The 274,735-nt window shown below is 48.8% G+C and overlaps 2 protein-coding genes across 2 annotated transcripts; one reads left to right on the top strand and one right to left on the bottom strand.

The window, feature by feature from the left end:
• The first annotated feature begins 108,027 nt into the window (after positions 1-108,027).
• ITGA11 (integrin subunit alpha 11) lies at positions 108,028-225,425 on the top strand. The gene is made up of 30 exons (XM_045822838.1): positions 108,028-108,172; positions 137,499-137,610; positions 165,395-165,495; positions 169,614-169,705; positions 172,171-172,285; positions 175,363-175,490; positions 176,592-176,740; positions 181,224-181,368; positions 182,159-182,324; positions 183,656-183,726; positions 192,527-192,671; positions 194,409-194,557; positions 197,593-197,733; positions 198,008-198,211; positions 198,883-199,013; positions 200,671-200,837; positions 202,220-202,362; positions 203,821-203,931; positions 207,223-207,308; positions 208,106-208,313; positions 211,782-211,880; positions 213,304-213,380; positions 215,330-215,419; positions 216,287-216,377; positions 217,927-218,040; positions 218,230-218,316; positions 220,309-220,419; positions 220,529-220,624; positions 223,950-224,063; positions 224,638-225,425. The coding sequence occupies exons 1-30, from the start codon at positions 108,121-108,123 to the stop codon at positions 224,707-224,709; spliced, it is 3,567 nt and encodes a 1,188-aa protein (XP_045678794.1). The 5' UTR covers positions 108,028-108,120; the 3' UTR covers positions 224,710-225,425.
• A 5,497-nt stretch (positions 225,426-230,922) lies between these two features.
• On the bottom strand, positions 230,923-247,483 carry FEM1B (fem-1 homolog B). The gene is made up of 2 exons (XM_045822441.1): positions 246,577-247,483; positions 230,923-237,188 (listed from the first exon to the last, which is right to left on the bottom strand). Exons 1-2 carry the CDS (start codon positions 246,822-246,824, stop codon positions 235,553-235,555), a joined length of 1,884 nt encoding a protein of 627 aa, XP_045678397.1. The 5' UTR covers positions 246,825-247,483; the 3' UTR covers positions 230,923-235,552.
• Between the last annotated feature and the right edge of the window lie 27,252 nt (positions 247,484-274,735).

Genomic DNA, 274,735 nt, shown 5'->3' with positions numbered 1-274,735 from the left:
TCAGAGAGTCCAAAACAAGTTGTATCCAAGAAGAAACACACCAAGACACATCATAGTTACACTACCCAAGATTAAAGATAAGAAGAGAATCTTAAAAGCAGCAAGAGAAAATGAAAGAGTTACCTACAAAGGAGTTCCCCTAAGACTATCACCTGATTTCTCAAAAGAAACATTGCAGGCAAGAAGGGGCTGGAAAGAAGTGTTCAAAGTCATGAAAGGCAAGGACCTATATCCAAGACTACTCTATCCAACAAAGCTATCATTTAGAATGAAAGCGCAGATAAAGAGCTTCTCGGATAAGGTCAAGTTAAAGGAGTTCATCATCACCAAGCCCTTATTATATGGAATATTAAAGGGATTTATCTAAGAAAAAGAAGAAGATCAAAAACTATGAAGAGTAAAATGACAACAAACTCACAACTATCAACAACTGAACCTAAAAAACAAAAATATAACCTAAGCAAACAACTAGAACAGGAACAGAATCACAGAAATTGAGATCACATGGAGGGTTATCAGTGGAGAAGGGGAGGGCAAGAATGGGGGGGGGAGTACAGAGAATAAGAAGCATAACTGGCCCTGGCTGGTGTGGCTTAGTGGATTGAGCACTGGCTGTGAACCCAACAGTCACTGGTTCAATGCCCAGCCAGGGTACATGCCTGGGTTGTGGGCCAGATCAGATTCCCAGTGGGGAGCATGCGAAAGGCAACCACACATTGATGTTTCTCTCCCTCTCTTTTTCCCTCCCTTCTCCTCTGTCTAAAATAAACAAATTTTGAAAATTCGTGTAAAAAAAAGACACATAATTTGTAGGCACAAAAACAAAAAAGATGAAGGGAGGGTGGATGTTAAAAATAGTATAGGAAATGGAGAAGCCAAAGGACTTATATGCACAACCCATGGACATGGACTAAGGGAGGGAGAATGCTGGAGGGAGAAGGGGTGCAGAGTAGAAGGGGAGAAAGGATAGAAAAAAATGGGACAACTGTAATAGCATAATCAATAAATATACTTTAAAAAATACCCACAATAGACCCTTATTCATTCTATCTATGAGGCCAGAATTACCCTGATACCAAATATAGACAAGGACATTGCAGGAAAAGAAAACTTCAGACCAATACCCCTCACAAATACGGATGGTCTAATTCCAAATCATTGCTGTGTTCCCTGCAGGCACTTCATAGCCTAGTCTCTGTTGATGCTCTCAACAACCCCATGAAGGTGACTCATTTTTCAGGAGGGAAAACTAAGACTTGGAGGCTAAGTGACTGGAAGGCAGTCACGCAACTAGTGAGTGGCAGAGCTAGGATTCAAACTCACTTCCAACTCCAAGCCCAGCTCCTCCTACTACACCACCCAGCCATCCACACGGGGAAAGAGAAACAGCTGACCCTGCAGATTTGCCCTTTCATTCCAGTACCAGCTCTGCACAACTGTTTGGTCAGGTGACTCACCAGAGTAGCTTCTCCCTGCAGGTGAGACCCTTCCCCAGGCCTGCAGGGAAGGGCACAAACCCCACTTACAGGGAAGTGGCTCCTTAGCCAAAGAACACACATCAGCCTGTGTGCTGGGAGAGTTAAGTGTGTAAGGAGAAGGTGGAGAGGGAGGGCAACCTGTCACTTCCTGGGCAAAGCCTTCACCTCTCTGCACCGAAGTCCCCTCGTCTGCAAAATGGGGGTGAAGCTCCAAAACACCAACAACACCAAATGCTGGCAAGGACGAGGAGCTCTCGCGTTCACTGCTGGTGAGAATGCAAAACAGCACAGCCACTGTGGGAGACAGTTGGGCAGTTTCTTATACAACTAAACAAACTCTCACCACACGATCCACCAATTGCACTCCTTGGCATTTACCCAAAGGAGTTGAAAACTTATATCCATACAAAAACCTACACATGGGTTTATAGTCATAGGCAGTTTTACTTATAACTGCCCAAACTTGGAAGCAAACAAGATGTCCTTCAGCAGGTGAATGGATGAATCAACTGTGGTATATCCAGACAATGGAGTATTATTCAGCACTAAAAAGAAATGAGCTATCAAACCATGAAAAGGCAGAGGACATTTAAATGCAGAGCATGAAGTGAAAGAAGTCAATCTGAAAAGGCTACATACTCTGTGACTCCATCTAGATGACATCCTGGAAAAAGCAACACTATGGAGACAGTCAAGAGGTCAGGAATCGCGGGGGGTTGTGGGGAGGGAGGGGCGAGGGAGCAGAGCAGAAGAATTTTAAGGTGGCGAAACTGTCGTGCATGACACTGTAAGGGCAGACACACACCATTATACATTTGTCAAAACCCACAGAAGGCACCGCACCAAGAGTGAGCCCCAGTGCACACTGCAGACTTCAGGTCACTGTGATGTGCAGGTTCACGGGTCGTAAAAATGTCCCACTCCGGTAGGGATGTTGCTAGTGGGGGAGGCCATGTCCACGTGAGGGGAGGGGGATAAGGGAACTCTGTATTTTCTGCTCTGTTTTGCTGTGAACCCATAGCCGATCTAAAAAATAAAAATCTAGTTTTAAAATTGGGGCAACACCACCAGGTCTCAGGCTGGGATCAACTAGCTAATGCCCATGGGAACAGCTATAGAGGAGGGCAAGCTGGTCGGTTTGTTTGCTTGTTTGTTTTTGTCATAGGGATTGGTGCCATTGAGTTTCTAAATCCCAGCTGCGCCAGAAACCTTCAGTGGGAGTTCACGAGGGTCATTTTAACTTTTTGGGCCCCAACATCCTCAGCTACAAACGAAGACAGTAATACTCATTTGTTGTGCCCATCCCCATGACAACCTCTCAGAGGGTAAGTGGCAAGGAGTGATAATGATGACGATAGCCACCATTTACGGCAGGCACTGTGATGAGCACTCTATACACCTTATTCCGTTTAATCCTTGCAGCTGATTTTACAGATGGAGCACGGGGCTGGGAGAAGAGGGGGAAGTGGAGCGGGTGGGGGCAGGCAACTCGCCCTCAGTCGCAAAGCTAGTCAGTGGCCCAGCAGTTTCTGGGAGACTCAGTGCTTGCACTCTCCCTCCAGCCTCACCCCCAGGCCGCCCAGCTGACCCTGAGGGCACACGGGGGCGGCCCCATTGCCCAGATCACTGGGCACTGGCTTCGTAATAACAAACGATGATCACAGCCGACCTTCCTGTAGGAATTCCCATGAGCCAGGACAGCCTGTGTCAGTGCACCGTTTCACTGAACTCTTACAATAACTCCCCGAGGTTGGTACTATTATTATGTGTGCTTACAGATGAGAAAACTGAAGTATAGGACTCCAAGAACAGAAGATGTCAGACCCAAGAGGGAGTGTGGGGCTCAGCGGCTCCCAGGCCTTTGTGGGACATTCTGCCACCCCTGGGTGGCCTCAGGTCCTGCAGCTAACGCAAGGCCCGTGGTGTGTGTGTGTGTGTGTGTGTGTGTCGCACACCTCGCTGTGCTGTGGCTGCATTGCTTCCTTTGTGACCTCCGTAACCAGCAGTCAGAGAGGCCACACCTGGGCCTCCAGAGCCCTGTCTCCTGCTGCGTTGGCCCAGGAGTACCTGGCAGCACAGGCTCCTCCCCCGACCCCCAGAATGACATTTTGTCCCCACAGGCCAGGTAGGAAAGGAAAGTTGGGAGCATGGAGCCTAATTTGCCCCTTAACTGTGGAGGAGGCCCGCGGAGCAGGAATGAGCCACAGTGGGGAAGGGGGCAGGGGAGCAAAGCACGTAAGGCCTGGAGGCAAATCCATTTAGTGGCGAGACTCTGCGGGCTGGAGGGGAGAGGAGGAGCTTCCTCTTGGTCCCCACAGGATCCGAGACCTGATTTTGAGTGGGAGTTCCTCAGAGGACGTTTTGTACAAGGCTTTAGAATCAGCCAGATCTGAGTCCAAATCCTGTCTCTGCTGTTCCCTGGCTGGGTGACCTTGTTTGAATTCCGTGCCTATGCAAGAGAGCCCCAGTTCCCTTCTCTATCAAATTCGGATAATGATGACAGCCACCTCACAGGGCGAAGTCTGTGCTGGCCTGGGTCAGAGACTGCCACAGAGTAAGGACTCAGAACATTATTAGCTGTCTCTCAGCGGTAGAATGGATTTCTATTTGTTCCTGCCTTGTTGTGAAGGTTAAATGAGTAACAGACATGAGAGGTGCTTCAGAAGGACCCTGGCACAGAGAATGCACTGACCATTTTATTATTAACATCCTCTCTCCCTGCCTCTCTCCCAGTCCAGGCAGGGCACCTAGGGCCTGGGCAAGGGGGCTGCCCCACTGCAGGATGCAAAGTGCAAAGCTGGCATTGTTCTCAGCCGTTTCCCTACAGCGGTGGGGGAGAGATGGGGCTGCAGGAATTCGTTAGCACCAATTAACACAGGGAGGCTCCTTCTGCTCTCACCCTGGTCTGCCTCCCTGCGGGCTGGGGGCCTGGGACTACACGGCAGAGTTAGCAGCCAGGCTTGAGGAGAGGGGCATACGGTGGAACCATCAGCTGAGCCCAAGCACGTATTATTCGTAGAAGCCCAGGGAGAGGTGCGGCCAACACGAAGCACAGGAGGGCCTGCTCCTCAGAACCATGGACAAATGCTTCTCCTAGTCAGGGGCCCTCCTCGTGCATCCGACCCCCAGAGTGGGGACCATCCCTCACCCCAACCCCAACCCCATACAACAAATGCTTTCAGTTATAATCTCACGATGAAGGAAATCATAAAAATGGCTGGAAAAGAAATGCAGACAGTGAAATTTTAAAAAAACTTTATATATATGTTCATGCCAGTAAAAATACGAAAAAGGAAAATAGTAATGGACTAATAGTTTTAAATTACTCCAAGGTGTTTTGGAAAATGGGGGGAAACATATCACTATATTAGTCTGTCACTGTAGCAAATGACATTACAACTTCGGCCTATCTGAGACTGGCGTCCGAACTGACCTCCAACTCATGTTCAGGCGACAGCAAAGCTGTATTTGCCCATCTGTCTTTACTCATCATTCATTAAAGAACACTTTTTATTCATTTCAACTTCGGAAACTTACTTTCACATGAAGTAGTTAGGAAAAGTCTTAAATATAAGGATAGGTTTGGTAGACATTCTAAAGCTTTCATGTCACAAAAAATTCTAGAAATTGCAATACGGCTTTTATCTTTCTTTAGTATTGATTACAGTGGTTTTCAAATGTTTCTTGTAGTCAGAAATTTCCGGTAAAATATCTTCACCAGCAAATTTTTTCACTCCATTTGGTAAAGTCTTTTGAAGCTTTTTTTTTCCTCCAAAAGGTACAGACAATGGCTGAAAGGGAACCCTGATGTGATTGACCCACTGCTCTGAAGGATGGCGGACTGGAGCCACTCAAGTTCTGCTTCCCGATGCTTACCTGGCACTATTCGCTGGCAGTTCTGAATCTGCTGAGGCACACACCCAAGCCAGAGGAACGTTTGACAGATTTCACTATGATTAAATTGTTCTCTCAACAATTCCATGTAGAAGCTTAGTTTAAGTGTGCCAAGGCCCCCTGTACAATTGGGGGTTCTCCTAATCAAATTACATGTTCAAAACAATGCTTATTAAAGGGTAGATCATAAAACATGCTATTTTACAGAATACTCCTCCCCTACACATTCAACAAGAAACACAGCAGTTACTAGAATGTAGATCATCTCATGTCTCTAAGGGATTTGGCCTATAGTTGTTTTCTTTCTTGTAACATCTCTGTCTATATTTGGTACATGGGTAATGTTGCCGTCATACAATTAGTTAGGAAGTATTTCTTCCTCTTCTATTTTCTGAAAGAATTTGAGAAAGTTGGTGTTGATTCTTCTTTAAATTATTAGTAGAATTCACCAGTGAAGCCATCTGATCCTGGATTGTTCTTTGTTGGAAGGTTTCATTATTGATTCAGTCTCTCTACTTCTTATATGTTTATTCAGATTTTTTTTTTTTACTTCTTGTTGAGTCAGTTTTGTATGTAGTTTGTGCCTTTTAGAAATGTGTCCACTTCATTCAGGTTATCCAATTTGGGGGCATGTAATTGTTCATATTCTCTTATCTTCATTTTTATTTTTGTAAAGTGAATAGTACTGTTTCTAATTTCATTTCTGATTTTAGTAACTTAAGTCTTATCTTGTTTTTCTTAGTCAGTCTAATTAACAGTGTGTCAATTTTGTGGACCCTTTCAGAGAACCAACTTTTGGTTTCACTGGCTTCTCTATTACTTTTCTAGTCTATGTTTTATTTACCTGTTCTCCAATGTTTATTACTTTATTCCTTCCGATGGCTTTGGTTCAGTTTGCTCATCTTTTTCTGGTTCTTATGTTTTAAATTTAGGTTATTGATTTGAGATCTTTCTTCTTTTATAATGTAGGCATTTACAGCTATAAATTTCCCTCTAAACATTGTTTTGGCTGAATCTTAGAAGTTTTGGTGTGCTGTGTTTTTGTTTTCATTGTCTCAAAGTGTTTTCTAGTTTTCTCATTTCCCTTGTGATTTCTTCTTTGACCTATTGGTTGTTTAAGAATGTGTTGTTTAATTTGCATATATTTGTGAATTTCTCAATTGTCCTTCTGTTGTTAGTTTTCAGTTTTATTCCATTGGGGGCAGAGAACATGCTTCGGATGATTTACACTTTAAAAAGTCATGGAGACTTGTGTTGTGACCCAACAGCTGGTTGATCCTGGAGGATGTTTCACGTTCACTCGAGAAGAATGTGTATTTTGTCTTTTAGCAATGGAGCATTCCGTACATGCCTGTCAGATCTATTTGATGTATAGTTCTATTCAAATCCTCTATTTTCTTATTGATCTTATTTTCCAGTTGTTCTATGCATTATTGAGAGCAGGGTATTGAAATCTCCAGCTATTTGTTTAACTATTTCTCCCTTTAATTCTGTCTTTATGTATTTTGGGACTCTGTTGTTAGGTGCATATTTGTTTGTAATTGTTATATCTTCTTGATGAATTGATCTTTTATAAATATATAATGCTCTTCTTTGTCTCTTGTAACAATTTCTGGCTCAAAACCTAGTTTGTCTGATATTAGTATAGCCAGCCCAGCCCTATTGTTATTATTATTTGCATGGAACATCTTTTTTCACTGTTTCATTTTTAGCCTATTTGTGTTTTGGGGGAGCTACCAGTATAAGGTTTCCAGATTTAGCAAATAAAAATACGGGGTGCCCAGTTAAATTTGAATTTCAAGACACAATGAGTAAGTTTTTAGTGTAAGTATATCCCAAGCAATTTTTGATATGCATTTACACTAAAAAAGAATCATTCACTTTTTAATCTGACATTTAAATTTGGCTGTGTATCCTGTGTTTTACCTGGGAACCCTATTCTAATAAGAATGCACAGACAGACATGTGCCCTGCACTCTGGGAGCTTCTTATCTGGGGGTGACAATCAGAGCCTACCCTGGAGAGTCTTCCAGCTTAAGAGGGACATGCCCATCTTGCACATGGAGCTTACGATCTGAGGAGAAGGAGAGACGTAGCACAATCTTACCAGGAAGGCGAGAAGCATTAGCAAGGCCTTCCTAGCAGGGCCCCTTCTTGGGTCTCTCCAGGTTTCCCCACCCACACCTCATTGTCCACCCAGTGCCTAACACCCAAAGTCCACTTTTTCATCCAGTAGGTAGGGGCTGGGGAGTCTCAGCCAGCCTGCGTTGGGGAGCAAGATCTGTGGAAGAACAGGGAACCCCCCCCCCAACTTATCCATATTCATATGCAAGTGCACAAACTCACGTGACACTCATGTCATGCTCCCAGGGACATCTTCACTACATACACACTCCCACACATTAACACACGAGGCCTGTCCAGAAGGTATCCAGCTATGTAATATGAAAAACAGAGACATTTACTCAAGAAAGTACAAGATACAAGAAACATTGTACACAGGACAATGACATCTCAGTTCCCTTCAAAGTGGGCACCTTGGGACTTCACATAGGTCTTCCAATCACCATCAGCTGCCTTGTCGTATTTTCCTGAATCTCATCAATGACCTGAAATCTTTTCCCTTTCAAAGGTGATTTTAGTTTTGGGAAAAGCCAAAAGTCACAGGGCACTAAATCTGGGCTGCAGGGGGGCTGAGTCACCTGAGTGATCTGATGTTTCACAAAAAAACTGCACAAGACATGATGCATGAGTGGTCTCATTGTCGTGATGAAGCTGCCAGTTACAGTTGCCCACAGCTGTGGCCTTCTCATTCATTGGAATAGTGTCCATGGAGGAATGTTCAGGCTTAATGCAAAATCTGATGCAGATTCGTTGCTCCACTCGCTCAGTCATTTTGAATGCGATGGCCACACAGTACACATGCTCACTCAATGGTGTCTACCCCCTCACTAACTAGTACAGGGAGGTTGTTATTGTTCACGCATGTACATTTTAGTCCACTCTCCTTGGCTGCCGAGTTACACCAATGTTGTGCAAAGGACTTGAATAAACACTTCTCCAAAGAGGACATACAGATGGCCAATACACATATGAAAAGATGCTCAGTGTCACTGATCATTAGAGAAACGCAAATTAAAACCACAATGAGATACCATCTCACACTGTCAGAATAGCCACCATCAATAAGTCAACAAAGAGCAAGTGCTGGCGAGGACATGGAGAAAGGGGAGCCCTTCTGCACTGTTGGTGGGAATGCAAACTGGTGCAGCCACTGTGCAAAGCAATGTGGAGACAGCCCAAAAAATTAAACATGGATCTGCCTTTCCACCCAGTGATCCCACTCCTGGGAATATATCTGAAGGAACCTAAGACACTAATTCAAAAGAACATAAATACCCCTTGTTTATTGCAGTGTTATTTACAGTCACCAAGATATCGAAGCAGCCAAGTGTCCATCAGTAGATAAGTGGATAAAACAACTATGGGACACAAGGAATACTGCTTGTCTGTAAAAAAATTTTTTACCCTTTGTGTCAGTATGGATGGACCTGGAGAACATTAGGCTAAGTGAAATAAGCCAGTCAGAGGAAGAAAAATACCGTATGTTTCACTCATATGTGGAATCTAATGAACAAACTGAACTAACAAGCAAAACAGAGACAGACTCGTAGATGGAGAGCAGGATGACAGCGAAGGTGGGGGTGAGGTTAGGGGGTGGAGGGATGGAGCAAAAAGGGAAAAGGACTCATGGACATAGACAACAGTGCAGTGATTGCTGGGAAGAGGGAAGCTTAAGGGAACTAAATAATAATGGAAAAAATACAATAAAGGTTACATTAAAAAATTCTCATTATATTAACAATGGCTGGACTTTTTCTGGACAGACTGACACACGCAGGTCCACCACACATGGTAGTGGGATAAACACAGACTCGGACACCCAGCCCCGCGGACACACGCTCCACCCCCACAGACACCTGGTCCTGTACACACTGGCACACTCAGCCCTGTGTGCCAGCAACAGATCACAGTCGCAACCAGCCTCGTGCACTCTGCCTGTCCTTCCTCGGGTTCCAGATGTGTGTGTGTGTTTCTGCATTTTCTCCTATCCTCGCTACCTGGATATCTGTCCATTCTCCACTCTCCCACCCCAGCTCCCTGCTGCCCTCCCTGCAGAACAGGGAAGGCCTTTTCTTTATGCCAACCAAGGACCCTTGACCCTGGAAGGAGGCAGTGCTGGCTTTTGCTCAGGCCCTTGCCCAGTGGGACTGGGGTGAGGACAGGGGGGAGGGGAGGGGAGGACAGGATGGGATGACCATCTGGACCTGGGAGAGTGGAACCGCAGGCATTGCCCGAGGACTCCAAAATGGCAGATGGTCATCATGGTGCCTGAGAGGAGTTGGAAGGGGGCCCCCCAGTATGGCGTATGCAGGAAAGCCCCCACTCCACCCCTCACCTAATCTCCCTGAGCATCCTTACATCTAACAGATTCTGGAAAAAAAAAAAAAAACCCTCTCAAAGCTTCCTTCCTTGGAATCCAACCAGCACTCAGAGGTAAAGTTGGGTTGGGAGTGAGGGGAGGGGCACAGCCCCTTTAAAACTCTCCAGGCTCTTGTACCTTTTGTGTTCCGTTCTACTGCAGGAAGTGTGGCCCCTCCCACACTCTTGTTTTGGATCCTATTCCTGGTGCTGGTGGAGAAGATCACTCTGTGCCATGGAAAATCCGGAGGAGTGGGTGCTAATTTGTGCAAACCTCACAACAGGGTGAGGAGGGCTTGGCGTGGGTTCCTCTGGGTGCCTCACACCAAACGCATCAGTATAAGGCCTGTTTACGCCTGGCACTCTGCCCTGGAGGTCCTGAAAGCAGGACTTGGAAGGGAGGGGCTTAGGGAGGGCGGCCAGAGAGGGGCCCGACCAGACCAGCCAGGGGAAGAGATGAAGAGAAGGGCCTGTTTGTGGAGGGCCGTGATCTGAAAGGCGGGAGGCCGCCTGCTGCTCCAATCCTCTTCAAGAAAAAATTTGCCTATCAGCCTTGAAGAGTGCAGTTAGCGGACAACGTCCAGCACTTTCTGTCCCTGAATGTGAAGCCCCACCTTCCCACGTGGCCCTCAGCCAATGACTGAGAGCAGCGAGTTCTGAGGACCTGCTGGTTTCAGCCTGTCCAGGGCCCCTCACACGGGCAGCCTGGACTCACAGTTCCCTGTCGGGCAGGGGTTAGCAGGGACTTCCTCAGATTTGCGTTTGGTCTGAGCTTCCCCCTGCCAACCCTGCTGCCTTCCTCCTTATCTTTCACAAGTTTAATCTCAACTTGCACTCCAAACTCTTTCAATGTCTGCTTACCAGAGGACCCAAACTGACCCAGATGCCAAGAGAAGTGTGTGTATTTGTGTGTGAGAAAGACAGAGAGACAGAGACTCTGGGTCAGTTTGGGTCCTCTGGTAAGCAGACATTGAAACAGAGTTTGGAGTGCAAGTTGAGATTAAATTTGTCTTAACAGTGTTCCTCGGAGCCCTCAAGGTCCAAAGTACGTGGGCCACACCGCCCCCTGGTGGAAATTCCTTGGAACCTCACCTCCCCAACAGGAGGCCATTGGGAACATAAAATGGTTTCATTGCAGCCATTGACTCAGACTGTTCTCTAACAGAACTTCAGGGATCACTGTAGCAACGGGAAACTGAGACCCACAGAGGGAAAGGATTAAAGACATCTTGTTACCACCCGTGTTGCTCCTTCTGCCCCCCATCTTGTTCCTTCCTACCGTCTTATGGGCCCCGAACTATCAGCTCTGCCCTCTTCTCCTGCAGCCATAGCCAGCCCCACCCCACACCCCTCCTTACTCTGGCCCTCATCCCCACTCCCCAGGGCCACGGCGACTGCCTCCCCAGAGGCCCCTTTGCTCCATCCACCTCTCTGCAGCCAGGTGACCTTCTTGAGGTACAAGTCAGACTCCATTCCTTTCTAGCCTAAAGTTCACCACGGCACCCCGGATCACAGGGGGCCCTGCCTGCACCACCTCACTCTGGCTCACTCCTCACCCTGGTCCAGTTGTCACCGAGCACCCAGGAACTGCAGAAGTCCCACGCCCCCCAGCCCACTGAGACTGTTTCTTCCATGTGGACTGAGTTCACTGCACCCCACGGCCCATCTCAGAGCCCGCCTGACACCCCCTCTTCTCGCCCCCTCTCCCTGACCACTGCGGGCTGACCTTTATCCCAGTGGCAGGTGTAATCTTTTCTTGTTGCTGCTGTAACAAATTACCACAAACCTAGTGGCTTAAGAACAACTCAAGTTTATTTTCTTCCAGTTCTGGAGGTCAGAAGTCTAAAATCAGTCTCACAGTCAAGGTGTCGGCAGGGCTGATTCCTTCCGGGGGCTCATTATTCAGCCTAACTGTTCAGGCCACTGTTCAGCAGGCAAGGCCCAGTCCCTGCTTTCACCGTGTCAGAGAGGGGACAGGCCTTTATTTTCCGAAGCCCCACTGACCTCTACTGAGGCATTCCAACATGGACTGTTGTTTTCCACGCCACCAAGCAATTTGCTGATTCTCGGCAGACACTGACCGGGTGTCCTACACATTCAACTCAATTCTGACACTAGCTACTTGGAGATAGAATCAGACCCCACAGGTGAAGGTCTCAGTCCTACAGGACTTCCCTGCCCCCGCCCTTCCAACACCTATCAAAAGCCCCAAGTTGTCACCTGTGCTTCTGACCTGCCAGCTATAGATCGGAGGTTCCCATGACCCCTCCTGGGGTGCGACCAACTGGCTGGAGCAGCTCACAGAACTCAGAGAAATATTCACTGGTGTCCACCAATCTATGATAGAAGCACATGACTCCAGAACAGCCAGGTGGAAGAGACGCACAGGGCGAGGTCTGGGGAGCGGGCTGAGAACTCCCATGCCTCTCCAAGCCCGCCTCTCTCCCCCAGGCTCTCCGTGTTCCCAACCCAGAGGCTCATCCTTTCTTGTTGTTCGACAGTTTGTTTAAAAAAAAGATTTTATTTATTTACTTCTAGAGAGGGGGAAGGGAGGGAGAAAGAGATGGACAGAAATATCCACGCAAGAGAGAAGCATTGATTGCTGCCTCCCCTACATGCCCTGACGGGGGACCACATCCACAACCCAGGCCTGCGCCCTGGCTGGGAATTACACCGGTGACCTTTCACTTTGCAGGACAATGCGCAGCCCACTGAGCCAGCCAAGGCAGTGTTTGACCATTTTTATAAAGCTTCACCGCAGGGCCCATTCCCAGAGGTTGATGGGTGTGTCTGAAAGTTCCCACCCTGTAATGACTTGGTCTTTCTGGTGACCAGCATGCTCCTGAGGCTATTTAGTGGCCCTACCCTAAGTCACCTCATTAGCCTGTACTCAGGTGTGCTCAAAAGGGACTCCTTATAAATGAAAAGACACTCCTGATACTCAGAAAACTCCATGGCTTTTAGGAGCTCTGTGCCAGAAATCTTAACAAAGGCCAAATACCTTGCTTTTTACACTACAGGCACCAACCAAGACTGTTGGCAAGAAGCTGACCATGGATTTGCCCAAAGACACCAAGAAACTGTTGATCAAGTGAAGCTAAGTTTATTAGGCGTCTTGCAATAGGGAGAATCCACCCTGACAGGCTCTCAGCAGTGTCCAAGCTGGGGAGATCAGGGATAAGATTGGAGGGCCCGAGCTCACTGAAGACAGGCAGGGACCTGGCTGGGACTGGGGAGAATCGACAGAGCTTTGAATGGGAGGGCACAGGGATATGAGGGTCTTGAATCAAATCTTGATAATCTGGTTGTTAATGAACGGTTTCATTAGTTCATGGTCTTACCATTCCTAGAGCCAGTAACTGAGTTATTTTTGCTTGGTCTCTGAATTGTTTAACACAGGGATGGGGGATTGTCGGTTCACCAAGATAAAAATGGAGAGAAAACCCCAGAGAGATTTGCAGACAGATTTTATTAAGCTTGTGCTTGAGCACAAGGGAGGCGGCTCAGAGGAAAGGAAGGTCCTTTAAGTTGGCCCAGAGGCTGGCTCTGCCTGGCTGCTGGCACAAGCTGGGGACAAAGTGGGCTTGGGAGGAAAGGTGTGCTTTTTGAAAAAGGCAGGTTTTGGAATTTTCCATTTCAGGGTCTGGGTGGCTTCCTTCCCAGCTGCGTGGCGTGCTAACTGCGTTGGCGCCCGAGCTGTCGAGGCAAGATGGCCGACTGCCCATCACCGCCACCGCAGGTAGTCGGGTAGAAGGCAAACCTTCATCGACTGAGCCTGTGGGTCAGTAGTTTAAGCAGGTGGTTAGAAAGGAGATAAAATCAACTGCCTCAGCATTTCTGAGTCCGGCATGGAGGGCTGCTGACGTTTTTGCATTCCTCCTACCCAGCTGGTCTTAACTCGACTTCCTGCCCTCCCAACATTTTCTGTTCCCTGGGCCGCAGTTCCTATGCTGTCTCAAGACAACTGTTTGGTGCGGCCCTGCCTTCCTGCTGGGCACGCCGCTCCCCGAGAGAGGCTGAAGAGAGCAGAGCCACCCCTCCTAGACATGGCCCCACTCTTGGGATGCCCCCCGACCAGCTGTGAGTCCCCCTAGCTCGCCAAAGTCATCCCTCTGAGGTGCTGGGGCCCTGTTTGGCCTGGTGTCTGACCTCCCCAGGCAGGGCCACTGCCTACGCCAGCCCTCAGCGCCCACAGTGCCAACCCCACAGTTTGTGCAGCCCAGTCCAGTCCCGCCAGTGGCCTAGCAATGAGTCTCAGACCTCCGTATGCTCTAAATCTTGTGGGCAGTTTGCTAAAATACAGGTTCCTGGGCCCTGTCCCCAGAGGTGCTGCTTCAGCAGAGTAGAAGTGGGGGCTGGGAATCTGCTTAACTAAGGGTTTTGAGTCAGTCAGATCTGGGGGTTGGGGCTGGGGGTTCTTTTGACCACACCGTGAGAAAGAAAGACTAGAACTTCTAAAATAAACAACTGTGTGGAAGTTCATCAAAAGCTTTTCATTTCCCCTGGGCAAGGAAGCCACAGATTCCCCCAAAGGCTGCCACTCCTCCTGCCAGTGAGCAGGGGAGATTGATTCATTTATTATTTTTTCTTATGCAAATGCTTTCAGCAAAACAAAGCACAGAGTAATTTGTACATTAAAGCATTAATAAAACACAATGCCACTTTTAACTAGCAGGGATGCCACTGAATGATAACTGCCCCTTGCCCCTCTCTTGTGCCGTCCTGGTGAAAACTGCCACTTCCCACGCACATCTGCTACCCACTCCCCTCTTCTTAGCACGTACAATGGCGTCCAGCAAGTAACACGTGGTCATTATTATTTACTTAACAAAAGTAAAGATGATACAACAGCAAAAGAGAAACGTGCTCACTCCTTCACTCACTTCCTCGTCTGTTACCTCATTTCATTCCTCACAACTCCTCTGTGGGGTGAGTGTCAGGGCCTGGAGATGAGGGAACTAAGGCGCAGAGAGGGGAATTAACTTGTCCAATGTCACACAGCAAGTCAAGGCAAAGCTGGGATTTGCTCTGAGATCCATGTGTGTCCTGGCATCTCTCTTGCAGCCACTGACAAGGAGTTAGGAAGGAGGTCAATGGTCCCATATCCTCCTCCCCCTTTATCTTGCAGACCACATCCTGTCTGGGGTCCAGGGGAAGTGAGTTTGCTTTCTCATGCCCACCCCCACCCTCCCAGCCATGCAGGGCTCCAGCAGGATCCCTGGGCCCTGCAGGCAGTGGCCACAGGAGACAGCTTCCGGAGAAGCTGGGCTTTTAGCCCAGAAATGCATTATGCAAGGGGGTCTCCATGGAGCCCCACAGTGTATCCCCACAGAGGATAGGCAGCCAGCCTCACCCAGCAGCTGCTTCTTGTCTGCCCTCCCCCTGGAGGTGGCCCCCTCCCCCACCACTGACCCGCCCCTGAAGAAGCCCCTGCACCCACACTGCTGTTCCTTCCAGGGAGATGCCTGCAAGTACCTGTCTGGCTGCCCTCTCAGCCACTGAGATAAGACATCCCTCAACTGCCAGGACACCCCACAAAAGCCTCACATGGTGCCCAAATGCCCCCCACTGGAGGCATGTCCTCAGGGCTTTCCAGACACATGCTCAGTCCAAGTGGACAGAGGTAATACATTACCTGGGAGGTGTGCAATACCACTGTCCACCCATCATTCACTGCACCCCTGTCCTTGCTACACTCCTGGAATGCCATGACTCAGGCTTATGGAGTCCTGGTGAGTAGTGCAGATCTGATATCAGGCTGCCTGGGTTCAAGTCCCAGCTTTGCTACCCACCAGCTCTATGACCTGGGCCACTTACTTAATCTCTGCACCTCAAGTGATGGTGAAAATCATGGTGCCTACCTTACAGGGTGACATGTCAAGATCTCAGACCAGTGTCCGGCCTGCAGTGAGCACTTGGAGATGATGCTCTTCTGGTGAAGGTGTTGCTCAACTTCCGCAAAGCTGAGCACGGCCTGGGTCCCCCACCTACACCGCCGTTTCCCAGGTCTATCTTGGATGGATTACCTCTGAACCCTAGCTTCCTCACCGGGAGCCCTCCCCAGGTTCTGTTCAGGATTAGACTGTATGTATAACTCTCTATGTGTCCGGTTCAGAGCACTGGAGAAAATGTGAATGGGTCAAGATCATGTGTCGAGCTGTGTATTCCCATCCCCGCACTTCGGTGAGGCAGTTAGGCTTGGCATTCCTACCCCAGGGGACAGTCCCCGGCAGACCCAGGCAGGAGTTGCCAGCGCAGCCACATCTGCCTTCGGGGTTTTGTTTCCAAAGCTGGAAGTCAAATGCCCCAGCCTGAGCAATGGCAGTCAGAGGGTCTTAGAACTGGTATGCTTTTCCTGCTAGGTCTGCAAAGAAGAAGGGGCCTGGGCTGGAGGGCTGCCTGAGGGAGGAGGTGAAGATCTGTTCAAGATCAAGGATGTTCTTGTTGGAGAGACTGTGAGAAGGAACAGGGGGAAGGCAGGAAATGAGGCAGGAAGGGTCCTATTCATGTTCGGGGTGGTAGGGGGAGTCCAGCGTGGGCACGAGTCAGTCTGCAGTGTGTGTGTGTTTGGGGGAGGGGGTCATTCCAACCAGCTGGTGCTGAGAAGACTGGAGACTCACAGGCTCACACTCTGCACACAGCCTCCCTCTGATGGGGCTGTCACCGAGGCAACAAATGAATCTGGTTGCCCAGCAACGAGACCCTGCCTCCTCCATCCCTCCCATGGCCATTTCTGCCCCTCGGGAGCCTTGTGCCCTTCCTGGATTGCTCCCATGTGTAGTTGGAACCACATTCCCTCCGTGTCCAAATACTGAGGGTAGCAGGGCAAAGGAACCCCTTTTCCTTCAGCATTGGGAGAGAGGAGGGCCTCAGTGGTCTAGGTGAGGTAAGTGGTGTTTCAGCCTCAGTTTACGCTGGGCGTTTTCCCTTTTCTATTCTTACTGAAGGGAAGTAGGAACCACAGCTGCCTGGCAGTCAGGAGAGCGGGTGTGACAGCCTGGGTCTGCCTCTCACTTGCTGAGCGTTACCAGCAAAGGACTTCTCCCTGGCTCTCAGTTTCCCCATCTGTGAGGGGGGAGCTGGGGCAAGCTGACCGCCATGGCCCCCTCTGTGACTGCAGAACCTCAAGGGCAGAGATGCAGCAGAAACCAGGCTTCAGGTCCCAGCCAGGTCTCTTGTCCAAACACCCCCACCCCACCCCACCCCCAGGCCTGCAGCATCTGGCCTTGGCCTGTGGGGGGGGGGGGCGGGGGATGGCCATTTGGCTCTGGGCCTTCCATTCACCAAGGACCCCACATCTGGACCTTAGATGTCATTTCAAACAAAGTTATAGTCAGTCATGTTTTATAAGCAAAACCATTAATCTGTAATTACAAGCATTTAAAATAAGCTGTGGTCTTTGTAACTCCGGTTTCCATTCTTCATTGTTCAAATATACCTTGAGCTAATGATGTGGAAGTGGCCCAGGCCCCCATCCGTCTGGGAGGGCCCTGACCCTACCAGCTCCAGGAAAGGAGGGTGGGGGCCGCTCAGTGTCCCTCCTGGGGGCTGCCTGGAGACCAACTGGACCGTCAGAGGGAGTGAGGTGGCTGGTTAAGTCCCAGGTCTTGGGGGGGTTGCAGTAGGGGGGCAAGTGTTGAGGTATAAAGGAGGCTGGGGAGGCAGAGCTGGAGGAGGCCCTGCCCCCACCCTGCATATCTCTGCTGCCAGTACTCCTGGGAACCAGAGGCCTGAGGGGCACCTCCTTGTGCACAGCCCTTGAGGGGACCTGGGGCTACGAATCTCTAAGACACAATGAGCCACCTCCAGTGCTGCACCTTAAGCCTGTAGAGAACCCCTGGGGCTCACACACTGACAGTGAGGAACTAGGCGGGCTGGGCTGGGGTGGGACACTCACACAGAATGAGTCCCTGAGAGCATCCTGGCTCTGTGCCCTCTGATCTGCCTCCTCCACATCCTGCCTGAGGCTCTCCCCACTGCACACTCTCCACCCACCATGGCTGCTGGTGGCTGGGGGTGGCTGAGTGAGGAACCCTGTTCAGGGTCATCCAAGGGGCAGAGACCTGGGCCCCTTTCCCCTGGAGAGTCAGAAACTGTCTGTCTCTCCACCCAGACACCCACACAGCGCACTTCGCTCACCCAACAACCCACACCCATGGGTGGCAGTTGGCAGGCACGTGGGGGGAGACTGGAGGTGTGGGGAGAAAAAAGTGTCTCTGGGAAGCATGTGGCCTGTGTTGAAGCCCTAGCTCTGTCGTGACTGCAAGAAGACAGCATTCCCTCTTCAGTCTCAGGGCCCCTCCCCGGAAAATGAGGGAGCTGCACTCTCCAGAGCCCTTTCCATCTCGGCTTTACTCTGGCTCCAAGACCCTCCCTGCCTGCTGGAGAAAACCTTTCCGCTAAGCAGTTGGAAGATTTGCTCTGAGACAGCACCACCTGCTGGCCACTCTGAAAATGACGCCCATCCCTTCCAGGTGACTCGGGAATCCCTGAAACTTGCTGCACGGTAACGGAGGTTGTGAAAATGTACCCGTCGAGCCTTACTTTGTACCTGGATTATTTCATTAAAATTTTACAGTAAACTATATGAAATAGGTGATATTGTTTTATAATTTTATACACTATTGAATTGAGGTCTAGAGAAGTTAAATAACCTGCCTAAATTGGTTAGGGGTGGGGCTAAAATTCAGCGCTGCCCTTCTGACTCCATGGCCCCTCACACCACCAGCCACCGCCCCACAACCCCGCCCCGTGAAGGGCTGTTTTCAGAAGGGGTCCTGAGGCCCAGGCTGAATGACTTGCCAAGGCCACGTGACAAGTCAATGACAAAGTTGGGAAAGAACCTAAATCAACAAGAAAGCGCATTACACGCCAGGGGGCTCCTCCCAGCTTGCTCTGGGGACTTGTCTGAAAAACTCCTACTTTTCATGCTGGCGAGAAAGAAGTAGCTCCAAATCAGCCTCAGGCAAGTAGGTTTCTCTCTAGAGAACCCTCAGCTTCAAGCACACCTGGGGCCTGGCATCTCCCCTGTCCCCCTCTTGGGTGGACTCTACCTATTTCTAGGTCTGGAAATCCCACCACATGAAGTTTGCAGCCTCCAGGGAGCAAGAGTCGGAGCTCACCGAGACTGAGAGGAACTCAGTGATTCGTCCGTGCTCACGGCAGTTTCAGAGGGCCTGGGACTACAATGGCGTGAGCCAATCGCCAGTTCAGGGCTTTTCCCACTTCATTCTCCGTGTGGCCCCTTCACCCTGTGCCACAGGAGGCCTGAGCTGATTCCGCCAAAGGAGGAGGAGGGAAAGGGCTGGAAGACTTTGCTCCAGACAGCAGGAGGTTTTGGTGCCACAAGAGCAGGCACATTAAAACAACCAATAAGAAAGCAAAAAGGGCCAGATCTAAAATTCCAGGAAGGAATGTTGACAGATCAACAATTGCTAAACCACATTCTCAGAGAGCTGAGTGGTGCACAGCAGGATGCCCTCGGTGGGCTGACATCACCGGCCCACACAGAGGGACAGTATAAACAACCTTATGTCCATAGAGGAGTGGAAGGTAATATACCAACATACTGACAGTGCTTGTTTCTGGGAAGCAGTGTTGTTCATTGCTTTTTCTTCTTATTGATTATATATAGTTCCTATTTTTTTCTGCAAAGACTCTATTGCTCACGTAAAAAGACAAAACATAATTTGTAAAAAGGAAGCAAGGAGGAGAGTATCTTTATGATTTGGAGAAGAGGAGAAAGAATTTCTTAAACAAAATACAAAAAGCACAAATCAACAGAGAAAAGATTAGAAAGTAAGACTAAAGATATTTCCCTTCGTATAACAGACAAGGGATGAGGATACAAAGTAGGAAGAGCTACTATGACTCATGAAGAAAATGATAAATAGTTTGAGATAAAATGGGCTAAGAATGTGAATAGGCAATTTGCAGAAGAGGGCATCCAAGTCATCAACAAACGCATTAGAAGGTGTGCAGTCTCACTGGGTCGTGCCGTTTCTTAGTCACCACATTGGCAAAGACGAAGGTCTGACGTGCCCGTCGCTGGTGAGGGTGTGGAGACGCAAAGACTCTCATATGCTGCCGGAAGGAGTGGAAATGAGAAAGGCCACTTTGGAGAGCAACTTGGCAATGAGTGGTAAATTTGAGGATGCCAACAGCAGCTTCATTTTAATCTCTGTCCCTAGAGAAATGCTTATATACATGGCTCAGGGAGGTCAGTATGCTGTGGTGTGCCAGAGCCACCTTGTACCAGTTCTCAAGCCCTGACTATGTTTGACTCTCCCCAACTCTGCATTTGCTGGTGTTATGTTGGTAGCTTGGAATCATTCCAGGGGGGAGAACTTACACTAAGGAAATTAGCAAACACTACAAACCAGGGTGCTTTTCCCCCCCTGAGAGCTAGTGGCTAAACATTTACCTGCATACCACAGCAAATATGTTCTTTGCACCTCTGATATTAATAGAAAAATATTGGCTAATCTACATGCTCATTCTAGGAGAATAGGTTAATAAAATGTGGCCTGTTTATTCTATGAACTAGTATACAGAAATTAAAAGAGTTAGATTTATGTATCAGCATTGATCTAAAGAATATACTCTTAAACTAAAAAAGTGATGATGAAATGTTTGGTAGGAAATGGCTATGTAGATTAAAAACAACAATTAATATAATATATGAAATATATGTCTGTATTTTAAATTGACTGGAAAGATAAATACCAAATTTATCATAGTAGTTCCTCTGGAGAGAGGAAGGTGAGAAAAAAAAGATAAAGGACTTTATCTGAGGTGTTTTATTTCTTTTATTGTTTAAAGTAATGCTGACAAAATACAACTCGCTATAAATGGTGTCGTGGCACATGTTTGTGATGATCTCTCCACTTTCTATATTTTTACTTTTCTTTTCAAGGTAGAAAGGAAAATTCTGTGTTGATGTGTCAGTTTTGCAGGTAGCACTAGGTTAAGCTTAAAATATCTCCCTGGTTTACCAAGTTTTGGGGGCATTTGTGGGACTGATTCTTTACCCCACACGGAGCCTCCCTTGTCTGCTCAGGTGAGTCTTTCCAGGCTGAGGACCCCCTGGGAATCCCAGCGCTGGCGCAGGGGCCCTCCAGTCCGATGCTCAGGAGCCGCTCTAGAGCCTAAAGCAAGCGGGACTAGGGTGCTTCAGGGTAATACATTCATGATACCGAAGTTTAAAGTCCCGTCGATAGAGATAGTTTTTAAAAGCATCACTTGGATGAGTAATGGAAGCTTGCAAGTGACTGTTGTCCAGGGTCAAGGATGACACTACCTCTCTGATTCATTCATTCACTCGATTGCCCCAGGGGAAGCCTCGAGGCCAGGTGTGGGCTGGGCTGTGTGTGACCAGGGACTGGCACGTGGGTTCGTGGGCACTCAACTGTTTGCAAGTCTCATCGGATGATCTGAATCTGAGTTTTCTTTGGACAAGCCTCTGCTCTTTCTTTATGTGTCTTGGAATGCTTGAATCAGGCCACGCCCTGCCAGGGCTGTGTGCTTCCCAGGACTCTAGAAATACGTGATTTGGGGGGTGGACGTGGGCCGAGGTCTGGGGAAGAATGTGGCCTCTGCCGTCCACCACAGCAAAGCCTTGTGGAGAGGGACAGCCACACACAGGGGCTTGCCACAGGGCTCTCGTCTCCCCCTTGGCCAATAATCAAATGACAGTGTTATGTTTTCAGAATTTTGTAACGTAACTTTTAAGTCCTTTGGCCGGGAGACGTTACTCCACACAGTGGAGCCCAGAACCGCCTCGGCAGGCTCCCTTGGTCTGCCTGCCGCCTCCTCAGGGCGGCAGGTCCAAGGCTCCTCCCACCCGTGTGCCCGCTGCCCCGCTCTCAGCAGGCGTTTTTAAAGTAAAGGCAGTAGCACTATGGACTTTCTGGCTCAACTTATGGTGACTGAGGCCACTACTATGGATGCGGCTAATTCACACGGACTCTCTTAAGGAGGAAGCGTGATTCCGGCTGCAGTGGGGAGCTCTAATGTGTCTTTATCTCACGGACACCAGGGAGTTCTCTGAGTACATGTCAAGGGTTGCCGCCTTTGCACTGGCTGTCAGGAAGCTCGGTGGCAGATATTTGCGCTATCTCTAGAAATTATACTGGAACTCCAAGTTTGCATTTATGTCTTTCTTTATTTTTAACTTTGTTTTTAAGATCACTTTTCCTTTGCTGTGATTTTTGTATTTGTTTGTTTTATAATACTTCATTTGCATTATATTTAAACTTATAAACTGATTTGAGTCTTTTCTGGAATGAAGCTGGCTCTAAGTTAATTTATTTTTTCAAATCCATCAGGTAGCTAAGATGTGATCCAACAAGAGAGGGAGAAAATATCCTGAGTGCTTACCTAAAATATTAGCTAATATTTGTAGGGTTTCTAGTTGTTGTTGTTTTGTCCCGACCTAAAGGACCAGGTAATGGTGTGGACAGGGGGCAAACACTAGCTAGCTAAGGCCAAGGCCAAGGTCAGTGGAGGAAAGTCAGCATAAGACCAGAGAAAGGCAGGAACAAGGCAGGATCAAGAGTATAACAAGACAACTTTTGGTTCATCCCCCCTCCTTCCCTCCCTCCTTCCCTTTCTTCTCTCCTTCACATTCATTCATTCATTCATTCAGTAAGTAGAAGAAAAAAATGCACTGTACTGGGCAGTGAGAGCAGGTCAGGCAGGAGGCCGGTAGCAGCTCCTGGGGGTCCATCTAGACACCTCGGGCTTTAGAATAACCACAGCCCAGCCTGGGGAACCAGCACAGGGCAGCCAGAAGATCTGGGCTGCAGGTGGCCGATTGCTTCCACTTCGACAGGACTCCCTGCAGTTTCCATGGAAATGCTGGAAGCCCTCAGGTAGCTGAGTTAGGGCCCAATGTACAGAAACTCATTCCACACACCCAAATCAATACGTAGTATTAGGAAGGCAAAGAAATGAAAAAAATGCAAACTGGATGGCAGAACCCTAAACCCAGCACCGGGAGGCCTTGTGGCAAATCCCTCAGTGTCTCTGAGCCGGGTCTCTTCTTTTGCAGGAGGAACGTGGCAGTTCCTTGTCTGGTCACCCTCTGGGCAGGAACTGTGAGGCTGGAGGGGACTCGAACTTAATGGACCGCCAACAGTATATTTGGAAAAAAGAGCCTTCAGTCAGTCCATTTACTGCCCAAAGACGGGAGGGTGGCAAGCACAAATCACAGTTGGCATTTTGCTTTGGAAAATGGGTGACATGAGTTGGCAAAAGAGGGAGAGCAGAGTAGGGGAGGCCTGGGGGTATAGGAGACCCCATGTGGAGGAAATGAGAGCTTTTGTTGGAGGAAATGCCAACTCCCTGGGTGGCCACTGGTGGTGACAGACTTGCTGGGCTCTGGCACAGCCATGTGCCCCTTTCCTGACCACAACGCGGGGGCTGGGGCCCGGGGATGTCTAGGTCTGAGCCCAGGAGATGACCTCAGCTCCCATCACACCCTGGGGGTGTCCCAGCCCCCCAGACAGGCTTCATTTACCCTGGCTCTTTACTGCCAGTGAACGGGAGGGCGGGACCTGTCTCTCCCGAGGAAGGAATGTTTCCTCCAGCACCTGAGGAAGGAGAAGCCTCTTTGGCTCCTTCAGATGCTGCCCCAGCTCCCTCCCCCAGTATTACCCCCCTTCCCCTTCAGGCTGGGCTTCCCTCGGGAAGCTGCTGGGTGGTGAGAAAGGCCAATGGGGAAACCCCACTCTCTCTCTCAGGAACTTTAAAATGTGAAGAGCAGCCACACCCATGCAGGAGATGCAACTCAATCCACGATACATTCGAAGGATTGCATTTCCCGCCTAATGTTTCCAAGACTGCAGCGTGTAGGGTAGGGAGACCCCAAACTTTGGAGTCAGATAAACCTGAGACCTAACATTTACAGCAGCAAATGCCTTTCCACACCAGTTCAATGAAAAAGTGAAAACAACTTTGCAGGTGGAGGAGTCAGAGAAGAAATCACGGAGGCGCGAAGGCGGTTTTCACTTATTTGCGCCTTCCACCTGTACTGAGCACTCCGTACGAGCCGGGCACCATCGCCTTTATTTATCAGAACTCCTTCAATCCTCACAACCCCACGAAGAAGGAACAATGAGTTCCACCATTTTACAGCTGCAGAAAATGAGGCGCAGAAAACTTACAAAAGCAGTAGGTTCCCCAGCCCTGCGGTGTGCAATGCCCTGTACCCAGCACTAGGGGGAGCACAGGGGATGTCTGCAAAGTAGGCCCCATCCTCTCAGGAGTGTAGGGTCAAGTTGGGGTGTGGCACCCTCCCCTTTGTCCATTTTTGGGAACTCAGCTCAGGTGTTCTCCCCCAGACAGAAGGGTCTGCTCCCACTGCACAGGCACAGTTCTGAAAATGCGTGTCACACGGTGTCCAGACTTTGTGTACCTAGCTCCCCTGGTTGAAGGAGGCTCCTTGAGGGCACAGACCGGGCCTTAGGCATCCCTAGCTCAGAGCCTGGCAGAAATGGGGGTTTGGGACACGTGTGCCAGGTCGATGGGTCAATAGATGGATTGAATGATGACCAGTGAGACAAGTCACTAGTGACACGCACACAGTACCTGTTACATGTTGTCTCAATTACTGCCCCCAGTAGCCTTCTGAGGAAGGTACCATCATCATCTCCCTTTTGCAGTTGGGGAAACTGAGCCACAGAGAGAGAGAGCCACTTGCTCAGGGAGGGGCAGAGTCCGGGTGTGGACACTGCAGTTGGGTGCTGGAGCCTCAGCTCTCAAACACTACCCTTCCAGTTGGCTGTCTACAATGGGGACTGTAGAGCGTGGACTGGGTTGATGGTAACCAGGCTGGCCTTTTGACAATCAGAGAAAGGGATGGGAGAACACCCCAGGAAGAAAGCATGCGATTGGTCCAGCAGACTGTTCGTTCTGACTAGGGTGGGGTGGGGGGAAGGTGAAGGAAAGGATCCAAGGTTGCAGTGGGTGTCATCCCCTCACCTGGGCAGCTGTTGGAGGCTGCTGGGCAGGAGACTGCAAGGCGAAGCTGGGGACACTGGATTGGCATTCACGAGCAGGATGGATGAGGAGGGTGGGGGGAGAAACCAGGGCAGGAAGCAGACGGGAGATTTCTGCAGTTGTGTTGAGGGGAGGGTGGAAGTCCTGAGCCCAGAGACAGGCAGGGGGGCTAGCAAGGAGGCACCAGAGTCCTTACAAGGGAAGGGTCCTTGGGAGCAAACGGGAGGGTCTGTATGGGAACTGTCGAGTTTGCCTCTGGGAAATTGGCCTTGTTGGCCTTAGAGTTGAATTGCAGTCATTCCCACAAGCCCCTGGGGTGACAGAGGAAGGAGGGGAGACGGGGATGCACCAGCCCCTGAGATGCTTTTAGTCTCTGTGTGTCTGCAGAGTCAGGAATGGGCTCAGACACCAAGATAAACAACTTGTTGACCTGGCACAGGCCTGAGAATGATGCTGATAGTGGTTGTGAATCAGCACCAGGCTCTGGTCCAGGACAGACATTTCCCAGCCAGGGGAAGGGAACAAGCCAGCCACTGTTCCGGAAATTTCCACTCACATTGTCCCTCTTTTAGAGGGGAGAAAGCTGAGGCCTGCAGAGGAGACATGACTTGTTCCAGGTCATCTGGCAGCGGCAGGGCCAGTGTTGAAGAGCACCTCTGTGAGACCTAGGCCCGGGGTCACTGGGATTGTAGACATTTTTGACTCCTAGTGCTGCCCCCTGCTGGAAGCCTTCCTGAGTTGTTGCCTCCAGTCCAGTCTGATGCTTTTCCTAGGTAAGAGTTTCCTTTGACAATAAACCCTGACAATTCAGAAGTTTGGGACAAGGCACTTTTTTTTGTTGTTAAATATGTTAAATGTGAAGCATGACTCAACAAATCACATATTGACTGCTGATTATCAAGTAGGCATTGGGGCTGGTTGAAAATCTTCCTGTTTCCCTCCTTCTTGGCACATGGTAAGATTGTACATCTCTGCTCTCTTTGGAAGCTAAGTAAGGCCATATGACTTTAGCCCACCTATAAAATGTGAGCAGAAGTGACATATGACTGTCTGGGGAAGCCATAAGAGCCAGTGTACAATTTTGGTTGTGTCCCTTTCCTGCTCAGCAACCACAGAATCAGGAGTTGAGACAGAACCTCGATGGCCTGGTTGCTGAGTGACTACCAGGAGTGAGGCCCCTTCTTTCTGGTCCACACTGGACATGTAGTGGGAGCCAGACGTGAACTCTTGTTCATTTGGGGAGTGTTGGCATAGCTTGGCCTATCTTATGCTGACCAACACAGAAATTTGTCTTTGGAAGTGGGAGGCGGTTGAAACAAACAACTAAAAGAGGCGGCTTTCTCTTAGAGGTCCAACGGCAGGCAGGGAGGAGACTGACTTTGGAGGCTGGAAAGGCAGTGATCCTGCAGTGGAGAAGCATTTGGTAAAACTATTGCCTACGGTTGCTCGGAATGTACTCTAGGGAAAGAAGTTTGAAGACAGAAAGTTAAAAGTGATGTGCTCAGTGTTGGCTACATTTGGCAAGGCCGTGCAAAAAAATGATGAGCTCAGAAGTTGCGTGGTTAAGTGTGGGTCAGCCTAATTCATGGGTGCACAGTGGGCTGAGATCTGGAACACTTCGGGGCTTCCAGGTCCAGCCAAGAAGTAAGAAACTGGATTGACTGGCCTGCCCGAAACAACTAAAAATGTGAACCAATGGTTTTCAATACATTGGAACCCCGGCAACAGAGGACAAGTGTCCCTAAAGCACAACAAACAAATGAGACAAGTTCCCAGCTTGCTGCCTTGAGAGAGTTCCCAGGCCACTGTGCAGGGAGAAGGAACACAGGCCAATCCCAGAAGACTCTCTGAGCTGAGAAAGCGGAACTGAATCCAGAGAGACCGAGGCAGCTAGGATCCACAGGGCACGTACTGGAGAGGAGAGAGCCACACAGAGAAAGAACTGCAAAGATCCACAGGGGGTCTCTCTCCAGACTTCAGCAGAGCACTGAGGCACCTTCGGAAGCTGCAGGGGCCAGGGAAGAACTGCCTGAAATGATTAGAGGGAACAGTGGCAGGAGCCCACACTAGGCTGGGAATAATGCTTGTTCTCCAGGCAGACTGAACTAGGTCATAATTCACAGGGCACTGGGCAAGGCACTCAGAAGGGTCTTGCTTCAGTGGGGCATAATCAGCTCTAAGTGACATTATTTGGGTGAAACTACATTGCCACCTGCACTATGATTGTGGCACTGACTGCGGTGATATAGATTTCTCTGGGGTCAGCATCTTATTATCCTGTGATGACCCCACTCATCACAGGATAAGTGTGGCCAGAGAAGTTCATTTGGTTTTCCTATAAGATGTTTCTAGGAGCACTTAGTTGTCTTTAACTTCATTCAAAACAGTTTTGTTAGGTCGTACTGTGACAGCTGTCATATCAGCGTGCATTTTTAAAAAAACATCAAAATTGGTGAATTTTTGTGTAACCATTTTAATTTGAAGATGGAAGAAAATATGCAACACTTTTGGTATATTATGCTTTAATATTTCAAGAAAGGTAAAAATGCAACTGAAACAGACAGAAAAGATTTGTGCAGCGTGTGGAGAAGGTGCTGTGACTGATCAAACATGTTAAAAGAGGTTTGCGAAGTTTCGTGCTGGAGATTTGCTGCTGGACAATGCTCCATGGTCCGGTAGACCAGCTGGAGCTGACAGTGATCAAATCAAGACATTGACTGAGAACAATCAATTTTTTACCACACAGGAGATAGCCTATATACTCAAAATATCCAGATCAATGAAGTTATTGGTGAAAATGAAAAATGTTGCCTTATATTTTACAGAAAAAAGTAAACAGACGTTTTGGCCAACCCAATTTGGACTATGTAATCTTTGTTCCCACAGTTGGACATCCCCCCGTTAGAACTCATCATCAGTGCGGTACGCCCCCTCCTAGTCTCACCTGCCCCTAAAGGCAACATAATGCTACTTGGCTCCAACAGGATTCTCAGTTCATATGAAAATTAGGACCCTGGAATCACATAAATGTCCTCAGTTATAAAATGTTTAAATAGATCTACAATTTTCAAACTGTTGGCCACAGAATCTTGGAGGTTCCTGAGACCCTTTGGGGATCCACAGAATGAAAACTACGTTCATAATGACACAAAGACCACGTTTTTCCTTTCTCCACGTTGAAATCTGCACTGATGGCGAAAAAGCAAAGGCTGGTAGAGCTGCTGGTGCTTCAGCACGAATGACGCCGTAGCACCAGGTGTGCAAGCGGTCACTGATTGGGTTTCTCACCACCATGCACTTGTGGACCAAAAAAAGAAAAAGCCAGTTCGGCTTAAGAATGTCTTTGGTGAAGCAGCAGAAATTTTTCATTTTATTAAATATTGAACCCTGAGTACATGTCTTATCAATACTCTGGCTCTGCGTGATGAAGCGGGAAAGCGCGGAGAGCAGTTCTGCCGCCTGCGCCTGCGTGGGAGGCAGCGCTGCCTGGAGACCAGGCCTCGTGCGCTGGGCTGAGCTGCCAGCGCCACGGCCCTCGTGTCGGGGACTGGCGTTCTCACTGCAGACAGACAAAGTGCAGTTGCTCAGAGTTCCGTGTTTGGCAGACACCATTCTGAAAATGATTGAAGCGAGCTTACCACTCAAGGAAAAATAGCTAATACTTGTTGCCAATTAGAAAATTCAAGCTTGCAAGTACAAGTTAGAATTTTGGAAAACTTGTATTTGCCGTTTGTGAGGATGACAGTTTTCCAATACATTGTGATTGGTCATGACATTTGAGATGTCATTTTTTTTTACATTGTATACTGAAATGTATCCACATTTGGAAGCTCTACATAATAATTCGATGAATCAATATTTTGCACATGATCAATGAATGATGTTTCAGGAGCATGCATAGACAAGGATCCCTTTAAAGTACAAGGCTGACAAGTGGATTTGGTTGTGACAGAGCATAAAAGTTCGCTGATATGATTTCAGATTACTCAGTGCAACTCACCTTTAAGGAGCTACCACTTGTTGCACTTTGGCACACTGTCCAAGAAGTAGTCACAATTAACTTTAAAAACGGTTGATAGCCCTGGCTGGTATAGCTCAGTGGATTGAGTGCAGGCTGCGAACCAAAGTGTCGCAGGTTCGATTCCCAGTCAGGGTACATGCCTGGGCTGCAGGCCATGACCCCCAGCAACCGCACATTGATGTTTCTCTCTCTCTTTCTTCCTCCCTTCCCTCTCTGAAAATAAATAAAATTCTTTAAAAAAACGGTTGAAATACTTCTCTCTTTTCCAACTCCATAGCTGTGTGAAGCCAGATTTGCTTTTAAAAAATTTACAAAAACAGCTTTACTGCCCTGGCTGGTATGGCTCCGTGGATTGAGTGCTGGCCTGTGAACCAAAGGGTCACCTGTTCAATTCCCAGGCAGGGCACATGTTTGGGTTGTGGGTCAGGTCCCCAGTAGGGGGCATGTGAGAGGCAACCACACATTGATGTTTCTCTCCCTCTCTTCCTCCCTCCCCTCTCTAAAAACAAATAAATAAAATCTTTAAAAAAATAGCTTTAATGACATATCATTGACATGAAAATTGTATATATTTAAGGTATACAACTTGATGTTTTGTTTTATTCATTGTGAAAAGATCACCACCATCAATCTAATTAACACATCATCACCTCACATAGTTACCATTGTGTGTGTGTGTGTGTGTGTGTGTGTGTGTGTGGTGAGAAGCAGATTTTCTTCATACACCTCAACCAAAACAACATATCACAACAGACTGATTGCAGAAGCAGATGGGAGAATCCAGCTGTTTCCTATTAGGCCAAACATCAAAAAGATTTCCAGAAATCTAAAACAATGTTACTCTTTCACTAATTTAATTTGTTTTGGAAAATAGTTATTTTCACAAAAATGGGTCTATTGTTGTTATTTTTAAATGAATAAAAACTTCAAAGATTTCTCAGTTTTTCCAATAAGGTAATTATAGATAGGCATATCCCATATGTACTGGTTAGCAGTTTATTGATTCTAAGTTCTTCACTGTCAGCTCTGCAAAAATGGAGCTGGGCCCTTTAAATATTTTTTTTCTTTGACAGCTGGCACAATGTTTGTCAGTAGAGGGTGCTAGAGAGACATTGCAGCAGGAAGGGGGTCTTCCTGTCTGGTTCAGTGTGCTCTCTTGGCAGGCTCCTGCAGCTTGGGTTTCTAGAGTTCCCAGTTCTGTTACATTGTGACTAAACTTGCTTATTGGCCCCTAAGCCATTTCCTACATTGTAGAAACTATGAATGTTAAATAGCATGATACAATTAATATACAATGCAAGTGTTTAAGTTTAGGCACAAAAACTGCAACATGAGAGTATGACTGCCATTATGTGATATAATTAATTAAAATAATTAATAGTTTTCCAAACCATCAACACATCCAGAAGTACATAAGATTTTTACAGAACAAGCTTTCAAACTTATGCAAGATTCCTAGAGGCCGAGGTACATGAAAATCAAAATTCCATAATTACCCTGAATTTCATATAGACCAGGATCCCAGAATCACACAATATTCTTTTTGAGCAAGTTTCTGAAATAACGCAGTGTTATTACATAATGTTCTGATAGCCAGGATCCTAGAATCAAGAGTATTTCTTTCAGGCCAAATGTTCGGAATCACATAATGTTTTAGTCAATCAAGTTTCTAAAACCATGTAAGTTTATTACATGTCAAATATCCAGAATCATACAAGCTTATGAAGTGGCATAATATTATTGTAAGCCAATATTGCACATCGTATAACCTTCTTACAGGCTAATGTTTCAGAGTCACCCAAAGGTTTTTCATGCCATTGGATCTAGAATCACACAGCATTCCTGGAGCCTGATGTTCCGTAAACCCACACAATTCTCAAAGATCAAGTATCCAGAATCATACAGTGTTCTTAACCTGAGTTTTGGAACCTCAGATTCTTATAGGTGACGTTCCTGGTCTCCAGTTCCTAAGTAGACCACTAAGCTGGCATTGAAGTTGACTGTGTATGCTTTCAAGTTAGGATTCGCAAAACATTCCCCCTCTGATGCCAGGAGCAGACACTCTTGCCCTCTCCAGACACCTCCAACTACTGTATAACCTGTAACAGATTCTTGAAGTGTTTATATATTTGTGAGAGCAGGAGGAGCAGAGAGGTGGCATCGTCAGAGTATTAATAACAATAACTAGATCAACATACTATATGTATCATAGTAGTTCTTGATGTATTTTATCTATTTAATTATTCCAGCCCAGCAACCCTGTGAGTTATCTGTATGATTAACATCATCAATAAATATCATCAATTCTCTCATTTTTTACATGATCAAGCTCAGTTCCAGAAAAGTTAAGCAATTGTCTAAGATCATACAATGATAAAATGGTAGATTCAAAATCATAAGCCTGGTTGTTTGCTCCAGGACTGTTGGGAGATGCCGCCAGCTTTGGAGCAAAGCATAAGGAAAAGACCATCCCACTCCTGAGATCAAAAACTACCAAATTTCAACAGGAAAGTGATAAAAGGAGCCATCTACAGAAACGATCCTTTCTGGGGGGGAGTAGGAAGCCAGGACCCCAGCAGATCTGGGGAGGCATAAATCTTAACCAGGTGGCTCCGGCAGCCTGGAGTGCATTCCCAGGTCACGAGGCACCACGTGACGAGACTCATGGGCTGGCACATGCGGAAAGAACAGAGGTGTTGGCAAAGGGGCTGTAAGCGCCAGTGTGTTTTCAAAGGGTAATTTAGCAGTTTTTAATCCACCGTGAGTAGAGAAAAAGGATGCCTAGGCTGGCCGACATGCCTGTTCTGGCTCATCGGCAGGCAAACTCCTAAGGTGGAAGCGAGCACATCGTTTGGCAGTCGTTTGTTAAGCTACTTTCATGTTCCTTGGTTTGGAGAGAAAATACTATAAAAGTGTATAAGGCAAAAATACAGGGCCCAGCACAAATAACACACCTTTTTAATGACAAAATCTTTTATAACAAAATCTTGAGCCTGTAATTCTGGAACATAACGCTATCACCCTGAAGCACGCCATATGACATGTTAGGTGAAATGCTCAAATCAAAACAGTAAATTGTTACACCCATACCATTACCCTACGGACCACACTCAGGCAGGCCTTACTTCTGCTGGACGCTGCATGTGTCTTTAAGAAGTTCTGTTTCAACAGGAGGAACAGGTAGGTGAACCACCACCAAGCCTAAGTGCAGTCGCAGGAGGCCAGCACGCATGTGTGTGCAAGAGCGGTCCTCGTGCGCGCACAGAGAGGCGAGGGGAGAAGCAGGCTTCTCGGAGAGGGAGACGGTGAGCCGCATCTATGGAGACAAGACGGAAGAAGTCTGCTGCGTGGGGTGACGCTGGCAGAAGTGTGGGAGGCCTTCCCGTCCAGAGGACCCACGAGACACACGGGTGCCCCAGGGGAAGGGACACCTGCGTGATGGGGAACCACGAGGAGTCCTGCCTGCCATGGACACAGAGCTCACTGCAGGAAGCTTAGGGAGCAGGGAGGTTAGGGCCAGGCTGAGTCCTGCTCGGATCTATCGATGACAACAGGAAGCTCTGGCTCGTGAGGTTCTGAGGCGGGGCGCTCCGCACAAGCAGGAGTGGGGTGTGGTGAGCAAGCAGTCACGATGAGGTCCCCACCCTTCGGTGACCTTCACAAGCTCTCAGATGTTGGGCACAGATATTTCACCTGAGCATTTCATACTGCTTACCCTAACAAATTTTTATTATTATCTTAACAACTGTCATGTCAAATGTAATCTTTGAAAATGTTGGAAAGACACTGTTTTTTGGGACAGTGCTTGGGGAGCCACAGCTGTTCACCTTCCTGATCACATTCTGTCACGGACCCTGCCCAGGGGAGGACCAGCTCAGGTGTGACTTCCCCTCTCCCCACAAAGGAGGGGTAGCATCCCCTACCAGCCAGCACTCAATGATTCAGCCCCACTGGCTTCCTCTTGGAGAGGTTGGTCTGTTTTATCGGTTCATGCATTCACCAGTATTTCTGTGTACGTATTACATATCCATTTCATCTGCACATTTACTAATCCACCTCTGTCTCCCTCAACCTAGCTGAGAGTGTCTGAATTAAAATTCAGCTCACAGGGTTTCTACATCTGACCAGGATAGGGTAACAGAGTTCAGGCTTCCCTCCCTAGCATTACAAACGAGTAAACTGATCAAACTATACCAAACACTTTTTTCAGACACTGGGTAGCAGGCAGCATGGGAGTGTGATCCCCGAGGGGAGGGAAGCAAATGAGATGAGCCCAGTGACGTCATAGACTTGCGTCTAGAGGCACATTTTGGACTGTGATGCGGGAAGGAAATCTTAAGCAGAGCACAGTGGCCTCATTGTGTTGAAGAGACAGAGATTAAGTTTCAGGGATGTCGAAGTAGCCAGAAATGTGGCTAGAGTTCTAGGCGGAAGGGAGCTATGCAGAAAAAAAATCCAAAAAATTGCACAGGGGTTCCCTTGAATGTTTGCTGAATTATATGTCATGCACATGGTAACGGAAAGTCCATGAATTCACACAGAGGACAACCGTGGATTTGCAAGTTGAAAGTTTCCAGGATTCATACAGAGGAAGAGCTGTAAGGCTTCAACTCAACAGAGCAAAGTTTTTATTGATCACCCAGAACATTTGGCTCCCAACCCGCCCTGACAAAGGGTTAAACAAGCCTTGAAAGGAGCAAGTTAGTCCTTTGGCAAATTTAACCTCCTGATCTAACAATTGCAACACTGTTTACAGGAAGACAAGAAAATACTCAACTGCATAATATTCACATTTAAACAAAAATGTAATTAAAAATTATTAGACATGCCAACAAACAAGATAATGTGACTCGAAATCAGGAAAAAGTCAAGTCAGTAGAAGCAGAAACAGAAATTACAGAGGTGACACAATAGATCTTTAAAACAGCTACTAGAAATATACTCCACATATTCAAAAACTTAAAGGAAAATATGAACACAATAATAGAAAATAGAAGACACGAGAAAACAAAACCCCAAAAAGAACCACGCAGAATTTTTGGAGGCAAAAATACAACATGTGAAATGAGAAATTCACTGGGCGGGGTTAAGAGCAGATTAGAAGAAAGCATCAGTGAACTTTCAGACTTGGCACTAGAAACCATCTAAACTGAAGCACAGAAATAGAAAAGGCTGAACATAAACAGAGCCACATAACCTCCCCCCGTAACCTATGGGCAGCAGGAAGCTGTCTAATACATGTTGCTGAAGTCCCAGAGGAGAGGAGCAAGGACAGAAAAATACTTAAAGATCTATTGGGAAAAAATAGTTTCCAAATGTGATGGAAAATGTAAACCCATAGATCCCAGAACCTCAATGAATCTCAAGCAGAACATAAACAAAACCAGAAAAAGGCACATTACTGTCAACTTAAAATTCTATATTCATAAAAAATATTCTTTAAAAATGAAGACAGTAAAGACTTGTTCAGGCATACAAAGCTGATAGAACTCATTACTGGCAGATCTACGGTATAAGAAAGCTTAATAAAGAAAATTTTAAAAATTGATACTCAAAAACTTGGACCTATTGGAAGGAATAAAGAGCATAAAAATGGCAAATACCTTAATAAGTTAGTAAATTTGAGAGTACTTGTCAGGGAGTGGCATCACAGAAATGGCCACACGGGCCATCCTTGACTTCACTCCCCCTCACAACAAGAACAACTAACAACTGTTTGAGAACAACACACCACTGAGAGCAACTTATTTCCTCACAGTTCTGGAGACGAGGCGTCCACGATCAAGGTGCCGGTTGGCTGGTTTCTAACGAGGCCTTTCCTTGGCTTGCAGATGTCTGCCTCGTGCTGTGTCCTCGCATGGCCTTTCTCTGCACACGCACATCCCTGGTGTGTCTTCCTCTTCTTTAAGGACACAAGTGCTTTGGATTAGGGCATCGCCCTGTGACCTCATTTAACCTTAATTACCACCTTAAAGGCCCAATCTCCAAGTACAGTCCCTGGATCCCTGGGTGGTTAGTGCTTTAACATATAAATTTTAGCAGGTACATAACTTAGTGCACAACACTGTTCATCAAAATTAAAAACTTCCGCTCCTTGAGCCCTGGCTAGTGTGGCTCAGTGGGTTAAGTGTCAGCCTGCAAACAGGAAGGTCATCAGTTTGGCTCCCAGTCAGGGCACATGCCTGGGTTGTGTGCCAGGTCTCCCGGTTGGGGGCGTGCCAGAGACAGCCAATTGATGTTTCTTTCCCTCTCTTTTCCCCTGTCTTCTTCTCTCTCTAAAAATATATAAATAAAATCCTTTTTTATAAAACCCTGCTCTTTGAAAAACATCTTTAATAACTGAAAAACAAGCCATAGGCTGGGAGAAAATAATCACTTTACATATATCTGACAAAGGACTATATCCTAGATATATGAAGAACTCTCAGAATTTAGCAATAATAGAAAACCCAAGTAAAAATGTTCAGCATATTTGAAAGATACTTCACAAAAGGAGATATCAGAATGGCCAACATCATTAGTCATCAAGGAAATGAAAGTTAAAAACCACAATGAGATGTTCATTGCATTAGCCTGGTTAATATTAAAAACTGACAATTCCCAGACTTGGGAGGATGGGGAACATTGTTGGTGACAGCGTAAAATGGCCTAACCCCTTCAGAAAATTGTAGCAGTTTTTACAAAGTTAAACATACATTAAACATATGACCCAGACATCCTATTTTTACACCCAAGAGAAATGAAAATATATATGCATGAAAGACCCATACACTAAAGTTTATGAGCAGCTTAGAAAAAGCTCCAAACTAAAAAAATAAATAAAGTGTTCATAAACTAATGAGTGGATAAAAACGTTTTGGTACATCTATGCCATGGAACGCTACTTGGCAATGAAGAGGAGTGACCATTGATATACAGGCAGCCACAGGGTTGAATCTTAAAATAATTATCCTGTGTAAAGAAAGCCATACTTAGGATGTTATTCATTTGAAACCCTAGAAACTTTAGAAATAACTACTTTAGAAACTTTTAGAAATGTATGCTGTGGTGATAAAAAGCTGACCGGTGGCTGCCCAAGGCTGGCTGTGAGAGTCCTGGACTGGGCAGGGCACGAGCTCACTTCTGGGGGTGAAGGAGTGTCCGGCATCTTGAAGTTGTTCTCATGGATGGTAACACTTGAAATGGGTGCCCTTTCCTGTGTGTGCACACACATGCACACATGTATAAGTATATATATATAAAAATACCTCTATGCAGTTGATCAAAATAATATAAAAACCCAGCAAGCTAAGCTCGACTGTCTGTTCAGCAGCCCATTCTGTAAGTGACGTCAAGGATTTTGACCTTCTTCATGAATTGTGGCTGCAAACCGTACTGGGGACAAATGTGAATTGGACTGAAATTGAGACAGGACTTTGGAGATCTTCACTGAGTGAACGAGTAACAGAAATTGAGTTTCTGCTTTTTAATGAATGAAAAAAAAATATTTGCCCCAAACCCCACAAAAGGCTCTGACAAGAGCTGAGTTTATCTCAGCTTGGTGAGCATACAACCTCATCAAACCCCCCTGTGAACCAGAAGGAGGGGACACTATCCTGTTCTAAATTTTGACAAGCTCACTAGTAATTTGCTTCAAACCTCTTATAGGCCTTCCTGACTTTTTCAGCAATGTTCCACAGACAGCATTTCATTTCAAAGTGCTTCAGAATTTACTTTGAAAAGAACGTTGTGTTACCCCAGCCCCTGCCCACCCCTGGAATCTTGAATGGCTTATTTCAGAAACGGCTTCAATTTACATGCCTGTCATTTTAGATCATAATCGGCCTTGTTAACCATTAAATGATGTCAGTTTTCTTTTCATTTGCGTGTCGGTGGGGGTTTTGCTAGGTTAGGCTGCCTGTCTGAGAGGGGCAGATTTGTCCGATTTAGTTATATCCAGATGTGCCTAAATATAAGACAAACTGAGTAAGAGTTTTAGTGCATTTATGTTGTATTCCTCATAAATTCCTGTGGGTTTCTTTTGGCACCAGAATTTAATTTGTTGTTCACAATTCCTTTTAAATAAAATCTGATGCAATAGTTCGGGGCCAGGGTCAGGCTGGGAGCCTCCACCTCCGGTGAGCTGCCGCAGCAGAACAGACATCAGTCCAGCAAGCATTTCTGGCACTTCCATTGGTCACTCAGGTCTCCGGTGAGCCCGATGGAACACTCTGAAGAAGGCTCTGGCTTCGGGAGGCCTGCAATCAAAGAGGCAGCATGAATGGTGGCTAGACTTCGAGCTCAGTAACTCGATTTTAGTTAGGATTCATCTCCTTCTTTAGCACTGCTTATTCGTGGATCAATTTAACATCTTTGTTAAATAAAGTTTAATGAGCTTCAGTGTCATGATTTTTAAAACAGGTAAAACTATCTCCATTTGCACAATTGGGTTGAGGTTCAAAGAAGATAATGCCTAGGATGTCAGTTTACAAAATATAAATGCAACAAATTGTAAAGTTTATTTATTGGAATGTGATTGGGGAGCTGAGCCCAAGATGACACAGCAAAAAATGCATGAACGTATTTATGATTTGTTTGTTTATACTCTTGTGGAACAACAAAGAGGGCTTGGAGAAACAACAGTTTCAATTAGCTTGTAAATCATGAAAAGATTTCAAAGATGAAGAAGCTTGAGTCAGATCAAAATTTTCATTGGGATCAATTGAGATAGCTGGATAAAATATTTAAAAAAATTTTTTTAAAGAATTATAGGCCTCCCAAGGCAGCCACTATTCAAAGGGCCAAGGAGAAATAAAAAAGAAAGCTTTTTGAAAGATCCCAACATCTGGGCATCACTTTTCCCCTTGGGACATTTGGGGCAGGGTGAGAGGTGGAGGGGGCTGGGGAAGGCCCCCCACAGAGGCAGAGAGGCCAGCAGAGCTGCAGACTATCTCACGGAGAAGAGAAGCCGCACACACAGGTCTGTGCTTCCAAGGCAGCCAGGACTTGAGGAGTCAGGATCCCACAGACAAGGGAGGCCCGGAGAGGCTAGCCTGGCAGTCAGCACTTCTCTCCTTGAGGCTATTTCCAGTTCCTAGCTATGCAAGATAAGAGGCTAAGAAGATGAGTGAAAGGTGACTGAAAAAAATTCCACCATCCCCAAGAGATAAAAATTTGCATGAGAATATGCCAAGTATGAAAGGACCCAGGAATTACCCAGGTTCTCAGCTGGGACCACTGCAGTGCTGAGCCCGGGAACAGAGATCCACCAGAGGGAGAACCAACTTACAAAGGCTGGAACCAGGCCTCAGATCAGTGCAGCCCTTGGTTGAGGGCCTGGACTCGGCCCTACTCCAGCTGCTTAGCAGAGGACAGGGGAGTCCTCTGTGGAGGACATGGTGCAAAGCCTCCACATGTTTCCATGTCAGCTCTCCAGTACTCAGTCAAAGGTGCTGGGTGTGCTAAGTCACAGGACCAAGAGATGAAAGAGACAAAAACAGACAGAAAAACCCCCCCCAGAAAACATAGATGTTAAGGTGATCAGACATTAACTTTAAAATAACTATGATTAAGGTCCATAAAAATATATAACAAGATGAAGAATTTTACTTGGGAAGGTAATTCACCAAAAAAAAAAAAAAAAGCATCAAGCAGAAATTCTAAATGTGAAAGAGAATGTAACTCATAAAATTAAGAATTCAATAGATGGCTCCACAGCAGACTGGAAGAAAGGAAGAAGATTAATTAAGGCATGGTTAAGTCATCACAATATATACAAGTTGAAGTTCAAAGCAAAACAAAATACTGAATACAGGATAAGACACACATAGGACAGGATGGAAAGTTTAAATATACATTCTAACACTCATGTAATTGGAGACCCAGAAGGGGAGGAGAGAATAGAGAAGTGGTGTATAAGGAAGGATGACCAAGAATCTTCTAGTGATGACAAGACATCAAGCTAGAGATTCAAGAACGGTTACAAAGTCCAAACAGAATAAATATAGAGAAGATCTCACTTAGGAACATCATAGTGAATCTTTGAACACCAAAGATAAAGAGAATACTCTTAAACGTGTTCAGGGTCAACGATGCACACCTTCAAAAGCACAATAAGACACAGGTTAGAGAAAATGGAATGATTTTTTCAAATTGCTAAAATAACTGTCATTATAATCATCATCATCATCAAACTAGAATTCTATACCCAGTGAAAAAATCTTCCAAAAGTATAGGCAAAATATAGCTATTTCTAGATTGATAAGAACCAAGAGAATTCAGTGCCAGTAGGCCTGAGCTAAAAATAAAAACTAGAGTGAATTTTTCAGGCAGAAGTAAAATACCCCTAAATGGGAAAAGTTTTTAAGAGGGCATCGAGGAAGAAATCGACATCAGAAAGGTTAAATGTGTGGGCGTGGGCAAGTCTAAGTGAATATACACTTTACAAGATAACAAAATACGAAGTTCCCCATATTTAATCCCAATAATGAATATATGGGATTAAAAGGCATGACAATAACCCAAAACAAAGGAGGGGAATAAATGGAGTTAAAATGTTCTAAGCTTCTAGCATTATCTAAGAATTTACAAAAGTGTTACTTTATATTAGACTCTAATAAATTAAAAACTCAAGAGCAATCTCTAAAATAATAGTAAAAGAATGTAAAACTGACAAGCTAATAGAGTAGATGGAATAGTGAGAAATATTTGATTAATGCAAAAGAATGTGAGAAAAGCAAAAGGAACATAAAGCACTTAGAAAAATCAGGAAACAAACAGTCAAGATAGTAGATGTAAAACCAAATGTGTCGGCCAAGGAACAAAACACTCTGATTAGATGTAAAAAGGGGAAATACTGAGAAGAGGTGCAGACATGTAGAGCATGGACCAAATACTCCATTTAAAAGACAAAGGCGAGATTAAAAAAATATATATATGCTGCTTATAAGAGACATCTTAAATATTAATTGAAGCATATGGAAGTGCCAATATTCAACCACTTTCAACTTACAAAAGTGGTGGTTTCATATGATTCAACCAAAATCAGGGCACAGTAAACCTGGAGGTAAAGAGATAGAAAAAATATACTGTGTATCCAGTAACCAAGAAAAAGTAGAGTTTAAGGCAAGAATTATTAGAGTCAAAAAGAGACATTTCTATTTATTTATTTGTTTGTTTATTTATTACTTTTAGAGGGAGGGGAAGGGAGAGAGAAAGAGAGGGAGAGAAACATTAAAGTGTAGTTGCTTCTCACATGGCCCCCACTGGGGATCAGGCCTGCAACCCAGGCATGTGCCCTGACTGGGAATTGAACCAGTGACCCTTCGTCTCCCAGCCCGAGCTCAATCCACTGACCTACACCAGCCAGGGCAAAGAGAGGTATTTCTTAATGATAAAAGTGCCAATCTATCAGAAAGATACAACTCTCCAAAATTTTTTGTGCATAGCTTCAAAATATAGAGAGCAAAAATTAACAGAACTAACAGGAGAAATAGACAAAGGTCGAAAATAGGAGGCACTCTTATATCTCACTTCCAGTAACTGATGAAACAAACAACAAAAAATCTGCAAAGATGTAGATCTGAATGACGCAAGGGACAAGATCCACCTGCCTGGCACGCACAGGACCTCACCTGACGTCGACAGAAAACACACCGCATGCGCGCAGAACGTTTCTCAACATGAATCGTGTGCTGCCCCATAACACAGATCTCAACACATTTAAAATGGTCAAAATAATTCCAAATATGTTCTTCTATTACAGTGGACTAAATCTAGGACAATAAGAAAAAAAATACTACAAAATTCCCAGATGTTTGAAAATACAGCATTATGCTTCAAATAATATATGGATTTTTAAAAATTATAATAGAAATTAGAGAATAGTTTGAACTGAGTGATATGATAAATATGACATATCAAAATTTATGAAGCTAAAGCAGTGCCTAGGGGAAATTTATACACTTAAATATGCCCGTGTTAGAAAACAGAAGCTGAAATCACTTCATCTAACGTTCGTCTGAAGACACACCTGAAGCCGTCCGTGCTTAGAGAGAAATGGGCAGGCTGTAGTTGGGGGACTGGGGGGAGGGGCAAAGGAGGACACCTTGGGACAGCTGTAATAGCATGAACAATAAAATATTTTTTAAAAAGAAGAAAAGCTAAAAATCAGTTATATAAGTATTTATCTCAAGAAACTAGAAAAAAATAACAAATTTTACCCAAAGAAAATAGTAGGAAGGAAAGAATAGACATAAGAGCAGATATTAATGAAATAGAATATGAACAACAAAGGAAAATCAGTGAAGTCAACAGGTGGTTGTTTGAAAGACTAGTGAAATTGATAAACCTCTAGAAAGACAGATGAAGGAACAGAGAGAGGCTCAAATTACCAATGCCAGTAGTTTCATTACTGGTGAACATTCATAATAAGTTTATACAGGCCATGTAGCAGGATGCTTCAGAATGCAGCCTCTAGCACCAGGCTGCACCGGTCTCTGAGGTTCAAAACAGAATTAGTACCACTCACAACAGCCAAGACATGGGAACAACCGAACTGTCCGTCAGTGGATGAGGGGATGAAGAAGACGTGGTATACATACAACAGAATACATGTCATAGATATATTACAATATACCTACAAATATATGATAGAATATGTGAGAAGAAGGGATATCCTGCCATTTGTGACAACATGGATGGACCTCGAGGGCATTTTGCTAAGTGAACTATTAGTAAGTCTGACACAGAAAGACAAATACTACTGTGTGATATCACTTCTATGTGGAATCTAAAAAAGTCAAACTCATAGAAACAGAGAGGAGAATGGTGGTCGCCGGGGGGCTGAGGGGTTGGGGAAACAAAGGGAGGTGCTGGGTCAAAGAGCACAAACCTCCAGTCGGAAGATGAGCAAGTTCTGGGGCCTTAACGCACAGCAGGGTGACCGTAGTCAATAATCCCGTGTTACGTGCCTGAAAGTTGCGAAGAGAGTAGATCGTAAATGTGCTCACCACAAACGAAACAGTGATTATGTGACATGATGCAAGTGTTAGATAACCATGTGGTGGTGATCAATTTACAATACATAATTTTATCAAATCAACACCTTGTACATCTTCAACTTACAAAATGTTATGTGCCAGGTATGCCATTATATTTAGTAAAGCTGAAAGAAAGAAAATAGAATAGAATCAACAATGTAAAACTAATATGGTAGAATTAATCTGCCTGATAGTTTTGGGAAGTTCTGGGCCATTCTCTTTTCAAATCTGGCTTTTGCCCCATTTCCTCATTTGTCTCCTGGGACTCCTCTCACTCATGTCTGTGGACGTACGCATGTCCGGGTTTTCACACTTGTGAGGAGTCAAATCTCCTTGGCCTCCTCTGCCCTGGCCATGTATTCTGCAGGCTGCTGGGACTGGGTTCTCCCTGGGAGTCCCCTGCAGGACGCTTTTGTCCTGGGGCGGGGATGGAGTGGGGCTCAACCCCGTAGCCATGGCTCCCGTGCACACAGTGTGAAGGTCTCCCCAAGGCCCTGTGCGCACTGCCCTGGTTTCCGCTGGGGCCTGGAGCTGGACAGTGCGCATGCTGTCTGAAGTCAGTGACGGGAGAGCAGAGGCCCAGCCCTCTCCTTCTGGACTTGAGGTCATTCCAGGGCATCGAACCAAGGGTCTGGAGACCCAGAGCCTGAGGATCAAGCTTGTCTGGCTTGCTCTGTGTCTGTAGGGGCCCCCTGACCTCTCTGTGTTTACAGCTATAAGGAAGAGACCTCTCTTTTCTCCAGCCAATCCCCACCCGTCTCCTGTCAGAAAAAAGCAAGACAGGTCATCACTGGGCTACCAGGGAGCCCCTGGGAAGCCCTAGGATGGCAACCAGCCCGAAGTGTGTCTCCAGCTACAACTGAAGCGCATGCCCAGATGTTCCCAATTCCAGAAGCAAGACTGTGTGGAAAAAAGGGACTGGACACAGCTTGCTGGGAGCAAGGGCTGGACAGCCCCAAGGCAGGAGGAGAGAGAAAAGGGGAGAAGAGAGAAAGACTGACTAGGAAACTGGGAGGGAGCAAACTTGGGAAGACGGAGGCAGGGGAATGAGGCGAGGGGAGGAGAGAAGCCAGGGGAAGCCGAGGAAGGCAGAGGGGAGGGGAGTCTGCTCTAGGCCACTGCCACCCACACCTTTCACGTGCTGCTCAGAAGTGCTTGCAAGTTGCTGGAGATGGTGCCTCCAATCTTAGAATAGCAAGAGTTAATGGTGGGATTTCAGGCACAAGGCTCTCAAATGCCCGAGACTCCCCTCAGTGTCAGGGACCTTAAACTCCCCGCCTTGGTTTAGGACTCACCCCAGGAAGCTGGAGCCTAATCCTGGCAACTGAGAGCGGCCATGGGAGAACTGGGAGAACGGGAGAGCTGAAAATGCGTGTTTTCAAAAAGCCTCTGCTCTTTCAAAACAACTTCTTTTCAGTGAGGAGCTTGAAAACCAGAATCCCTCTCAAAGGATTAAAACTGCCTCCCTCAGCCCTTGTTCTAGCCCACGGAAGCCTCTCTCTCACCCTGGGACCGCGTGCCTGGACACCCGTGGCCTTGTGAGGACACAGGCAGTGTGAGGAGTATCGTTTCAAAGCTGGGCAGCCAGACTGATGATAAATCACTCTCACCATGTATGGCTTGGCTCGGTGGTCCTTCTGGGAATGGGGATTCAGGGCAAAGGAATCTGCCCTAATGGATTTTCCAAAGGCCCAGTCCCACGCTTTTGTGATTCTGGCCTTCAGAAGCCCCCTTTACCTCTGCCCAGCCCTTAGCCAGGACCATCCCCTCCTCCTCCTCGTGGCCCAAGAGGCGGCCCTCAGCTGTCTGAGAGATGGATGGAGGAGGCAGTCCATCCGGTCGGGAGGGAGGAGGAGTGGAGCTACCAGCTGCAAAACAGACCGCCAAGCCAGGCCACCGCTGGCAGGGGAGGTGGCTTTTCGAGTGGAAAGCAGTGAGAAATATGTTGGAATCCGCCTCCACACTCATGGAGCTTTTCAAATGTCCTTTTCAAGCACATACTTTGAAAGAAATATTTAAAGGCAAGGGAAATTAATTAGGGCCCTTTTGTGCTGGAATCGTCTTCCTGGAGCTCCTCTAGCAAGAGAAGTAAAAATAGAGCCTGCGAGGGGTTGAAAATGCACTGCGCACAAAGGTCATATTTAAAAGCCTGGCGAGGCGTGGCTGTCCAAATAGAAGAAAGGAGCTAATCATCTCCATCGCTGCAGGGGAACCGGTGGCAGTCTTCTTGGGGTCGTCGAGAACAGCCCGAACACTGGAAAGCCCCCAGGAGACTGGAAGGAGAGGCCTTTCCGAGGGACAGACCTGCTTGTGCCCCTCACATAACCGTCCCTTCTGTCCCAACTCTGTGTCTGAGGAGGAGTAAGGAAGTCGGGAAGGAGAAGTGGAGAAAAGCAAAGAGTTTGGAGGGCATCAAACGGCTCTGCCACTTATGCAACAGTTTGACCTTTTAACTATACTCTTCCACACATTTGACCCTCAACTACCACCCCCCACCCCAGGAGGTCGGCCTAAAGGGGGTTCTCATTCTCTCCAAATGAGAAAGCAAGCTGAGTTCAAAGCGACACAAAGGTGTTACTGGCAGGTTGTGTAAGGCGCAGAGTCAGAGGTCTGACTTTTAGCCTGGCCACCGTTCAGTACAGCACAGTGGGGACGAGGGCCAGCTTTGGAGCCAGAGGGCCTGGGGATGGAGTCTCGGTCCAGCCCCTGGGGTGGAGGGCGCCGCTCGGATTAGGGTGAGCGAAGCATGGTAGCCATGAGCGAGGACTCAGGGGCCACCTGGCCGGTGTGTGGCTCCTGACTCTGTACTTACTGTGTGACTTTGCACCATTTTGCCTCAGGATCCTTATCTGCACAAGGCTGTGAGGATTTAAATGAGCTCTTCCATGAAAAGCACATAGCATGTAACTGATACGCCTGAAGTGTTGGCCACTCTGAGCGTTTCCCTTTACAGGTGGTGAGGCTCAGAAGGTAATGCGCTTTGCCTGTGGACACAGGTCTAGTAAGAGGTTGAGCCTGGGCTTGGAGAGTGTGCGACTTCAAAGCTGGAGCTCATCTCCCTGTATTTGCAGTAGCCCCACCAGGAGACTCCAGGATAATAAAATTATCACCCTCCATCATCATCACCACCTTCCCCTACTTTTTAAATAATGCTTTATAGCTTTAACTATAAATGTCAACAGTCTATCTTATTTCATTCTCACAGAAATTCTGATTCCCATTTTACAAATAAGAAAACTTAAATCCAGGGAAAATGATGGATGATTCACCCAAGATTGCGCAGTCTGTGGTGGGACAGGCAGGACTTGAACCCAGGACCCTTCCTCCACACAGCATAGCTGCTGGGCACCACCCTCAGCCTGTTGCCTTAAAGCAGCCAAACTTTCCTCCACGTGTGTTCCTATCTTCCTAGGGTTGGCTCCGGGGGAGCAGGGCAGTGCTGTCTCACAGCAGCGTTAGCTGGGTGTGTTGGAAGCAAAGTGATAGTCCACTCCCAGGTTGGGGAGCAGGCCCTGTGAACAGGCAGGGCCGTGGGTTATAGGGGCCAGGTTGCCAAGAAGGATCGGGCCAGAGCACATTGATGCACAGAGAACAAGAGCAGAGGCAGCCTGGCGAAAGCAGTCAGGCCGGGGGCTCTCTGCAGTGGGTAGGGCAGTGAGAGCTGCCCATGGGGCCAAGGCCAGCGCAGGCCCCATGGAGGCTGCTCTCTGGTCCACGGCTCTGGCCGCACACTGACTTCAAACTCTAGGCAGGATCGAACTCAACTCTGGGCACATGCAGACCCTTAAAACTTGATACAAACTGACTCCAAACCTCAGTCATGGGCTGACCATGCCACAGAGTTACCCCACCTAGACGCTGACTTAGAGACGAACTCTGAGCACGAACCATACTTGACTCCAGTCCTCGAGGGATGCCCCTAACTGACACGGATTAGCCACACGCTGACCACAGGCTGACCTCTAACCCAGCTCCAGACTGAACTATTGCACCCCGGCCAGATCTAACGCATTTGTCAGATGCGTGCAAGCAGGAGGCACAGGCGGGTTTACCCAGCACGTCTGCACTTAGAGCCCCACGAGGCTGGGGCTGAGGGCAGCATCCCCTCTGAAACACACCAGTGACCGGGACTCTCTGAGGAGAATCCTCAAGCAGAGGGAATCACGCGGCGAGACTGCCTCAGCCGCCCCCTCCAGGCCCGGCAGCACTGGAGTTTGCCGGACAGAAATCCTGACAGAAAGGAGAAATCTGCCTAACTTTCATTTTATGACATTGCTTTTAAAACTTGATAGAACAGGACATAAAAAGAAATTTACAGACTATTTCACGTATTGCTATAGTTGTAATTCTTCATAAAACATCAGCAAATTATTTTAAAAACAGCACATGATGACTCAGAAGGGCTGATGCCAGGAATGTAGGGATGGTCCAGTGTCAAGAAATCCATCCATGTGTTTCACCACGTTAATACACTCAGGGAGGACAATCACATGATGTCTCAACAGATGCATAAAATTTTAAAAGTTTATCTTTTTGTAGAAAAACCTCTTGGAGACTAAAAATAGAGGGGAACTTCTTTAACTTTAGAAAGGTTCTCTTCTAAACTCCTGCAGTGCATATATTTAATAAGGAATTTTCAGGTTAGATACGTTCTTCTTCTTCTTTTATTTGTGGACACCTTGTTCTTATGTTAAGGTACTGGACAGGGCTGCCCTCTCTGACCACTGCTATTCAGGATAGCACTGGAGGCTCTGGCCCTTGCAATGACATAAGAAAAAGAAATGAAGATTGTAATACAACTGTTGTAATGGACGATATGAAACCATCAATTATAGATAATATCATAATCTTCAAATAAAAGCTAACATTCAGCAAACAAATGACTAGAACTAAAACTGATCATTCTTCAAGATGGTTGGATCAACCTACCAAATTTATTAGCATTCCTCTAAAATACCAATAGTGAACGATAAAATATAGTAGAAAATAGACTTCTATTTACAACAGCAGCAAATTTACACATCACCTAGGGATTAAGCAAGTGAAAAATTAATAAGATCCTTTGTGGATAAAATTGTAAATTTTTATAACAAAGCTGAACACCGGCTGGATGTAAAATGTGAATCTGAAAAATGCATAGACGTACTAAAAGAATAGCTTTCCTCTGGGGGTAGAGAACGATTTCTTACACGAGGCCCCAAATATACAAACCTTAAATGGGAAAAGTGCTGATTTGTCTACATCAAAAGTAACCATTTTTGTTCAATAAATAATGCAATGTACAAAGTTAAACAAGTGGCAGGCTGGGAGGAAGTATTTTCAGCGACTGAAATGGAGTATGGAGAGAGAAGGACACGTAGGTAACCCTTGTCAACCAACCAGTTAAGACACACACCGCAATGCCAATGGACAAATTGACAAAGAAGAGAAATGTTATTCACAGAAAAAAAATGCCAAACAGCTGAGAAGTATATGAAGGCTACGCAAGCTCAAGGCCCTCAGAGAAATTCAAACTCAGATAACTATGACATGTCCCCCACACCCATAATTTTGGTAAAAATAGAATGTTGAATAATACAAAACATTGTTGGGAAAGTGGGTGTAAGGACTCACTCACATGGGAGCACGTGTGTGGAAGAATGGGCCGCACGTAGAGAACGGATTGCACGCAGTGTGCACCAGCCAACAGTCACACCTGGGCGGACAGTCACTGGGCGGACAGTCCAGTGAGGTGGTCTCACAGGCACGTGAGGAAGACGTGTGAGGGTGTTCGCTCCAGAAGTGCCGGCGGCAGCAGAGCACCAGCAGAAGGCTTCGGGTTCTGAGTTGGCTGTGGGCGACGTGTGCTGGGGAGCCCGTGTGACAGGTGGATGCACACACTGCGTGTGCACAGAGTGGTATGGACAGGGCTTCTAAGACTTCTCATCGACAGAAAAAAGCATGAGGAAGTATGAGAGCTGAAGAACAATCACATTTATGTAAATTCAAACATATACACGTAAAAGAGCCCAATACATTCCGCCAAGACACACACATACCTAAAGACATATAGGACATATATTGAAGCGGGGGCCAGTGGGAGGGTGGGGAGCTAGACTAGTTTGGGGGATGAAAGCAAAAAGTAAAACAAAACAAGACATGGGGCATGTTAATTTCCTACTGCTGACAATACCTTTCTACAACCCTAGTGGCTTGAAACAACACAAACTTATCACCTTACAGTTCTGGAGGTCAGAGGTCCAAAATCAGTCTCACGGGGCCAAAGTCACAGTGCCAGCAGGGCTGGGTCCTTTTGGAGGCTGCTGGGGAAAACCTGCTTTTTTTTCCTTCGCCCTCCTTCTAGGGACTGGCCTGCACTCCTCGGCTCAGGGCTCCTCCCTCCTTCTTTGAAGCTGGCAGTGCCGCACCTTTCCAGGCCCTTCACGACTCTGCTCCCATGAGCCCAGCACTTTCTCTGACTTCCTCTTAAAGGGCCCCTGTGATCACATTGGACCCACCCCGATACTCCAGGACAATCTCTCCACTTCACGGTCCTTATGTTAGTCACATGGGCAGACTCTGTTTCTCTGTGTAAGGTGACATAGTCACAGGTTCCTGGGACTAGAGCACGAACATCTTCGGGTGGCCATCACGCTGCCTACCACAGGGACTTTGCATGGACAGGTGATGCTGGAATCACGTGAATCAAAGAGAATAATCTTCTCAACTCCCTGTGATTCCGGTTTCACAGGAAAGTGCTTGGAAGAAGTGTGGATTGCTGGGAGAGTAGATGTTGCTGGCACTGTGTCCCTTCTTGGAAGACTTGGATGGCTTTCCCGAAGATGTGACGTTTGAGCAGATCTCTGAAGGACATTCAGCGGGGCCAAGAGGAAGGTCTGGAGGATGCTGGCATTGAGCCTCTTTCTAGACCTCTGTGCCCCTGCAGCCCCCTGCTCTGTTCCCCTGCCGGGCTGTGGCCTCTTACCAGAAGAGCCGCCTCACCCACATCATCTCCTCCCCTTCTTCCTCCATGGGCGCCCCTGTCTGTGGGCTCCGGGTCCCAGCACCTCTCACCGTCTTTGTTCACCACCCCCCGTCTCACTCTCAGCCTCTCCTCCTTATCCTCCTGGGGACACAACCCATCCACATCATTCCTGTATCAGAGACAGGAAACACACACATCTCCCCCGAGCCGAGCCTCGTTCTTCGCTCCACCTCAGAACCCTCTCTCTCCTTCCTTCTCCAGCCTGGCTTCTGCAGAGCTGCCCACACATGCACACAGTGCTTGCCCCCGCACTCCCCACTGCAGTCTGGCCTCTGCCCCCACCCCTAGTGATGAAATGACCTTTGCCAAGATTGCTAATGACCTCCTTGTCCAGAAATTGGGGGATATATTTCTTTCCTTGATTTCTTGCCTTCAAGACAGCATTTGACACTGCTAGCCATTTCTACCTCTTCGAATATTCTGCATGGCTTCATGAAACTCCTCCAGTGGGTGCCTGCTCCCCCCTCTAGCCACTGCTTTGCAGTCTTCTCTGCAGATTTCTTTCCTCTCATCATGCAGTGCAGCTGGATGCGTCTCAGGGTTCTGTCCAAGGCTGTTTCCTCATTTCCCTCTGGGAACACGCTCCATGGGAGCCGTGTCTGTGGCTTCCATTACTCTTTCCAGGCAAAAGACTTCAGACAGGTGATGTGCCTGTCTTACTTTCCTGGGGCTGCTGTCACAAAGTCCCTCAAACTGAGTGACTTTAAAGAACCGAAATGTATTCTCTCACAGTTCTGGAGGGTTAAAGTCCCAAATCAAGGTGTCAGCAGGGCCATGCTCCCTCTGAAGGCTCTGGGGAAAACCTCTTCCATCTCTTTCTCTTGGCTTCTGGGGTTGCCAGCTCTTCCTGGTTTATAGAAGCATCACTCCAATCCCTGTGTCCCTGATCACATGGCTTCCTCCCTGAGTCTGTGTGTCTTCTCCTCTTCTATTAGGACATCAGCCATGACGGATGAGGGCCCACCCTAATGACCTCCTCTTTACTTGTTACATCTGCAAAGACCTTATTCCCGAGCAAGGTCACAGGCATAGGTACCAGGTGAGAGGACTTCAACATATCTTTTGGGGGGACATAATTCAAGCCATAGCAGTGTCCCTGCCCCACAGCACGGCAGAGCCCGTCATGCTGCATGGCAATTGCTGGTCCACCTGCCTACTTCCCCACCAGCACGTGAGCTCTGTGACACCAAAGTCATGAAGGTGACACTCACCAATACCTCCAGACCTGGTACACAGCACATAAAATCATTTTTGAATGACTGAATGCTGATGTGATAAGTAAATGGACCCCTGCACCTACTGTTCTTGCTAGCTCCTTCTTGACCAACGGGTCGGCCTGAATCTGATTGTATCTGCCACATCACACCCGTTTAGCACCATGGAGGAGTCTTAGTTTGAAGGGGGTGGACAGGACAGGTCACAGAGCCACTCCTGTGACCTCAAACTGGTCCTGCCCGGCAGCAACCCAGGAGCACACGCTGCACACTCGACCCCAAATGGCCCATCTGCAAATTCACTTGGAGGCTGCAGCCAAGGCTGCTGGCCCAGCTCCAGTGACCACAGCTATGCAGGCTCTCCTTTTGGGGGGTGGGGTCACGTCACACAGACAGCACCCCAAAACTGCCATGTGATTCCTCATCTGAGAGCTTCCCCACCAGAGTCAGAGGTGAGGCCGGTGGGAGGGAAACATGGGCAAAAGCAAACCCCTTTGGCCTGGTTCTCATTTAGAAACTGTGAGCCACTCTCACTGATGTCCCAGTGAGAGTGAAAATGACATTTCAGGACAAGGCAGAAGCCTGCCGGGGCCCCTCGTTAACTTGCTACCTGGGTTGGTGTGAGGGGATTGGGACTCTGTTGTGACACTGCAAATGTCAGAGCAGATAAGCCATCTGGATCCAGACGCATCACTCCCTTTAAATTACCTGGTGGGAGGCGCTGAGAGGCTGGCCCGAACAGTGCATGGGGAACCTCAAAGCAAAGAAGCACGAACTTCTGCAAACAGTTGAGACAGCAGCATCTGACACAGTTATGTCGCATCAGTTCATTTGCTCAGTGGCCTTGGGAGGCAAGAGGACAGGAATCATGGGAAGGGGGAGGCCGGCCACTCGGAAGTTTAGGCTGGAGGCTGGGCCGCACTGGCAGAGCCCTGAGCCTGCGCTGCCTGGTACCTTCTGGCGGGAGGCCTAGTTTGTAATAATTGGACTCCATCCCAATCAGTAAGACCCAGGCCCTGGAAGTTTCTAGGAGGCTGGAGAAGGCTTCAGGGAGCCTGGCTTGGGGGTCCTGGGACCCAGCGAGATGGCTGTCGGGAGGCCGTGTGCTGCCGTGCACGGGAGCTGGAAGACAAGCCTTGGGGCCTGCAAATGTCATTACTCCAAAGAGACGTGCCTGGCTGTTCAGAACTTTCAAGTCTTTTGATGAAAACCAACCTGTTAACGCTTCAGGAATTTGCCGTTGGCTCAGGCGTAGCCTACTCCCCCTGCCTACTCGGGGGTGAAGTTTCCAGAAGCACCAGGCCAGATGTGGACCAGCTGAATGAACACGAGAGATAGCGAGAACGTGGTTCAAAGGCAGTGAGCAGGATGGGGGTTGGGGAGAAACCTCCGAGGCCTGGACAGGCTCCAGGGCTCAGAGCTGGCATTAACGTCTACCTGGAAAAGATAAGGACCTTTCGATGACTCTGTCTGACAGATCCTCCCTCCTTCAGGGTGCTGCTCAAAAGCTTCTCCTTCGCTAAGAGACCTGTCTTCCCCTTAGACGTCCCCACGACCACTCTATGCGGGTCACCACAGGCACAAACAGCCCACAGCTCTGTGCACAGCCGGGAAACCCCTGCCCAGCCCGACAAGCAGGCTCAGGTGCAAACCCACTCTGCATTCAAATGTGCAGATGCTGTCAGTTCACATCCCCAGACACCCCATGCCCTCCATCTGCTCAGAGCAGAATCACACTCTTCCTCTTGTTCCTGCCAAAACGTTTTCCCAGTTCAAGGAGCTCTGGGATCCTACCGTGCCATCAAAGTCTGAGTCTTGGGTGAGTAGTCAAACCGAAATATTGCTGTCACTGTTCACAGTTCTAATTTTCTTCCACTCTGCACTGCACTTTTCCCCTGTGCCCCTGGTTCTCCACACACTTTCTGACTCTAAACACTCCTGCGGGGGAGCGGCTGTGGTAGCTCCCCTCCAAGATGGCCCCCATGACCCACCTCCTGGTTTTCACACCCAGTGTCGTCTCTGCCACCTGGTGCCAGGTTGGTCCTAGTGAACAGTAGGGTATGGCGGAAGTGAGGGTGTGAGACTTCTGAGATTCGGTTATAGAAGACACTGCAGCTTCTGTCTTAGGGGTTCTCTCTCTCTCTCTCTCTCTCTCTCTCTCTCTCTCTCTCTCTCTCTCAATCTCTCCCCTCCACTCTTCTCCTCCCCCTCCCCCATAGCTCTTCCTCATCACTCGCTCTGGGGAAAGGCAGCTGTGTGCCAAGAGAAGCTCTAAGAAACTGAGGCCTCCTGCCAACAGCCCCATGAATGAGACTGGAAGCAGGTCCTCCTGCCCCAGATAAGCCTTCAGACATCTGCAGCCTGGGCTGACAGTGTGACTGTAGCCTCATCAGAGGCCCTGCACAGAGTCACGTAGCAAAGGCACTCCCAAATCCCTGCCATTTGAAAACTGTGTGAGACAATAAATGTTTATTTTAAACTGCCAAGCTTGGGGATGATCTGGTATGCAGCCATAGATAGCTGATATGGGGACTCTTGGGTGGGGTGGGGGCTCAGGCTCAGCCGCTGCACTGCCAGCTGGGGCAGCGGGGTGAGGGGTCGGTTTTACTCCCCCTGGAGGTGCAGCCAGGAGAACAGAGCCCAAGCCTGGCCTTGTTTCTGACTAGTCCGCACGGTGGCCCCTGCAGATGGGTGGCCCCAGCTGAACGGGTGGGGCGTGTCCCTGGACAGGGCACAGCCCTGTGTCACTCCTCTGTGGTCAAGGAACCCTGTCCCATGTTTGATACATGGTGGCTGTGGCTGCAACTAACTGTGCCCTGCTCTTGGTTTTGGCCCTTCTAGGGATTTCCTTTGGTAAGAAGATGTCAGGCTTTTGCAAGTTCTGGAAGGTTCAGCTGTTTGGAGCAAGCCTAGTATGGATGGACAAAGTGCATCTCTGGGGACGAGGTTGTCACAGGCTGAATGGGGCATGTGTTGGTTGCATGGGACACTGCAGGGACAACTGGGACAGTGAGTCGATGGCCTGTTTCCGAGTGGGACCAATGGGTCAGGGAAGGAAGAAGCTGTGGCCCAGTCAATGGGCACACCAGGCTCCCAGGCCCCCGCAGGCCCAGAGCAGCGAGTTCCAGTCCTCGCCCAGTAGGGGTGAGGACCCTAGAGGACACGCTGCCTGGTCAGCACTGGCTCACGGTATGGGTGAAGGGGCCTGAGGGGCTGTGGCCAAGCAGAGATGGGACTGATAGCCCGAGTGTCCAGCCCCACGGGCAGTTCTGCCACGGCATGGCAATTGGTCGACCTTGCTCTGTGGCAGCCTCAGGAAGCATCCCCAGCCATGGCACCAGGAGCAGTGAAGGCTCTCTCATGGGCGAGGCAGAAACCCAGCTGCATATGGACAGTAAGTGACACTTATTCAGAATTTGTATCCGCTTTATTCGTTTTAACTCAATCCTCCCCACAACCAGGACATAGGTATTCCCATCCCATTTACAGGCGAGGGATAGGAGACAGGGAGCAGACTCACCCCGCATCCCTCCGGGGGCCTGTGGGGAAGCCAGGACTTGGCCTAGGCAGGCTGGCTCCAGAGACTGTGTCCTGAGCCCCCGCCGAGAGGAATACCCCAGGAGACCTGTGCCTTCGGGTATCCCTGCGCCCCAAGCTCAAACAGTTTCACCAGACCCCACTCTCCTTGTCATCTCTAAGCCAGCTCTTGGTGCTGACCTCCGCCCCACGTGGCCACCAGCGCACAAGGCTTACACCATCCCCAGCTGTTCAAACAAAAGTCCCAGAGCTGAGTCTCACCGGAGTACCTGGGCTCTCAGGCTCACCCTCAAGTCGCCCTCTGTGGCCCAGGGCATCCGATGCTCTAAAGAAACGCCAATTGGTCAAAGGCCCCACCTGGGAGGCAGGCCCGGAGTCAGAACAGCAGAACCACTCGGCCTGGAAGCGGAAGAGAAGACATTTGCCTGGAGACAGGGAAGTGGGTACAGCCCAGGCAGACACAGCGAACATGCCTGAAGCAGCATTGCTCACTTCCAGAGTTTTCTAACAGGGTGAGGGGGACGACGACACCATTAAAGAATGTTCAGGAAACACACACAGGGGTGCCCTCTATGCCACACCCGACAGGACAGTTCTCCAGGCCTGGTCCGCACACGTGCACCTCGGAGGCAGGTACGGCCACGGGACAGCTCCCCGTCTCCCTCTCCAGTGATTATTAGGCTGGAGACGGTGCCGCTGATTCTGGCCCTGAAACACATAAAGGCTTCTTCTCACTCTGGCCGTCTGCTCGAGATCCTATTGTTCCGAGTGTTTTTTGGATGGTTGGTTGGTTGGTTTTATGATGCTGGGTTTTGCCCTGCACCTCTGTGAGAATGAGGGTGGGTTGTTTCTGGGGTGCTGGGTGGGTAAGACTGGGAGGTGCCAGCTGTCAGCGCTGGCCCTGACCTCCCTTGTCCCCATGCCACAGAGAAAGGCCTCACCAGGTCCTGGATGGGGTGGCCCCTATGCCTGGGCTCACCTGGTGGGAGCCCTTGGTTAGTGCCCAGCCTTCGAACTGCTGGCGGGACCCTGGTCTAACCCCTGGGTCACGGTGGGGGTGGTCAGCACAGCACGCCCGGCACAGAGAGAACACACTCGGCCTTTTGGCACACATTCTTTCACTGAACTCTCATAACAACGCTGTGACAGGTACTGTTGTTGCCCCTCTTTCACATGTGGGGTTAAACAAGTGACCTCATCAAGGTCACACGGTTAGGGAAGGGGGAGCCCAGATTTAACCACCCCCCTCAGTTAGACCCTGTGTTCACAAACACTCAGAAAAGCAGAGAAGGGGTTTAAAAGGCACAGACTCTGGACCCAGGCTGCCTGGAGTTAATCCATGCTTTGCTACTTACTGTCTGCATGGCTCTAAGCAGGTTACTCAGTGTCTCGGCACCTTAGCTTCCTTGTTTGTAAAAGAGGATAATTTACCATCTACTTCATAGGGTGGTTAGGATACATAGTAAGTGCTCTGTAGACTCTAGCTATTAGTATTACACTCGTGCAAATTCTTGGAAAAGTGTCAAGTCTTCGACAAGTGGCTGAGTCCCCAGTTCAAATGGGACACTGTGCTGGGTGCTGTGTGGGAGCGCAGGAAGGAGGGACAGAGCAGAACCACGGGTGGGTGACAGATATGTACAGTAAAGCAAGATGACTACAATTCGTTCTAGCATACCTTGCAGATGTGTACTCAGAGACAGAGGGAATATTGTTCAGGCCAGGGTGGAAATCTGGAAGGGCTTCAAGGAAGTGGCAGCTGTTGGCTTAGCTCTTGAAAGAAGCCCAGGGCCATACAGTCAGATGAGAAGACATTTTAAACAGAAGCAAGGAGGTAAGGAGGGTGTGGGGTGCTGGCATGTGACTGGAGGGTCAGTGCTGGGGCAGAAAGAGGGAGGGAGGGATGGGAATGGGAAAGGACCCCAGAGTGTGGGGCAGGGGCCCACAGGGACTTGGAAGTATTTGCTCCAAGAGGTAGTAGCAGAATAGGGGTGTTTATGATAAAGCCCTGCTCCCCGCCACCCGATCTCTGTGTGTCAAGGCCCGTGGTGGTCACAGGCTGGTCCACCTCCACCTGGGTGGGCTGTGCTGCTTGGCACAGGATCACTGGCGGCCAGCTCACAGAGACCCCGGGAGGAAAAGCAATCATTCCGCTCAGACTCCATGCCTCTCCCAGGCGCCTTCCCTGAACAAAGCCAGCCTTTATAGCTCGGTGCTCTGGGGTAGGGTTACTCAGGCTGTTTATGACTTGGGATGGAGGGCTTTCCTGGAGAGCAGAAGCCCCTTTCTGTCCTATTTGAAAGCCATTTGGGCTTTTGGAAAGGGTCTATGGGATGGCATTTTGCCCTTAAAAATACGACGAAGCTGGAAAGAACTTTGATGACGTTATTTCTTCTTCCAGAGACCTGCTTAGGCCCTAACAAGACTACCAGGTTTCAGAAATTTGGGAAGCCCTCAGTCTGGAGGAGCTGCCTCCCAGAGCAGGGGACCCATAGTACCCCAGCACCAGGCCAGCCTGCTGGAAGTGGGGAGCTCCAGGCCATCGTCCACGTGTGCTGGGACCGACCGTCTCACTCCGGTCTGGCCCAGGTGTTCCAGCTGCAGGAGGAGGTGGGGCAGATGGATCAGTTGAGCTCTAGGGCCCTGTGTTGACATTGCACCCGCTGTTGAAACCCCTTCAGCCAACAAAGGCAGGGGATGCGGGGAAGAATTTCAAGTTGCTTCCACCCTCTTTACTGAGAACTGTGGCTGTCCCTTTGATGCCCAAGCCTGAACTTAAGGCCTTTACTCATCTCATGTCCCTGTGGGCTGCCTAGGAGTCCAAGCCATGCAGAGAAATGAGTGATCTCTAACACCTCGGTCCTTGCCAGGGCATTCCCCAAGCTGTCCCCACTCCCTGCTGCTCTGTGTGACTGAGGGGCTCCAGGAAACCTCTTTCCTCGCCCAAATGGTTCCTCCAGCCCCTGCCACAGCCCTGCTCCTTCCAAGCAGGCATCACATGCCAGGAAAGGGAGGGGGTGAGTTAGGAGCAGGGAATTGGGCACCTGGGAGAATTTGGCAAACTCGGGAAAGAGAAGAGGTTTACAGAATCTCTTTGACCAGAGTTTAAAATCTGGCAGGGTGATGAGAAGTAAAGAAGAGGGGAGCAGAAGTAAGAAAGGGTGCCAGACAGAAGGGATGAGGAAGTGAAGGGAAAGGAGGAAAGAGAGGTGGAGGGGCTGAGAACAGGAAAAGGGGAAGGGGAGAAGGAGGGCAGGGAGAGTAGGTTGGGAACAGTGGGAGGGAGAATGGAGGGGAGAGAGGAGGAAGAGACAGAACAAACAGGAGGAGAGCAGGTACTCAGGACCTGGGCCTGCCCCTGTCCTGAGTGTCCTAGTGGGAAGCCCTAGGGCACAGCCAGTGCCTCCCAGTGGGGCTTTCTCCTCCCAGGTTGTGAGCCAGAAGTGCTCTTCACCTGCTGTTTGCCCTTGGGCTCCCAGGAACCTTTAACCTCTCCCCTCCACCCCCCATTTTATGACCTGCAATTAGCCTCTCTTTCCATTCTGATGGAAAGAAGAAGTAAGTATTCCCAGCAAAGCTCATCACCTCTGCAGCAGACCCTTGGTTTCCTATCCAGTGGACAGACAGACACACACAGGTACACACATGCACTCTCTAGACCTGCCGAGTCTGCAGTGGTGGACGTGCTGTTCTGAACTGGACGGCACAGATGCAGAACATTTCCGTCACTGCAGAAAGTTCGACTGGACAGCGCTGCTCTTCGGTCTTGCCTGAGCCCCGGTTCTGCTTAGCTATTTATCTTTGCCAGTGTTCTGAAAGGCGATGCCCAGCATCAGGCTACCCCAGGGGTGGGTGTTGATTAGTTTAAGCCACTCACGGTCATTTTCTATTCCTTATCAGTGATGGGTTTAGTCTGAGCCTGAGATGCAGCCCTGGCCAATAGGATAAAAGGGGAATTATGCTTGGGAAGGAGAGGTAGCTTCTGGAATATCTTCCTCACTAATAAGCAGAGACAGCAGCCAGTGCTCCTTCCCTTCCTTGAACTCCATCCTGCCTGTGTGAATCCCCTGGAATGGCCACACCCACCCTGTCACTCAATGGCAGGGACAGTGAGTCCTGAATTCATCAGCTTCAGGATTGCTGGACTGCTGGTTATGTAAAGTCATATATATTTCCCGTATTTTAGTTTTGAATTGTTACTTGCAGCCAAAAGCATCCTAATACACGTAACAGTTTTTAATGAAAGAATTTGTTAGCTACTCCCTGAAAGCTGAGATGGGCAAACTGACCCAGTCACAAGATGGGGATTTATTACATGGGGATGCAAATATTTGACTTGTGACGAGTGGAAGAACATTGAACTTGGAATGACCAGAGCTAAGATCCAGACCTGCAACTTCTGCCTTGGACAAGTCAAATGCCATCTCTGAGTGCCAGTGTTCCTACCTGTGGGGTGGGGAGAAGGACACGTCCTTCATGGTAAAGATGTGGGGCCTGAGGCAGTCAGTTATTATCAATCCCTTTCCTTTGTACAGTTGAGAAATATTTTTGGTTGTGTGGACTATAAAACTCTATCAGGTCAGAATCATGGCCTGCATGTCAGAGGAGAAGACGCTGAGGCCCTGGGTACCTAAAGTTTGCCAAAGGCGAGCTGCAGAGCTGGGATTTGTACCTAACACAGGTCCTGGGCCCTGTCCACTCTGACCTGGGAGGGGCTGAGTAGCATTCATTCACACTTTAGAGTGAGTCAGCTTCAGATTGTCCAACTGGTGGTGGTAGCTGAAACCCAGGTCTAGGAAAGAGGCGAAGGCTGGGGAAAGGATAGGCACTGTAGAGGCCTGGAGACCTGGCTCCACCTAAGGCAGGTGAGCTAGCCCGGGGCTATGCCACGGTGAGGATGCTCAGGCTACCATCATGGGGGTGGGAGGGACAACTGCAGAGTTAGCTGGTGTTGGGTAAGGTTCTGGCCGAGGCCTTAGAAGACCTGGGTTCAATTCCCAACTCTGTTCTTTCTAGCTGTGCGATGATCACGGACATGCCCCTTAACCTCTCTGAGCCTCACCTTCCCCACCTGTAAAATGGAAACAACAATCCTTGCCCATCCGTGTTAATATTACATAGGTCAACTGAGGTACTTTGTGAACTGTAACGCGTTAGAAAAATCTAAGCCATTGCTTTCAAGGGGAAAGACCATTGAGAAAGAAGACCTATATATGTTGACTGACGAAGCACAAGATCGCCTGTATGGTAGGGCCCGGGTCTTGCTTTGGGGTCCCTGGGGGCCTGTCCCCGCACCAGGAGAAACAGCAATTTGCCTGGAAAACAAGGACAGAGAGCCAGAGCAGGCCGAGGGCAGCTTGTTAAAAACCAACCCGGTGAGGCTCTCCTGTTAATGAGATGCGATCCTGAATGTACAAGACCTGGGTGGGTTCTGCAAAGAGTCTCTTGGCTTTGATCCCCCTTCTCCTATAAAATGTTATTTCTGCTCTCTGTCCCTCAAATTCCTAGACGGACGAATCAGTCTGGGCTGCCCGTGGAATTTGAAAACAATAAGTTTTCAAAAAACCACACTGGGGAACAATGGTTACCAGAAGTGTCTGGGTCTCAGAGGAAAAACAAACACCCAAGCCCCCACTGGCAAGTGTTTCCCAGACAGCCTTTCCCTTCCCTTGCCGGCCCGTCCTGCACCTCACAGGAGGCCCGAGTTTAATGAGGAGCTGGCTCACCCTGAGCTCCTGAGGTCCGAAAATAAAACCAACCAGGTGCACCAGCTGAGTCCTAGAGAGGCCCCCACCACGCCTCCTTGGGAAAGGAGGGGCCCAGAGGGCCTGCTTCCCAAGCACGTTCATCCTGGAGGAGGCGCGGGGGCCAGGCCTGCTGCTGCGAGGAACAGCACTCGCTCAGCTTCTCCCTACCATCCAAATGCGTTCATTGAAATTTTAATTCTAATCAAAGCAATATGTGTGTTTAGTTTTAAAAAGTCAAATAGCACCATAGCAGTTATAACAAAACAGCAGTATCCTGATTTTGAAAATGAGCCAACCATTTTCAACACTTTTTGGAGTGTGTTTCCCTGCATCTTTCTATACCATGAGCTTATGATCCTGATTCTTGATTTTCCAGTTTTAGACATTAGCCATTAACTGTCAAAGATAACAACTTAGCTCTCTTACACTTCTAACTCTAACACGCGCACATACACACACTTCCTAAACTCCCATCTTTTCAATGCAGTCATATCACAATTTTTACCTAAATCTCCACTTAGTATTAACATACGACCACAGCACACATAACGAACTATGATTACATTTTCTTATCTTTTGAACAGTTTTTTTTCAGGGTTAATAACAGCTCTGTCTCTTGCATTTGTTGAGTTTCCATGAACCTGGGATTAAATTCACCCCTAACTTTCAGTCAGAACCATCAATGTTTGTTTCCCTGCCACATTCAATCCACCCACCTTGTAAGCTTAGGCTTTTCAAGCGTCTGTCCTCTTGCTCCAATCTGAACCAGCTGCCCGCAGAGCCTGTGTGGATGGGTCACCCTGGGTGATGGCGAAAACACATGGGGCCACCACTGCGCAGCTGGAAGCAGCGCACTTGTGCCCACGAGGGAGTGGCCCATGGCGGTGTGCACGGTGTTGGTGGACAGTGAGGAGGGTATAAGGAGTGTGTGTCGGTCAGACCTGCTGGGAACAGACAGTGATAAGCACAAAGTCTGATTGTGGAAATCAGAGAAGCCTTCCCAGTGGAGTAGGCATGGGAGCTGGGCTTTGGAAGATTAATAAGATTTCGATACACTAAAGAATAGAACATTCCAAAGTGACTTGGGACAGAGGAAATGGTATCAGGAAGGGAGCAAAGACCTGAAAGTGCATGGTGAGGAGCGGTGCGTGTTGCCAGGGCCTGAAATGTGTGGGAAGGGTGTGCTGGGAGTCAGGCTGGAAGGGGAGGAGCCAGCCTGGGCCCAGAAGGCAGTGGGGAATGTGCACACCGGGATCCCAAGGAGCGAGTGCGCCCAGTGGTCCCACACAGGTCTGACTTACTCCATTCTTACGGTGTCTTATGCGCTTCATCCTTTGCTGAAACGGGGCCACTGAATATCAAAGTTCTGAGGAAGAGAGTTGTCCCTCTGCTGAGGGACAGGATGAGCAGAGGCCAAAGGGGAGAATCCAGGGTTGGGGGAGGAGTACAGCCAAGAGCTGGAGGAGACATTCTTACTCTATAAAACAGAATGTGCAAAAAATGTGTTATTTTATTAAAGTCTGTCTTACCACTGTATCTTCAGAACCTAGATGGGTGCGTGCACACAATGGGTTAGGGTGAATATTTGATGAATGAACGAATGGATGCATCTCCCTAGGTCCACAGTTCAACCACTGCCGCAGGGAGAGGACCCATAAACCCACTGACTTCCAGCCCTAGTTTGTAGGGCTGGGAATCTCCACCGTCCGTTGCTGTAGGGGACAAAGAAGACCTGCACACACACGGACTACCCCAGAGTCACTCCCTGTCCTGTCTTCTGCCGCTGTTTTCTCCAGCAGCTTAGCCTTTGTCAGAAGGCTCAAAAGGAGATTGTTTCAGATTCACTTCTCTTTTGTCCCTGCAATCATCCCTGAGGAAAGGGAGCTCAAAAACCCAGCCTGGGTCTCAGAGTGGAAAAGAACTCAATGTGAAGAATAAAGACCCTAGGAGGTCTCACCCTCCCGATGCTGCCACAGAGCAAAGGGAAACACAAACGAGTATCTCTGCACTTAGCCCGGTGCCCGGCATGTGACGACGCTCCAGTCCTCCCACTGTAGTCCCTGCTGAGCATCAGTAGTCCCTGCCGAGCACTGCCTGGGGTCTTCCTTGGGCAGGATGCTGTGGGAACCTCTCTCCCTCCCCATCTCAGGGCTTCAGAGCCCTGGGAAGGATACCAGGTCAGGGTCATGCTCCTGGCTACCTCGGAGAGGCCTCCACCGGCTCTGAGCTCTTTGCATGCTCCACCACCAGGCCCTGGGGAGACAGGCTGTGAGGTCACCTCTGGCAAAGGCACTGCCCTCCACCTCTTTCTCTTCTTCAGCCAAAGTAACCCATGATTTGGCCTCCAGGGAAGAGGAACAAAGAAGAAGAGTGTTGAAAACAAGCTGAAGGGCACAAGGACCGGAGGTCTGGGGACAGGGCTGACAGGAGTGGGGACATTGCTTCTAGAGACCAACTGCAACCCTGCTCTCCCAGCTGCAGCCTCTTGCTCTGTGTGGGCTCAAGCAGGTTGTGAACCTTTCTGAGTCTCATCCTCCCCGTCTGTAAACTGAGAATCATTGTCCCTGACCCTGGAGGAGCTGTGCAGTTCAAAGTAGACAGTCCCTGTCCACATACTGTGTTTTCAGTTCTCCTCTGCAGCGAGATGAAATGGAAACAGAGGGTCAATGCTCAGGAACATTTGTAGCACTTTGAAATTGCCCAACATCCAAGCCCAGGATCAGGGGACCTGTCTCACTGGACAAAGTGTAGACCAAAATATTGATCTTCATTGAACTAGAAACACATTTTAAAGACAAACTCAAAGTTCCAAGCACATGGTCCTTCACCACCCGTAGTTTGGGCAGCACTGCCATGGAAAGGCCAGCTGCCCAGCTCTGGACCTTGAGATCAGAACAGGGGGACGCCTAGAGCAGCGCTTCCCCATCCCAGCTGCACAGGTTGGTCCACTGCAACCTCGTGCTTCCTTTCCTGGGGCCTCCTCCGTGCCTGGCACTGGGCTCGGGACTGGACGGTCACCTTTGATTCATGCCTCTGGCTCAGCCCTCGAATCCAACCAGTTGGCAAATCCTGTCTCACTCACTGTCTGTGTGTCCCTTGTTTCTGCCCCATTCCCTCTGGTCCCTCTGCCACCAGCAGAGAAGAGGCCTTCACCTCCAGGAGGATGCTGTGCCCACCCCCACCCCCAGCCCCACTCCATCCTCTATGCTGCCTGCAAAAAGAGTTGTTTTAAATTTATTTAAATAAACGTTTTGTTTGAGAACAGTTTTAGATTAACAGAAAAGTTGCAAAGATGCTATACAGAGTTCCTGCACACCCATCACCCTTGTCACAGCCAGTGAACCAGCTCTGGTACGTTACCATGCACACACATCTATGTGGGTGTCGTTAGCTTTGCCCTCAAAGTCCTTTTTCTGTTACGGGTGCTCATTGCATTTAGGTGTCAGGTCTCCTTAGCCCCCTCTGGATCTGTGACAGTTTCTCAGCAGAGAGTATTTTAAAACAGACCTCATGGACTCTCACTCCGCAAAAGCCTTCAGTGACTCCCCATTGCTGAATTCCATGACCTCCTGTGACCCGGTCCACACTACTCACCGTCTTTTTCCATCCACTGCATTCTCCAGCCATCTCAACACCAACAACAGCCAGCTCTGGATGTGGCTTGGCAGTCCACATCCAGAGGCCCGCGGGTCAGGAGAGCTAACTGTAGTCTCAGCCTCAGGGCGGGTGACTGATGTCCCAGCTCAGCAGGCAGGCAAAGTGGCTTGGCCGCTCTCCAAAGCTTTATTACTCTCTTTTCTTTCTCAGGCTATGAAAACTCTTCTTATCCTTCAAGAACCAGCTGGAATAAAATCTCCTCAGCCTTTCAGATCACCTGTGCACGGCTCCTCCATGGCTCACTGTTTCTGCCTCTACTTAGCATCAGTTCTGTTCAACTTCCGTATCTTCCTTCCCACTACACAGAACGCCCCCTGCAAGCCATGTGGGTTGTAGTGCAGAGTCAAACAGATAGGACCAACCCAATTGTGTTACATGACACAAATGTCTTAGCTTCTTTGTGACTCAGTTCTGTTATCTATAAAATGAGACTAAAAACTCAGAGTCACAGGACTGGGTAAGGAGTTAAGTAAGTAATACGTGCAGAGCATGTCACATAGTAAATGCTCAAGAAACAGTAGTTGCAATAATGTCACTATTACTACCTTTGTATCTACCCCAGCCCGCCCCTCTACAGAGGATGGCAATCATGCATTGAGTTGAATTTTTTGGTCATTTCATTTTATTTTTTATTTTTTTAAATTAATTTTTGTTGTTCAGTTATAGTTGTCTGCATTTTCTCCCCATCCCTCCCCCCCACTCCATCCAAACCCACCTCCCTCCCTTGCTTCCACCTTCCCCCTTGGTTTTGTCCATGTGTCCTTTATAGTAGTTCCTGAAAACCCTTCTCTCCACTGTCCTCTCCCCCTCCCTACTGGCTATTGTTAGATTGTTCTTAATTTCAATGTCTCTGGTTTTGCTTTTTTCTTTTGTTGATTATGTTCCAATTAAAGGTGAGATCATCTGGTATTTATCCCTCACTGCTTGGCTTATTTCACTTAGCATAATGCTCTCCAGTTCCATCCATGCTGTCGCAAAGGGTGTAAGCTCCTTCTTTCTCTCTGCTGCGTAGAGTGTGTAGAATTGAGTTGAATTTAAAAGCTCCATCCTCCTGCCAAAGTTTTTAGCATGTAGAAGGAGGACTGCCCCCCGCTCTCTCTCTCTCTCTCTCTCTCTCACACACACACACACACACACACACACACAAGAACAACACTGAACCCAATGGAATAAATCACAAATGGTGGAATTTCAGCCACCAGCAGAAGTGTTTGGGGAAAGATGTTTTTTGTCTGTGCTTCTGGAGTCCCGCCCATCTGTCTATGAACCCTGGCCACAGTGGTTTGGAGTCCTAGCCCTGGAGAATCCTCACCAACTCCACACAATGCCGATTCCCACGCTGTCAATGTGAGCACTTGTCTCTGGGGCGAAATCACCCAGCCAACCCAGAAGTCCGCTTTGGAGACTGCCCCACAGGCCCCGTTTGGGCAGATATGGCAAGCAGGGTTTCCAAACACACAGGCACGCTGCTGTCATGTTAGTCATCAGATGTTGGCAATGAAGAGGTCCTTAGACAGCATCTCAGTGGACAGATGGGGAAACTGAGGCCCAGAGAATAGAAAGGGCTTGCTCATTGCCAGTCACCACTCACTTACTCACTTGTTAATTCATTCATTTGATAAACACTTGGGGACATCTTCTCTAAACCAGATTCCATGTTGTTGGAGACAAAATGATGAATGTGATTCCACAGTTAAAAATAATAGTAGTAACAGCCCTGGCTGGTGTGGCTCAGTGGACTGAGTGCCGGCCTATGAATTAAACATTTGCTTGTTCGATTCCTAGTCAGGGCACATGCCTGGGTTGTAGGCCAGGTCCCCAGTAGGGGTCACACAAGGGGTAACCACACATTGATGTTTCTCTCCCTCTCTTTCTCCTCTCTAAATAAATAAATAAATGAATGAATGAATGAATGAATGAATAAATAAATAAATAAATAAAATCTTTTAAAAAATAGTAAAGCATCCCAGGCTCAGTGATGCAAGGATACCCCCAGAATTCCTCCCAGGCAGCTGCATGCCCCTTACTGGAGGCAGGGGGCTCTGTGGAAGGCTCCTGAACAGCTCTGGCTAACCTGTATGGAGCCTGAACCCTCCAGCAGGCATCATTCCTTCCAGTTAAAGTTGTGTCCCTGTGGGCCTCAGTGTCCTCCTTTTTGCCTCACAAGATCAAACGAGACCACGCTTCATAAAACATCTGGTTCTTTATGTGTCTGCCACACAAAGGGTAATCTAACAAAACAATTTGGTTACATCTATCTTTTGTTGTTTTGTGTGTTCTGACACAGGTAGGCAGCCGGTGTCAGGGAAGGACAGTAGAGGCAGGAAATAGGCTCCAAGCAGTGGAAACTCACAATGTTGTCAGCCACTGAGATTTGGGGATTATTTGTTACCACAACATTACCTAGTCTATCCTGACTCATACAGGGCCCCTTTGGGAATCTAACAAAAGCTTGGACCACAACTGTACATTCATGCAAGATTAAGAGCCTTTCAACTTTAATGCCATAAGATTTCCTCTGTGTTTCTAAGATCCTTGATGCCCATGGCCTCTTCTTCTCAGCCTTAAAATTTGGGCACCAGGATGTGAGCGATGCTGGGTCAGGGGTCACAAAGGTTCATGAGACTGAGATTTGGCACAAAGGAAGTGACCCCATCACCATGGAGCCAGACCTAGAGTTGTGGAAATGAGTCAGGAGCTAGGGAAAAAGCTTGAGCCCAAGCTTGACTATTTTGGATGCTTCCTTATATCTGAACTTGTTTTCCAGATGCTTTCATGAGCCTAAACTTGTTTTTTGGATACTGTCTTCTGCCAGCTACTTTATAGCCCCTCCTAGTGTGACAGCATCTTATTATCAGAGGTCTGAAGAAGAAAGGGTGCTTGTTGCTATTGTGAGCAAACACTGAATAAACAGTCAGTTCATAATGTCCCAGAGCATGTGACCAGTGGCCCAGCGTAAGCAGAGAGCGGGACGTTCTGAGGTCAAGGAAACATCACTCGGGAGGCACCTCCATAGGTGAGAAGAGTCATTACCAAGGCCACACGCCAGGACAGAGGGTCACAGCTGCCAGATGGAGCTTTGAACAGGAGGGGCATAAGCAACCTGAAGAGTCCACACTTGTAGCTTGAATCACACATTGGAGGCTCTCCTGGGTCACACATTCCCCTCCGGCTGAAAGGCCAAGCTGCTCCAGGGCCAGCTGGTGAGTTCAGACCGCTGCCTTGGGATGTCTCCAGCCACCCGAGGGCGTGCGCTTAAGAGTGAACAGTGGGGGTAAAGGAAGACCTCAGCCTAGGGGTCAGGACTCTTGGTTCAAATCCTGGCTTCACCGTCAGGCTCCTGGGTGACGGGACTAGATCACCCCTCTCTGGGCGTCTGGCTGTCTGGGACCTGAGGTGACCTTCCCAGCTTTGAAGGGTCTCGTTCACTCAGCTCAAGGTTAGGGCTGGCTTCTCAGGGGTCGGCAAGTGGTCAACCAGTGAAGCGTGGCCACCTCCTTCTGCCGGGTGTTCACAGTGCGGTCCCTGGGCAGGGGTCACAGGAAGCTCCATCCTTCCCATAGCTCCAGACCGGTTATTATTATTCCATGTAGGATGAGAGACCACTCACCTGTGATCGCAAAAGCAACAAAAGACCTGGGGTTCCAGCATCAGAGCTTCACACTCTCGGGATGATGCAGTGTTTCCTGTTAAAATGCCAGTGCTGCCAGGCAGAGGTAACTCCTAAGGCTGTTGTTAGTTATATACACCTTAACACAAACTGATTAATAGGCACTCTCTGGAGCCAGCTGGCAGGGAACAGATTTGGATAAAAGGGAGAAAGGAAACTTGGATGCCTAGAGGGTGGGAACAAATTTGTGTGGGAACGTGGTAATAATAAGGGGAATAGCAACCATGACATATCGTGTGTTAAGTGCCCGGCCCCATTCCAAGTAATAGATATATATAGAGAGAGATAGATGTATTCATTTAATTCTGAAATAGTCCCAAGGTGTGTGTGTTATATCATCACCATTTTACAAATGAGGGACTGAGGCACAGAAAGGTCATACATGCTGACCTTTGCCCCTCCAGACCCACCCTTCACATTTCTCCCCTCTGCTCTTTGTCCCAGAGGCCGATCTACAGTCAGCTTGCCTCCACCTTGTCTTCTGGCTTCTAGGTGGCTTCAGCCAATGGGGGCACTGGCGGGAGACGGGGAGGTCAGTGCATTCGCCTGGCTTCCTCCCTGCGGGACACTGTTTCCTCTTCTGGCCACAGCTCCCATCCTCAGCTTCTCTCCCAGGGCTACAGCTCTCACCAGTTCCCATCTCATGCTCCCTGCCCACACCCTTCCGTTCTAGAGGTAGCACAATAGCCTCTATAGAAGTTGTTAGGGCTGCCCCATCCTTTGTGGATTCCCTTACCCCTGTGCATACCCCTGTGAATAGCCCCTTCTGCAAACTGCTCACCTACACCCTGCGAAGGAGTTGTTTCCTGCAGGACCCTGTTCAGCATCTAGTAAGAGGCAGAGCCAGGATTCAAACCCGGGCAGTCCAGCTGCAGGCCACCAGGAGCCTCTTGTCGATAAAGGGCAGCAACCCATTGACCTGCTGCACAACACGGTCTATAGGATGGACTCCGGCTGGCCTGAGCCCTGAGGCCAGTGTCAATGAGGAACGTGGCACACCGGGTGTGCTGGGCTCAGTAGGATGCTCTCACCAGGTGAGGTTCACAGCCATGAGACTGACTGAGGGTCCAGAACATCATGCCATGCATTTCGTGCTCCATCCCGAGTGCTTTTTGTGTGAAAGGGCAGCCACAATCACCCAACATGCAAATTCTCTCCCATCTCCAGTCATTTGAGCATGCACACTTTAAATCTTGGAAGTTCCAAAGCCTTTCTAGGAAAGGGTATGTGCAGATGTAGCAAGGTGGGCAGACCCAAAGGAGAGGGAGCCTTACTAATAAGCCATGGGTGGGTAGGGAGTTCCACAGAGGTCATCTGGACCATCCCCCTGCACCTCAGCACCCTTTCCTGAACCAGCCCAAGCAGGTGGTCATCCACCTGATTTTCCAAGCACGAGAGCACCACAAGAAGCCTCCCCAGCCAGCCCAGCAGATCTCGTACATAGCATCCTTCCTCCTCCAAAGGCATGGGGTGGAGGAATTTCCCCCTAGAGTTCTACTCACCGTTCTGAACGGGAGCCCTTGCCAGAGCTCAGTGTCCTCCGACTAGTCTGTTGACAGAAAAACCCCAAACCCCTGAAATCCAGGGGATGGCTATGGTGACCTCTGCAGCTCCCTGCCCCCCACCCCCGGACACCAAAGCACAGCAGATGTCAGAGAAGCCAGATGGGCCTTGAGACCGTTCAGTCCAGCTCCCTCCCTTGCAGTGGGGGAAACTGAGGCCCCAAAAGGGGTATGACTCGCACCGGTTCTCCTGGCTTTCAGCCCATTTGTATTTCTCTGGCACTCAGCAGCCAGAGGAGGCCTTCGGCTCTGGGCGGACAGGCTGATGATTTCCACTGGGAAGAGCCAAACGTGAGGTTGGCAGGAGGGGCTGGAGCTCAGCATCCTCCCCACCACCGACATTCCAAGGCTCCTCTGTCGGAAGCTTTCTTTGGAGCCTGAACACTGGTAATTGGGAGAAGTTGGTGACTCATGTATCAAATGCTGTTTTTGTTTTTTCTCTTCCTTAAAAATCTCAACTATTGGCTATTTTTATTTCAGGGCCAGATTCGATTTCATCATTCCCCCCGCCCCACCTTTTCCTGAGATTCTTCACCCTGTTGCCATGGGAACCCTGGACCCCCCTCCCAAGCTGTCATGAAGGTGCCTGCTTGACAGTCAGGAAGATGACAGAGGGACTCAAAGGCCACTGCAGCAGCCACAGTCAGGGCAGGACTGGGCTTCCCTGCCCCACGCCTCACTCCCAGGCCAGCCCAGGACCTCGCCTGCCCTGTGTTCTTGTCCTCAACTGACCCCTTGGCCCCAACACTTGAGTCTTCTGGGGACCGAGGCCTGCTCCTTCTTACTCAAGTCCTACCTGGGGGGTCCTCCCCCAGGAAGCTTCCTTCACAGGCCCTGCCCTGTGCCGCCCAACCCCGGGGCCTCCCCCAGCCTCTTTGCCTCTAGCCTCATCACCAGCATCCATCCTCCACATGGCTACCGAAGCCATTGTTCATTTTTAATTTGTATCTAATCAAAGTAGCACGTACACATTATTTTTTTAAATAGTGCTAAAAATTGACGAAAAACTGTAGTCCTCTGCCCCAACCTCTGGTTCCTCTCCCTAGCAGCACCAACTTTCCATTCTTTTTAGCTCTTCTGGTGTTTATATCTTTCAAAAGAAATATATATGTGTTTACACTGCTATTTCTTGGATTGTTTGGTTTTAGCAGTCTCTTGGCTTCTCGTCATGGCAGTCTGGGATTTAACCCTTTTATCTACGGTTCTCCCACTTCCTTTGCTCTCGTGTCTCCCCAAGCGCAGTTGCAGTTACTCCAGCAAGCAGTGTTCACATTACTCTGCCTGCGCAGAAACGGTTTCCGATGGGTCCACCCGTGGCTGCGTCTGCTTCCTTCAGCACACAGCTCTGTTTCCCCCGGATCTGTCCTCAGACCTGGGCCCCACGCTGGCCAGGCTCTGACCACATTTCTCTGGAAGGACCGAGCAGTTTGCAGGGCCAAAGGGATGTCCCTTCCTGGGACCCACACCCCTCCCCTCTAGGCCATGCTTCAGGTTCCTAGGACCCCAGAATTCCTTGGTCAAATGGCTCAAGCAACGTCCAGGGAGTCTTTTCTAGAACCACCTCTCCCAAGCAGGGTCCCCACTGCTGGGTGCACACCCTTAGGCCCTGGGTGGCCCAGAGGACACTTTTTGGAGAAGTGTAAATAGAACTTGGACATGAAGGCTGGCACGTCTGCACACACGGACAAGACCCATCATGGGGTAGGAGGTGGGGGCAGACCTCGGCACACTTGTCCTCTTGTCAACAGCAGGATTGGACTGGACAGTGGCTTTCTTCCAGTGTTCTTGTTCGCATGGCCATGTCCCCAGAGTGCTCCAAAAATACCTGTCCAATGTTCATCAGTCAGTTTCCCGAATGCTCCAGTTCCTCACATCACCTGATCCAGCCATTCTATTTCCCGATCTTGGGTGAAAAAACTAAAGAAGAAACACTCAATACCGACTGGGTGCAGGCGAGGTGCTGGGTGCTGGGCAGCATGCAGCGAGCCAGGCACAGTGCTTGGGTGCCTGTCCTCCGGGAGCTTGCGATCCAGTGGGAAGGAAGTGGGGGTTTTGAAGCAGCTTGCTGAATGCTCTGCAGGTCCCGGCACCCATGGTGGCTGCAGGGGACCCAGATACAGAGAAAATGACAGGCAGGCGGGCCACGGAGTATAACGGATGCTTCCCTATTAGGGATCCATAAACTTCCTAATGTGAAATCCTTCAAGCAAGTGGAGTGGGAGAAACATAAAACCAATAAGGGAGATAGAAGCAAGTCCTTCATGGAACGCTGGGAGTGACTCAGAGCACAGTTTGAGAACCACTTCCGAGGCTGTTATACCAAAGGGGTTTATAGCAACATTGCCTTTTTTGTAACTATAAGTGCCAAACAGGGACATCATGTTTTGCTACTTGCTCCATACATGAGTTGAAATTAAGCCAAGGGCTTCTTCATCTAACCTGGGGAACAGAGTCTTCTTACCTCTCTACCTCAATTCAAAGCAGTAAATGGCTAATAGTAGATGTGAAGGCCACACCACGTTGAGAAGTGTTTGATTCAGGGGATCTGGATCCCGTGCTCCTCAAATCAAATCACGAAGGCAACCACCTGCTCCAAAGAGCATCAGGAGCCACCTTCTGTCCGGCACCCAGCTCTCCTTCCGCTCTCCCATCACTTATTCATCACACACCTGGGGGGCACCAGTGCATGCAGGTTCTTTGTCCAGTGTTTGGAGCTACAGTGGTGAACTTGACCTTGTCTTGTGGATCAGTAAAGAGACAAGGTGTGTGCCGCAAGAGAGGTACCGGCCGAGTGTTATGGGAACTCAGAGGGGGGTGAAGAACCCCACCCCAAGCTGAAGGGTCAGGAAGGCTTCCCTGAAGGAGATGGCACTCACGCTAAGCCTTGAAGGATAGTGAGACCTGCACGTGGGAAATGAATCAGAGGGAGCCCACTTCAGGCCAAGGGTCTGGTTGGAAGGCATGAGAAGTAGTTCTTTTCACCGGAGCACAGGTGGGGTGGAGCAGGGCAGAGCAGTGGTGAAATACACCTCCCCTGCAAACTGCCCTGAACCCAGACCCACTGGACAACTCCAGCCCACGTGTGCATCTGTGTCACATGGGGCAATTTTCCAGGATTTTTCATGCGTACATCTTGTTCTATCACCTCCAGCATGAGCACCTCTGGCCAGTGCTGTTTCTTCGTTCACAGGATGGTGTGTACATGAAGGGGATATGCAGTAAATGCTTGCTTGCTTCATTCATGCATGCAGTGCATGTTCACTGAGCCCCTACAGGCTCCCTTGTAGGCACCGAGAGGCAGAAGCAAACAAAGGAGATGGTGGCCCGCCCTTGGGTTGCTGGCACTTTAATGAAAAGCAGGCACAGGCTCTTTCATAGCTGGCTGGAAAGTCATTCCCCACCTTACCCTGAAGACTGAGAAAAACAAACAAGGATCCTGTCTGCACACCAGAGTGGCCTGGGTTCTAATCTCAGCTTCCTGCTTAGCTGTAAGACCTCCAGAAAGCCACGGTCCCTCCCTGAGCTGGTATCCCTGTCCACAGAAATGGTGTTCATGACACCACCCCACGATGCTGCTGTGGGACTCAGATGGATCGATTTGGAAATGTGCCCAACACAGCGTCTGGACCTAGGAGAGGCTCTTTTTCACAAGTATTAGTCCCTTTGTCTTCCCCACTGTAAGGCCTCGGGTTTCTCATCTTTGTAATGATCAGTGCAGGCCGGACAGTGTACTTAGAAAAGTTCTCACAGCTGTAACACTTTGTGATTCCAAAAATCCAAAAAGGCAGGGGCAGTGGGACGGCTTGTGTATTATTCTTTGCAGCAAATCAGCCCCTGTGTGAAGTCACCTAGCCTCCCTGGCATTCGTCAAGTTTTCCCTTTATGTGCCGAGAAGTGTGGGACCTGCCAACCCCGCAAAGCCACACTGGCTGCTTCTCCAAGTGTAAATGGCTTTACCATCCATGTGCAGCTCCACCATCCCCCTGCTATCCCGCAGGGAGAAAAATAGTTTCTTCTTATGCAACCCTGTCTGGAGACACAGACAGCAAATGAGCACAGCTAAAAATACTTCATTTTTGTGTGTGGTGGGGGGCTGGGGCGGGGGCTGAGGGAAGGTGGGTCACATTCCCAAATGCTCTGGATTTTTCTCTGTGCTTTGCTGGGAATACGAGAAATAAGAACACAGGAATGGTAGCTCTGGCCACACAGAATCCACTTCATGGCGCTTACCGTCCAGGATTCTGAAGTGGTCTCTCCTTCTCCTGCCAGGCCATGCATCTAGCCCCAAGGTGCTATCCCAGGTCTCAGGACTAGGTCGATGCCACACCCAGGTTCTTTCAGTTTCCATTCTCCAGCTTTCTGGAGCTTTGTTGCTAGTGGCTAGCACCCATGACCTTTAGCACATTGCTCTTGGACACAGAACAGCTTCACTGCAGGGAAGGCTAGACAGGGCAGCAGTGGATCCTCAGCCCCGTGCCCCCCCCCCCCACCCTGCCCACCGCCATCCCATAGCCAGTGACTGATGGCGTGGGAGCCTGAGGTGTAATTCACACTTCAGAACGCCCTTGGGATCGGGCTGAGCATGGGACTCCACCTGCAACTGCACCCAGCTTGGCTTCACCCTTTCCCTGACGAGTTATCTGTGGGAGCACACCCTTCGCCAGTCCATCGCACTTGATGCCTGGGCTTGGGCCTGCTCTCGGAGAACCCCACATACAAGCCCTTCCACCAGGAGCCCAACCCCAGCCCAGACCAGTTGCCTTTTCTGCACTTTCCTAATAAACTCTTCTCTGGTCGTCGGCAGCAAGCATTTAAGTGCTCCCTTTGCACATGCCCTCGTCCTTTTCTCTGGTCACTGGTGTGACACCAGAATGACCTGGGATGAGGGAGGAGACCTGCACTTTCACCAGCCTGCCCTTCTCCCCAGGTCATTCTCATACATGCTATATTTTAAGAACCTCGGCCTGGAGGATTCTTAGAGTGTTTTTTATCTCTGTTGCCAGACCACAAGCCCCTTGTAAGATAATAACTATTTTCTTACATTTTGTGCAAAATGCTTTGATATGCGTCAAGCCATTTGATCCTCCTAACCACACCATACTTTTTGAACTACCAATGACAGAAAACTTGCTCAAATTAGCATATGTAAAAAAGGATATCTATTGCAGTAGCTGGCTTCAGGCCCAGCTGGATCTAGGAACTCCAACAATATCAAGTAATTGCTTCTTCCATGTGGCTGGGAAAAAAGATCCCAGTAGTCCCCATGTCTTTCTTAGAATTATGGTCCCAGAGGAAAAGCAAGTGCCCTTTCTGATGGGGGGGCGGGGAAGAAGTCTTAGAGAAAACTGTGACTGGTTCTGACTTGATCATAGCCCAATACCAGAACCAACCATTCTGGCTAGATTGATGCATCCTTGCCTGGCTTGACCTTGGTGCTGTGCCCACACCTGGGCAAGTCAGCCCCACCTGAACCACAGGGAGTGAAGGAGAGGATTCGGGCAGACCAAGGGACTGAACTACAAATGATTTACCAAAAGTCAAGGACTTAGTAACTGGTAAAGTTGAGACTTGAACCTGGGTCTGCTGTCTTGATGCCAGGAATCGGTCCCTCTACACCAGAGCTGTGATCCATAGCACTTAGCTAACACCGGAAACACCACCATGGTCACCATCAGTAGTCACGGCAGCTGTTCAATCCATAGGGCTCCTGCAACCTTGCAAATTACTTTGACCAACACTCTCTTCTCCTCCATTTCCAGAAAACTATGAGACATGTAGATTAGTTGCAGATTCATATGCATTTGTGAGAAACAATTTAGAAAGACCCCATGTATCTTCTACCCAGGTTCCCCCAATAGTAACACCTTATGAAACTATAGCACAGTATCATCACCAAGATGTTGGCACTGGTACCGTCAAGAAGACACAAGCCTTTCCAGCCACAGGGATTTCACATGATGTCCTTTCTTAGCCACATACACTCTTTTCCTGCCCCCATCTCCTCTTTAACCCCTGGCAACCACTGGAGAGCAACCTGTCCTCTATTTCTAGAATCTTGTCATTTAAAGAATGTTATATACATGGAATCATTCAACGCGCACACTTTTGGGGACTGACTTTTTCCACTTAGCATGATTTTCTGGAGACTCAGCACAGGTGTTGCACAGATTGCAGGCTTGTCCCCTGTCATCGCCGAGGGCATTCTGTGGTGTGGAGGTCCACCATATGTTCGACCACTCGCCTGTAAAGGACAGCTAGTTGGTTCCAGTTGTGGGCTATTACAAGCAAAACTGTTGTTAACATCACTGTACATGTTTTTATGTGAACTCAACTCTTCATTTTCCCGGAATAAGGGCCCAGGAGCCCACTGGAGGGGCCCTATGATAGTTGCCTGTTTAGTTTTTAAAGAAACTGCAAACCATTTTCCAGAGCAGCTCTCCCATTCCACGTCTTCACCAGCACTGCATGGGCGACCGTCTCTGTACTGTCACTGTTTTTTATTTTCGCCATCCTGAGAGCAATGACACCTCATCATAGTTTTAATTTATATTACCTTAGCAGCTAAGGAGGGTGAACATCTCTCTGTGTGCTCGTTTGTCGTCTGCATATCCCCTCTGGGGAAATGTCTGTGCAGGTTTTTGCCTTTTTTTTCTTTTTTCTTTTTTTTTTCTGACTGGGGCGGGCATTGCCCTTTTCTTAATTGACTTGTTTGAGCTTTTAACTGTTCAGTTTTGAGAACTCTTTAGATATTCTAAGTCCTAGTTCTTTGTCAACTATATGGCTTGCAAATATTTTCCCACAGGGTGAAACGAGATATTTTTCAGAGTAAAAGTTCTTAATTTTGACGAGGCCCAACTTATAAATTGTCCCTTTTATGGATCATGCTTTTGGTGTCAAGTCTAAGAATTCTTTGTCTCGCCCTAGATCACAAAGATTTTCCTCTGTTTTTTTCTAAAAGTTTTATAGTTTTACGCTTTACATTTAAGTCTATAAAAACTTTTGCCCAAGGTGTGAGGTTTGGAGCAAGGTTCATTTTCCTGCCTGTGGCTGTTCAGTTACTCCAGAACCATTTGTTGGAAATGCTATCCTGCCTTCACTGAATTGCTTTTGCACCTTCGTCAGAAATGAATGGGGTGTCTTTGTACAGGCCCATTTCTGAGTTCTCTGTCCTGTTACGTTGCTCTGTGCGTCTGTCCTGCCATCAACACCTCATGACTTTCTTTGACTGCTGCAGCTGTTCAGTAAGTCTGGAAACTGGGTGGGCTGATGCCTTCCAATATCCATCTTTTTCAAAAGTATTTTAGCTCTCCTACTTCGTTTGTATTTTTATATAAATTTCAGAGTAATGCTCTGAACAGTATCTTGCTGGGATTTTTGTAAAAACTGCATTAACCCTGTATATTAAATTTGGAGAGAACTGGCATCTTTAGTACATGGAGTCTTCCATTGATGAACACTAACACACACACATACACAGCAACATGACACCACTTTTATAAAAATTAAAAACTAAACCACACTGCAACTCAACACACATACTTGGCAAACATGTTTTTAAAGTAAGGAAATTGTGAGTATGAGATTCGAGACAATGGTTATGTCCGTGGGGGAGGCAGGAAGGTGGGATGGGAGGAATAAGCTACCAGTGTTCTCTCTCTTGGTCCTGGAGGGTTCACCGAACACCCACACAAAAACTAGGCCATTTTACAGCAGTGATGAGCAAGCGTCAGGGGCTACACAGACATTCTTACAATGGGCAGAGTGTGAGACATACGATTTGGTGGAGGGGAGACCCTCTGAAGAAAAATATATACAGAGATTCAAATATAAACCAGAAATAAAAGTGAATAGTTATTTAAATTAGAAACTGCAAATTGCAAATTTTAATAATATGATATGTAACACAAACCTCACAAAATCCAGAAGAAGAACATAATATTTTCTATTAATAATAACTGACGACTTGGACTTCCAGCCAAGACGGAGGTGTAGGTAGATACACTGTGCCTCCTCGCACAACCAAGATAGAGACAACAATTTAGAAACAGAATAACAACCAGAACTGACAGAAAGTTGAACTGTATGGAAGTCAGACAACCAAGGAGTTAAAATACACACGTTCATCCAGACCTGTGGGAGGCGCGGAGTCAGGCAGCTGGGTAGAGAGGGGTCTCGGCACAAAGAACAGTGGGACCAGGCATGCAAGGCATCCCGGGAGTGCAAGACCTCAGTGAGCGGACCCTGGGCATGCAGGCAGCGGCTGGCAGACCCCGGTCGAGAGAGGGGTGGCAACTGGCAGACCCATTGAGGTGGTGATTGTGAAGCAAGGCACTACATACAACCCAGGGTCCCAGCACCAGGAAATAGAGCCTTGGGACACTGGTTGAAAACACCTGTGGAGGTTAAGGCACAGGGTGAGACTCCCAGCCTCACAGGAGAGTTCGTTGGAGAGACATGCGGGGTTCTGGAACATACACAGGCCCACCCACATGGGAATTAGCACCAGAAAGGCCCTGTTTGCTTGGGGGAAGTGGCAGAAGGGACTGAAATCCAACAGAGAGCAGAGCAAGTGCCATTGTTCCCTCTTGGACCCCACCCCCACATACAGAGTCACAACCCAGAGACTGGGTTGCCCCGCCCTGGTGGACACCTAAGGCTCCACCCCTCATACCTAACAGGCATGACAAGACCAAAAAAAAAATGATCCAAACAGAAGAACAGCTCAAAGCTCCACAGCAAATACAACTGAGCGACCAAGAGATAGCCAACCTATCAGATGCACAGTTCAAAGCACTGGTGATCAGGATGCTCACAGAATTGGTTGATTTTGGTCACAAATTAGATGAACAAATGAAGGCTATGCTAAGTGAAATGAAGGAAAATACACAGGGAACCAATAGTGATGGGAAGAAAACTGGGATTCAAATCAATGGAGTGGAGCAAAAGGAAGAAAGAAACAATCAAACAGAAAAGAATGAAGAAACAAGAATTCAAAAAAAATGAGGAGAGGCTTAGGAACCTCCAGGACATCTTGAAACATTCCAACATCTGAATTATAGGGGTACCAGAAGGGGAAGAGGAAGAGCAACAAGTGGAAAAGTTATTCGAACAAATAATAAAGGAGAACTTCCCCAATCTGGCAAAGGAAATAGACTTCCAGGCAGTCCAGGAAGCTCAGAGAGTCCCAAAGAAGTTGGACCCAAGGAGGAACACACCAAGGCACATCATAATTACATTAGCCAAGGTAAAAATGAAGGAGAGAATCCTAAAAGCAGCAAGAGATAAGGAAACAGTCACCTACAAAGGAGTTCCCATCAGACTGTCAGCTGATTTCTCAAAAGAGACCTTGAAGTCAAGAAGGGGCTAGAAAGATGTATTCTAAGTCATAAAAGCAAGGACCTACATCTAAGATTGCTGTATCCAGCAAAGCTTTCATTTAGAATGGAAGGGCAGATCAAGTGCTTCTCAGATAAGGTCAAGTTAAAGGAGTTCATCATCACCAAGCCCTTATTTTATGAAATGTTGAAGGGACTTATCTAAGAAATTAAAGAAGATCAAAAGCTATGGACAGTAAAATGACAACAAACTCACAACTATCAACAAATGAACCTAAAAAAATAAGAAAAACAATGAAAACAAAAACTAATCAAACAACTAGAACAGGAACAGAACCACAGAAATGGAGATCACATGGAGGGTTAGCAACAGGGGAGTGGGAGGAGGAGAGAGGGGGAAAAGGTACAGAGAATAGGTAGCATAGATGGTAGGTAGAAAATAGGGAGAGGGTAAGAATAGTATGGGAAATATAGAAGCTAAACACCTTATGTCAGATGGACATGAACTAAGGGGGGAATGTGGGTGGGAGAGGGTGTGCAGGGTGGAGGGGAATGAAGGGGGGGTAATGGGACAACTGCAATGGCACAATCAATAAAATATATTTAAAAAAATAACTGACGACTTAACACACCTGAACAATGCTGATCCCTTCCCGCCCCGCCCCCCCCGCCATATTTTAACATTTCTGATGGCATTCTCTTTGATCAGGCTTTATTTACACAGTAAAGATTTCATAACATTATTTTCTTGTGAAAAGAAAGAACTTAGCCTGCCCTCTGGCCTGGATTATCAGATGTGTTTTGTATTGTTGATAGTTTGGGATAGCCGACCTCATAGCTTGTTATTGGTAATATAACACACACACAAACTTCCCCTGAGATGTCTGGTTTGGCTGCTGCTCTGTGCCCAGGGTCATGCCTGGGCGTGGGGCCCAGCTCAGCCCAGCAGTCATCAACCTGCTGGACAGGTAGGTACCTGAGGAGTAGGGTGATGGTAAAGCCTTGATTGTAGTGGTGTCACCTTCGGAGTCTTCTCTGTGGGTATTAAAAGCAGAGTCCACATGCTCAATGATGTCCCCTGGGTGGGGAAGGGGGTGGGGACTTCTGTGGATTGTGGGGTGGTACAGGCACTTCCAGGGCACCGGTTAACAGACAGCCTGCCCCCCCAGCAGAGAACAGACTGCCTGAGAAGGGCCCATGCAAGAGAGGGGTTCTGAGGCCTCGTGAGCACCTCTGTCCATCATGCCCGGAACCAGTTTGTGAGTAATCCATTCTGCCCCTCCGAGGTCACTAGTAATGAGACACCCTCTCCCCTGTCCCCAGCAGTGAACTAGTGGCAGTTGTGGCACCTCTCTGGACCTCCCTGTGAAGGGAAAACTACAGCTTGGTCACATAAGCTAGGTCACGAGAGAGCAGCAAGACCAGTGGCCTCATTCGCATGTACTGTCTGGCTGTACTTAGTCATTGACTCAACAAAGAATTAGTGAGCATCTGCTATGTGCCAGGCTCCATGCGAGGCACTTGTGTATGCCAGTGGAGCTGTCCTGGGGGAGCTTCCTTACAGAGATGGCATCAGTTAGTCTGGGCACATCTCCCTCCCAGAGTTAAGTGTTCTAGACCTTGGTCTCCTCTTGTCCCTGTCCTTACTCCATCAAACAATCATGTGTCTGTTTCATGGGGACTGGGCACATTGGTTAATTTGTGTCTGTGTCCCCAGTGCCCCGCACACTACTCAGTGCACAACTAGAGACAGTGTAGGATGGAGCCAGGTAACCAGAAGGACCCAGGGCAGGGAGACGGGAGGCTGTGTTCAGAAGAAGCCTGATGACTTTAACACCTCAAACACATTCCCAGGCTGGTGTGACTTTGGTTTCAGAGGCTCCATGGAAGCTGTGGAGTCTGGTCTCCATTCCACCCTCAGGACAATGGGGAATCACCGTGGGAAAGCAGGGAGAGCTTTCCTGAGGAGAGAGGGCTTGAGAAGGAAGAACATCATCTGGTCTTTGAGAACAGACAGCACCAGACTCAGATATCTGCTGCACCGCTCACCACTCAGCAGCCCTGGGGCCTCCTGGAGGCCCGCACACCTGTGACCTCGCTCTCTGTGAGTGATGACGGCGCCGGCCCAGCAGCGTCTCCTGGGAGGGCAGAGGGAAGGCCGCTCTTCTACAAAGCGCACAGTAGCTCAGGGTAGACTCTCAGCCCTTTTGGTCACCACAAAGCCTCTCACTCCCCACGCCTGATCTCACTCCTGAACATAAGCTCCAAGAGGACTGGGGCTGGTCTTTTCCCCCCTCGGGCATCTAAGACAGTGCCTCGAACATAGTGAGGCAAGATAAATATTTGTTGAAGGATGGAAGGAAAGATTATACTGCGGAAATATAAGGAGCAAAAATTTGTATTGTCAAAATGACGCATCATGAGGCTAGTTGCTTTGGTTAAAACGAATTCCCGACTATAAAAAAATCTGACCTCAAAAATGTGTTTTCCACTCTTCAGGAGGACAAATGCCAGTCTGGTGCTATTTGAAGATCTCTCTCCTGTGTTGATGCTACTGTTACTAACTCACTGTGAAAAGTCTGCTTGCTGGCTCAGGGAAGAGGCGGGCTGGGCTGGAACAAGACTGTCATGGCCTCTGCTCAGATGCCAGCAAACAGCACGGCCTCTTCCCTCCTTGGACCTCCACACATCAGATGTTTCAACCAACTGCCCAGCAGCCTTTGCAGCCCTAGTCCTGCCCCACACTTAATCTGGGAATGGCAACGGAAGAGGGTGACTGTGTACACATGACACACGTGTGTGTGTTCTTAGGTGCATGTGCATGGGCATGTGAGTCTGTGTGTAATGTCCCTCCCTTTCCCATCAGGTGTTTGGAACGTGTTTCACTTGCACCTCTGGTGAGCCCTGGAGCTAGGCCCTCCACTCTGTCATATCCCATTTGTCAGAAGAAGGACTGGCGCACCATGTTCAGTAGGCATGAAACCCACAAAAAGATGAGACAAACCTATAAACTTTCTGTTCAGAGGCTTCCCAGCCCTGTCCAGGTTGCTTCCTCTCCCTGTACACATGACTCTATAGCTCTTTTTCCTACATATCAGGCTCATACCTTCTTACCCTGATAGTCACTTTCCTCCCTGTCTTCCCACACCCCCACCTACAGCCACTACCCATCTCTAGGTTGTTGGTCTGCTACACAGATCCTGCCCCCCTCTAGTCTGACATAAGATCCAGCCTCATCTTGGCATAGTTCCTAATCACCACCAGAGGCCCCCACTTCTCTCATCCCTTCTATACCCTTAGACATCACCTTTATGACTTCCTCATAGGTTGCCTGTATCATTGCAATTTATTCACCTTTCCACTGGAAAGTAAGCTCTATGAGAGCAGGATGTCTGTCTGTTTTGTTCACCAAAGCATCCCCAGTGCCGGACACCAGGTAGGCACTCAATAAATGTTACTGAACACAAATAAATGCACAGTATGGTGGAACAACTGGCCAGTGGATTTAGAAGTAGCTCAATTCATCAGCTTCTGGAAACCCTAATAGCTCCAGAAAAGATGTTACTCAAGTCCCAGGAAAGGGGCATCCTATTACACGGTAAACAACATCCTCTCATCAAAGAAAAAACCCTACTTTTCTTCTCCCCACCACCAACCCCATCAAGAATTCCATCATTTTTTTAAACAAATTCACTTGGGGTGTAAAAATAATAGAACATACAAGGGATCTCAATTTTACTAGGTACATCTCAGGTTCCCTTAGAGCCATGGTTTGCCATTTTAACTGTGAATCATAATTCCTGTGGCATTTGTTTAAAAACACCATTCTTAGCCCTGTCTGGCATTGCTCAGTGGGTTGGAGTGCTGTCCTCTGAACTGAAAGGTTGTGGGTTCACTCCCTGGTCAGAGAGAGTATATACCTGGGTTGTGGGAGATAACTGATGTTTTTCTCTCTCCCTTCCTCTCTCTCTAAAAGCAATAACAAATGTTCTCAGCTGAGGATTAAAAATGAAAACACCGTTCTTGGGCTCTATCCCCAAAGGCTTCGGGTTTTAGTAGGTCTGGGATGAAACCTACAATCTGTATTTTTAATAATCTCCCTAGACAACGTAGGGGCAACTGGCTGTCACTTGAGGAGACTCCGTCTTGAGTTTATTATGGAAAATGAAAATTTAGCTAAATGTGATCAGGTAGGACCTGATGGTTAAGTGGAGTTGGTCAACAAAACCAATGTGGCAGCATCGGAGACTCTATGAGCCACAACTGGAAAAGGACACATCCAAGAACAAACGCAAGAGCATGAGGTGGAATTCTTAACAAGGCTGAAGACCAGAATAAACTGAGGGATGTTTCCTGAAGGAAATCGATGTAGATATTTGAGGGCTTGTCCTGTGAAGGAGAGGGTGGACTTCAGAAGAGCTGCTTCAGGGAGTAGTTGTTATTTAGGGAGGCAGATTTCAGCTCAAGCATAAGAAAGAACTTTATTACAGACCCAGCCTGAAGCGAAATAGACTCATGATTTGCTTAGAAATTGGAGACAATTGTATTTACCTCAGAACAATAATGACCAGAAGCTGGACTTAAGAGTAAAATAAACCCCCATGAGGAAAACTTTCATAAGAAAAAAGTGATCACTATTGTTCAATTATTGCTGGGGAAGGCAAATCTGGGGAGCCATGAGCGTTTATTTTCCTTCATGGACAATGCAAGTTTGGGCCGGAGCTGAACTGCTAGGAAGAGCTACAGCTGAACTGCCGTATGGAGAAAGGGTAGAGGAAGACTAACACTGCAGCATGAGGGGAGGGGAAACCTTGGGGAGAGCAAATCTGATGAGAAGGGTGTCTGGGGGCTTTTATTTTTCTGTTGTGGAATATAACACACACCTTGCCTTCACCCTTCTTCAAAATCTCCATTGAGCTTTATGGTTTTCACTAATGTGCTGGGCAGGGAATTTGCTCTTGAGGGGCATGATAAAGTCTTGATTTCTGATCGACAATGACCTGGAACAAGAACCAAAGCTTGCTCATAGAAAAAGACTAAACATGGGTCTTAGTGATGTGGATTGCTATGAGTCCATTAAATGTATTACTACATTTAATTCTCACCATAATCTGATGAGACAGAAATGATCATCTCTGTCTTTCAAAGGAGGAAACTGAGGCAACAAAATGTTAAATGGTTTGTTCAGTGCTGAAGCTGGGATTCCTTCCCAGGCCTGGCTGGCCTGATGGTCTGTGTTTTTAAATACTATTTCCCCCTGTCACTGGAATGTCCAGCCTGAGGCTGGTGACCCTTAGTCAGCTATGTGGTAGAAGGACTTCTGACAGGACTTTAGGCCCTGGAATTATGCCTGCACATAACCATGGTAGACATGAACACACACACACACACACACACACACACACGCACTTTCTGGGATGTAAGTATGGGATGCACATCTGTGTCTTTCCCGTACTTACAAATGGACTGAACTACTCACAGCTCTCAGCCCTGCTGTGTCTTTTTCTCAGAGCTCTGTGAGAGCTCTGTCAGGAGCTTCTGGGTCATGGGAGTGTGGCACCCATGGAAGGTTCAGGACTTGCTTCCCCCACTCTACAAATATTGACAGTGTTCTTGCTCTATGCCAGATGGGACACCAGGCACTGGGGATACAGGAGTGAGCAAAAGCAGAAAAGACCCCTGTTCTCAGGGAGGAGACAGGCATTAACCAAACAACCACAAAGACACCAAGTACCATGACTCTGCTATGACGGGGAGGTCCGTGGTGCTACCGGGCTGGGGCCCTGAAGGACTGAGACTGATGGGATCTGAGGACACCTGGACTGAGGTCTGAGGATAAGCAGGTGCTGTCAGGTAACATGTGGAGAAGAGCTCTCCAGGCAGAAGGAATAGCATGTACTGTGGAGGGGGCAGTGTGGCCTTGGGTAAGTGAAGGCAGGTTGGTGCTGCCTGGGCAGCTGTGGAGGTAAAACGAGGCCCAAGATGAACTGGGAGGTAAGTGGGCAGACCAAGCAGCACCAGCTCTGGAGGCATAACAGCAACAACTCCCCAAAGCAGTAAGGAGCCATTGGTGGGCTTCAAAGAGGGGCCACAGAGGAGTCATAGCACATTTATAGTTTAGAAAAGGGACTCTGGCTTTTTTTGTGGGAAGGAGTTGGAGGGGGACTAGCAGGGATGTGGTGAGCCCCACTGGTAGGTGACTGAGTGGTCCAGAGCCATCAGAGATGATGGTGACAGATGCCAAGATCTTTTAGGAGTGAATCCCAGGCCTTTGCCAGCTCCAGAGCCCTCAGCCTCGCCTGCAGGTGGTTGGGGTCCAGAAACGGATGCTGCTCCACTTGTTGGTCTGCCCCAGAACAAGACAGGGGCCTGGAGGCAGCCAGAAGTTCCTGATTCATCCTCCTAAGAACCATCTCCCCTCTGGCTTAGCTCAGGCATTTTGCGAAGTGGTGGGGTAGATTGGGGTGGGGGTGAAAAAGGAAGGCAAGCTCTCTTATTTCTGGACCACGTTCCCATTTTTTGTGGGAAAGTGCCCTGCAGTTATCTGTACAGATTGTCAGATTGTCTGGCAGAAACCCCAGCTGGGGCCCTTTGGGGAGAAGAAATGCATGATTCAGCCTGTGGAATGGAGGCAGAAAGATTTGCAATTGATGGGAGAGGTGGACGGAAGCTGGAGGTGAGCAGTAAGGAGTGAGGGGTTTGGAGTTCCAGGCAAGAGAGCTCTGGAGAGGAGGGCAGAGATGGTGAGGAGGCCAGTGGGGAGCCGGCCAGTGCCCCAGGCTTGCCAGGCAGAAGACAGGCTCCTGTGTGCCACTTCCTGGAGGCAACGCTGCTCAGCAGGGAGCCAAGAAATAATAAGATAGGTCTGATTAAGTGACTGATTCAGCAGTGGGGTTGCTCTTGGTCTCGGCCCAGCCTGGAAATTACAGGCCTGGGTTGCAGCTTCCGGGACAGCTACTGGAATCAGGGGCCTGCTGGTGACTGTGGTCAATGGCCACATGGCCCTACCCACCCTCCTGAGCCATGGTCATCGATTGGGGGAGGGGCCCTGACTTCTGGTCCAGGCTGGGGAGCTGCAACCATGAAGGCCCTGCCAGGCCCAACCACGTCGGTCCCCTGGGAATGCAGCTATCAAGAAACACTCCATCACTACTCACTGAAAAGCTCAGCCTGGCTCGCCCAGGTCTACAAGACAAAGATGCTGAACTCTAAGTCTCCATTCACAGTGGACGTGAAAATGCAGGTTTGTGTGGACACCGTCATGGTACGAAGGAGATAGGAAGTGGCTTTCTAGTCCTAGCTCTGCCGTTGTTGTGTGGCTTTGGAAAGTCTACTTTCCCTTCTGAGCCTCGGTTACCCAACCTGCAAATGGAGGCAATAGTACCTGCCGTGGCTTATAAGACTGCTGTGATGGCCAAAGTGAAACACTTTGGAGAAAAACGAGATAAGACTGTAATGACTGTGATGACATCCCATGTGCCCTTCACCTTGTGAGAAAAGGACCTTGAACCCTATTTCCAAGGTGAGAAGGTGGGGGTTCAGGGAGGTCAAGTATCTGACTAAGGAGATGGTGAGCCTCTGAGCCAGCGCTCCGGTCACACTCACCAACCCCAAAACCGAGGTTCCCGCCACCATCCCACAGCTGCCTGTGGGTTCATCAGGAGCCAATTTTCATTTTTAAAGGTTTTTTTAAAAAAAATGTTAGTCCTGAAATACAGAACCAGAGACAACAGTTGCTTTAATTTTCAGACTTAAAAGTAAGCAAGACAGAGAGGGCCAGCTCATAGCAACCTCTTCGTGAACTCCAACCAAATAAAATATCTGGAGATTTGTCCCCCAAAATCTTTGAAACAGAAGTAGCAAGATTAGAGTTGGGTGGATTTTTGCAACAATCACAAGGTGGCAGGAACTTTAGAGACCAGATATTCCCCTCACCCTCATCTTACACAAGGAAGTGGAGGTCCCAAGAAGGGAGGGACCCACATCCTGTCATCACTTGTCCAGTTATATGTAGACAGAGCTAGGATGACGACTTGAGTCTTCTTTACTCTCCATACAATGCTCTTTCCAAAATAGCAGCAGCCTCGTGATGTTGTGACATGCGACTGGGTGATCTCAGGAAGGGAGGGGTGACACTTGGAAGGAGCACTCTTCAGCAAATCACAGGGGTCCCGGCCTCTGGTAAGGTGCTTCAGACCTTCGTAGGCAGAAGTTCGAGGCCCATGCTCACCTCCATCAGGTCTCACCAACTCTCCTTCCTTATTCCTCAAGACTCCCCAGCTTCATCTCTTTGCTGTAGCCTAGAGAGCTCTTCACCACCAGCTACCTCCTTCACTCACTCCACACTCCTCTTATCCCCAGCCTCAGTTTCCCCATTGCTGCCATTCCTTCCATGAATCCACTTTTCACTCTTCTTCGAAGGGAGCCATTCTGCTTGCTCCATGAAGCTTATCCCAGGCTCTAAAGCCCTCTTTCCTCTCTAGCAGTTGTTGAAGTTTACTATAAGCCAAGTGCTTTGCTAAGAGATCGCCTCATGGAAACCCTAGTTGCATTATCACTCCCCATTGGGTGCTATTTTTATGCCCATTTTGAAGGGAAAGAGGACACAGGGATCAAGAAAGTTTACATAACTTGCTGAAGGTCACGCAGCTTGTCAGCGTTGGAGCTGAGGCACGATCCCAGGGCTGGCTGTGTGAGTCAGAAGCCCGCTCTAACCATTTGGCTACACTGTGTTGGGGGGTGTGGCCTGCAGCTCATTCAGTCTTTACCACCCATTCTGGCAGCTTCTTACACCCCGTTTCACTGTATCCATTTTCTATGGGTAGCTCTGTCTGACCAGCTGAACTGTGACCTCTCAAGGGAAGAACAGGTAGATACCTGACCATTTCACTCTCCCTGGTTCCCGGGGAAATCGAGTTGGCTCTCAAAAAGACCATGCTTCTAGATTCCAACGTACAAGTGGCCAGTTATAAAAACAGTCACAGGATGTAGAGTGCAGCATAGGGAATACAGTCAATAATATTGTCTCAATAATATTGTTGTAATTATGCATGGTGTCAGGTGGGACGAGACTTATGGGGCAATCACTTCATAAGTTATTTAACTGTCTAATCACTATGTTGTACACCTGAAACTGATATAATATTGTACATCAACTGTACTTGAACAAATAAAAACCCATCTTTACCTCACCTTCCAGAGACAGACTCCACGCTGCTGAGAAACAGGCAGAGACACACGTCAGCCTGGCCCCCCCACTGGATGGTTGCCTGCATTCCCAGAAGACAAGGGTCTCGTTTTGTAGTAGCGGAGTGAGTGGGCCACTTCCATCCGGTGCTGTAACATTTCTCTGGTCGGCTGCCTATAGAATTCCCTCCTTTCCTTTCTTCCCTCCTGGCCTTCCCACTCTGATTCTCTGACTATTTCCAAGGACCTCGCCTGAGCTGTCTTCTCCGTAGGCTGACAGCCCCTCCGTGTCCACAGTGCAGGACCCCCTCTTCTTTCTAGCAGGTCTGGGCAGCACTCAGGACGGGTTCAGGCCTGTGATGGAGAGGAAGCAGCCTCTTCCAGCCCCCTGAGCACTTCCCTTGAGGGGATGTGATGAGTGTCTCACCATCATACAACTGGAAAGACCAGGCAGGCCGCTCTGTGATAGCCACGTAAGAAGAGTTTGTGGGTGCTGGAAGCTTCAGGAACATGCTTCCTAAGGGCTTAGACCAAGGCAGTCACTGGAAAAGTTACCTTCAGAGGCAAGATGGCTCCCAGGTCAGCGAGAGGGAGCCTAAAGAACAACACGCAGGTCAGGTGGAGAGGGCTTGTCGACGACAGACAACTGGGGAAAGGCAACGTGCCCAGACCCGCACTGGCGGTGCCTGGGAGCCCAGGAGAGGAGGCCCTAGACTGTGCCCTGGCAGTGTTTTCATTCACAGAATGAGTTTCACTTCATTCAACCTCTAGTCACTCATTTATTCATCAAACACACCCTTGTCAGACACCCCTCCAGGGTCTGAGATTCACTGGTGAAGGAAGAGATGAGTGTCCACTTCACTGATCACAGTTTGTAACTTTAGCCGAGTAATCAGCTGGTTATGTCCTGCCTCCATGGTTAGGCTGTGAATGTTATGCTCAGTGCAAGACCCCCAGTATCCACCGTGGGGCCCGGCTCATAACAGCACCTGATAAACATGTGCCAGTTAAATTCGGGGTTCGTCATCCCTGTTGAGACAAGAGAGGCATGAAATTGTATCAATAGGCTGTGAGGATCCCAGCCTCACTGGCAAGGCCATCCAAGTGTGAGAGGGATGGTCACCTGTCCTCACCATGAGCACACTGAACTGCTGGAGATGAGCATGTCCACACAGTACCCACTTCAGGGAAAGAATGCAGGCACCACGTGAGTACTGAGCTTTACTTGCAAATGAACAATGGGCATGGCCAGCCTGCAATCTCCAGAGGCCACCCTCAGGGTCAGCCTGTGCACGTGTGCAAAATGTCTTTATCTAAGAGTGGAATGTGAGATTGAGGGTTTGTGCGTGAAAACAGTTCAGGCGATGCTAAACAGTCATCCAAACACTCTCCTCCATTCACACTCCCACCAGCAATGAAAGAGTTTCCTGGCTCCATATCCTTACCAATACTTGGTATTGTCAGATGTTTTATTTTTTGCCTATCGCATGAGTGTGTAACTGTGTCTCATTTTAACTTGCATTTCCCTGATTACTGATGCGGTCAAGCCTCTTTTCCTGTACTTTCTTTGTCTATGATATCCTTGCTTATAGTTTTTGTTTATTTTTCAAATTTTGTCATTTTTTTATTGACTGCTATTTATGTATTCTGGATGCTATTAAGCCCTTTATTAGATTTGTGTGTTGCAATTAATCTTCTGCTATTTTGTGGTTTGTCTTTTTAGTTTTAGGTCTTATATTTTTCAAGTCACAATCTACTTGATTCTGTTTCAAATCCATTTATTTCTTGCTTATATTTTTACAAGGTACCTTTTATTTCTTTAAACTTATAAATTTTAGTTTTTCTTTCTGCCAATTCCAGAATATGAAGTCCTTGTGTATCTGATTCTGCTGTGTGGTGTTTCTGCTGACCCTACTCTTTGGTCCCTTATTTCCTTGTGTGTTTTGTTTCATTTTTATTGTAAACTGCTCATTTTCCTTGGAAGTTTATTTGAGGGAATTCTTTGAGAGATGGGTTTAAGTTTAGTTCCTCCAGAGATGATTCATATTTGCTTCTTCCAGCATAGGACCACTTAACATTAAATTTGCCATTTGAGGTTTTTGGGCCACACTGAGAGTATGAATTTGGACTGCACTCATAAAGATCAGCTTATAGTTCTGAAGTTTCAGAGTTTTTGTTCCTCTCCATCCTCAATAAAAAAAAAATAAGGCTAGTTCATTTTTATCCTCTTTGCAGAGTTTACCTCTTATTCACTTACAATGAAAATAAAGCTTTTTAGGGATATCCTAGCTTTATGAAAAGAGATCTCATATTAGATTTTCCACCTTGGGTGGACCCAAGGCTTACAATTGTATTCTCTGATCCTGTAAAACTGTAAACAGAAGCTCAAATTCCCACATTTTGACAGAAACCTACAATTCAAAAGAGAGTTTTGGTACCAATTTATATCCAAGGATTTCTGGTTTCACCTCATTGTGATTTCTTACCTTTATATCAGCTCCATGGTGTGATTAAAATTATTTCTTTTTTTCTTAATATAGCATTGCCCACCATTGTGTTTGGTAGAGTTGTTCACAGTATCTAGTCTGCTGTCCTGCAGGAAAAAAATGTCTCCATAATTTTGCAAGAGAGGAGACTCAGTTCTAGAGAGAAGCCAGCTCAGCCAGGTAGATGCTGACACTGTCACAACGAGGAAACGAGTCCACTGAGAGTATTGCTCATAGAAGAATCCCAGGGCCAGGGCTGACCTGGCAGGTGGCTCACCATGGCCCCTGTGGACAGTGTCTCCTGGAGAAGTGTCTGGTTTACGGTCAAGGAAGATCAAGTGTCCCCCCACACCCTTCCACTGTTCCAAGCACCGTCTTCCCCTCCCGTACCCACACTCCACTGTGCATGCCATCACCCTCACTTTGCAGGAGGATGGCCTGGAACACACAGGGGGACGAGGCCTGTTTGGTTGGAGGTGGAATCATGAGCCTCCTCCCCGTTACGGTCTCTCCTGAAAATGCTCTTTGCCTCTTCTAGCATCCATCAGCACGTACCGGGTTTCAGCTGGCCTCTCTTGGCTCCCTGCCTCACGCTCAGCAGCAGCCACCTAATGCCTCGCCTCTGGCCCTCTGGTGGCCAGCCAGATATTGCTTAGGCTCCTGGGAAGGAAATACCTGCCTTGGGGAGTTAAGAGCTACCTTTCACTGAGCTTGCTCTCTAGTCTCTGCCCTAGGAACAGCAAGTAGGAGAAAACTGAGTTAGCACTGAGCACTCAGACTCATTACGTCCATTGTCTTGAGAGCTCATAACTTATTTACTGAATGCTTTCTTCACATTAGGTCCTGTGCTATACTCTTTATGTTACTCTAATTCATCTAATTCTCATGAGAACTCTAAAGTTAAGAGAGGTTAACTCCCTTACCCAAGGTCCCCTATTGGTAAGTGGTGCTGGGATTTAAACCAGGTCTCTTTGATTCCGGAGACCATGATCCACCCCACCCCCATAGTCCCTCACAACCTGCAGTGACCTGTTAGACAACCTAATGCGATCCTTTCCTTTTGCAGAGGAGGACACTGAGACCTAGAGAAGCGAAACAACTGGCCCATGGTCACACAGTGTGTCAGCGTTAGTGCCAGGCTTTGCATGGCTGTCCTGTTGATGCCCTGTTTGCAAGCAGAACTCAGATGCGTTTGTGGATCACGAGCCAGGGCAAAGGGCCACGGCATTGCCTCTGCAAGGCCCTGGCCCAGCCAGACTCCAGGCACGCAGGATCAAGGGAGCCCAGAACCAGGCGCTCTCCTTCACTTCTGCACACCCAGACGGAGGAGGAGGAGGAGGCGAATTCCTCACCTCGTTCCCTGGGTTCTCCTGGAGCCGCCAACCCAGCTGCCTGCCTGCCGCCTACCCACGGGGCTGTGGTCAGGCCAGCTGGGGAAGTATTAGATGCTGCTGGATTTCCATCTTTCCATCCAGCTTTGGAAGGGCCCCTTCCAGATCTTTGAGCAACAAGCAAATTTGGAGAAAATTGAAAAGTTGGCTCTCTTTTCTGAAATCCTGTGGAGCACCAAGCATGGAATAAAAAATAGAGCTGCCGAGCCTTGGAACAGTCTAATTTAAAGATGAGATCCCCATTTGGGGAAAAGCAAAGCTGCCCAAATGAATGAACTCTGCCGACCTTCACAGACAGACCAAAGAGGCAAACAACGGCCTTTTCTTTCTACTGGGCTTTGTTGCTCGCCCTGCTGTTGTTTCACATGAGTGTTTTCCATGTGAGGTTGGGAATCTGCGGTTGGGAATGTGAAAATACTGTTTTCCATCTGTATTTGGTTGAATCCAAGGATGTGAAACCTCCTGGTAGGAAAGGCCAACTGTATTTGTTGGGGGGAAAAATTCGTGCACAAGTGAATCCACTCAGTTCAAAGCCACGTTGTCCAGAGTCAACTGTGCTTTTCTCCTGGAAGCAGTCATCTGAGGAGGTGGGTTCTGGGCGCAGAGGAGTAGGTCGTGTAGCCCAGGAGGATGTGTGTAGCATCTGTGCGGGGTGGGGGAGGGCGAGGAGGGGCCAGTTCAGGAACAGTGGTGGGTCCATGGATCAGGGGTCTCATGAGACAACACTGGTTGAAATCGTATCTTTAGACAGAGCTGGAGGAACCTCCCAGACCACTTAGCCCAACACCCTTGTTCTACAAACGAGAAAACTGAGGCCTGGAGAGGGGAAGGAACCTGGCTGCAATCACACCACCAGTGAAGGACAGCTACAGTTTAGGAGCTAGAGTGTCCTCATGCTCGGGGAGTCTTGGCTTACTCAAAGTTGGCGACTGCCAGCCAGAAAGCCCAGTGGAGATTCCTTTCCATGTAGAGCATGGAGGTCATCAGCCCCAACGGTCACAGGGGAGAGAACAGGAGACATTTTGATGGGCTGCTTTGAGGCATGTTCCTTACAGCCTACATCCTCCCTCCAGGGCCTCTTTCCTTGGTTTATCCTTGGCACTGACCTTGTGGCATAGCACCCATTACATGTACAGAACCCATATCACGTCTGTCTCCTCCATCAGACTGTGAGCTTTTAAAGGTCATCTGCATGGTCCTGGCACCGGGCACATAGTACGCACTCAATGTTTGTTGAATGGATGAACAAATAATGGGACAGATACATGTGTGTTTAGATAGATGAATGGATAAGCCAACCAGTATCTCCCCAATGAACGAGATCACAATTCAGTGTTGTACAAAGTTTCCAGCATCTGGAAACAAAAGGCAGATGGTTAAATCTGAGCTCACTTCTTATCAGCATACGGCTTGATGCAAGTCAGTCAGCCCATGCCTGGCACTTGGCAATGGCTACACTCATCTGCCAGTCCTCGAGTTAAATGCTTAATTCACATTGCCTCATTCAAAACTCACAAGTAACCAGTGAATAAGCACTATTGTTCCTATTTTACAGAGGCAGAAACAAAAGTGCAACAAGGTAAAGATGTAAGGCCTGAAATGAAAGTTCAATACTATGTGCTGCCTTGATATCTGGTGATACTCGGAGGGCCCTAAAAGTGCTAACAGCCATTTCCACTCATGGATGAGGTTCCCTAGCCAAACAACTTGTGTTGCCAGATAGGCCAGGTACAGTCCTCGCTTATCACTCAGCAGCAGTTTCTGATTCCCTGCCAGCCTGCAAAATTATTGGAGCAAACCAATCACATCCTCCTGTGGGACCCAGGGGGCACCACAGCCTCTGGATAACACAAAATCTGCTTCCCACAGACCCCAGTGCTCACCCTGGTCCCGAGTGAAACCCAGTGTGACCCTGCAAGGTGTGTCCTCTTGCCCAGAATGAGTATAGGCGGCTAATAAACTACCCTCTATCTCATCTGTCTAGTGTAAACAATTATGTACTCAGCCATCCCCATAACCTTAGAATGGTAATCACCCCTCAGCAATGGTGTAAGGAAGAGGTGATCAAAACAAAGACTTGCCCAAGGTCACATAGCCAGTGAGCCATGAAGCTGGGACTTGAACCCTAACATCTTCCAGAGTCTACAGCCTTTATTTTTGTGCCAAACTGCTTACAGTAAGCATTCCGTAATCACTATTCTATGCATCTGTGAGCATTGTAAAATCAAGGACAGTGTTTTATTTGAAACTGCATCTTTTGAGTCTACCATAGTGCTGGGAGTATTCAAGAACACAGTAAAGTGTTGTTAAGTGACAAAGTGGATAAACGAACCTCTCATTTCTGACCTCAGTTTCCGCATCTGGAAAATCAGAAGAATAATCTCCATTTGCCTTGATAGAGATCATTTATCAAAGCAGATAAAATCATTAGCTTTGGAACCAGGTGACCTGGGTTTAAATCCCGGTTCCATCAACCATATAACCCCCTGAACACTGTGATTCAGTTTTTCCTTTATAAATTTTTAACGATAATAGGACTTACCTTGTTGGGCTGTCATAAAATCTACATGAGTTTACACATATGAACACTTAGTAATGTTAGCTATTACTATTGGTTTATGGGTTATTGTGAAGAATATGTTGGAATGCATATGTATGAAACACTAGGGGAATTGTGGAATGGGTGATTTGTCTTTGGTGACATCTGTGTCTACCTCCAACCCCCTGTGGTGAACATGGGTGGTTGTCTGTCCAACAACCATTCTTCCTTCCTAACGGAACCTGAGTTTTTTGCAGGTTTGGCCTCCATGACTCGAGGGAAGATAGCCCCATTCTTAGCCAGAAACAGATCATGACTTGTCTAGTCCATTGTGGTGATTTAATTCTCTTTGTCGGTGATTGGTATAGGAGAGGGCATGTGACCCAATTCTTCCCAATGAGAGATGAGGAGAGGAGGGCTGGGGGGCTCCTGCTTTCCCTCGAGGTGTCTCCATGGCTGGGTTAGACAAATGAAACTCCATCTCGTACCAGGCTGAGGATAACAAAAGGGAAGAGACAGGGGAGTAGCTATAGTCGTGATGGCTACTGTCTGAGTTTCCCCACCTCTGGACTTAGAATTTTGTGAGAGACAATGCATTCAGTCATTATTTAAGCCTATTTGGGTCTGGTTTTCTGGTGTTTGCCATCAAAGCATCACAACCGATATAATTCTTCTTGTACTTGGCACCCTCATCCTCTTCCTACTACAATTGATTGTTCTCAGTCAATTTGCCTCTCAATCCATCATCACATTTGAGTGTAGCTATGTTTTTTTAATTTGTCTGAGCCTCTCTCTCTCTCTAGCCTCTCAACTTTGAGAAAGAAGGAAAGGTGTCTGCTTTGCTCACCATAACATGTCCAGGGCCTAGATACATGCCTGAAACATAGAAGACACTTGATAAATATTTGTTGAAGAAATAAATGAACTAATTTCCTAGTTCTCGAGCTGTTATAAGACTGAATAAAATCACCATCCAAGAGTACTTGCTTTTGAGTGGAAATTCTAGAATGTTCACAAGAACACTCTTGCTGAGTTTTATGAGTTATTATTAAAGGGCATCTCGAGGAAATGACATTGTCATATTTTGTATTACATTTCCAATTTTGGCAGGTTGAGTGATGTAGACAAATTTTCCCTCTGAGGAGAACTCAAAAAAGTAGACAAGATATTTGCCAAAAATCAGCTTGAAAGTATGGAAAAGCTATCACGATCATAAAAAATTACTGGACTGAGATCTGAAAGGGGAAGGAAGGCCCGGAGGGGAGAGCTTGGCGTTTGCGGCTGCCTGTGCCCTGGAGTCATTTCCAAATCTAGATGGCTCAGCTGAGAAGCTGGAAAACATTTCTGACAATGTTGGCAGAAGAAAAAGCTGTAGCTGATGGTCTGCACAAGGGGGAGTCACGGTAAATTTCGAGCACCTTTGAACCCTCAGAGTGAGGGTCAGCTGTAAGGGAACCTCTCCTCACGCAGGCTGCAAACCAGCTCCCGGACACCTGGGTGCCCAAGAAAGTCTCACTCCTAAAATAGTACTAGCAGTATATTACTAACTCAAGTGAGCTGGATGGCCTCGGGGACCTACCAGAAGCAAATAATCCTCTTTGGAAGATAAAATTCAAACTCTTAATTTGTTTTTACAAACAGTTTTTAAATTCCGTGACATATGCACAGTCAGAGGTAACCAGTCCCGTGAGGAGACATCGCATGTGAGGGTGACGAGAAACAACATACAACGGAAACAAACCACGATAACTCCAGCTGATCAGACACAGCCTTTAAAATAATGGCATTTCCTGTGTCTGAGGAGATAAAAGACAAAATTTAAACTTTTAGCAGAGAACTGTAAAGAACAAAATAGAAATTCTCCAAGTAAAAAATTAAATAACCCAAATTCAAAACTTAAAGAACAGGTTTTGAGTCAGCTGGGGAAAGGCTTCATAAATTAGAAGATAAGGCAGAAAAAATATCCAGAAATAATAGGAAAATGCAAAGAGAGGACAAAGGTCAGGAAGCAACTGTCCCAGTCCATTCAGGGTATTATGTAGCCTCACAAAATAGTTAAGGAACAAACATTTAGTTCTCACAGTTCTGGAAGCTGGGAAGTCCAAGATCAAGGCACCAGCCGATTTGGTGTCTGGTGAGGACCCACTTCCTAGTTCAGAGATACCCATTTTCTCGGTAGGTTCTCGTGTGGTAGGAGGGGTGAGAGAAATCTCTGAGGTCTCCTTTATAAAAGTACTAATCCCATTCATGGGGTTCCACAGTCATGATATAATCAGCTCCCAAAGGCTCCAACTCTTTTTTTTTAAGATTTTATTTATTTATTTTTAGACAGAGGAGAAGGGAAGGAAAAAGAGAGGGAGAGAAACATCAATCTGTGGTTGCCTCTCACATGCCCCTTATTGGGGACCTGGCCTGCAACCCAGGCATGTGCCCTGACTGGGAATGGAACCAGCAACCCTTTGGATCACAGCCTGCTCTCAGTCCACTGAGCCACACCAGCCAGGGCCTAAAGGCTCCAGCTCTTAAAACCACCCCATTAGGGGTTAATATCTCAACATGTGAATTCGTGGGGGTGGGGAGGAACATTCAGTTCATATCCAAAACAGTGATAAATTCTAATGGTTATCGGAGTCCCAGCAGTCGAGGAGAAACAAAATGGGACAGACACAATATTTGAAGAGGTAATGGCTAAAACTGATGAAAGGCTTAAGTTTACAGGTGAAAGTCCTCGAGGCATCGGTGCTCTGTGGTGTTGGTGTCTTGTCGCGTGTCAGCCTGTGTGTGCATGTGCCAACGTGGCCTCATATCACTATACCCAACAAGCATCCCAAAGCTATGGGCCTACCCCACCCAGCAGCGCAATCAGCCCTGTGGACAGCAGAGTGATGGTGGCTACAGCCAGCCAGGGGACACTTCAGGCTATGGCCAGAGCACCCATGGTTCTGATGGACAGACCCTGAGCACAGGCTATGGCACTCAGTCAGCAACCCGGGGATATGGCTCAGCTGGGGGCTGTGGCGGTGGTCGGAGTTCTCAGTGGTCTCACGGCAGCAGTCCTGCCCTGGCTGTGGCCAGCAGCCAGCGGCTGCCTCCTGAGGTTCTGAAACAGCCTTCCTTCTACACCCAGTGTTACCCTCATTGTTTTGTAACCTTCCAACTCCTGATTGCCCGCAGGTTTTTTTGTGTCAGACTATGTCATTGTAACTACATCTCTGGTTCCCATTAAAAACCATCATTTCACAAACAACAAGTGCTGGCAAGGATGTGGAAAAAGGGGAATCCTTTTGCACTGTTAGTGGGACTGCAGACTGGTGCAGGCACTGTGGAAAACAGTATGGAGATACCTCAAAAAAATTAAAAACAGATCTGCCTTTTGACCCAGAAGTCCCACTTCTGGGAATACATTCGAAGAAATCCAAAACACTAATTCGAAAGAACACAAACACCCCTATGTTCATTGCAGCATTATTTATAGTCACGAAGACATGGAAGCAGCCCACGTGTCCATCAGTAGATGAGTGGATAAAACAACTGTGGGACATTTACACAGTGGAATTCTACTTGGCTGTAAAAAAGAAGAAATTGTTAGTTACCCTTTGAGACAGTATGGATGGACCTGGAGAACACTATGCTAAGTGAAATAAGCCAGTCAGAGAAAGGCAAATGCCATATGATTTCGCTCATACATGGAATCTAATGAACGAACCGATATAGCAAACAAAACAGAGACAGACTCGCAGATGAAGAGCAACAAGTGGGGGGGGGCGGTAGCGGGGGAGGGACGGAGCAGAAAGGAAAAAGGACTCGTGGGCACAGACAACAGTGCGGGGACTGCGTGGGGCAGGGGTATGAGGGGACTAAATGGTTATAGAAAGAAATACAATAAAGATTAAAATTAAAAAATGAAAGTAAATAACTGAACCCATCATTTTAGTTTTTAAAAAAGCCAAATTATTCTCAGGAGGACAAATAAAAATGAACCTATTTCATAGCAAATCTCCTGAAAACAAAAAATGAAAAAAAAAATGTAAATGCAGCCATAGGAAAATTAGACATTTTACTTCAAAGGAGCAATGATTAACCTAGCAATAGACTTATTAAAAATAAGCATCAAAAGACAAAGGAATGATCGTCATGATGTGCTGAAAGAAAAAGTAATGCCCAGAGAAAATGTTCTTCAGGAATAAAAATGATATAATGTTTTTATACAAACAAGAATGGGGAAAATTTGAGACCAGAAAAATCCAGTCTGAAAGAAAATACTAAATGATATTCTTCTGGCAGAAGGAACATGATGCCATATGGAAAGTCAAAGATACAGGAAAAACAACTGAAATGGTAAATATGTGGATAAATTTAAATATTGATTGGCTGTGGAAAGTATTAAAGGTGCAGTGTATAAAATATGGAGAGAAGAAAAAGAAAAACAACTGTGTGAACAGTAGGTGGGTGGCAGGTGTGGGTGGCGCCCGTGCTCTCCGGGGGGCCTGTGCTGATGGGGAGCAGAGCGGAGGAAAGCACTTCTTCACGCGAGACTTCAATAAATCAAAGATGCAGGCTGGAAACTCTAGGGGATCATTAACTAGGAGCAAATGGCTTTATTACTTCCCAGCTAACAGAGGGGAAGCTAGGATAATTTTAAATAATCAATCCGACAGAAAGCAAGAAAAGAGAGGAGAAGGAACATAAATTAGGCAGGACAAAGAAAAGACTAAGATAGTAGATTCAAACTCAAGCATAGCAAGACTTCAATGTAAATGGGCTGATGCTCCAGTTTAAATACAGTTTGGCAGGTTACATTTAAAAAAACAGCTAAATGTTGCTTGTGTGAGATAGGTCTAAATCACAAAGACACAAAGAGGCTGAAAACAAAATAAAGGCAAATGATATTCCATGAGAACACTTACCAAAAGAAAGCCAGTGTAACTATATTCATAGAGACAAAGTAGTGTTTAAGGCAGAAAACAGTACTAAAGATAAAGGCATTTTTAACAATGGAAGGTGCAAGCCACTAAGAAGATACAAAATTCTAAATCTGTGTACATCTGATAACTTAGGCTCAGAATCTACAATGCAAAAAAAAAAAAAATGACAAAGCCACATGAGGGACACTGCACATGGTTCTGCAATCTTTGTGGCAGACTGTTTTTGTTTTTGCATAAGCAAACGGCACTCACTGTGTGCCGGCCGCCTTTCAAACGATTCACCTGTGTTAGCTCATGTAATCCTCCTCCAACAGTCACGTGAGGTAGGTATTCTCATTAACAGGTGAGAATTCCAAAATACCAAGAGCCAAAGACGCTCTTGGATAATGAGATGTCTCTTATCTGATGTCTCTTTACTGATGTCTCCCCCAAAGTCGTAGAATCAGTAAAGGTGAGGGCTGAGATTGGAACCCAGGCTCCAGAATCTTACTGAAACTGGTGGGAGACATTGACACGGCCCCCTCAGAAACTGATGGGACGCAGGCAAACCTCCACAGAAGCAGGCACTCTGGGCACAGCCGTCTGATTCCCCATCACCGTTGCTCTCCTCCACCCAAGGCGTGTGCTCCGGTCGTGTCCAGGAGTGGGTGTTAGAGGCTGACGTGCCATCATATGTTTGTGAACTGGGAAATACTGTACAAATGCTAGTTCTATTGTTTGACCCTTGGTCTTCAACTTTTATTTATTTATTTTGGGGGATTTTATAGGTTTGTAGCAACTGCTTTTATTGTGAGCCCTTCAGATCCCTATTATAAAAAAGCCAAGCACAGTGTAAATAATGAATAAAGCTATGGTTGCATCACAGTTTGTGTAGTTGGGTATAAAAATGTCTGAGTGAATGTTAACAGAATCCGAAACGGGCATACTGAAGGCGCACATGCCAAAGTTTTCTTGGCACTTTTTCCAGCCCTCATGGTGTGTCATTCAGGCTCTGGGGTATCCGTACAGGCTTGCTGAAGGGGGGCACGCCCAGAGCGCCAGTGTGGGGCCTTGTGCAAGTCATGGGCCTTTGGGCCTCCATGCCTGTTCATCCAGCTCTGAACTGCTCCCCTGCTCTCACAGGGCTCAGGGAGGGCTATGAGAGATGCAACTGGGAAAGCCCTTTGGATTACACACAGGGCTAAACAAATGCCAGGCATTGTTAAGAATCTCAGATGGTGTGTGGCTAGCTTGACTAATCTGTTTGACACCATTTCATATGTTGTTAATAATAAAAGTTAACATGTACTGAAGTCTTGCCATGTGGCAGGCGCTGTGCCAAGCAAGCCCTTTGCAAACTGCACTCCATCTCCTCCCCACAGAAACCCAAGAGGCAGAGTGGTCGAGGGTGCTGCAGCCAGATTGCCTGAGGCAATCTCTAGGCTCTACCACTTACCAGCTCACTGTCCTTGAGCAAGCCAATAGCCCCCACTGGGCCTCAGTTTCCCAATCTGTAAAATGGGAATAATGACAGCAGCGACTTCACAGAGCTGTTGTAATCATGCAAGGAGGTAATCCATGCCAAGTGCTTGAAAATGTAACTGGAACTTGGTAAGTGGTCTGTAGGGGTTCCTTTTATCATTTTCATTTCACAGATGGTGAAATGTTTGTAAGTGGCAAGTCACCCAGCTGACGAGGGTCAGGCTGGAGTTCTGATCTAGGTCTCTGAGCCCATGTGTTTACCCACTACACTCCCTGCCCCCAGAGCCGCAAGAGCAGCTTCAGGGGCCACCAGCCAATCGAAGCTCTGCAAAGACCAAGAAAGTTGTTGTCCCTATTTCCCTAGCAATCACTAATCCTCCACATGATGCTTAATGGTTGGCTTCCATTGAGGGGAAAGTTCTTAAGATGCCTTAAGTCCAGCGCTTGCGCCCACATTTTTCTCACTAATGCTCAAAGAGAAAAAAATACTCACAAAAACATTTGTTACCCAAATATCCACTAAAACATCCATACTCACCCTACCTCTCCCCCCCTCCGGCCCCCAACCACTGCCACTTAGCCTCTGCCCCCAGCTGCAAATTGCTCAGGAGATGTTTATTGCTGGGACATGCTTGAGGATGAGCAGCAGCAGCTGCGGCAATCTGGGGCCTACATCCCCCCGCAGAGCAGGAGGTCGGTCCTCTTTGCAGAAAAGTTGTAGATAAGCAGTCTCCAAGCAAGCACCCACAGGTAGCTGCCCCCACCTGGCAGACAGTGGATCCCTGGGACAAGGCCAGCCCCTCCAGACTGTGGCGGAAGTGGAGGTAGAGGGAGGTAGCATCCTTTAAAAATTCTCCTCACTGGGTTTAGCAAAGCTGGCTGGAGGCAGAGGGAGTTTCATCACTGGTCACGTTGTCACGAATGTTTTTGATGGTTCGTCCTGGGCTTTGCTCCTCTATCTTTCCTCGTCAACTTCCAAGATCAGTTATGCAACTTGTGGTGCTCAGAAATGCCTGTGCATCCTTCCAGGCTAAGGACATGAGCCCAGGGGACTGGCTCTCAGCTGAACAGGGAAACAGGACATGCTCACTTTCATCACCCTCGTGGCTGCCTTTCTGAGGGTCTGCCTTCTCCACCGGGGCCTTCCAGCTGCGCGAGGGCTGGTGTTCCTGACTCACATCTCCTGCAAAATCATATCCTTCCTCTTCCTTACTAAATAAAGCTCCTACTCTGTGCAGCGACCTTGGGGAAGGAAATGATGTGGTACCAAGTTCACACTGTGAATGAGTGACTGATGTTACCTAATAAGTTAATCTACTCCCCAAGGGGATTTTTCTTTTTTGAAGAGGCAGAAACTAAAATGACAAAATTTCCAGCATCCCTAGGCATTCCAGAAGCTTGGACAGATGTGAGAAAGTCTGGGGGCGGCACAATTAGAGTTGTTTTGGGGGCACATCCACCAAACTCAAATCTTCACTCAGCCACTTTCTAGCAAGTTGCTTTGCCTGTCTAAACCACCTGCCCGTGCAGGTACCCCTGGAAGTAGACCCTGATAGAAGGACTGAAGTGTAAGTATTCTCAGGGAAGGTGGCCACGGGAAACATTGTCAAGGGGAACAGGAAGGAAGGCAGGGGAGGGAAGAAAGCAGTAGTGAGCAGGTGGCCATTGCAGGTACCTGGGTCTCCATTCCACCAGGCTACCCCAGGAGACTGTGGACATACCTCAGAGTTGCCCCTCAGGAGGGATGTCTTAGTCCGTGCAGGTTGCTGTAAGAAAAAATACCGCAGACTAGGTGGCTTATAAACAACAGAAACATACTTCTCACAGTTCTGGAGGCTGGGAGGTCCAAGATCAAGGTGCCAGCAGATTTGATGTCTGGTGAGGGGCTACTTTCTGGTCCATAAATGGCTGTTTCTTTGCCGGGTCCTCACGGGGTGGAAGGGATGAAGAAGCTCTCTTTTGTAAGGACTCTAATCCCATTCATGAGGGCCCCACCCTAGTGACCTAATCCCCTTCCAAAAGCCTCACCTCCTCATAGGATTCAACACAGAAATTTGCTGGTGGGGGGAGGGTGGGGTGGGCAGGGACACAAACATTTGGTCCATAGTAAGGGGTGTTGGAGTGGGGCGACCCCCCTCCAGTCCCATCAACCATCGGCTGAGGGCTGCTCCCACTCCTTCCCCAGCACCCCTAGGCTGCTCAGAGGGCTCCAGCTTGTAGTTGGAAGCCACAGGGTCTGGCATTCACTGCAATGATGAGCGCCAAGGGAATACATTAGAGCAGCTGTTTCTAACCTTTGTCATCTCATGGCACACATAAACTAATGCTAAAATTCTGTGGCACACCAAAAAAATACATTTTTTGCCATTCTGACAAAAAATAGGTACAATTTTGATTCATTCACACCAGGAGGCTATTGTTGTGTTGGCTATTGTCATTTTTTAATTTGACAATCTGAGGAAAAAGAGGTCAGTTCCCCTGATGAAACAGTTAGGTGGTGCATGTGAAATAGTCTCGCAGCACACCAGGTGCCGCAGCACACCGGCTCACAGCCACTGCGTTAGAGGACTGACAGGGACTGTGGCATCACCCGCTCGGTGGGAAAGAAACACTCAGTGTGTGCTGAGAGAGTAGATGACAGGCTGTAAGGCACTCAGCACAGTGTCCAGTCCAGGGTCAGCGATGGTCGTGGTGGTTGCTGGTCCTATTATTCTGAGGCCTTACCTCTCTGCACCTCAGTTCATTCCTCTGTAAAATGCAGATCATAATTATACTACATCCTAGGCTTGTCGTGACGGTGAAAGGAAATCATATAAGGAAAACGTCTAGTACAATAAGTGGTCGATAAGTGGCCGCTGCTGTTTTGATTATTGTTGGACATGTTTTGTCTCCTTCCCTAGGTTAGAAGTGTCATGGGGAGGCACGGCCCACATCTGGTGTGTCACTCCGTCCCCAGTGTGGTGCTCAGGAGTAAACTCACTGAATGGCTCAGCACCTGGTCCCTTGCACCGTGTGGGAATCTCTCTGCCCCAGGACTTTGTTTGATGCCATGACTCTGCTCCCTGCCCCTGCCCCTTGGGCACACCATTCCTTGTGCACACCTCAGCCTGGCCAGGGCCAGGATGTAAGAGCTGGACGGCCACCTGGGCTGCGCTGATGAGTAAAGGAAGCGATGCAGGGGTGGCATGCTGTCCGTGTTAAGTGCTCAGTTGAAGGTAGTTACTCTTCACACTGCTGTCACTGTGACTATTGTTTCTGGTGTGGCTTTTCCAGCTGGTCCACTGTCCAGGGTTTAGCTCATCTAAGCTTCATCAGAAATTGTTCCTCAGCTAGGATCTGGACTGCTACCTCTAGACTTTTAAGGCAATTTGTATTCTCTCATACCCTTTGACAGACTTTTTCTTCAAGGGCATGTTTCCTTACCCATCCTGCGTGTCTGTTTGCGCTGTGGCCATGTTCCTTCCCTTTGATTTCTTTACTGTGAATGCTGTACATATTTGTGGCTTGAGAAATGGAGATCAGAAAATAAGTTCTTGGATTTGGTACAGGTTGTACACAGGGCTTAATCCAATATGAATCCCAGTGACTGACCCTCCACAACAGGACTAAGATCGGGGCCAAGGCACAGCGCTTGGAGGAAGGCCCCACCCACCAGTGTTTTGCACTGGACTTTCTGCTTCAGGGAGAACGTGGCTGGGACAAACAGAAGCTACTGGGGTGAATGTATTTACTCAGAGCCAGTGTCCTTCACTCTGCTGGCAGGGACAAGACCTGGCATGACAAACAGAAACCAGGAAAGCCCTCTAAGCCCCTTTGTGTGTGACAAATGCAGTCACCTCCCCATCGTCCATGTGATTGTCCCAGAACGGTGGCACACGCCGCTCCAACGGTACTCAACAAAAGCAATCTGTGGCTTTCTTTACTACTTTTGTTGTTGTTTTAACTTTGGACTTTATTATATCATTTTTTGGCAAAAGATGTGCCTTCCCAGTAACTGTAAGCTTGCTTAAGTTTATCTTTTTTAAAAAAAAGTTTACAATTCCTTAGCACAAACCAATGGACAAGGAAGGCACAGGAGGGGGGCCAGATCCGTGACAGGGACTGCAGGGCCGAGAGGAGCCTGGGACCCAGGGTGCTCTGCAAGGTGGACGCCCCCCAGTGCTGACAGGGAGACAGAGTCATTGGAGGCTCCTAGAGGCAGAGAAGAGAGTGGGAGGTGAGGGCGAGGAGAGAAGGAATGCTGCAGAAGGAAGTTGAAGTGAGGCAGAGGGTCCACCTTCTAGGCAGAAAGAGCGGGTAAGAGGACCAACCTGTGTCAGCTGGCCAGGGATTGTCCCAGTTTTGAAATTCAAAGTCCAGAAGCCCGGGAAACCCCTCGGTCCCCGGCAATCCAGGGCAGTCAATTACCCAGGGTCACAGGGGTGAAAACTTGGAGAAAGGGCAGAAAAATGAAAGCAGATTGGGACACCCCAACAACGTTGCTGGATGAAGAGTGTTAGTCACAGAAGAACCAGGCTTCTGTCGTCAGTGCCCCCAAACAGCAGGGCTCCTGCGGAGGGCGTGGCATCTCGCCCACCTTTCCTTCCTGGAGAAGTCAGGTACTCCCCGAGGAGGGGGCTCAGACCCAAAGCTTCAGAGCCAGAGGACCCACCCACAGGCCTCCAGGCTAACCACACTCCTGCAGTCCTGGCGTGAAATACCTGCTCCCCTCACCCAGCCGTGATGCAGTCGTGAGTTCTGGACCTGCTGTCAGAACACCTGGATCCTAATTCCTGTTCCTCCATGCTGGTGCTGTGGAATCGTGGGTAAATCCCTTGCTGCTTGGAGTTTAGATTCTTCAAGTTGGCTTAGCAAGTAAGGATTTTGTATGTCCGGTATATTTTGTCATCTCCCTTTTTCTGCTTTCTTTAAAGAACTTCTCTCCTGTAGTACATAGTCTCGGTGGGGCTGTCAATCATACGCCCTTTTCTTCCCAGCTCCCCAGGGCGGGGCCTGTGCCCCAGATTGGACCGATTGTAGTGCCGTGTTCTCCAGACACCGACTGGTTCAGGGGTGGGCATAAACCAGAACCATGGGCTTTTCTGCTGGAGCCAGGAGGGAGAGCTGTCTTCTCCCTTTAGAGTCTATAAAGTATAAGCTTGGAACTGCTGGCTACGTCTTTCTAGCAGGCAGAGAAATCCTGTCTGCTGCAGGGAAGGGGAGCAGAGTGAAGTAAAGCTAAGGGAAGGCAGAGAGGAAAAAGGCAAGAGTCTCCCTTGAGACTCTGATCCAGACACACCTGAAGCAAATCACCTTTGCACTTCCTAGTTACAGAAACTTGTACATTTCCTTTTCTGATGTAGTCACTTTATATCGAATTTCTGTTACTTGAAATTGGAAGAATCCTCACCAATGCAATCTCTTTATCTATAAAAATGAATGTAACTTCTTGTAAGAGTCTTCTGAGTATTAAATAAGGTCAAAGGTGTGAAAGGGATTTCAAAATTAGTAAAACACCACGTATAGTCCTCATGCATCGCTTGTGGGCACGTGGAACAGGACAGCCCCTGTGGAAACGGTCTGGCAGCTCCTCGGATAATTAAACAGAGTGCACATGTGACCCAGAAATTCCACTCCTAGGCACAGACCCAAGAGAATTGAAAACATATGTTCACACAAAAACATGTACACAAATTTTAGAGCAGCATTGTCCATAAAAGCCCCAAAGTGGAAACAACCCAATATGTATTACCTGATAAGTGAATAGACAGAATGTAGTGTATCCACATAGTGGAATGCTATTTGCAACAAAAATGAATGAAATACTGATACATACTACAATAAGACCAACCATGAAAACAATGTTCTAAGCGAAAGAAGCCAGACACAGAAGGCCACATGCACTATGATTTCATGTCTCTGAGAAATGTCCAGAACAGACAAATCCACAGAGACAGAAAGTAGATTAGTGGTTGGTAAGGGCTGGGGTGAGGGAACGGGGAGTGGCTGCTAATGGTTACAGAGTTTCTTTGGGGGATAATAAAAATGTTCAGAGATTAGTAGCACTAGTCACACAAGCTTGTGAATATACTAAAAATTGCTGAATTGCTTGGTGAGTGTTACAGTCTGTGAATTACATCTCAATAAAAATAAATACATATGCTATGTACATGTAAAGGATTGTTATTGTTTTTACTACTGCTCAACTCAAATCCCAGCCTCCATAAACTCTTCCTCTGAGCCTCTGTAGGCTCAGTGTGGGTTGTGCATTTGTCACCCATACGCTGCTGCCTTGTATGACTTAAAGAGTGTATAAAAATCATTAAACTATAAGTGATTTAAATGAATGATTAAGTAATAAATGACTGACAATAAATATGAAGTTATGTTGCATCTTCTCAATTCCATCACAAGCTCCCCGAGCACAGTCTCCTCTCGCGTGACATTCAGAGCGTGAGGGCCACAGTGAGCACTCAGATATTTGTTGAAAGAGTGGCTGAGGGCACACCTCCCGCCTCACCACCCTGTCTGGTTACACAGAGGCCCACACGCTGGATCCAGGGCCCCCGTGCCCTGTGAGGACAATGTGAGTCCATGGATGGCAGAATCGCTGCTGAAAGGCCAGCAGCAGCACACTGTCACCGCAGAGCCCTGCCAGCAAGCCGTGTGCAGTCTTGGAGTCCAGCCTTCAGCCCACCTACGAGGCCGGACACCTGCAGTGCCCATCAGGACCCCCGACCTTTGGGGAACCTGCATTCTTCACAAGTGCTCCAAGCAACTCCCATGCACCTGCGGTGTGGGGCCCACTGGGGAGGGCACAGATGTGTGCGAGGCAGGGAAGTGGTCTGCAGCCCACTGGAGAGCTGTTACCGGGATGCTCCAAGTCCAAGGCGCCCCGACTCAAACCCACTTACACAACACAGGGGACATTGGTCCCACAACTGGAAAAAGTTAGTTAGTTAGTTAGTTCAGCCTGGGAGCTCTTTAGAAAGTACAAGAAATCTTGTTTTCCAGAAAACGGTTTTCTTTTGTCATGTTGCCCTTTTTTAAAACTACGGACAAGGTATGGCCATACACTCATCCATATTGGCCTAAACCACATACCCCTCTGCTTCATCCCCCAACACCCCAGGGGTGGTATCGGCTTCCCCCCAAGTCTGTGGCTGACACGAAGAGGTGAGGGTACCGAAATAAAGAACAGGAGAGCTACCAAGAAAAGATCACAAGTCCATGACTATATTTATATGAACCTGGACTTTCTCAAAACCATCTTACCCTCCTCGACTCGGCCTGAATGTCACCTCTTCTGGGAAGCCCGTCCAACCCTCCCAGGCAGAAAACTACAGCCTCTGTGCACCCCACACCCCTGCACTCACCCACCCGCCCTCCCCCCGTGTTCCTGGTGGGGAGGGGGCTGAGTGCTCAGTCGTGAACCACACAGATTGCTACTCTAATGGTGTTTTCAGTGTGGACAAGGAGAGAAAAAGTTAATCAAATGATTTTACCAATTGATGTGTAGCTTCGGTACTAAGTACTGTGTGTGTGTGAGAGAGAGAGATGTACCTGGGTAGGACCTGTCCAGGATAAAGAGTGGGGGTGGGGGGGGGGGTGGAAGGCTTTCCTGAGAAAGTGATGAGGGACCTCCGCCGCAGCTTTCACTGCACTTGCCACCCTCCCCTCGGCCTCAGCTCTCTCGCCTGCCCGGAAGGCCAGCCTCCACGCCCATGGGTTGTGGTCCAGGGCCTGATTTAAAGCTTGTGCAACAACTGTGCGTTGAATTTAATTGTCAGTGGTTAGAAGAGCTGGGAAGAAAGGTGGCCGGGTTCCAAGGGCTTCACTGCTGTGGTAAAAATGGACACAGAGTCCTTCTGGGAGCTTTGGAGAGCCTCAGGTGTGAGGGACAGAAGAAGTGGCAGGGGTTCTGCATTTCTCCAGGGTCAGAAGAAGCGCTGTGCCTTTATATTCATTCCAAGCCCCAGAGTGCAGGGGGGCGGGGGGTGTCTCAGAATTTTTGAGGGACATCTCCCCTTGGCTAAGGGAGACCTGAGTCACTGCCCATGTTCCTGGGCCACCTTAGGTACCCTTTCTTCTCAACTTTGTGAAGCTCTTTGCTCTGGGAAGTGGAAATATAAACCACTTTCCCGGAACAGACTCTGGATTGGGGGACGGTGGTGTAGGCACTGGCAAGCTGGTTCCCAGAAGCACTTCTCCGGGTTTTCTCCTAAGGCAGAGGTGGGGGCCAGGGGAGGGATCTGGAGCCGGCGTCGAGGCGGCAGCACGCCGTCTGCCCAGGTGGCAGAGGGGCCTAGCCTGGCGCGGAGCCAGAGCCGAGTGGTGTCCCGCGCCCCTCCCCGCCGCCCGAGCCCTCCCACTTCCTCTGAACACGCCGGCTGTCAGGGAGCCGCGCGCGCGGCGGGCGCGCAGTGCAGGCTGAGGCACCGCGCCCTGGAGGCTGCCGCTCCGGCCCGCCGCCCGCCGCCGCTCCGCACCGGGCACCAGTCGACGCGCCGCGGGCCATGGACCTGCCCAGGGGCCTCCTGGTGGCCTGGACGCTCAGCCTATGGCCAGGTACGTGCCCTTCTTGCCTCCCTTTGCCTCCGGGCGCGGCTCCCTGGCCCGCCGGGGCCTCGGACCGGGCTGCCGGGAGCGGGACGTGGTGCACCTCCAGGGGTCAGACCTTGGCTGTTCTTGGGAACGCTGGTACCCCGGGAACTGGCTGCAATCTGACGGCTCCGCCAAGTTCCGTAAAAGAGGGAGGTTCTCGGGAGCGGCTTGGAGCGGGTAGTTTAGTGTGTTTGGGAAGAGTTGAAGGGCTCTGAGGGCTGCTGGCCCCACTGGAGTCCCTGGCTACCGCCAAGGGCCACGCGGGGGTTCCCGCACCGCCGCCGGGGGCACTCGGGCGTCCCGGGAGCGCCAAGGGCGCGCGGCCAGGGCTGGAAAGGGAATGGGATGCTCGGAGTGAGCGCTGCCTTGTAGCCCTCCTGCCCGGCGCGGAGGGCGCACCCCGCAGTGTAGAGCCGGGCGCGGCGGTCCGGGAAGGCAGGGGAGACCTGGGAGCCAAGGGCTGCCCGGAGTGGCTCCGGCCAGGGAAGAAGCGAGCCCCAGGGCTGTCGGCCCCAAGACCGTGGTGAGCGGTCGACGGCCCGGCCAAAGGCGGCCGGGGACAGCTTCGCAGTCCGGAGCCCCCGGAAATGTTAGTACCTGGCACTCAAAGCGCGGACAAGGCACGACCCCCATCCTGGGCTCAGAATTATACAATCGTTCAACAATCCGGGGAAGTAGCTGTTGCCGAGACACGCGCTGCAGCCTAGTACACTCCAGGTGTCGGGGCGCGGTGGGGAGAAGCTAGCCCTGGGATCTCCACACTAGAGCACCCGGTCTAGGCTTCCCCACACCACGGGCCTCGGCAGGAACCGCCACGCGGGGGGCGGCGGCCAGGAGCGCTGTCCTATGGACCACAAAAGGTTTCAGTGTCCCTCAACCACTCTGGGACCAGCGCTCGCCTCAGGGACTCGGTGCCTCCCCTTCTGTGTGTGCTCCAGGCTGGGGCTGCCGCCGGCACCGGGGGTCAAATGCAGTGGCAGCCGGACAGACGCCCTCAGCGAGCATAGGTGGAGATGCCCCCACCCCAGCCCATGCTCGTTCACCCCAGTTCTGAGGCACCACGGTAACAAGTGCACCCCCCTCCCCAACCTGTCAGTCTACGGCAGAGCTTCTGGAAGTGCCTGTGTTTGCAAGGGCCTCTGGTTGGTGGGGTTCAATTCAGACCCTAGAGTCACAGTTGTAAACAAACACTGATGCATTTAGTTGTTGGGGGTGGGAGATGTGGGGAGGGAAGTTGGGGAAGACAAGAGAAGAGCGGTGACCCGGCCCCATACATCTAGAAACCAGCTTCAGGAGGAGGCCAGTGCACTCTGGGTCATTTCAGTGGGCTGGGAGGCCACTCCAGGAACTTGATGCAAATCGCTATGAGATCCTACTACAGAGAAAGAGGGCACTCCTTGTGACTCCAGATAGACGGAAGCACCTCCTCAGACCCTGAGATGGAGAGGACGCCTTAGGGGCCAGAGGCAGTCTGGACCCCAGGAAGCGAGGAGCAAAGTCTTTGAAACCAGACCTGGCTTCCAGTTCTGGCTCCGCTGCCCGTTTGTTGTACAGCTTGGGATAGGCGATGCCTTTTCTCCAACAGGTTTTCTCCTCTGTGGAATGGAGATAGAAATCGGGAGTTCCTAGTGCTGATTAAGAAAGGCACTGTAAGATATGTCCTTAACACAGGGCTTGGTGCCCAGCAGAGTGAAAGTAGTGGCTGTTAGTGCTGTTACTCACACAGGAGGAGCGTGGGGGTGGGGGGTGAGGTGAAGGATGGGGACAGGACTTGTGACTCAGAGCTCCCTTTCTATGGAGACAACCACCCCTGACTTATGTTTGGTCATTTTGGGTTCTCGAAATATGGGATTCATTAAACATATCAATCAATGTTGGAACAACATCTGTGTGCAAGGAGCTGAGGCTGCGGCCCAAGTGTGTATGCAATCTGGGCCCTGCCCAGAGCTGAAAACAAGGCAAGATCGGGGAAAACTAGATAGATAGAGGCACTAGGGAGTGAATGGCACAGAAAAAGTATGGACCACGGTTCAAACTTGGATAAGCAAGGGAGGCCTCCTAGAGGAGGAATACCATTTGAACTGGGTTTTGAAGGAGTGTGTAGCATGTGGACAGGCTGTAAAGTGGAACTATTCACACATTACGGTTATTTCCTGTGGCTAGTTAAGGAACAAAATGGTGAATATTTTAAAACCACAAAGATGACTTTGGCCAGTGCAGACTCTGAAGACTGGAAGTACAGCGAAGGTCACTGGGTCCATTCCCCTGGCTCCAGGGCAGGACTGATGTTGGTCTTTCCTCCATGGGTCACATGGGTTCAGCGAGGGTATTGCCAGCTTGCCCACAGGTGACAGCCCAGTCTGGCTGGCAGGGAACCTGTTACAGGCCAAAGTTGGACGTGAGCCCTCATCAAGGTCATTATGAGTTCAGAGCTCCTGCTGCAGTCTGGACAGGGTGATTAGGTACACAAAACTATCAAGAAAGTCAGAAAAACGAAGTCTAAAGACTTTTCCAGTTCACGTTCAGAGAGAGCAGATCCGTTGACAAGAACTTTACTACCATAGCGCATTGGTAGTACGGGTTGATGAGGTGACGATCCTCTAAAACCCAGTCTTCACCAAGCACCCGTTATCTGCCAGGCCCACGGGGGGATCAGACACAGTGTGAGAGTAAAGGCCCTGGGGCCTCACCACCTGGGATGGATCTGGGCTCTGCCAATTCTCTGTGCAAGTGACTAAATGGCTCTGTGCCTCAGTTTTCTCACCTACAAAATGGGGATGATAATAATAGAACTTACAGATTTACTCAGAGTTAAATGAGCAAATGTATTTCAAGTTCTTGGGAAGTTCCAGGTACATAGTAACGCACTCAAAATACTGACCGTTGAGTAAGGAATCTGAGGACGCAGAGCTGTAACGTCAAACTCAAGTCCACAAGAGAAATCTAGAGGGGGCGCCAGCGTCCCAGAGGCTCCCAGGAGGCCTGCGTTCCATGGCTCTAAGTAAATTTAAATGTTCCCAGCTCTTCCTCCCAAAGGCCTGGCCCAAAGTCTTGATCATACGGGAACTCGGGTGGGCAGTGGTTGCCACTGAGGCTGCCTTAAAGTCTGTGTGATTTTAGCGTGAGTGTTTTGTGGTGTCGAAGAGAATAACCATACCACTCAGCGTGCCCTTGTGTGCCCTTGTGGGAGGGGTCTCATTCAGCAGAAAAACCTTGCATGGAAACAGCACAGTACTAGGCACCACGGGTGTGCGAACACTGCAAAGACCCAAGTCCTGCTCCCCAGCTTTGGAAGAGCAGGGAAGGGGATGAAGTTGTCCCTTTGCCTACTCCACCGCCCACCGTGCTGGGAGCTTGTGGGCCCTTCCTAATAAGGCACGGGGGGCCTGAAAGAGGTGGGTGTGGAGTGTCACCCTTTTTCTACTTATTCACCACACCTCTACATCAACCCCACAGAGGACCCCCCACCCCAAAGATGGGATGTCTATCTCCTTGCCATTCTCCTCATTCCAAGCCCATCCACACAGTGCCACGGGCCCTTGAGGACCTAAGATTAAATTAGACTCACCTTAACTTTGCCCTCTCTGATCCTCTTTCCCTCTACTCCTATAGCGAAAGCTTCTTCTGGCAGCTGGGAACCCCTTCTGTTCTCTCTCCTCATCGCTGAGGCCACAGCTACGCTGGCCCGGCACGGCTCTTTCGATATAGATGAGAGCTTAAGGATTTTAAAAGGCCTCTTTTCTCTCCATGATACCTGACTTTGGAGAGTATTGTCTCACTATAAGCTTCAAATCTTACTTTGGGAGTCAAAGTTGAGCCACATTCTATTACAATTGCAAAAAGAAAGGATCCACCATAACCCTCCCCAGGCAGCGACAGCCTCTGGCCCACTCAGGGGGAGGGACAGCTATAAAGCAAGCTGTAACCATGCACTACCATTTAAAAACTGGTATCTCTGCTGGTTGTCATTACATAATGCCCCTCTCCCACCAGCGTCAAACCGTGGGCTGCCATCAAGGATCCCTGGCCATTTGAAACTGTTTGCCCCCCAAACAGTTGTGAGCTCCAAAGACACCCACCCGCCCTCAGTATGGAGTGCTTGCCATAGGGAGTTTGGTGCAGGTAGGGACCGTCCTCAGCCCCCATCATGTAAACCCCGACTGTGTGAATTCTTTGTTACCAGTGAGGAGAGAAGGGGAGGGGGGAGGGAGGAGTTGGTCATCTTGTAAACCGAAAGTAAATAAGCTCCAAAAAGAACTCCCTGAAGGGTTTTCATACTACGTACTTCTGACCTGAGTCACCAGATGAATAAAATCCCACCTGGAGGAAAAAGTCAGGGTGGCCCAGCCCACTCTCTGCCTCTGTTTCTCATTCCCCCTCACCCCCACGCTGACTGAGCAACAGTAGCAGTCAGCAGGCCTGGCCTGCAGCCCAGCTGCCTGGGCTCAAATCCTTCCCACGTGGGTGACCCTGGATGAGCCCTCTGGGCCTCATTTTCCTCAGCTGCAAAATGGGGATAATAATGACTTCACAGGCTGACGCGTGCTGTGCATTAGATGACCGTACATGCTCCATTCATCTCGAGTGCTCGTAACAGCGGCTGGCACCCAGTGAGCCCTCAATTAACAGTAGCAGTTATTATGCTTCCCACCATTTATTACTTGATTGATACCAGCCACTGTGTCAAGCACCTCTTCACATCTCAGGCCTCAAAACAACCACATTAAGTCATTACTGCAATCACAAGGCCATACATGCAAAGTTAAACGGCTCATCCAAGGTCCTGCAGATTGAGTAAGAGATGGCGTCAGGATTTGTCTGACCCCAAAGCTCCTGCTCTTAATCTGTGCATAATATCTCTTTAGGACCTGGGCCTAGAAGGCAGAGAAAGACCAATAAGATGCCCTTGCTAACAAACGAGGCTGGCTTCATGAGATCAGTGTACACAACATGGCCATTCTCACAGGGGAACCAGCCTGGGGATGGCAACCCCCCTTTCAGGCTCAGCTAGACAATGATTTCTCAGTCAGGAGGCTGGCCGGGTGAGAAGTGTCCTCACGTGGTGCCTCCTCAACCTGGGAACCTCTCTCTCTCACTTGTGTCCTGGTTCAGCTGCTGCTCCCCCGCACCCACCCCCGTTGCCCCGGGACTCTGGAGCACTCTGCTTCAGGGCTCCCTCTCCACCTCACCCCCATGGTCCAGGCGAGTGTTCCTCTCCACCCTTCCCACCTCTGCTCCCCTTCCCCTAATCAAAGCCTGCTCCTAGCTCCAGGCCTAATGAGATCATTCGTGTTAAATAGCACTAATGAGCAGTGACAACTTCAGGTGTCCTATCCAAAGGGATTTACATTTTAGCTGAGCTGTGCCATGAACCAAAGGAATAAAGGGATAATGGTGGGTGGAACTTCGAACACCAGGACCAGCAAGCAGGCGAAATAATGGAGGCAGGGGGCCCTGTCTGGCAAGGTTCAGTTACTCAGCCCACTTCCATCGCCCGTCAGGTGCGTCCACTCTGGCACCTGTGGATGATGACAACCTTATCCTGTGACAAAAAAGAATCCGGTCTGTGGCTTAGGTGATGCTGTTCTAGAGCAGGCAGAGGTTTTTCCACGTGGCATGTGAGGTGAGTTAGGCAACTTGCTATAGCAATGTGCTCCGAGATTCCAAACAGGATGACACACAGAAGTGGTTCCTGCCTCCGCAGCTGGGGCCAGCAGGTTCTTCCGCCGGCAGCCTCGCTCAGCTGGGCCAGGCTGCCAGAATCCCTGACCCTGAAGATTTCTACAGCCCATTTCTTTGCAGATCGGGAGGACCGGGCCTCAGGGAAGCCATGGAAAAATCATGAAATGAACAAGTGGGTGCAGCTCCTGAGAGTCTGCAGAGAACACTCCCATGTGTTTGTTCTAGCAGTCAGGAAAGGCCAGGTGAGGCCAGGTGACGCCAAAGCTGTCGTGGGCTTTAGCTAGATGGGGAAACTGAGGCTCTTAAAGGTTGAATGATTTCCTGTGATTTTCCCAAGATCACTGGGAACCCAGGGGGAAGTGTTCTGGCCAAAGATGACATTAGGAAACCAATTTGCCATACCCATCAGAGAAACTTAAGGAGAAAGCAATGCTTCAGACAAAAGAATGAAGTTCAGTATATTTTGTACATCTGTGGGACAGGCAGGTAGGACAAGATCATTGAAACCATTCTCCGCACACTTCTGGAGGTGTCCCCCCATGTGCCTCCTCCCTCTTAGCCTGGCCCATCCCAGACCACCACTGCCTCCTGTACCAAGGAGAAGGCCACAGAGCAGTGTCCCTCTCCCCTCCTTATACTGGAACTGCTCTTTCACAGCCCCTGACATTCAGTGGTTGGTGGTAATCATAAAGTTCCCTAAATAATGTACAGATGGAGCTCTCCTCTGAGATTATTTGCACCAGTTACTACATACACAGGACCTGTTATGTGATCTGTGGGACCCAGTGCAGGATGAACATACAGGGCTCCTTGTTTTAAATGATTAAGAATTTCAAGATGGCCACAGGAGAGTGTTTCACCAAGCAGAGTCCCTTCTGAATGTGGGGCCCTGAGCCCCATGTCCAGCACAACCATGAAGCTGGCCCTTCACGGGGTTGTCCCTATGGGCCTGTAATTTGGCAAGGAGGCGCCATGCTCCTACTTCACGAGTAAAGGAACTGAGTGGCTTGTCCATTTGGCTGACATGTACTGACACCCACTATACCCCAGGCACCACCAGGTTCTAGGGACTCTACAGCCTCTGCCTCAAGGAACACGGTGGGGGCAGGAGGGCAGAGATCACACACAGGTTGCAGGGCTCGTGCGAAGTGCTGGTGTCCATAGTGCAGGGGTTTCCATGGAGCAGTTCAAAAGGCACACAGAATTTGGAAGATGCTGCTGTTTCCACTTACTGCCCCAAGGCCACTTTGAGAAGTTTTGTGGGGTGGGGAGGATACTTCAAGCATTTGATACTGGGCTCTGGAGTCATCACCTTGGTGAAGACAAGAAGCCAACACTTGCAGTCGCTGAGCCTTCTGCAGCTGCCGGTGTTTGCACTGTGGCGGTCCCGCTGGGCTAGCCCCTCTAAGGAAGGTGTTGCGCCTCGCTCTTTGGGTTCTTTCACCCGCCCACCTCCGCCTCCCCTCTCGGTCTGCGGTGGAACTGAGGACCATCAGCAAGTCCAGTGTCCTCCGTGCCCGATGAAGAGAGAGCAAGGGCGTAAAACAAACCCTCTGCCCAGACCCCGTCCCAGGCCACATCATCACTCTCCAAGGTGGAGCCCAGCACTGGTGTTTTCTTAAAGCTCTCCCATAGTGCCAATGGGCAGCCAAGGCTGAGAATCACCGATGGAATCCAAACCTACCTCCCAGTCAAGCAAAAGAGAAAATGCCATCCAGGGAAGGAAAATGATTTGCTCAGGGTCACCCAGCTGTTAGTGGGAAAGCAAGATGTCGCCAGTTGTCCTGACTCAGTCCCTCCTCCCCAGCCTGAAACTGCACAGGATTCGGGCTGGGATGGAGACACAGCTTGAGTCCGATTTGAGAGGCTGAGTGAAGGTGGGATTGGGGGGGTGAATGTTGATCATTGAAGGGTTATACACTGGTGGCCCAGTCTTTGCCCACCCCAAGGCCGTAAGCTATTGATCACTGTGTGACCCTGAGTGGGAGGCCCAGGAAAGACAAAGAGGGGCTACAGGGACTGGTTTGGCAGAGGATGCTGGTCAGAACTGCACCCAGACAGACGGAGCAGCACAGGAGTTTCAAAGGGAGGCAGCGGGTGTGCGGGAGCGGGTGGGTGAAGCCCATTAAGGTCATTCCAACCCTGTGGTTCTGGCCCCTGCTGAAGCTGTTGCGAGCGTTCAGGTGAAGGAAGCACCTGACTGGGTGAGGAAGGGATGCTCTGTCACAGAGAGGGAGAGGAGGCTGGCCTGAGGGCGGAGCAGGAGAGCCCGAGGAATTCTCTGAGTCCCCCGCCCAACCTCAGGAGTCATCGTGCCTCTAGCCCCAACCTGTCCAGACCCTTCTCAATAGCAGCCAGAGTGAGGCTAAAACATAGGCCATGTTGTATAGTCACTCCCTTGCTTAAAGCCCTCAATGCCTCCCTATTGCCATTAGGTTAAGTCCAGACTCTTTAGTAGAGCTAACCAGAGCCTGAAAGGGTGGCCCTGGCCTGCACTCAGGACTCGCCTCTAGCAGTGCCAGGGGCCCCCGCACACCCCTGCAGCACCCCACTGAGCTGAGTGTCTTCCCTTCTCAAACACTCCAGCTTTCTCTAGCCTTCACTCACATTGCTTCCTATTCTACCTCCTTCCTCCTGGCTGCCTCCCACTTATTCTTCAGGTCTCCACTTGGGCACCACTTCTTCCTGAAAGCCTCACCTGACCCCTTAACCAGACCTTGAAGCCACTTGTGTGGTCTCAAGATAGCCTGTACTTCACCCACCAGACAGTACTGTAGTTGCCTGGCCATCTTCCCCCACTGGACTGAGAGCAGAAGCCACATCTCTAATTAGTCTCTGTGTCCCCAGCTCTCACACAGTGTCAGACATAGTAGGTGCTCGGTTAATGTGTTGAATGAATATAAGAACATCCTACCCCAGTGGACAGAAAGATATTTAAGGTCAAGAGAGATGTCTTGAATTCCTTTGTACCCGCACCCCAGGAGGTCCCAATACAATAGACTGTATGAGCCAGGCCCTGTGCTAGGTGCTTCGGGAGATAAGTGGTAAGTCCTGTCCTTTAAGGAGTTGATAGTTTAGTAGGAGAGGAGATCCTTGGATAAATAACTCTAATACAAGCAGGTAAGGGGAGTCATAAAGGCTATAAGAGAACTACAGGTAAAAGACAGTGGGATTTGAGAGGTGAGAAAGAGGTTATTTCGTAAGTGCAGGAGCGTGGAGACTGCATCTGGGAGAGCAGCCTGATGTTTGCTCAGCAGGGCGCTGAGTGTGTGCTGTGGGGAATGGCTGGAGGGAACAGTGGGCTGAGGGTGCTGAGAAAGGACCCAAATGCCCGCCAAGGCATCAAGATTTAGCAGATGGGGAGCCACTGAAGGTTGCTGAGGGAGGATAGTGGCATGTGTTTCGAAAAGCTCCCCGGGGTGGGGGGTGGAGGGTGGCTTAGGACACCACCTGGGGACAGGTGGAATAAGACGGGCATGCAGTGACCCAGCAAGAGGCCGCTGGAGCCTGAGGTGAGGGTGCTGCGCTGAGAGAAGTGGGACTGTGAAGGGCAGAGCGGAGCAGGGCCTGGTCGCCAGGGAAGGAGAGGTGGCTGGGAGGCCCACGGGCGGTACCACTGACCTGAGGGCAAGGTCTGAGGAGGGGGAAGTTCATCAGTCTGGACATGTTAACTTTGCAGGGTTTTGGGGCAGGCGGAGGTGGCCCTTTGGCCGTTGGGAATGTCAGCCAGAGCTCGGAAGCGGGCCTGTCGCATGTACGTGCCTTGGCGGCACGCAGGCCTGAGTGAGAGGGAGCACCCGGAGCTTGGGCCCTCCTACCCCTGCATCCCCTTTCCAGGCCCAGAAGCAATGATTCATGCCCTAAACTCAAAGAGAACCCAGGTTCTGATTTTAAAAGCCTTTCTGAGCAGAAGTAACCAGGCCAGGCCAAACCACAAGCCAAGCATCAGCTGTGGAATGTGCTTGCTGCTGATGGTGAGGCCAGCCCGGGGCAGAGACGCTGGCAGGCTCGGCAAGAGGCCCCACCGATTGTTCTGAATGTGTCGTGACTGTCACCAAGATTGTCCCTGCTCTTGTCTCCCTTTTCAGTGTGGATCTGCTTATGTTCTAGCACGTCTTAAAAGTAGCCCCCACCCACCCCAACCCAGCCTGTTACTTCCACTGGCCCCACATCATCCTTGATGTGAAAGTCTGCCATCCATCTTCCCACCTCTGCTTAGCCTGGAGAACTGTGACCAGGGGGCAGGCAGGGAGCTGGAGGCTACCATGGGGGGCACCCAGAAAGGCTCCCGTGGCTGTGGCAACAGTCACCTAATTGATCTCCCTGCATCTGCCCTTGTCCCCTTGAGGATCACCCACCCAGTAACCAGAGGGTTGCTGCTAGGATGTAGGTCAGACCAGGCCGTGTCCTCCCTCCGCTCCAAACCCTCCAGGACTCCCCTTCCAACTCTGAGGAGGAGGTCAGGTCCTGTGTGATCTGGCTCCCGCTGCCCTCCTGACCTTATCCTCTACTCCTCTGCCACTTGCTCATTCTGTTCCACCCACAGTTTCCCGAATGTTCTTCAAACACCCCAGGCACCTTGGGCTTTGGCCTTGCTATTCCTTCTGCCTGGAATGTTCTCACCAAAGAGCCTCTCTCACTTCCTTCAGGTCTTTACTCCCACATCACCATCTCCTAGAGACCTTTCTGGCACCCCTAACTAGAACTTCAACCTCCCCCGCTTTAGTCTCACTGAGATATTTCTTATTGTCTGGCATCATTCCCTATGTGTTTATTCACCTTGTTTACTGGCTGTCTCCTCCAACAGAATGTCACCACAAGAGCAAAGATTCTTGCAAGCTGTGTTTACTTACATGTCCCAGAGTCCAGAGTGATGTCAGCCAGTTGTGGAATGAATCAATTAATCAACAGAAACTTCACCCCAGCCTGGCCCACACAGCACTAATCAACCCCCTTTGAGATGTGCATTGCCCTCTCTCCATCACCTTCCTTGGGACGCCATTCCCCTAGGTGGGCACGCTTTCGGTCCTAACACGTCTGGCTTTTTTTCCAGACAAGAAGGGGCTAGGGACAGTTGTAGGTGGGCAGGCAAGGTGGGCTGCTGAGGGGGAGAGGGGTTCTTAAAGGGCATATAGCCTTGAAAAGGGGCACCTTGGGTCACAGCAGGCAGCCCAGGCTGACCCAGCTGGCCCTGTGCTGTTCAGTGCTATTTGCTGTGACTCAGAAACACGAGGAGACACAGGAAAGGCTTGTTTTACACAGTGTAAACCTAGGTATATAATGAGACTTCCCAGGAAACAAGGGGCGTGGAACAGAGGTTTAAAATGCCTCATTTCCCACAGAAGGGTAGTGATTCAGACATATCCATGTACCAAAGAACACGGCCATGTCATTTAGAACCCAAGAAGAAGCTGGCAGTGCCCAGAGAAGACAGCAGGGGCTGGACAGTGGACTCCAGTTTATGATCCAATCCCCGGGAACCACCAGCCCAGCATCTGCCCTGGTGATTTGGGAGATGACAGGAAACCCATTGTACAGGTAGAGAGCCTGAGCCTGAGTCCGACAAGGTTCATATGAGGGTCACGTTCCATTGACTTGGCATTGAATACGGGCCCTGATGCTACATGTGTAACCTTGGGCAGATCACTTTCTCTCTTTAGAATATGCAATAAAATTACAATGTCTACAGTCTAGGATCATATGAAAAATGAGAAATAACATGGATTGCCACTCAAAATGATGAGGCAAAGGGGAGGTGCTCAGTAAATGCCAATGCATTGCATTGAGCAACAGTAATATTTGCTAGCATTCCCCAAGGGCTTTTGTCAGGGTTTGTGCTAAGTGCTCATCTTCTCGATAATCCTAGAAGAGGGTACAATTTCCCCCACTTTGGAGGCGAAGAAACTGAGGTAGGTAGATGTTAGGTAACTTACCCAAGACTGTCCAAGCAATAGAGGCACAGCCTGGGATTTGAACACAGGTAGTCTGACCCCACAGACCGAAATTCCGAGAGGTTACATGGCTGGCCCAAGGTCACGCAGCTGCCCCCCAAACAAGCGAGCCAGAATGCAAACCCAGGTTTGATCACCTCTCCCACTTTGCATGTACTGCCCACATAGCTTTATACATGTGTGTGACACATGGACTACTTTCGCTTAATAATTTTCTTTAAATTGACTTTAAATCAATGGTCTTTTCCCTTAACCTCATTCTAAGCAATAATTTCTGTGCAGTCTTAGTTTTGATTTGCTCATATTTATTTATTTATTTTATCTTCACCTGAGGATATTTTCTCATTGCTATTAGAGAGAGAGGAAGGAAGAGAGAGAGAGAGAGAGAGAGAGAGAGAGAGAGAGAGAGAGAGAAGCATCAGGATGAGAGAGAAGCATCAGTTGGCTGCCTCTTGTACATGCTCTGACCGGGAATCAAACTCACACCCTCGGTGTATGCTCTGACCTGGAATTAAACCCACAACCTATCCGTGTACGGGACAACACTCCAACAAACAGCCATACCAGCCAGGGCCGCTTATAATTTTTTAATATCCATTAAACAAACACATTAAGTAGTCAAATTTTAATATTCACTCTGGTCCCACCTACGCTCTTCTGGCCCATCACACCATGGGGACCACTGGGTCACCATGCACAGCCTCAGATATCCCTGTCCCTACTCACCCAGAACTGAAGTGCGACGGGGCTCAGGTTTGACTGGGGTTTTTTTATGAGATGGACCATCCATCTGTGTGACATGATGTCTCAGTTGCCCTGGTGTTCTTTCCTTGGGGGTTTGACCAAGGCCTTTTCAAGGGCCAGTGCCCCCTTGGAGGGAATCTAGAGAAGCTGGCAGGTGTCCCGGCAACAGGAGTAGCCATTTTCTCTCGTGCCCAGTTCACCCCAGGGTGAGGCCCAGGAGGCCACTTTCCTGCCTCCCGCTAGCCCAGTCCCTTGCTGCTCCTGCAGTGCTGTTTGGCTTGGCAGCAGCCCCACTAGACGTGTCTCATTGCTAATGGGGGCAGGCCAGGGAAGAGGGTCTGCCCAGGGTTTCCCATGAAGGCGGAGGGAGCTTTTATGTGGAACTAGAGCCCAGATGAAAGCTTTGATGAGCATGGGGCTGGCCTAGAGTTGGTGGGGTGGGATGGGGTGGAAAAGGATATGGTGGGGGAGCGAGGAACCACAAGTCTGTTGCCTCCATGAAAGAAAAGGAAACCCCTAATCCTCTCCCTAATAAGTGTCCTTAGTGGATAGAGGTTAAAGTAGAGAGGAGCTTTTTGCTTTTCCTGAGCCCTAGCAAATCTAGAAAGCCCTCCTTTTCCAGGAAGCCCTCCTGGACCACTATCAAAGAGATTATCATATTTCTGTGGGCTTCTCTATCTTATCAGCAGCACCCCCACTCTCCATAAGGCTGCCTGGCCCCTTGGGCAGTGGACACTGTTCACTCGTCTCCCCCTTACTTTCTCCTCCTCTGTGTAGCACTGCGCCATCCTGCCCTACGTCCAACACACACCCTTTTTAGGGTTTGCTACTGCCTCGGGCACTTCACACCAGCCAGCCGCCCCTCTTCTTCAGAATCTGGCTCTGCTCAGCCTATCGAGTGCTACAGCAACTATAAATAATTCACACCGGGGAGTTCATGGCTAACCCAACATTAGACCTAGCCCACCCCTTATTGATTTTTTTAGAAATGGCTACTTAAAACCAGCTATGACTTAGCCCAGATGGGTCGATCTGGGCCAATCCTGAATGTTACAGATGTAGAAACCAGATGGGGCTTGATTACGTCTTTCACTAGCTGGACCCTCCAAGCCTAGGGTAATGAAAAAGCCTTGGGCCCAGATGACAACCTCTGGGTCGAGCTCAAGCTCTAGTACTAAATTTGAGTGAGTCATGTATCTTCTTAAGGCTGCCATTTAATCACTTCTAAAGTAAGTGTTTGGCCTTCCTGATTCCGAAAGCTCTGTGGACTATACTCCCAAGCTTCCGTAAGCATTCCTGCTCCAGGTAGAGCCTAGACTCTGACCATAAAGACACATGTAACATAAGCAAGAAGGTGACAACAGGGACTATGTTTTAAAATAAGTTCATCTAGCACATGGGTGGACCCGGCACATAGTTGGCCCTTTCTCACCCTCAGGCCCCTGAGAAATGCTGGGCCTCGGGGGCCTCTTGAGAGGCCTCACTACCAAGTATCTGCCTGGGAGGGAACTTGGAACCTGAACACCCTACACAAGTGGCCATCTTTGGTTTGCATCCCTGCAATGACAGAGAGCTCACCACCTCACAAGGCAGGCCTTTGTTTCCCAGCAAAGACAGATCGAGTCATGAGGCCTTGACTCTTCTAAGGACCTAAAATCAGCAGTAGACATTTGGGATAGTTTTTAAACGTAGATTAACTGCCATACACCAAAAACTGAAGCACCTCCGCATAGTCCTCAGGGAACCCAAACACTTTCACTACCCAGCATCCTCCATCCCCACCAAGCCTAGCCAATAGCGTGTAGCTTGACTTGGGTTCCGGTGGATCTATGTTGAGCTCTGGGCAGCCAAAGGACTTTTCAGATGGGCGTGGGTCTAGCTACTGTAGGGCGGGCCCTGTAGACTCGGAAGGGAAGGGCCCCCACAATTCCTTTTTTTAGTTTGCATTCAAAAGCCAGGGGCAGACAGGCGCAGCAGTTCTCCGGGTCCTCGCTGTCCTGCTCGCTCTCCTCCGAGGGAAAGCCCTGCCACAAATTGCATATGCTGAGCCTTGTCTTGCTCTTACTTTGTCCAAACACTCCTTGGGCTGGGGCTAACTCCGGATGCACAGGGTTCTTGATCCACACACCCATGACAAGCAGAAAATAATCTTAGGAGCTAGAAAACCAAAACCAAACGGTCTGGGCCTTTTGAGCTGGTTAGTATGTCAGGAAAGGGAGGGACTCACTGTCCAATTCAGCTCCTTTTGAAATGGCTAGTGGCCAGGATCAGAGTGGGAAGAGCTGCCACGTACAGCTGTGCAGGCTGTGCACTGCAGAACTCGGTCGGCTGCAGTGTGAGCGGCGCCCTCTGCGGCTGTGTGATGCAATGCAGTAACCCCGGGAGTCAGAGGTAAGGAAAGTGGCAACAGTGTGCGTAGAGGGGCTTCATTAAATCTTATACAGGGACTTAGAAAAGAGCATCTATGAACTTAACTGTGCCTTTTACAGTTAAGGAAACAGGGCCAGGAGGAAACTGGTCCGAAGTCATAAAACAAGTCAGAAGCCATGCTAGGATTAGAACCAGGGCTTCTGAAGCCAAAGGCAGAATTCTAATTTCCTTCCCTTCCTGAAGCTTAGAGTGCCACAATCCCTTCAACATCTTGGGCAGGTTAGTATGTGAGGCTCTGGAGGCCTGAATGCTTCTATTCATATACTTTTTTCAATCTCTTTTAACAAATGGACATTGAGCAGCTATTGTATGCTAGGCATTGTTCTAGGTGCTGAGAAAGATTCAGTCTTTGTATCTGGTAAAAGTTTAACAACCCATTCTGGGTCTTAGGATGGGGCAGGGAGTCCTTATTTGAAGCATTTGAAGCCAATTACCATGGTGTAAACCCTCCCAACATGCTTAATTTTAAACCACTGACACGACATCACTGAATGGGAAGATCGCACACAGTCAGCTCTGTGAGCACAGTCCACCACCCCTCTGGTCCCTTCCCTTGGATCTTAAGCTTCAGTGGGAAAGGAGACAGCATCCAAATGAGCAAGTAGCTTATAACCATCTGTGATTATTTAATTGTAAGAGAAAGAAGATGCTTCGATGGAGAATAATGTGTTCTCCATAGCACAGTAAGGGGAGACTTCTTTGAGGCCACAACATTAAAGCTGGAGGTTGAGAAGGGACTGAGTAAGCAAAGATCTTGGGGAAGAATGTTCCAGGCAAAGGGCCTTGTGGTGGGAAGAGCTGTGTGCGTGTGAGGGGCAGGGGCAGAGGCAGTGTGGCTGGAAGTTGAAAGTGATAAAGATCACGGCACAGGGGCAGGTAGATCCAGAAGGGTCTGGTGGGCCCCAGAGCGTTTTAACCAAGAAGGTGCTAGGCTCTGATTGGCCTTTTAGAAAGATCACTCTGGCTGCTGTGAAGAGCGTAACTTGGAGCTGAACAAAAGTAGAACTGAGGGACAAGTTAGAAGGCTCTTACAAAAGTCCAGGCCCAAAAGGATGAAAAGGACTTGGTCTGGGTGCTGTCAGCAGAAATAGGGAAGAGTGGATACATTTGGGAGGAACCGAAAGGGTGGAACCTGCAGGATTTGCAGGGAGTGGAGGGAAATCTTGGGGAACAACTTCCAAGCATCTGACCTGAGCGATCAGGTGGGTGGTGATGCTGAGTCCTGAGTCAGAGGGGCTGGGGGGGAAAGCCAGTGTAGAAGGGAAAACCTAGGGTGCCTTTTGGCCCTATAAAGTGTGAGATGCTGTGAGACATCCAAGTGAAAATGTTCTACAGGCAGCTGGGCAGCGATCACGGGGCTGGAGGGCAGGACTGGGCTGGCTGAGGTGTGATCTGGGTCTTCAGGAGCCTTGGCTCAGCCGGATCCTGTAGGTGTGTATTTGGGGCCATGTCTCTTGAATCCAGTTTTCCGCACAGCTCGAGATCTGTGCTTGGGGGGATGATGTGGGGTCTAGTTGATCAAGACTTCATTGCACATTAAATGAACTTACAACACAGAGATTCATAATATCAACATTGGTATGTTTTAATACCCTTCATGGGAGCTCTTAAAAGCTTAAGAAGTCCATTTTTATTACTTTCGCTACTTGGAAAAAAAGATGAATTATGTAAGGCTGAAAAAGTACACTAGCATTCATAAAACCGTGAGTCTTATTCCTGGAGGAGGTGGTCCATGTCTTCTCTGAAGGCATGAGATGGTTGTCCAAGGCTGGGAGCAAAACCAATGTTAGTGACAGCAAATTTCGACTCAGTGTTTGCCGTTTTCCATTTTAGGCCTGTTCTCAATGAGCTAGCCACCTGCTTAACTGGCACATTGGCAAACATCTGATTTCCTTTTTTTAAGGTTTATTCATTTATTTCTTTTTAGAGAGGGGAAGGGAGGGAGAAAGAGAGGGAGAGAAAGATCAATGTGTGGTTGCCTCTTGCACGCTCCCTACTGGAGACCTGGCCCACAACCCAGGAATGTGCCCTGACTGGGAATCAAACTGGCGACCCTTTGGTTTGCAGGCTGGCGCTCAAACCATTGAGCCACACCAACCAGGGCTCTGATTTCTTTTAAAAAATTAAAAGGGCAGCCCTTGCTCTCCCCAACACTTTCTCCTTTTTTCCATCTCCCTTCTCGGGATGTTTATGCAACTATCACTCAGTCAGCCAGCATCCCACCTGCTCCAACAAGCATTTGGTCTCCTCCACACAGCCCAGTGGTGGGACCTTCACTACTCCATCAGGCTGCTCAGCCCAGGTCTGATTGTTTCTGACTTTGAAAATCTATCCTCCTATAGGGCAGCAAATGCTTTGGACGGTTGAGGGGACATTGTGGTAAGTCACTTGTTAGCAAGCATTTGTTTATCTAGCACAAAACAGGGCATTGAAGGAGCAGACGTTTCTTCTGATGAGACAAGGACACTGAAGTAGAGGAGCAAGGTAGGCTGGCCAGGGCCGGGGGCTTCAAGGTGGTAGACGTCCAGCGTGTATCATAAGGCCTGCCAGGGCCTGGCCGGAGAGAGCAGAGGGTGAATTGACAGGGCCCTGGGTAAGGAAGGGAAGGCTGCCCTATGACCCATCTGCCTAGGTCCTTCTTGGAGGAATATCTAGTTAATTCAATGAGCTAATCCATGCCCATTCATTCATTCATTTGTTTGTTCAGTCAACATTGTAGAGAGCCTGCTGTGACCCAGCACTGTGCAGGCAGGACAGAGATGAGGAGGGACAGAACCCCCTCTGCTTAGTTAAGGGAGCCTCTCCTTTGGCCCCAAAGAGGCTAGATAGAGCTATTCCTGGTCCCACTGGGGGGTGAGGGGGTGTCATCTTCGGGCCTGAGTAGAGGGGCTCATCTGAGCCCACCAAGGAGAGCTCTCAGCTGCCTTGGCCTGCCTCACACAGACACAGCCAGCCTGCAGGGGGTGCTGCAAAGGGGTTAAGGATGTGTTGCCTGGAAGCAGACAGGACGAGGACCGGCACCTGGGCCACAGGCAAGTGAGTCCTGGAGCCTCTGTTTCCTCCCCTTTTCAGTCAGGATAAAAACCCCTAATTCCTTGTTAGAATTAAATGACACACTGCACTGAGGCACCTGGCCCACCCCTGACACTTGCTCTGAGAGCGGCCGCTGAACCCCGCCAGGAGGTTTGGGGAAGGAGCAGAGTAAGAGCACTCGCTGCCCAGGACTGGGGAGGTGGATCCCTGCTCTAACTGTGTTCCACCAACTAGAGGACCTTGGTCATGGCAGGTAACCTTCGTAAGCCTCCACTTCCCATTGGTGAAAGAGGCCCAGCCCACCCTTGGTGTGTGTGTTTACTTCATGCCTGCAGGCTGCCTACTATGTGAAACTCTAGGCACCAAGGAGGGGCAGGGGCAGGACATGGCATGGGTCCTGTCCCCTGGACTTTCCACCTGATGAGGAGGGGCGTCAGGAGACAGGGAAGTTGTGGGGGGATGGGGACTAGGTGGGTCGATTGGCCTGACAGATAGGTGCAGAATAGGGGCCGACAGGAAAAGAAGGCAGGTAGGTAGGGGAAACTGAGGGCAAAGGTGTGGAGGAGAGAGTGGCAGTGCTCCTTCTGTGCAGACAGTGTGTCGGAGGCCGCCTGTAAAGACCTGATGAGATCGTGGCTGTAAAAGCTCTTTCCTACTTAACACCTCTGTGCCCCCGTGAGGGCTTCCTCAAGGCTCGGAGCTCAGAGGAAACTGGAGCTCATCTAGTGATAGCATCCGCTCCTCACCATACATGGAGGAAGCTTGCTGATCCTGCTGTGTTCTTTCTCACATATTTAACATTAGGAGGACCTAAATGCTCATATTGTTCTGGGGCCTTTCCTCCTGGGGGAGGCAGGCATGTGGCCACAGGCACCCACGAAACAGCTGCTGGCGCACTCAATGCGGCTCGCCGCCAGAGCAGCAGTGGGTGTGGGCTGGGGACACACCAGCTCCCAAATGAGATCACTTCTCTGAGACACTTCCGAAGAAACAAGTGGTGTGCTAGTGGGGAAGGTGACGCCTTTCCACGGAAGCCTCCACACTAATTCCTTCTCCCTTCTTTTCTCTGTCCAGACTGGAGTACAACTGGTCCCTCACATGGAAGGCATCTCTGTCCCCAAAACTCTCTCCTTTCTGTCGTTACCCCTTCCATCCTGTCCACTCTGGCTAATCGCTTGGCCACACATGTGCCCACATGTGCACACACATATGCACGCACACCCAGTGAGCCATGTTCTGACCTGCACGAGGCCGGGAGAACCAAGGATACAAGAGTCCATCCAGACACATGGTTCTATCCAACAGAGGGGAGGAAAAGGAAGGATGGTGGACTGCTGGTGATCTCGGTGGCTGGATGCATGGGAAGCAGGATGGCAACTCCACGGCGTTTCTTCAGAGAAAAAGGCAGTGGGTAATGACCAGTTAGCAGAGAGACATGACCTGACATCTAGAAGGGTAGTCATTTTGGAAAGAAGTAAGACGCTGATGAGTTGATTAGAGGAGCTAGAAAACAGAGTGGCCTTTTGCAAGAGGAAAGAGGAGGGACTGTTTCTCTCCTAAGAAGACCCACGTTTGGCCCAGTTTGCCCTAAAGCACAGTGGGGCATCGGGCCTGATGGGAAGAACTGGCTGGGCATCACAGCCCCCAATTCCAGCAGGGGGCAGTTTCAGCCGGATGCTGGGGACAGACAGGAGAGTGTCCCTTAGAAGTGGCCTGAAGCTGAGGGGCAGTTGTGTCGGACGCTAGTGCCAGAGGAGTGGGAGGGAACGGCGTCAGTCCTGAAGGCCAACCGAACAGGGACTTGCAGGGGCAATCGCCATCTGCCTGCCCCTCCCCTCCCGAGGGAAATGGATTTGGAAATGAATCCAGAAGAGAAGGGCACAGAGACCCAGGACATCCCAACTAGGAAGGTCTTTAGACCACCTGGTCCAGCTTCCTCATTTTCTAAAGGGGAAATGGGGATCCAGAGAGAAAAACTATCTTGTTCAAGGTCCCACTAGTGCTAATGGCAGAACCCAGGGGAAATCCCAGGTCTCCGGACACACAGCCTTGTCTACCTGCCACGCAGTCCTAGCTCTCGGGGAGCGGCCCTGACATTCCCATGTCCCCTTTTCCATGTCTTAGAACCAGCTGTCCTAAAGTCAGGAGTCCATCCTCTGGCCTTTGACTTTGATAATAGACTTCTAGTCATTTTTCCTCACTGATGGGGTCTTGGCTTCCATTCCTAGAAGATTCTAGGGAGAGAGGTCTCCACAGTTTCTGAAATAAAAGTGGTCCGAAGGGAACTGTGGAGTCCTGCCCACATGCTCTAAACCTTGCTGAGGCTTTAGCAGCACATTCCGGCTCCAGGGCAGAGCTGGACTTTCTTGGGAAGGTGACCACATTGCCTGGACCCCCACCAAAACCTCAGTCCTTCTGGCACCTGGGTCTGCCTAGAGCCGCAGTCAGGGAAGGAGGGTCCTGGGGCAAGTTCTCCATGGTTCAAGCGAAGAGAGAGGGAGCGGGACCTGGGTAATTCAGAGCACTGGGTGATAGTTTTCTCCAATCCTTCCCCTTGGCTCAAGAATGCAAAATATGATCGTTTCCTGGAGAGTTCCCTTCCTAAATGAGTTTGATTCCAACCAGCATTAAGACGAGTTTGCGTTCTTCTAAAAGGCTTGGCCTCCAATTCTAAACTGTTTGCAGAGACTCAAGATAGACACTCACATGCCGAAAACTGGAAGCTGGTTGTGAGTTTGCCTAAGAGAAACTTTCATGCATGTGCTGGGGCCTGGGGCTGGGCCGTGGATGCCAGAGAGCTTGAACCATCTGGTTTTACAGGTGAGGAAACTGAGGCCCCATCTGGACAGGCATCGTGACTCTCCACGGACACATGGCCAAGTTAATGACAGAGCTGAGATTAGAACCCAGATCACCCTGCCCTGTGCAGCCTTCTCTCAGCCTCACTTCAGGCTCTGGTGGCTTGCAAACATGCCTCTTGGCCCACACATGCCATGTGGGTGTAGATTCTGAAGATAATAAGTCGTGTCTTCCCGGACTTTGTGTCCCCACTGCCCAGCATGGAACCTGGAACATCACAGGCCCAAATACATAGTTAATGAACTACAGGGCTGTGGAGGAGAGTTACGCAGGAGTGGCGGTGAATCAAATGGGCACGAAGAAAAGCGGTGACCTTGGGCAAATCCCCGCCCCTCTCCTAGCCTTAGTTCTTTCACTTTTAACGAGGGTCTTCAGCCCAATCAAGTGGTTCCCAAACTATGTTGCAGGATACCTTAGTATTCCCAGGAAGTGTCTAAGGACCGCCACTGGGGGTATGGAGCCAGTCCTTGTCCCCTATCCCTAACCCCAACCTCAACTTTTTGTGTTTACCTTTCATGCCTAGATGCTGTTCCAAAAAGGTGGGGTTCAGTGCAAAAAAAACAAAGTTTGGAAACCACTAGAGCATTTGATCTCTAAGATCCCTGATTGCTCTTAAAAATAAAATCCTAGTAAGCTACCCCTCCCTGATAACAGATTTGCTACATACCACCTTTGACCTGATGGTTAACGTCTAGGGTGGGGATGAGGGGGGCAGGGAACTCATGCCCCCAGGTAATTGGAAGGACAGACAATGAGGCACCAGAGGGCCCTCACTCCGTGGAGGCTCCACTGCTGCACAGAGGCTGCTCCTGGGCCAAGAATCAATGCTGGGGGTCTGTTTGCATGTCTGCACTCTGTGTGTGCCACTCTGTGTCCCAACAAGGCAGGACAGCTCAGCAACAAGGTTCAGTGTGTGGCTGGAATAGGAGAGGTCATGGCCTGCTTGCTGGCCCACACTACTCTCGGACAGGCAAGGTTCACCCTAGCCCTGCCTCGTGTTGGCCTTCCCGTGAGCTCCTGAGAAGCGAATGATTGGGTTACTATTCCAGAAACCACGAGTCCCCACAGATCTCCAGTCGCCCTTTGCCTTTCGTCTTTGGCCTATCACTCTGTGAAATTGTGTCTCCTCCTCCCCAACTGTCCATCATTTAAGGGTTAGACTGTGTCAGCTACCAAATGCTCTAATAATGCTATGATATGCCCCCCAAATCTGAGAGACACAGTAATTGTTTAACTCACATGTCTACAGGCGGCTGGGCATAGCGGACCCTAGCTAAGCTTGGCTGAGCGGTCCTGCTGGTCTCATGTGTCTGGGGGGTGGCTGACCCCAGGTGGGCATGGCTAGTGTGGCTCGGCTGGGGCAGCTCTGCCCCACGTGCCACTCTCATCCTTCTCCTAGGACCCGTGGGCCGGCCCAAGTGAGTACCGTGTTTTGCCGTGTAGAATGTACACCCACACTTTTGGCCCAAATTTTTGGGGGAAAAAACCTTTTGCTTTAATTTTTTAGTTCAATGTTTTATTTATTTACATTTAGAAACAAAACCAATGATCATATTCTAGGGTATTATTTCACATACAGATATTGTTATTGCTTTCTAGAGTTACATTTTTAACACATAAGCATAAATAGAAGTATTTAAAACATTTATATAGATACAGAATTCGTGCTACCTATGAATAATGCACATCTTTATCTTTCCCTCAAAATTGGGCAAAAAACATGCACATTATATATGGCAAAATCCGGTACTTCTCACATTGAAGTCAGAAGTGCAGGTGATCACGTGGACAGATGAGGTGTCCTAAGACTCAGCTAAGAACTTTCATGTCTGCCACATGCGGCCCAGCACAAAGCTGAGAAGTTGGAGGGGCAGGGGTGGGGGAGGACCTCCTCTGCCCCTTCAGCGAGAGGAACCAGGAAGTCACATAGCAAAGGGTGTGGGTACAGAGGATCTGCAAACCGGGACTAACAATGCAGTCAGGAAAGGGACCCTTATTTCACGTCCCAGCTCTCACACCTACTAGATGTGTGACACGGGGCAAGTTACAGGAACTGTGCCTCAGTTTCCTCACTGCAGAAAAAAAGAGAATGTCATAATACCTCTCCCATAGGACCGTCACGGGGAGTAGATGAGTTAACACATGTAACTATCTCGTACCTGATGCTGAACAGTGCTGTGAGTTTGGGGTAGGCAGAGCTGAATTTGCCACTTTGATTCAACACCTTTTACTCTGTCCCAGTCCTGGTTCTCACATTGATCGGAGTCTTGGGATGGGGAGAAGATGTGTGGAACTCACGCTGCTCTGTGTGTAGGTTTAACCCCAACACTTAGCAGGTATTTACTACCCACCCCCCCCACCAGTAGAGGGAGGTACAGGCAGAGAACAGCCCACAATGCAGTGTGATTTTCCCACCACCCAAGCAGCCACCTGCAGGGGAAGGACTGCACGTTTTCTCCGCCCACAGGGGGCCTCCCAAGGGCACAGACCCCACCCTCCTGAGGGATTCCTGGGGGAGAGGATGGTTACTAGGTCTCCTATGAGGGCAGCGAGCCCCCAAAGGCATGGTCCCACCTCTCCCCAGAGTCAGAGGGCTCCCTGGGCTGAGACCACCTGCCCCCAGTGAAGGCTTTTCCCCTCAACCGGCCAGGAGCTGCTCTGATGAAGCCAGACCATGCTCTTCCCTCCCTGTCTCTTCTTTCATGTATCACTAGTGCCTATCACAGGGATCTGGGCTAGGACCCTCGGGCCTGGTCAGCAATGCCCCCAAACCTGCCTGTTTTTGAAACAATGGCCTCAGGGCAGAAGGGAGAGATGGCTGGTGGCAGCCAGAGCCACCACCTTGTGGAGTCTGCCCAGGGAGAGGGGCAGCGGTGCAGGTGACGCAGTTAAAGCTCAGTCACCTGAAGCTCATTCTGTGTCACTCTGGGATGTTCTGTCTTTTTTCTTGCACAGCAGCAGCAGGAGGTCCACTTTACCATTCCTTTTTGCTTAGGCCAGTTTCAGGGTCTTTTCTTTCCCTCCACCCCCATCTGAGATTTGCTTTTAGATATGAAGATTCTTGGGGCCCAAGTCAAACCGGGAGAAGGGAGATAATACCAGAGTTTGGGTGGTATTCCAGCCTCCCCCACCACCATCCCAGGTCCCACCATCCAAGGAAAATGACAGCCTTGTTTACACAGGTGTGTCTGCAGCAGAGCGCTGGGCCAGAAGAGCAAGCACGGGCCCAGCCAACGCAGCTGCTGGCTCTCTTCACTCCTGGGGTCCCAGAGTCGCTTCCTCTTGCAGTCAGCTGCCTGGTGCTCCATCCAGACCCCCAGGACTCTGGCTGGTCCTTCTGGCGACCTGGGCTGAGCAGGGCTCTAGTGAGCAGGGTCTACAGGTGTGGGACCCAGGCCGGGGGAGTTTTTAAGACGAAGGGGAGGGAGGAGCACAAGCCAGGGTGGGACCACCACAGTGAGGAACTCAAGTGGCCGAAGGGCGTGGGAGCTGAAAGGGATGAGGAAGGCTGTGGCGGCAAGCAGCGTGGGACTGGACTGATGAGGCCCAGAGTTCAGCCCTGCCACTTCCTAGCCAGGAGACCTTGGCCAGTTACCCACCTCCTTTGTGCCTCAGTGTCCTCACCTATGAAATGAGAATGTTAATATACTTACCTCAAAAGGTTGTTGTGAGGATTAAATAAATCTGGGGCAGTGCTTGGTGCCTCACCCTCAAGGAGCCTGGCAGGAGGGTAGGGAGGAGCTGGCCGATTCCCAACACCACCACCTGGCAGGCTGTGTTTTTCCTCCTGTCCCTGGTCCCACATTCACACTAAGAATTCCTGCCTACCTCCTCTGGGCCAGCTCTCCAATTCCTACACATTGCCCCCAAGGCCGGATCGTGCCTCCAGCAGCTTCCTGCACCCCAGCACACAGCTGTCCCTCCCTTCTCCACCAGCCATAGTGCTCTGCTCACAGCACTGCACTTTCTCTCCGAGTTTCCGTGGGCATGGTCCCAAACTGGTAGAGTCTCTGTGCTCTTCTTGTCCTGCTTGCCTCTCAGCAGTGTTCGGGGCCAGCCCCGGCTCAGTGCTGGATCCAGCAATGAGCAAACAGGCCCCATCCTGCCCTCACGCAGCCACTCTCCCAACGGAGAGATGGGAGTAATCAAATGGTCACACGCATGGTATATAATTATTAACTGTGATAAGAAGAGGCAGGGTTCCCTGTCACCTGTTAGTAAGGCATGATGGGTGAGGAGATCATTGGGTAAGATCTAGTATAATCAGGGGTCAAGGAGGCTTCCTCGGGGAGGAAGGAAGGCTATGACATTAGTATTGAGATTTCAAGGCAATGAGAAGGTCGTCAGAGACATTCAGGCAGAGGAAACCACATGGGCAAAGGCCCTAAGGTGAGAGGAAGCAAAGTGCATCTGGGGAGTGGAGAGGGGGGCCCTGGTAGCTGGACCACAAGGAGGCAGGGGAAAGCTCTCACAGGCTGGGGAGGCCTCAGAGGGCCTTGAGGCCAGGTGGAGTTATTGGACTTTTTCCCAAGATCCCTGGAAAGTTATTTAGTTGTTTGGCAGAGGTGTGGTGGGTGTGGGTGGGGTGGGGGGCACAGTGGACTCTCAGCAGATGCTCCGAGAGCTACAGTGCGCACGCCCTGGGGAGCTGTGTAGTTGACGCTAGCTCTAGACGAGTGCCGGCCTGCGTGCCTCAGCCTTTGGGACTGTGACCGCCCGCCCCACCTGGTGACGTGGTGGTGGCCTCCACCTTAGCCTGCGTTTAAGGACCATGGGCCCCAGTGATGCTTAAGCTCCTCGCTGTAGCTTTGGTGCCTTCTTGGGACTCACGGATGCTTTTTAAATGACGACAAGATTCTGAGAAAGGGACCAGCTGCTGATGTAACTCTGGCCACAGTCCATAGGAGAGCAGCCCAGGAATGGCGGTTTTTCCCCCCTCTGTCATCAATACCAAGAGCAGAAAAGTGGCAAGCTGCCCAACCCGCCTCCAGTGTCTCTGCAGTCGGCCCGTTGGTTCCCGTCAAGAACAACTTTGTTTTATTTTGTTGGTGTTTGGGGTCCACAAACCTCTGAGCAGAGTGCATTCCCCAAGCATGAGAGCCACGCACCCTCTGAGGAGCGAGCAGAGGTCTTGCCGGGGCTTAGGTCAGGGTGACAGGCTTGATGTCACTTTTAGGAAATCCATCCTCTGGTCGGCTCTCTTTGGTCAGACGCCAAGGCCAAATGAGGGAAGAAACCAGAACTTCGTCGCTCAGTGACCCAGCCCTGAGGGCTTTTGTCCTCTTCCTCGTGGCCAGACTTCACTAATCCTGTCCCCAGGAGGTTGGGGGCGGGAGCCCAGGGGACAGCCCTACAGGAGAGAAGGAGCCCCGGGCCCCTGCCTTCTCTCCCACTTTCTTCTTTCCACCAAACCCAAAGGCAGAGGAGCGGGGACCAGAAGCGGGGAGGGAAGACCTTCTCCGAAAAGAACTCCTCCTCCCCCAGCGGGTACCGTGCACGAAGAGCTGATCTCCCAGGGCTTACACACCACCCACGTGCCACAAGCTACTTCACCACGGACCTGCTCCAACCTCCTCCCAGCTGAGGGATTTGGGACAAATTATTTAACCTCCCAGAAGTGTGGTAATAAATATTTCCTAGGGTTGGTGTGAGATTTAACTACTCTGTATATAAGTAATGGTTAAATACCCAGAATAGCGCCTAGAATAATACATCAGTGTTCAGTAAATACTGCTTTGTTTCCCCCTCCTCACGGACAGGAGAAAGCATCCTGGCCACACGGGCCCTGGTCTCTAACAACTCAGTCGACCAACGTGTGTGGCTGTTAACTATGAGCGAGATCGTTACCTGAGGCACTGAGGGAACCCCCGTGAGGAGACCGCAGTGTCTCGGGCACTTAGGGAACATGAGAATATCACAGACTATCAGCCACGTGAGAGTAAACGGAGATGGAGCATGTTTGTGGTGACACGGTGAGGGAAACTGAAGACTAAGGGCTTAGGGGTGACGCGTGGCCTGACTGGAGGGCACGGACGTGTGGATAGCTGGGGGAAAGACAGAACAGCGGGGGGTGAGGATGCTGATCAGGGAACAGATCTGACCTGGTCTGGGACCTGCAGGGGGCGCTGGGGGCAATGCGCTGGGGGGACGGGGACGAGGTGCAGAGGGAATGGGGTGGGCTCATGCGGGGCCTTGCAGGAGAGCAGCTCGGCCCCAAGGGTGAGGGCCGTGGGAAACACCGGGAGCAGGGTGTGCGGCTGAGGAGTGCTGGGGTCTGATGGGCCTTTGAAGGAGCCCTCTGGTGATGCTTGTGCCAGAAGCGCTATGAGTGCGAAGGCCCCAGAGACACAATTTATGCCCCTTCTTTACCGGTTCTTAGGTTGCTGCAGGCCTGGGAGTGGGGGGTTGCGTCTGGATTTCCTGACTGTCGGAGCAAGCCTTCCTCTTGTTCACGGCCACCTCCCCCTGCTGGGGTCAGATGCAGGATGGGGAGGACCAGGGACCACCAGGGAACACCTCCAGGGGAAGCCAGGCAGCCAGAAAAAGTGTTGCCCCATACTCTGGGATTGGGTGTGGCCTGTGCATGCATGTGTATGTGTGTAAGTGTGTTTCCGTGTGTGTGCATGTCCATTCCTGGGACAGACTTAGAGAGTGAGCTCCTCTCTGTTCATTTCCCAGCTTTGCACAGCTGCCCTGGTGTCTCTCTCCCCTGTGACATGCCCTCACTGGCCAAGGATTTGTGCTCCTCTATCCAACTTCGATTGTCTGACCAGGGTCTTTTTCCCCAAGGCTGCCTGCTGCTAGCCAGGCTGCCGCTAGTGTTCTTGATCTGGGCTTTGTAAACTAGGCACTAATCAGCTAATGTACTCTTCCCCTGCCACCCCCACTGAGGGCCACGACACTAAATACATGAGGCAGATTCAGAGTCAGGAAGACTGGGGGTGCGGGCAGCTATCCAGGCACTTGCTGCCCCATCCTCCCTTGCATCTGCTCAGGTACTGCTCATCAATCACACTTGCCTTGCCCACTGAGCCCGGACTTGACCTCAGAATTTTTCCTAAGTCCTGCTCCAGGCAGCTCTGGTCCTCAGTTGACAAGGGTGAGTGAAATAACACATGTCTAACAACCCTGCTGGAAGGTGTTTCTGTTTTGTCTCTGGGAACTCATTCTGACTGTAATAATGGAACTTTTGGCCACTATATCCATTTACTGAGCCAAAAAAAAAAAAAGTATGGCAAAAACAATAGGCCTTATCAAATAGGTGCCCTGGGGCATCACCCCTGAACACTCAGCCCAGGGACCAGTGCCCAGGAGAGGTCCAAGCCTCTGATTCCCAGATCCTCCCCAGCAGGCGGTGGGGCCTGGGGCAGGTCAGCTCACTCTCTGACCCTTGGCTTTCCATTGGCTGCTCCATCACAGGGTTGTCACGGCAATCAAATGATAACATACACGTGAATGTTCTTTGAAACATATAAAGTGCCCTATACATGGAAAGTGTGACAATAATAAAATTCTATTCTGTTGATTGGTTTTCACTGATCTGGAGGTTTTGGTTTGAGGTAGGATTCCACACCTTCGACCCCAGGGGTCCCTAGTTTGGTGGTCCTGTTAGTACTGACAACTGGGTGAAGATATCACTTAGGTGTGTAACAAGACCAAACATACCCTGAAAATGGAGGGAAGGAGTCGCAGGTCCTCCTTCCTGACACTGCCGCTGACCTGCAGCGGGGCCCTGGGCCAGACTCTTAACCTCACTGGGGCTAAACCCGCTGCCGCCGAGTGTGGACGGTGCTTGCGCATTCTCCCGAGTCCTGCAAGGGCAAATGATGACAGATGCCCAAACTTCCATACAGATGTCAGTTATTACTCCTTGTAGCTTGGCACAAGGATGCCAAAGGGGCAAAGCCTTTGGCTCAGCAATAAGGCTTTCCACCAGGTAGATATTGACATGTGAATTTCCAAAAAGGGAAGACCTTTGGGGCCAGGGTGAAAGGGTTACGGGACCCCATCTCTGCTTTGCCTCAGCTGCCTCAGCCAATAGGGGCCCCTGCTAAGCTGGGCAGAGCCTCACAGACCAGTTCAGCCAGCAGGGCGGGGCCACGGCCACTAAGATGCCAGGCTTGACGGGAGGGAGGTGGGAAGTCAGTTCCCTGACTCTCTAGCAGACAAAGATGAGAGAGAAGAGAAGGAGAGAGAGGAGGGAAAAGAGAGGGGAAAAAACTGGAAGAGCAGACCTGCGGAAGCTGGAAGAAGCAGAGCTGGAGAAAGGAGTGATGGAGGAAGGGAGCTTTCTCTCCCCTGTTGAAAATGAGAAGTTTCTGGTCTTTCCACTCAGACTGGGTCTCCCTAAGAGTAGGCTTTGTGCCTCCCCTTTGGATTTTGCTCCCCAAGAAAAGGGTTTGGTCCTCTTCCATCAGACTGTGGGCTCCGTCAAGCAGGGACTCCTTAATAGAGGGGATCCCCAAGGACAGGGGAGTATACCCTCCCAGACTCTCCAAGCTAGGGGACCTGCTATGGGGCCCCATATCCCTGGGGCCAAGACCTCTACCCACCTGACTCCTCTGCTATACCCTCTTCTCGCCCTACCCCAGGGTTCACGGACGCCTTCAACATGGACACCCAGAAGCCACGGGTCATCCCTGGCCCCAGGGCTGCCTTCTTCGGCTACACGGTGCAGCAGCATGACATCAGCGGCAAGAAGTGGTGAGTGAGAGCTGCCACCCACTCAGCCTTGACCTCTCCACCTGGCCCCCCATCCTGCCCCTGAGCCCAGGGGCTGCCAGACTAGTCCTCACATGTAGACGCCCCCATTTCCAGTGACTTGATGCGTTGCCCTGGCAGGTAGAGGCTGCAGAGGCTCTGCCCTGATTAGGAAACCTTGAACATTCCACTTCACAGGTCCTCAATCATCTCACCTGAGAAATGGGAATGAACACCCCTCCTCTTTCTGGTTATGTGGCAGCAGTCAGCAGCCACCCCGAGACCAAGAGCTACCCCCTCCCAGCCCCTCTCAGGGCCTCATGTCTCGTCAGTGGGGCAGCGCCTCTGGCCCTGGCTTCTTGGAGAACTGTTCGGGGGTGTCTCTCGGGGGATGGATTGAGTGCTCTCACAAGCTAAAACGCAGACAGTGACGGCATGAAGTGAGAGCCAGGGGGCGTGGAGGGAGATCCCAGGGCCCTTTTGGGGAGGGGACAGTCAAGAGGATGGCAGGAGTTCTAACCCTTGTGACTCAGTGGGTACAGTCTGATTCCCCGTCAGGTCACAGGCCTGGGTTGTGGGTTCGGTCCCCTGTTGGTCAGTGTGCCTACAAAAGGCAGCTAATCGCTGTTTCTGTCTCACATGGATGTTTCTCTCCCTCTCTTTCTCCATTCCTTCCCCTCTCTCTAAAAATAAATAAATAAAATCTTTTTTTTTTTAAAGAGGAGGAAAGAGTTCTCCGATTTCTAAAATAACTTTATTGGGTAATATTTTACATATCATAAAATTCACTCATTTCAAGTGTACAATTCAATGATTTTTTTAAAGCAAATTGATCAAGTTGTGCGGCCATCACTGCAAATCAGATTCAGATCATTTCCTCACCCCAGTAAGACCCTCATCCACATAAACTGTCAGTCGCCGTTCTCCTCCCTCCGGCTGGCTCTCAGCAGACAGAAGACAAGGCCTTCTTTCCTTCCTGAGATAGAAAGGGCAAGGCCTTGGGCTGGCCTTCATAGATGCCCTTGCCAAGTTCAGGGACCCTACAAAGAACACTGGGGGTTAATGTCCTGCGATGCCCTCTTCCCAATCAGGCCTCTGCCTACCCTCCCCAACTTCTTTTTCTTCCATTTCTCCCACCTCTTTTGCTGTGCTTAATACTCATCACTAGCTGAATTGCTTTATATCAGTGTTTCCAGCCCTCTAGATCTGCTCTGCACAGGCAGTTCCCTCCTCCCATGGTATCCTCTCCCACCTTCCCCACTCACGTCTCCCCACCATTTTATAGAGAGAGAGGTAGAGGTAGAGATAGAGGTAGAGATAAAGGTAGAGAGAGAGGTAGAGGTAGAGATAGAGACAGAGATGGAAAGAGAGAGACATGTTTTTATAGAGGAGTATCTTACTTGATATCTACTGAGGTGTAACTTAGATACAATAAGCGTAGACATCTTACGTATACAGCTCAGTAAACTTCTACATATGTTTATACCTGTGCCGTCACCTCCCAGAACATGGCACAGGACATTTTCAGCTCCTTTGTGTCCCCTGCCCAGTCAGTGCCGCTCCAGGTAACCACTGTTCTGATTCCTATTGCCATAGATTCCTTTTGCCGGTTTATGAACTTTGTATAGATGATATCACACCATAGATACTCCTTTATACCTGACCTGTTTTACTCAACATTATGTCTCTGAGGTTTGACACACTGATAAGTGTGTTATACTTCATGCTTCTGCACTGGTGTGTAATAATCCACTGTAGCAATGCACTACAATTTATTTCTTCATTCTGCTATTGATGGACATCTGGATGGTTTTGATGTTGGCTATTTTGAATAGAGATGCAATTAACATTCTTTTTTTAAGTATATTTTATTGATTATGTTATTACAGTTGTCCCAACTTTTCTCCCTTTTCCCCCCTTCATCTGATACCCCCTTCCCTCCAGCAATTCCACCCACCCTTAGTTCATGTCCATGGGCCATGCATATAAGTTCTTTGGCTTCTCCATTTCCTAGACTATTCTTGACATCTCCTGTCTATTTCTTTACCTACCAGTTATGCTTTTTAATCCCTGCACCTTTCCCCTCATTCTCCCCCTTCCCCTGCCCAGCTGATAACCCTCCAAATGATCTCCATACCTATGATTCTGTTCCTGTTCTGGTTGTTAGCTTAGTTTGTTGGGGTTTTTTTTATTTAGTTGATAGTTGTGAATTTGTTGCCATTTTAATATTCATAGCTTTGACCTTCTTCTTCTTAAATGAGTCCCTTTAACATTTCGTGTACTAATGGTTTGGTGTTGATGAACTCCTTTAGCTTTACCTCGTCTGTGAAGCTCTTTTTCTGCTCTTCCATTCTAAATGATAACTTTGCCAGATAGAGTAATCTTGGATGTAGATCCTCGCTTTTCATCACCTTGAATACTTCTTGCCAGTCCCTTCTTGCCTGCAAAGTTTCTGTTGAGAAATCAGCTCATATTTTTATGGGAACTCCTTTGTAGGTAACTCTCTGCTTTTCTCTTGCTGCTTTTAAGATTCTCTTTTTATATTCAACCTTGGACATTTTAATTACAATGTGACTTGGTGTGGTCCTCTTTGGTTCCAACTTGTTTGGGTCTCTCTGTGCTTCCTGGACTTGTATGTTTATTTCCTTTGCCAAATTAAGGAAGTTTTCTTTCATTATTTTTTTTTCAAATAAGCTTTCGATTTCTTGCTCTTCCTCTTCTGGCACCCCTATGATTCAGATGTTGGCATATTTGGAGGGGTCCCAGAGTCCTCTTATTCTCTCCTCTTTTTTTTTTTTTGAATTCTTGTTTCTTCGTTCTGTTTTGGTTAAATGTTTATTTCTTCCTTATATTCTAAATCGTAGATTTGAATCCCAGCCTCCTTTCCTTCACTGTTGGTTCCCTGTAGATTTTTCTTTATTCCACTCAATGTAACCTTCATTTCTTCCTTTATGTTGTTGCTGTACTTACTGAGTTTTCTGAGCATCCTTATCACCAGTGTTTTGAGCTCTGCATCTGATAGGTTGACTATCTCTGTTTCATTTTTTTCTTTCCCCCTGGGGCTTTGTTTTGTTCTTTCATTTGGGCCATATTTCTTTGTCTCCTCAATTTAGCATCCTCCCTGTGTTTGTTTCTGTATATTAGGTAGAGTTCCTTTGACTCCGTCCTTGTAAAAGTCCCCCATCTGGATGAGTGTGGCTTCTTTAGATCCTTGGTTGTTGGACTTCCATACAGTTTGATTCTCTGACAATTCTGGATGTTATGTGTTTTGAGATTTAGTTGTAACTTCTTTTTGTGGTTGTGTGAGGAGGTGAAGCGTGTCTATCTATGCCTCCATCTTAACCAGAAGGTGCAATTAACATTTTTATGCATGTCTTTTTGTTGGACATACACACTCATTTTTATTGGGAATAGATTGCTGCTCCCTGTTCGAACTCTATTTCCCTGTGGTTGTTGAGAAAAGTGCCCTCATAGAATTGAGTGAATATGGCTTTAGCTCCTATGCTTGTCTTTTCTCAAGCATTGAGCTCTTCACTGACTGCTGTCCAGTGCCTGGAAATAGTCTTATCTATTTGTCTTGTTTTCATAGCTATTTATGGCTGGAATTGAAAATCCTCTTTCATAGTCTCTTATCAACTTAGATATCACTTCCTCTGAGAAGACCTGTTTCAAACTGGATAGTAATTGCCTGTTTCATTGTCTTTCTTCCTGAAATCAGGGGTATAATCCCTGGCATTTAGTAGATGCTCACAAGGACATACTTTGAAACACTGAATTAACTATTTGAACTTCTCTCCACCAGCCCACACATAAGAGACACAGCATTCATATTCTTTACATATAAAGGGTTAAATATTAAGTGGAACTGGTTTCCAAGCCTCCACTGGGGCTATCTTTTCCAAGATAGAATTTGTTTTGTCCAATATTTGTTTATTAAGCATCTGTTAATAAATTTTGCTAGACTGCAAAATATCGATTACAGTAAGCTATGGTTTCACTCTCAAATAACTCACAGACCAGTTGAGGAAATAACACTAATATCCCTGAAGTAATTAAAAAAAAAACAAGACAAAATATGATCTGGTATTAATTATGTTCATCTTTGTGAGACACTTTCTCCATGAGGACTTTCTGGATCCTTCTCTTTGCCTAAAATGGCCATACCTTCCCTTAGCCCTCTCTCGAATGACACACATCACTTCCCACCTTGTGTTAGAGTTGCTTCAGCCCCACAGCCCAGGCTCTTCCTGCCTCCTGGGTGCGGACCTGGCTTTCAGTCCTTAAGGCAGAGCTTGCATACCTCACTCTGCATTTCCTGGGCCTGCAGGGGGGCCAGGGAATCTGTGTTTTTAAAAGCTCCCCAGAAGATTCTAGCAGGGAGTCTGGGGTCACTGAGGCTCATCATCTTCACTGAGGGCAGGGGATGCCAGTGGGAAACATCCTCACTACTCAGCCTCTGGCCCCAAATCCAGGTCCCAGCATTGCCCCAGAGAAGGACCCACCAGCTGTCTCCTACCACAGGCTCCAGTTGGGTCTGGTCCCCATTTACCAGGTTGTGAGCTTCCTTAAATGTCAAGGGCATCAGACCCTGATGTAAATGGATGGAGGAGAGGGGGATATACCTGGTGGGGAAGCCACTCTTTTTTATTAACTCTTCACCTTCAGCCCAGCACGTCGCCAGTTCAGACCTCAAACTATGCAAAGCTGACTGTACACCAGAGCTTTGGGCATCTTGAACAGTTTTCCACATGCCTGGGTTTTAGCAACAATAACAATACTCACAAGCACACAGAAAGGGAAAGAGAAAACAAATTCCTCTCAGGCTGAGTATTCTCTGCCCCTGCGTTTTAAGCCCTTGTATATTTTCAGAGAAATTTAATCCACATGACTCTAATGTATGAACATTGAAATCATTAAGTCAGTTGGATTTTAAGAGCATCTGATGTCCCAAAGCTCCAGTGCAGGGTTCGCAGAGGGCTTCTCCAAGCCTTTGGTCCCTTGGAGCAGGAAGCCTCCTGGTGCTGAGATAACACAGAGCTGGGCCCCACAAGTTTCCAGTTCCTCATTGAAGTTCTCACCCCTGGAGAGAGAAGCCTCAGTTCTTGGCAAGGCAGGGTATTTCCTCTCCTCCCCTCAAGGACCCAGGGAGCAGGAGCCTGACAACACCCAAGGGCTCCTGAAGGAGGGTCCCTTTGAAACTCAGTGGGCTTTAAGAAGCCAAGATGAATCCCCTGGGATACAGGTTCGGGAACATGAGCAACTTGTAACAGAAGAGACTTGTTCCCGTTTTACAGGCATGGCAACTGAGACTCCAAGAAAGAGATGGCCTAATTAGTAAGTGTCCAAGGCAGGTCTGGAGCCCAGACCTTATTAGGCCTAAGGGGGCCAAGAACAGAAGCAGCCCCAGCACTGAGGCTGGCCAGGAACATACAGTCTCCAATGGCTGTGTTCTTCCCCACTGGCTACACTGCGGACCCCATGAGAGAGCCAACGCTGCAGTGTTCCGAGGGCCCAGCGCTAGTACATTCACATAAACAGCATGTGGGAAGAATGAGTGCTTAGCCAGTCGGGAAGAGAGGGCGTGTGCTCACAGAGCCCCAGTCCTGGGTGGTAAATGCTAAGAGAGGGCAGACAGAAAGGACATTGGGAGTTTGGGGAAGGGAGAGCAAATTACTAATTCAGCAGGACTGGGTGGAGGGAACCTGAAAAAGAAGAAGCCACATTTAGAGAAAGGACACTGTCTCAAGTGGCTGGAAGAGGAGAAGCAGAAAGTGGAACAGTGAGAACAAAGACTGGGAGGGCAAAGATTTTATTTCAGAGGTTTTTAAATATCATGGCAAGAGGATTGTATCTGGGAGACACTAGGGAGCCATTGGAAGTTTTAGAGCAGGAGAGTGGTTCTCCAGAGTTGTAATTTTTAGGGTGATCAACTTGGCTACCATGCAGAGGATGGAGTTGAGAGAGGAGACCCTTGAAAGGTGTCTGGTGGAAAGGCTGTAGAGGTCATGGTGAGTGGAGGGTCTAAGCGGTGGGGTCTTGATGAAGGGGCTTGCTTTATGAACATCAACAGTTCATTCATTCATCCTTGAGAACCTGTGTTAAGTCCTGAGAATTCAATGGTGGACAAAATTGCAAAGTCCCTACCTAGAGGCACCTTTTCTTCTAGTGCAAGACATATATTATTTGTTTGTCCATTGTCTGTCGGATGGCAAGATGCACAATGGAGAGTCATTAGGCAGGGTAAGGGGACTTGGGAGTGGTGGGTGAGGATGCAGGCTGCCACCTTATTCAGATGTCAAGAAAGGCCTCAATGCTAGGGTGACAGCAAACAGACAGCGAAGGAAAGGGAGAGTCTTAGGCAATCATGGATATTTGAGAAAAGAGCAGTCTGGGTAGAGGGAATGGCAAATGCAAACACCCTGAGTTGGGAAGAAGCTTGGAATGTTTAAGGAATGAGTGCAGCTGGAGTGGAGTGAACTAAGACAAGAGTAGGAGTCAAGGTCAGAGACAAAACAGTGTGAGGATGGCTGACTGGGAAGACAGTGAAAAAGCAGAACAGCACAATCCAGCAACGGGGTACAGACTTTGGGAGAACAAGTGAGCTAAGCTTTGGTCCCATTCGTTCGAAGTATCTGAGGATCCCCTGGGCACAGATAGCCAGCTGAGCAGGCAGCAGGGGACTGGAGCCTTCAGCTTAGCAAGGAGATCAGGGTAGAGACTCAGATGTGCTGGGAGAACTATTCTCAGAGAAGTGGTTCAGAGAGAAGGAAGGGGAGCTGGGGTAGACCCTGGGATGCCTGTGGGAGGAGAGAGAGATCAGAGGTAGGCTAGAAGAATGCTCAGATTCCCAGAGGGCCGAAGAGCAGGGAATTGTGAGAAGGGGGAGGGGCGGTCTTTCCCAGACTGGAAGGGCAGGGTGCAGCTCTTAGAGGGCTTCCAACCGTGCCTCTCCCAGAAGGGGCTGAAGGGGCCAGGCTGGAGAGCCTGAAGCACTGGGCAAACCTTTGAACACCCAGAGCCCTAGAGATGTGAGGACTTACTCCTGAAGTACATCCATGCACACAGAATAAGCCTAGAGTTCTTAAAACGACTCCCTGAAACGTATGTGAAAAGTGTCTGCAGTTACCACGCTGGAGCAGCGGTCCTCAAACCTGGCAGCATGCATTAGAATCCCCAGGGAGGATTGCTGGGCCCCCTCCAGAGTTCCTGATCCACTAGGTCCAGCAGAACAGGAGAATTTGCCTTTCTAACAAGTTCTCAGGTGGTACTGTTGCTGCTGGTCTGGGACCACACTCAGAACCACCAGCAAGAGATTTCCGTTTTCTGTGTCTTAAGCTGGTGACCACAGGCAGACACAAGATTGCCTGGATCAGAGTGGGGAAATGGGTGCCTTGGGGGTGGGGGTGGGAGGAGGGAAGCGAGGCTATTTTTGAGATACACTCGTATCTCATTATTGTCATCCACCCAAATCCCTTCTGTCTCTCTTAGCCCTTCCTCTGCCTCCTCCTACTTTTCAATTTTCTTTTCTATGCCCTCTTTCTTTTCCTGATTTCTCCATTTCCCACCCTGCTCCTTACTTTCTCAACTTTTCTTCCCCTCCTCCCCCTTCCCTTCTCTCCTTTTTTCCCTCTCTCCTCCTGCACTGGAGTCTCAGATGGAAATGGGCATGAGGGGGTTTGGGCCCAACCTGTCCCTGTATCCCTACCCCCTCCAGCCTCTGTCCCTTGCCACCAATGTCCTTACTCTCATCCTCCTGCCATGTACCCTTGAGGGGAGGGAGAGGAGAAGGGGCCCAGCCCAGGCCTCCCAGCACCTGCGCACCTGGCCACCTGCACTGCCCTCAGGGTGCCTGGGGGCAGATAAGAGCTTGTACCCAGAGAAGGGGACAAGGGTCAGAAGAGGGGGAGTCCTTGGATGTGGAGAGAAAATGGAGAAAGAGAATCTGGTGGAGTGGGAACTTGAGAAGGAAGTTAGAGCCTGTGCTGGCCCCTGAAAAACCATACCAGAGCCTGGGTCTCCTAAATTCTGGGGTGGCCTGAGAGGAAACAGCAGCTTCTTGGGGGAAAGGAGCATCTCACTCCTGTCATCGCCCTCAGCAATGGGAGGATAGACTTGGTGGCATGACTCAGTCATAGTCACGATGAGTCCTGGGCTGCCTTCCCTCTTCGAAGGGTCTTTTGGACTCTTTCACAGTACCTCGAGGCCTGTGTGCTCAGAGGCCGGAAGGGCTGTGAGGCGGTGCCCTGCCTATGGACCCCAGGCAGTGGGGAGGGAGGCCCAGAAACCTGCCGGGCTTGGGGGCTAACCCTCTCCCCAGGCCAAGCGCAGATCCAGCCAGCAGCCCCCACCTCATCACCTCCCCCCGGAGGCTGGTGTCACGCAGAGGATGGGCACCCTCAGCCCCGAAGGCAGACAAAGTTGAAATGCACCAGCCTGACACAAGCAGGTAGCCGTCTCTTCTCGAAACCTCTCTGCCTATGCAGTGCCGACCACGGCTGGAGACCTCGAGCGGAGGTCACCCCTGCCGTGGTCTTTAGCAGGCTGAGGTGGGGTGGGGGTGGGGGACAGGGTGTCTGGGGGCATGCTCAGGAGGCACAGATGGACAGTAAACGGGTGGGGCCTGCCTTCAGGGCTACTACACCTTCTTCTGCGTCTCCCCCCACCTGACAGAGGCTTTGAAATTGTTTATCCCAACCCCCTTACTTTACAAATGAGGAAACTGAGGCCCAGCAATAAAGACTACAGCAAGGTCACACAGCAAGTCAGTGGGTAAACCAGCCCTGAGACCCAGGTGTCCCAACTCCCAGTCCCATTGCTTCTGCTTCCCATGGTATTTCCTCCTGGAGCAGCCAAAGGGTTGGCTCACCCACCATCCTGGATCCTCGGCTCAGGATGACGAGGTGGTATCCACCTAAACCAGATTCTAATTGGGGAACAGCATTAATTGCAATGCCTTCATGCACTGACCTTCCCCGATAACAAGTTTGCGTTTTTACTGCCATCTCTGTCTAAACCCAGAGGCCCACTGATGGTGGAATTTGGAGTTGACCAGGAAGGTAACCCATAAAGAAGTAATTTACAAAATCTGGCTCTAAGGCCCAGGCTAAGGGGTGAAGCCCTTGTACCCTGCCACTCCCTCCCCTCAAAAGCCGGAGGTTCCCCAGGCTCTCGTTTGCGGTCCTTTTCTGCAAGGTTAGGGCAGCATCGGGCGAGGGCTGGGGCACACGTGTTGGCCTCCGAGAATCAATGAAGGCACATCAGAGTGGCTCCTCACTCCAGAAAAGTCTAGGCTTCAGCACCACATGAACCTGAGTCCCGCGTCCCCGTGAAGCCACTTTCCAAGCTGTGGGAACTGGAGCGCAGCACATCCACGCACTGAACCAAAGGGCTCTCAGGAGGAAGAAACAACGGGAGATGGTGTGTGGAGTGTCACCAGGCAGACGCCAACTCCCTTAGCTCCTTATGCTGGCCCATCCCCCAGAAAGGACAGGGCATCCAGGCATCGAGGAAATGGGCCTCGGGAACTGTTGCTTGGACAGAATGACAGGTCTTACCCAAGTAAGCCCTCATTCTTGGGTAAGCCTTACCTTACCCAAGTAAGCTGTCAGCCCTCCTCCTCAGGCTGACAGCACGGTCGTGAAGCCTGGGGCAGCCCCGGGCTTTGTTGCAGTGAAATCTCTCCGAGGAACATCCTAGGCTGCTCTTTTCCTGGCTCGGGCCCCCAGCGCAGGCTCCCAACACCGCAGCACACAAATGCCCTCTGCTATTTTCTCTCGGAACAAATAAAATCCGGCACCATGACTCATGCTGGTTAAAGGATAAATCACTACAGGAGCGAAGCCCACGACAGATGAAACCACCCAGCGCACGAGCGCGACGGAAAAAGAGAGGAAAGGCTGTGCTCATGGGGCAATGTTGGCCCACGGCCCCGCCAAGCCACCCCGCAGACCCTGGCAGGCAGCACGGACAAAAGAGTGTGAGCCACCGAGGGCTGAAGGAGTGGAAATCCAGACGGTGGTCCTCACAGGCGGCAGCCGGGGACCCTTCAGACCCTCAGAAGCACACAGCGGCATTGAGAGTGGGCAAGGAGAGCCTGTGAGCCCAGAACACCGGGAGAACTGAGGCAGTGCCTGCACTTGAGATACAGCCCGCAGGAGGCTCCCAAGGCTCTTTGTATCTCCAAGCAGTTTTTTCCTGGCACTGAAGAGTATGTCGGCGAGGGCCCAGGTGATCTCTAACACCCACATACTGGTCAGCCGGAGCCAGAGCTAAGGCCAGTCCTCAGAGCCATAGAAAAGTCCAGGCAGGGGTCAACCATTGGGTGTTTTCAGAGGTAAGACACACAGTCTCGGTAGTGGAAACATGGAAAGGAAAGTCTCCTGGTTACTAACCTCCACGAAAGAAAATAAACTTAATTTGGGCAGTTCAAGGAAGCCAGAGGGATTTGCTAACTCAGCATACTCTCCAACCGCCACTGCCCGCCCCCTTCAGCAGCCCGCGGGCTCTTCCTCCCTCCTCCTCCTCTGACGCCGAGGCTGTGGGGCTTGTGACCCCAACGTCCTTCGTAAGTCCAGTGAGCAGAGGGCAGGGGAGCTTCTCACATGAAGAAGAGAATAAGCTGGTGCTTCAATTCACTCCATCTGAAGAATGATTTTCTTTTGGAAAAACATTTTAATTGAATCCCACTTGGAGAAGTAAGCAAATCATAGTGACATATGATACACACGTAATGATCACATCCATCTCAATCTGTTTACAAAGTGAACCAGCCCACGTAACTTTGCCAGGACCCCGGAAGCCTCCCCTGTGCACCCTCATTGCCAATATCAAAAGTTGCCTTTGAAAGCAACCACTCTTTTGACCATGATCAAAACTGATTAATTTAGCCTACTTTTGAACTTTACATAAATGGAATCATGTACTGCTTTGTGACAGGTTTATTAAAGGACAGTGGATGTGCAAAATTAACATTAGTTCCAGGTGTACAACAGAGTGATTCGACAGTTACAGTCCTCATGTGTGATCTCCACGGCCAGTCTAGCGACCGTCTGCCACCGTGCAAATATTGACTGTGTGAAAACCACCCACAACACAAAAAGGCAGCCTACTGAATAGGAGAAGATATTCACAAATACCCGATAAGGGGAATATCCAAAATATATAAAGAACTCATCTGCTCAACATCAAAAAAAAATCAATTAAAAAATGGGCAGAGGACCCAAATAAACATTTCTCCAAAGAAGACATACACTGGGCAACAGACATATGAAAAGATGCTCAACCTCACTAATCATCAGGGAATTGCACATCAAAACCACGGTGGGATAGCACCTCGTGCCTGTCATAATGGCTCTGATCTGAAAAAGGCAATAAATAACAAGTGTTGGCAAAGATGTGGAGAATAGGGAACTCTTGTGTGTTGCTGGTGGGATTGTAAATTGGTGCTGCCACTATGGAAAACAGTATAGAAGTTTCTAAAAAAATTAAAAATAGAACTGCCACATTATCCAGAAATTCCACTTCTGGGCATTTTCCCAAAGAAAACAGAAACACTAATTAGAAAAGATACATGCACCCCTGTGTTCATTGCAGCATTATTTACAATAGCCAAGATATGGACACAATCTAGAAAATGACTTTCTATAACTTCATAGACTTTTAAGCACCAACTCAGTTTTTAATTGCTCCTTGGCACTTTCTCTGTAATTGCCATACCTGACACTAGGAAAAGCAAAGCTACCTGGGTAATGGCTCCTCCCTCCAGTCACCTAGGCTTCCCGTAGATGTCACTAACTCAGGGGAGCACGTGATTCTGTTCAGTGAGGCTATAAAATGTGGAAAGCAGGACTACTTATTGAAAACCGCAAAGTGGGATAAATGTGTTCCAAGGCAATATACAATTAGAAAGACAAATCAGTGTGCTATAAATGCTTTTTCTCACTAAGGTCAACTGTGATCAGTCACTAGGTATGTAACCTACCTTTTGTTTTCCCCAGGCTTGGATGGAGTATCTCCTTCTGTCTTTCCCTGCCTCCTTCATGAGCAACTGAAGGCTCCTCAGGAGTTCACCCTTTCAAATGGCTTTTCTTCTCTCTCAGCAAATTCTCTTCCACACAGCTGCACACTCAGACGCTCGTTATTGACTGGAGACAGGGTTTCCGTCATTTTCTGTTGAATTCCTAAATCCCCTCCACTTTCCCTCTTGAATTATTTCTTCTTGGCTTAGGGTAATGAGTTGCCCTCAGCCAATAGTGCAGAGAGACATGGAGAGAGGGCTGTAGAAAAGCCAATCAAGAGAAATGGAAAATGAAATGGAGGAGAGAGAAGAGGAGGGAAGATGAAATGAAGAATAAAAAGCTAAGAGAGGCCAATGGGGGAATGAGAGCTGTGAGCCCCCACTGGTAGGGCTTGCCTTTTGTTCATTTTTGCATCTTTAGGGATTGGCACAGGCCCACAGAAGGAGAGAATGGTTCTAGAAGTCTGAGTGTGACCCACGCTCAACCTCAGGGAAGCCCAAAGCTGGACACTCTTAGTTTTTTTTTCTTTTTCCTTTTTTCCTTTTTAAATTACAGTTGACATGCAATATTATATTAGTTTTAGGTGTATAACCCCATGATTAGACATTTAATAACTTACAAAGTGATCACCCCAATAAATCTAGTACCTGTCTGTATTTATTACAGTATTATTGACTATATTCCCTGTGCTGTAATATTCCCCACGACTATTCTGTAACTATCAATCTGTACTTCTAAATGTCTCCACCTTTTTTACTCATCCCCCCAACCTCTCTCCCATCTGGCAACCATTAAAATGTTCTCTGTATCTATGAGCCTGTTTCTGTTCTGCATATTTGTTTATTTTGTTTTTTAGATTCCATTGTAAGTGGAACCATATGGTATTTGTCTTCCACTGTCTGACTTTTTTCACTTAGCGTAATAAACTCTAGATCCAACCATGTTGTTGCTGATGGCAAGATTTTATTCTTCTTTATGACTGAATTATATTCCAGTGTATATATACACCATTTCTTTATTCATTTATCTATTGATGGACACTCAGGTTACTTCCATATCTTGGCTATTGTAAATAATACTGCAATAAACATATGGATGTATGAGTCTTTTTGATTTAGTGTTTTGGGTTTCTTTGCCTAAATATGCAGAAGTGGAGTTGATGGGTCCTTCTTTGTCTCTTGTTATAGCTTTTGTTTTAAAGTCTATTTTGTCAGCTATAACTATTGCTACTCCAGGTTTTCGTTTTGCTTTGTTTCCATTTTCATGTAATATCTCTATTCATCCCTTTACTTTCGGTCTGTGTGTCTTTCCATCTAGAGTGAATTTCTCGTAGACAGCACATGTAAGGGTCTTGTTTTGTTATCCACTCAGCCTTCAAATGTCTTTTGATTAGAGAATTTAATCTGTTTGCATTTAAAGTAATTGTTGATAGATATGTATTTATTGCCATTTATTACTCATATTTTTCTCTTTCCTCCTCTTCCTCCTCCCCCTCCTCCTTCTTCTTCATGAAGACCTTTTAATATTTCTTCTAATATTGGTTTGGTGGTAATGAAATCCTTTAGCTTTTTCTTGTCTGGGAAACCCTTTATAAATCCTTCAGTTTTAAATGATAGCTTTGCTGGGTAAAGTAACCTTGGTTGTAGGTGCTTGCCTCTCTTCTGGCCTGCAACATTTCTGTTTCTGAAATCAGCTGACAGTCTCATGGGCTCTCCCTTATAGGCAATTAACTGATTTTCTCTGGCTGCTTTTAAGATTTTTCTCTTTGTCTTTAACCTTTGGCATTTTAATTATGATGTGTTTCAGTGTGGGCCATTTTAGGTTCATCTTGTGTGGGACTCTCTGTGCTTTCTGGACTTGTATGTCTATTTCCTTCACTGGGTTAGGGAAGGTTTCCTTCATTATATTTTCAAGTAGGTTTTCAATGTTTTCCTCTCTTTCTTCTCCTTCTGGTACCCCATATGCTAATGTTGGTACACTTGAAGTTGTACCAGAGGTTCCTTATAGTATCCTCATTTTTTAATTCTTTTTTCTTTTTCTGTTCTGATTGGGTATTTTCTGCTTCAAAGCTGGACATTCTTGTTATAAAGGGCATGGAGACATGGCCCCATGAGAGATTGTGATTTCCTGTCTTTGTCTTTCCCTATAAAAGTAGGGGAAACTGAAACAAAGTCAGGCAGAGGGCAGGTGTCTGATTGATGGTGGTCTGGCCCAACTCTGGGCAGCTTGCCCTGTGTCAGCCGCATGTCCCTACACTGTCCTCTCTGCTCCTCCCCAACCACTGAGTCAATGAGTTTGTAACCAAAGGAGGAGGACATTTCCAAAAATGTAATGACAGACTTTGCCCTCAGGTGGTTCAAGTGAGTCCACAGCGCCTTTGTTTCCTGGTGGCTTCTTAAAATAAGAACAATACTGTAAGAAGAGCTGTTACTCATGGTCCTGAAAAGAGAGGAGGGAAACCAACCTGAGCTTTGAACCGGATGGAGAGAACCTGGAAGGATTCTGTATAGCCTGTGATTCCCTAGTGTGACTCAGGGCTTCCGGATGCAACACAGGGCTGGCTTCTGTGTACCCTGCTCTCCTAGAGGTGTGGAGAGGACCAGGTAGAAGAGGGAGACAAAGAGCCACCTTTGCCAGCTGGGTGACTTGAGCAAGTCACCTAGCTTCTCTATGTTGCAGTTTTCCTCAGCTTCAAAATCTCTCTCTCTCTCTTTTTTTCTCTCTCTCATTCTGAGTATTAAGTGCATCAGTGTCAGAGGAAGCACCTAGCATAATCCTTGACGCATAATAAACTCTCCCAAACATTCATTCATGATAGTATTAATTTATTTGCTTGTTCACACAATGTGCTTTGAAAGTAGATAAACATATGACCTTGTGTTTGTTAACTGTTTCTTGGTTATACATCCTGCCTCCAATTCCCATGTGACCTGTTTGCCATTATGTCAAAGTTTGGTGATCACGTGATAATATGATCCAGGAATTCCCAAAGCTGGCAGAACAGAATTGCCATTGAAAGTTCAGAAAAAAATACAGATTTCTCTCTCTAATCCAAGACCTACAAAATCAGAATCTCTAGAGGTAGGACTTGGGAATCTGTTTTTAAACATCCCCAGGTACATCTAATGCCCAGCCAGGTTCTGGAACCAGTGACCTAATCCTTTTTAAGGAGTCTATGGGTTCTCATGGATTCATAGATTAATGCCTTTTAAGGCTTACACTAAGAGTGACCCTTGAGCCTGAATCCAAAGAGGTGACCAATGGCAAGGATTTAGAGACCTAAGAAAGCAGATAGAGGTAACCTAGTCAGGATGCAATGCAATGCCCATGTAGGCATCTAACCATCTGTGTACACTTTGGGCCATTTTAGATAGAGTTCTTTGGACAAGCCGGGGAGAAGGCAGGGGATTTGGAATGTCAGGGAGATGTGGGTGGGGAGGAAGAAGAGAGATGAATGGTGTGAGCCTTGGGTTGAGACAAGTTCCTGGAAGAAAGGGACTTTGTCCCTCTGGGCTGAGCCTTTACCATGAGGGGTACTTTAGAATAACACACATGAGCACTGGCACCATCAGAACTCAGCTCTCCCACTGTGGGCCCCAGGCCCTCTTCACCTGGGTGACACCTATTCACCCTCAGGCTCCATCCAGGAGTCTCCTGCTCCAGGAAGGACCCTCACATGACTGAGCAAGTGCCCGTCCTCTGTGCCCCTCCACACCCAGGCCCCCCCTCTCATAGCCTCGTCCCCCACACTGAAATTGCCAGGTGTTGGGCTCTCAGTCCCCACCAGACTAAGGGTGTGGACTATGTTTCACTCATCGTTAAGTTCACAGGGCCCAGCACTAACTTTCTCTGTCCTGAACTTGTCCGCGCCTGTCCTGTCACAGATGAAGGAACTGAGGCCCAGAGAGGGCAGGTGCTCACCCCAGGTCACTTGGCCCATCTGAGAGCAGATCAGCGCTGACCTTAAATGTATCAACAGGCCCAAGACCGAAAAAAAGTGTCCCTCCCTTCACCTCTGGGCCTTCTCCTCTTTTTCTACCTCATGTGAGTCCACGTGGCTAGAGCCCTGGACACAGTCAGAATTACAGGTGTTCCGATTATGCCTCAGTTTCTACTCAGAGGATCCTGACATTCTCTGGGCTTCACTTTCTTCTCCAGTCAAAGAGAAATGCTTTCCTGTCTAGTCGCCTCCCCTGGTCATGAGTCCGATGCAGTGAGCTGCTGGGTGTGTACCCAGGGCCCACACCACCCTGACTGGGATCCTAGTAAACAGGCCGCCTCAGATGGGGAGCAGGCAGTGCCAAGGCCCCTCTCCAGCAGAGGAGCTGTCAGCCTCCACATACCAAGAAGTTTAAACTACACATTCCACTGAGAAACATCTGCCCAAACTATTACTGTGTGTATGTTTCATTTCCAGAGGAAAGAGCTGTTATAGAACTGGGGTGGAGTAGGAGGGGCGGTTCTCTGACCATGACTTGAAAAAATAAGTGAAAGTTATGAGACATTTTGAAAAAAGAAAGGGAAATTTTTACACTGTGGACTCAGCCTCTCTGGGAAGGGACTGCATATCACAGCCACCTCCCTGGGAGAGTGGGACCAAGGGCCCCCAAGGCTGGTGGTCCATCTGCAAACGGGACCCGTAAGGGCTCAGCCCAGCTCTGCTCCCAGCTGCACCCCCAGAGTGAAGACCTAGCTTGTCTTTGCAGAACGAGCAGCCTCCTCGCCATCCATCCATTTGTTCAACACACGAGTATGGAACCTTGGCCATGCTCGCGGCACTTTCACCAGCACTGCGGGGAGATTTAAAGATGGGTCAGGTTTTTCTTCTGCCCTCTAGAGGCAAATTACCTGCAGGAAGGAAAAAAGAGACCAGAGGGGTACAAACAAAGCATCATAGGAACTGGGAGAGAGCTTTTGGCTAAGAGATCAAGGAAGGCTTCTTAGAGGAGGAGGCCCTCAGGGGCGGATGGAAGGGACCAGCCCAGAGTTTGGTTTGAGGAAACTACGTGCAGAGGGGCAGGAAGGAGGGTTTGTGTGAGGTGTGGTGAGAACCGGACAAGTGGCCCTGTGAGCCTGGCGGTGGAGTGCGAGAAAGGAAGGGCCACTGCTCAGTGGCAGCCGCCGGCCACTCACAGTCAGTAGGTCAGGTTCTCATTGCCCTTCAGGTGGATTGAGAACGCCCTTTGTGGTAACCTTTCCTCTTCTCTTGTAAGTACTTCAGCAACTTAGGAGAAAATGCTGTTTGGATGTAAGCTAGGTGGATCCAGAAGTTTCCAGGAACAAAGCAGAGAGCCAAGCTTGTGAAATCAACAGCTGTGATGAGGCTTGTCAGCAGGCTCTGCGCCGAGAGGACGGGGCCAGCTCCAGGGCCAGCCCCGCAGGCACGCGCACGGGCCTCGCACACACTGCTCGCAGTGCCCCCCACAGCTGCTCGTGCACTGAGGCGCTTTCATTCACTGGTAGTGATAAAAGTCCTTGTGCAATGGAACATCTTTAAAGCACCTAACTATAGCTATCACGGAGGAAAGCGAGGAAACAATGTAAATACCCATCAATAGGAGAATGGTTAAACAGAGAAGTGTAACACCGTGCATTGGAATAAAGGATGAGGCAGAGCCGTATCATCCATCTATACCAGGGCCAGCCCTGACCTCTGAGGGGCCTGGGAGCAAGAAGGCAAATAGAGGCTCTGGCCACAGTGCACATTTTTCCTTCCCACCTATAGTTCCCTCTGAGTAACTGAGGGACCTCTCGGGTGCAGATGCCCCATCTGGTACATCCAAGCTCTGTCCACACCCCCTCAACCAGCCACTCCCGGGCTAGACCTGTCGCTGGTGAGATGCATCCCCACAAAGTCAGATCCGAGAAACAGGCCTGTCCCAGGCTGTTTCAGCAGGAGACTCTGGTGTCCTGGGTACCCAGAGTGGTGACACGTGGGCTCTCGGGGGCCTGTGCCCTTGACCTCTAGGACTCTCCACCCCATAGGAAGTGGCAGAGCCAAGGAAGAGTCAGAGCCGAACCCAGGACAGAGGCCCTGATGACCAGGTCCTAGTGCGACGTTGATATATACTAACATGGGAATTATATAAAATAATCGAGTAAAGAAAGCATGTTACAGAACCACATCTGTAGCAGGATTCCCATTGTTAAATCCCCCACATAAGTGCTGAGGAGGTTTTCCGCACTCTGCTCCTGACGGCAGTGCCGTCTACAGGGCCGGGTGGAGAAGGCGAGGGAGAGGCCTTGCGTGTGCCACTTTGCGCAGTGTGCGCCATGAACATTGTGCAACCAGCATGCACTGCCTTTATAATCTAAAAGGTGTAAATAATACTTTTACTTTGTTTTAATTTTCTATTGTATTTTTCCATTACCATTTATCCTCCTTACCGCCCCCCCTCCTCCCAGCAATCACCACACTGTTGTCTGTGTCCCTGAGTCCTTTTTCCTTTTTGCTTGATCCCTCTAAAGTTAGTACTTTTTGCACCAGTTAAAGTAGGTATTTCTTGTGTGTTTTCTTGTGACAAAAAAAAAAATAGTTTAAAACCTGTGGGGGAACTTTATTCTCAAAGCCCCCCGCCCCCCATCTGCCACGGATGAGAATAAGTCTACCAAGACAGGATCTGCTTGGGGAGGAAAGGTGGCCGAGCTCTCACAGGAGAAGGACCAAGAGCCTTTTCCTCAATGGCTTTTATTGGATTTGTTTACACGGGAATTCAGGTAAAGCCCATTACTCATTGCCAGGAAGTAAGGATCAAATAACAAGGAACTCTGAGGGCCTATTTTGAGTCAGGGTCAGATAGCTAAAGAGCTATAAAACTTTGAGGAACAAACTTACTTCTTCCTTGGACCCTTATCAGTTAGTTGAGAGCATTCTAAACAAAGCAGGTTTCACAGGATTTTACATATTCTTTCTTAGGCCTGATCACCCGGGGAACCCGCCCTTTCCAGCACAGGGTGGCACTGCCTGTCATTGTTTCAGGCTTAGGTGGAGCAAGGGAAGTAAGGCAGCCAAGAGATTAGGAGATTTTCTCTCAGACAATGAGGACTCGGGCTATGTCAAAGCTGAAGGGGTGAGGGTCCATCACCTCCTTTTGCTGTAGCCCCCAAAGTCCTTCCTTGGGGGCCTCCCATGTCATCTTGCCTGTCTTAGGTCGTTCCCCCCCGTGGGGAATCTTACCCATCATTGGCTAACCGACCAAGCATTGGGCCCAGGCAGGGTGAAGTAAAAGGAACAGAAGCAGCACTCCTGCCAGGGAGATAAACTTTTGTCTCCTTGGTGGCTTACAGTCCAAGGTCATTCCCTCAGCCTTAGCCTTGGCAGGGGGTTACAGCTTCTGATACCAGGCAGGGCAGTTCCCAACAAAAACCCAGTTGTGGACCATGTCTGGACTGTCAGTGAGGTTGCCGTGAACGTGCCCCCAGCTGTAGTGAAAATTCCTGGTACACAAGTGCTCTCTCAGGTGTGCAGAGGCCCCTGTGTGCTTCCCCAGCAGGTCCTCCACAAAAGGGCTCCAATCCTGCCCGCACATCTGGGAGCTTCTAAAAATGGGTTCCCTGGGCCCTGCCCCAACTAGCTGAACTATAACCTTCTGCAGATGAGGCCCAGGAACCTGCATTTATAACTCCCCAAGTGATTCTGCTGAGCAGCAAGTTTTGGGACCCACCCCCCTTGAAACCCTGGGTGATAAGTAGCCCAGGTGTACGTAGTCCCCTTTGCTAGATGAGAACGCTGAGGCCCGGGGCAGTTAACAGCCTTGTCTCAGGCCATGGTGCAGAGTCAGTGAGCTCCTCTCATAGAGCTTATTCTACTCTCCCAGCAGGTCTGGCAGGTGTTGGAAGAAGCAGGTGTTGGAAGACCCAAATTGCAGGCTATTGGATTACAGTCATCCCACTAAACCAAATGATTAGATAATTAATCCAGCAATGATATTTCAGGGACCTACCTGTACCAGGCACTGTTCTGGTGGCTGGGGTGTCTAGAGCTGCAAACCTGACCAACAAGGCCCTAGCTTCCCTGCAGCTCTCCTTCTACTGGGAGGGAAGGACGACTAAAGGTAAACAAGGAAGATGGCATCGGAAAGGGCAAAGTGCTATGAGGAGGATAAGACAGGGTGGCCAAATGGGAAGTGACAGGTGGGTAGGACAGTCCTCTGTGGGGAGGTGACATCAGAGCTGAGCCCTAAGTGATGACTTGGCTGTGCCATGTTCAGCCCTGGAGAAAGAGGGACAGACAGGTGGGCAGCGGTGAAAAAGTGCAGGGCTTTGATGTCACGGCGAAGAGGTTGGCCTTTACAGAAATGGACCTGGGGCTCTGAACCCAGCCACAGCTGCAGGGCGCCATGCCTCTGCTGCCCCAGGTGAGCACGCCTCGCACCGAGTTATGATGCTTCTCAAACTTGATCGCACATTAGCATCTCCTGAAGGGCTCGTTAAAGCACAGCTGTTGGACCCCACCTTCAGTTTCTGATCCTGTCGGGTTGGGTAGGGCCTAAGACGTTGCATTTCTCACTGGCTCACCTGTTTAGAGGGAAGGCTGATGCTGCTGGGCTGGGTGCCACTTTGAGAACCACACTGTATTGTGGTGGCTTGTGGACGTCTGCTGTGCTGGAGGCCTCCCGAAGGCAGGGACAACGTTACAGTCACCATCGTGCCCCCAGTGTTTGGTGCACCAATAGGAGCTCAATAGATGGTTATGGTTTGATGAATGAATAAGGGCATGGATCTTCAGCAACATGAAACAATGGACGGAAAGCCCTTAAAACATAAAAAGCACTGTGTGAATGTGTTAGGGCTCTCCAGAGAAACAGAACCAATAGGAGATACATATAGAGATTCTCTTCAACTTACAATGGGGTTGCCTCTCGATAAACCCACTGTAAATTGAAAATATCATAATTCAGTCATTAAAATGCATTTAATCTACCTAACCTACCAAACATTGCAGCTTAGCCTAGCCTACCTTAAACATGCCCAGAACACTTATGTCATCCTATCGTTGGGCAAAGTCATCGAACACAATGAACACACTGTGAGGACTGCTTGTTCACCCTCGAGATCGAGTGCCTGACCGGGCGCTGGGGTTCACTGCCACTGTCCAGCATCACGAGAGAGCATCATTCTGTCTGCATACTGCTAGACCAGGAAAAGATCAAAATTCAAAGTTTGGTTTCTACCGAATGCCTATTGTTTTCACACCATTGTAGTCAAAAATACTAAGTCAAACCATCAGAAATCAGAAACCATCTGTATGCAAAGAGATTTATTGTAAGGAGTTGGCTCACGTGCTTACAGAGATGGGCAAGCCCGAAGGTCTGCAGAGTGAGTCAGGAAGCTAGAGCCCAGAAGAGCCGATGGTGAGGTTGCATTCTGAGGGCCAGCAGCCTGGAGACCTAGGGAGAGCTGATGTTCAATCTGAGTCCAAAGGGAAGAGCAAGTCAATGTCCCCGTTAGTCTGCCAGAAAGGATTCTCTCGTATTTGGGGCAGTGGTCAGTTTTTTGTTCCATTCAGGCCTTCAGCGGATTGGATGGGGCCCATCCACACTGGAGGAGGCAGTCTGCTTCACTCGGCCTTCCAAGTAAAATGTTAGTCTCATCCAAAAACACCCTCGCAGACACACCCAGAACAATGCTTAACTAAATATCTGGGTACCCCACGGCCCCGTCAGGTTAACAATAAAATTCGCCATCACGGTGTTGGTGTTTGTGTGTGTTTAAAACACACACAAAGGATTCCCATCTCTGAGGGGGTTTTACAGTGGTAGAGGGTGTCGAGGACGTGCTGGCAAACAGCGGGGTCCTCATTTTCCTGGCCCCCAGGAATCCAGGCCCTGCCAGGCGTCTGAGCCACAGCCAACCACAAGCCCTCCAACAGCCCAGGAAGGTACGCAGGTACCTGCATCTCCCCTCAGGCAGGTCGCAGGTGAGCTCTCCCCCACACCCTGCCCCCAGGGGAGCCCCAGAGCAGCCCCAGGGCCCCACTCCCAGCAGAGCTTTGCTGTGCTCAGCACCCCCGAGCCCCGTCTTGAACACATTAGCCGCCATACTCACCCTGGCTGGAGGAGATTACATTTTCCATGGAGAGAGTAGGAAAAAAGCCTCGCTAAAGAAATAGTCTCTCTTTTGTTCCCTTGATTCTCTGCTCCTCAAGTGGAACCCCCTCCCTAATGCCCCTATCTGATTTCAGGAAAGGAAAATGAAGCCAGGAGAGAAATGGAACAAAGGGCCCAGAGTGGGTTTGAGTGGAGGAAGGGTGCCTCGAGAGAGGAGCAGGTGAGTCAGGGAGAGGGACGAGAGAGGAGGAGGCCGGAGGCCCCTGGGGCACTGGCCCAGCTGGCTCCGGGGAAGGCAGCCCTGACCCAACGCTGGGCACTGCCCAGCCCCCAGAGCTGGGCTTCCCGAACATCCCAGCCCTTCACAATAGTGGATCGAGCCCTGGACCTGGAGTCCAGCACTGAAACTGGCCAGTGTCTCTTCACAGGCTTGTCACATCCGCTGTCTGAGCCTCAGATACTAAGGGCCCTTCCAGCCTCAAAGCTGTCTGGTGATCAAAATCAAATGCAATTTAATTGCATCAAAAGTGAATCATTAAAATAAGAAGAATAAACAGTGATAATTGGATTTCCTGGGATGTGAGGTCAGGTCTTGCAGACAGGATCAAAAAGGCTGGCCCGGGTGGGAATGAAACCCACTTCTTGCCTTTCCTCGCTCGGCAGTTCGTGCTGGCCTCTGGGCTCAGGACCTCCTCCAGGGGCAGGCCCATAGCCAGAGGTTTCCTCCTTCCTCCACAGCAACGGATAGCCTTTTTCTGCCCGAGGCATCTGCTCACCAAGCCTAAGCTATTCACACCCGCCTCCCCAGACACAGCCAGAACAGGCCAAGCTGGGCCCGGAGGCCTGGCCCTGCCTGCAGGTTTTCCACCTTCTGTGGCCTAGGGGAGCACTGCCCTGGGAGTCAGGTCCCTGTGCAACAGTCCAGCTCTGCCACCCTCTGCTCTAGGACCTCAGACACAGCACTTCCCTGCTGCAGGGCTTCAATGCCTCTTGATACGTGATGGGGCTAGCCCAAGGAACCACCACATTTCTGCCCAGCTCTGTCTGCGAGGCCAGTTACCAGGTAACCAGAAGCTTCTGGAGTATAGAGCTCCCTACCCAAGTGTCCGTTTTAAATGGGATGCATAACAAACAAAAGGTTTTCTGTTCCCATGAGGCTGGACCAGTGGACAGTTTCTACACAGGCAATTAACCAGAGAAAAATAGTGTGCATGGTGTCTAAGAGCCCATCCACCATTCATGCAGGAAACACATGCCCAGATGGAGCATGAGCTGGGGGATATGAATCTGCTCCTCTCTCATTGGTCTTGGATGCCATGTTCCTCCCATTGCATGGTAATATATGGAGTTTCTAAGAGTAATTTAAATATGTGATGCTTTTTTTTTGCCTTGCACATTCCAGTTAGTATTTTTCAGTTACCAATATCTGAAAACTCAACTCAAGTAGGCCTATACAGTAAAAAAATAGTTATTGGTTTTATATATATACACATATATACATATATACATACATATATACATACATATATATACATATACATATATACATATATACATATACATACATACATATATACATATACATCTACATATACATATACATATATATATATGAAGAGGTCTAGCTTCAGTTATAGTTTGATCCAGGGGTTCACAGTATCATCAGGCTTCAGTTCTTCTTCTTGATACACCTCTCAGCCACACCACCCCCAACAATGCATCAGCTCACACCTCTCATTGTCACTAGGCTGCTGTCAGTAGTGCCAGGGCTTGCCTCTACATATTATGACATCCAGAGGACAAGAACTACTTTGGTCCCTGAGTCCCAAGCAGAAGTCCTCAGAGTCATTCTGATTGTGGTGACTAAAGTCATTTGCCCACCCTGACTCAATAACTACAGCCAGAGGATAAACTGGCCTAGACTGAGGTATATGCTTGATCCTAGAACTGGGAATGGAGCCAGCCAGGTCCCCTGGGTCCCCATACAGAAATGAGGACTGTTGAGAAGAGGGAAGTGGAAACCAGGGAAGCAAGCAACATTGACTTTAAAGATTTTATTTATTTGTTCTTAGAGAGAGGGGAAAGGACAGAGAAAGAGAGGGAGAGAACATCAATCAGTTGCCTCTACCCAGGGACCGAACCTGCAACCCAGGCATGTGCCCTGACCAGGAATCAAACCAGCGATCTTTCACTTTGCGGGATGACACCCAGCGAACAGAGCCACACTGGTCGGGGCAGCAACATCGATGTTAGTGGAAGTTGGGTCACTCCACTGAACCTCTGTGCATGAAAAATACTCAACTTCTCAGCAACCCTTTTTCCAGGCACTGAATCCTCTTAGGCTCCCCGCAGGCTCCTCTTAGGCCTGAGGTTAAGCCAAAAGTTCCTGAGGCTGCTGCTGCTGTAGACTGTTAGGCAGGAGGTCAGAGTAGCCAGTGGGTACCCCTTTCCAAGGGCCCTCTAGAACACCCTCCTATGCAAGGGCAGCAGGGTGCACAGAAACATCTTGGCCCTCAAGGAAAGATGAACTAAAACACTGGTAAACACACAGCAGGGATTAGATGCTGGTTTATATGGAAAAGATTGGGGTAATCAGGGAAGGCTTCCTGGAGCAGGTGGGAATTCATGCTGGGTCTTAAAGGGATGACCTCCAGGGTATGGTGTGCATAACACAGAGGATGTGCAGAACACAATACTGAGGCATAAAAATGAAATGATTCAAGTTCTATTTATGTTTACATTTTATTTGAAAAAACAGGATTACAGATATTTAATATACAGATTGACAGTTGGACACTGGTTTAATTAACATAAAAATGTACACACATTGGAAGTCCATATTACTTTTTTTCTTAGCTTGTGTTCTGTTGGAAACCAAGGAACCCAGGGCCCAGTGGGGCCATGTCCTGCCTTCCTCAGGTGACCAGTTCCACGGTGAGCCTCATCCCTTGGCCAGGCCCTGTGTAGAGGGCAGCCACCAGGGAGGGGTCCTACAGGGCTGTGGCTGAAGCCTGCCACCAGTCCTGCCGTCCACAGCAGTCGTGATCCCCACACCTCCGTGGGAAGAACGCTGGGAGCCCACAGCCAGGGAGCCACGGCACACAGCTCACGGAAAGGGCCCTGACGCTTGCCACGACCTTTGGGGTTTGCCGTGCTGTGCTGGTACCCAGGCCAGAGGGTATAAAGTGTCCAGTCCCCAAGTGGCACAGCAGCCCTGAAGCTGCAGATGGCTGTGTCAGGCTGAGGCCACAGGAGGTGGCAGGGGCTGCCAGACCCCAGGAGTAATTTGGCGGGTCTCGGTGGTGACGCCAACATTTTCCCTGTGCTCAGGCAGCTCTCCCCACACAGCGAGACTGAATCATACTCTCAAAACCTCAGGCCCGACAGGCACACGTAATGCCGACACTCAGGAATGACCCAGGCCCGCCCCTCAAGGCGAAGAGACATTTGGGGCAACACAGAGAAAGCTCAGAGAACAAGTCTGAGCCCTCTCCCACACCCTGTGGGACCTGGGTCACCTCCCTCTTGGGGCCTCAGTTTCTGCACCTGTAATACGGGGACAGCAAACTGTCCGGCTACCTCCTGTAGTGCCACAGACGCCCAGAGAGGCCAGGGCTGGGAGAATGGAGATGGGACGCAGGCGACGGCTGTCGTTCTTTGGAGAGGACAGAGCCCGGCCCTGCAGCACATTCAGAGGCCACAGAGACTTGGTGGATTTGCTGCCTGCAGGTCGCATCTTGGCCATTGCCAGCCAGCACACGTGCCTTCTAGGAAGCCACCCATCCTCATGCGTAACCTACCTTTGATTCAACCCCTGCTGTTTCTCAGTGTCTTTTTTATGTCTGTGACTTTCCACAGTGCCCCTGAGAGGTAGGTCGTGCAGGAATGGCTAACCCCATTTCACAGCCAAGCAAACCAAGGTCTGGAAAGTTCAATGACTTCTCAAGGCCACACGGCAAACTGGTGACCGAATCAGAAATGAAGTCCCAGCCTCTGGATTCTCAGCCCAAAAACTCACCTTGTGTTGGGGGCCCCTCCTAGCAGGCGGTGGGGTCTCAGAGTGCCCTTCTACAAAATGGGAAGACGTGTGAGGAGTCCACCTGGTCAAGCTTCTGGGGCATTTTCTAGAAGACACATGAGGGTAGCTTCCTAGAAGATGGCCAGGATTTTTCTAATCTAGAACCTGCGGTGTCTGATTCTCCCAGGGGCACCTGTAGGCTGTTCCTCGAAGGCGCTCTCTCCAGGAAGCACTCCCTGCCAGGCAGGCAGGGTGTCTGGGAGGGAGCATTCCTCTGGAAGCCTTGGTTACATATCAGGGGGACTCTGAAAACCAGAACAGCCAGAAAAGCAAGCTTGGAGCTGGAGCCTAAGCCTCACACACTGATATCTCTCTCTCTCTCCCTCCCTCCCTCTCTCTCTCTCCCTCCCTCCCTCTCTCTCTCTCTCTCTCTCGTTGGAAAAAAAAATGGAGTGGACTTGACCACACAATCCCTCACAGAATTAAGTAGCCAAAAATCACATCGTCTAGACAAACACATTTTATGAGTCCAATTAATTTCTACCAGTCAAAAAAGGCATGCTTAATAAGCAATATATTTAGAATCTGTCATTATCTGGTCCCCAGGGGAGAGACCTCAGCTCTTATTTCATAGACTCTTAATTTCAAACAGAGCTCTATTGACTCCCACTTCAGACCTCACTTGCTTTCCTGACGGCAGGGAGGGTGAGAGTGGGGGCTGGGGGAGTTTGGCCACAAGAAGCCACCAAAGTCCTGTGTAGCTTGACCTTCCAGGTCTGTCCCGTCTCAACCCTCCTAAGTCAGAAAACAAGTGACAGCTTCTTCGCTGGGCCACGGTGCCTGGGGGTGTCTCACCTGCACCTGTGCCCCAGCCTCCATCATCATCTGTTCTCTGTCCCGCACAGCCTGGGAGACCTCTCGCCTCCCGCCATTCTGGCACAGCTGTCCTGCGAGCGCTCCTGTCTCGAGTCTCTGTGAGCACCAGCACCTGAGCAGCGGCAGCAGTGGCTGGCTGAGAGTTGGCGTGGCCCCCAAAGCCTAGATGTGCCAGAGGCAGGTGGCACTGACGGAGTGGGCAGGCGGTCACTGAGGGTTGGCTGCCTCTGACGCTCTTAAGCCCTGCTGGCTGGCTGCCTCACCCTGAACAAAAACTCAGTGGCTCAGGGGACAGCCATGACCATTGAGCAACATGACCCTCATCTGAGTCATTAGCTGAAAAATGGTCATATAATGTGAAAAATGAGGCCCCTGCCAATAGTGAGAGATGGCTAAGACTACGGCTCCAGAGCCGTTCCTCTGTCCAAACGACCACCATTAGCACTCTCCTACCATTGGACAAACTCATAATCAACCGTTAAGACCCAGCTTCAGCATCCTCTCCTCCATGGTGTCTGCCTTGCTCTCTTCTCCCAGGGACTGCCTCCATCCCGTTTGTTGCTGGGCCCACGTGGTCTTCATCTTTGTATCTCTGCATCTTGTAGAGGGCCAGGGGTCAGCCACAGGTGCACTGAGTGACCTCACGCTGAGAGCCCAGCATCCCCACTCCAGAGAGACGAAGCTCCGAGTCTGCAGGCCTGCGTGTGGCGGCTCCTCCAGGATTCCCCTCTACCCCATCCTCCCCCATCACCGCCCTCCAGGTTCCGGCCTTTACCAGGAAGGACCAGCGCCCCCAGCACCTTCACTTGTCTTCCCTCCCTCCCCAGGCTCGTCGTGGGTGCTCCACTGGAAACCAACAGCCAGCAGAAGACAGGGGACGTGTACAAGTGTCCAGTGACCCACGGGAACTGCACCAAGCTCAACCTAGGTAATGTGGGCCCCCGACCCCACCACCACAAGGCCCACCGTGGTCAAGGATGGGGCAGGCTCTGAAACACAGAGTCACACTGGCTCACGAGGCTGCCCTGGAGGTGACCAGCTGGTATCACTGCCCCATTTTATAGATGAGGACGCTGAGGCCAGAGAGAGGAAGCACCTGTCCACAGGCACACCGCTTGTGAGAGGCTGGCCAGGAGTCAGACCCAGGGCCCAGTGGCCCCGGGCTCTGCTCTTCCTGATCCACCCGCCGCCCCTCCCCCAGCAGGAGGAAACCGCTTCCTGTCTTCCTTCTGATTTGGAAGTGCTAACATTCGAACATCTCATGTAATGTTCACTCCGTGTCAGGCACTGGTTTAAGTGCTTTTAGGTGTTTTGACTCATTAATCCTCACAACCACCAATGAAATTTAACCATTAAACAGAGGAGGAAATGACTGCATGTGGGGGTGAGGGGACCTGCCTGGGGTCGCCCAGGTAACAAGCAGCCGGGCTTGGGTTTCAGCGCAGGCAGGCTACGGCCACCCTTTAGCCACCACCACCACCACCACCACCACGTAACTCCGCCCTCTGGAATGAAGGCTTTGTTCCTCACTAAAGAGCTTTCGGCCCAGGGAGGTGCTGTGAGCAGCCTCGAGGCCTTCCAAGCCCTTGTAAAATCTACCTGTGTGTGTGTGCGCATGTGTGTATGTGTGCATTCACTAAAGCACACACAGCAGTCCTCGAAAGCACGTCTACTTTGTTCCAAAGTCAGACAGTGGCCAGGCCACCATTTTGCTCACAGAAGGGAACGAAAGTTCCATTTGGGCTGAAAAGCCACAGTTCCAAGCCTCGCCCTAGAGGCCTGGCCCACCCCAGGGCTGGGACCCGCAGCCTCCTTCTCTTCCAGAAGGACAGCCTCTACCCCAGAGCAGTGCGGCGGGGCTCCCTGGGGAGGGGGGTGATGGCAGGGCTTCGGGAATGAGCAGAGGATGAAAAGGCCCGCATCAAAGAGAAAGCCCCAAGAACTCAGATCTCAGGGGCCGCCGGCTTTCCCAAAACGTGGTGCTGGCCCTGCTGTTCATATTTGCGTCAGCACCATGGGTGGGAAGTTCAAACGCAAGCGCAGCCGAGGCCCAGGCTTCAGAAGGAAACAGTCCAGGGGAGGTGCGGGCCCGGCTGGTGGCTCGTGGATCCCGGTCACCACTGGTCCGAAGCGCAGCTTCTGCAACAGGCCGAGCTGGGTTCCTCCTTCCAGCTGTGCAGTCTCTTCATTGTGTGTTCTCGGGGAGCTCACAGCGCTCTCTGAGTCTCCATCGGCTCGTGTGTAACATGAACAGGGCACGCCCGATGACCCTGGGGTCCATTCCGGTCTGATGTGGCCCCCAAACTTTCATGAGCTCCTTGGATGTGCTAACACAATGCCAGTCACTGGGGATATAGCGGAGAACGAGATGGGCCCCGCTGGCAGGAGATAGTAAGTGAGCAGACAAGCCAGAAAGAAGGATGAGCTCGGGTCGAGATAAGTGCTGTGTGTGTGATAAACCAGGGGTTTATGGTAAGAGAGGCTGCGGGGGGCAGAAGTGGGCTCGGGAAGGCCTCCCTGAGCAGATAACATTGGAGCCAAGATCTATTGGTGAAAAGGAGTCAGGTGGGGCCAGAGCATTCCAGGCAGAGGAAGAGCAAGTGCAAAGACCCCGAAGTGGGAATAAGCTTGCTCTGTTGGAAAACATACAGAATGGCTCTATGGCTGGGGCAGAGGGAGCCAGGGGGCTGATGGAAGCTGTGGGCACTGGGCTTGGGGCCTGGGCCACCGAGAGAAGCCCCTAGCCCAGGTGGGGACACAGATGCATGAACCGACTGTTTGGTTTCCTCTGTTGCTCTGGTTTCCAATGTGGTCCAAATTTCCCTGCAAAGGAGGAGCCCCTGCCAGCAGTGAGAAGCCACCAGACCCTGGAAAACATTCCTGCACCGGGGCATACGCTGGGTGGCAAAGTGAGTCAGAGCAGAGGAAAAGTGCTTCATCTCAGGAGGGTTCTTTCCCCACCACGCAGGAGAAAACGCACAGCAGGAAGACCATCTGTCGGCTTACCCCACACTGGAAAATGCAAGGCAGGGAAACCGGAGTGCTGGGTTTTCCTACGGCCTTTCCAGGCTCTGAGCCCTGCCAAGCCAGGAATGTTCTTTCCTCTCTCTCCAGGGAAGGCTTAGGGGTATCAATCATTCACACCTCAGTGTGAAAGACTCCACAGATGCCGCTTTCTTCCCTACACCTGCATGAAGTTAGGTCCCCAGACCCTCACAGAGACCCACTGAGAAAGGTGTTAGTCTCTCCTGGTCACAGAGCAGAGGTCAGTGACTGCCCCAAATCCACAAGCAGCAGAAGCGGCAGAAGCAGCACTTGAACGTCCTGCTTCTGGAGTGAGTCTTTCTCACTCCAACACGAGGGTCTTCCCCACCTTGCCCATCTGCTTCCGGGCAGGCCCAGTTTCTAGGGACTTCAGTTACTGAGACAAGAGAGACAGAGAGGGGCAGGGGGACGGGAGGGACATGCCCCTTGAATAAATGGAAGGAGGGCAGGATTCTTCAAGCTGCAGAGGGGTGGACATTGCCCAGTGGGGGCCTGGAGCTTCCTCCCCAGATTTCTCACTGCCATCCCAATGCCACCACAGCCCTGCCATCAGATGGGAGATCAGGCCGTAACCTTAGATGCCCTGGGTTCAAGCCCCCACTCCGCCTTTTACCAGCGATTGCCTTTGTAGAGTCGCAGCCCTTTCTGCACCTTGATGTCTCTCCTCTGGAAAATGGAAGTGGCGACTCCTGGGGGAGCATGTGTGGGTGGGACTGTGTGAATAATAAGAAATGACTTTAAAAAGTCAAGGTCATTACTATTATTTTCTCTCTGGTTTCTTGGGATAGACAAAGCAGAAAGCCATCTCAGTCACCACACAGCCCAGAGGGACTGGATTTCTAAAGGAGCCTGACCACAAACTGAGGGAGCCCAAAGGGAAACAATAACAAACACAGACGCCCACCCCCCACCCCGGGGCCAGTGGTGGGGAGGTGGCCATCGCTCAGGCCTCTGCTCACGCCCACCCCGGGCCCCGCTGGCCAGAAGGCAGGCCGGCTCTTCAGACTCCCAGTGCCAGCTATGCTAAATGCCAACTCTGCCCCTCTGAGTCCCCAGAAAGCACGCCCCTCCCCCAGCAGAGAAGACCCCGGATCCTCCTCACAGCAAATGAGGATCGACTTGCTCTGGGCTCAACAAAATGCCTGATTGCGCCACCGAAACCCTCCCTCTGAGTGCCCCTGCCCGTGCATGCACTCATACATGTACACACACATGCACGTACACTTACACACCAACTCATGTCTGGGGAATTCAAGCTTACTTCCTTTGCTTCAGTGGCCTGACAGAATGATCCAGTAAAACCTTAAGTAATAAAAGTTACTTAGCAATTCTAATCTGCCACCGCCCTCCCCCTGCATCCAGGTGGCTGATAATCCTGCTCTTTGATATCTGTCACGGCAGCGACCACAGAATGACATTCTTGGCAAGACCTTGTGCCTCTAGAATGTTCTATCTCTAGAATAGCCAACTAGAATGTTGGCTATTTGCTACCTGTGAGGAAGAAGCAGGTATCATACAAAAATCTATCAGGTGAGCAGAGAACCGGGCAGGGGACAGAGAAGTTTTGGTGGCAGGTTAGCATGAAGAAACATGTGGAGGTGACACTGCCCAGAGAAAGCCAGCCCAGGTGGGGTGCTTGGTGTGTGTCATGTGGGACACAAGGGGAGTGTCGGTGTCCCTCAGAGGGCTGGAGGAGGAAAAGCTCTGGACGAGGAGATGGAAAGCCTGTCCTGTGCTTCTGGTGTGACTCTGGGCAGGTTGCTTGGCCTCTCTGAGACTCATTTTCCTCAGCTCAAGGGAGTTGAGAGGAAATAACTAGACCACGTCTGGGCGAGGCCTCCGTCGACCACGAAGGTCTGCACTGACGTGCAGGAAGAGCTGGGGAGGGCTCTGCTCAGCACCACCCCTGCCACGGGCATCTCTGGTGGCCAGCGGCAGCAGTGGACTCTGCTGGAGAGTGGGCAGGGGGCTGCATGGCTAAGCTTCTCCCTCCCTCCTCAGGAAGAGTCACCCTATCCAACGTGTCCGAACGGAAAGACAACATGCGCCTTGGCCTGAGCCTGGCCACCAACCCCAAGGACAACAGCTTCTTGGTAAGAGCCACCAGCCCCACCCTCTCTGCAAGCCCCGCCCTCCTGCCCCAGGGACCCTCCTCTCGGGATCAGGAGAGGCACCTGGTGACTAAGTGAGTCCTCACGCACACTCTGCACGCTGCCCACTAGGCTGCCTGTGCGCACACTCCAAAGGACAGCTCCTTCACCAGCTCCCTGCTGTGCCCCCAATTTCAGGGGTGGGGGGACAGTCCAGGATGGAAAAGTATTGAGCCCCTTTGTGCACATGCCCTGAGGGTGAGGGACAGGCAGCCTAAAAAGGAACAGGAGTAAATAAAGGCCAACAGTCCAATGGGAGGCTAACCCTTCCTTTGGGGAACCAAATGTCCAAGGCAGAGGCCAAACCTCTGCTCCAGGTTTGATCAGAGAAACAGGACACCCCATGCACCCTAAGAAGAATCTGAAGGAAAGTCAGAAACGAGTGAACACAGATTCACTACAGCCCAGGGAAGGGCTACAGAGTGGCAGATCACCTGGTCTGCACGGGACCAGATGGAAGGCTGCCCAGAGGAGGTTTCTGCTTTGTTTTGAAAGAACAGACAGGCTTTAGCAGTGAAGAAAGAGGAGCAGGTACTTGGACGGCAGTGATAGAGACATTCATTCATTTTAATAATTGTTTTGAGCACTCACAATCTGCTGAGCCCAATGCCAGGCACTGGGGACCCAGCAGTCAGCAGAGCTGCCGCCCCTTGCAGCTCACATTCTGGTTTGGGGGTCAACAGTGAGCAAATGAGCGACGTAAACATGATGTTGGGCCAGGAAGGCAGCCACAAGGGACGCTCGGAGGTCTCTCACGGGCCCAGGTGAGCATGCACAGGCTTCGCCCGCAGCAGGCGCGTGCAGGTGGAGGGGTGGATGGGGACTGCCTGCTCCCGGCCACCACCTTCCAGTGAACAACCATGACTTTGGGTGAAGCTGGGAGCTCAGAGCAGGATCCTTTTGAGATTTATTCCTTGAAACAGATGCAAGAGAAATTTTTGGGAAAAAGTTCCCGGAGAAAGCCCAGTAAAATGTACCCCTCGTGTGGAGGCAGGAGAGCTGTGTCACTCTTTGTTCTCGCCTGTCAGTCCGGTTGTGTGGACAGATGAGACGTCAGGGGTGTGGGGCACTAGACGCTAGAGCAGTGGAATGGCAAGGATGCCCAGGGACTTGAGGACAGCGTAGTGGCTCTGCTGGTGGAACCCTGAGGTGCTCATCGTGTGGTCGGCCCTCAGCCCTCCATCATCCCCAGCCAAGGGCAGACAGGGCTTCTGGCTCGGACCATATACATACCCCCCTCGGGGAGGGGTGCTTTGCTCCCTCTGAGGCTCCTGGTCACATTCCTACTAACTTGATTTCACCTACTTCGCTTGATGGGGTGAAGGCCCAAGAAGGATGATGTGATATACCATCTTGGGCCTCTGTGGGTAGATTAAGTCCCCAGTATATACATAGCAACTTTTTTTAACTCATTAACTCGTCCGTTCATCCATCCACTCATTAGTCTGTCCTCCAACCAATCGTCCATCTCTCCACTTATCTCTCTACCCATCCATCCATCCACCCACTCATTCACCCACTCATCCACCTATATATGTATCCACCCATCCTCTCGTCTAATCATCCTCCCACCCACCCACCATCTTTTTGTCCACCCATTCACCTATCCATCCACCTCTCAAGCTCTCCATCATCATGCCTCATGCATCATCCACTCATCCACTCATCCATCCATCTGTTTATCACCAGCATCCACCCTCCCATTCTTCATTCTCCCCTTACTTCCAAAAATAATTTATAGCAGTTTCAACAAAGGGTACCAATAAAACCAAACCTTTAAAATCTGAGTAAAAATAGAAAGCTAATTAAACAAAGAGATTGGAAGTGGAATAATTACTCCTCCAAACCAAAGGAAACTATAGCACAAACTTTAGTCCTGTGTTTCCCAGCAGCAGGAGAGAACTTGAGTCACAGAGCTGACTTTCACCTTAATTTAATGACCATGACTCTCGCCACTCAGTCTTTCTTCTTCCCCTAGTAAGAGCCGTGGGCCTATTGTCAGACCAAGTCCTGGAAGTTTGCCCAGTAAGAGCCTTCAGGTGACCTGCTTGGACAGAGAGCCCATCCCCATCGACGAAAAGGCTTTCCCAGCTCCTGTGTGGGATAGGTGGGTGGGCAGGCAGGGTGGAGAAGGGAAACGACCCTAGATGGTGGAATGAAGAATGAGACCTTTTCAGACAGAAGAAAGGAGCACTCTAAAATTCATTTCTCCATTCGCCCTGAAGCCAAGGGAACTGGCAGCAAGAGAGTTCAGGGAGACTCACAGAAGCCCCTCTAAAGCCGAGACAACAACACTCAGATAGGGGACACCTGTCGTGGCTCCTGGAGGCTGGGACTGGGCCAAAGGCCATTGGGCCTGGACCCACCCCGAGGGCCCCCACTGACGGGGTCTGTGCTGTGATTCCCAGGCCTGCAGCCCCCTCTGGTCCCACGAGTGTGGGAGCTCCTACTACACCACAGGCATGTGTTCGCGAGTCAACTCCAACTTCCGATTCTCCAAGACCGTGGCGCCAGCTCTCCAAAGTAAGTGCCTTCAAATCTGCAGACTCTGGCTGAACAACCGACGGTCCATGGGAGGCTCGGGACTCTGATCCCTGCTATTGTGCAGCTACAAAGCAGCACTGGGTCTCTCGCTCCACCCCGCTCTGACTCTGTGGGTAATTCACTTGACCTCTCTGGGTCTCTGTGGGGCCATAATATTGGCCCACCCTCCCCCACAGAATGATGGGGAGGACAAGTGTGCTAAGGATATGAAGGCAATGTGGTAGCCAGGGGTGCTCACTGCAAACCCAGCCTGAGTGAGGAAGAAGTTGCTGGGCAACCATGTACAGCAGGCAAGCTGCACAATTCTGGGGACATCCCTCACTTAGACTACAATGTGAATGGTGCCCTTTGATGCTATGCAGTTCAGTCACCCTATGGGTGGAAGACCAAGGAGAACAGAAAAATTCCAGGTAATAGTCCCATGGAAGCAGTCCCTGATCATCAGGAAGCTCTGCCCGGTTTTCCCAGAGCTTCATGGAACACTGAACCTCCCACTCACTCCCCACCCACCAGGAAAATCTGGGAAATGATGCTCAGACTTTGCCTCCTGCAAGCCCAGACTGCTTGGCTCTGAGCCTCACTATTTCCTCTGGGTTAAATACCATCGCCCAAACAGCTGCTGCCCGTTTGATTGAGGGCAAGGGGATTAGCGCCTCCAGCTAACGGCAGCCTCCCTCTAAACAACAGGGCCCAGTCATAGATGGAAAGATGGTGTTGCAGAAGGGGGCTGGAAAGGGGTCGTTTTAGGACGATGAGAAGGCATTGAGTCTAGTCTCACAAAATGGCAGAGGGAAGGGCAGTGCTGAGGCTCAGGAGGGGCGCGAGGTCGTGAGGTGTGCAGGAGGGAATGCCCCACCCACCCAGGACTGCTATTTCCTCTGGCCAAGGGGTGACAATCTCAGGCTCTGGAACCTCCTGTGGCAGAGGCCTTCCACCCACCTGACCAAACAACACGGCCCTGGGAGCTAATCAGATACAGAGCTCAGGGTGACCCCCCAACCCAGGGAGGCTCGAACTCAGCAGGTCTGAGATTAGCCCCAGAGAGAGAGAGAAAAAGAGAGAGAGAGAGAGTGAGTGTGTGAGGGGGGTGTTCTGCCATGTTTAGGAACCGCAGACCTAAAGCAAGACTCTTCCCAAGGTATCTAATTTTATTTTTAATGTTTAAAAACTTTTAATTACAGTTGATAGTCAATACTGTATTGGTGTCAGGCGCACAGCACAGTGGTTGGACATTTCTGTAACTTACGAAGTGATCCTCCAGATAAGTCTAGTAACCTTCCGATACCACAGAGTTACTACACTACTGTTGCCTATTCCCTGTGCTGTGCTTTGCGTCCCCAGGACTGTTCGGTGACTGCCGATTCGCACTTCCTAATCCCTCACCTTTTTCACCCGGCCCTCCAGCCCGTTTGTCGGTCTCTGTATCTACGCATTTGTTTCTGTTTTGTTTGTTCATTTATTGGGCTTTTCAGATTCCACATCTAAGTGAAATCATATGGTATTTGTCTTTCCCTGACTTGTTTCACTTATCATAATTCCCAAGATATCTTAAAAAGGAAAATTTGAAACTGTAAAGGAAAACCAGCAATAATAAAGGCATTTAATAATAAACATTTTCATAAAAATCAAAGAAACCCGGTCCCTACCACTACAGTAGAAACCCCTCCTCAGGAAGGAGTTTCTGTGTCGGTCCCCTCTGTGGCCGCACCGTCACAGTGCACTCCGGCGCGCAGCCGGCACTCAGTCCGCAGGTGCTGAGCCGGCCCAAACAGGGAGAGAACAAAGCCATCAGGTGCTGTTGGCCGGAAGTGTCAGGCCATCGAGTGCTGTACACCGCATGCAGGTGGGACAAGAAGGTCTCACAAGTTCTCCTAAAACAGAGGAGACTCTGAGCATGCAAACAACCAAATGCTTCTAAAATGCCCTCCCAACACAAAGCGACAGACATCTGGGCTCAGAGCCACCCCACCCCTCCCTGGGGAGCGCTGGCTTCAACGCTGCACCCTCATGACGCCGTGTTGCTGGAAGGTTCCCACACAGAAGCTTCCTGCTCTAGTATTGCGGTAAAGTCGATTTTAAAACAGTATGAAAATCCTCAAATAAAAATAAGCAGATGCCCAATATTTCAGTATAATGTAGTATAATACATATCATCATATTGAATCATACCATGTTTTATTTCAAAGTGACCCCAACCATTCACAAACAGAAATTAATTACTTAGATTTTAAAAGACGTTTTAACATTTATTTACTTAACCAATATTTCATTAGATTTTTTTTGTTTTTTATTATTCATTTTAATTTGGTATTACTATTACAAAAATATAGAGAAACCTTTATGCTCAGAGCAGAGATACGAGCATGAGCGCTTAACCCATGATGTCACCGCCACATTAACGAAGTGGTTTGCTTTTAAAGAAAAACAACACCAGCTAAGACTGCTTGAGCACTTACTTGGTGCTCAGCCCTTTGGAAGCATCCTCATCTCATTAATTCCTCATGGCAATCTGCTACTACCATTATGTGTATTTTTCAGAAGAGAAAACTGATGTCCCAGTGTTAAGTGGCTTGCCCAAGTTCAAAGCCAAGAGTCAAATAGGTTCCACATTCTTAACCATTACACCAGACCACCCTCCTAAAAAGTGAAACCCATTCATTCGGGCTGCAAGTTGTGAATGCCAGCCTGCCTGTTACAGCAAACAAATGAGAACCAGGTACTGCTTTGGGCAGTGTTGGCTGTCTCAGAAACACTGACCCACTGACAGTGGTCAGTCCCGGGGGAGCAGAGGCAGCCGGGTGTAGTTAAGCTTTGTTCAAACGGCCAGCACTGAGTGGCGGAAGAAAGCCAAGAACTCCTGGGTTTGCCATCCACATTGCCCAAACAAACGTCCTGCCAAGGACGGCTCCCCAGCCCAGGGAATTATACACGTAGAATCAATCACACACGTGTAACAGCGTCCTTCTTCTCCTGTCCTTTGGACAATCATCTGGAGAATCAGAAACTTGCAGACACTGGCTCCTTGGGTAGCTGTGACCATGTCCCCAACTTCCCAGGGTGCCAGACCTACATGGACATCGTCATCGTCCTGGATGGCTCCAACAGCATCTACCCCTGGGTGGAGGTTCAGCACTTCCTCATCAACATCCTAAAGAAGTTTTACATCGGCCCTGGCCAGATCCAGGTGAGTGTCTCCGGGACTCCTTCCTCCTTCAGACAGGGCCCCCCCCGACCCATGGCAGATGCTGCCTTAGCATGTGGGGGGGCATCTTTGTGTGAGCTAATAAGGTGGAGGTCAAAGGTCCAGCACCAGGGCGCTGCAGCCCAGGACACCCATCCCTGCTGGGCTTGTCAAGGGAGTGTCTGGGGGAGACCTCACTTCCAAGGTCAAATGCTGGGCAGGTCACCATCTATTAGGAAAGAGTTTGACCAGATACAGAATGAGAAGGAGGGCAGGAAATGTTGAGCAGCACTAGAACCCTCCTGAGTGAGGCACAGTGGAGAGTTAGACACACTGACCTTGGAGAAAAGACCAGGAAGGAGGCCACAGCTCCCAGCACATACTGAAACCCTGCCTGGCTAAAGGGAGTGGATTTACTCCGGATTGTTTTGGCAGGCCAAACGAAGACCAATGGATAGAAGTTCCAAGGTGGCAGATTTCAAATCATTCTAAGAAATCATCTGGTAACGATCAGAGCTGTGACAAAGGGAGTGGGGTTTCTTATGAAGTAATGAGTTCCCCAGCACTGAAGGGGGATCTTTCAGGGTGTCGTGGGTGAAAGTCCAGCATCAGTAACACATTTGTTCCAGACAAACCCTGGGCCCACCCAACGGTAACGTGTTATCATTCTAACCCTACTGTATTCTAATGCTGTTCATACTGTCACTACTCCATCAACCTTAGGGATAAAAGAATCTTTCCCCTTCCGAGTTGTAAGGACGTGCTGAGTTCCAGGGTTTGGTGAACGAGCCGTGGCCTCCATCCATGCTCTTCCTAATATTTTAGACTTCAATTCTACTCTCAACCTTTGTGTTTTTAAGCAAGAAACAACTTGTTGGGCTTCATTTAAACCACGGTCTCCTCTCACGGTATGCCCCTCCCACGTGTCTCACTGAGCCGTCCATTCATTCCCAGAACTTGCAGGACCTGCCTCCCCTCGGCTTGGGGAAGCAGCCCTCCTCACGCCTAACAGTCACAGGCACGAGATGGCTCCGGGGGGCCTCACCACCCAGGGTCTAAGGGTCAGGGGTCAGGAGTTCCGACGCCCTCTCCTCTAACTTGCAGGTGGGAGTTGTTCAGTACGGAGAAGACGCGGTGCATGAATTCCACCTCAACGACTACAAGTCGGTAAGAGACGTGGTGGAAGCTGCCAGCCACATCGAGCAGAGAGGAGGGACAGAGACCCGGACGGCGTTTGGCATTGAATTTGCTCGGTAAAAAAATTAAGAAATTTTTTAATTGTTTTAAATTTTAGATATCATTCTGGTTATATATTGCTGGGTAACAAACCCCCACAAAATTTAGTACCTTAAGACAATAATTTATTAATCCCTCAAATTTCTGGGGATCGGCTGGGCCCAGCCTGTTCTCTCTTGGATTTTTCTCATGTAGTCCAGTGTCAGCCAGGACTGCTGTCATCTGAAGGTCTGATAGACTGGACATCCAAAATGGCACACCAGTGTGACTAGCATTGCTGCTGGCTGTCGACTGGGAACTCCACTGGGGCTGGGGACCTGAGCACCCACACATGGCCATATGGCTTGGTTTTCTCATGACAGGGCAGCTGGGCCCTAGAGGGAGCATTCTCCAAAGGGAGCTTTCCACACAGGGATCCACACAGGGCCTCTGAGGCTGCCCATGACCCAGGTGCAGAAGTCCCAGAACACGACTTGACTGAGCGAGCCGCTAAAGCCAGCCCAGATTCAAGGGGAAGGGAAACGATCCTGCCTCTTGACAGAGCACTGGCAAGGCAGACAGCACTCGGGATGGGAAATAGTTTGCAGCCAACTTTGGACGAGCTGTGGCTCCGCCACAGTGACGCTATGAAACGTGCGTAGGTTCTGTGAGGGCAGAATCTTCCCGTGGAGTCTTTGTCAGCAGCGGAGTGTGGAGAACAGAGTTAAACAAAACCTCTGAGGCTGTAGAATAATGAGGCTGGCTCCTTAAGAACCGAGCTAGCACGTACCGGTGCTGACAGTGAATGCTGTCTCTGGCCGCCGTCCGCACAGATGGCTGCTTCTTTATTCCAGTGACACTGTGGCCGCTCCTCAGAACATCGTGCTCGCCACCCCCCACCACACCCGAGATCAGTGCGTGACTTTCAAGGCACATCCCCAAGATCTTCCAAGCTGAGGCCTAAACTCCTGAGATGACTGTATCCATGGCATGTGGATTTTAAATTGTAAATTTCACACCTGCGAATATGAGGTCTGCTACGTTCATTGAGACCGCAGTCCCGGCTCCTTATAATCCCACCTCGAACAGAGTGAGCCAATGTGTCTACCAGAATCCTGCAGTGGCAGCCATATGGGAGTAACATGACTTCATGTGGCCAGAAGATTTTTTTCCAACCTCATAACCCTTATGATTAAGTTATTGCTCCACTAACATATTTCTGTTTGCTGCTAAAACTCGCTCAAGCTTTTTCCATAAATGAGCATCCTTCCATGTGAAAGTGGCCCTTGCTCACTCTCACGAGAAACAAGCCATATTTCTGTTTTGCTGTCATTGGGGTGAGCCCCTGAGCCCCAGCAGCCAATTATGGAATGTCTGGGGCGACAGAGGAAGCCTGTGCCTGGAGCTACGGCTTCCTCAGTGTAAGGCTAACTACCCTGTGCAGGGAGGGAGCCCCCGTTCTGGTCTCCTGTCACAGCCCACCAACCCCAGGGCACTTGGAAGTGTAGTTTGAACCTTTGGTGACTCAGGCAACAGCCAGACCCACGGCTGCAGTGGGCAATCTGCATTTCAAGTGACATTTGAAATCCGATCTTCCCAGCCTGCCAAGTTTGGGTCCCAGATTACAGCCAGTGAAAGACTTTCTCTCCTCACTCATTTATTCATGATGCATTTTTGCTGTGCACCTACAAAAGACAAAATCCAAGCCATGGACTTGAGGGGTCACAGAGATGATAGCCTGTGGCCCCGGCCCAACAGGGAAGCTCTGGTAAGTGTCAGCCTGACTCAGGGAGGCTGAGAGGGGGAGCGGTCCACGGAGGGGGCCGGGAGGACTGCCGAGATGGGTGGCATTTGGCCTGTCCTAGGAAGACGCCAGGATTCCGGCAGGAGGAGGTGGAGAACAGACAAGCCTCGGAAGACACTCTGCCCCGAGGAAGACAGAGCGGAGGGAAAGCTGAGGAGAGAAGAACACTTACACTCTGAGCCACGCTCTGACCACAGGCTGCAGTCCGTGTTGGGGGCTGGCAAGCCACACAGCCAGGAAGATGACTTGGAGCCCAGTTGTGAGGGTGGTGATGTGGTAGCTAAAACAAGCAAGAATGGCCACTGAAGGTTCTGAGGATGAGCGTGTCATCATGAGACGTGCCCGTGAAAGTCGAGCTGGCAGCCACGTAGGGCTGGGCTGCAGGCGCAGGGACTCTATGGTGCAATTCCACCTTAGTTCACACGGCTCTTTTTATTGCGCATCTATTATGTGCCTCACACTGTTTTAGGCACTGGGATGGATCAGTGAACAAAACAGACATGTCCGGCCTTCGTGGAGCTGACATTCTAGCGGGTAAGGCAGACAATACATAAAGAAACAGATAAATCACAATAAAATCTGTGGGAAGAAATAGAGCATAGTAACAGGGTCGAGCAAGTTGGAAAGGAGTTGGAAAGGGCAGGTATTTAATCAGCATTAACAGAGTCCTCGGGGAAGGCTGCCCTGAGACTGACATTCACCTGCAGGAGAGGAGGAAGTCGGCCAAGCCAGTACTGGGGGGAGCATTTGAGGACAGGGGCAGCTTGGACAAAGGCACTGAGACAGGAGCATGCCTGGTGTTTCCAGGAGCAGCAAAGAGCCCGGCGTGGGTGGAGAGGAGCGAGCAGAAGGAAGGGCACAGAGGGATAGCGGGCCAGGTCAGAAAGGCTCTGGTGGGCCGGTGGTGGGACCTGGGAGAAACGGCAGCCATCACAGGTTCTGAGCAGGAAGGAAACGTGAAGTGAACTTCTTTTCCACGGGGTCACTCTGGCTTCCAGGTTCATGGAAACTGTCGTGAGTATAAAGCGCTCACCGCTCTCCAGGAACATATAATCTGATTTACAAAGGACCAAAGCCAAGTCTTTTGCACAATACAGAAATCACAATTCTAAATCTGATGATTCATGCCAGTACTTACCCAATTACAGATTCATACAGATATTCACACAAGTCTACTGCAGTACGTGGAAATATGATCCTGAAATTGTTCTTGAATCCACGTATAATAAAACCTGTTTTTCCCCACTACTTATTTTTGCATGGAGTTTTGTTCCTGAGCCTGGTCCTCTAATGATACCATGGAAGCATCTAGAATCTCCTTTGAGGAAATAGCAGAATTCTCCCTCCACTGGGTCAGACTTAAGCCCAAAATCTGCTCTAGCCATGCTGAGGGTGCCTTTGCCCGTCTCTAGTCCCCAGCTCACACCAAAATTAGAGGGCTTTTTAAGTCAGCATATCCAGAATATCATAGAGCTGCTAAGAGAATGGCAGAAGGTCTGTTAACCGGTGGCTTGAAGACGCTGTGCACTACTATAGTCCAAGTGCTGTGAATTCCTCAACATCTCAGTCATGCACGTCAGCTCATCAGCTTGCTGTGTAACAAGAGATACCTCTGATACCAAAGCCTTGGGGCCTGGAGACCGACCAGCTTTCACCTAGCATTGTGGAGCTTAAACCTGTGGGTCAGACCCACGAGGAATCCCTGCAGAGTCTAAGGGTAACATTTGTTTTTATATCATTGCTGGCAAATTCTACCTGCTGGGCCAGACTCGTGGGCCAGACCATGTCTGCCCTTCTCAGAACCTCACAGTCTAAAGGAGGGGGAGCCAGAGAGGCCCTAGGAGCCAGTGATGGTTTGGGAGCCAGTTTTCCATGCTCCGCAGGCAGGTTTCCAGCTGCAAGAAGAGTCTTTCTGCAGCATCGGGGTCAGTGTGCCAGCCCCTCCCCCTCCCCGTCCCCTGGCTGGATCGCCTAGCAGGCAGGCCAAGCGCCTGCTCCCAGCACTGAAAACAAAACAAAACATGAGAAGGAGGAATTATTTGCCGTAGAAGTTGATATTTAATAGTTCCAAAATTAGAATCAGGTTGTCCTCGTGGGAGAAATCAGAACTTCGTCAGGCTTCGTTACCGGGTTTTCTGGATTAGTGTTGTGTGGGTGTTAGGTTACCCTGACCCAGCACCTCTTCAGCGCGTAGGGAGGCAGTTCTCAGTGCTGGTGTCTGTTAGAGCGTTCCAAAGAGACTGATGCTCAGGCCCCACCCAGAGATTCTGATTTTAAGAGTCTGGGTAGGGCTTAGGCATCATTAGTTAGTTAGTTAGTCAGTCAGTTAGTCAGTTTGTTTGTTCTTAACTCCCTAGGTGATTCTAATGTGCAGCTGGGTTTTTCAACCACCAACTTGGAGCCTCTGAAGTTCTCCACCTGACTTTGAACTCCCCTGCCAGGCCCACCCCACCCCCTCTGTTTGCCCAAAACAGCGTGATCAGGACCCTAAGGGGCTTTTTAAAGTCACTTGTTGAAGACAAGCAGACAGAGATCCACCTGAGTGGTCTGGGCATCTCAGCCCTGCTTCTCTGTGGTCTGAGGTCCCAAACCTTCTGGGTTGCTAGAGATGGGCGTGGGGTGCATGTTGGCCCTGTAGCTGCCCCTCTAGGGGAACACCAGGGGCTGCCCCATCCCCATATCCCTTTTATGACCCCCCCCCCATGCTTGGGTTTTAGCTCAGAAGCTTTCCAGAAGGGTGGAAGGAAAGGGGCCAAGAAAGTGATGATTGTCATCACGGACGGGGAGTCCCACGACAGCCCAGACCTGGAGAAAGTGATCCAGGAAAGCGAGAGGGACAACGTGACCAGATATGCTGTGGCCGTGAGTACTGTCCCGCCTGCCCTGCCCCCCCCCGCCGCCCCCGCCCACAGGCTGCCAGCTCTCTTATAGAAGCTTTACCATCAACCCCTGGGGGACCCCCAGGGGCATTTTCTGGACAGTAAACAAGCATCTGGTCCCTCAGATGGTTCTCTCCTTGTCTTATCTTCTAAAGAGCAAGATGAGAACCTCCTTTCTGCACTGCCTACGCCTAGCCACCGTAGTCACAGGGTTTCCCCTTGCTTTCTACAGAGGTTCTGAAACCTCAGAAGACCAGAAACCCTCCAGCCTCCCAATCCCCAGAGCCCCATCTTAGAACAGGGCCATCTCTGGCCCCTACTACAGAGTCTGTTTCAAAATGCAAATGAGGTGGTGAAAGACAAGTACCATATGAGCTCACCGATAAGTGGAACCTAATCAACAAAATACACAAGTGAGCAAAATAGGGCCAGAAACATGGAAATAAAGAACAAACTGACAGTGACCAGAGGGGAGCGGAGAGGAAAGGGGGATAACTCAGGGGCAGGGCCAAGTCAAGGAACACGTATAAGGGACCCACAGACAAAGACAGGTAGGGGCTGGGCAGGGTAGGGCAGAATAATGGGGGGAAATGGGAACAACTGTAACTGAACAATAAAAATCTCTTTAAAAATGCAAATAGGACTCTGAGGACTACTCATGTCTATCGAAGCAGTGACTTCAGCCCTCCGTGGGCCCCAAGGTCAGGGGCCAAGGGTGTGAGGGGAAAGTCTGTGCTATGTCCTGGTTTGTCGCCCACCCTGTTCCCTGGCAGGTCCTGGGCTACTACAACCGCAGGGGGATCAATCCAGAAACTTTTCTAAATGAAATCAAATACATCGCCAGTGACCCCGATGACAAGCACTTCTTCAACGTGACCGATGAGGCAGCCCTGAAGGACATCGTCGATGCCCTGGGGGACAGGATCTTCAGTTTGGAAGGTGAGCAATTCATATAGAGAGGGGTCCGCATCCCTGGGGTCACATCAGGTAAAGACCTCAGAGCGAAATCCAACCCGCAGAAGGAAATGGTTTTGCAGGAGCCCTCCCTTCACGGTCAATGCCAGCACTTGGGCGTTACTGTGCCGCACATGAGGCTGTGTGCACTCTACAAACAGCCCCTGGAGGTGGTTTTGCTGATCACCTCCTCCTTTAGCCACGGAGGAAACTGAAGCTCAGAGGAGCTGGGTGACTTGCCAATGCACCCACAGCTTGAGAAGGAGCTGGGGTTTGAATGACAGTTGCCAGATTTAGCAAACAGAAAACACAATCTTTGTGGCAGACTTATACCAAAAAAGATTCATTGTTTGTCTGAAATGCAGTAACAGTGTCCTGTATTTTATCTGGCAACCCTACTTTGAAAACCCAGCTGGGCTGACTCCAGAGCCTAAAACACTCTATCTCTGCCTCCCACTCCCCCAAAATGCTTTTTGCAGGGTTCCTTCAGGTTGCCTCTCTATTCGACTGAAACTCCAGGTCTTTGCACCATGCATTGCAATGGAGGGTCCTTTCCACACTGTGTTCTGCCACGTGGGGGGACTGGCAAGAGGTGGAAAGCAGCGTCCCAAAGCCTGAGCGGTCTGCAGAGCATCGGAAACAACAAGCTCCAGGCACAGGAGACAAAACACAGCCCCCGTAGACCAGGCTAAATAGAAAGTATGAACCTGAGTTTTGACACTCACACTAGAACTTAAATATCCAAATCAGTGTAGTTCTCCAAATGATCGCCCTGAGTGACAAGAACACTGGCTCCCTTGACAAGTTGAAGGGCCCTCTGCGGGGAGGGGCTTTGAGCTCGCAGGAGGTTTTTCCGTGCACATCTGTGAGGGTGCCAGTCTCCCCCCGAGGGTCTGTGTGATGTTGGGGAATCACCCAGGAGCAGCTGGAACCAAGCATGGTGAATAAGAGGAGCGAACAAAGTAGGCAATTTCATTTCTCGCCCAAACTATTTCTTTCTATGCACTTCTCTTGCTCTCTCTCCAATTTTGACTGTCTTGTGGTGGACATGCCCTGTGATAGAAGTTGTCCCAAGTCCTTTCCAGCAGGGAGTGGACCACTAACAATAAACCCACATGACCACCTGTAAGGTGCTCGGTGCCTCCCTGGCAGGGTGCCTGCCACTTCGGGCAGACAAGGCCGGGCTCCGACTCAGGGCCCTGCTCATCTCCCTGAAGGTGCCCCCTGGGAAACCAATGCTGTGGATTAAGCTGCTAGTGTGTGTGGCACTAAGCCATCAGCCATGGAACCAACCTCTTTCTGTCCCTCTGTCATAGGCACCAACAAGAACGAAACCTCCTTCGGGCTGGAGATGTCACAGACGGGCTTCTCGTCTCACGTGGTGGAGGTACGGACCGGTTCCCAGCTGCCCTCCCACACGCTCGGCGCTCTCGGTCACCCTCCTTCCTTTCCTGGGCTGTCTCTTACCGCCCTTCTCTTTTTCTTGGAGTCTCTCCACCTCCCATTTTCTGTGGCTGGAAGAGGGACATCAAGGTCTCCAACTTACAGCAAGTTGCCTCACCCTCCCCGTGCAGAGAGCTGATGGGGACATTTCCTTGAGGGCCAGTGGTCCCATTTAGTCCATAGGGTCTTGTGCAAAAGCCAGGCCAACGTGGCAAAACTGATTGTGTGTGCTCTAATTGTGCCCCCACGTGACCAAGAAGGTCTGTGCATGCAGGAACCCAGCCCTGCATTGATGTCAGGAGGGTGGCCAGCGGTGTCCAATGTGCTCTGGTGGGCGGCCCTCATGGTCCCCCTCTCCGTGTGAACTCAGCATCAGATTATAGAGGTCCCAGGTGAGCACGCGGTGTCACAAACAGCACGTCCAGTCTGGGGCTCTGCGGGGCAGACCCAGTGCCTCAGGCCATCACCCACACTCTACACACTGCACTTGGTTCTGATGCACAAGCTGAAACTCACGGGATTGCCTGAGGGGCGGAGAAGGTGCCACCAGTGAAAACGCTTTATAAACTGTCTGGGTATAAGCCCTACCTGGGAGCACCTCGTGCAGCAAGTGCCATGTGGGGAAAGCCTTGATGTGTCGGCATCTGCACGAGCTCTCGTGGGCATGCTTCAAACAGACACATGCCCCAGAGGTGGGTGCGTGTTCTGCCCAACTGAGATGGAAAGGGCAGAATTCCTGTTCCCAGTTTCCACCAAAGAAACCATGTCACAGAATGGTTGAGTGACCAGCTGAAGTGCTCTAAGTGAGAGAAATACTCACCCCATGCTTTCCCCTACCCCGAGCAGGTGCTCGGTGAGAGATATGGAATCTTAGGGGTGTGGGTCAGAAGTCCCATATCAGAGGGGCGGGGACGGACGCACAACATGCAGCAGACAGACGGCGGAAATGCAGCTCAGGCTCGGCTTTTCCTGAGCAGCATCCAGGCAATCCCACGCTCACTCAGGTACAGCAAGATGGACGTGCAGCTGTCCTGGAGCCCTCACAGTCAAGTTCTGTGCAGAGCGCTTGCCATTTGCCCAGGAAATTGGAATTCCTGCCACCCACTTCATGCTCAGGAACAGTCCTGCTGCATCGGCAGGGGCAATAGTTGTCCCATTTGAGGTGGTCATATCGGCAAATCTGTCCATGCCTCCCCCATGTTGGGTCCTGTGCTGGATCTCACAGGGTGCAGAGGCAAGTGCCCTGCCCCGGAGGAGCTTGCAGTCTGAGGGTAAGGGGCTGGCGTGAGGAGAGATGGGGAGCATCGCTCCAACAGGTCCGGTGGCACATCACGTGCTTGTCAGGACTAGCCCTGGTCTCCCAACTCTGGGGACAGGGCTGATTAGGAACTTGAGCAAGGAAATCCAATTTAATTAAATCCAACAAGCTTTTGTCAAATGCAACTAAGGTACCAAAAGGAACCAGAATTACCCATTGCCACCAGGAGTCGGCCAGCTTGCAAACAGTCCAGAGCAGCTATCCTGAGCTTCGCACACTGGATAAGAGAAACTAGCGGACGTCTCCTAGGCAAGAATGTGCAACTTCAGGAGGCCCCCACCATGGAGCTCTTTGGGGGGAACCATATGTACACACCTGCCACTAATCGATACACCATGTGATAGGGGTCTCACAGAAGGAAAGGCCCAAGCGGGGGTGGGGGCCATGTCAGGAAAGGATCTGCAGAGGGGCTGGCACCAGGGCCACCCCAAGGACAAGGGTTTCTGCAGCCATGCGTGGCAGTGAGCAGCAGAAGAGAGGAAGTTTGTGTGCACGACACTGGGGGAACCCGCGCGCGCACACACACACAGGGCCACCCCTGATGTGAGGGACAGTGAGAGAGAGTTCATGTCCCTTGTCCCCTTCCACAGCCATTTTTGAGCATCTCCCTATGTGTCAGGCTCTGTACCAGGAACTGGGGACATATAAATACATAAGGGTGAAGGTAACAATTGGCAAATGAATAAACAAGAATTCAAAAAAAAAGATTAAGGTAACATTTCAGCTGACAGCAGCTCGAAATCTAACTGGGGAGATAGATTCATAAATAATAAGTTCAGTCTCCTGCTTCTCATTCTGTGACCTGTGTACACCCAGAAATCAGGGAACTTGAAGAGAAGGGAAATTAAGAAACTTCAGGTATTTGGGGGTGCTTAAGCTGAGCCCTGAAAAGGGCCCACGCAGCTCAGTGTGTGGAGCAAGGTGAGTCCTCAAGGACCTACAGGTTCCCCAGCTGCAGGGGAGACCAGGACTCAGAGCCCCAGCTTGTTATTTAGGTCAAGGTCATGCACTGCCCTGTGCAGCTTCTTCTATACGCCCAGCTCTTGTTCTGTTGCCCAGTCACAGACAGCTGGATGCCTCTCCCCATCCTGTAGATACGGACCCATATCTTCTATCGCCCCATCTTGTTTTCAAGTGATAGGTACCTGGATTTTTTTTATGTGATAGGACTTTGAAAAAGAAGATGATTACATTTGATTCTGAAACTCCTTAATACAAAAAGGAGGGAGGGAGGGAAGGAAGGAAGAGAAAGAAAACAAAAAGGGGGCGGGGGAGGGAAGGCAGGGAGAGGAGAGGAACCCTTCCAAATCCAAAGAAATGGTGCAATTTGATGGTGGGCTGTCTGGTACTGTGACCAGCCACGGGGTTACTATTTTAGAGCACAGAGACTTTTTTCATGCCGCCACTGATGCCATCCTAATTGGCCACAGCCAGCCTGTCCCTGTGGGTCCAGCCCCACAGCTCTCAGGGTCAGTCAGATCTCTCTGGGGGTTGGGGGCAGGCATGCCCAGCCTTTTAGCTCTGCCCAGAGCAAGTCCTGAGCCCAAGTGAGTCCATCTCCTGGGCGAGCCCCAGGTTGCATCTCCCCCCAGCAGGCTCCACCGTGGCAGCCTCAGGCAGCTGCTGCCTGCGAATGTGCTGAGGAGCCTTCAGCTGCCCTGGGCCTGTTTAGTTTTGTCAGAGGAAAGGCCTCTAGTCCCGGGGGGTGGACCCAGGAGGACGTTCTCAAATGGCAGGGGAAAGGCCCAGCGCCTCATTGCCCTGTCTGCTGCCTCTGCCTAGCAAGGAAACCAACCTTTGAGTTAGGAAGGGTAAAAGCTACAACAGGAAGGAAGGGACAGGGACCAGAGTAGGTGAGAAGACCCCAAGACATCACCTGGCCACCCGAAGAGCTCAAGGCTCCAGACCACAGGAATCACATCCCATGCTGATGGCCAAAGATAGAGCCACTGGGGAAACTGAGAGCTGGAGCCAACCCAGGCACTGTAGTATTAACTTACAAAAAGGGGGAAGAGAATATTCTGGAAATTACCCTCCAAAAGACCAGCTATGGATCCCTGGTCAAATTCTAGAGTGGACTTTTTTAAGCCAGTGTTTTCATTAGCATTTAGAAAGCTTCACTGTCAGTGAAGGTCACAGAAGGCTGAAAAGCTTCTATTACTGCTGGCTGTCTGCTGAGGTGGTGAACTCCCTGTCAAGTTGGGTAATCAAGATGAAGCTACCAGAAAGCTTGCAGAAGGGACCCATACCTCCCAAGGGGACATAGACACTAACAGTCTATAATCTCCAAGGGCCACAAGGGGAAGGTGTGGAGGAAGGAAGAGGAGCCACAAGGGGAAGATGTGGAGGAAGGAAGAGGACCGTAAATAATTGATGCCCATTGGTGACAGATGGACCTCGGGGGAGCTCCTCCTACATGAGGACTCAGCAGAGGGATTTCACACTAAACATCCTACACCGAAGTCCACAAATCCTCCTCCACAACAAAAGTTTACAGAAGGAAGCTGATTTTTTAGGGTGGATCTGTCTACACAAAATTTGGGTGACTCACCCCAAGATAAAAAGAGATCATTTTTCCTGTAACCTGCACATGAGGCGCTGACACCCTCCTGCCTGCTCGGCCTGTGCACTCCCACAGGCCCTCCTGGGGTGGCAGGCTGGACAGCTAAGGTTCTCAGTTGTTGCAGCCTTAAAGCTGTAATCTTTCCTAAGAGTTTTGCATTTGAACTAGTTGTGCATATCTGATCCAATCCAAAGTAAAGGAAAGACCCAGGAGCTGTGAACCCCTCCTGAGCCCCCATACGCCTGAGCGCTGGGGCAGACTCTTCACCTGCCAGCTAGGCCAGGCCGTTGGGGCTGTCCATCAGGGCTGTCCATCACGGCTGTCCATGGGCCCCTCCCATGAGGCCAGAACATGGTATGCTTATTCCAGATTATTTACAAGGTGACTCCTGGGGGTAGGAATCATTTCCAGGTCACTAGGGCCCTCCTAAGTCCAGCTGTGTGTCCTTGGGCTGTGCCCTGTGCCCAGCACCCCATTCCTGGGCCTTGTTCTGGGAAACTCTGAGCAGAGACTTCCAACCCTCTGATCTTGACTGAGCAGTCAAGTGCAATGTGGCCCTTGCCCCCCACAGCCCCTCCTCACTGCCCTGGCCACCGGCTTCTAGCAGCACACACGGTGAGCGGCTCCTCTCCACAGAAAAATGGAGGACCCGTTTCTGGGTCTTTCCTAGCCAACTCCATCTAAACATCCTTCCTTGGGCTCCACTTTGAGCTTGTTGAAAAGAAGTCTAATGCCAGAATCCAAGCAACCAAAGCATCATCCACCCTCGTATTGATATATTTGCCTTAGAAGGGGCTCTTGAGAATGCAGTCCTGCTTCCTCTCTACAGCCACCTTAAGGTGGACACACAGGCACCAGAGAGCCAAGGGGGAGCCCGGGGAAGGTAGCACTGGGTGCCCTGGAGGTGGTCCCCGTGCACACCGGTACACAGGACCGCCGGTGACCCCCTCCACCCGCCCCCACAGCCCTGCCTCTCCAGTGCCAAGAAGAACTGCTGGTGCCTGGTGTTCTAACTCCATTACTGCCTGGCTGTGCGGCCGCAGACAAATCATTTAACCTCCCTGACCCTAGTCTTTGAATAGATGTCTGAAAATTTTTGTAGAACTGAATCCTGAGGCTTGGAACTGAAGTGTGCATTTTGAGACTTACGTAATAATCAATCAAGTAAAATTTTCCTAAAATCCCTTTCTAACTCCACTGTGCACCCACCCCCTTTCTCAATTGGTCAGCCACTCCTGCAGGGCCCCAAGTAGGCCGTCCTTGTCTCCATCCGAGCACTTCTCACAAGCTGAGGGAGGCTCATCTGTAGCAGTAACTTGACTGCGAGATCTGATTCTTTGATTCCTGCCTCCTGGAAGTACTTTATGGATGAATTCATCAATGAGAAGAGCCATTATGTACCAAGTCTTTATTAGCTGCTGAGCACCTGCTAAGAATTAAAAATGCTAATTCTTACAACAGAACAGCTGAGGAAGCTGAGGCTCAGAGAATGAGAGAAACCTGCCCAGGCTTACACAGCTAGGAGCTTTGGAGGAGGAACTGGAAGTCAGGAATGTGTGTCTCTAGAGTGCACACTCTAACCATAAGGCCAGGGACGCTCAGCCTCGGCCCACTGATGATCCAGGCTGGATACTTCTGTGTTGTGGGCTGTGCTATGCACGGTAGATGTCCAGCAGCACCCCTGGCCTCTACCCGCCAGATGCCATGGCAACTGCAAAACCATCCACAGCTACGACAACCAAACTCTTTTCAGGCATTGCCAAATGTTGCCTGGGGGCTAAACAACACCCAGCTGGGAAGCACTGCCCTAGGTTACACTGTTTCCAGGGCTGGGGATGCGACCCAGCCCAGCTGGGAACATGGACATCTGGAGCATGGAGCTTGGGGAGGTAGGGCCATAGCCAAGGGAGCACTCAGCTCATTTGGGAAGGCAAAGCTGAGGTCAGGTCAGAGGGCAGGGAAGAGCCAAGATGGCAGGACCTAACAGTGCATACCGTGCTCAGGTGAAGACAGGTGCATGTCCTCCTCAGGGAGGGCACAGACTGGGCCTCGGGCCCTCTGAGGGTTGCCAAGTCTGCATCCTCATTTTTGCACAGAGCATCAGGAAAGTCAGCTTGTGCCAACAGCCCATCTGTGCAGGGGTACCCAGCTACACCCTGCTGATGTCTGGTGGGAGCCCAGGGAGGCCCATAGAAAAGGAGGCCACAAGTCAGAGAGCAGGTGCCAGACCTGGAGAGTGAGACCTGCTGCTTGTTTCCAGCTGGGCCTGCAGGCCTGGCTTCCTCTCTCAAGACTTTGGCCACACGCTTCGAGATGTTTTCCAAACTCTGAATGCCTGGGCTCCCACAGCTGGAAAAAAACGGTGACATAGTGAAGTTGGCTCTGGTGGCCTTCACTTATGCTCTCAGCCAGCTCTCTCCTCATGGTGCACTTGTCCTCAGCGGGGCTCTCCCAGCCCCCAGCAGACCCCTCCCCTGAAAGGGCCTCCCACTGGGACCACAAGCCTACAGCCATTGCCAGGGTAAAATGGCATAAGGTGAGAGCTTGTGAGCCATCCCCCGGCCACGTGCTGCCAGGTCCAGAAGCCCCCAGGGATCCCCAAGCCCCACGTGAGCTGAGTCAGCGTCAGGTTCCCTCGCAGAATCCCAGGCACTGGGCTGAGCACCCTTCTCAGTACATCGCAGAGGACTCCAGTCATCTGCAAAGCCAAAAATTCATCTTCAAAGTTTCTCCATGAAGCAAAAAAGCCTGATGTGTAGTTGCAAACTTGAACTCAGCAGGCAGAGAGAGGGAGGAAAGGAAGAGAGAGAGCTGAAGCCCAAACGCTGCATTCCCCCCGCAGAGCAGAGCTTGGATGGAGAGCTGGAAGCGGGACCCAGAGGCCTCTAGGAAGCAGATGGGTGTTTTCTCTTCTCTTCAACTTACCTCCCTGGTTGAAGTTCTAGCTCTGCTTCTGACTTGCTGTGTGACCTCGAGCAAGTCCCTTTCCTTCTCTGAACTTCAGATGCTCATTTGTCAAGTGCAGATAGTGACATCTGTCCTTTTGGCCTCACACAAATGGGTCCCTGGATGAAAAAGTGTCCTGGAGAGCATGAAGCACACCCACGTTCGGGACTGTTGGTGGAGACTTTGTGGGCAGAGTCCTGGAGCAGCTGGCCTGGACCCTGGCTCCCGCAGATCCTCAGACTCCCCTAGGCTGAGGCTCAAGCAGAGCAGGAGGGAGAAAGCCAGTCAGAAAGCATGGCGTTAGACACAACCAAGCACATCAGACTCTCCCAAACTGGTTTATTTACAGTCGTGAAAACACTGTCGGAATAGTCCATTCTACCTCTAGAATGTTGGCATTTTCAACCCTCTGATACTTGGAAATAAGAAAAGAAAGCTCTGCTTAAGGTTCACAGTCTTGCCCCCTCCTCTGCCACCAACGACACTAGTGCAGGGAGACCCTGCCTGTGTGTTTCAGTGGCTTTGGCTGTCCCGAGGCCAGAATCACATTTTTCTATTGGTACCGTTGCTTTGAGGGTAAGCAGGGATGGAGCGCCTTGGGCCCCAAGCAGTGGGGGAACCTCAAGTCCAGACAATGAGCCGGGATTAGGGAGGCTCAGCGGGAGAAAGGCGACTGACTTCACCAGCTCCCGCTTTACCAGCCCAAAGCTGCTTCCCCACCCTTCAGCCCCAATCACCAGCGTAACCCCGGAAGGCAGCCCCTCCCTGCTTCTACCTCCCTTCTGGTCCCTCGTTGCCCCTGCTCACTTCTCTTCCTCTTCCAAGTGCTTGCTGTTTGTCTTCCTGAACCCACCAGTTGCTTGGATTGCTCAAGGAGGTGGGGTGGTAGTGGATAGGGTACAGGTGCAGCCCAGAGTGTGAGTGGACTCGGTCCTCAGGAAAGGCCCCTGGACTCGGTCACGTGGAGACTTCACCTCCAGGAGCCAGAGCTTCCTGTCTTCCTGCCCAAGAACTGCAGCATCCGCTTACCTTACACCTAATGACACGCTTCGTCCTCGGGGTTGGTGGTCATGGATGGCCTTGGCTCATCTGTCCAGCCTTATCTTGAACTACTTGCCCCCTCTCATTCACTGTTCCAGTCAAACAGCCATCAGACAGCCTTCGGTTCCTTAAAACCACAGGCTCTAAATGCTCTCCAGCCCCAGGACCTTTGCACGAGTTGCCCCATCCCTTCCCAGTGTCTGGGTAAGCATCGCTTGTTCAAAACGCTTTGCTGACCTCCATCTCAATCTAGATTAAACCTCACTGAGGCATCTATTACATTCCTTATCACATTTATCCCAGTTTGCAACTATTACACTTATCTGTGTATTCACTTAGAATCTTTGAGTTCCATGAGGTGTCTGGCAAAAAGTAAGCACTCAGTGAATTTTTACTTAAAAAATGAAGAAATGGGATTTCTACACAGGGAAGCAACTCAGACACTACAAAGGAATGTGGAAGGAGGCCAAGGACAAGAGCACAGCTTGAGGGAGTGTCAGAAGGAAGGAACAGTGACAAGAGATTTCTGGAGGGGCTCTGAAGCCCCAAGACTAATGGAGGTTTGGTTGTGGATTTGGAGTTTCTTTCTAGAACATTCTTTGTCTCCTAAGATCCCATCCTGGGATTCTCTTGACCCGTTTTGCTTTAAGGATGAGTTGAGACAAAAATGCCTGTGTGTTAAGTTGGACAAGGAATGAGTCCTTGACTCATTCAAAAGCCAAAGATCCCAGCTACAAGTTGGGCTGTTAAATATGAACCCAGGACAAGGTGCCCAGGGTGGCCAGCAGATGCCTCGTGGTGCAGGACCTAGTGTGGCTTCCCGGAGCGGGGCACCTGGGGGGCAAGAGCTGATGCATGTCCCCTCCCCAATGCCAGGACGGGGTTCTGCTGGGAGCCGTCGGTGCCTATGACTGGAATGGAGCCGTGCTGAAGGAGACCAGCAGTGGGAAGGTCATTCCTCTCCGGGAGTCCTACCTGAAGGAGTTCCCCGAGGAGCTCAAGAACCACGGCGCGTATCTGGGTGAGAGCCAGAGTGAGGGTGGGTGAAGGGCAGTGAGCAGAGAGGGGCTCTGGGAGAGCCAGAGCTCGCCCACACACAGTACAAGCGTTCGGTGCTGATTCAAGCACCGGTCAGGGCCGTCACCTCTTCAGACTGGTGCCCACCATGCCCAGCAAGTAAGTAGGTGGAATAAATGACAAGCCATGCACCTCTACCTGAAACATGCTCCAGGGACTGCTTCTAGGCGCTCCTCCTCCTCCCAGAAGACCCTGGTGGGTGGAGCCAGCCAAAGGCCCCTCACGAAGCCCAGCTGTCTGGCCTTGACCACAGGCACCACCTTGGGTGGGCAGGGAAGATCCCTCCCTACGTGCCCCGAGAGAGAGGGGGAATGAAGGAAGGGACTGGGAGGCCAGGCCCTCTGCCTGCACACTGAGGAGGCTACGGCCTCCTGGCCCAGGTCCGCTCGTCAGGCCTCCAGGGAGGCTGGCTCAGCTTCCGGGTGGCCCTGCCTGCGGGCCAAAGAGCCACATGGAAACTGAAGCCGCCACCGATGGACTGATGGAAGCAGGAAGTTCTTAACGTTGCTTGGAGCTCTGGGGGTCAGGCCACACTTGCCCCACCACAGCTGGCCCCCAGGCCCCTCCCGCCACCACCCATCCCTCCTCGTGTGGAAGTCCAAACGGTGAGGGCCGATGGGAAACACTCTCCATAGTGCCACTGAGGGCTCAGCTCAGAATAGTCTCTGCCCTGCATCACGAGGCCCTGCCCCCAGACAGGTATCCATGGTTGTGCCAAATACACAGCCATGCTGGTGACCCCCATGCAACGTCCTGGCCTTTCCTGAGCCTTCAAGCCCCATTTCCCAGAACACGCTTCGAAGAGCCAAAAAATGTGTGTCTGGAACCCAAGTGGACGCCCTGCTGCTCCCGTGTTCCTGCCCCTGAATCAGTTCGTCCGTGCCTCCTGGAGCCGCTCTGAAGCCCACCAGAAGGACCCGAGTAACAGTGCCACGCACACACGGCAGAAAGACATCACTCCCCAGAAACTGCCCAGGAACTGCCAACAGGCCCGACACCATCTGAAAACTGGGATGCAGTCCAAGGGCGTCTGGCAGGAAGTGCAACTCTCGGCTTGCACACCTGCCCCCTTCCAGGAGAGCTGCCTGAAGATGCTACACACTCACCTTCCAGATGCTGGTGGGCAACTCGAGAGTCTCAATGATCGGGCAGTGCCACCCTGAGAACACAGACTGGCACCTTTCCAAAGAGCCCCTGGGTTTCCATTTCTCCTTCTTTCTCGTGGCGCATGAGGGGCCTGAGAGGAGCCTGGGAGCTCCCTCCTTTGAGTCTGCGAAGCTGTGGGGCTGTGAGAATCCCTGAGATCCTTACGCCCACACAGACAACACTGGTTTTCATGAGCCGCATAGCAGGGTTTTGTGGGAATGAAGAGGACACTGTTTGTTCCCTGAGAGACCGTCGGTGGGGGTCAAAAGCCAAGCCTGCAGGTGAAGGAGGAGCTGTTCACATTCCAGGCCAGCTGGGCCTTGCAGTGGTCCCCCCAGCTTCCTTTATTCCTCCAGCTGGGGCACAGGGTACAGGCCTGGGAAGGACTGCACCGCGTTAGCACATCTACCCAGCCGGCCCTGAATGCACTCCCTGCACCGGCCTGCCCTCCAGCACAGCTGAGCCATTCAGGGGGCCCTGGCAAGGCCTGCTGAGCACATGGGACCAGAGACCAGCCTGTTTCCTCCTGCGGCAGGGTACACAGTCACATCGGTCGTGTCCTCCAGGCAGGGGCGAGTGTATGTGGCCGGAGCCCCCCGGTTCAACCACACGGGCAAAGCCATCCTGTTCACCATGCACAACAACCGGAGTCTCACCATCCACCAGGCCCTGCGGGGCGAGCAGGTAACAAAGGGGGAGTTTTGGGGTGGGGGACAAAGAAGGCTAAACAAACGGGAAAGGCTGGGCTGGAGGGGTCTCTGGAGGCCACCTCTTCCCTCTCAGTAGGATGGTCCCAGGCCCACAAACCTCTTTCCTGGTTGGGGGGCATATATCTCCTTCACACCAGCCTTGTAGCTGGACCGACCCATCCCCGGAAAGCCAGACTCTGGTCCCTGCCGCCGCCAGGAGAAGCTGGAGAACTTGCTCGCCTCCGTTTTGTAGACCTCTGCCCCCGACTGCCAGCTTCTCCCTGGTCCTATGTAGAGTCCGGGGCGAGAGGCCACATCCAGACTAAGGCCTGGGCTACGAGGGGGCCTGAGGGGCAGTCATGTTCCTCATGCCACCTTCATGCTCCCAGGAGTTGTGCATCCACCCACTCAAGGCCCCACGGGTTCGCCAAGACGCCAGCGTCTTCCCTTTTCCCGGAACAGTAACAATGCAGAATGGCCCTGCGGCCAACGCCACTGCCCCGCCGGGGATGTGGTGGGCGACCAGACCGCGCTGCTGAGAGTCTCATGTTGGACGGTCGTGGATGCAAATTAGAAAGCTATGATAGAGTCATTGGTGGTGAAAAGTTCAGAAGACAGGAAATTCATTTCAACAGCTAAGGAAAACTGTGGTCCTAAGAAGCAACATAGCTTTTCCAAGGTTACAGAGTGGATTCATGGCCAGGTCAGGTTCAGAATCCAGGACTCTTGGTGGGGCTGTCTGCATTAAGCCACCTCCTGACTCCCGACAATCCCCAAACCCGGCCTCAGCCCCTTCTGACTGGCAACATCCAGCACCCATGGCACCCTGGCCTTGGCTGGGCCCTGTCCCAGTCCTTGCTGTCATTCCCAGGCCCGCCCCCCCCCCCGCTGCCCCAAACCCCCCAGAGCCTGGGAACAGCCGTATCTCCTGCCTCGTCCTCTGCGCTTGGCCTGTGCGTGAGGACAAGCTCCTCACTGGGTCTAACCTGAACCCTCCGGCCGTAGGAAGCCATCATTTCACATGGGACCCAGGGCGCTGCTCTGTTCCCCGGCCTCCACCCTCCCCACCCTCCACCCTCCCCAACTACAGTCCCCCCAGGGAATCCAAGGCTAGACTTTGAGAGCTGGAGGGAATTTGCTGATGAATTTATGACATTTTTACTGCCCAGCCCTGCCTCCAACATCCGAAGGAGAAACCGCAGTGCTGAAGGCTGCTAAATTAAGTGGATTCTAAATCACCATGACCCACATAGCTGAGGCCACATATTTGGACAATCTCCCTCCCTCCCCGCTTACTTGCTGTCTGCCTCTTAATTACTTTAGGCAAGCACATCGCTGCCCTCCCACCCCACCCCCACCAGTGCTTATGATTTTTTTCTCCCTCTTCTGTATTTTTATCTTTCTCTTCAGTGAAAAGCTCTCCGTGCTTCTGAAAGCACCCTAAGCCAAGAGATGACTGGGGGAGGGAGAGCCAGGGCTCGGGTGTCAGACAGACCGAGTTCCAGCCCAGTTTGGCCAAGACCAGCCTTCTGACCTTGGGCAAGCGGCTCACATTCTCTGTTCCATCCCTTCCCTCTACAGTGAGGACCGTGAGGCTCACGCGTGCTGACCCGAGGCTGTAAAGCCTGTCACGCAGGGCCCACCCCTGGGCAGGGCTCCTTCCCTTTCCTGGGTGACCCACTGACCCATGAACATCTACCGAGTGCCTCCTGTGTGCCGGGTGGGGCCCCCAGGCCTGCAGAGGACACAGCAGGCGCAGCGCCCACCCTCATAAGGCACCTGCGGAGGGAGTGACCTGAGGGACGGCACACACTCATGGGGAGGAAGGAAAGGGGAGAAGTGCCAACAAGAAAAAAGTTTGTGCCAAAGGAAGCCTGAAACCCAGCCAGGGCCTGGGCTTTTAGGAGAAGAGAAATCACTGGGTGGGGCAGGAGGGCGTCTGGGAGCCCGACATGGGGGCCGGAAGCTGGGGGGAGGGGGTCCGGCCCAGCAGGGTCACGCTGCAGAGTTTGGACTTTGTCCCGAAATCCCTTTGCCAAGGGAGCATCATAGTCAGCTGCTAGGAGGCCACTCTGGCCACCGTCGGGGTGGGCTGGAGGGGCCGGCCTGCAGGCAGGGAGGCCTTTGGACAGGGCCTGACCTGGGGAAGAGGCAGCAGAGGAGGGAGATAGGAGGATCGGGGCCATGTTTGGCCAACCCCAGGCAGGACTCCCTGGGAGACCACGGGAGGGGGAGGCTCAGGTGGAGGGTGCAGCCAGGGGACCCTCTGATTGAGTGGGTGGGCAGTACCCTCACTGAAGTGGGGAGCGTGGCACCCAGTGTGGGAGGGGAACCCAATGAGTGCTCAAATGCTGCAAAGAAATCACAGTTCAGCCTGCAGGGTGCTACTCCCATAGTTGTTTGTGACATTAGAAACTGAACCAGCTAAATGTTCCACAGTGGAGGACTGATTAAACACACCTGGCACTGACATGACTTTGAATATTGTAGAATCACCAATGACTGTGCAGTAGAAAAAAGTTAATAAAAGCTCAGGACCTGTCAGTACATAAGCTATGTATGTATATATAGTATGATCCAGATTGGAAAAATAAACACACGCACACACACACAGGGCACACGCTCTAGAGAAAACAGACTAGAAGAAATACACTGCCACATTCATAGTAGTCGGATGTTTGGACAATGGGTGACTTTTATTTTCTTTACACCTTTTTTATATGCTCATTTCTTGCCATTATAACGCATCCATTACAAACAGAACAAATGACAGTTGATAGAACTGAACGATGGAAAGAAAGAAGAGCGGGGATGGAGATGCTGAGGGAAAACAGAGGGGAAGGAGGGACAAACTGGTGGGGCAAGTCCACTCCTTGGGGGCAGGGGAGTGAGAGGCGCGGGAGGGGGGACCTCCTAGCTCGTTCACCCAAAATCCCAAGTCCAAGGCTGTCGTGGGCTCCGCTGCTCCGGCGGCGGGGAGGCCTCTCCGCACCCCAGCCCCACAGCCCTCTCCCCGTCTCTGTGCCACAGATAGGCTCTTACTACGGGAGTGAGATCACATCGGTGGACGTCGATGGGGATGGCGTGACCGATGTTCTGCTGGTGGGCGCACCCATGTACTTCAGCGAGGGCCGAGAGCGAGGCAGGGTGTACGTCTACAACCTGAGACAGGTACCGCTGTGTGCAGCTGGCAGCCTCCCAGGGCACCTGGTCCCTGCCTTCACTCCCACATCCACGAGGGAAACTGAGTCACAAGGGAGGCCAGCACCTGCCTGCTGAGCCAGGGAGGGGCGGCTAGAAAGCTCCTCTGTCACTGGGTTTCTGTAGCCAGAGAGGGGATGATGGGGAAGATGGGGTGGAGCGAGGGCGCTGTAGGTCAGAGGGGACGTGACCCCGAGGACCCTTGCCTAGTCCCCCTGGGCCTCTTCCTGGCCTGGTTTTACAGAACCGGTTTGTCTACAACGGAACACTGAAGGATTCCCACAGTTACCAGAATGCCCGATTCGGGTCCTCCATAGTCTCGGTGCAGGATCTCAATCAAGATTCCTACAACGACGTGGTGGTGGGAGCGCCTTTGGAGGACAACCACCAAGGGGCCGTCTACATCTTCCATGGCCTCCAGGGCAGCCTTCTCAAGATGCCGAAGCAGGTAGCCCGAGGGGCAGAGCTGGGACCTAGAGGCCTTGTAGCTCGGGCTCGGCCACTGGGTGTGGGGCTGTCTGCGGTGTCCTCGCCCAGGAAAGCATTCCCATCTCCTAGCTCTACTTGCCTTGTGTCAAAGCTATACAATGGGTACGTGTTTCTTCAGGAAAAAATGGGCATCCTCTCCCTGCTGACAGCAGCAGCAACAGAGCCCCAGGCCCAAACCTCACCCCGCCACGTGCGTGCATGCACTTGACCACAGCAGAGAAGTCCTACCTGGGCTCACTTGTCTCCAGAAATGCCTCACGCTGGACCCCTTACTCCCCTCAAAAGTGACCCACCCTGGGTCCCATCCCCTCAGGGTCATTATCATTGCTCAGTACGTTATTAGTAAGATAGTCAGCATACCACGGTTAGAGATACCAATTGGGTTACCTGCCAGGTAACGTATATTTACACTTAATGGGGAACTCTTTTCAGACACAATACTTTAGTCCAAAAGTCTAACTTAATGGTAGAAATTTCAGGTGCCAGCACAGCCCGGCAGGCTGCTTTGGGCTGGAGAAGCATCCTGATGGCTTCGAGCAGGCTCCCTCCCGGGTTCCCATTTGTGTGGGTGGCCACACCTCACCCGGTTCTAACAGTGTCTGGTCCCAGCTTCTCCCTCCTACTCCCTAGAGAATCGCCGCCTCAGAGCTGGCTCCTGGCCTCCAGTATTTTGGCTGCAGCCTCCACGGGCAACTGGACCTCAACGAGGATGGGCTCGTCGACCTGGCGGTGGGCGGCCTTGGCAACGCTGTGATTTTGTGGTTGGTTCCTTCGCTTTTCTTGACTCAGGCTCTCCTGAGACTCATGATGGATACAGGGCTTAAAAGCTAGGCTTCAGGATCTTTGTCCCTGTCTTTAATCACTGTCAGCCAAACTCGCCCTGTTCTTACCCCTTCGTGATTACAAATCTCCTTTGTATGAAATGACTGTGAATTATTCTCAAGTTCCAATCCCTCTTCTCAAGGGAGTTCTAAGATTTTTGAGCTTTTAGTGTCAAAAAGCCTCTCTTAGAATTTATCCTAAAGCTCTGGCTACTTAGGCATTCTTTTCAACTTCAGCCTTTCCAGCTACTTAAAGGAACAGACCTCCCTTCTCTGCCGGTAGGAAAGCACATATGTCTAATACAGAGACTGCTTTCCTCCAAAGCCCTGAATAGTGATGAACTTGTGGACAGAACCCGCTAGGGAGACTGGATGGTCAATCCCCTGGGTCTCACATGGGACTAACTGCCCCTTAGGGTCACCTGGGGAGCTTTTCAAACTCTCACTGCCCAGGCCTTACCCAAACCACCTAAAGCAGAATTTCTGGGGGAGTGGCCAGCAGAAGGTAATTTTTAAAGACTCCGCCGGTGTTTGTTACCAATGGGTAGCTGAGTTTGAGAACTGCTGATATAAACTATTATGTTTACACAGCAGTCTCCACTGTCTCACTACCTGCTGTGAGTCTTACAGTTCCCATGGGAGAGACCATGTGACCCGCCCAAGGCCCCAGGAGGAACCAGCAGTGCCAGGACTGGACTTCCCCCTTTTCACTCCTCAGTGCAGAGGAGGCAGCACCTCCCCTTACGCTAAAAAGAGCCGAGTATTATTAGCACAGACAATCATGCTGAATCTCTGAAGCATCTAAATCACACTACACTTATTTCATTTTATACAAATGCATGGTTTGGAAACGCGATACATTTCCTTCCCTGAATATGTCTGACTTAGACCAACCAATAGAAGAGGACGTCTGGCTGCCTGGGTGGGCAGTGTCGGGTGCACCAGGGCAGAATCTCTGGTACAGGGGCTGGCTGCCTACTGTGGCCGCACGCTGGACTCGCCCGGGAGCCTCAGCCCCAAGCTCTTCCAAGTCTGGTCCAGGGACCAAGCGCAGCAGCAGCATCACCCTAGCGCTTGCTAGAAAAGCAGCGTCTGTGCCCACCTATCAGATCAGGATCTGCATTTCCACAGATCCCCAGGAGATGCGCCACTGTGTTAAAATATAGAAGCTCTACTTTAAGACACATTGATGCCGATTCTGATTTAATTTGACCTGGAGTGCGACTTCAGCACTTCAAACTCCAGGACTTTGTTTGAGCTCTCCAGGTTCTTCTACTCTTTGTCTGGGGTTGGGAACCACTGACCTAAAAGTGATGAGGAGGCAAAAGGAAGCCAGTATGGCCCTCGGCAAGGAAAACAAGGAAGGGCTGCCTCAAAGGCCAAGGAGGTCACTGAGCCCACCCCTCATCGCCTGTGCACATTTTGTCCAATCCTTCAACAGCTGGGGCTCCTCTGCACCCCCATCCCCACACCCTGCCTCACCCTCCAGGGGTGGTCTTGCAGAGTCCACTCCCATCGGGCCCTCCACCTTTCCCCCAGGTCACAGCAGGGCCGCTTTGGGTCCACCCTGCCCCAGCTACACGTCCTTCTTCTCCAGGTCCCGCCCCGTGGTTCAGATCAATGCCAGCCTCCGCTTTGAGCCAGCCAAGATCAACATCTTCCACCGGGACTGCAAACGCAGTGGCAGAGACGCCACCTGCCTGGCCGCCTTCCTCTGCTTCACACCCGTCTTCCTGGCACCCCATTTCCAAACAGCGACAATCGGTAAACCAGGCCCCTCTCTCTCCCCCACGGACTTTGGGATTGCTCTGCTTCAAAACCTGGATTATAAGTGCCAGGTCACACCTAGGGCCACCTTCAATGACTGCTGGATGCCCATTTGGTGCTCTAATTCCAAGGGACAGAGAGGGGATATCATGCCCGTGTGGGGATGGCAGTGAGCCATGGTGACCGAGGGCAAGGCCAGGAGAAGAAAGAGGTAGTTGGGGTGCAGTTTGGATCAGAACAGAGGACTGGAAGCAGTGGAGCAAACCGGGGAGTGGGAGCCATTCAGTCAGCCTCGATGCAGAGAAAGGGTCAGACCTGGGGCAGGTGGCAGTGGGGGGAGCGGTACGGAAACCAGGTGACCAGGCAGATGAAGACCAGGGACCGGTGATCACTGCCGGGAGAGGGAGTGAGTCTGCAGCAGGCGGTTTCCTTCCGAGGGTCCGTCACTCCTCTTTCAGTTCAGGCTGGGGCCAGACACCTGCTCCGGGCAGCCCTGGGACCAGGCGGCTCTAGGGAGTGACGGCTGCTGGTTCTGGGGCCCGGCCGGGGCCTGGCTGGCCTGTGCAGGAAGTGGGGACTACAGACAGCTTCTCAGCCAAGGAGCAGGGTCAACCAGATGAAGACGAAGCAGGTGTCTGGGGCAAGATGAGGACAAAGTCAGGCCTGGGGACTGTGCCCTCCTTCCCACTTCTCCCTGTGAAAGGAGAGAGGTGCAAGGACCTGGCGCACCCAGAGAACCAGCGGGTTACTGGAGAAGGGACTGAGCCTTTCCTGGAATCAACATGAGATCAGCCTAATTGAAGGGGAGGAGGCTGGAGACCTTTAACCCCAGAACAGAGTCTTAAGTTTGAGGAATGGGTGGGAAGCTGGTGGGGGCTGGCCCCCCTCCTTGGTGTGATGGGACCTGCCACCCGCAGAGCCTGTGAACCAGACGTGATGGGATCCCAGAGCTGAGGGTGGGAGCTGGGGAGAGGAAAGGAGAGAGGTGGAAAGTCGTGTTGACACCAGGAGGGCTCAAACGGGCATCACCCTGACCCCTTGGCCTGTCTTCTCTCCTCTTCTACCACATTCACTTTCCTCTCCATTTCTTCTTGTCTTTCCTTTTACTGTCAGCCCCAACTCCCTTTCTCCTCCTCCTGCCTCCCTCTACTCTCCAGTTTCTTTCTTCTCTTCTTTCTCGTGGCATTGCTTACTCTCTTCCTGGGAGTTTCCTGCCCACACTGGGCCTCCCTGAGGGGAGAGGAGCAGTTCTTTCCTGGCCAGCCTGGAGGACTTCCTGGAGGAGGGTGACTTTCCAGAGGCTATTTTAAATGAGAGGCAAACAGTCTTAGATGGAAACATGACTTCACCTTCATGGTCTTGGCCTCTCCCTCCTCTAGGTATCAGGTACAATGCCACCATGGACGAGAGGCGGTACACGCCACGAGCCCACCTGGATGAGGGTGGGGACCGATACACAAACAGGGCTGTTCTGCTCTCCTCCAGCCAGGAACACTGTGATCGGATCACCTTCCATGTCCTGGTGAGCCTGACGCCCAGCAGCCCCACTAGCAGGACCCAAGCTCCTACAGCAAGGGGACACAGAGCTGGAGGGGGTGCTGCCGTGGGGCAGTCAGGGAGCCCAGCTGGTGCCCGCAGACCTCAGGAGGCCAGCCTCGGGCCGTGGCCACCCCATACTTGGGCCCCAGGGAAAATGTTACAACCTACCACCTGACAGCACCCTCCTCCGAAATTCCTTCTTCCCCACCTTTCAAGTTCCCGAAGGTCCCCCAGCAGGGGATGGAGTGCAGGGGGGAGGCAGTGCTCACTGAGGTCTAGTAGAAAGAACAGGGTCGGCCAGCAGGGACCATGGCTCGAACAAAAGAATAAATGGGCATTGACTGAAACTGAAGACCAGGCGAGGCAGGCCAGTGGAGTGGATAAGCTGGGAGGAAGGACAGACAGAGGCCAGCCTGGCAGAGAGGGAGAAGCAGCGGGTAAAGAAGAGGATGAGAAGTTTGCCTCATCCAGAAACTTCGAGTACCCAGGCCACAGCTCCAGCTTCAGGGGACACAGCAGGGAACACTCAGAGCCTGCTGGCCCCTGGACGCAATGGGCAAAATAAAAAAAAAAAAAAAAAGCTAGCAGGAGGTGAGAAGCCTTCACATCTGTTGATACGGTGCCTCTTCTGATGGATTGGTGCACCAGTCCCCCAAGTGTGGTCCTTGGACCAGCAGCATCTCCATCACCTGGGAGTTTGTTAGAAATGCACGTTTTCAAGCCCCATCCTAGGCCTCCTGAATCAGAAACCCTGGGGGAAGGACTCAGTGTTTTAATAGCCCTCCCCCAACCCCCAGAGATTCTGATGCAAGTTCAAGTTTGAGAGCCACTGCCTTAATACAAAGAAGCCACTCATGTCAGGGCTTGGGATCCCTGGGGGAGATTGTTCCGGCAGCTCTAGGCATCCCCTCTTACCATTTACACATAGGGCCGCCTGAATCAGCCCTGCACTGGTCACAGGTTTTTCATTCACGGGTTTAACGCACTTATTAAGCCCTGTCACAGTGCTGGGACGGCGCTAAGAGGCTTCTGAGGGAGGGAGACGGACACACAAGCAGGGAGTTTGAATGCCACAAGGAAGTGGCTGTGACAGGGCTGGGCAGGATGGGGGGTGGGGGCTGCCTGGCTTCCTGGAGGCCAAGGTGTCGGGGAGATGGGTGCCCAGCCTTGAAGGGTGACCAGGAGCTTGGGGAAACACCCAAGAAGCCAGATTGCCATACGCCAAGCCCAGGGTCCTTTCCAGGATGCACACACTTCAGCTGCGGCCCCTCCTGGGACCCTCCAGCCCCCACCCTAGGCAGCTCCTGCATCCTGGACTCATGCTGAGGGCCAACAGGGCACTGCCCTCCAGGTTTAGGGAAATGAAATATTCTCTTAGCGGCTCTGGCCCAGAAATGGGCGTTCCCTCAGCCCTCACCCCACCTCACCTCCTCCCACACAGGACACTGCTGACTACGTGAAGCCAGTGACCTTCTCAGTCGAGTATTCCTTGCAGGACCCCGACCACGGCCCCATGCTGGATGACGGCTGGCCCACTACCCTCAGAGTTTCGGTAGGTCCTGGCTCACTGGGCACACACCTCCGGGGCGTGCCCCAGTCCCACACCCACCTCCTCCCGGAAGCCCAGACCTGAGAGTGACAGGTACAGAGGAGTTCTCCCCCAGCACACCTCCCCACCTCCTGCCTGGCCAACCCCCCCACACGACTCCTTCCCTTGCTCCTTGTGGCCTGCGCTGAGCAATTTTTCAAGGGTAAGGGCCTTCTTGTTTTGGAGGGTCCCCCACGCCCCTACACAGGTGAGCACTGAGTGGATCACAGGACCTGGGACTCTCAGGACCAGAGGGGCTTAGATCTCCATCGCCGCCTCATGTACAGATGAGGGCCCTGGAGGCCCGAGAGAGCCTGGTCTGTGGCTTGCTGAATGACTGACTTATCAACGGTCTTCCCCAAACTGGGGGCTTCTAGCCGCACCCTCGGCTCTGGCCTCACCGTCAACCACATTCTCTAACCCCTGGCTGGAGAGGCCATCCAGATTCTCTGAATTCCGGCACTAGACGCTCCCACTTCTGCCACTCCTTGTACGTCGTACATCTATCTGCTCAAAGACAATGTCAGGCAGCCGCCAGCTCTGTCAGAGCTGGGCTGGGAGAGCAGGCAACGCGGGTGAAACGGAGTCTCCCGTGCCTGACCCTCGGGACTAGCAAACAACGCTAAAATACACCCGAAAGCTTTCAGCACCATGACCCGTGAGGTCCGGTCTCTGAGGGCTACTTACCGTATAGAATCCAGCCGGCAAACAGAATTTCGGATGCTCACATTCTTATGTATATTTCTCCGACATGAAAGGACCCAAACAATGACACTTCTGAAAATCCCCTTTGTTCCCACCCACCCCTCTCAGACCCCCACCCCAGCTCCTCTGGCATCCCCCCTTCCCCAGACCTCCGCACTCCACCACCCACCCCTCACCCTGCACACTCTTCCCTTCTCCCTGCTTCTGAGTCACCAACACAGGGAGGCTGCCCTAAAATGCAGTTCAAGAGAGGGAGAGAGATGGAGGGGCAAACCCAGGAGAGGGGAAGGTCTGGGTGCACTAAGTCATTAATGTTCTCCCCACCCCAGTAGTTACGAGGCCTTGACAGCAAATGAATCAGTGAGTGCGGGTCGCTCATTCTGTGCGCAGGCGGAAGCACATGACACGGGTTAAAGTGCAGGGCGCTCTCTGCTCCGACCCCGGAGATCTCAGTGCAAGGTTGTGGGCCAGGCAGGACAGCTCAGAGGAAGTGTGATCGAGGAGCCAGATGATGGGGCAGGGGGACTTCCTGGAGGCAGTGGCTTTCAGCTGGACCTTAAAGGGTAGACAGGACTCAGACGTGCAGAGATGGGGAGGAGGGGCTGTCCCTCTGGGAGCGCCGGCGGCAGCGTAGCCAAGGTGTGGACGTGCAAAATAGCGAGTGGAGGGATGTGTGAGGAAGAGGTGAGGAAGACAGCCGGAGAGGACAGTCTGGGCCATGCTATTGAGGGCTTTGAGTAGCAGCTAAACTTTTAGAAATCCTGTGGATCTGGATTTCTAGCCCCCAGCAAATTAGAAACATTCTTCCCATCACTCTTCTACAAATTCTTATCTAGCATCTATTAAATGCCCAGCGCTGTTCTCCTGCTGTAATATCTCACCTCTCGGGGGAATGAGCCACTCCATATAATGGAGTATAACAACTGCTCATCCCATTAAATTATTCCTTTTAATGAACTGGATAGAAATTTTCCCAAAGGTTATTATGTAGTTCCCACACTTCTTAGAGTATGCTGGGCAGAAGTGGGGGATATTTTAATGGAGACTTGAAGTCACCAAAATGACACGGTTACTCCAATACAGTGAAGCCCCTGAGGCTGCCCAGTGTCCTGAACTGTGTCCCTTCAAGGAATGACTTCTTTCCGCCCTACTTTACACGGCCCTGCTGTCTTCTTTCCGGCGCTGTCACCACAGTGTGCCCGCTTCCGGCGCAGACCCACCTGCGAGGGGGAAGCCGAGGGGCGGGCTCCACAGCAGTGAGTCGCAGTTACAGCGTGTGGATCCAAGCAGAGGCCGGGGGCTCCCCTTCAAGAAAAGTTCATGAGTTTGGGATATGCGTGGCCGCTGTGACACCTGTTCACCGCGCCCTGGGTTTGGGCCGTGTCCTCGGTCCTGCCAGGTGCTGCTCCTCAGCTCCAGACTTGAGTGCCCGGTGGCCTGAGCACGCCCCCTCCTCTCCCCCTCTGCTTATGAATGAATGAGTGAATGAGTGAATGAATGGTGTGGCCATCCTTCCAGACACTGAAAGAGAAACTCGGCCAACACCTTGGACCCTTTTCTCCCTTAGCCCCCCCAGAACTCTGGGACTTACCGATCCCACCTCCGAGGTCCCTGACCTGCTTTTGCCTCTCCACACCCACTACCACACCAACACCAATCTCATCACCCCCTTCGCGAACATTTCAGGGAAACTCCTCAATGGTCTCCCTGCCTGTAGCCTTGACTCTTCAAGTCCGCCCACTCACAGAAGCCAGAGGGAGCCCTCAGTCTAAGGTCTGGCAGGACACCCTCCTGCCGAAAGCGGTCAGTGGGTCCTGTCCCTTGCAAGGTATGACCCCAAGGCCCCTGTGCATCTCCTGTCTCCTCCACCCCTTACCATAGCATCACCGAATTTCCCACCGCTGCCCCAACTCCCCGTGCTGCTCCACGTCTCAGGACCTTTGCACAGGCTCGTCCTTCCTCCTGGACTCCCCTCTCCCTCTGGTCCCTCCAGCTAATGGGTCATCCTTCAGAGCTTGCCTGAGCTTCCCGGAAGCATCCTCTGACCATCTACAGGGCAAAATAACTGTTTCCTCTCCTCTGCCTCTCCTATTCATCAGACAGATTTCTAGTTTTTGCACATTTCACACTGTAATTATTTGTTCACACACCAGTCTTCCCATGAGCTGAGAGCAGCAGCCGGGTCTTCCTCATCCTTTAGCTCTGGTATCACAAGACCTGGCCCCCCACACGGTGGGTGATCAGCAAATTTTCACTGGAACTGCTCTGCTGTGTGAGTGGGTATTTTGTGCTACCAGCTCAGTTAGAAACTGAGAGGGACCCAGAAAGAGTTGAGTTTCGAGCCATGTTTTAAACAAGTTAAAGTCCATGCGAAGCCTGAGAAGCAGCCGGCGCGGTGTCTGTGAGAAGGGCAGGAAAGACCCAGCCCCCTCCAGTGCGACAGACAGGGGAGCTGGTGTGCTGGGGGGCTAGGGGCGGCCGCAGCAAAGACGGGGCTCCAGGCTGCGGGTTTCCTGTGCAGCCGCCCACCCCCAGCTCTCCCTGGCCCAGGTCCCCTTCTGGAATGGCTGCCATGAGGACGAGCACTGCGTCCCTGACCTCCTGCTGGATGCCCGCAGTGACCTGCCCACAGCCATGTGAGTTTGGCTCCTCCCTGCCCCTACCCCGACTCCTGGTCCTTCCCTGGGGGAAGCCGGCGCCCCCAGGGCCCCGGATTACTTCCTGCACATCCTTCTCACAAGCAGCATGGATGAAACTCTGATACTGGAGTCCGAGTCTGACCCAGGCTCTGCCTCTAACTCCTGGGTGGCCTCAGGCAGGTCTCTTCGTTCTCTGGGCCCCAGGTGCCCGCTCTGTGAAGTGCATGCTGCTGGTCCGAACCGACGTCTTCAGACTGTTCTGTAAAAGGGACCCTTCGGGTGGAGCCCACACTACAAAACTGCCAAAGGCGGAAGCCAGGGGCCTGGAGATCCAGGTCCTCATCCTCCAACCCCCAGGCGAGGTGACCTGTAAGGTTCACTGACTGACCACTTGAGTTCCATGCCAAGGAGACTGGCAGGAGGTGCCCACAGTCCCCTGGAAGAAACAAACTAACATAGGAGCAGAAATAAGGAACAATATCCTATTTTAAATTTATATAATATATTTTCAAATAATTTGCGCTCAACTTTTGAACAACTATGAGATGATGTAGACCACGATACACCATGACATATACAATAAATAGAAATAGCCCATTCCAACCTTGTGGAAGGATGAAGAAGCAAATATTCCAAGCACCGAAGCAAATCACCAGAATTGTCTTCACATTTACCTCTGAGCTTCCTGGCAGCCAAAGCCTGAAGGGAAACGAGCTGAGTAGAGAGGGGAAACATGAGTCGTCAACCCTGCACTCCCCCTTCCCACCTGACCCCTGGTGGTCTCTCCCCTGCAGGGAGTACTGCCAGAGGGTGCTGAGGAAGCCTGCCCAGGACTGCTCCGCATACACACTGTCCTTCGACACCACGGTTTTCATCATAGAGAGCACGCGCCGGCGAGTGGCAGTGGAGGCCCTGCTGGAGAACAGGGGTGAAAATGCCTACAGCACGGTCCTAAATATTTCACAGTCAGCAAACTTGCAGTTTGCCAGCTTGATCCAGAAGGTAAGACCGCGGCAACCTGCCCAGCCTGCCTGAGGTGAAGGGCAGAGGTGGGAGAGGAGGGGTCCAGGCAGGCACCTGGCTGGCTGCATGTTAGAATCACCTGGGGCTTAAACATTCCTGTGTCCAGACTTCTCCCCAAAATCCTAATTGACAGTCTGGGGTGGGGCCTGGATCCGTGTGCTTTTACAGCTCCCCCGGTGGAGTCAGTGTGCTGCCAGGCCTGAGAACCCCCAGGCCTGGAGTCTGAGCCCTTCGGCCTGTGACCTTGGCCCTCACACACACAGGCGGGCACACACACACCCTCTGCCAGCAGCTTATCCCCCAGGCTCTCTCAGAAGGAGCCTTCCAACAAGAACCAGAACAGGTGATCCCCACTTTAAAACCTCCCATCATTCCCAGCTGCTTTCGCAATAAATTTCTAACTCCTTATTATGGCACACAAGGCCTTTCCCTGCTTCCCCACCCACCACCTGCCACTTCTGCACTCACCTCCACACCCTTGGCTCCCCCAGCCACCGCTGCTCCTCAGCACGCACGCCAAGGTCCTGCCTGCCATGGTCCCCTGCCTGGGACTCCCTCCCCCCATGCCCAACAAGCTACTGCTCCTTCTTAGTAACTACTAACAATGCCCAGGTACTGTGCTCACCTCTTAGCAATGATGGTGGTAGTGGTGGTGATGGTGGCAATTGGTGGTGGTGGCAGTGAAGCTTGTGGTGGTGGTGATGGTGAGGGAGGTGGTGGAGGTGGTGGTGGTCATGGTGGTGATGGTGGTGGAGGTGGTAGAGGTGATGTTGATGGTAATGGAGATGATGTTGATGGTGGTGGAGGTGGTGGAGGTGGTGGAGGTGATGTTGGTGGTGGTTATGGTGGTAGAGATGGTGAAGGTGGTGGTGGTGAGAGTGGTGGTGGTGGTGATGATGGTGGTGGTGGTGATTGGTGGTGGTGGTGATGGAGGTAGAGGTGGTAATGGTGGTGATGGTGGTGGTGGTGATGGTGGTGGTAGTAGGGTGGAGGTGGTGGTGGTGATGGTGGTAGAGGTGGTGGTGATAGTAATGGTTGGTGATGGTGGTGGTGATGGTGGTGGAGGTGGTGGTGATAGTGGTAGTTGGTGATGGTGATGGTGATGGTAGTATTCCCATATTACTGAGGAGAAAGCTGAGGCACAAAGAGGGTTAAAAGGTCTGATGAGGACCCCCAGCTGGTAAGTCGCTGAGTGGGATTCCCACCCAGCAGCCAGCCCCCCAAGCCTGCACCTCGTGACAGGACATAGTCCTGGTGTCACACTCTATCAGATACCGTCCCAAAGGTCCAAAGGCCACATGGGGCCCTGCAGAGCTCCCTGGCACAGCCCTGTATGTGATCCAAGAAAATCACCAGTTTCCGAATGCTGCGCTGTGGAAACCCTGAGCTCGGAGGACGCAAGTGCCCTGTCTTAGCCACTTCTGCCCCCAGGGCCAAGTCGGGGATGGACACCTAGAAAACCCTCAAGACGTGTTTGTTGAGTTAAACTAAGATATTGTTGTCCTGTGTGTGGATGCTGGTGGCGGGTGGGGGTCCAGGTCCCCTCAGACACTGTCTCTGTTCTCACGAATCTCCACATACCCACGTGCAGCCCAGAGTGCGGGGCAGCACACGTCAGCACCTCTGTCCTCACCGCCACTGTAGGGCCGCCCTGCCCACACTCTGTTCCTCCCTCGGGCGCAGGCCTGGCCCCCCCGCAGCCTCCCTCCCCGGCCTGAGTGCAGGTGAGGAGCCCATCTGATGGTCTTTCCCAGCCCTCCCCTGCCCAGGGGTTTGGGTCTGGATTTGAGGTATTTAGGGGCAATTGAGCCCCAAACATGAGGCCACTTTTTCCCACTTCTCTGGCCCAGATTTTACAGCCCCGTGCCTGTTCGCAACCCTAAGAGGAAGGAATCGTGGAGTGTTGTGTCTGTGGCACAGAAGGGCTTTGGACGTGAGTGAAGAAAGAGGGAAGTGGGAAGCGTGTTATGTAGAGCGCTGTGTCTGCACGCCTGGTGGTCGTGTGCAGGGCTGGCCTGCGGCCTGGCTCCTTCACAGAGGCTGCCCATCTGCCCCAGCCCAGGGGACACTCACAGCTTGAAGATTAGCGTGCCTCTCCTCTGCCTGCCCCCCACCCTGCCCCACCACCAGGCACAGGAAGCTGAGCACAGGAAGCACTCCTCAGCCAAATACAGATGTGTCAGTCTATCACACACACTCAGTAACATGCATGCAAAAACACACAAACCCATATATATGTCCAAGGAAACACATGTACCATGTATATATGCAACCGGGCACATGCACACCCATGTACCTATGTGCAGACCCCCCAGACGCACCTCTATATCCGCACGTGCATGTGTCCACGCTGTGCCCAACATGGTGCAGTACCCGCAACAGGTATGAATAACCCTCATAGTGACTGCTGCCACACGTGGAATGATTCACAAGTCTGGGCATTGAACAAGGCCCTGCATTTACATGCAGTGTATCATTTAATCCTCATACAATTCAATGCAGTAGGTACTATCATTCCCATTTAACAGATGAGCGAAATGAGACCCAAGCAAATGAGTGCACAGTCAACCAGCAGCATCTCGCTAGAACACTGTGTGTGAGCCCCTTCCCTCTGGACCCGTGCAGAGGGGACACTCTGCTAGCCCAGCTGAGCCCCATCAGGTTGAGGAGCCTGGTGGCATTCCCCACTAAACTGTCAGCCATTTCTCAATGTCCAGCAGCCAGTGAGTGACCTGCTGTTGAGAGTCGGGAACCAGACAGTGGTGGGAGGGTTTGGAGGGGCGGAGCCACGGGAAAAGGAGAGAAAGAAGCCCTCGCTGCCTGCCAGCCTGGTGGTGGCAGGGGCTCCGGAGGCTCCTGACAAAGGAGCAGCCCTGCACTGGGGGAAGCAGGGTAGAGCCACAGAAAAACCCCCTGCAGTCCCCACCAGGAGTCAGCCCACAACCTGCCCATGGTTATTGTGGATTACAAAGTTGTGCAAGATCCCAAAAGCCTCATTTCTTGGCTCAAAGAGATCCTTTGAATTCCTTCCAATGGAAAGGTGCAGTCCACGAAAGGGCTGCAAAGCCAGAGGGGGCCGGAACAGCCAGACCGGAGGGCCTCTGAATCCCAGCTCTGTGCCACGTTCTGGCGGTCTGAGCTAGCTACTTCCTGCCTCTGGGCTCGGTGTCCCCACCTGTGCACCAGGTGATAAGTCCTGTGTCCGGGGTTGATACAGAGGGAAAGAGAAGGCGTGTACGGGAATGCCTGACCACTCTTTCCACAACCCAGCAGCACTGAGCGTGCCCCCATCACTGCCACACCCAAGCCTCCAGGGCCACAGTGGTCCCGGCATCAGAAGGCCTGTGCTGCAGCTTCAGTGTGGGCAGTGGGGGCTGAGGGCAGCCCCCACACCCAGGTCTCAGGCCCCACCTAACTGCCGCCCCCGTGCCCCCCACCCACCCACAGGACGACTCCGACGGCAGCATCGAGTGCGTGAATGAGGAGAGGAGACTCCACAAGAAAGTCTGCAATGTCAGCTACCCCTTCTTCCGGGCTAAGGCCAAGGTGGAGGCTGAGGGCAGTTTGGGGAGGGACCAGGGTGGGTACTGGGAGGCCCAGGGAGGCAAGAGAAATGGACGCAAGCAGAGGGGAGGACTGGGGAGGGATGGAGAGGCCTGGGGGTGGGTTTTAAGCATGTTCACGTGTTCTCCCGTGCAGTGACTTTCAAACACTCTAACCAACCAGCCGTCCCCAGGACCACAGGCAGCCCACCCCAGGAGTGCCCCAGGCCCCTCCCCTTCACCTCCGGGGCAGAACTACCACTCCCGCCCCCACCATTCTCGGCCCATTATTCCGCTGTCCTCTAGACTCCTTTAAACTCAGAGTCCAGCCTCCATCGTTCTGCTCTGCATGGGAGAACAGTTACCATTCCTCAAGCACCCACCATGGGCTTCCAAGCACATGTGACAGGAGCGTGAGCTGCGTGAAGTGAAGGGAGAAGCAAATGTGAGGGGAAGGGCGGCAAACTCTGGATTGGGGGGCATGTGCCCATCACCCCTGAACAGTGGGCAGCCACTGAAGGTTCCGCAGCGAGAGAAGACCAAACTGAGGCCATGCTGCGAGGCTGGGGAAGGGAGGAGGCGGGGGAGTGGGGTTAGGGCTCAAGGAACCTCCCCAGTGGAACACAAGTCAAGATCTCACTTTCAGGGTGCAGCTCTGACAAACCAGGAGCTCTGGAGTGAGCCTGGGGCAGGGGTGGTGTGCAGCACAGAGCACAAGCCCCCCCCCCCTCTACCCCTGCCCCTCCCTGGGAGAAGGGGACCTCAGGTCTCCTGGGGAAACTCCAGGAGGGTCAGACCTGGGAAGAGCACAGTGGTCTGTACAAAGTGGGGAGGGCAGTGAGGAGGGTCAGAGGTCGTAGGGCCACAGTCAGTCAGGGACCCAGACCCACTCCCGAGCACAGGGAAGGGCACAGGGAAGGGAAGCCGTCAGAGGGGCAGAAGGGCTTGTTAACCCGCTGGGTGGCCCTGGGCAGCCACTGCCCTTCCGCGGCCTCGCCTCCCACCACACATAACAGCAAGGGCTGGGAGGGCCTGTCTTTCGTCCTGTGTCCGGCCCCCACATACTATGCTGCATGGTGACAACCAGCCCTCCATCCCACTGGCAAGCCCTCCCTGCCCAAATCCTACAGGAAGAGTCTGAAGTTGAACCAGCTGCCTTCTAGCTGCCTGTCATTAAAAGTAAAATAAGGAGGAGGAAGGCAGAGGGGCTGCCCCCAGTCAAGAACTCCCAGCAGAAGAGCTCTTTTCCGGCTGCGTGTGCCCCTCAGCAGCCCCAGGCCCGGCTCCCTCCCTTCCCCCAGCCCACTCCCAGCCAGCAGGGCTCAGCCAAGCACGCAGGGGCTGGGGGGGGCGCGTCAGGGCTTGCCCCGCAATGCCCACACAGGCAGTGCCCAGCCGCCCCAGCCCCAGTGACTTCTAACTTGCAGGTGGCTTTCCGTCTGGATTTTGAGTTCAGCAAGTCCGTCTTCCTGCACCACCTGGAGATCCAGCTCACAGCGGGCAGGTCAGGACCTTGATGGCTCCCTCTCCCCCACAGCACACTTTTCCTGGCCTGTACTGTCCCTCCCCACACTGAATCTCCTGCCAAGCCCTGTCTGTAACTGCCCCAACCCAGGAGGGCCCCTGGCCAGTCCCCAAGTGTGAGCCAACCTGCTGCCTGCTGGGCTGCCACACTCACTCCTAGGTGGCTTGGATGTAAATGATATCTGCATCTTTATGTCGTATTTTACATAGCAGCCCTTTCAAAACCCTACACTTACAAAGCACTTACATATAATATCTCACAAGCAGCCCCCTAAGACAGGTAAAGCAGGAGTTATTCCCCATCCTACCTCCAAGTTACAGGTAAGAAAATGGAGGCTCAGAGAGGTTTCGTGAATTTCCCAATGACACACAGCACGCACATAGTACAACTGGGAGCTGAACACTAGTTGTCCTACTCCTTGTCCAGGCTCTTTCTGTCCTGGTCACCGCTCTCCCCTTGGAAATGTTTCCATTTTTAGAAAGGCTTCCCTTACTTCATGCAGGTAGGCCTGTCTGTCGGTCTCCCTCCCTCCCTCCCAGGGGTTTGCTACTGGTTGACACCACGAATCACCCTGTGTCCATAGTAAACACTCTTCTTTTCCACAGAATTGCCTCTGTGTGGGAAGGGAGGGGGGAAGCAGGAAGGGATCAGACAGCTCTGGAGCCTTGTAAATGCCCCATGCCCCCCTGGGAACCTTTCCATGCTGAGAAATAAATACTGCAGGCAATCCCAACACAGACAGTCCCACACATGCACACACATACACTCTCACACACTCACGCACACTCAGGCAGAGGTCACGGGAAGGAGCAATGGGGACCAACACGCCAGCCGGTGCCAGAGTTAAACAAACTGTGCATGTGGGTGGAACTCTCATTTGACATGAAAAAGTTTGTAAGATGTATCAATATCTTGCAGCCTCCCTGATGCTCTTCCTGTTCTCAGGGAAAATGAAGGCGCTTGCACGGCGGCATCTTTGCACAGCCCTGGGTGTTTGTGGGCCAGGCACGTGCAGGGAGGCACTGCGGTGTCCGCGTGCGCCCAGCATCCTAGTGCAGCCCCTGCCCTGGGGTGGGGCTCCCGGAGGGGATAAAACTGGGTGTACATAACAGGAGGAAATCCTACCTTTTTAAGTCTGAAATTATTTTCCCTGCTCCTTCATGGTGCTGCAAAGGGCAGCACATTTGACAGAAGTCCCTCCAAATGTCTCTAATTTCAGTCTCCAGTCTTTTCAAGGCAGCAAAGCACCTGAGCCAACCGGTGGGCACTGCCCCACCTCAGGCAACTGGGCGGGTTGGGGGCATGGGGGTGGGGGGGTGGTTGCAGTTCAGGGATAAATAAAGGGCTCTACTGAGAAGTCCTCACAGTCTGCTCCTCACCTGGATGGAGCAGGCAGGCTCAGTCCCACAGGCGTCACCTCCGTCCGGCCCACGGTGCAGGGTTTGCCCCTCTGCCCCGTGAGGGCGCGCAGCTGGGAGGGATTGAAATGAATGGCCAAGCCCGCCTGGTCCTCCCAGCTTCCATCGAAGTCCTTTCCTGCCCCACACCAGCCCACATGTGCTGCCCTGAAAAAGGCAGCTTGAGGAAGAAGAGAAATGGGGGGCGGGGGTAAATGGTGATAGGAGACTTGACTTCGGGTGGTGAGCCCACGATACAGTGTACAGATGATGAACTATAGAATGAAACCTACACAATTTTACTAACCAATATAAAAGAAAAAGAAGAGAAAAACTGATGTCCCCAGTTCCCCTGCTGCCCCAGGCCTTTCCCTCCTGTTCCAGTGCCGTGAGCCTAGAGCGGAAGGATGCCCCTTCTCAGGCTGAGGCAGACCCCTGCCGCACTGGGCCAGGCGGCACGCGGGATGCTGGCGGGCCAGGTAGAGGGAGGGCAGGCTCCTTCCCCACCGTGCTGCCTGGCTTTCCCTGCAGTGACAGCGACGAGGAGGACAGCACCAAGGAAGACAACACGGCCCTCCTGCGCTTCCATCTCAAATATGAGACCGACATCCTCTTCACCAGGTGGGCCAGGAACCCAGGGCAGGGGAGGAGTGAGGCCTCAGATGGGACGCCCTCTGGGAGGCCCTGACAGGGTCAGAGGTCCTGGGAGCCGGCCCCAGTGCTGAGGGACTATGAGATGGAGCCAAGTATGTCCCTGAGGGGTCAGAGGGTGCAGCTCCCCGATCCGTGGTAGGGACATGGTATCAAACCAGAGGGAGGAGGAGACACGGACCTGACCTCGGCCCAACAGGGACAAAGGTGGAGGGCCAGGCAGCAGGAGGTATCCACCCCAGGTGCAGGCCGTAAGTAGGGCATGATCTGTGGAGAATTTTAAAATAGTAATAAAACCTACAAAGTCCTTCTGCTTTTCATTACCACCTCTCCCAGCAGTTCGAAGCAATGTGAGTGGGAAAATGCCCCTCCCTAAGCAGGGTGCTCGCACTGCTCGCACCCCTGGTGTGCCACTGGCCCCCTCCGTCCTCCGAGAGCTCGCAGGCAGAGGGAGGCGTCTGGACAGAACAGCAAGCACACGGAAAGAAAGTTCAGGCTCTCTCACAACCACTGGAGGCTGGAATGGCATGCAGTGGGCACGTTCTCGCGCAAAAGAGGCCACGCCACTGGGCTGAGAGGCAAGGGCATGGCTGGGAATCACCGGCACTTCTGGCTCGTGCCCGTCCCACGCACCAGGCAGACACTGCTGACCGACGTCAGCATCTGCTCCTGCTGGGCCTCACCTTCCCACCACAGCGCTCCCAATGGACACCAGAGGGAACCCATGTTTTTTGTGGTCTAGGGGCAGACGGGCCCACACCCACACCCTCTTTCGTTCATTTACCCATCTAGCCAGCAGTCACTGAGCTCACAGCAGCCTGTCCTCTGTCCCTGCAGGAGCAGCAGCCTCAGCCACTACGAGGTCAAGCCCAACAGCTCCCTGGAGAGATATGATGGCATCGGACCCCCCTTCGACTGCATTTTCAGGGTAAGGCCAGAGGGGAGCCAGGAGAGGGTGAAGGTCAGGGGGTGAGGACCCCACATTGAGGAGGGGAGGGATCTGAAATCATTGCCAGTGCCCAGGGTCACGTTAGCCCTGCCACCCACTCCCTGGGTGACTTCAGGCAAGTCGCCTCCTCTCTCCGGGCCTCTCGGTCTTCTTCTGGAAACCAACGAGGCCAGGCCGGGAGAGCGTGTCCGTGAAAAGTGCGACCGCATATAATATTATTTTTAATTTGTTCAGATAGATTTACTTATTTATTTGTATATTTATTTATTTATTTATTTTAGAGAGAGGGGAAGGGAGAAATAGAGGGAGAGAAACATCAACATGTGAGAGAAACATCAATCAGTTGCCTCTCACACGCCCCTAACCTGGGACCTGGCCAGTAACCCGGGCATGTGCCCTGACCAGGAATTGAACCTGCAACCTTTTCATCTGTGAAGCAATGCCCAGCCCATTGAGCCATGCCGGTCAGGGTGTTCTTTTCTTATTTTTTTAAAAAACAGTGGTCTAAACACACCAGGGGTTACTCTCTCCCATACAAGAAGTCCTGAGTTGGCAAGCTTTACAAAGTCACCCAGGATTGGGTCTCCTGTCTTTATGTCCCACCGTCTTCAAAATGCAAGTAGCAACCCCAGGTCCCCCTCACAGTCCCAGATGGCTGCTGTCCAGCTGCCACGTTTTCATTCCAGGCAACAGGAAGAAGGAAGGGACAAAGGGCAGGAACGAACTCCTTGGCTGCTCCCACATTGTCCAGAACCTTGTGATTTAGCTATAAGGGAGCCTAGGAAATGAGGCTTTTTGTCTTGGTTTCTGTCATTAAGGATGGTGGGAGAAGGAGGATGAGGAGGCAGCTTAGCAGTGTCTGCCACGGTGGGCCCCGCGATCTCCCCCTCCCGGACCTGCATGCATGCGGGAGCCAGAGGCAGGCTGACAGCTGGAACCCGGAGGGCTCGCCCTGCAGGGGTTTAGCAGCCTGCCTGAGGCCACCCGGCTCTCCCGCAGTGACAGCCCTGAGTTACAGTCCCAGTCTTCCTGATTGCAGAGTTCTCTCCTTTGTCACCGCAGCTCTAATACCAAATGTGTCACAGCTAGAACGTGAACTACCACACACTCACCATTCATCCCCTTCATTAACTGATGATTATCTCTTATAATAAATTACTGGCTGTCACCATCTCCAACCCCAGGGTGGCCGCCAGTGCCAGGCAACAAAATCCCCCAGAGCCAAGAGCAGTTGGAAATGGAAGTGGCTCTTGCTCTCCAGACATGCTCCCCACACCGCCCCACCCCCCCACAATGACTTGTCCTTAGCTGAAAAGAGCCCACCCCTTTCAGGATCCCTGCAGCCCCCAGCGTGACTTGGCAGCCTCAAAGCTCCCACAGTGAAAATGCCAGGGGGCTTAAAGAGACTTTTTCCCAGCCCAGCTGAGGGATCACAGCCCTCAGGGGCTGGTTGGCCCCTACAGACCTTGTCCTCCACCGCCTCTCCCCAGCTGCTGCTGGTGCACTGACTCCTCCCTCTCGGCCACAGATCCAAAACCTGGGTTTGTTCCCCATCCACGGAGTCATGATGAAGATCACCGTGCCCATCGCCACCAGGGGTGGCAACCGCCTGCTGATGCTGAGGGACTTCCTCACTGACCAGGTACCGCTGCCCTCTGGGAGCTGGCTGAGAGGCGAGGGGACCAGAAGGACACAGACATACCCCTAGGTGTGTCCCAAGTCCTCAGACTCCAGCTCCTTCTCCCAAAACCAGGCCCGGGGGGCCTTCCCTGGAAGAGGATGGGGAGGAGGGAACATCCGGACGCTGAGTTTGTGTGCATCCCTCGTGCAGGTGAACACATCCTGTAACGTCTGGGGAAACAGCACTGAGTACCGGCGTTCCCCGCTTGAGGAAGACTTGAGTCGTGCCCCACAGCTGGTGAGTGCCCCCCAAACCGAGAGCCCCGGAGGAGGGGAAAGAAGAGTGCTGCTGCCCGAGCTCCAGGGGCTCCTCCTCTCTGTAGCCCGAGGTTTGTCAGGAAGAGTTTGTTGAGCACCTATATGCCCAACCTCAAACCAAGAAACAGAAGAAGGAAAAGATAGTTCTTGCCCTTAGTGAGCTCCCCATCTCTCAGGAGACACAAGAACCGGTGCCTAAGAAGCCAGGGAACAAGCCTGTGCTACATGTCAGAGAATGACAGCAGGAGCAGACGAACTCGAGTGAAAGAGCAGTGAGAGGAAATGGAAACATGAAGCACCCCCATGGTCAAGGCAGCACTGTTTGCAACAGCCAAGACACTGAGAAAACCTGTGTGTCTGTCAGTGGATAAAGAAATGGTGGTGTATATATATATGCAATGGAGTATTACTTGGCATAAAAAAGGAAGGAAATCTTGCCATTTGCAACAATATGGATGTAACTTGAGGGCATTATGCTAGCAAAATAAGTCAGAGAAAGACAAATACTGTGTGATCTCACTTATATGTGGAATCTTAAAAAAAAATCAAGCTTATAGATACAGAGAAAAGATTGGTCACAGCCAGAGGCAGGGGGTGGGGATGGGAGAATGGATGAAAGGGGTTAAAAAGTAAAAAAGGAGGAGAAGAAGGAAGAAGAAGAGGAAGGGGAAGGAGAGGAAGAGGAAGAAGGAAAAGGAAAAGGAGAGGAAGAAGGAGGAGGGGGAGAGGGAGGGGGAGAGGGGAGAGGAGGGGGAGGGTGGGGAGGGGAGAGGAGGAGGGGGAGGAGGAGGAGGAGAAGAAACAACAACGACAGTGGCTAGCGGACTTGCACCTGAGCCTAAAAGAGCCATGGGACACAGATAACAGAGGGAGGGGAGGAAGCCACATGGATCATTGCTATGGGGGCCAGAACATACATGACTCGTATTGGAGACATTGACCACATCAACTGGGGCCTCCCTGTGCCCCTGGGCATGAAAGGCAGCTCAACTCCAGTTCCCAGAGCCCTCCCTCAGACACCTGCTGGTTTGCAGGTTTATGTTCTCACAGCTGCCTCTGGCCCGAGATGCCTACTTCTGTGCATGCTTGCACTATTCCTTACCCAGACAAAAATCTCAGCTGTTTTAGTTTGATTTCCCCAAACAAGTGCTTCATACAAACATTTTTTTCATGCAGTGCATTTTACTGAAGACTTGGGCTTGGACAGGGTTGAGATGGATGCAAAAGAGTGACACAAATAACTTTATCCTAATACATTCTAATTATTTTTTGATGATTTGTTTGGGTTTTCCATTAAGACACATTATCTGCTGATAATAATAGCTTTAGCTTTATCATTCAATTATTATACATTGTTTTTCTTATCTTATTGTTCTGGCTAGGACCTCCAGGATAATGGTAAATAGAAATAATGAGTCTTGTCTTGATTCTGATTTTAATGGAATTGTTTTTAATTTTTTTATTACTAAATAGGATACTCCCCATAGGTTTTTTGTAAATACCCTTTACTCAGATTCAGGAAGTTCCCAGGCATTTTTATCATAAACTGAAGTTGGATTTCCCAAGATGCTTTTTCTGCCTTGGTTACAGTAATCATCTAATTTCTCCTTTAATCTGTTCGTATGGTAATGACATTTATAGGTTTCCTAACGTTGAACCAAAATCCTGTCCCCAGAATACACCAGTTATGCACAACTTCAAATGCAGCATTGGATATACTGTCCTCACCTTGCCCTCCAGCCACCCCCGGCAGCCCCAGCCCATGTGTCCCCTACCTCCATCTCTCCCCTTGCCCCTTGTCCCCTGTCCCTCCACTCCCAATATCAAAACCCCACTTGCCCTAGCAGTGTAGCTAAGCCACCTCCCTGGTGGCCGAAACACCCGCTCACATTCTGGACTCATCGCTAGGTTTCTGCCTCCCTGCTCCCCTAGAGTCTGGTTGCTCACCCCCAAGACTCACCTTCTTTTTCAGAATCACAGCAACTCCGATGTAGTCTCCATCAGCTGCAATGTGAGGCTGGCCCCCAACCAGGAAATCAGTTTCCACCTGCTGGGGAACCTCTGGTTGCGGTCCCTAAAAGCAGTAAGTAGAGCACCTGGGCCAGGCTGGCAGGAAAACAGGAAGGAGGTGGGTGCTGGGAGTCTCCCAACTGGGGAGGGGCCAGCTTCGGACAAGTCCTCTGTTTACACAGCTCAAGTACAAGTGGATGAAAATCACAGTCAACGCAGTCTTGCAGAGACAGTTCCACAGCCCTTTCATCTTCCGAGAGGAGGACCCCAGCCGCCAGGTGAGCCCCTGGGCACCCCGCAGAACAGAGCTGAGCCAGGCTCACTTGGGAAGGGGTTACCCAATCCCCTACAGTTTTCCTACACCCTCTGCTGTGTGTTCCTGTAGGAGAGAGATGGACAGGCCTGCCAGTAGTTAGTGCAGCATCAGAGGAAAGAAAAAAAGCAAGACAAATAGGCCTTTGGGAGCAAAAGTGGACAGGCCACAGAAGCAGGTGTTTTCCTAGAGCCCCAGGGGCCCCAGGCTCTGTTTGCACCACAGCAGCCTCATGGGGGCCGAGGAAGGAGGGGGACCGGCGCACTTTACCCCACAGGAACCAAAGCGAGCCCAGGGCAACCTGCCGCTCGCTGGGTGGCTCACTGGCTCCAGCAGCAGTGAGGCTGTGTCTTGGGCAGGCTTGGGCAGAAGAATGACCACCCTACTACTCTTGTCCTCCCCACCCATTCGCACATCATAGCTAATGAAATGCGTGTGACCTGTGCTTTAGAAGTCTGGTGTGTAGGGAATTGGTGAAGGCCAAGGGATGTAAGATGTCTTGATAGTGAAACTTTCCATAGTGAGTAAAGCCAGACTGTCGCAGATCAAACTGGCTTGAACCAGGGTCTAGGAAAGGGGTGGGGCTCCGTGCAGGGCTCTCCAGGGAAAATGAGAAGCTGGTCTTGAGGAAATGTCCAGTCCGCCGGAAAGAGGCATCTCAGGCATGAGGCACTGCTGCCCTCCACTGGCCATGTCCCCCAACTGCCAGCCAGGTGAGCGGTCAATACCAGATGCTGGGTAAACCCCCCAGGCCCACCCCAGGAGACACAGGAGAGGAAATAGCCATGGGCCAGAAGCCATGTCTTAAGACAATACACAAATACCCATCACAAACGGGGTGGGGTGTGCCAGGCACAGAGCTAGCAGGTACACGCAGGGGGCCCACTCAAGGAGTGGTTTTATTTGTTCATTCATTTGACATTTGTTAGGTGTCCCTCCTATGACTCAGGGCCCCTAGGGGACACAAAGGTAATTTAGGCAAAGGAACAAGGACAGGTTGGGAGCGGGGGAGGGAGAGGTGGTCAAACTAAGGAAAGCTTTCTGGAGGGAGCCCACTTGAACCGAACTTGAGAGGTGTGTTAGAACTTTCCAGGTGACCCAGAGAGAAGAGGTGTGGCACAGGCACCCACACGCATACACAAACTACCCATGCTCCACACCTGTCCATGTCTTTCAAGTGAATTCTCCTCCTCCTTCCATTACCACCTACCCCCCAAAAAACTCCTTCGTGCCTTCTGGGTGCCTCACTTCTCTTTCTGAATCCAGCAACCCCAGATGTCAGCCCCTGTTGGCTCAGCTGTGTGCTAAGGGCCAGGGGTGGGAAGGCAGCAAGGGACCTGTGACTTATTGAGCCCTAACTATGTGCCAGGCATTGTAACGGACACTTCATGTGTTATCTGTGAGTTATGTTCCACCGCCCCCATTTTTCAGATATGGAAATTGAGGCTGTGTGAGATAAGTCAGAAGGGGATCAGTGACTTCCTTCAAGTTAAACACTGAGTCAGTGGCCAGGCCAGGACTCTACCATGCTGTCCCCAGGGGTCAGTCAATCGGTCAGGCATTCCACACATTGAATGAGTCCCCCCTCTGCCCCAGGCACAGTGCCTGGCACTGAGGATAGGGCAGTGAGCAAATCAGATAAAGACCCAGCTGTCCTGACACTCCAGGTGGGAAGGAAGGCAACTAACATAAATACAGGGCAGGCAAAGTAGGTTTACAGTTGTGAGTATGCAAAACACAGTTTATCTCTTAAATTATTTTTATTATTACTTTATTGTATTATTTTTCATACAAACACCTATAAACCTACTTTTGCCCACCCCTGTATATACAGTGTCAAGTGGTATGAGGTCTGCCAACAAAAAGAAACAATGCAAGCATGTAAGGGTGGAGACTCAGGGGCGCTGACGGAGATTACAGGAAGATTAGGGAAAGCTTTTCCAATACAGTGACATCTGACGGAGACTATGGGCCATGCCAGCAGAGGGAACAGCAGTGCAATGGCCCTACAGCAGGTGTGCTTGGCATGTGGGAGGCCAGGGGGCTGGAGGGCTGGCACAGAGAACGAGAGGGAGAGCAGGAGAAGAGTCAGCCAGGTAAGCAGGCCCAGGAGTGCAGGCCCGCAGGCCAGGGCAAGGACTCGGTGACTGGCTCTGAGTGAGGTGGGAAGGAGACTTGGAGGCTCTGAGCAGAGCGGAGCATAGATCTGCCTTCTCTGGATGCTATACCCAGAATGGACTACAGGAGCTGAAGCAGAAGCAGGGAGGCAGTTAGGTGGCTATTGCAGTTTCCAGATGGGAAATGAGGGTGCCCAGACCCAGGAGGTAGCCCTGGGGGTGAGAGGAGGAGCCACCTTTTGGGCATTTCAAAGGTAAAACAGACAGACATTGCTGAAGGAGTGGGTATGAGGCAAATACAAGGTTTCTGGCCTGAGCAACAGCAAGGAAGCACAAGGCTGCCATTTGCTTTGATGGAAAAGACATTGAAGGAATAGATTTGAGGGTGAGGAGGAGGCTCAAGAGTTTGTTTTGGGGCCTGTTAAAGGTGCCAGGCAGGCCAAGTAGACATTCAGATATGAGTCTAGAATTCAGTGGAAAGTCCAGGCAGGCAGTAGAAGCAGGAGTGGTCGGAGGGCGGATGGTCCCAGCCCTGACTGACTCCACCCAGGGCTGCCTGGGGACTTTCATGGCCCTGGGCACGTTTGCCCTTGGGGCCTCTTCCTCCATGAAAAAACTATTTCTTTTTAAATTTTTTTTTTGCATTTTTTATTGCTGTTCAATGTGAAAAAACTATTTTAAATGACCATTTCATGACTATGTGCATATAAAAGCAAATATAATCCATGCAAGATTATATTCATTTATTTCTTCTAATTTTAAAAATGTTAGATCATGTCCGTGGGCCCCGGGGCACCGTGCCCACGGTGCCCACTGGGTATGTCAGCCTGGAGCTCACCAGGGAGTGACGGTAGATAGAGGAGAGGTCCCAGGGACGAACCAGGGGACACACCAGCATGCAGCAGTGTGGGAGACAACAAGGAAGCAGCAAATAAGACAAGAGGCAGAATATGTCTCCAAGAGGAGGCAGGACCACCTGCGTCACATAACTGAGGTGTCCGCTGGTCAGGGGCTGGGAGCTCTGGGGCCTCTGCAGGCTGGGTGGCACCCATCGGCCTTCTAGCACCTTTCCTGAGGAAGGGGGTGCAGCTCTCCCACCAGGGGCCAGGTGTCTCCTGTGCTCCAGCCCTGCCCCAGGCTGCCATTAACTTGGCCTCCCTCCTCCCCCTGCAGATCACCTTTGAGATCTCCAAGCAAGAAGGCTCACAGATCCCCATCTGGATCATTGTGGGCAGCACACTGGGGGGCCTCCTACTGCTGGCCCTTCTGGTCCTGGCGCTGTGGAAGGTGAGGGCCCCCACAGGGTAGGGGTGGGGAGCAGCATCCTGACCCATTGGCCACCAGAGGGCACTCAACCTATGGCTCCCACGGTTTTGTAGGTCCCCTTGAGAACCTGATGAAAGCTAGGGTTCCTCTCAGCAGAAGAAAGCAAATACAGTACACACAACCACAGAATGTCTCCCACAAAGCCAGGCTGTTAACAAACCCTCCAAAGCCCTTCGCTGTCTCTGAGCCTCAGGTTAAGAAGCCCTGGTCTCAACCTCCTCCTGTTCTAGATAAGGTGACAGAGGCCCAGAGGAGAGTGTTAACCAAGGTAGGGTCACACACATGGCTTCCTGCCTCCCAGCCCAGGCTCTGTCTGTTCCTGGGCCCCCTCACCAATTAAGTGGCCCATTGTGAGGCTCACAAGTAAGCTGGGGAGGGACAGAGAGTCCTCATCATCGTCATCCTGAGCTGGGGTATTCTGGAAGCCTTCTGAGGGAAAAAGCCTGAGGAGGGTTAGTGGAGAGCGAGCAGTGAGAGGAGCTAGGCTCTGTTCCCTCTGCCCACTCCTGAGATGTCTGCCTCTGCCTCCCCACAGCTCGGCTTCTTTAAAAGTGCCAAGCGCAGGCGGGAACCCAGCCTGGACCCTACCTCCAAAGCGCTGGAGTGAGACTCCTGAGGAGGCTGCAAGTTGATGGGGGCCAGGTCCAGGTGGCACGCAGGCCCAGGACAGTGGCCCCACCCAGCTGGGGCAGAGAGGATGCCAGCCCGCTTTGCACTCGACCTCATCTGAGAAACCGAGCCTGCTCCCTCTGAAGGGAACTCAAGCCGGATTTAAGAGGGACTGTCCTACTGGGAAACCGAGACACCTCCAAACTAAGATCCCTAGGGATATAAAGGGACCCCTTCCAAGGCACACCCCAAAGCCTCTCCCAGGCTCTGTAGGGGTATTTGCTACCCCCACCACTAAGGTGCTAGGAATTCCAAATCATCCCCATCCTCAGATGAAACCCAGAGGAAGACTGCAAATGCAGACCCACTCTGCACACGCCAGGCCTCTCGTTCCCATAGGACCCCGTGGACGGCAGATTTGAATTCTGTCTGCACTGCCCTCCCACTCCCCACGCTGCTGACGGCTCCGGAGTGACGCCTAACCCTTCCCCAAGCAGGGGATGGGTCCCTGGAGCCCAAGAGCTTGATGGTGAGAGCTGCTGGCCAGGGATGAAAAAAGACTCTGGGACGTGGAGACTGTGACGGACAGGCAGCTGGGACCCGGGAAACGGGTCGCCCACCCAGAGATGGGGAGGCACTCCCAAATGCTCACACTGACTGTCACCCACACTCACCCGCCGCGCTCGCGGCCCGCCCCGCCCCCTCGGCCTCATCTCCCACCACCCCCCCACCCCGCCCCTCGCCCCCCACCGGCGGCTTTTGTTCCCAGTACATCCGGAAGCGTGTGGATGACGCAATCCCCGATGGCTCAGCATTCCCTTCGGCCTTGCGGTGCAGCCAGCCCCACGCCGACACAAGGGTGAGGGTGGGGAGTCTCCCCCCCCCCGCCCCCACACACACACACACAACTTCCCATCTCTCCCTTCCATTCACCTGTGCACAGGAAAAGGGTTCGGCCCGCGCTGCTGAGGGGTCCTCTCTGGAATGCACTGAATAAGGCCGGTGCAGGGACACCCCTCGGTGGCAAATATCTGATCCGCCCGCCCTTGGGACAAGTGGTACTACCAATGATGGCACAGGACAAGAGGCACGCCTGGTGCCCAAGCCTCGTAATTTATGCCCTAACCTTGTTCTGAGGTAGGAATGAAAGGGGATACGTAAAAGGCATCTGTTCCCCGTTACACAGTACGACCTTTATTGTCGTAAATATTTTTAAGAAATTAAGAAAAAAATACAGTGTTTAAAAACAAACAAGGCGCTGACTTCCCTTTTCTGTGGGCAGAGCATAGCCTAGCTGGTGCACTCTCTTCTTTGAAAAAGAGGAAATGGATGGGGAAAAAGGAAGGCTCCCTGCTTCCGTGCCTTTATCTGTAGGTGCTGGGGAGGGACTTGTCTACTCGTGCTCCCTGCAGCATCCTCTCCCAGCCGCTACCTGGTCTGGGACTACGCCCTCCCTCCCAAGCCCAGCCATTCCGTCTCTGGCCAGTCAGATGGCTGGAACCCAAGTGTCACTGTAGCGTCTGCCCCTTGTTCCAGCTCTCCCCTCAGGCCTCCCTGACTTCTCCAAACGAGCATTTCAGTGCTATCTCACACCCTGGAGTCTCTTCACCTTCACATGCTGTCTGCTCTTAGACCACACTGCCTCCCTTATGTTAGTGTGCCACTGCAACCCCAAGGACCAGAAGTAGAACCACAGAAATTATGTCATCTTGTTTGCCCAAAGATGAGGACCCTCAGAACTAGAGAAAGTAAGAGGAAGCCCTGGGTTCCACGGCAAAGCCAAGGCTAATTAACCCCAGGACAGCTCTCCTCACAACAGATGGTCCTTCCAGCCCAGCGTCAGAAGGGCTTAGTGAAGGAGCAAAGGAAATTTATATAAAATAACTCTTTATGGGAATTTTTTTCTCAAATGGTGAAACAAAATCAGAAGGAGGCATTTTAAAGTCATATTTCATTTGTCATCACCTCCATGAATGGAGCAACCTTGCTGAAAAATCAATGAACCCACACTCAAGTGTTTTGTTTGATGAAGCGCTAATTCTCCTGTCAAAAAATCAATTCTGGGGATGCCTTCTGTGGAAACCCGACTTTGAGATTAGAATCCCCAAATTTTTTTATTACCGTGCAACCACACTGCAGGCCCGACATGTATCTGCCGGTCAGATGCAGCCCAGAGGTCTCTGAATTGCAACCTGTGGACTCAGAGGCCGCCTTTCCCCGGCCCGGGACTCCACAGTCCCTCCATGCCCCAGCCCTCCCCACCAAGATCAACTAAGTGCTGAAAAGATGGAAAATGGGAGGCTTGTATCTTCGAGCCCTTTGCATTGTGTCTCTTTCTCGTATCAATTTTCCTTTCCAAATTTATTTGCTCTGGGTGTAAACATCCAAGACTGGCCTTAAGAGTGCCTGGTGGGGCAAGCAGAGAAGACACATCTTCATGAGGAGCAAAAAGCCTCATGCTAGAGCAGTTTCTCAGGCCTGGCTGCCTATTAGAATTGCCTAGGAGCTTTGAAAGCTATCTATGCAAAGGTTCAGCCCAGGGATGGAGACTTAATTAGTTGAGAGAGATCAAAGTTCCCCTGGTGCTGACGCTGAGGTTAACAGGCAAGTGAACATAGAGGCTAGAAAACAAACAAGGGGTTAACAGGCACCAATGACCTTCTACAATGAGTAATGGGAACTGTGCTCTCATGGTAATGTTGTTCAGATTAACTCAGCTCCAGCCTGGAGTTTAGAAGACACTCTCAACCCAGCAAGTCTCCAGAGCGGGATTTGCTGCAGATTTTTGCTGTTGTCTGGGATGAAAGATGAACAGCAATTTTGGCATTTAGTGGCACGCAACCCAAAACACAACCTCTAAAAAACATTAAACTTCATATTGTGGTTCACAGATGGACATTATTAGCAACGTTCTATCTAGTAGAATGATTATTTATGATGGAGTGAAGGGCTGAACTCAAGAGTGCTAACATGAAGTGTATCTTAAAAATGGTTCAGTCTTTTTAAAGCATCACTGGCTTATCCTAGACACCACTCTGAACAAACTGCTCTGACCTCCAGGTACCCAGGTGATAGATACTTAAGCAAGTCTGCAACAAACAAGTGCATGGGAGAAAAACATGCCCGGGGCAAGGTCTGGCTCTTGTAAGCCAAGTTATTAACAGAAGGTGGTTTTAGATTTGGTCCATGGATTGTGGGAATTTTTGAAGTTCTAGGCTCGCTGTCCAACAAGAAGTTATGAAATGAGATGTGCAGTGCTCTGGGTGGTTTCACTGTCGACTCTGACAGGGGAGAGCTCGTGTGGGATGGGACAGGCCTCGGAGAAGATACAGAAGCGAAGGTGCAATCCACAGGTAGATTCGAGAGGGGCCTCGGGCCCTTATGCCATCAGTGTTCTGCAGGGAACTGGACACCGATTGTGGTGTCAGCTCCGGCCAGCTGAGAGCTGGAAAGGAGAAATCCAGCATGAGTGCTGCTTCACTCTAGCATTAGATGGTGTGGGCAGGCAAGCGCAGAGGGCAAACTGTGCTTCTTAAAGTCAATTATGTATCCAGAGCTGAGCTTCTCTAAGTAGGGTCCCAGAGCCACCTCAAAATGACAAAGTTCCATCCAGATCTCCCAAATCTGGTATCTATGAGGTAATTTCAAGCACATTAAAACTTAAGAGAACCAGGGATCTAGACCCATGCAAGTCTGTTACTCTGTCAGTGTCAGTTTCTGAAACAGTGCAGCCTTTCTTAGCTGCCCTGGGTTCTATCTTGGTGGCAGCTATGGGCAACCCCCCCCCCCCCAGAAAAAAACCCCAATGGACCTCCTTCCAATGCCATCAGTGGAGTTTCTGGGTTCTCCTTCTGTTAAGGTGGTGTTTCTTTCTGAGGCAGGTATCAGATGGAATAGGCAAAGTGTTAACTTGAATACAACAGAGAGTAACTCTGCCCAGGCAAATGTGGAAAAGCTCCTGGGAGGTGTGGACCCTGCCTTTCCTAGAGGGCTTTAAGCTACAAGTTGCTATCTCCATCAGTACTCAAGACTTTTAGTGTCAACACTCACCCAGAATAAGACACTAGACTTGAGTCAGTCCCACTGGCTTCAAGCACCAAGATGCCAAGCATCCTATAATAGAAACAGCTGGCTTACTCACGCTCCTTGTCTGGCATGGTGACTCACTGCAACCACACCTCTCACCCCAAACAAGCAGCGGCCAGGTCTCTCCACCACCAGATGTGCCTTCTTCAGTGGTGAATGATCCCGTTTTCATTCAATGATACATTAGCCTTTGTTTTTATTTTTAGCTAATTCATGTCAGCCCTTTACTTTGTACTACTTCTTACTATTTTTTAAACATCCCGCAAGTTATCCATAGATTAGTATTAACATCAACTAGGCTCTTCTCCAAGGGCAGGCAAGTTTAATCGACTCCATTAAAATCTGCAGAGTGCTTCTGTGTCACTGTCTATTCCATTAGCTTTGACATCGCACTAAAGTAGGACAGCGTGTTCCAAAACAGAAACTGAAACAGAACAGAGGAGCTCTGCTGGATTAGCGTGAAGAGAGTCAGCCTGGCAGCGGGGCTCTGAAACTTTTCACTGTGATGTAGGCTGAAATGTACCCAGCAAACTCATGAGGCTGACAGCAGGGTATGAGAGGAAAAATACTTGTTTTAAAAAGGATGGGATATCATTCCTTAATGGATTTACCCTGTCTTAACAGCCTTTCATGTTCTTTGTTCTTATCTTCTGGGTACTGTATTAAAAAAAAACAAGCAGCAACTCAAATGTTGTTTTCAGAAATGTTTCAGAAGGTGGCCTGACCTAGAGTCAAAGGTGACATCATAAAATTTTACTTGGGAAATAAAAATGACAATTTGAGGAAAACTAGAAAATCAGGTTTCAAACAGGAGCATTTAGCTGGACAACAAGCTCACCAAGGACGGGAACCTTCTTTCTTGTTTGCATGCACGCATCCCTGGTATAGTACCCGATACACGGTCGGCACGCAGTAAGTGCTAATTTCCAACAGTTTGTTCCCATTTGTTGAGGCAGGAGCAAACCCTAGTCCTGCTCTTGCGGTGGACTAAGCACAACAAACTTACGAAGCACTGGCAAATTAGAAAATACAATTTTATCTAAGCTTGCCAACAAGCATTGTTAACCACCTAAGGAGGAGGAGGAGGAAAAGGAGGAGGAGAAAAATAGGAGGGAGAACCCATTAAATGACTAGAAGAAACCCTAGATTAAAAGTCTTATGGTCTTGGAATGGAGACAACCTTACAATAAGCAAAATGCAAAACTCAGATCCATTTTTTAAAAGATAAATTTGGCTATATAAAAATGTAAATTTCTGCTATAAAACTACTATATTGAAAGTCAAAACACAAACTACAAACTGTGACATGTCAAAGAAAATTTCCAAAAAATTTCTAATAAGAAAAAGATCCCAACCCAAGACAAAACCAAACAAATACAGAAGGTCAGTAACTATATATGAAAGTGTTGACTTCATTCATAATACAGGGACACAGGTCTCAACCATGAGACACTAATTTTCATCAATCATCTTGGCAAAAACTAAATGATTAGGTACTGTCTGATGTAAAAGGGTACAGGGAGATAGAAGGCAATCTGATAACTCCTATCAAGATTGTAAACAGCCAGTAACTAACCAGAAGTTCCAGTGCTAGTAATGAACTTGTTCGGTTAATACGTATTAGGGTGTTTACTGAAGCATCATTTGGCATACAAATAAACTGAAAACCTAAAAGTTCAACAATAAAGTCTGGTTAAATAAATTTTAGGGCCACCCATAGAATTAGTTGCTATGAAGCTTTGTTTTTTTTTTTTTAATCTATACATTCCAAAATTTAAAAATGTCTAAGACATATAAAATGAAAAAGACAAGTTGCAGAATAGTGGAGGAAAGGTAAAAGCCATTTGTATTTCTTTTAATGAAAAAAATAAGTACATATATGCACAGAAAAATTCTGGGAAGCTACGAAAACTAGTTATGGTGACCGCCCTCTGCAGAGTCCAAATGGGAAACAGAGATGGAAAGGGGATTTTCTCTTTCTTTCTTTTTTACCATTTGAAGTTTTCTTTACTCTTTGAATATTTTCCCCATGCACATGTAAAATTTTTGACTTTTTTTCAAATCAATTTAACAAAACATCATCTCAACTAAAGCACACTGAACAATAAAGACACAAACTTCAAGGTAGTTTTTTTTTAAACATTTACTGAACACAAACACCATTTTTCCTTTTACACAGCAATTTTGTTAGTTTCAAATTAGCTGAGCTATTAGGACTGTCAATTGTCATGAAATTAAAAATGATTCTACATGTCAAACTCAAACAGAAAATGTCATGCAATATAGAAATCACTAACAGATCTCTGGTGCAGTCAGCAAGTTTACTAAGTTTATTAAAGTCACGTAGATGGTTTGACAAAAGTGCACAATAGAATAACATCACTGGTTCGTTATAAATCACAGTGAATTACTAGAATACAACCACTTAGTTCCCCTACATGGAAGATTGCGGGATGGGGTGAATATTGTAAAGGATGGGCTCTTTCAACACGTTAGGCCAGTCAGATTTTCCTCCCCAACTATGCACCTTTGAAAAGATTGGTTAGCAAAGCTGAGGGGTTTTTTTCCCCTGTCATGTTTTCTCCTCTACCAGTTACTAAGCAACAACAACGGAAAAAAGCCATGCACAAATTTTACAACACCTGATGAAAAACATACAAAACCTTGTTCACTTCATCACTTGGCAAAGCTTGCATCTTCGCTCCTTCGTTTTTCCGATTAGGCCATTCATCACGTGACTCAACCCCTAAATGAAAAGCTGTTAATGATTTAGCAATACTCACCCCTGCACACACATCAAGATACACTCCCCGTAACCATCGAGATAATGTCCCTTCCCTACACATTAACACAAATGAACACACCACAAACCTAGGACTAAAGACCACATTTACTTTACAGCTGTAAAAATTAATATATCTATCACCACTATCGGTGTAGTATTTATTTCAGATCCCATACTTGGGGGCAGGGAAGTGATACAACCCAGCCCATCTGAAGACGTGGACAAACCTGCCAGAACTGTATGAGAAAGCCCTGCAACGTGCCACTCGTAATTAGGAGCTTTCTACTTTCCAGAGAGGGTATCCAGAGCACAGCTGTGCATTTTCACAGTGGAACACAGCTTAAAATCTTATAAACTAGTAGTAACTAACTTGTCAGAGAGCAAAAGGCAGAGTTTAAATTTCTTTGACGCATTTTAATATTATAGTATAGTCAGTGAGGAAAAATAGAATGTCATCTGTACACGGGTACATCTGGCTAGCCTGAAAAGGAACATTTACGATTTTTACAGAAAACCTACCATAAAAACAGGTCATTTATACTTTTATCCATCTACTCACTAGTTTAATCACTGGCTGCTTCTAAAACCAGCAAACTGTAATCCAAGGTCCAGCAACTCACTCCATACCCTGCCCCACTCCAAAACCAGAAACACTTGGCTTGAATAATCCAAACGGTCTTATCCATAAAGGAGCTGTGGCGGAGACTGGTGACAGGGCGTTGTTCCCTTGAGGTTTTAATTTCAAAATCACTTGCCCAGTGCAGTTATTTAGGGACCCACTGCCCCCAAATCATATTTTACTTCACACAGTGCTATCACACCTAAGTTTCTCATAATTACCAATTATTAATCAAGATTAATATTATGAAATAAAACCCTTCCCAGAAATAAGCAAGACCAAAGCTTGCTTTCTTTGTTTGAAGTTCCCACAGCAAAGAACCTTCCGGTAGTTGGACTGTGGCCTACTAGAGCAATCAGGGCAGACAGAAAAAATGATGTTGTGCCCGAGTTCTTCCATCAAAAGCATCCCCCTTCTCTCTCAATCAAGGGAATGGATTTGCTGCCTGTTCTTTGAGTTAAATAGTTACCTAAACTCAAGAACTCAACTTTAGCAACTCTATTAAAAGCACAAAATCAAGCTAAGTTTCACATGGTTTGCCCAGGCATTCATTCACAAATACTGAGTAAGACAAAGTTTTGATTGAATTTGTAATGTTACCAAGGAAGACTAACAATCCAAAGCTTAATCCTACCAATAAGAAACGCAAAATGACAAAAGTGGCTGGAGAATGGAGACAGCCTGGAGTTCTGAGAGAGCTGAGATACAGAAAGATCACCTTTCTTACCTATTTATTTCCCTTAAACAAAAATTTAAAAACAAAACTTAAGCTTGGGAAGGGTTTGGCTAAACATATTTTTAAATAATTCTACCAAAAACAAATAAAAAAACAGGCATGTAGATCACTTGTTTCAAAAATGGTTTTATACAGGTGTTTCACAATACATATTTGAATTTATTTTACAAGACAGAATCAGATCCTTAGCAATATAGTGCACAACGTACTTCTCTACTATAGTTCAAAAAAAAGAACTTCAGTTACCATTAGCAGAGTTCATAGTTTATTCCACTGTCTTCAAATTTTCTCCAACTTTGTCAGCATTTCAATCAGCAGTTTGACTTTCTCCAGCATTCAGTTCTCCCTTCTCAAAAACACTGTGCCATTAGATTTTGATGTCTAAATATGTACATATAATCATTATCCTCACTTTACAAATAAACAATATCTAAAATAGTGTTGGTCCTGGGTAGCCAAAGGGATGAAATGGTTTTTAAAACATGCAATTTTATATGATATTTTAAGTTTGAGTGTATAAAAATCATATACATTATTAATGAAACCAACTTAATACCAAGTATGACAGCCACTCCTCAGACTGTCAAATAAGCAGGCCTTGAAGTCTGAAAAATGCAGGGTCTGATCTGAGCTGTAGAAAGGCATGATTCACTCACCTTGATGATGCGCATTCTCTTTCAGTCCATTAGAGTTGCTAAAAGCAAGGTACAGTATTTCCTTGACTCACACCAGGAGGATCAAGGCCAGTAATTTTCAAATTAGGGTTCATTCAAATACCTCCCTTTAAACCATCCTAAACACCTTCCTTGTAAAAATCTCAGGTTAGAAAAACAGAAATATATTACCATGACAAAAGTCACCATCAAAACATTCCTAACTAAAGCAAGATGACGCACAACTCTAACTACAGTAGCTGTAAAATATCTTGCATTCTTGGGGGAAGAAGTTTTTAAAGTTCCCCCTTCCATTCCCTCCCACCCTTCAAAGTATTACATTTTGTGGGGTATCTCTATTTTATTTAAGGCCCTAGGTGCTAATTTTGGCTTGGTCATTGTTTATACTAATCCAACTGCAACCTTTCTCTTACACTTCACAAAACAATATCCATACATAAAATGTTAATTGAAACCTTACAGGTTTTAAGTTTATATCTGATGTTGCTACATCATTATAATGCTTTTCATGAACGAAAAAAGAAAGCTGTAGGTCTTTACTTACAGTACCATGCACTATGAGTAGCTAAGGCATTCATTTGGCACTAGAGAGAAAAATACAGATATAGCTAATTTTATCATTTTTAACATCAATAAAAATAGGTGTGTACGCTTTACTTGAATTTCTGTGATGCTTCAAAGATAATCACAGAATACTCTTCTAGTCTTACATTTAAAATGTTGCCATTAAAACAAAACAAAACAAAACAAAACAAAAAAAACCCATAAAGACCTCTGTACAGCCTGTTGGGATAAGTGACATTTTATGGTTGAAAAATTTGCAGCTCTCAAACAGAAATTATCTTTCAAAGTGACATTGCAAATTATTTTCGTCATCGAAAATATTTAATTTCCTATACCATACTAGTGATTATTTTTCTACTTCTTAAACAGACTAAGTAAAGAAAGTTAAAAAAATTAAAAATATCCTGGTTCCTTTCATCTGTCATACACACCTTATTACGGAGGCACAAATAATGCCCTCTGGAAAAGTAGTTTCCAAATTTTAAGATACCACACAGGAGGAAAGAGAGGAAAAAAAAGATAGAATGTGTAACTATATGTGACAATTTGTTTCATAAGAAAACACAGCATTCATAATTTTTACATGTTTGTGAGTTGAGTCAAATGCAGACTGCTACAATTTAGATACACTACATTAAAACAGAGACTTCAAAGAATTTTAGAATTCAAAGCCTAAAGGCAAATAGTCCATCAGTATCCTCTGAAAAGTTATTTCAAGATTTTACTACTTGGTATATACCACCCAGCATAATGCAACAATTTCAGTGGATTTAACTTTATAAATTTATACCTATTATTAAATTAGCACATTTTTAGATTAATCCACAGCTATATATTTTTTAGTCCTCCTGATGTTATAATGTGCTGTATCACTCCACATGATTATTGGAAGAGTGAAAACTACCTACAGCAGTTTGGCATGTGCAGAACACCTGGGTATCACTTTACTATTAATGTTCATTTTTAGTTGTTTTTCTTCATGAAATCCTCAAAACTGCTGCAAGGATAACATGCTGACAAAGGCTTAACAGAAATACTTTTGTAGGCAGTTTTTTTCAACATAACTTCAAATCATAACATTCTACATCAACAAAACACTTTATATTCATTCCTAAAAAAAGGAAGAAAAATAGTCAAGTGACCAACCAATATTCAAACACCTTAGATTAGTTACACCTAAACAATGTGGCTTTGTTTAAAGTGTATTTGAAATCAATTACCATATGAGGCAAGAAGACCAAATACAAAACTAAGGAAGGATGGGGAGAAAGGGTAGTGGAAAGAAAAGTAGAATTTATGAACACATAATTCTATTGTCTGTGATTAAAGTTCTTTACTTTTTAGCACCACATTAAACAATTTTACATATCCAGTCACTTAATGAAATCCAACAAATTCTTCAAGAGTTCTGGGGATCTGGTCTTGGTAGTTAATGTCATTAGCCCGAACTGCTCGGGCAGCCAGGCACTTGAGACTCATCTTCATTTGAGTTTTGAGTAGTATTTCAGATACCCCAGTTGTACTTTTGTCTAGCGGAGTCTTATTCTGTTTATTTGTCATGTCAGTGTGAGCGCCAGCTTCAACTAGGCTAATGATGATGGAGTGCAAGGTCAAAAAATCACTGATAGGCCTGTTATACTGGACGATGATATGAAGGGCGCTGTTCCCTTCATTGTCCACAGCATTCACCTCAGCACCACAGTCTAGCAGGAGCTTTGTGACGAGTGCATTTGGAAAGCTGCAGACGTCATTGGTGTGGAAATCATCAACGGGCGTATTCGAATTGACAGCTAGATGCAGTAAGGTGAAACCTTCCCGAGTTCTGGGATCCAGGTGAATCAGGTTGTAGATCTGCTTGTTGATTTTGCACTGATCTTCTTCACTGCACTGTGTTTTGGTGGAGATGCACACTAAATACAGAAAGGTGTACAGATTACATTCGTAATTGTCCATAGCATTGTGGACATCCGCATCTGAAATATTTCTTACTCTGTTCATACTCTGTTCTATTTCCAAAACACTGCACCTCAAAACACATTCTATATCTGGTGCTTTCACAGTTTCATTCAAATGTATCATCTGTGAGAAAACTTGAGCAAATCGAAGAAGATCTTTGTGGGTATTCCTGTTACCTTTCTGTCTGAGGTGCAGAGCGTGAAGCCACAACTTGATACACTGTTCGAATTCCATGTTATCAGCATAAACAGCTCCCCTATAAATGATAGGATGGGAAACATCAATATTGTCGGCACCTAAAATCCGTTCCCGAACTATAAGGCCTTCCATATGAAGAGCATCTCTGTCTTGCCGAATGGATTCCAGTTCCTGAGGATTTCTACATTCAGTTCTATTCCCATAAGCATGGATTGGTGGGAGGACCTCTTTCTCAAGAATGTTATTACGATCTTGAAACCTTTCCAACATGGCTAAATATAAATAATGGTACGTTTTCGTGATGTCATAGTTCTCGCGGTCATTTGCAAAGGAGGCACCCAAGAGTTCCAAAGCTTCAATCCGACTTCTTCGGTCACAATCAGCATGAGAGAGCAACAGTTCGACGACATCAGCTTTGCAGCTTTCGGCAGCTACTTTGAGTGGTGTCATCCCATGGCCGTTCACGACTATGGCAGCACGCCACTTTATCAGCTCTTTCACAATGTCTATGTGCCCCGCTTCAGCTGCGAAGTGCAATGCCGTGGCTCCACAATGTGCTTTAGCATTGGGATCAGCACGTTGTTCTAAAAGGTATCTGACCACATCAGTGTGTCCCTTATATGCTGCAATCATTAGGCAGGTGTTGTCATACTTGTTGGCAATGCTGATATTGGCATTATTTTCAACCAAGTACTTCACAATATCCAGCCTGCCATCGAAGCATGCTGCCCGCAGAGGGGTTGAGTTAGTTACTGTAGTGTGGTTCACGTTGGCTCCATGACTGACTAGAAGCTTAACGACTTCAAAATGTCCCGCCCCCGCTGCACACCAAAGAGCAGTGGCGCCATCAATGACATACCTATTATCCATGAAAAGAACAGAGAGTTAGAAAGTGGAGGCCACATACCCTAACATAAATGTACAGAATGCATTCATTAGTACTGACCAAAGCCTCAATCTACAGAGTATTAATAAAACATTATTTTTGGTGAAAATAAAACCAGGTATTTTAAGTACAGCATTTTGCACAGTACCTGTACCTAGTATGAGCTCAGGAAAAGTTAGCTGTTACTATTATTACTGAAGTATATAAACGTTTTTAAAAACACTAACTTCTTACGAGCAAAAGTAAATAAACTCCAGATAGAGGAAACGTATGGAGGTAACTTCTTTACCACCAAGCTGATGCACAGGCTCTTAAGAGCACAGCACGTTCCTCATTCCCAGCATGCCCCAGGTACCAGCTTCTCTCAGCAGGTGGGTTAGAAAGCCACCCCATCCATACAGTAATATTGTATTAGAAACTGCTTTAGGGAGAAAAGTATTTAAGTAGAAAACTTTGCCCTAAGATTATCTAAGCTAAGCAAATACTATACTTCACTACAGCAAAAAGGATGAAACAATTACTGCTCCTACAACAATATGGATGGATCATATAAACATGATGCTGAGCACAAGAAGTCAATAGAACATAGAACGTATTGTATTACTGCATTTACATATCTACCTGCAGTGTTAGAAGTCAGAACACTGGTTACATTTAGGGGGAGGTAGTGAATGGCAGGAAGCACAAAGGGGACTCTGTTAAACAAACATGCACTTTTAATTAGTGTATTTGTCTCTATATGTTATACTCCAATTGAAAAGTTTAAAAAATACATATGTATATGTGTGCGTCCATATTGTATCTATGTGTGTTCCTCGACTAAGCCATCGGGGGAAAAATACTAACAGCAGTAAACAACTAATACTTTCCAAAAACCAAGTAGGCACCCTCCCTGACCTTTGGTCTATGACTGGACTCAGCAGCTTCACAGTCACCACTTACCTACTGAGTGTCTAATACATGCTACTTTCACTACTTGTATCAAATTAGCTTGTGCCCTGGCCGGGTGGTTCAGCTGGCTGGAGGTCACCCCGTACACCAAAAGGTTGTGGGTTTGATTCCGGGTCAGGGCACATACCTAGGTTGTGGGTTCAATCCCCAGTTGGGATGGCAGGCAACCAATCAATGTCTCTCTCACATTGATGTTTCTGTTTCTCTCCCTCCCTACCTCTCTCTCTAAAAGCAATAAACATATCCTTGGGTGATGATTTAAAAAATAAAATTAGCTTGCTAGGAAGCCAATCTTTCCCACCTTTCCATTTCAATTTTTCCCCAACATCTCAATCTATTACTGACCCTCAATTCTAAAAACAGATTTTTGCTCGAGATACTTAAATCTGCTGTGCTAGAAACACTAAAATAAATATACATACTTGAACATGTTAAAGAAAAAGATCAATCAAAAGCAACATTCACTAGAGCAATTTATTATTAAACACTTGAGTGGTCAGTTTCTCACCACACAACACAGGTCACATTACACCTCCCATGAAGTGAAAGAGAGTACAGTCCCCCTATGTAAACATAAATATAAAACTGTATAAATATCATAGCTTAACCCCAATTAACAACACCCAGACAAAATCACCACCTATTATTTCTGCTGAAAATAAAAACCCCACTTTAAGCCCTGGCTGGCGTAGCTCAGTGGATTGAGCTCGGGCTGCGAACCAGGCATCGCAGGTTTGATTCCCAGCCAGGGCACATGCCTAGGTTGCAGGCCACAGCCCCCAGCAACTGCACATTGATGTCTGTCTGTCTGTCTGTCTGTCTCTCTCTCTCCTTCCCTTCTCTCTCTAAAAATAAATAATCTTTTTAAAAAAACACCCCACTTTATAATCATTTAAAATCAGTTTACTTCTTCAGTTTCAAGTAATGACACAAAATGTCTGTAAGCAAAGCTTTCTCAGTAAGTTACCTATGGATGGTCACCTATGGGACAGGATGTAGGGCTGACTGGGAAGAGGCTTAAAGTTACTGAAAATGTCCTATATCATGATCTAGGTAATCACCTGGGTGGATATTTAGAAAAAAAAACAAACACAACCTAATTGCACATTTAATATTTGTACATTTTGAATGCTGAGAGAAACCTCAAAAAAAAATTGAAGCCTTCTGAAGTCTTTTAAATTGTTTTTTTAAATGTTATTTTACTGTTAATTTTTAAAACTACAAAAAGAATTTAAAAAAATAAGATATTACATCCATGATGTGTTTTTGTGGTTACCAACTGTACCTTCTGCAAACAATTCCATTAAATTAAAATTCATTTATTATTTTTATTGTCATGATTATACACAAGGTTCAAAAATGTTTCTTTCACTGTCAAAAAGCATACCAGACACCAGAAAAATTGATATCCAGTAACAAGTCTAACAAAAAATATGTAAGATTTCCAAATTGAAAACTACAAACATTCCTAAGAGAAATTAAAGAAGATCTAAATAAATGGAGAAATATTCCATGTTCATGGTTTAGAAGACTTAATAGTGTTAAGATGTCAATTCTCCCCCAAAATTACCTATAGATTTATGCAATCGAAATCAAAATCCAAGCAGGTACACTGTGTGCACACACATACATGCACCCACATGTGTGTAGAAATTGAGAACCAATTCTAACATGTATATAGAAATGCAAAGGACTTAGCACAGCCAGGATAGTCTTGAAAGAAAAATAAAATTGGAGAACAAACTATAGTAATTAAGATAGTGAGCTGGTGTGGCTCAGTGGACTGAGGACCAGCCTGTGAACTGAAAGGTTGCTGGTTCAATTCCCAGTTAGGGCACATGCCAGGGTTGCAGGCCAGGTCACCAGTTGAGGGCCTTATGAGAGGCAACCAATATCTCTCGCACACTGATGTTTCTCTCCCTCTCTTTCTCCCCCAAACTTCTCCTCTCTGAAAGTGAATAAGTAAAATCTAAAAAAAAAAAAGATAGTGTGCCATAGCACAAGGATAGACCAAACGAACAAAAATTCCAGAAGCAGATTCACACACATAGAGTTACCTGATTTATGACAAATGCTCCAGGGAAATTCAGGTACAAAGTATAACAAATGGTGCTAAAGCAACTAGATGTCTATATGGGGAAAAAAATGAACCCTGACTCTTATTGTGCCTCACACTATACACAAAAATTATAGAAGTAGCATAGACCTATAATATGAAAAGCAAAATAAAAGTTTCAAAAAATCGACCACTATCTTCATAACCTGGAGGTTGATGACAAATTCTTACACAGAATGCAAAAATAGCAATAACCATAAAAGAAAAAATTTGATTCATTAGACTACATTAAAATTAAAAACTTCTCATCAAAAGACATTGTAAAGAAATAAAACAGGGAATCCACTCACTGGGAGAACACAATTGTATTAGATGTAGTTGACGAATCAATGAGAAAAAGGCAAACCAATTAAAAATGGGTGAAAAGGATGAACAAGATACTTCACAAATGAAGATATCAAATGACAAACACATGAAAAAATGTTCAAGATAATTTCAGGGGAATGCAAATTAAAACCAGGAGTTACCAATACACACCCACCAGAATAGTTAAAATTAGTAAGAACCGATGTGACAACACTAAGTGTTGGCCAGGATGTGGAGCAACACAAATTATCACTGCTGGTGAAAACTGCTGGTAGAAACATAATTTAGTTCAACCACTTAGAGAAAATCAGCCATAACTATTAAAGTCAAACATACACCCATCCCATAGCCAGCAACTCCATACTTGGTATATACTGAAGAGAAAAGAATGCAAATGCCCACCAGAAAACCTATACGGAAATGTTCACAGCAGCTTTATTCAAAACAATCAAACATTAGAAATAACCAAAATATGTATCAACAGGACAAATTGCCATGCATTCACACAACAGACAACTACACAGCATTAAATATACTGACACATGCAACTACACAGATGGACCTCACAGACAGGCAATCACACACTGATGTTTCTCTCCCTCCCTTCCCCACTCTCTAAAAAAATAAATCTTTTAAAAGAAAAAAAATAAATATTAAAAGAGAAAAAATTGATTAAATTATTTTCTGATCTCAAATTTCCAAAAATGATGTAAGAGTAAAAATTAAATTACAAGTATATCCTTCACTTGGTTTTTGCAATAGTTTAATACTTTCCCTGGTATAGCCTAATAATTTCCATTTTTCACATTTTTGGTGACAGGCACCTTTAAAAAGTTTCCAGTACCTATTTTCACAGAGGCAATTACAATTCTTTAAATAGTTTATGATTTAAAAAATCACTGCAATGTATTATAAAATGACTAATCCTTCAGAAACATTAGCTGTAGTAAATTTTTAATTTCTACATCTAAACAAATATATTAAATAGACTAAAGAGAATTATAATCCTAACAGCTGACACTCCTTTGTTCATAAAATTCAGCTAAAATTATAAGCATATACCGCCTTTTATTTTTATTAAAATAAAAATTTAATAAAATCAATGCAACATTTACCTACTGTCTACAGGAGAAACACTATATAAAACTATGATCTTTCTAGACTCAGTCCAAAATTGCAATGCAAACACTCTATTATTATTTCATCTTTAAAAATCAAGAAACTATGATCTGATATTCATTCACCTTTTTAAACAAAATGTATGTATCAGATGATGGAAACTCTTCACAATATAAAAACATTGCTGTTCACAAAACTAAGCTCAACTATTTTCTGGTTCAATTTGAAATAAAAATGTCTGATTCAAGTATTTGAAATGGAAATAAAAATTCATTAAATATAAATAACCAGCACTTTATTTTAACCAAAGTCCTTAAAATCATTCATAAGATCAAATATAGTTCCTGGAAATACATACTAGCAATGACTTTTTAAATGAAGTCAAATGATGATGCAACTCTCATGCCTTCCCTTTACCTGGATGTTCATTAAAAGTATTAGTAGTGGCACTGACTTTAAAAGTAAGAGCACTGCCCTGGCCAGGTGACGCAGTTGACTGGAGCATGTCCATACACCAAAAGGTTTGCAGGTTCGATCCCAGGTCAGGGGACATACCTAGGTTGCAGGTTTGATCTCTGGTCAGGGCGTTCCAGGTGCATACAGGAGGCAACCGGTCAATGTGTTTCTCTCTCCCTTTCTTTCCTTTTCTTTCTTTCTTTCTCTTTCTCTCTCCCTCTCTCTCCACCTCTCTCCTTACTCTAAAATCAATAAATATATCCTTAAATGAGGACTAAAAAAAAAGCAAGAGCACTCAACAAAAAGCCTCAGAATTCCCAGAGGTCCTGTTCTTCTTTCCACCCATGTCGGCAAACCTCTACTAGTACCAATACAGTGCAGGGGTTCCCACAAACTCTGGCACAGAGCATGAGGCCCAGAGAACTCAAGCCAGCACAAAATTCCATGGTCACGTGACACCTAGCCTTTGTTCTGTTCCATTTCTATAACATTCTTAACATCTTCCCATTCTCCAACTGAAGGTTCTGTCATTCCTACTCATCTATGTCAATTTTAGCCTTCACATATTAAGCCATAAGTAAAATAATATCAAAGGTTACTCCTAGAAATATGAACAAAGAGTCTCAAGTATCATTGTGGAGCTTAATCCAGGTGGGTAGTCCCTTCCCCCTGAAACTCTATTACGAATCAATCCACTTTTGTTTCCTAAGGTATTATAGAAGTTTTTAGGCAGAACACACGCTTTTTCTATTTTAATGTTATTTTAATGTCTCTCTCACACACACATACACACACAGAAAACACATTCCATATCAAACCCGTAATTACAGATACCGTTGCTTGGTATAAAGCTAAGAAGTAAGGCTTTTTTAAATATTAGGCAACTAACAGAAGAGGTGGTGAACAATTTGGCAAAAAATTGTGAAGATGATACACAAGTAACTAAAAGTCAGGAAACACTAATATGCATTAGCAAGCACAGGGAACCTGTTTTTCCCCACCTGGCCATGGGTTTCAAGTGCCAATGGAATCTAAAACGGGGCATTGGATTAGTCTCTTCACCTTTTTCATCTAGCCCCGCAACCTCCCTTCCCTTTGACAGCTATCAGTCTGTTCTCTATGCATCTGTTTCTATTTTGTTAGCTTATTTTGTTCATTAGATTCCACGCATGTAAAATCATAGGTACTTGTCTTTCTCTGACTAGCTTATTTCACTTAGCATAATATTCTCCAGGTCCATCCATGTTGTTGCAAGCAGTAAGATTTTCTTTTCTTTTTTCTAAACAGCTAAGCAGTATTCCAATCTGTAAATGCACCACAAGTGAAAAAGGCAAAGGGATTAAGGGGCAGGGTGCTCAGGAACCTCATAGACAAAGACAACAGTATCAACAGTATGGTGATTACCAGAGTAAAAGAAGGGTGAGGAGAAGGTAGAAGAGGGTAAAGGGGGGATAAATGGAGACAGAAGGAGACTTGATTTGGGGTGGCGATAACACAATACAATATACAGATGATGTATTATAGAACTGTACTCTTGAAACCTACATAATTTTATTAATCAATGTCACCCCAATAAATTCCATTAAAAATAAATAACATAGCCCTGGCTGGGTGGCTCAGTTGGTTGGAGAATCATCCCAGACACCAAGCGGTTGTAGGTTCGATCCCCAGTCAGGGCACATGCCTGGGTTGCAGGTTTAATCCCCAGTTGAGGCGTGTGCAGGAGGCAGACGATGTTTCTCTCTCCCACCAATATTTCTGCCTCTCTCTCCCTCTCCCCCCATACCTTCCTCTCGCTCTAAAATCAATAAAAACATATCCTCGGGTAAGGAAAAAAAATAAAAATAAAATAGGCCAATAAATAAATTAATGAAGATGGGGGGTTGGCTAAGTACCTAAAAGCCAGCCCCCAAGGGGTGAGTGAGCTTTATATTGTGAACACTTCACTCAGGCTAACATTTCACAATGTCTGGAATGAATGTGAAGTGAAATCATCACATTTACAATAACACTTTTTATCTAGTTCTAAAATGCCAGAATGACTGGGATAAACTGCAAAATAATCTCACAGAGTCATCTGAGTGGGCAGAAAGGTGGCTATGAATTTCAATTCTCCTTCATTAATTAGTAAGCTCCTCAAAAGTAGGAACTTTACATTTTTTCTGTATCTTCACAGAATGTGACACAGGGCTAGGCCCACCATAAGCATTAATAAATAAAATAAATATTAAGCTATTTTAACATAGCAGCTAATAAATTCATAATTGTAATGATCTGTAACAAAAAAAGAGATTCAAGAAGGGTCAGGTGAAATCACGGATGATAGAAATGTTTGCAACTTCAGTCTCACCAGCCTGACTCTTATTACTTTACACCAGGACCATGGAACTCTGGCTTCCACCTCTATCCCATCTCCCGCAGTCTCTGTCTTAATTTCCCTGGCTTGTATCCCTTCCTGCAAAGGCACTGAAACACTTGTCACTGCAAGTGCACTATGGTGCTGACCCTCTTCTTCACTTCCTACAATCCTTTTAAGAATCAGCTCAAACACCACCTGGCTGTGAAGCCTTCCCTGATTCCCCCAGGCAAAGCTAAGCGCTTCTTCCTCTGTCCCTCAGTAGTTCAGAAGACTTCTAGACACCTAAGTGGCATAGCATCTGCAGTTACTCACTGATATATCTATTTCTCTGCCCCCTCCCACTAGACTGTCTTCCTCCACAGTGGGAAAAATATGTTACTCATCTGTCTACCCAATTAACACCAGAGAGCCTTGCACACAGTAGGTGTTCAATAAATGTTTGCTCACTGAATCCCTTAATTTCACAGGCCAGTGCAGATTAATGGGCAGGGTAAGCCACTATATAGGCTCAATTTCTAGTCATTACAGGTTCTTTCAACTGCCATCTCAAAATATCTTTCTCTTTGATGGTTAAAAAAGACAGCAATAAAAGCAAAGCCTTTCCAAATTCTTTAGAAAACTGTTTTCTCTCCAGTGTACTTCCCTCATCCAAATAGGTCTTAACCAGCTCATTAGCAGCACTGCTCCCAAGGGCTGTTTCTGCAGATTCATGTATCAGTGGATGCATGTGCCTATACAATTGGAAAGGTGCTGGAAGTTCAGGGGTCTTTCTGCTTCACTTCTGGGGAGTTCAGGGAGCTGCAGGGAGTCCCCACACAGGGGACTGCAGGGAGCTAAAGAAAGGATACTGAAGCCAGTACAGGAAGCAAACATGAATCAGGTTGCCATCTTTGGTCAACATGAAAAAAAAAATCCCCTTAATGTCTAGAGAGGTGTTAGGGGAGATTAACCACCACCCGTGGGCCATCATTTCATTAAAATGTAATACTCTAAAATAATTTCCTCTCATCTAAAACAGAAGAAAAAGACTCAATCAAAATTCACCAATGCTCTAGTCATCTTCAAGAACTGATTTTTTAATTAGGTTTTAACCAAGCAGTTTTCAATCACCAAAATTAGAGCTATGCATCTTTTTGCCTGGACCACATCCACCTCCAAAGAAAATATCAGAATAGCTTATGTAGTAGTACAAGTCAACAAAAACAAATACAATCAATGAAAATCATTATGCAGTTGTAACCTGTAAAACACTTTATAATCACCCAGCACAGAAAAAGGAATGTCAAACTTGACAATTCTGTGTTCAATATTATCACACTCCCAAAAATGTACAATTAAACCCAAAGGCAAATTTTAAGTATGACAATACGAATTTTTGAGCTCTCCACCACGAAAAACAGTAAATTAGCAAGCTTTCCCACAATATCACAGGATAACATGTAATTTAACAATCGTACCATCTACACCCAGTCCAGTGCCATTTTTGCAGCCCATATATCTACCCCCAGCAATATGGGAGAGTCAGAGTCCTATCTGGGGATGTCCGGCTGCGTCTGGAGGGAGCTGCTGCTGGTCCTAGGGGCTTATTTTGACATTAAGGCCCCAGCAAACCACTGAGGGCTCTATCAGACCACTAACTTGAAGGAGTAAAAACTGGTTGGCCAAGTCATTCATCAGAGGTCTTCAGTGTTAACTGCTGACCTCGTTAATTTCTGATCTCAGTTATAACCTCAATACTAATAAAGGTAAAACCTGAAAAGGCAGCCACCTCCTTCATACTGCTTGTTCACGGACTATCTAAAGAATAACTACTAAGCATCAAGACAGAGGGTGTGGCTATTTACCTCTGAAGGGACAAAATGTTGGGGCCGATGAGAATGAGCAGCAAAACGTGGGATGGAGTGTTAGCTCTGGAAGATGAGGTGGGCATTAATGGGGCAGGAGGAGGTAGAAAAAGGGATGATACCTCCACGAAGAAAGTGAGGGAGGGGAGGACCCACGAAGTGGTAGGTCGGCGCGAATGAAAGAGGAAGCTAGAGTTGGGATGTACCTACCCGTCGAAGCGGACGGTGCCAGTCTGCTGAGTCTGCACCCGGTAATGTTCTAACAGCAAGCGCACCACCTTGGCGTGGCCATTGCGGGCTGCGATGATAAGGGGCGTAGAGCGCTGCCCTCCCTGCTGGCTGACATAGCCGAGCAGATAGCGGATGTCGCTTTCAGACCGGTTGAGGAGCAAGGCGGCAAGAGTCAGCACCTTGCCCTCGCTGGCTGCCTTGTATACATAGCCAGCCAGGCCCTCCATGGCCGCCGCCAACTCCAACACCCGTTTGGTCGCCACCGCTGCTGCTGCCTTGCGCCCCCGGAGGCCGCGTTCGCCAGCGCTACAAACCTGGGCCCTCACAGCCCATTCAACAGGGCGCCGTCGCCGCCGCCGCGCCCAGGCAGTAGCGCGGCCCGGCGAGGGCGGAGAGGCAGAGGTGGCGGACTGCCGCGGGGGGCACGTCCGCGACCCAGCACCAGCAGGGAGGAGGGCGGTCAGGGCCGCCCCCAAGGCCCCTGGCACAGGCCCTGGGCCGAGGTGATCTCCATGGTGGCCGCCGCCCCAGGCCTCAGGCCGGACCCGTCCTTCCCGCGGGCTGAGACCAGCGCGTGTCAGATCTACGGGTCGCTGGTGAGATCCCAAGAGGACCGCGGGCACCCCGTATAACTAATACGGGGCGCGTCTCACCCAACCCGGCCCGCCAGGCCTGAGGCCTGAAACTGCCTCCACCTCTGCTCTCCGACCTCCCCAGGTGGAGGAAACACGCAGGAGTTCTCCCACTGGAGCTCCGAAGTGCCAGGGGCTGTCGATGGCTTCGGAGCTCCGCGCCCGGGGAGCCCCTGAAGCGATGCGGAACGCTAGCGCGGCAGCAGCACCGACCTCCGGCGGCGAAGAAGCCGAGCCTCTCCAGACAGGGCCGGGAGGGGGCGGGTGCGAGCGGGAGGGACGGTTAAAGTGGGGTGTCTCTTCCAAAGCCGCCCGGCTGGGAAACGAAGCCCTGGTGAAAAAAGGTTCTGCTGCGCGAAGTTCGCCCATCTCCAACTGGGGCCTGAAGGTCCTCACTGCCCTTGACACCCAGCGCCTGCCCCTCGCCCCACACGGCCCTGGTGGATTCATAGCCAGGGACTGAGACTGAGAGCACTGACCTGTTGATACTGGTGGACTATAGGGCCCGGCCCATTTTAGTGTAGACCGTGGGGGCACGCACCCAGGGACCCATCCCCACCCCCCACCCCCCCCCACCCCCGCCACTCTGTCCTTGATCGGGGGTTCTGGAAGAGGGTTGTGGGCACCTTGCAAGGTCCATGTTTGGAAAAGAGCAGCTTCTTTGGGCTTCCAAAACGTGGGAAGACTTCGAGGGCCTCCACACCAGGCTGAGAAGGGACCAGAGGTCCACCCTGCCATCCCTAGAAAGGTGGATGAAGAGAGTGTGTGAGAAAGGTCGTGGGAGAAGGTGGTGGAGAGAGTGTGTGAGAAAGGTCGTGGGAGAAGGGGAACTGCTTCCGGTGGAAAAAAAGACGAGGTGTCCTGGGAAGGAAGGGGACGTCCCTGTTCAGACAGACAAGAACTCTGATCCTGAGCGTGACAGAACCTCCGTTTTGTCCATGCCTCACTAGATTGTTAGGATTTAAAAAGATCATTTACCCAACGAATGCAAGAGGTCTACTATGTGCCAGGCTGTGCTTGGCACAAGGCATTCAATTCAGTGATAGACCAGATAGATACAGTGCCTTCCCTTTCAGGCCCTTGTGTTGTGGGGGAAACAATAAACAAGTAAACAAATGACGGACAAGGCTGGTTGAGTGTTATTACCATTTGCTAAGAAGCAAATGAAATGGAGTGATGGAACAGAGCTAATTTAATGTGGGTGGTCAGTCAAGACCTCCAGGACAGACAACAAGAACTGAGTGTATTGTAGGCCGAAGGGACAGCTAGTACAAAAGCCCTGGGGCCCAAAATTCTTGATGAGCTTAGAAACATAGGTCAGTGTGGCTGCAGCAGAGTGGGTCATAGGAGGTAAAGTCAGCAGAGTGCAGGTCGTGTTAGGGCCTAACAACCCATGTTAAAGTATTTAAAGTTCTCTTAAAGTACTCTTAAAGTGTGAGAGGGGCATTTGAAGAGTTTTAAACAGGAGAGTGATGAGATACAATTTATGTTTTAAAAAAGATCACTCTCACCACTGTGTGGAGAGTAAATTCTAGGAGGAAAGAGTAGAAGCAGGTAGTCCATTTAGGAGAAAAGGTCTTGGATTAGGATGGTAGAAGTGGTGGTGGTGAAGCTCCTGGGGTAGTATCAAGTACAAGCTCAATATGCAAGTTACTTCCTCCTCCCCCCACACCCTCACCATCCACATCCCCCACCCAAGGACAATATCTACCATAGAGAAAGAGCAAATATATTTATTTGGTTCCAAGGGACCAGGCTAGGCTCAAGTTTACACAAATTATTTTATTTGAACCCCACTATTTTAATCCTAGTAGGTGAAAGCTTTGCCTCAGCTGCAGAGCTGTCGGTGGGAGTTTGGGCCACTTCTCAAACTGTCCCCTCCATTCTGCAACACGACTTTACCTATTTGCAGGTCCCTACACAAACATTGTCCCCCACCCCCTCAACATGTTAAACTTTTTGTTGGAAATGAGGGCTGAAGGTGAGATGGTAGAGTCTCTGAGATAGCTGGTAGAAAAGAGGTGGAAGCTGATTGATTTCATCCCGGGACTTCAGGGTTAGAAGAATATCTGGTTGTGACCCAGGCTTTTTGGCCTCTGGGGACTCAGTAGTGATACATGCAAATATGTGACCTGGAAGCTGTCTTCCAACTGATTTCCTTCCGTAGCTTTCTAGAGCAACCAGGCCTTCTCATTCTCCCCACCCCCCCAACCACCTCTCTCTCTCTCTCTCTCTTTGTCTCTGCACACAAACACACACACACACACACACACACACACACACACACACACACACAGCCTCTTCCCGTGCATGTCTTTTTCCAGGTGACTTTTTGAAGAAAGTGATCCAGACCCAGGCCCCTCCTTCCCTTCAGTTTTGTTTTCTGAAAGATACCCGATTCATCCAGCTATTCATTACTGAATAAGAGACTTCCTTCTTCCTCCTCTCACCCTTGCGAGATAAACTAGGATTCATCCTAGTGCTGACACCTCAATTTAGGGTGTAACTGGGTGGGTGCTAGTGGGACAACTGGACCCAGAGTCATGCCAGAGAAGGGCTCAGAACTTGCACTGCCTCCTCCCCCCGGTAGGAGTGTACTTCTGCTCCAGCAGCCCAAGGTCAGGAGCCTTGAACTGCTCCTTTTTCAATATTTATTATAGTTACCTAGTATAGGGGATTCTAGGATCCTTTGGTTGCTCAATAGCACTGGCTGGTTTTAGAGTATTTGGTTGCCTGTATTTACCTGGGCTTGGCAGGTAGCATGTCTGTGGCCAGGTTGTGCAAATCTGAAGAGAATGTGTAAACAGGACAAGGTTGCTTTTCCAAAAGCCAAAGCCAAGAAATAGCTCCTTGTACTTCTGACCTATTCCCCTCCCCCTTGACAGAAAGCTACTGAGCAAATGAATGATAGTTAAGTATAACTGCAAGTAGCTATATCCTGATGGAGATTAATTTGTTCATAATAAAACCTGTAACCTTCCACTCAGACCAAAACAGAACCAGTCTTCAGTGCTTTGCTTCCTGGAGATTGGGAACTCCAGCAGAATTAGTTGAACCCTCCACAGAGTATTCTTTTAGCAAGCCAGGTAAGCCTAGCCTTACAGCTCTGAGTCAATGGAGTTTCTCAGATGTTATGTAACGCGCATACAAGATGTCATTTTCTAACACCAGAAAGATCAATGTTTTAGTCCTGTAACCCTCCCACCCTTGGTGTTGAACAGATCTGGGTTAGACACCCTTCTCTGTGGGCTGGCTGTGGCCTTGGGCCAGTTTCTTTACCTGTACACTGGAGTTAATAAAACACTTCCCTTGCAGGGCTGGTGTAATGGCAACATGCACGCTCCTTCACCAAGCCTGGTCCTGGGAAGGAGTCATCCTTCTGTGGCGACATTAACCTACAGGAATGAGTCTGCCTCTGAGACAGGAGATAAAATCCATAGTATGCAAGCGACCGAGGGGGCTCACTAACACGACAAAAATTCCAAGAGAGCTACAGAAAGGGATGTCAGAAAGCAGTGAGTGTGACAACTAAGAAACCACTGATGACCACTCTCTATCAGCCCAATGTCAGGGGACTCGTAGCCCATTGGCCTCACTTCCTCTTCTTCCCAATCCTTGCCTCTCCCTGAAAGGCACACCTAATGACTGTCAAAACCAAAACCTACAGTGTGGGAGGGGGACAGATAGTCAGTGCTGTCTAATTTCTTCTAACCCCACTTCTCCCTGAGACTTGGTGCCAGTCAAGGACCTGGGGATCATAACAAAAATAAACGTGGCTGGCTCTCACTGAGTGCTTACTGTATGCCAGGCATCATGGTAAACACTTTACACACATTAACATGTTAAATTTGCACAAAACTCTGGATGACATACCAGTATTATTGATTCCCATTCTTCAGATGAGAAAGCTGGGTAGAGATGTTGTGTAGTTTGCCCATGGACTCGTAACTAGGGCGTGGTGGAACACCAGGATTTGGGCTCAGGCTGTCTGACCCCCACCCCGTCCCTACAACCATCCCACTGTACCTCCTTTTATCCCCTTGGTAAACAAAAAACTTAACTTCCATGGCTCAAAGCCTTTTTTTTGTTTAAAAAGGACTTATTGAGCGAGGAAAAGGACCAGATCCTGGAGCATGAAGTCTACACCAGCAGCAGCAGCGCAAGGTGGAGAAGGCCACATGGCCACTGTCTTGGAGTTGACCAGGACATGTTTTGGGGAAGAATGATGTTGTTTTGAAAGAATTTGCACTGGCTGCAGATAAGAAGACTAGTTCTGGACTGGCTGTGGGCAATAGCATGGGAAATTCAGGTGTAAGGACAAAGCAGATGCTCCTGAGCTTTGGTGGCACCTGGCTTTTCTCTTTCAGACAATCGTGGAAACAGTCACCTGGAAGTTAATTCAACAAATTCCAACCAATACTCAAGAGTGTGAGCAGCCTTTGTCAGCCAGACCCCGGGGACTAACAGACTAACTGCTGTCTTTTTATCTCACTCTCCAGGCTGCTGTAATGTAATTTAGAACATCTCTGAATGGTTTTTCTTGTCACCCCACCCAGCCTCTTCTGTAGCTAGGATCTTGGCTGGAGGTCCCCGAGACTTTCCGTGGTCCTGATCACTTCACCTGGGCCCAGGCGCCAGTTAGCGAATCTGACCACCACCTGTGCTAAAGGGGAAGGGCTACAGCAGGGGTGTCAAACTCATTTTCACCAGGGCCACATCAGCCTTGTGGTTGTCTTCAAAGGGCCGAATGTAATTTCAACTCCTTAACAGTTAAGGAGTAGTTACATTTACACAGTCCTAAAATTATTTTGGCCCTTTGAAGGCAACCACCAGGCTGATGTGGCCCCCAATGAAAACGAGTTTGACATCCCTGGGCTAGAGGAAACCCTTCCCCAGAACCCCCCCCCCCCCCGCCACACACACGCCAGACATTCCACATTCCTACACCAGAACACAGTTCCAAATCCAAAGCCAATGTCATTTTATCCTAGAGGTCGTCTTTGATTTTGCCCTGAGCTCTATACCACTTTACATCTCTCTTGGGACCCTTACCTTTTCCTAATAATAACTCATGTCTGTTCAGCACTTTACAGTCTACAAAGCACTTTCCGATCCATCTATTCCAGCCCCCTCCTTCTAGGCTTCTTAACCACTTAATGCAGCTGGGAGGGCACAGAGCATGGAGGTTCAGCACCCAAGCTCTAGAACCCCCTCTGCCAGCACCCTAGCCCCACCTCTTGCCAGCTGCCTAACTCGGGACAAGTTGTTTATTTAACTTCTCTACATCTGTCTCCTTATCTGGGAAATGAGGATAACAACGGTGCTTCTCCCATCTGGTTGTTGTGAGGGTTGAATCACACACACACACACACACACACACACACACACACACAACACAGAGCAAGCAGCTCAGTAAGTGTTGGTTATTGTAATCATTATCTCACTAGGTCATACCCCAAACCCTGTGGGAATAAGCAAAGCAAACAAGTTGTGTCATCTGACGTAAAAATGAGTGTAAACTAGATAATCTCTAAGCTCTCTTCCAGCTCCATTAGGCTCTGACTCTACCATGAGTCACAGTTATTTATAGACACAACTTAGCTCTTCCAAGCTGTAGCAATCTCCTAAAGGCCCATCGCTTAACAGAGGGACAGTGGGCTGTCCTGCCACGTTGATGTTAGCATGTAATAATAGTCCCTGTCTCATCCAGGCATTGGGATGGACAAACGAGAAATTCCTGTATAGCATGTAGCACGGTGCTTGGCACAAAGTAAGCTCCTAATAAAACATAGTTGCTTCTTACAGTGAAGCTCTTTAGCATGATTGTTAAAAACATAGACTCTGGAGCCATACTGCCTGGGCTCACCCTAGTGCTGACCCTGTGAGACCTTGAGCAAGTGAATTAACCACCCTGGGCCTCAGTTTCCTCATCTGCGAAATGGCCATGATGGTAACAGCACATGCCTAATGAGGTTGTTGTGTAATTCAAGTGAGTTAATATGAAAAAGGCACCTAGGGCTGTGCCTGTCATGTGTTTGGTATATATAAGTAAGTACTTTTTGTCATCATTTACAGATGAGGACACCGAGGCTCAGAGATATCAAGTGACATCCCCAAAAAGTAGTGGAGCTGGGATCCAAATCTAACTAGGCCCTGGCCGATTCCAGAACCTCAGTCTTAATATTAGGGATTATTACTGCCCCGAATGACCCATGTTCATTTTAACAGGAGCCTTCTCTAATGGTGGAGATCTCCGGAGCGGGGGAGAGTGAGTTAGCACCAGAAATCCCTGGGGTGTGGGAGACCACAGGATGCCCTCAAGTCATTCCAAAGGAGTGACTTTTTCCTCACCTGTGTCTGGCCCTATGGCTGCAGCTTTCCATCAGGGCCAAGACCCAGAAGCCCATAAACATGGCACCACCCACACCTGCCCTCTAGCCCCAAATCTGCAGCAAGACCCTCATTATGGGCACTGCTATAACACTCAAGCTGGACTTTAGCTTTCCAACACAGGCCTGACCTTGAGGTGTTTCCCATTTCTGAGGCATGATTCAGCCTGGAGACAAGGCCAGACAGGCAGGTACCTGGAGAAGAAGGGGTGGGTGGTGGGTGGAGGGGAAGAAGAAAAACAAACAGGGGTAAGAGCTGGGTGAGCTGCTGCAGGGGGAAGGGAGCAGGAGCAAAGGGGGGCAGGGGTGCCCACTGCAGGAGCACAGAGCACAGCTGCCCGAGGACCGGTTGATCCTCCTTGCATGCACATGTACTGATTTACACACGAATCCAACGATGCTTCTGCAGCCCCGGAAAAACATTAATAACATTGCACATTTGTGCAGCATGCTCACACAAACAGCCTTAAATTTGAGTTGCTTTTTAAATTATTTGATTCTCTTACTACAAAGCAATAACATTTTCAGTAAATTTCCAGCTAGTCTTTCTAAGCCCATATGCAGATGTACTTCATTAAACAGAAGTGGATGGCTTACCACACAAAGAGTTTTATGTCTATTTTGTCATTTAATGTAAAATCATTGGCATTGTATAACGTTATCAACCGTTCCCACATCACAGTTTAACATGGCTGGATTTTCAGCACAGATGTGCCACAATTTCTGTCACCACGCCCTAACTGTTGGACATTTAAGATGTTTACAAAAATGTTACCATTATAAATAATACTGCCATGAACATCTTTTTACTTACATTTTTGTCTCTGTATCTAATTATAATCTCATGATAAACTTCTAGTAATAGAATTACTAGCTTGAAGGATTTGAATATTTTTGAGTACATAGAACTGAATCACTCTTCAGAAAATATATTATTTCCACTCCACCAGCAATGTGTGAGAATGTACTTCGCACTCTCCAGTTTTGATCCTGTGAGTGAGTTAACAGGTGTCTCGTGTTACAGAGGAGGCAGACCCAGTGCAAAGAGTTTAACTAGCTGGGGTTCATGCAGCTGGGACTCAGACCCTTGTCTCCTGGAGTTGGTGCGAGGACCCTTTCCACTCTGCCCTCCAGACATGGAGAGCTCCGAAGAGGCTTTCCTGAGCAATGGAGTTGCACAAAACTTTCTTTTTATATCAATACCTCTTGGTGAAAATATTTTTTTTAAATCTGCAGCTTGTTGACCTAATTTGTGCCATGGCCCCCTTTGGCAGTGCGATTAAACCTACCAACCCCTTCTCAGAATAAGGTGTTTATATGCATATAATAAAATACATAGGATCATAAAGGAAACCAGTCATATTGAAACATGAAAACAAAATGATGATATGGCAATACCTCTGCTCCTTTGTACAGGCATTAATAACAAGGTTTAGTACTACATGTTGAAGAGGCAGGGCCCCAAATATCCCTGAACATTCTTGCTGAGGGCGCCAGACTGCAAGGCTTATCCATCGCGTGACACTGAGCAGTTCCAGTAGCTCGTCACTTAGGCAACCAGACTAGCCTATTTGTCGCTTGCTTCATTTACTGCCGGCTCAAAAAGTGCCGGGTCCTTGGCCCTAAATTCCTCTCTTGTAACATAATCCCCTGCATGTGCTCTTGTCACCGGGCCCTTCGTGTTGGCCTGTGGGAATTAGAGATCAGAGAAACAGCACAAGTACAGTGACACTCTGGCTACCACTTGGCTGTGAGTAATCAAATCTTTCATCTAAGATCCAGGAGTTTCATGTCTCCTGTCATTAGCCATGAAACTGTGGCAAGCTGTCTTGTTAGCTTGCAAGTAGGGCAAAATCTCAGAGCCTTCACCGTTCTGACGCTACACTAATTTCAAAGAAGTGGTGGGCAGAAATGATATTTTGAGAATATGTAACAGCTCCAATGTGGATTGAAAATACCTGTAATTTTTATGGGTGACAAGTCACCATGGTTTGTTGCTTACATTCATAAAGGAAGGAAATGTTAAATTTCAGTTAAAGGATTATGAAAATAAATATCAGGGTTTTTTTCTCATGCAACTCCGCAGATTTTGTGAGAACTCTGGTCTCCTTCCAACTCCCCAAAAGAATACCAGAAAAACTTGTTGTTCAAGCAAAGTAAGTCTAAGTCTGTCACGTATTCACTGCAGTGAGGGAGAACACCAACTTGATCAAGACTTGCTAGTATCTCAGAAGGGAGATCTCAAGAAAGGATATTTAGCCCTGGCTGGTGTGGCTCAGTGGATTGAGCACCAGCCTGCGAACTACAGGGTCACCAGTTCGGTTCCCAGTCAGGGCACAAGCTTGGGTTTTGGGCCAGGGCCCCCAGTAGGGGGTGCATGACAGGCAACCACACATTGATATTTCTCTCCCTCTCTTTTTCCCTCCCTTCCTCTATATCTAAAAATAGAAAGAAAGAAAAGAAAGAGGTTATTTGTAGAATTTTGGAGTCTGAGCTCAAGTGGTTTAAGGTGATTTTTCAAAGCAAAAGAATTGATGGGGATTGGGCATAGTTTATGACATTTAAGACACTTTAGGATTTGTAGACCCAGAGAAGTATGGGTCCTGAAGCAAACCTTGATAAACTTTGTCACTTAAGTGAGCTCTTTGCCCATGTGTGCAGTCTGTGGTGGTGATAGGGAAGCAGTCATTAGCCCAGTCCCAAACGACCAAACTAAGAAAAATTAATTTCTTCAGGAACACAAATAATCTATTTCTCTTCCTGGTCAAGGATTTCCTGGAACAGCTGTGATATGTTGATGTGGATGGTCTCAGTTCTTACTCAACAAGTCCTACCTAGCCTGAATTTCCTTTCCCACAACGTGGAGGCCCACCTAGTTTTGCCTATTTTCACTGTCTTTTGTTTCCTGCTGCAAGTTTACCATGGGCAGGGTCTACATCTTATATTCCTGGCAGTGGGACTTGATAGTTCTCTATATATTTGTATTCAAAATGTGTAATGTACACTATTAATAACACTTCATTATATTTCCTGCTTTTTAAAAAAACTCTATTGTCATAAACATTTTCCTATCATATCACGCAATCTATAAACACCATTTCAATGGTTCTATATTATTGACCATGGGGTTGCTGAGAATCCATTTTTAGCTAGATCCCAAGAAAAGGAATGACCGAGACAAAAGGCATAAACCTTTTTAGAACCTTCATAAACATTATCAATTGCTTTCCTAAATAAGTTTTTCCAATTCTCATGCCTTCCAGCCACATACGAGGACCCCCATTTCACCAAACTCTCCATAGCACTGAATGTTATTCTTTTTGAAACATCTGTTAATTTGATATCTTTGTTATATGGGTTTATGTTTGTTTGACTCCCAAAAATGTTTGTTTGACTCCCAAAAATGTTGGGATTTTTAGGTGTATTTGTCTCCTAGTTCTATTTAATTCTTGACATTGTTTGTTTGTTTGTTTGTTTTATAATCGGTACTCAGGTCCTCAGGTGCAGAGAATTAATAAATCACTCTTCTCAGCCCAGTGTATTGTCCTCACAGGTTGGCACAGTGGCTCTCTCAGATGTTTTCTTTTCTCCCTTCCTCCCAGTGTATTGTCCTCACAGGTTGGCACAGTGGCTCTCTCAGATGTTTTCTTTTCTCCCTTCCTCTGTGGTGTACATATGGGCAAAGGAAGCCACACAAAAGAGTAACTGTTGAATGGTTCCGTTTAGATGAAGTTCAAAAGAAAGCAAAACAAATCCTAGATGGAGTTAGAAGAAAGTTTACCTTTGTAGGAAGTATTGACTGGAAGGAGACACAGAGGAAGTTTCTAGCATTTTTGACTGTTTTTGACTACTATGGTTAGTTACATGGTGATGCTTATTTGTAAAATTTATTGAGCTTATTATGATGTTTATGCACTATACTGTATGCAAGTTATACTGCAACAAAAATGTTTACCAAAAACAAAACAACGCAGTAATATACCTTTTTTCATACATGTGGATGTTCACTTGGTGAGGATTCCTTAGTGTGGTATACTTTTCCGTATGTGTGTAATATTTGAATGATTATCTTTCTTTTTAAAAAAGAATACGCCTCCTGCCCTGGCCAGGAGGCTCAGTTGGTTGAAGTGTCATCCCATAAACCAAAGGGCTGAAGGTCTGATTCTCAGTCAGAGCACATACTCAGGCTGCAGATTCAATCCCCAAAAGGGGCGCATCCCAGAGGCAACTGACCAATGTGTCTTTCTCACATAGATGTTTCTCTCTCTCTTAAAAAAAAATCGACAAACATATCCTTGGGTAAGGATTAGAAAAGAAAAATACCCTTATAGCTATTGATTCTTTTTTCTTTTTTGCTTCTTTTACATCAAAATTCCTAAAAAGAGCTATCTATATTCATTGTTTCTACCTTCTTTCCTTTCAGTCTCTCTCATTTTGCAATGAATTATTTTTATTTGGAAAATTTAAAACATAAGAAAAGTAGAGAGAATTGTAGAGTATGCATCCCTGATAAACTCATAGTCCTCTTGGTTCACCCATACCGCATCCCACACACGTTCTCACTATATTCTTTTGAAGCAAATCTCAGACGTTGTATCATTTCACTGATAATTATTGTAGTACATATCTTTAAAGATAAGATTTTTTAACCTAACCATAATATATAATTTTAAAATATAATACCACAATATTTTAAATATAATGTAAATATTATAATAACATAATATCTTTAAAATTAATAATAATTCTTTCATTTCATTAAATATCTAATCAGAGGTCAAATTCCCAAATGTCTCATAAATAATAGGACCTTTTTTGTTTGTTTGTTTGAGTCAAGATTTAAATAAGGTCCGTATATTGCATTTGGTATTTTAGAGATTCACTGTCCCTCCTTGATTTTTTTTCTTTTAAGATGTCGCCAAAGAAATCAGGACTTGTCCTGTAGGGTCCTACAGTCTTGATTTTGCTGACTGCATCCCCTCGATATGTTGCTTCACATGTTCTCATGCCTATATTTTTGTAACTTGGTAATTTGCAGTTAGACCTGGTCCTGCACGTTTAGGGGAGAGCATTTCAGAGATGATAGTGCAGTGGTCTCCTCCTAGGAGGCAGAAGATGTCCAGTCGTCTTTTTCTCTTTGACTCGGTCTCTCTTTTGCCACCGTTGATGACATTGCTGGCACCCATGATTGCCTTAGTGGCCGCACTGTTCCTTCTTTATTTAATAACAAGAGGTTTCTTGAAGAGAAGCTCCCTCTCATCAACTATTTGGCTATCCTGAGGTACGGCTAGATAGAAAAGACAAGTCATACTTGATTCTTTCCTTTTGTTTTTCAGTTTGTTTGTTTTCAAAGTAGTGAATTGTATTTCCTTAATATCCTCCAGATGCAAACACTGACTATTTTGGAGGGATTTTATCATTACAAACTCAGGGATTTAAACCAACTTCATATGTTTCCATTTATTCTTATTGATGGAAATACCATTTTTAATCGATCATATTGTCAAAGATCAAAAAGTTTGGAAACGTACAGTGTTCGTGATACTAAAATAGTCACAGAGGTGAACCACAATTTAGCAACATAAAACAAATTATAAAATACACATTTCCTTTGACCCAACAATTTTATTTTTAGGAGTTTATCCTACAGATAGACTCAGGCATGTACAAAGTAGAATATGTACAAAAGTATTAATTACAGCCTTGTTTATTTTAGAAAAAAATGGAAAGAAGTATTTGCACACCAGTGTTCATAGCAGCATTATTCATAATACCCAAAATGTAGCAGCAACCCACATGCCGAAAGATGGATGAAAAGATAGGCAAAATGTGATATACACATACAATGTGATATTATTCAACAAGGGAAGAAATTCTGTCACATGCTAAAACACGGATGAACCTTGAGAACATTATGCTCGGTAAAGTAGCCAGTCACAAAAAAACAACTACTGTATGATACCAGTAAAACTCACAGAAACAAATGGTAGACTGGCAGCTCCCAGGGGCCCAAGAAATGGGGATTTGGTGTTTGATGGGTATCATTTTCTGTTCCACAAGATGAAAGAGTTCTGGGCATCAGTCACACAACAGTGTGTATGTACTTAGTGCTGCTGAACTGTACACCTAAAAGGGTTAAGACAGTAAATTGCGATATGTATATCTAACCACAGTTAAAAAGTTAAAAACTTGTAGGCCATACAAAAATAGGTGTTGGAATAGATTTGATTCCTGGGTCATAGTTCTATAAACCTTGATTCAGGGTATTAAACTAAATACGAATATATATGCTTAGAACCTGTGGACGCCTAGAATCTGTCAGGACAAACACAGAAGAGGCTGGTAACAGGACTGACTCCTGCAGAGGGAAAATGGATGCTGGGGAACAGATGTGAGGTAGGTTTGCTTTTCACTGTATATTCTTGCATATCCTTTTTGGGCTTTTTGGTGATAAAATACATACAACACCAAACTTGACATTGTAATAACTTTAAAGTGTACAGCTCAGTGGCATTAAGTACATTTGCAACATCGTGCAACCTGACCACCGTCCAGTTCCAGAACTAGATGGGAACCCCATGCCCGCTAAAGCAGCCACTCCCCCTCTCCCTGCCCCTCGCCACTGGAAACCGCTAACCCGCTTCCTGTGCTATGAATTCGCCTGTGCTGGATATTATTCCATCTAAATGAAAACATATGATATGTGGTGTTTTGTGACTGGCTTCTTTCATTTAGCATAGTGTTTCCAAGATTCATCCAAGTCATACCACGTGTCAGTGCTTCACTACTCTTTATAATTAACAATGTTCCATTGTCTGGATACACCACAATTCTTATCCATTCACCTGGTTTGGCTATTACAAATAAAGCTGCTACAAACATTTATGTACAAGTTTTTGTTCGAACACCAGTTTTAATTATTTTGAATATACACTTAGGAGTTGAATTGGCGGGTCTCATATGGTAATTTTGTGCTTAACTCATTGAGGAACTGACAAACTGTTCTCCACTATCATGTGCCTTTTTAGGTATATACTGTGTGTATGTCCTACCTAGTCAACAAATGCACTTTAAAATAATCTTTCTTTGAATATTAAAAAGCAAATTAAGTGGTGGTATACAAATTTATGACCTTTACAACCTAATCTAGGGTTTAACATTACCACGCTATTATATTATATAGCATTTCTCTCTGACTTAATGGAGTTTAATATAGAAAATTAATATTACAGTTTTTTGTTAAATTAGGATGTAGTTGATATAAAATAAAGTTATAGAATGCAAATTTATTGCAAAACAGTAGTTATCAGCCATGCTATGTCACCTGCAATGAGTCTTCCTTGGTTTAGAAAGAACCACTTCAGTTAGGTAACAGCGTGGCAAAGAGGCTGCATGCTCTGGCTCTAGATGGACCTGGGTTCAAATCTGAATTCTGCCACTTCGCAGCTGTGTGACTTTATACAAATATATTAACTATTTTGTGCCTGTATGTCCTCATCTATTCAGAGGACTTTATACTACCTACCTAATACTGTTGTTAAGGGAAACAAGTATTATAATCCCTGTAAAACATTGTACTCAGTAAACATTTGGTGTTTGTTGTTAAAGTAGCTCCTTTTATTTATGTATAAGGAGGGAACCCCCCCCCAAAAAAAAACAGAATTATCTTCTAAAGGGCAGGCCCTTGTAGTGCAGGCTTCTCCTGCTAGCTGAGTATTCTAGGGACCCATCTGTATCAGTGTGCCAGCTGGCATTGTTGTGAGAGGCTGCATTCAGCTTCAGTGAATTTTTTTGAAGACTTTTTCAAAGTGTTTGCCCATTTTATGATGGGTGATTTACAAGGGCACCTGCCCACAGCATGCTGGGTGTTCAGCAGTTTTTGACCAAAAACATCATAATCCCTATGCCTCACCCTTCCTATTCATCTGACCTCACCCCTAGTGACCTTTTTTTTTTGTTTGTTTCTCCAGATGAAAAAATTCCTCAAAGGGAAACGTTTTTCTAGTGTGGAAGAGGTGAAAGAAAAAAACAGCAGAGAGGGACTTCCATCCAAGAGGGAGGCAAAGGTAGACATACTTTGCCTCCTTGCACAACCATAAGAAGGATCACAACTGACTTCAAAACTAAGACTATAACTGCCAGAAAATCAAGCTGTATGGAAGTCTGACAACCAAGGGTTTAAAGAAGAAATATTCATCCAGACGAGTAAGAGGGGTGGAGACGGGGAGCCAGGCACAGAGGGTGCAATGTGGCAGCAGCGAGGCACTGCCGGCAAGACCGAGGAGGCGGCGGCCAGTGGAACGGGGGTCCCACATTCATGTGTGCAGATAAAAACCCAGAGGGACACCTGGGGAGTGAGCGATCCCAGTCCCGGGCCAGACCACCAAGCCCAGGGTTCCAGTGCCAGGAAACAAAGCCTCATAACTTCTGGCTATAAAAACCAGTGGGGGTCGGGGAGGGAGAAAAACTGTCAGTCTCAGGAGTCTGTGTAAAGAAACTGCATGGTCCTAGAACCTACCCAAACCCACCCACTTTGGGATTCAGCACCAAGACAGCAGCTTGAAGGGTGCCAGTTGTGTATGGGAAGTGGGGGAAGTGACTGGAGATGGGACAAGAGCTGAGCAAATGGCATTGTTCCCTCTCTGACCCCTCTCCCACATACAGCACCACAAAGCTGTGAAGCAGGTTGCCCCACTATGGTAAATACCCAAGGCTCCTCCCCTTACAATATAACAGGTACACCAAGACTGGGAGTCAGCTCTACCTAATACAAAGAAACAAACACTGGGAGACTGCCAAATTGAGGAGACAAAGAAATATGGTCCCAAATGAAAGAAGAGATGAAAACTCCAGAGAAAGAACTAAGCAAAAATGGAGATAGCCAACCTATCAGATGCAGAGTTCAAAACACTGGTGATCAGGATTCTCACAGAACTCCCTCAGTACGGCAAATGCATAAGGGAAGAAATGAAGGCCACACTAAGTGAAATAAAGAAAACTCCACAGGGAACCAACAGTGAAGGGAAGGAAGCTGGGGTTCAAATCAATGATTTGGAACATAAGGAAGAAATAAATAGTCAATCAGAACAGAAAGAAGAAATAAGAATTAAAAAAAAAAAACAAGAGGAGAATAAAGACTCTGGGACATCTCCAAATATACCAACATCTGAATCATAGGGATGCCAGAAGGTGAGGAGAAAGAGCAAGAAATTGAACACTTATTTGAATAAAGAAAAATAATGAAAGAATACTTCCCTAATTTGGCAAAGGAAATAAACATTCAAGTCCAGGAAGCACAGAGAGTCCCAAACAAGCTAGACTCAAAGAGGGCCACACCAAGATACATCATAATTAAAATGCCAAAGGTTAAAGATAGAAAGAATCCTAAAAGCAGCAAAAGAAAAGCAGAGAGTTACCTACAAAGGAGTTCCCATAAGACTGTCAGCTGATTTCTCAACAGAAAGTTTGCAAGCAAGAACGGAATGGAAAGAAGTATTCAAAATGATGAAAAACAAGGACCTACAACACAGATTACTTTGTATCCAACAAAGCTATCATTTAGAATGGAAGGGCTGATAAAGTGCTTCCCAAACAAGGTAAAGCTAAAGAAGTTCATCATCACCACACCCTTATTGTATGAAATTTAAAGGGACTCATTTAAGGAAAAGAAGATCAATACTATAAACAGTAAAATGACAACAAACTCACAACTATCAACAAGTGAATCTAAAAAAAAAACAAACAAGCAAACAAACAGAACAGGAACAGAATCTAGAAATGGAGATCACACGGAGGGTTATCAGTGGGGAAGGAGGAAGGGGGAGAAAGGTACAGGGATTAAGAAGCATAATTGGTAGGTACAAAATAGACAAGGGGAGGTTAAGAATGGTATAGAAAATGGAGAAGCCAAAGAACTTATATACATGACCATTGGACATGAATTAAAGGGGGGATTGCTGGAGGGAAGGGGGTTACCAGGTGGAGGGAGGCAAAGGGGAAAAATAGAGACAGCTGTAATAGCATAATCAATAAAATATACTTTTAAAAAATAAAAAAATAAAACTTATCACTGTAAAAAAAAAAGAACAGCAGAAGCACTAAAAGGTGTCAAAATCACCAAGTTCAAAAACTGTTTTGAGAGTGGAGAAAACGTCTTGAAAGGTGTGTTGCATCAGATGGAGAGTACTTTGAAGGTGACTACAGTTTAAATATATAAGAATAAATATACAATTCTTATAAATAAGTCCCAATTTTCTGGGGTCTGCCCTTGTTTGGTGACCAGAATATCACAATTCTGGAGAATTTAATGACTTGACAAAGTTGCCTCTCTTCTTCCTATTTTCCTAATAACCCAGGTTGCTGGGAAAAGTTAGTGAGATTCACAGAAACTAAGATGCCTCAAGTGAAGTGAAAGATTGAGATCCATCCACTTTCTTTCCTTTTAAGGTATGTGGCAAATTGAAAAATAATGGCTACCTCCTGTTACCATACCTGTACAAGAGCCTGTTTGCAATGTGACTGCCCAGCTTCTTCCATCAAGAGATGGAGTCTATTTCTGGGCTTGGCCATGTGCCTTGCTCTGGCCAATGGCATCTTAGCAAGTATGACTAAAGCAGAGACACAGAAAGTGTTTGCACACTGGGTGTTACTCTTTGGCTGATCTTTGGAATCTGGAAACTGCCAGACCAAGAACCCAAGGCTGCCTAGTGGAGAATGAGAGATCACACAGGGCAGAGAGTTGGGTTGTATTGGAATTTGCTTTTATCAGATGACATTTATGAAGGGAGGAGACAAGGGAGTTCAGGGTGTATTCACGGAGTAACTATAACAAGGGACAATGACCTTAAAACTGGGTAAGGAGGGAAGATGAAAAGTAGAAAGCGAAGGACAGAGAATAGATGGTAAAAACAACCAATTGTAGGTCTCACCGGAATCAGCTGTTGGACTTGGGGTGCAGGAGGAATGAGCTGGACATCTAGAAGAAGTGGTCAGAGCCTGGGATGCTCAAAATTAAGACTGTGGAAGCAGGTGGATTACAAAATTTGTGAGCCCAGTGCAAAATGAAAATGCAGGGGCCGGGCCCTGACTAGCATGGCTCACTTGGTTGAGGGTAGTCTGGCAAGGCAAAAGGTCACAGGTTGGATTCCAGGTCAGGACACATGCCTGGGTAACCAGCCCACTCCCCAGGGCTGGGCACCAGCAAGAGGCAACAGATTGATGTTTTTCTCACACATTGATGTTTTCTTCCCTCTCTTTCTTTCTCTCTCTCCCTAGAGAAAAAAAAAAAAAGAGAATGCAGGGCCCCTTGTTCAAAAAAGCAGGAAAAAGCTTTTGCCTTTCTTGTAGCTATTTCTCTTGACTTGTCAACTTCTCTTGTCCTGGTCTTTCTATTTGCTAATTAATGCCTAAATAAAGAAAAATTAAAAATTTTAAAATTATTAGCATTTATTTTATCAATCATCATTACATTGTGCAATCCAGATTTTTATTTATTTATTTATTTATGTTTACCAAAAGAGCGCTTCAAGCCCGACACTGGCTGGGGCCCCTCTTGATTCAGATTTTAAATGCAAATATCATAGTATTTAGCATGTGGAATTACCAAAGTTACACTTTTTGTGTGTTGTGGCTTGTCCCCAGAAGGTGCTTTGAGCTGCCCAGGAAAGACAAACACAGGAAAGACTGAGGAAGGTTGGAAGAAAGAAGGGAAGATGCCCCACACGCCTGCCCCACACTTGGAGCCAGACTAGGGTGCGCTCTCCTGAGCACGCGGCCACTCCCAGGGAGAGTGCAGCTCCTTCCCAGCGCCCCCATCTGCACCCCCTGAGCGGGGATTGCCTCCACTCGAGGTGCTCAGGCCTGAGTGCTGCTGGGTGCTGCCTGCTGTGACGTGCTCTGAGGGCGGGGGCGGGGGGGGGGGGCACGGTCTAGGGAAGGCAGCGCAGGTGTCCTCACCCAAGGGTCTGCAGCCCAAACCATGGCAGACAACCCACGAGGAAATCGCCAGCAGAGAATTGCCAGCAGGGTGCAGGACCATTTGCTGCCAGCCGGAGGAAGGGATGGCCACCACCACAGCGCCCCCAGATCCTCCCCTTGACCTTGCCCAGCACCCCCCCACCCCCGCCTCCCCCCACTGGTCCCAAGACAAAGGTAGCAGCAGTCTGGGAGCAGGACCAGGGACCATGCAGGAGCCAAACCTGGGAGGCGAGACAGCGCATGAGCCAAGGCCTCTAGCCTCTTGGAACATACTCTAGTAACCTATGAGACTTCACCTCTAAAACTCAAAATCAAAGATTAAATTAAAGAATGTCAAGGCAATGACAGCAGAGCATTAAACCAAATGCCAGGCCCTTCTAAACACTGGGCCCTGTAGGACTGCACTGGCCCCACTCAGTGAAGCCAGCCGGTGAGGGGGTATCCTAAGTATGGGTGATAGCATCTAAAGATCAACGCTGGCAGATAGAAATAAAATATGAGCCACACAGCCGAGCCAGGTATGTCACTTAAAATTTTCTAGTTAAAACAAAAAAGGTAAAAAGAAACAGGTGAAGTTAATTTTATTAATATATTTTATTTAACTTATACTAAAATATTATCATTCTAACGTGCAATCAATATTAACAATTATTGAGACACTTTACCCTTTTTTTTATCCCAAGATTTCACTTATTCCCTGACCACGTGGCTCAATTGGTTGAGCGTCGCCCTACAAAGCTAAAGATCGCTGGTTCCATTCCCGGTTCTGGGCACACGCCTGGGTTGTGGGATTCTGTCCCTGATGGGGCGTGTGCGAGAGGCAACGGATGAATGTTTCTCTCACAGGTTGGTATTTCTTTTTCTCTCTCTTTCTCCCTCCCTTATCCTCTCTCTAAAAATAAACAAAATAAAATAAAACATTTTAATTTTTAAAAAAGAGGACTTCACTCACACACAGCACATCTCATTTCAGTTCATTTGCTACCTGTGGCTAGTGGCTAGTGCCTAATGTAGCAGACAGGGCGGGCCCAGAGAGCAAAAACGGAAGCGTGTGGCCGGGGTACTGTTTGTTCTGTTGCCACTCGGCGGCTTAATCTTGGCTGCTAAAGCAGAAATACCCACCCACATGTGTCAATCACGTTATGTTAACAGGCGATTTGGCACCAGAACCTCTGTGAGTGATTTTGATGACTATTGTGTTACTATTTTAACATAAATGTTATTAGATTTAAAATATTCCTTTATACATTATGACAGTGTCATCCACACATTCACAGAACAGTGGCTCTAAAGCTAATGCTGAAAAACACGGCCCCGAACCAGTGAACACAGAAGTGAGATGTGTCAATTGCCATGAGAGAGGCCAATCAACCAACCTCATGCTCTATATTGTTAATTTAAGGAATGAACGCCATTGGGAAATTCTGAGAAATAAAAATCAGCATTCAAGCAGATACACTTTTAAGTTTGCAAAAACGATTACATAACCGAGCAGAAAGGAAAACCAAAACCTGGCCGCATGGCTTCAAGATCCACGCCACAGTAGCGTGCACCTGAGCTGCCCTGGTTATTCAGGTAAACACTCTAAGAACACGAAGCCCTGTTTTACATGCGTTCCTACAAGAGAAACTGAATTGTTAACTAGAATGCTGCCTTCGGTCCATTTCCCTTTTCCTCTGCTTTTCCCCTCCTGGAGTTGCTTTACTGACGGACTAGCCTGCCATATAGTGGTGAGAGTGGGGAACTACAGGCTGCTTTAAAAAAATGTTTAATGCCTAGTGTTTGATAGATACATCAAGAGAATAAATGTGGCATAAAATAAATTCCTGTCAACCCATCATTCAAATTAAGAACTAGAACATTACCTACTGATGCATCTACCTGTACACCTTTTCCATATCCCATTCTACCTTTCAGCAGGGGTAGTGCTAGCTCAAATTTTATGTTGACACCATTTTTTGATTTTTGAAAATACATACGCAGTTCTACCACATGTAGACAAACCCTTCCCTACCACACCCCTAAACAAGATGTTTAGTTTACTTATTTGATTAAGCTTTATAAAAATGATATCATGACTATACGTGGTTTTCCACAACTTGCCTTTTTTATACATTGTATTTGACCAGGCTTTGTGTGTAGCTACAGTTCCTTCACTGTATGGGCAGCTACTTATTCATCCATTCTCCTGTCAATGGACATTTGGCAGCCTCCATTTTTTTTCCATTTTAATGGTACTGCAGTGAATATTCTTATGCATGTGCAAGAATTTCTCCGTAACATAGTTCATTTAATTTTATAGAATATTGCCAAAGTGTCTTTCAAAGTTGTACCAATTTACAGTCCATGTGATAAATAAAACATCCCACTGATCCTCAGCCCCACCAGCACTCGGTGTTACTATATTTCTTCATTTTTGCCAATAGTTGGCAAAAGTAGTTGGCAGGAAATGGTATCTCATTGTGCCATGGATGTTTATTTATCCAATGATGTATGTCAACATCATTGACAACATGATGATGATTTTTGTTGGCAATTTTTTTCCTTTTTTGGAAAGTGTCCATTAACATCTTTTGCCCATTTTTCTACTAGTTTGTCTTTTTCTTAAGATTAACATCTTGATCTGGATCTTAATTCTTTGTCAGTTATATATGTCACAAATATCTTCTCCCAGTTTTTGGATTTAGAAACCTCACTGGACTCTCTTATTAAGGCTAATAATTTGTAGATTCTTTTGTGGGTTTTGCTTATGTGTACAATTATATTTGCTGTGAGTGATGACAGTGCTGTTTCCTCCTTTCTCCTCTTGCCCACCTTATCTTTGCCTGATTGAGCAGGAGCTGTGATAACAAACACCTTTGCCTTGTTCTGCTCCTAGAGGAATAGTATTTTCGATGAGTCACCATTAAGAATCATTGCTACTGTGGGCTTTTTAAAAATTTACCTTTTAACATTAGGAAGTTTTGTTTTATTCCTGCTTTTACCATGAATAGATATTGACTTCTACTGAATGCTTCTACTACATCTACTGAGAGAATCATATAAATTCTTCTTTGACCCATCAATTAAAGTTACAGGTTTTTAATGTTAAATCATCCTAAAATTCTTATGATAAATCCAGCTTAGTCATGATGAATTGCCTTTATTATACACTGTTGGATTTGACTTGCCAGTATGTTGTTTATAATATCTCCACCTATTTTCATAAGGGACTGTTCTCTTCTTTCTCATCCAGTACTTGACTGATCGTATTTCAAGGCTATACTAACCTCATGTAATGAGGTGGGGAGTATTGCTTCTCTTGAATTCTTTGTAGTTTATATAAAATCAGAATAATTTGTTCTATGAAAATCTGCTAGGAATTTCCTAAAAACCATCTAGACTTGATTTTTCAAAGCCACTGATTCCATTTCTTTAACACTTGGAAACTCAGCCTTTCTTGATACGGCTCTAATAAGTTATAGTTTTCTAGAAGTATTTCCCTTTCTAATAAAATTTTGAATTAATTGGAGTAATGTTATTTATGTATGCTCATCTTATCTTTTTAATCTCTTCTGTATTTGCAGCTTTCTTCTGTTCTTTATTCCTAGTATTGTTTATTTGTGCATGCTGCTACCCTCTCCAGCCCCCCTTGAAAAGAATCTTGTCACCTGGCCAGGTAGCTCAGTTGGTTAGAGCCTCATCCCAATATGCCAAGGTTGTGGGTTTCATGCCTGGTCTGGCACACACAAGAATCAAACCATGACTGCAATGAATATGTAAATAAATGGAACAACAAATAGATGTCTCTCTCACTCTCAATCACTCTTTCTCTCTCTCTCCCCCTGTCTCTAAAATCAATCAATACATAAAATGTTTTTAGAAATGAATCCTGCCAATGGTTTGTCTATTTTATGTGGCCTTGATTTTTCCATCACCTCTGTTGCATGTTTGTGTTCTGTTTCACTAACTTTTGCTCTTTATCTTTTTCCTTATATTTTATCTGGATTTATTCCATTGTTTTCTTTCCCTCTTAGTGTGAAATACAACTTATTAATTTTCAGCCTTTTCTCTTTCCAAGGTAAGCATCTAAAGCTAAAAATTCCCCTGTAATTACCATTTTTCTGCATCCACCAGTCTCAATATGTCAAATTTTTATCACATATCCTAGAGTTGTTGCTATGAAACTTTCAATTTCTCTTATGATTTCTTACTTGACTCACAAATTATTTAGAAGTATACTTTCTAATTTCCAAATCTCAGGGTGTGTCATCCATCTTTCTGTTACAGACCTCTAATTTAATTGCATAAGTTGGATCTATGACTATAGATCATGAAGTGTAGCTTGTATGAATCAGATTCTTTGAAATTTGTTAAAACTGGTTTGATATCCTTTTATATGGTCGATTTTTTGAAATGTTTCAGATGTACTTGAGAAGATTGTCTGTTCCTTGATTGTTAATTGTAGAATAGTTTATTAATATCCAATAAATCCAGCTGGTTAATTGTGTGGTTCAAATCTTCCTTGATGCATCAATAATTGAGAGCATTGTATGGAAATCTTCCACTGTGTTAGTGGGTTAATGAATTTTTCTCCATAGTTTCATCCATTTTTATTTTATATATTTAAATGTTATTTTAGAACTTTAGAATGATTATATCTTTATGATGAATTCCACCTTTTATCATTATAATGATAGAAGAGGTCCTTATAACACCTATTGCCTTATAGTCTTTTTTTGTCTAATATCGCTAGACAAAATATAATTATACCAGTTTTCTTTTAATTAGTATTTCCTGGTGTATCTTCTTAATCATTTTACTTTCATCCTTCCTGTGTCCTTTTATTTTAGGTATGTCTAGATTCTTAAAAATCTAGGTCTGAGAATCTATCCTTTAATTGATCATTTAGCCCATTGATACTTCCTGTGATTACTAATAATATTTAGATTTCTACCATCTTATTTTTTATTTGTTCTCCTTTTCCAAACTTCTTTTTCTCCTTTTTTTTTTCTAAATTGAGTTTCTGTTTTTGTCTTCTATTTTCTCCTCTACTGGTGTAAAAGTTATACTTTCTCTATTTTTAGTGATTACCCTTGAAATTTTACCATGCACACTTAACAAAATCTAAAGTGAATCAATACCTGAATCTTCTCAAAAAGAACACAAAGAACTTAGAACAGCCTCACCTCTTCTTCTACTGCCTATAAATTACTAGTGTCATCCAGTATTTGTTCCTGTCTCTTTCAACCCCACAAATTGTATACCTTTATAATCCTTGATTAGTCATTTTTTCAAACAATGTTTGGAATTATCCATATATTTACTGATTTCTCTGCTCATCATTTCATTTTCAGTCCTTCCATCTGGGATTTTTTGTTTTCTTCCCAAAGTATGTTTTCTAGAAGTTGTTTTAGTGAAAGTCTGTTAGTAATAAAATCTCTGTTTTTTCTAAAAATATCCTTATTTCAGCCCTGGCTGGTGTAGCTCAGTGGATTGAGTGTGGGCTGTGAACCAAAGCATCACAGGTTCAATTCCCAGTCAGGGCACATGCCTGGGTTGCAGGCCACAGCCCCCAGCAACCATGCATTGATGTTTCTCTCTCTCTCTCCCTCTTTCTCCTTCCCTTCCCTCTCTAAAAATAAATAAATTAAATTAAAAATATATATATCCTTATTTCAACTTCCAGTCAAGATGGGAGCATAGGCAGACACGACTCACCTCTTTGCACAATCACATCAAAATTACAACTAAAATATAGAACCATCACTCAGAACCATCCGAAATCGAGTTGAATGGAAGTCTGACAACGATGGAATTAAAGAAACCACATTCATCCAAACTGGTAAAGGGGCACAGATGCAGAACAGGCTGGTCTCACACCCAAGTGCAGTGGATAAAAATTCAGGAGGGATATCTCAGGAGCAAAGAGTCCAGTCACACAGTAGGCCCCCAAGCCCTGGGTTCCAGTGCAGAAAGATAAGCTCCCACAACTTCTGGCTTCAAAAACCAGCAGGGATGGAGTCAGTGTAAGAAACTGATGGGGCCCCAAACAGTTCCTCTACCTACTCAGATTCACTCCCTCTGAGCTCCAGCATTGGGGTAGCAGCTTGAAAGTCACTAATGGTATACAGGGAGACACTGAACTGTCTGGCATCAAAGTTAGCAGAGGTCATTGTCCCTTTTCTAAACCCTCCCCACACAGAACCACAGAGCCAGCAAGCTGGTGCCATATCTGAGACTCCATCAACCTCGCTAACACTATTTGACCGGCCCTGGAGATCCCCAGAGACTCTGTCCCACCTAATTTAAGGGCCCACTGAAGCTGCTTTTCCACATGAATGGCTGCTCTTGGCTCATCCTGCACAACTTCCTAAATCCCCTCAAACATGGAACAGCTGGTTTCAGTGAGCCCCAGGCCTGGCACTAGCAGCAGCCAGCCTAGATTCACAGCGTGGCTTCACCTGGAAATCTCCAAGTGCAGTACAAGTAGCAGCCATCTCAGATTGCTTTATAGCTCAGGAAGGGTTGCCTCAGGCAAAACACAGGTGGGGGCTGACCTTGGCCTGCACCACTGTGGGAACCCCAGGGCCATCTCACCTAGTGGACCATTTTGGAGCACCACCATGCTATTCCTGCACAGCTGATCCTCCACAGAAGGGGGTGGTTGGTGGTCAGTGGTCACAGCCAATCCTTGCAGCTAACTGGCCTGGGTAAGTGATTCCCATTGACCTGCCAACAGCAACCAAGGCTCAATTACAAGAGGAGGGTGTACTTAGTCCACACAAAGGGCACACCTCAACTACCCAGCTTGGGTGATAAGGGAGGCTGGACCCTACAGGACTCCTGCTACGTTAGGCACACTACCAAGACACAGAGGCAAAGAAGTTCTACCTATATATAGAAACAAACACGAGGAGACTGTCAAAACGAGAAGACAAAGAAACATGGCCCAAATGAAAGAACAAATCAAAACTCCAGAAAAACAGCTAAGCAAAATGGAGATAAGCAACCTATCAGATGCAGAGGTCAAAACACTGGTTATAAGGATGCTCAAGTGAGGACCTCGACAGCATAAAAAAGATCCAGTCAACAATGAAAGAAGCACTAATTGAGATAAAGAACAATTTACAGGGAAACAACAGTAGAGTGGATGAAGCCAAGAATCAAATCAATGATTTGGAACATAAGGAAGCAAAAATCAACCAATCAGAACAAGAAGAAAAAAGAATCCCAAAAATTGAAGGTACTATAGGCAGCCTCTGGGACATCTTCAAGTATTCCAACATTGGCTTCATAGGGGTGCCAGAAAGAGAAGAGAAACAGCAAGAAATTGGAAATCTATTTGAAAAAGTAATGAAAGAAAATTTCCCTAATTTGGTGAAGGAAATAGACATTCAAGTCCAGGAAGCACAGAGAATCCCAAACAAGATGGATGTAAAAAGACTAACTCTAAGACACATCAAAATTAAAATGCCAAAGGTTAAAAATAAAGAGAGAATCTTAAAAGCAGCAAGAGAAAAGCAGTTAGTTGTTTATAGGAGAGTTCCCATAAGACTGTCAGCTGATTTCTCAAAAGAAACTTTGTAGGCTAGAAGGAATTGGCAAGAAATATTCACAGTCATGAAAAGCAGGGACTGACAACCAAGATTACTCTACCCAGCAAAGATATCATTTAGAATCAAAGAGTAGATAAAGAGCTTCCCAGACAAGAAAAAACTAAAGGAGTTCATCATCACCAAACCATTATTATACGAAATGTTAAAGGGATTTAAGCAAAAGAAGATCAAAACTATGAACAATAAAGTGGCAAAAATACATATCTATCAACAATTGAATCTAAAGACAAATTAAGTAAACAAGAAGAACAGACACAGAATCATGGATATGGAGAGAGTTTTGATGGTTGCCAGATAGGAGGTGGGTGGGGGAAAATGGGTGAAGAGGTGAGGGGATTGAAAAGTACAAACAGGCAGTTAAAAAAATAGCCATGGGGATGTAAAATACAGTATAAGAAATGGAGTAGTCAGAGAACTTATACGTATGAGCCATGGACACGAACAATGTGGGGAGAATTGCCTGGGGAAGTGAGGGCAGCTGAGTGGAGGGGGGCTAAGGGGGAAAAAGCAGAACAACTGTAATAGCATAATCAATTAAAAAATAAATATCCCTATTTCACCTGTTTATATTTTACACTCCCCTTTTTAAAAGATTTTATTTATTTACTTTTAGAGAGGGGAAGGGAGGGAGAAAGAGAAGGAGAGAAGCATCAGTGTGTGGTTGCCTGCCTCTCGTGCGCGACGTGGCCCACAACCCAGGCATGTGCCCTGACTGGGAATCAAACTGGTGACCCTTTGGTTCACAGGGCAGTACTCAGTCCACTGAGTCACACCAGCCAGGCCTATTCTCATTTTTAAAAAATAGTTTTTCTGGGTACACAATTCTGGGTTAGCAGTTATTTTCTTTTAGTGCTTTCAAGATATTTTTCTGTCTTATAGATTCGCTGTTGCTGTCACCATCACCATCTAATTTTTGTTTCTTTGTAAACAATTTGTCCCTTCTCTCTAGCTGCTTTTAAGATCTTTGCCTTGCCCTAGCTGGGTATCTCGGTCCGTTAGAGCATCTTCCCAACTCACCAAGGTTGTGGGTTTCATCATTGGCCAGGGCATATACAAGAATCAAACAATGAGTGCATAAATAAGTGGAATAACAAATAGATATCTCTCTCTCTCTCTCTCTCCCCCCCACCCCCCCCCGTCTCTCTAAAATCAATAGTTTAAAAAAAAAAGTTCTTTGATTTAGTGCTCTGCGGTTCTTTTGCAATATGTCCAGGTGTGGGTGTCTCTCTTGTTTAACCTGTTTGATATACATTGTGTTTTTTCTATCTATAGGTTCACAATCATGTCTTTCATCAGTTCTGGAAATTCTTAGCCATTATTAGCTTTCCAAATATTGTTTCTCCTTTATTCTCTCTTCTCTTCTCCTGGGATTCTGACTGGGTATTTTTCAGACTTTCTCATTTCATATTCCCTTCTCTTTAACTCCTCATTCAAATGTTTCGTTTCCTTGACTCTCTGCATTCTGGGCAATTTTCTCAAATCTGTCTTTCAGTTCACTAATTCATTGTTCAGCTACATGTAATCTGTTATTTAGCCTATTTTT

Source organism: Phyllostomus hastatus, unplaced genomic scaffold (genome assembly GCF_019186645.2).
Source record: "Phyllostomus hastatus isolate PE091 unplaced genomic scaffold, TTU_PhHast_1.1 phas_scaffold_501, whole genome shotgun sequence".
NCBI classification, from domain to species: Eukaryota; Metazoa; Chordata; class Mammalia; order Chiroptera; family Phyllostomidae; genus Phyllostomus; species Phyllostomus hastatus.
Note: the sequence above shows the minus strand (reverse complement) of the source record. Positions and strands in the feature narration are given on the sequence as shown.

What these genes read in the sequence shown, in the direction of transcription:
- ITGA11 (XM_045822838.1), top strand. Translation starts at nt 108,121, where the DNA reads ATGGACCTGCCCAGGGGCCTCCTGGTGGCCTGGACGCTCAGCCTATGG. An exon ending in ACCGACATCCTCTTCACCAG is followed by an intron (nt 215,420 to 216,286) that starts GTGGGCCAGGAA and finishes CTGTCCCTGCAG; the next exon opens with GAGCAGCAGCCTCAGCCACT. An exon ending in AGGAGGACCCCAGCCGCCAG is followed by an intron (nt 220,625 to 223,949) that starts GTGAGCCCCTGG and finishes CTCCCCCTGCAG; the next exon opens with ATCACCTTTGAGATCTCCAA.
- FEM1B (XM_045822441.1), bottom strand. Translation starts at nt 246,824, where the DNA reads ATGGAGGGCCTGGCTGGCTATGTATACAAGGCAGCCAGCGAGGGCAAG. An exon ending in GGCACCGTCCGCTTCGACGG is followed by an intron (nt 237,189 to 246,576) that starts GTAGGTACATCC and finishes CATGGATAATAG; the next exon opens with GTATGTCATTGATGGCGCCA.